The following is a 241,146-nucleotide window of genomic DNA, read 5'->3' on the forward strand; positions in this document are numbered from 1 at the left end:
CCCATTCCTTCTTTCTCCCCATTTGCTCTTTCAACACTTCCACAAGTTATTTTCAGATCTTAGCAAATGTTGGAGTCTACCATGAAACAAAGGATGGCTTTTGTGGGAATTGTAACATAAAAGGGATTGTACTTGGAGTCAAGAGATATTGGATTTTGATTCCTACCATAGACACTTATTGACCATATGGATCATGAGAAAAGAGACAGCATTTATTAAGCTCCTACTGTTTGCCAGGCACTGTACTATGTGCTTGTCAAATATTATCTTATTTGATCCTCACCACAACTCTATTTAATTCTATAATTATATACATTTTACTGTGGGGAGAACTGAGACAGTTAGAAATAAAGTGATTTGAACAATCAGTAAGTGACTGAGGCCAGATTTAAATTCAGGATGTTCTGATTCCAAGTCAAGCACTCTATCAAGTGTACTACCCAGCTGCCATGACCACTTACCCTTTCTGATCTTCAATTTCCTCATCTGTAAAATGACCATAATTGTAATCTCACTTCACAAGTATCTGCAAAGGTAAATTTAATAATGTACGCAAAATACTTCATAAATTTATAACCCTATTTGCACTAAATAAATGTCAACTAATAACATCATAATTTTTCCACTTGTATAATTCACACATATTTGGGTCCAGGTCATGGAGGTTTTTTTTCCAAATTTGTAATCTGTCCAGTAAATCAACTGTCTTGACTTCCTGAACTCACTCCATTCAAATGGGACTTCTAAGATCAACAAAGCTTAGTTTTCCCTACACTAATAGATGAAGGAAGCAAAGTTGATTCCTCTGATTTTTTTCAAGACTCATCTCAAACCCCATATTCTGAAGAAAAATTTTCCTGCTCCCCCTGCCATTAGTTCTTTTCCCTCTGAGACTGACTTCCATCTACTTTGTATATATTTTATACTTACATAAATTCCTTGAAAGCAATATAGGAATTTACATGTTGTTTTTCTCATCAGAATGTGAGCTTCCTGAGAGTCAGGATGCCTTTCTTTGTACCCCCAGGATTTGAGGCAATTCCTGGCCCATGGTACAGCATTGAATCAATGTTGCCTTGACATTCATCAAAACAACAACACATTTAATTGATACTGAAACAAGTAGTAAAATAACAAGGGAAGGAGGAGAAAGGAAGGGGAAAGAGGAAAGGGAAAAGGAGGGGAAAGAGGAAAGGAAAAAGGAGGGGAAAGAGGAAAGGGAAAGAAGACAAGGGTAAGGAGAAAGAGGGAAGGGAAGGAAAAGGAAGGAAAGGGAAGAGAAGAGAAAGGAAGAAAAAGAAAGGGAATGGAAGGGGAAAGAGGGAAGGGAAGGGAAGAGAAAGAAACCCACAAATTTATATATGTGTGTATACACACATACACACACATGCACATATTTATTTACAAATACAATATTCTTGAATTACTAAAATGCCTTCCCTTCCTTCCTCACCTCTGAATATTCACACTACAGAAGCAGAGAAGTTTATGCCATAATTCAAATAGTCTTGCCAATAGAGAGTCAAGAAGTCCCTGCTATCCATCAGTAGCTACTCTCTTGTTCTAAGTCTCCAAGCTTTACTCAGGTCTGATGGTCCAAGGCTTTGCTCATCCAGGCTGCTCTCATCTCAGCAGTCTTTTCCCTCATGATCGACGGTCTCATTCCTCATCACCAGCCATACGTTTTTCTATCATGCTATATTACCTTGCACTAAAGTGCCCAAATTCATGGGAATACAAGTCCTGGGATCTTCCCTAGGGAATGTTCCCATTCTGTATCTATGAATGCTGAGAAATAGCATTTTCCTATCTTCAAACATGTGTTACGCCCTCCTTTATTATTACAATTTTTATTTATATCATTCTAATTATTGTTATCATCACTTGAGACTAATCTCCATAGGTTTAACTAGAGATCCACAAACTTTTTAAGGAAAAAGAAAGTTGTTGCAAAAGAATTAGCAATTAAAACCCTCCAAGGCTTTGTATTTTCTTTGTTTTTCCTAGAAAGTAAAATCTTCACTCCACAAGTATTTATTTGTTGTGCATCTACTATATGCAAGGCAATGTGCTGTGTGATTTCTAAGATATAAACAAGAAAAAGACAAAGTCCCTTTCATTAAGCAGCTCCCAGCCCAGCAGGGGAGATAAGGCTTGCCCACAAACAATTCCAATAAAAGGCATGATGCTAAAGTTAGATAAGCAAGGTACAGAATCTTAGGGAAGTTCAGAAAGGCAGAAGCTAAGAGACACTATTGACAGCCTGTCTGTTAGAGATCTAATTTGGTCATGACTGAACTAGTGAATACTTTGTTGTGCCCCAGCTGCTTAGTGGAGTGCCTATGGTGACAGGCATTCAGGGGAAAGGTCTCAGCATGGGGGTACTCAAGGAGTGTGACCAGACTAAAGAAACAGCTTTCTCTATGGCAGGACTAGATATTTGTTCATTTCAACTGATCTTGTTCCTGGAGGTAAACCTGATTGATGGACCTCAGGTGTAGTAAGGAAATTAAGAACTAGAAGAGAACAAAGAAAGAAAAAAGGAAAGGGAAAAAATTTATACTTAATAATAGTCAATTGAATCTTCATCCAAGATCAGAAGATAAGCAGAGATATTTTGACTTCTCCTTCCTAGTGACAGCAATGTGAATTGATAGAAATTAGAGTGTTGGAGGGACAGGAGATCGAGGACCAAAAGTTTGAGAGGAGGATGAGTGCCGATAGTGTTAGGAATAAAACAGGAGAATATAAGCGGGATATCTCTTTGGTGTCTTTGCCATCCCTCACAATTCCTTCAGAGATATTTCTCGAGTCATTGTGGCCTTGTGGTGCTTGAGTTCATGAAAAATGTAGACCCCTGATCAGGTATCCAAATGGTTCACTAGGAAAGGTAACTTTTAAAAATTTAATAGCTTTCAACATTCATTCTTGAAAAAAAAAATCATTCTTGTGTTTCAAATTTTTCTGCCTCCCTTCTCCCCTTCCCTTGGACAGCAATTAAGCCATTATAGATTAAATATGTGCAATTCTTCTAAACATATTTCCATAGTTATCATGCTGCATAAGAAAAATCAAATCAAAAGAGAAAAAAGTGAGAAAGAAAAAACAAGCAAGCAAACAACAACAAAAAAAGTGAAAATACTATAACATACACTTTCAATAGCTTTTATGTGCAGATTTGTATGAATTGATTTGGTCAAGTAGGTGGATAGTGGATAGAGCACTAGGCTTAGAATCTAGAATACTCAACTCCATGATCCTCTCATCTCAATTGAAGATCCACGATCATCTCAAATCCAAACTCAGAAACATACTAGCTACATAATGCTATACAAGTTACTTAGAGCTCAGTTTGCCTGAGTTTCCTCATCTATAAAATAAGCTGGAGAAGGAAATGGCAAATTACTCCAGTATCTTTGCCAAAAAAAAATCCCAACTCCAAATGGGGTCACTAAGAGTCAGACAACTGAACGAATGAATAGATTATTAGACTTAAATCTTAAGAATTATTTATTAAACTTAAAATTAAAACTTAAAATTATGCAAAGAAGTTATTTAGTAGATTGCTATGTTTACTTTTGAGGGTTGTTATTTGTTTTTAATTTTCAAAAATCCTATGTGGTGAGTAGCATCCTGTCTTTAAGAGACAAGTGTTTATGGAGGACTATCTGGGATGCAATTTGCCACAATTTATTGCCAATGTCTAAAAGATCCCAGGGTCTATGAGAATAGTCGTGCTGAAGAATTTGAAGGATAATTTTGGTAGAAAACTAGTATCCCTAGAAAATCACAGCTCTGATACCTGGGGCTTCTTTAGGGAAGTGGCTTTGAATAGGGTAATATATTTCTGTCTCCTCAACCTGGAACTTCCTTTAGAATCCCTGAGGCTTTTTCACCTAGAACATTCCTCTATCCTATTTTGTACCCTTTACCGATTGATGAGTTTCTTCCATAATCTCCATTTTAAGAAAGGGACTTAAAGCAGCCATCCCTCATCTCTATCTGGGCTCTGATTCTGATTTTCCAAACTTTACTACCCCAGTAGCAAAGTCTGCATGGGGACCCCTTCTCTCCCTCCAGCCCCCTTTATGGATTATTTTTTCCCATTAGAAATAAGCTTCTTGAAGACAGGAAAGTATCCTTTTCTGTCTTAGTTGTATCCTCACTATGAAAGACGGCCATCAGGCACGTAGTAAACTCTTAATAAACAAGTTTGTTGACTTGACATACAGATTTTCCCCTTCGGTAGTAACAGAAACAAAGTTTACATCCTTCATCAGTCCCCTTAGGTCTCCTATACATATTACACAAGCTTAGGGGAAGGCTCAATGGGAAGATCTTACAGCTGGTGCATAACGAAGGAAGCATTGCAGCAGCTGGGGACTGATGAAAATGCCAGAGGTATTTTTTAGCTGGGTTGTTTGGTCAAATGCTAAGAAGACAACTGCATAGAGGAAAATACATTTAGCACTTCGTGGCAGATGGTGCTGGCCCAGCAACAGAAGCCCCCTAAAAAATAGCGAGCTCTGAGGTTGCCAGCTGTTTTAGGTTGATTAATTTATGCATTCCTTAAGTCAAACCAGAAAATAAAGTGATTGTCCTAGAAGGAAAATGAATCATTCAGAGGTTTTAAGAATTCTGAGTGATCTCTTCTTCTCAGTGTTGCTATATACCCCCAGCCAAAAGAATCCAACCCAGCAGACATTAAGTGCCTACTATGTGCAGCACAGGATGCAGAACATTGAGAATTCAAAGACAAGATGACAAGGTCCTTCCCTCATTCCTGCCATCACCAGTGAAGTGGTACAGTGGATTGAGTGCTGGAACTAGAAAGAAGAATACCTGAGTCCTATCTTGCCTCAGATAGTTATTAGTTGTGTTACCTCTTGGTTAAGTCATTCAATTTTTGCCTCAGTTTCTCCATTTTTAAAATGAGTATAATAATAGCCCGTACATTGCAGGGTTATCGTGAAGATCACATGAAATAGTAATAACAATAATCACTAACATTTTATAGCACCTACTATGTATCAGGCACTGTGCTAAGTGCTTTTCATGTGTTATTTCATTTAGCATATTTAGCACCTTTTGAACTTTAAAGCACTTTATAAATGCTGGTGACAATTATTATTAACTAAAAATGGGAAACTGAATTTAGCTGATGCTATCCAAGAAGGCAGCTCTTGGTTGACATCAGCTTTCAATCATTATTCCCTTCCCCAGGAGCTGTCCAGGTCATATATAGGCTCTAGTACAAAAGGATCAACACAGCGTATTTCCTCTCCCAGAATGTAATTACTCACTTCCTAAAATATGGGAACTCACTTTGTTTTGAAAGTTGTTTTGTTGTTGTTGTTGTTTAATTATTGTTTTTTGTTTTTGCCACCATGAATAAATTGTTATTAAGATGGGACCTTTCTTCCTATAATTGATCTTCAGGTGGGATAGTTAGATAGGGAGTGAACATATTAGTTAGTGTCTTTTCTGGGATGATTCCACAGTGATTAATTAATAGCTCCATCAGCAGTGTATTATTATGTATGTATTATCTGCTATTGTTGGCTATTTCTATCTTTTTCTCATCTTTGCCAAATTAATTGAGGTAAAATCTCAGAGTTCTGTAAATTTGCATTTCTCTTATTGGTGACTTGGAGCATTCTTTCATATAATTGATGATAAATCTTACAACTCTTTCTTTGAAAACTTCCATATCTTTTGACCACTGTTCTCTTGGCTTATGTATTTCTATTAATTGCTTCAATCTTAGATATTAGATTTTTGTCAGATATATTTGATAGAAAGATTATTTTCCTCTAATCTATCTTTTATCTCTCCAATTTGATTCATGGAAAACTTTCCAGTTTTATATAATTGAAATGGTTGATTTTATCTTTCATGATCAACTATAGCTTCTATTTGCTTAATAATTCTCCATCTAGCCAAAAGTACCCCCTTCAATTTTCTTCTATTTTCATGACCTTTTTATATTAAAGCAAGTCATTCATTAGACCTTATTTTGATATATAGTGTAAGATGCAGATTTAAACCTATTTTCTGCCAAATTGCCTTCCATTTTATGCATTATCATTTTACAAAGAACTCCATACTCTAGACTGAATATAATTGGACTTTTCTTTGATCATTCCAAAAGAAATTCACTTGTTTATTATAATGGCCATTAACTATTATTGGGCTGGCAGAGCACCAAAATTTGGTTCACAGAGACTTCTCTTTAACAATATTCTTGATAAAACACTGCATTGGTCCAACTATAGACTCAAGTTTTCATCCAAATTTTGTATGAAATTTTGTATGATTTGTATGAAATTTGACTGCAGCCTATATATATATATGTATATATATATAAACTGTACTCCTAGGAAGAGAATGACAGTGAAAGCAATGAAGACAAAGAGAATAATGAAGACTACAATGAATAGAAGAAATGTAGCAAAGTGTAATGGTACAAGCCCTTCATTAGAAATCAAAGTACTTAATACATGGATAAGTTATTTAATTCTTTGAGACTTCATTTACTCATCTGTAAAATAACTCAAAACATCTGATATTATAACCAAAACATTTATTTGTATTGAAAAAGTGCAAAAGAAAGCTTTCATAGTTAATATATTTTCTTTTTATGATAAATGTGCACAATTAGTGACACTTGCATATATGAGTAATTCTAAGTATAGTCCCTTGTTTTCTGCCCCTTCTCATCCCAGCCTCCTCTCTCCATATTCTTATTCTATGATCATTCTATTTCTTTCAGGCCTCTTTTGTTTCTCCATTTCTACTGGCTCTTTATCTGCCTATAAATATATAGTCTCTCCGATCTTTAAAAAGCCTCCATTTCACATTCAGCTACTATCCCACTTCTTTCCTCTATTTTATGGCCAAATTTCTTGAAAAAGTTTTCTATCCTCAAAGTCCCTACTTTCTACCACCCCTGCACAAAAACTAAATTGGAATGAAAACAGTCCAGAAGCCATTTAGTCCAATCCATACCAGACTAAGAAGCCTTTCTACAATATCCCCCCAAAGTGATCATTCAGCCTCTGCTAGAAGTTTTTCAAGTAGAAGATACTCACTACTACTCAACAACCCATTCTCCTTTTGGATGGCATAGCATCCTGCCTTCAGTATACCTACTTGTTCATTCTGAGGCTCTGGGCAAATTATTTAACATCTCAGTGTCCTGAAGCAATTCTCTAAGCCTGTAAATTGGAAACCAGTCTACATTGGTAAGAGGATTTTTTTTTTCACCAGGAGTTCCCTAAAGCAATGAAATTACAGGCATAAACTGAAAAATAATTGTTGGTTTGTTTTTTTTCTGATATCAAGCCAAAATCTGCTTCCCTTCATCTTCTACCCATTTCTCCTAGTTCTGTTCTCAGAAGCCAAGCAGAACAACTAATCCTCTATCACATGATACCCTTTTTAAATACTTCATACAGCTGTCACATCTCCACAGAATTTTCTTTTCTCTGAATTAAACATCTCCACTTCCTTCCAGGACCCTCTGTGGTATCATACTGATTATTCTTATCTGCATGACCTCCAACTTATCTAGGGACTTCTTCTCAGAAAAAAAAAAAAAAAGATGTTTTAAAACACATAAAATAAAATATATAAAATTGCAAAAGAAAACAAAAAGTTAGTGAGACTAAAGATATAATTTTTGCTTCACTTTTTTTATGAATTTTAGTAGCTTCTTGATTTGTCTTTCATAATCTGTCTTGATAAGACCATTAAAATATAGACATCATTGCAAAAAGAATGTTTGAATGGAGCCTTTTTTCAATGAAATCTATCCATAGATATCATCCCTTCCTTTGGACTCCAAGTTAAAATCACTGTTCATGTATGCCCATTCTTAAGTATGATTGATGTAGACTAAAGACAGGTTTGATGGGAGCTTGAGGTGTTAAGGAATTGGTAGACAGGGGTGATCAGAGAGGGCAGGAGCTGGAGTAAAAAAGATAGTTGAGACAGGCATTAAAGATATTGGGGAAGAGGGAGGGTGATCTGGAGGCTCATAATTGATAGTAACAAGTCTGTTAGCAGAATGAGGAAAACTTTTCTATCATTCAACAATCTTCTGCCCTGAATTCTACTCTTCCTTTTTTGTCCATGTTTTTTCACTTTCCTCACCCCTCAATGCTGTACACTTCTCTTAGTGTATACTAAGTTAGTTTACTAACATAGACCCAGAATTATATACCCATCCCTCTTCCCAGTGCTCATACTACGATCTCACACACTGCCTTAAATTGTATAGTTGATTGTATAGCAATGGGAATGAGCTGCTAAGGGATACTGTGGGATCTCTTTCCCTGGTGATCTACAAAGTTAAGAGACATCTAACTGAATGTGTGAGTTTAAATTGAGCCTTGCTTTGAGGCAGGAGAAGAGACTTAACAAATTCTATAGGTCCTAAACACTCCAGGGATTCTATTACGTCCTCCTCATCGTCATCAACACTGGATCCATCCTTGAACTATTTCTAATTGATGCAAATTCATTCTTCTAGCAAAACTTTTGAGAGATCAGCTCACCTTGGTGCTTCAGTGAGACTTTACTCTAGCTGAGGGATTTTTTTTTATTAAAACTGTTTATTTTCAAAACATATGCATATTTTTGTTTTTCTTCCCACATTATTTTTACCTTCTTTCTAAATCTTATTTTTCTTGTGTAGCGACATAACTATATAAATATGTATACATATATTATATTTAACATATACTTTAACATATTTAACATGTATAGGACTACCTGCCATCTAGGGGAGGGGGAGGAGGGAAGGAGGGGAAAAGTTGGAACAGAAGTTTTTGCAAGGATCAATGTTGAAAAATTACCCATGCATATGTTTTGTCAGTAAAAAGCTATAATAAAAAAATAAAATTTCTAAATGAAAAAAAAATGCATAAAAAATTTTCAGCATTCACCCTTGCAAAAACTTTTATTCTGATTTTTTCTCTCCCTTCCCCTCCCCTCCTTCCCTAAATGGCAAGCAATCCAATATATGTTAAACATGTGCAATTTTTCTATACATATTTCCATAATCATCATGCTGCACAAGAAAAATCATAATATAAGGAAAAAATGAGAAAGAAAGCAACAAAAAAAATGAAAATACTATGTTGTGATCCACACTCAGCTCTCACCGTCTTCTCTCTGGGTGTAGATGGCTCTCTTCAGCACTGAACAATTGGAATTGGTTTGAATCATCTCATTTTTGAAGAGAGACACATCCATCAGAATTGATCATATAATCTTGTTGTTGCCGTATATAATGATCTCCTGATTCTATCATGTCACTTGGCATCAGTTCATGTAAGTCTTTCCAGGCCTCTCTGAAATAATTTCATAGAGATCATTTGTTGATCATTTCTTATAGAACAATAATATTCTATAACTTTCATATACCATAATTTATTCAGCCATTCCCCAACTAATGGGCATGCACTCAGTTTCCAGTTCCTTGCCACTACAAAAAGAGCCGCCACAAACATTTTTGCACCTATGGGTCCTTTTCCCTCTTTTATGATCTTTTTGGGATACAGGCCCAGTAGAGACACTGATGGATCAAAAGATAAGCACAGTTTGATAGCCCTTTGGACATAATTCCAAATTACTCTCCAGACTGGTTGAAGGAGTTCACAACTCCACCAACAAAGTATTAATGTCTCAGTTTTTCCACATCCTCTGCAACATTCATCATTATCTTTTCCTTCATTTTAGCCAATCTGAGAGACATGTAGTGGTATGTCTAGCTGACGAATTCTTTACTTTTTTTGGTGCTATAAACCCATTTGGCAGCAATCTGGTGAAGCTTGTGAACTGTTTCTCAGAATAATGTTCTTAAATGCATAAAATAAAATACAGGGGATTACAAAGGAAATCAAGTAAACTGAAAAAAGCTATTCAAATATTTTAAAAAGTAAACAAGTTCACAGACTCCAAATTAAAGACTTTATGGACTTGATGGGCAGCTAGGTGACACAATGGATTGAGTGCCAAGATGTTAAATCAAGAAGCCTCAAATTCCTGAATTCTAATCTGGCCTCAAAGACATAATTGCTGTATGGCCTTAAGCAAAATCAGAGGTTCTGGAAAAGTGGAAGCAAACATTTCTTCTATTAAACCCTAATCCATTTCCTACTGTTCACCAACAGAGATACCATTTTCTGTTCTTGTGTCCCAATGCTTTAATGATGAACATAATTAAAGCATGCTAAAATAATGAAAAAGAAGGAAAGTTAGATCAAAAGAGTCTCATCAACTTGAAACCTGAAAGAGAATGGACTTCTCCCTTAATGAGAATGTTTCCTAATGATTTGCATAACAGATGAAGTGCAGTCACCAGTTCCATTCTCTGTATCATGAGCAATTAGGACTAGTCACTTCTTGGTTCATGTCAGTTTCTCTGCTCATAGATAAAAGTGGGACGAGATTCATTATTTTGCTCTTCACAAACATAGTAAGAAAAAAACTATCTGCTGACATGTCATTTGATCATTTATCCATTTTTATTCATAGAACAAATATTTATTAAGAATTCTTCAAGGCCCTTTTCTCCTTACAATTAGGGAACAAAAACAGCCAAAGGATGGGGCAGCTCAAGCTAGATGCCTCACAAGGTGAGGTGAGATTTGTTAAAACAATGAATCAAGTTTAAAGATCATCAATGGATGGGAATCCATCCTCCTCCCCCCATTTTAAAGATGAGAAAACTGAGGCTCAGAGAAAATAAACTTGACTGAGATCACATCACCAAGACAATGTCACTGTTGGGATATGGACTTGAGTCTTCTGGCTCAACTCCAACTTTCTTTCTCCATACCATTCCCCAAGTTGATCCTGAGCTTCTTAGAACTAAAGAATATTTTTCATTTTTCCCTGGAGACTCCAGCACCTAGAGCATCAAAGAATGTGTGCTTGTTAGACTGGTCTGGAAGAAGTAGGAGTTTGCCAGATGTAGAATGGTTATATGGCACCACTGAACTGGAGCTCCCATCTTTAGTAGTCCCATGATGGGAGAACTGAGCTTGCTTTCTCAAGCACAAGAGACATTTGGGCTTCCATCTAGGTATCTAAATACTTGCTCATTGGATCTCCAGAGGTCTCACTAACCTCCCACTAAGCACTACTTCCACTTTCTCTCCCTACATTGTTTGGAAATGATGACTTCTTAGAAGACTTGATGAAAAGAGCATTGTAGCTAGAGTTTGAGGGTCCAGTTTAAATTCAGCCTCTTCTTGGTCCTCTAAGGTCCTTTGGGTCTCAATTTCTTTGCTGTAAAATGAAAGGATCAGAGTTTGATGATGTTTTTCCCCTCTAGATCTATGATTATATGATTCCTTGGATTCTATAATAATAAAAAAATGAGGGGATCAGATCTAATGTGTTTTCCTCCTCTAGATCTATATCATATGATTCTTTAGATTATATAATAAAAACAATAAGCAATAGCTAGCATTTATATAAGGTAGTTAGATGGTACAATGGATAGAGATTTGGGTCTAAAGTCAGGAAGATTTCAGTTCAAAACCAGATTCAGACACTTATTAACTGCATGATCTGGACAAATCACTTAATCCTATTTGCCTCAATTTCCTCATCTGTAAAATGAGCTGGAGAAGGAAATGGTAAATCATTCCAGTATCTTTGCCAAGAAAATGCCAAATGGGGTCACAAATGACTGAACAACAATAAAAATAACATTTACAGAGCACTTATTTTGCGCTAGACACTGTGCTAAGCTCTTTACAATTGTTCTTATTTGATTGAACAATAATCCTGTTTTTAAAATTGGGAGCTCCAAATTTTCCCCTTCCTTCTCATCCTCACACCCATTGAGAATGGCTATGTGAAAAAATAAATAAAAATAAAAAACAAAAAAAAATTTTAAAAGAGAATGTCCATGTGAAGTTGTGCAAAAAATAGAAAAATTGTACTTTTTTTTTTTAAAGCAAGTAGTATGAAACAGAGATTCATAGTTTTGTATGCTATCATGTTTTCAGTTATGTGAAAATTTTCTTTTTGGGATGTTTAATTTCAGAATTTAAAAAATGAAATTAAATTAAAAACAAAAAGAGATCTGGTGTTGGCTGAAGCCTCTGGTCAGGGAACTGGTAACAAGAAAATTGGCAACTGGGTGCTTAGAAGTTACAGAGGGCTGAAGTATTGTTGATTTTTGTTGTTTGTGTGACTGTTTGTCTTTTGGGAACTGGGTCTCTCTATCTCCCCTGGGTTGGAAGAATGGTGGCCGTTCACCACTCCTGATTCCAATACTGATCACAGGAGCTACAAACTTCTCTGCTTTCCTACTTTCCTTTTCAGGTAATCTATTATTAGCCCTCCTCTCTCCAGAACCCACCACATTGGTGCTGGAGTTAGTGTGGACACCTTTCACCTTACTGTAGCTCAAGAGAGAAGACTTCAAGCATTCAGTATCATTAGCCTTACCCTCTCAGTGGCAAGGCTCAGAGAAATATTCCACTGCTCCCACTAGTGTTGCTTTTCTCCCATGGTTCTATGAATGCAGGAAAAGTGGATAGCCCTGAACCCATGGCAGTCAATTCAGAGTCTGTGATCCAGTCCCTGGGCACCCACTAAGTAAGAAGAAAAGCATGGTTGTAATAAGACTGGGGAGAAAAGATTCAGTCTCCATTAGGCTCAAGTCCTTTTCCAACTGAAGGTTCAAGCTTATACATTGTGCTCTCCAAATCCTGGGTCTGGATGCTGCTGGCACTTTTTCTTCTGATGCAGTCTCATCACGTAGACTTTTAGTTTCTGATTCTGCACCATTCTTTATCCACATATCAATGTCGCATGTAATATTGTATATCTAAGTTATCTCTGTGTCTTATCCCCTGTTTATTTTCTAGACCAGGATCAAAATGAGCAGTGAGGGTGCATTTCATCAACATCACCTTTCCAGATAAAATGACGATCTTACATTTCATGAGTCTCATTTTTTCTTTGATTTCCTGTATGACTTAGTGGAGGATAGTGAGAGTCTCTGAGGTACACAGATGGTGTTGGGGCTGTCTTCCCGTGCTTGGGCACATTTGGCTCTAGGGGGTCTGGCAGGATGTGAACCCCTTAGATGAATAGCTGGCTGCCCCTTCTATGAACCCCCCTGGGTATTGTGAAAGTTCTTCTTTGACCCTCTTCCCTCTTCTTCAATTATAACATCCCATGAATTATAAAATCCTATAAATTCTACATATATTCCATCTCTTGCATCAACCCCTCCTCTCTAGTCCCGTTTTCTCTCTGCCAGCATTATAATCAAGCATATTATTAATACCCACTTGGGGAGTCCTCAGGGCACAATGGAAAGGGCATTAGCATAGAGATACCTGGATACAAATTATGGCTTTGCCATAGACTATCTATGTGACTTTAGGAAAAACCATTTAAATTCCTGGACTTCAATTTCCTTAACTTCCTCATCTGTAAAATGAAGGGATTGGACTAGCTGGCCTTTAGGCTTCCTGGCTCTAAATCTACAATCCTATCACCTTACAGGAACCTTCTAGGAGATCTTGCCTCAGTTGTTACCATCTTTTATCCATTTTTCATATCAATGCTAGAATTAATTAACTTATTAAGTTACTGAACCTACTTAGAAAATTGTACTTCTTTACAATCCTATAAAAAAATAGAATATTATGACTTCCATTTTTTAGACAAAGAAATTGAGACTCTGGAAATTGAAAAGGCTGGTGGGAAATAGCTAATGAATATCAGAGCCAAGATTTGAATCCAGGTCTCTCCTAGCTATAAATCTAGTTGTCGTGTAAACATGTCTTGCTGCCAAATTATCAGATCTATGTGCTACTTCAAGAGGTGATGAACTAGACTTGGAGGTTTCCAGACAAAAGTTAATGAACTGTCTGGTATGTCATAGAGGGAATGCTTTTTGGGGTATGAATTGGACTACTTGGTCACTGTGATTCTGAGAATCACATATGAGATTGATCACTGAAAGTCTCCTATTAGCAATAGCTCATAGGGACAAGAAGTATCACAATGTGCTACTAGCCAAGATATAGAGTTTGGGAAGCCCCAAATAAATAGGAATCTCAAAGCAGATTTGGAGATACAAGTACTTTTACAAGATGGACCACAATCCAGAGTCCTCCTGCTCAATTTCAGTAAGGTCCCTTTCTTCTTCAATAATCCTGACCAAAAAAAATTTTAAATTTAAAAAAATTTGAAAATTAAAAAAAAAAAAACCAATCCTGACATACTTACAGCTCAGTAGTCAGCTGGCTCCATGAAGTCCCACAGTCTGTGTAAAGACCAGGAGGGGAGCCACAACACAACCCCCTCTGAAGCTTTTAAGCTTTTAAACTCTGAAACATGGGGCAGAGGTTTATATGTCTCCAGCCAATCCTTGATATTTCTGTCAAGGCCATGATTAACATCCAATTATATCATTGGAAAGGGCCAGCTTAAGGTAAGTAAATGGAGAGTCTGTGACCCGCTAGCCTTGTGACATCACCACCTTTTGTCTTCAGAGGGGTATTTTTTGTGATTTACACATTACCCAGAGGCCTCTGACTTCTGGGAATGATCAGTCTGGTGTGAGATGCAGTGTTGTACAGAGGGAAGAAAAAGTATTGAGTTCTCCCACTTTCAAGCTTGACTCTGTTACTTACTATTACTTCTTTGAGTCTCTGTTTTCCCATATGGAAAATGAGAGATTTGGATAACTTGGAAAGATATTTCCAGGTCTGAATCAATAAATTTATGATGTAAAAACAAATGAAAATTTCCAACATTCATGTTTGAAGCCTTCAATATTAAACTGAAGTCCCCTCAAATTTTGATTTCTCATTGCTTCAATCTCTTTAACTCTCCTGATTTGTGACAAATCATTTTACTTCTCTGGGCCTCAGTTTCTTCATCTGAAAAATGAAAAAGTTGAACTAGATTATCTCTAAATTGATGATTTTATTCCACAAACAAATAATGACTTCAAACATAACTTTAAGTAATTCCTTACGTATGTTTCTCTTTAGAGATTAGGTCTAATTCAGTCACCCAGAATTCAATCCCGGTCTGACTACATTTCTAGCTGCCTTGTACTGAGAGGAGCCAAGTTTAGAACCTCCAAGTACTCAAAACCTACTCAGCATCCCAAGTCCTTGAAGGATAAGGTCTCCAGTGATTCTTTCCCCTATCCAATGATTGGTTAATCACCACCACTGCTCCATTTCCCCTGGTACTCATAATCATGACCTACTGAGTTGAAAACCTATAATCACCATTTGGTCCACCCTCAAATTCTTAGCCACCCCAAGTCTGGCCATCTCTCATTTTATCATTGTGACATCTGGACCCCTCATCTTAAAAAAAAATTAATCATTCTCTTTTTTCTCTATTGATTGAATCTTTCCCCACCCCCTCAATAGCATTTTATTTTTCCAGATATATGTAAAGACAAATTTCAACATTCATTTTTGTAAAACTTTTGTAAAACATTCTAATTTTTTTTCTCTCTCTCCCTTACTGCCCTCTCCCCAAGGCAGCAAGTAATTTGATATAGATTAAATATGTGCAATTTTAAAACATATTTTCATATTAATCATGTTGCACAAGAAAAATCAGACCAAAAAAAGAAAACAAGAAAGAAAAAACAAACAGAGAAACAAAGAAAAAGGGTGAAAATGTCATGCTTTGATCCAGTTTCAATCATTCTGCAAACTCTTCTCCTTTGAAGTTCATTCCAACAATATGACTCTGTATAGATTCTTGTTGCTGTAACATAGGGCACTAATGTAACATATAGATATAGATGTACACACACATGACATCTCAAATGTTGTATAATTAATACAAACACACAACACATATGCATATATGATTATGTATAGTTAAATAAGACATACATTGTATATATATAAATTATGTTATATACATGTTATGTCCTTATATATTATGTGTATATTGCATACATATTTAAATTATATGTTTAGGTATGCTAAACATATGTCTATGTTTATATGTGTGTGTGCATATATATATATATATATATATATGTTTCTATATGCATGTGGATAGATAGATTTTTTTTTTTTTTGGCTGTTTTAGTTCATTTGTCCTCTGAGTTTCTGTTCATCTTTCTTTTCCTATGTATGTTTTTCCCCTAGTGGTTTCTCACTAATACTACATTTCACTATCTCCCTCGTGTAATTTTTAAAGTTTGTGTTTATTTCTTTTTATTTGTCTCTGTGCTTGGGTATTTCTGCTTCAGTGTGTCTCTTTCCTTCCCTATGCATCTTTTCTTTCTCTGGGCTTGTTTTTATCTCTCTGTGCAAATCTGATACAAAGTGTCTCTTTTTCCCTGCTTCTATTTCTCCATGTGGATGTTTTCCTCTCTGCTACTCTTTCTGTATACATCACTTTCTCAGCATGTCTCACTTTCTCCACAAGTCTCTCTCCCTTTGTGTCTCCCCTTATGTTTATTCTGTCTCTCTGTGTATTTCTCTTCTGTCTGCATGTACTTCTCTCTCTCTCTTTCTCTCTCTTTGTCTCCCTCTCTGTCTCTCTCTTTCTCTCTCTCTCTTCTCCTGTGTTTGTGTCTTTCTCTATCCCTGGCTTCCTGAAGCTCCCTTCCATGAGTTTGATGTCTCTTTCCCTGTGTTTCTGACTGTTTCCCCCAGTTTCTACATCTTCCTCTTCTCCATGCATCTCTCTCTTTTTTCATATCTGTTTTCTTCTCTGCCTCTCTCTGTAATATTGTGTTTCCCTCTGTTGGCATCCCCCTCTCTTTATTTATGTGCTATGAGCCTCTCTCCTCCTGTGCTTTATGGATATCTCTGCTGTGTCTCTCTCCCAGTGGGCATCTCTCCCTGAATAGGACTCCCTCTTGCCTCTATGTTTTTGTTCATGGATGTCTGTCTGTCTATCTGTCTCTCCTCTCCTCTCTGTCTCTTCCTCCCTCCTTCCCTCTCTCCCTTTCCCTCTCCTTCTTCTTTTCCTTCTTCTTCTTCCTCTCCCTCTTCCTCTTCTTCTCCTTTTCCCTCTCCCTTTCCCTATCTCTCTCCCTCTCCCTCCTTCCCGGCTCTTTCCCCCTTTCTCCTCCCCTCCCTCTCTCCCTCCTTCCCTTCCTGTCTGTTTCTCACTCTGTCCCCTGCATGTCTGTCTCTCCCCGGTGCCTCTGCCCTTCCTTTTCTCTGTGTGTCTCTCTTCTTGGGCTTCCTCCCCTATCCATCTTTATCTCCTTCTCTCTGCATGTCGGCTCCTCCTTTTGCACTTAGGTTTCCCTTTGTGCACTTGTGTGCATCTTTCCTCATACAATTGTTTCTCTCTCTCTCCCTGTGTCTCTTTTCCCCTGACTTTCTCACTGTATTTATGTGTGCCTCCCTGTCTCCCTCTCTAATACATTGTATATCTCTCCCTAGCTGCATTTCCTTTTCTCCTTATATTTTATGGGTCTCACTATGCAGCTTTCTCCTTCCCTCCCTCCCTCTCCATGGCTGTCTTCTTCTCTCTTTTTATTCACCTTTCCCACTGTAATCATGAGGGTCTCCTTCCCTGAATTTGAGGTCTTTCTCCCTATATTTCTATGTGTCCAAAACTGTTTTTCTCTCTCCCAAACTGCAGCTCCCCCTCTCCCTGTTTTATGGATCTCTCACTTCCTGTATGTCTCCCTCATTCCAGTTTATCTTCTTTTATGTTAAGCTCTCTCCTTGGGTTTGTAAGTGATTCCTGACCTCTCTCTATGTATGTCTCTCTCCTAGTGTGTATGTCTCCCTTTCCCTATATATCTTTCAGTCTCTCCCTGCATTGGTCCTTTCTCTCTGTCTCTCTCCCAGTGTCTCTCTTTTTCTTGTTTATATCTCCCTCCCTCAAAAAGTAAACTTTCATCTTGATATGTTCAGCATCAAGCACAGTACCTTGCACATAGAGATTAATGAAGGCTTTTTGATGGATGAATCCCTCTCTGTGTTTATCCAGCTTTCTTTACTTATGTTTGCTTGTATCTTCTTATTCCAAGTATGTTTATCTTCCTCTCTCTCAATGTTTCTCCCTCTCTCTTTATGTTTCTCTTCCTATATTTGTATATCTCTTCTCCCTATTTTTTGTCTGTCTCCCATTTTTTCTCTTCTCCAACTCATTGCTCTTATTTCTCTCTCCCCCTGGATTTGTGTGTATCTCTTCTTCTTGTGTCTATCCCCCATTTTCTCCCCTCTCCAATCCATTGTCCTTATGTCTGTCTCTCCTATATTTGTGTATTTCTTCTCCCTGAGTCTGCCTCCCATTTTCTACCCCTTCAATCCATTGCCCTTATGTCGTTTTCTTCCTGTATTTGTGTGCATCTCTTCTACCTGTGTCTGGTTCCCATTTTCTCCCCCTTCAATTCATTGCCCTTATGTCCTTCTCTTCCTGTATTTGCATGTATCTCTTCTTCTTGTATTTGTCCCTTATTTTTTCCCTTCTCCAATCCATTGCCCTTTTGTCTCTCTCCCTATATTTGTGCATCTCTTCTCCCTGTGTCTGTCCCCCATTTTCTCCCCGCTCCAATTCATTGCCCTTTTGTCTTCCTCCCTATATTTGTGTATCTCTTCTCCCTGCCTGTCCCTTGTTTTCTCTCCTCTCCAATCTATTGCCCTTATGTCCCTCATCCCTATATTTGTGCATCTCTTCTCCCTGTGTCTGTCCCCCATTTTCTCCCCTCTCCAATCCATTGCCATTTTATTTTTCTCCCTATATTTGTGTATCTCTTCTCCCTGTGTCTCCCTTATTTTCTCCCCTCTCTAATCATTGCCCTTATGTCTGTCTGTCTGTCTGTCTGTCTGTCTCTCTCTCTCTCTCTCTCTCTCTATATATATATATATATATATATATATGTGTGTGTGTGTGTGTGTGTGTGTGTGTGTGTGTATCTCTTCTCCCTGTGTCTGTCCATTATTTTCTCCCCTATCCAATTCATTGCCCTTATGTCTCTCTCCCTAGATTTCTGTATCTCTCCTCCCTGTGTTTGTTTCCTATTTTCTTCCCTCTTCAATCATTACCCTTATGTCTCTCTCCCTGTATTTGTGCATCTCTTCTCCCTGTGTCTGTGTTTCATTTTCTTCTCCTTCAATGCAATGTCCTTAAATTTCTCTTTCTCTGGATTTGTGTGTATCTCTTCTTTCTGTATCTCCCATTTTCTTCCCTCTCTAATCATTGCCCTTATGTCTCTCTCTCCCTATATTTGTGTATCTCTTCTTCCTGTGTCTGTCTCCTATTTTTTCCCTTCTTCAATCCATTGCCCTTATGTCTTTCTCTCCCTGGATTTGTGTGTATCTCTTCTCCCTTTGTCTGTTTTTCCCCCTCTCTAATCCTTTCCTCACAAAACTGCCAAATTGATATTTCTAAATCACAGAGCTAATCATGTCATTTCTCTGCCCAAACTTTGTTCCCCATCGCCTTAAGGATAAAGTACACCCTCTTCCCATCCAGCATTTAAAGCCCTTCACAATCAGGCTCCTACTTATCTCTCTAGACTAATTTCCTTCATGTCCACCACTCTCCAGCCAAACTGTCTGACTTTCTGTTCCCCTTTCAAGACATTCCATCTTACCCTTGCATACCCTTACTCCCTCCCTCCCAGACTGCTCTTCCTCGACACTTCTGCCTCTTGGAACTCTTAGCTCAAATGCCACTTTCCTTCCAGAAGTCTTTCCTTGTGCCCCCATTATTAATGCCTTCCCAATCACTCTGTAATTTTGTTGTATCTATCTTTTATTTATCTATTTTCAAACTCGACAAATACCCCTAAGAAAATGGAAGCTCCTTGAGCTCATTATAAATGCTTGTAGATTTACTGATCACTTGTTTGAGAGCAGGGTCAGTTTCCTTTGAGTCCCCCAGTGCCTAGCACAGTGCCTGGCACTGAGAAGGGACCGGATAAATGTTTTCTGATTGATCAACTCCTTGACTGAGTCAAGAGATCTGGATTCTGATGGGACACTGACTTGTTATTTGACCTTGGATGAATCATTTAAACTCCCTGTGTACCTTTGCTCATCAATAAAATGTGGGGGTTGAGTTAGTTGGTCCCTAAGGTCCCTTCCAGGTGAAATATTCCTTGGTTCTATGGATTTTATGATTCAGTACCACGTCCCTTTGCGGTCGCGTCTGCTTGGGGCTGCCATAGAAGATTTTTGGAGCACTATCACCCCCTAGTGCACAGATCACAGAGGATTAGCAGTTTCCTGCACAAACCCTGGGAAAAAGGAGAATTCAGACTGCCAGCTCTCAAAGGTGGCCAGATTTCCTTTCTGCCTGAGAATGGCAAACAGGACAACTGGACTTTTATTACAGATAGCATCCTTGGCTTCCCGGTTGGACAAATGGCCAGGGCAAGGGGTTTCAAAGCAGGATTCCCAATGTCAGGGGACATGGCCCAAAAGTGAAATCTGAAGTGGGTTTATTTGGGTTACTTCCCTGGTGCTAATCACCATCCATGCTACTTCTTCATGCTCTCAGCTGCTCCCCGGGTAAGACTCATCAAGCATGCATGCTATATTTCCAACCCAGGCCATTACTTAGGTGCTAGATACCCCCTCATTAATTCCAGAGCAGAGAGAAGATTTCCACAACCCAAAGCCTTTACTCCCCCAGGTCCCCAGCACCCAAAGCAACAACAATCCGAAATGGGTAAGATTCCCCTCGATTTTTCCCTATTGCCCAACTTCTTCATCTAATTCTCCTTCTAAATTAGAAACACTTCTCTCCTGCCTGTTCCCCAAGATTGGCAGCCTCTGACTCATCTTTGACTCACTGTTTTGCATTTCATTTCATCTATCCAGCCACTTGTCAAACCTTGCTTCTGCTCCCTGAAGGCTAACCCTTCTAGATGGCTCCCAGTCTCTGGGAGAATGAAGTTGTTTATGGGGTCCTAAGAGAGCCCTACTGCTTTATCCTAAACTATCTAACAAATGAAGATCCAGATGGCAGCTAACCACATACCTAGATTCAGCATGCCATCTGACAAAGTCTCTTGTGCCATCCTTGTGAGCAAGATTACAGCTATCTAAGCTGGTTAGTAGTCCTGATCAGAAAATTCCAAAATGGTTTTATGATAGGACATAAAGCATACTGGAGAGGGGAAGTTAAGTCAGCCTAGACTAGAGAAAAGATCACTCTTTACTAGAGTGGTGCAGCTATCTCCTTTTTGCTTTATAACAATTTTATTGATGATAAAGATGGCAGCTTGGAATATTTAACTGGTCTCTGTATGATTGAAAGGCATAGGAAACACTCTGGACTATAGAACTGGAATCTAAAAAGGAAGGAAAGAGGGCACCTAAGTTGTATAATGGATAGAGCACCAGCCCTAAAGTCAGGAGGACCTGAGTTCAAATCTGGTCTCAGAAACTTAACATGTCCTAGCTGTGTGACCCTGGGCAAGTCATTTAACCTCAGGGAAAAAAGAAAAAAAAGGAAGGAAAGAAATAAGCATTTATTAAATATTTACTATATACTATACTTGGTTATCTCAATGGATCCCTGCAACAACCTTGGAAAGTAATATTACAATTCTTATTTTACAGAGGAGGAAACTGAGGCAAACAAAAATTAAGTGCCTTTTTCAGGGTCACACAACTAGTAAGTGAGACTAAATTTGAAGTTTAGTTTTCCTGGCTCTGGGCCCAGCTCTCTATCTAGTGGGCCAAGTAGCAGCCTCTAGACACTTAAAAAGACCTTGGCAGTTGAAAAGAATGAACTCAATTGAAGATAAAATTAAAAAGGGACAAATGTAAAATATTGCCTTTGGGCTCAAGAATATAGCTGTACAAATAACAAATCCATCAATAAACATTTATTAAGCACCTGCTATGTGCTAAGCACTGGGGATACAGGTAGAACAACATAAAGCTTGACAACATTTCATGTGAAAAGGATTGGGGAATTTCTGTGACTGTAAACTTAATATGAGAAATATGCTGAAGGGATTGTCCTTGGAGCCAGAAAAACTTAGGTTCAAATTCTTCTTCTATCATAAACTGATGACTGAGTGACTCTAGGTCAATCATTAATATATCAGTAGCCCCTCAAGGCATGTCTCTAAGATGACCTTATCTCCACTAATAGAGAATGTTTCCTCCTTATACCAGTGAAGTCCTGAGTCCAGAAAGCTCTGTTTGAGTCAAGGATTGAATGCTGAAGCCAACAGAGCTAATCCTATCACAGGCTGCATTGAGTCAAAGAATTCAAAACAAATGTCTGTGCTGTCCCTTATCTGCAATCATGTGCTTTTTCTTTTTTTTTTCACTAAGGCAATTGGGGTTAAGTGACTTAGCCAGGTCACACAGAGATCAGATTGGAACTCAGGTCCTCCTGACCTCAGGGTTGGTGCTCTATCCACTGCATCACCTAGCTGCCCCTGCCTTATGCTTTAAAAAAAGGGAAATGGATAAATCAGAGGGTAACCAGGACAATCAAAGGGTTATGAAAGATATCGCCAAAGTATCACTTGAGATGAACTACAGATGTCTAACCTGAAGAGAGAACCAAGGTTAGATATGTTTTAATTGTCTATGTCATGAGTCTGAAGGACCATCACATGGAAAATGTCTTAGTCTTTGTCTCTTTGGCTTTAGAGGGCAGAACCAAAAATTGGGGGGAGGCTACAGAGATGCAAATTTAAGCTTAATGTCAGAAAAAAATCCCAATAATTGAAATTATCAGTAAGGAAAATGGGAAGTTTGGAGAAGTGATGAGTTCCCTATCAACCTTCCAAGAGTGGCAAAATGGTATAGAAGTTATGGGATGGACCAGGTGAGAGGTTCTTAACCTGAAATGGTCTGTGGATAGATGTCAGGATATCTATGGATTCACATCGATAGATACATATACACATATAGACAGACATGCATGATACATACTTACAGATCATTACATGTATGTATATTAATATGTATGCACATCCATACATACTTGCATATATCTATATACAATTAGATGATACAATATATATAAAACATTGGATCTGGAATCAGAAAGAATCAGAAAGATGAGTTCAAATATGACTTTGGACACTTACTAGCTGTGAAACTCTGCTTACCCTCCATTTGTCTATTTCTTCATCTGTAAAATGGGAATCACAATAGCACCTTCTTCCCAGGGATGTTGTGAGGATCAAATGACACAAGTGAAAAACACTTAGTGAAGTGTCTGGCAGACAGTAGGTGCTATGTAAATGTTAGCTATTATTATTACATGCATATAGATACAAATACATACAAAATATATATTTCAGCATGGTTCTTTCTTTCTGAATTTTATTTTATTTATGTAATAATATCATTGTGGGAAGACATCCATGAACTACCAAAAGGGTCCAGGATACAAAGATGTTGAAAAATCTTGGACCGGATGAATTCTCAGGTCTCTTCGAATTCTAAATCTGTGATTCTGTAATGAGTGTGGAGAAAGTGGCAAATTTTGTGCAAATGCTCCTTGGCTCATCCACAAAGTTTCCCATGGCCTCCTTTCCTGCTCCCTCTTCCTAATCTAGAGAGAACAAATGCCAATCCTTTGTCTGTGTCCAGTTCTGGCCGGTTGAAGCCTTTTCCAAAAGTTCCATCTGGTCCCTAAGTCCCTATGTGTGAGACAAGGAGCAGGTGGAGATCCAGGGCTCAGAGCCGGTTGGGTGGCTTTCCTTGGGGATCAGAAAGGGAGGGGTGTGTTTGCAGAATGAAAAAGCTTTGACTCTTCATTCAATCATGGGATGTTCAGGAGGTTGTTGCTTGTTTAAGTTCTGCATGAGGTGACATGGACTCATTAATTTTCTACATGAACAGAAATGCCGCAGAAGCCATTAATTAAATTGCTCATGCTTTAAATAGTTATTTCAGGTTTTGTTTTGTTTTGCTTGGCTTTGTTTTGTTTGTCCAATCAGCCGAAGAGCAGCACCTCATTTTTGATGTCATTCTGGATCTGATAGTCATAAAGCACAGGTCTGAACAAGTTACCCCCTTGCTTAGGAAGCTTCAGTGGCTCCCCATTGCCAGTAGGATAAAATAAAAACTTTTTTTTTTCTGGCATCGAAATTCTTCTACAATCTGAATTTAGCTCCTATTTCTAGACTAATAGCACATTACTCTTCTTCCTTCCCCTACATTCAAATCAAACTGCACTACTTGCCATTCTTTATATTCAACATACTATCTCCTACCTCCATGCATTGTTCTGATTGTCCCGGTGCCTGGAATGCTCTCACTCTTACCTCGATATTCTGGAATCCTGAGCTTCTATCAAAGCTCATCTCATGGGCAATCCCAATTATTATGTCCTCATCCCACCACCCCTTGTTCATAAATTGCCTTGTATCCCTTTTGTGTTTATTTTTGTCATTTGACCCCAAGGAGAATGTAAACTTCCTTGGCAAAGACGGTTTGCCATTTCCTTCTCCAACTTGTTTTACAGATAAAATAACTGAGGCAGATTTAAGTGATTTGGCCAGGATCACATAGTTAAGAAATGTCTTGAGACCATATTTAACTTCACATCTTGCTGACTTTGGACTTATACTCTATCCATTGCACCTCCTCACTGCCAAACATTAGACCAGATTTCCTCTCCATGATCTAACAATATTACCAAGTCATGGGGTTTAAATTTGAATCAACATGACCATAAGACATTAACGAATTCAGTTTCTGGTCACAGTATATTTGTAAAACAGAATATACACCATTGTTAACCACTTTCTTTTTGACAGTTCTACAAAACAAAAGTCCTGAGAGAGTTCAGCTAAATTGAATCATATTATTCAGAGACAGCATAGTGGAATGAAAAGTGTACTGAAAATATGAATAGCAGATAGAACCCGAGACTGAATTCACTTCTTAATACCGGTGTGACTTGGGGCAAGGTAGTTAACATCTCTGCTAACAGCTGTTTCTCATCTGTAAGAACTTCATGCATTTACTCTTTGTTTAATCCAACTGGTTTATCAGCTGGCCATTCCATGATATTCTTTTACTTCTGCACAGGTATTCTCTAGTTTCAGGAATAGAATATGTCCTCACCTCCACCTCTTAGAATCTATAGACATTTCACTAGAAACACAACTCAAGTGTTACCTCCTAAATGCTTCTCTTGATTCCATCCAAGTTGTTAAGGTTCTCTCCCTCTTGAAACTATATTTATATTACTTGTATTCCTCTTGAATTTATCTGTGTATAGAAGATTATAGATTTAGAGTTGAAAGGTTAGAGTTAGTTGAATTCAACCCCTTCATTTAATAAAGAAACTGAGGCACAAAACTGAGTCTCATAGCTGTCAGTGTCAGATGGAGGATTTGAACTCAGGCCTTCCAGACTCTAAGCCCAGCATTCTGTCAAATGCACTATTATATTTCTTTAGGAGAAAAATGTAAATTTCTTGAGAGACAAGATTTTCACTCCAGTCTTTATACCTCAAGTACCCAGCACAGTGTGCTCTGGATAAATGTTTGTCAGATTGAGTGGGGATGTCCTCATGAGCAAGGCAATATGGCATGGTTTATAGAATGCTGGACCTAGAACCAAGAAATCCCCAGGTTTGAATTCAGTCTCCGACACTAATTTGGCTGTGTGACTTGTCAAGTCACTTAAATTCTCATCTGCTAACTGATAGGATGAATCTAGATCATTTTTGAGGTTCCTTCCAGCTCCGAATTTATGATATCCTATTAAAGTACTTTCTCTCACTGGCCAGTCCCAAAGAGAAATTTCTCTAAGGTAATTTTCTCAGTCGGCCACAGGATTGGCCCAGGGTGTGCTCCAGGATCTAGGGATGCTGAGCTCTTGATGGCTTTGCACCAATGTTGGGAATGATAGGGAAGTCTGAACAATGGTGGCTCCCAGTCTTTTAAAAGGCAAACGAAGTCCTTGCCAAGAAGCACCCTGAGGTGGACTTAGTGTACTGTGAAAGAATATTGTGTGTTCTTTTCCCTATCAGAAATAGTCAGACTGGCTAGCCTCCCTGACTGGACATGTTGAGTGCTTTTGCATTCTCACTGTTCACCTGTGAGCTCTTCTCACCCACACAACTTGTCTTGTTTTTATTTTCTCCCAGAAAAGCATTAACCTTTTTCATCCCCCTATCTTTTTGTCTGTCACTGGGAGACAACAGCCCTGACTCTCATGGAGTGTGGTCCATTGTAGCCCCATGAAAGAAGGAGGCACCTGACACAGATGGCAGACTCAAGCCCAGGACTTTCCCTGATCCTCTTTCAACTGTATTTTTTAATTTCCATTTTATTTTTGTGCTGAAAGACAGCACAGTGACTCTATGGCCCCTTCTGCTCATCCAAAGCCTGCATGTCGCCTTTTATGAGGAGTGAAAATAAATGAATGCTTGCTAAGCTTCAGATACAGGAGGGCAGTTGACAAGCTGCTAGAGAGCTAAATTCCTATAGCCCTTTTTTGCCATAAATATTTTGTGTCTGAAGAAGAATGGTTTCATTTTGCCCTTGAGTTCTGATCTGTAAAGGAGGTGACTGCCTCAGAAAGTGACAGGTTATGGTTCACAAGAGATCTTCAAGTAGAGGCTGGGTGATCATGGTTGAAGTCCCTTCAAGACTCAACTCAAAGCCTACCTCCTGAGCTGGTCTATTTGAGTTTCCCCAGCAGCTAATGCCTTCCCTTTCCAAATAGTCTCCATTTACTTTATTTGTGTCTTATATATTTGTTGTTCAATTCTTCCATTTTTTATTATTGCTTTTTAATTTTCAAAAGATACATATGGATAATTTTTCAACATTGACCCTTGCAAAACCTTGTGTTCTAATTTCTCTCCTTTCCCCCTATCCTCTCTCCTAGGTAACAAGTAATCCATTATATGTTAAACATGGTAAAAATATATGTTAAATCCAATATATGCATACATATTTATACAATTATCTTGCTGTACAAGAAAAATCAAATCAAAAAGGAAAAAAATGAGAAATAAAATAAAATGCAAGCAAACAACAACAAAAAGGTGAAAATGTTATGTTATAATCCACATTCAGTTTTCACAGTACTCTCTCTGGGTATAGATGGCTCTCTTTATCACAAGACCATTGGAACTAGTCTTTCATTCATTCTTGACTCTTATTGATCCTATTTGGAATTTTCTTAGCAATGCTGGGGTGGTTTGCCATTTCCTTTTCCAGATCATTTAACAGATAAGGAAACTGAGGCAAATAAGGGTAATTAACTTGCCCAGAGTCACATAGCTAGTAAGTGTCTGAGACCATATTTGAACTCATGAAGATGAATCATTCTGACTCCAGGTCCAGCACTTTATCTATTGTACTACCTTGTTGTTTATGTTTCCCCCTGGGAGCAAAGAGTGGTTTTTTTGGTCTTTCTTTGTATTTTTAGTACTTAGCATCGTGCCTAGCATACTTAACTGATATGCTTAATGTCTGACAGAATGACTAGTCACATAATCCTATAAATAAGAGTTAGACCAAACAGTCACTCATCCTTTTCAGTTCTAAAAATTGGTAATTTAATAGAAACACCCCCTCAAAACAAGAAAATCCCAGGACATCTTATTTCTTTTTTTAAATTTGTTTTAGTTTATCATATTTTTCAATTAAGAATTAATTTAAATTAATCCATTCTTCCAACTATTGAATAAATTTTAAAAAACAACATTCACCTCCCCCAAGCAGAGCCCTCAATACATAACTGAAACTGCATCATCTGGTGAAATAATTTCCCACCTTGCCATATCCAGGATATCTTATTTCACTAAAATTTCTTTTCCCCCTCCTATCCACCCATCCCTGGAACTAGAGTCTTTCCAAGTTTAGAAAGAGCCAAACCAAAGACTTTAAAAGCATTTGAAAAAGGAATTTGGCTTTCTTATTCCTTTTGGAAAAGCTGTCTCCTTTGTAGAGTAGACCCATGTTCTTTTCCCCCAACCTTCTGTCATTCAGCCAATAAACATTTAGTGTCTATTAGTTCATCATCAACCATTCTCATTTCCATCTTTCCAATGTCTCCTCTAACCTGTAGGGATGGTCTCACTTTAGCCAAAGAGAATTTGCAAGGTTCTCAGTCATCTCCTTTGTCCTTAATCAAACCTGGCAAATAAATACCCTTGATCCATCCATATTCTCTTTGATTAATTCACCCATCTGCCATAAGGAGTGCAGTTTAAAAAAAAAAAAACACAAGAAACCCTAAAATTGTTACTCACATCTGTGAATCAGAAAGTAGAGGCAAAAAATCATTTGCCTTTTTCCTATGGGTCAGTTCCCTTCTTGGATGTCCTACCGAAGACATTTCTCAAACAAAGAAGGAACCAAGTAGACAAGAGTCAGTAAGATGTTTGCAATGTTTGTTTCTACTCCATGGTTACAAGGGAGGTTTCGTGAGCTGTATAAGGTTCTGGGCTTGAGTAGCCCTAATTCATTGTTTATAACCAACTCAGTAGGTAACTGTAGTCAACTGGGGATTCTGCCTGGGAGGCTTCCAGGCGTTGAACTTGATGCAGAGGAAAAGGAACCTTTTTATTTGGCTAAAAGGAATTCTCCCAGTCTACTTTCAACCCAAAAGGCATTTATTCAATACCAACTATACACAGTCATTATCTTTTATATTTGGGATATAGATATGAAAGTGAAATAGAGCCAGTCCTAAAGGAAGCTACATTCTATTGATGTCTATGTGTGTATGTACATATATATATGTGTGTTTATATGTATGTAGAGGAAATGTAACAGGTAAACAAAAATATTTGATCAATTGAGTAAAGAAAAAATAATGAGAGTCAAGGGGGAAAAGTTTCTCCTTTGAGAAACTTTTGAAAACCATTTTCACTGAACTAGGATAGCTTGCATTGTATTTCATTACTTTTTTTATTAAAGCTTTTTATTTTCAAAACATATGCATGAATAATTTTTCATCTCTGACCCTTGCAAAAGCTTGTGTTTCAAATTTTCCCCTTCTTCCTCCCATCCCCTTCTCTAGATGGCAGGTAACCCAATATATTGTTAAGCATGTTAAAATAAATCCAATATATGTTGTATTTTCATTACATATATTCTAGGAAATGTAAGTTATTATCGGTGGTGGTGGTAATAGTAGTTATCATAACAATGTTTATTGTTAATAGTCCACAAGACATCTAGAATGGTCCCAAAGAACAAGATAATAAATTTTGCCATTCTAGACACTGAGTAGAGCATCCATTAGGTGCTAAAGGTCTCAGAAAAGGATTACTCGGGGATGTAAATAAGTTGAAATACGTTTTGATAAATCAGGGAAGGGAGCTTCTAATTCTCACTGGTTTTATTCCATAAAAGACATGGCCTGAAGTGTGGGGAAGTGAAAATTCACTCCACATCCTCAAGGGGGAGCGGCAGAGCCTTGAAGAAGGGCGATCCCTAATAAGGAAATTGTGGGATATCTTAAATCACTCTTCTCTCTGACTAGACTTTCTCTTTGCCTGACATAAGTCCCTCTAAAGTGTATCCAGCTGGAAGGAATGGGTAATGCTCACCAGAAGTCTTCTAGCCAAAAGAATCGGTCAGACATGGGGTCAGAAAGGGGGTTCTTGCTTAGGTGAAATGTAGACTCGATGGCCAATAAAGTTTCTATTCACTCTCAAATTCTGTGGTTCTCTTTGCTAAACTATAAAATATTGACCATTCTAAAAAGATTGACCATTAAAAAAGACAATACAATCTCTAAAATATAGAATATGGATAAAATATTTATAAAATAAAAGAAAATTCCATAGAATAGGAGAAATATGTATATATATACACACACACACACACACACACACACACACACACACACACACATATATATATACAGAGAGAGATAGAGAAAGAGAGAGAGAATATAGAATATAAAATCCATGATGATTTTTATAATAAATCAAAGTCAGTTTGGAGTCCATCCCCTGATGTTTTCAACATGGGAATTTTGAATGAGTCATAGACATCAACTTCTTCCCTCCAACTTTGCTAGTCATTTCCAATTTGAAAACTGAACAGGCGCCTACATCACTGTCACCTACTTAGTGGCCAACAAAAGGGAAAGAATGACTAGTGGGATAAAATCTTTAGATAATCCATATAAGGAAGGATTGAAGGAACAAGTGATGTTTTTCCTAGAGATGAGAAAACATGATATGACATGGTACGATATGATATGATATAATGTGATGGTTTATAGTGTTGATGTGATATATGATATGATGGTTTAATGATTAATATGATATAATACTTATTTTCTGTTACTTGAAGAGCAGTAAAATAGAAAGAGATTTGTCTTTTTCAGCTCAGAGAGCAGAACTAGTGGTGATGGGTAGACATTTTCCAAGAGGTACATTTCGGCTTAATGTCAGGACAAACATCCTAATAATTTGATCCATCCAAGAGTTGTCTCAAGAAGTTGTGAGTTCTCAGTCCTAGATCTCCAAGAAAAGGATGGATGACCATTTGTAAAGCATATCATAGAGGAATCTTGCCCAGATATGGGTTGACCTAGACAGTCCCTAAGGTCTCTGTGAGACGTAAATTCTATAAGGGCTCAAAGGCTCACTCCTGTATTCTCCTTTATTTGATTCCCCAATACCTATCATTGTGCCTGACTCATAGTAAACTTACAAATGTTTATCTGTTGATTGATTTTTCTCTCTAAGATCTTAAGTGAGCTACTTCCTCATTCTTACCTCAGTTTCCTCATATATAAAAGAGAATTAGACTAAAAAATTTCTAGGTTCTTTTCCAGCTTTTGCATGCTGACTCTATAATTCTATGACTTATCTCCTTTTTTTCTGTCCTGTCACAGAACAGAAAAAATTGTACCTCTTGAGCCAGTTAGGATCTTTTTTTTCATGAATTCTAGGGCCAAAAGCTGGTAAGAGAGAAGATAACTTATGGTATACAAATAGCAAACAATTTTCTAGGCTGCAAGTCAGAACCAAGCCTTTCACCTGACTGTAGCTAAGAGCTTATCACCTGTTCCTGGTACCCTCTGAGTTCCTCCTCCAGGCTCCCAAGACTTCATGGGGGAGGGGGGACACTTTTACCAGAATCTAGTCCCTCAAAGCTCCACTTGGAATCTCTGCAATTGTGCAATCCACTTCCACCTCCATTCTACTAAAGTGTAATGGACCACCTCTGGAATAGCGTCAGGAGACTTTCCCGTGCTTGTTAGAGATCATGGAAGGGACCTTGGAATACCACAGCGACCTATTGCCTTTCTGCCTCCAAGCCCTGCGCTTTTTTTGTAGAAAGGATCATAGTGATTCAGATTGGATTTGAGAGCTTGTAAAGTCACCTCCCACTCTGAGATTCTGAGATTCTGAGATTTTCATGGAACCTTGATATACTGAATGTAGTGGAGTAGATGCAGAATCTAGATCAGGAGAGACCTCAGTTTAAATTCCATTTCTGATACTTAGCCATGGGTAAGCCATTTAAGCTCCTGGAACCTTATCCCTTTTGTAAAACAGAGAGTATAAAACCTTACAATATTATGGTGATTCTCCATTTCATCTATTAAATAGGAATTGGACTATGTGATTTCTTGTGTTCCAACTCCAAAAGAAAAACTGAAAAAAAAAAAGCATTTATTAAAAGCTTATGATGTGCAAGGTATTATCAGCAATACTGGAGATGCAAAGTCAAAAACAAAATAGTCCCTGCCTATAATATCATCATCATTATTATTATCATCATTATCACCATCATCATCATTCTTTCTATTATTTCTATGGTGTTTGAAGGCTTGAATCACCTCATTTGATTCTCATAACAATCCTCTAAGACATCATAGATGAGGAAACTGAGGCTGCCCAGGCTCACATAGCTATCTGAAATAGGATTCAAACTCAGGTATTCCTAACTCCTAATTCTACTTCCTTTCTGTACATCCTGTTGATCATTCTCAATCAACCAAGGAACACCTTCTCTATATACAGAATCCTAAAACCTAGGCTCTGCCTGTACCTGCATGGAGTATATCTTTAGCACCTCTAATTTCTTAATTTATAAGTGAATCAATGAAAAAATATTAAATATTTATTAATATTAATATTAATACATATGTGATAGATGTACAAATGTAAAAGTAGAGCACTTTCTACTTTCAAGCATCTTACATTCCTTGCTTTTTTTCTCAATAGTATTTTATTTTTCCAGATACATGTAAATGTAATTTTCAACATATATTTTTGTAAAACTTTGTGTTCCAAATTTCTCTCTCTCCTTCCTTTCCCTCCCTCCTCCCCAAGATAGTGAGCAATCTGATATAGGCTACATTCGTGTAATCTTTTTAAACGTTTTTCCATATTTGCCATGTTGTGCAAGAAAAGCAGAACAAAAGGGAGAAAATCATAAGAAAGAAAAAACAAGCAAGCAAACAAAAAAGAAGTTAAAAATGCTTTGATCCACATTCAATCTCCATAGTTCTCTCTCTGTATGTAGATAGAATTTTCCATTCAAATCTATTGGAATTGTGTTGAATCACACTGCATTGCTGGGAAGATCCAAGTCCATTAGAGTTGATCATCACATAATCTTACCATCATTGTGTTCAATGTTTTGGTTCTGCACACATCACTCAGCATCAGTTCATGTAAGTCTTCCCAGGCTTTTCTGAAATCAGGCTGCTCATCATTTCTTAAAAAACAATAATGTACCATTACTTTCATCTACCATAACTTATTGAGCCATTCTCCAACTGATGAATACTCAATTTCCAGTTTCTTGCCACTACAAAAAGGGTTGCTAGAAACATTTTTGCACATGTGGGCCCTTTTCCCTCTTTTATGATCCTTTTTGGGATACAGACCCAGGAGAGACACTGCTGGATCAAAGGGTATATACAGTATTTTGACCCTTTGAGCATAGTTCCAAATAAGCAGCTTTTATTCTAAGAGAAGGAGACCACACATATATGAAGGTGGTGGCTAGGCAAGAGTGCTCAGAAAAGTCACAAAACTCTGATAGTGCTGAATCAATGCTCTTTTGATCCTAAATGAGATAAAATATGTACAACATTTCATAAGCCTTAAAGGACTATATGAAATGTCAGCTATCATTATAAATGGATGGTTACAATTTTGTTTTAGAGTTTAAAACTCCCCATGCAAAAAAAAAAAAAAAGTTATTTGGCAGATTGTCAGATTTGTTTACATGCCACAATTTTACCCAAGTAACAAATGTGGGCTTTAGTCCTATGCAGTTGATAAATACATGCTTCAGTTTTCAAGGAGAAATCTGTGACTGTGAGATTTATCAGGCTGTAGTTGATCAGGATGAGTGCTTTCCAGTGTCTCTGATATCCAGAGGTTGACACTGACTAGTTCTGCTGGAAAATGAGGGGGCCAGTCTTTGTGACCATGTGGCTGCTGAAGCTGAACACGGACTCCTGCTTAAGTCAGATTATCAGTTTCCAGAGATTTTGGCCTTCTAAGCAGCCATGCCCTTAGGAAAAGACCAATAACCTCAGTGGAAAGGTTCCAGCAGGCTGGGCCTTCGGGCATTCATCTGACAATAGGGGCTTGCCAGCCACCTTTGCCAGCATACGGACAAGTGCTTCCATCCATGACCCCAGATAGGTGAGATGTGTCCCTGGCAGGGAATACACACAGAGGGACACATTTTGGCTTCGGTTAACAGGGGAGATGGAGCAATGGGGCACAGAGTGCCGACAGGGGAGGAACAGACCATGGGACCTCAGGATGATTGTTACCATGGCAGCTTGCTGGGAGGGAGAATTGCTCAGCTGGCTCTCGCTGTGAATGACATCGTCCTTCATTTGGGGATGGAAAGATAGCAGCCAATTTAGATGGGCCATGGCAGGTGGGTGATCACTGTTACGTGCTTCAGAATCACTACATCTAAGAGGTAGATGGGACCCCAGAGAACCTCTAGCCCACTCTGTAGCAGAGAAAAACAAATCACCTCTATAACATACCTGACAGGTGATCATTGGGGAAGGGATTTGCCCAAGATCACAAAGCAGAAGTGGCAGAAGCCAGGATGACTCTAAATCCTGCCCTCTATCCACTGAACCTCCTTGCCTACCAACAATTAATAATTCTAACCTTCGTTTAAAGACCTCCAGTGAGGGGCTGGCAGGGGGGTTGCCCCTTGCAGTATGGCATAGCTCTAAATGTCAGAAAGATCTTCATTCCATTAAGGCTGTCTTTTTCTTTGTGATTTCTGTCCATTGCTCCAGATTCTAGTCCCACCCTGAAATTGCTATTGATTGCACCCCACTATCTCCAGTCTGAGCACTGCAGGGACTCAATGAACATTTCTGGAATTGAATTTGGTGAATTGCTGAAGGAATAAAAACTCTATAAGAACAAATGTTGTTTCATTCTTTGCACTCTGTTCATTGGGTCCAACAGATCAATAGAGCAATCCAACCAACAGATGGGTCCAACAGGTCCAGAGTCTCTGGCCAGGTAGGGCTCAAAACTCAGAGCACACACCAATGCAGCTCACAGAACTGTTACAACAGCTGATATATTGTTATTATGGTGGTGGTGACTGTAATTATTATTCTTGTTATTGTTACCCTTTTTTTTTTTTTCCTTTGAAGAGAGGGTTGTATCTGTTTAAGAAATAGCTCAGCCAGAGAGATATAAGGCACTCCCAAGAACTAAAAGATAATGTGAGGGAATATAGAAAGAGTCAGCTTTGGGGTCCAGAAGAACTGGGTTCAGGTTCCATCTCTAATACATACTGATGGTGAAACCATGGACAAGTTAATCAATCAAACCAACCCAATCAACCAACAACCATTAACAGTCACCTACTATGGCTAGGTACTCTACTAGGAGCTGATGATTTCAAGATAAAAATTTAAGAGTAGTTGCTCTCTCAAGGAGTTTAAATTTTATCAGAGGAAACAATATGTATGTAAATATATCTATATGTAAATACATATATAAAATATATATGTGTATGTCTGTTTATACATACACACACATATATATGTATGTTGGTTTATATATTTAAATATACACCCCAAAATAAATTCAAAGTAATTAAGAGAAATCAGGAAAAGCTTCATATGGAACAGAGACCTTGAGCTGAGTCTCAGGAGAAATATTTGGCCCTTTCCTGTCTACAAGAGAGGCATTATCCACAGTGCTAGTGAGCTCTCATTCTTGGTCAGCTTTTGTAGACTGAAGATCTTCAGTCAAATTTCCCATCTTCCTGGTCACAATCACATCACAAAACTGTGTGCTGTGCTCCACCAAATACATCCTCCTCTCTATCTGTTCAGGGCTGTGATTTCTATCTCTCCAGAGATTACTTCGCAGCCAACACCTGATAGATACACCAGTGGCCTCAGGAACAATGGCTGATGCACAAAGATTACCCACCATGGAGATAAAAATGTCTGTGTGAATTCTAAACAAGGAAATGGCTTCCTCACCAGATGCTGCTCCTTTGCCTTTTTTTCCTTGCGTGATTTCTGTTCTCTCTCCAGCTTCACAGAGCCCAGGTGTCTAGTTATAATATTGAAAAGGACTTACCAGGTGTAAACATTTGGAGAAACCAGGGGCTCTTCAGAGCAGTAATGAAACAAATCACCAGTGGAAGGCCCTGTGATTCTTGAATGGGCAGCTTTAATTGCTATGAGTCCAATTCCCTACCTCTCAGGATTTAATGGGGCGTGTGAAATTCAAAAGCCTGGGGAATCAGTGCCAGGTTATCTATTTGGACATGGTGGGTGGGTTAGAAGATCTCTCAAATCCTAGGAATTTAGAATTGGAAGGAGCCTCATCAAACCTGGACCTGAAAAAAGAGTCTTCTCTACAAAATCACAAAATCACAAATAAATAGCCATTTCAGCCTTTGCTTGAAAATCTCCACTGAGTCCAAATCCTTCCCTCCCTAAGCAGGCCATTCTCCTCGCAGCTAAGCTATCATTGTTAGCAAGTTTGCTCTCATGCCAAATTGAACTTTGACTCTGTATAAATATTTCTCACTACTCCTGGTACTGTCCTATAGGGCCAAATACATCTTACCCTTCCTCAATGTGACAATTCTGCATTTATGTGAAGATGATTATCAGCTAGGTGGTACCGTGGATAAAGTACCAGGTCTAGAGTTAGGAAAATCTGAGTTCAAATTTGACCTTAAGACACTACTGGCTATGTGATCCAGGGCAAGTCAGTTACCTATTTACCTCAGTTTTTCATGTAAGCTGGAGAAGGAAATGGCAAACCACTATAACATCCTTGTTAAGAAAACTCTAAAAGAGGTCATAGTCAAACACAACAGAAAATTGCTAAACAGCAATAAAATGGTCATTCCACCCTTCTAATCAGCTCTCCCCCAGATTAAAGTTCCTAAATCTTCCAGTTGTCTTGATACTGTAATCCCTTCTACTTGGAAAGGCTGAAGTGGGTAGATAATGAGTTCCTGAGTTCTGAGCTGGAGGGTTAATATCATTGGTTGTCTTTTTGATGAGGTAATTTGGGTTAAGTGACTTGCCTAAGGTCACACAGCTAGGAAGTGTTAAGTATCTGAGAACAGATTTGAACTCAGGTCCTCTTGACTACAGGGCTGGTGCTCTAGCCACTGCACTACCTAGCTATTCCTCTCCACTAATTTTGGCACAAATATGGTGAGCCCCAGGAGTTGGGGGAGGGGGGACATTAGACTGCTTAAAAAAGAGAAAACTAACCCAACTCCATAGGAATCTATCAATGGAGTTGGGTTGATGAATGGCCATTACGTATCCAGCCTAGACAAATTCAGGAGACCTAATCTCTTCCAAAACAATAACAACAGCTATAAACCAACAGACCCCCCCCACCAGTTATTTTAATTAATCCTCTTGGCATGAACTCTAGACCCTTCACCATCCTAGTAAACTACCTCCTAGAGTTTCCAGATAAACTACAACCCCTGGCATTGAACCCAATCTTCCCTATCCAGAGTCAGGGATGGGAGTATCCCATCCTTATTCCTAGAAGTTATGCCTCTCAATTCAGCCTATGCTCACTTTAGCTTGTCTTTCATATTACATATTATTATCCACAATAAATACATCCATAATATATAGCTGACTTCATATTGAGCTTGCGGTCACCTAAGATCCTCAGCTTTTTACCAGAAACTTCAATCTGGATATATCTAGCAAGGTACCTGGCACATAATAAGTACTTAATAAATGATTGACTTAAAAGCTAAGGTTTTTGCATTAAGGTTTTTATGATACCCATCAATATTAATGCCCCCCTCTCCACCAAATCACCTCACATTAATTTTACATATATATATTTACATGTGTTCATTGTCTCTTCTGATAAAATATCATCTCCCTGAAGGTAGGTATTATTTCATTTTTGCCTTTGCTTTCTCAGTGCCAGCACAGTGCCTGACACATGTTAATAATGTAATAAATACATTTTGATTGATTATGACTGGACACAATGCCTCCATGTAGGAAAAAATTCCTAAAATTTGAGCTAACCCAAAGTAGAATGAAAATGTTGTGTTCTCCTCCCTTCAGGACAGGGACCAGCAGAGGTTGAGAGAGCATTCATCAGAAATGGTTTAAAGGTAAATTTTTATTTCTTGTTTAAGTCAGACTGAAAAATGGTCTCTAAAGTTGTTCTCCAACTCAGAGATTCTGTGTGAATCAGGAAAGGAAGAGACAAGACTTTGCATGAGAGCTGGGGTGGGGGAAGACACAACAAGAAAGGGGCTGACTTCTGGTTAGAAGCTTCGGTGGGTATCTCTGAAGATGAAAAGGAAAGGGAATATTGCCCAGATTTTGGCCACCTTCTGCTTTTCTCATTTCCAGTATTAGAGGGCAGGAGGGGCAAGGAGGCACCCAGCCATGCTGCATTGCAGGTAATCAATTTCCCAAGAACTGCAATAATTAGGAGATGTATTCATAAGCTTGAGCTTCCTTTTTCATTTGAAAGGATGAATAGTAAGTACCAGAGCCCTAAAAAGATTGAAAAATATAAAGGCTCCCAGAGAAAAATGAGAAGACTCTAAATAATATTAATAAATAAACACAGATAAAAACAAAAAACCTTCAAAAAACCCTTTAGGAGGTTTCTTTAATCACATGAAAGAGTGACTATCTCAAGCAGCTACAGTTTCAAAACATTATCATCTGAACATGGATTTTGTGATTCCCTTGTATAATATATATAATATTGTATAATATATAATATAATAATAATAACACCCGCCATGTTGTTATGGTTCTACCTTGGCAAGCCCCAGCATCCTAAGACTGGAACTGGGAGTTTTAAAGGGCCATGCAGGAAAAATCAATAACTAGGGAGAAAAAGTGAAAATCCTGTTCAGTTTCTGCCTGTCCAAGGTCATTTATTTTCCTCCAAGACAGTGAGGTCATGGCCATTGGAGTGAGGGACTGTTCTGAGTCCCTTCAACTGAGAAATGGAGACTTTCTTCCTTCTTTACTATGGCCAACCAGTGACAAGAACAACTGGCAGAAATGCATCCTGGCTTTTCCCACCCTGTAAAATGATGTCTCAAAGGCAACCTCTTTCTCAAACTGACCAATTCTTTCCCTATCATTACTGTCAAATACTAACAGAGTAAATGGCTTTTTCAGTTGGACACAAGGGATTGTCTAACATCATCATTATTATTATAATATTCCACACATGGTCAGTCAGGCCACATTACCTCAAATTGGGATTGTAACCCAACTCACTATAATAATAATAATAGCTAGTATTTAAATAGCATACCTAAGAGATAGGTACTATGATTATCCTCACTTTACAGACACGGAAACTGAGGCAAACAGAACTTGAGCGATTCACTCATAGCAGGTTGAGAGCCTGAGGCTGTTATTTTAACTCAGATCTTCCTGCTTCCAGAACAGCCATTACTATTCACCATACCACCCACTAGGGAAAGAAGGCAGACTATAGGAAAACCTACAGGAGTGAGAGTCAGGTAACAATAATGATGACAATTATTATTATTATTATTAGATAAAGTGTCTCTTCTAGACAAATTGCTCATATGAGATCCCAGGTTCTACTCCTCTAAGTAGGCTAACTGAAGAATATTGGGGCTCATATACCTGAAAATTACTGCCTCTTTATAACCAAATACTTTTAGAGTATCTCTGGTCCTTATATTAGTGCAACTTAACTGTGAATTCAACTTTCTAGGATTATTGAACTCTGGAATAGCTGGATGAATAGCCCTGCTACTGGTTATGATGCCCACTCCTCCTTCCCCACCTTTACCAAGCAGTTGAGTGGTTTCTTGTCAGATGCTCTACTCTTCCTTAACTGATGACTCTTCTGCTCAGTGCAGACAGACTCAGCTTTTTAAAGGCCAGCAGTAGCATAGCCAATCAATACAGAAGAGCTTGGAATGACAAGCTGCTAGTGTCTTTACAATTAGATAACATATTAATACGGAATTATTTCTTTTATCTGTCATTTGCTTTCTGTGATTATATTAATTGTATTTGGCTCAGGGGAAGGAACATGGGAATGATGAACTGATCCGAGAAAAATAATCACACATACTCTCTCTCTCTCTCTTTACACACACACACACACACACACACACACACACACGCACACACATGTACACACACACATATTTTAAATGAATAAAAAGTTTTTTCAATATTGAAAATGGCATAGACAACTGAAAGAATCCAAATAGGCTTCCTAGAAGAGACAACATTTGACTGAGCCTTGAAGGGAGTTAGGAGTTTGTAGTGATGAAGGTGTGATGAAGAATATTTCATTCCTCTCCACAAGGCATTCCAAGTATTGGGAAGAAGCAAGAGATAGAATATCAGGTAAAGGGAATAGTAACTGTACTTCTGGGTCATGTAAGCAAGAAAATTGAAAACTAGATATTTTCTCCACTCTCTATGACCTCTTAAATCTCTCCAAAACATAAATTGTTCACCAAAGATAAACCAAATTTGGTTTCTTCCATGGTCTAGTCTAGATCATCTATGATTCAAAAGAAGGCATTCCCACCCCCTACAAAATCCAGGAATTGACCCCGAGCTCATTCAAACCTACTTCCCAACTTCCCAGGCAGCAGAAGTCACACTAGCTGACTCAAGAACACAATATGAGTTTATCAAAATCGGACACCATCTTTCCCCCTTCTCCTCTCTTTCTTAGTGTCATGGAGATCAAGGCTCCAGTCTGGGGAAGTTTGTCAATTATCTTGATCACAGTCATTTAGGAATAAAAACTTATTGGGAATTGAAATGCCTGTGCCAGGGAAAGCTGGCTCTGAATTGCAGGTGTCTAGCCAGAGAACGAAAGAACAGAAGAAATAAATAATACAGAGTACGTGTGTGTGTGTGTGTGTGTGTGTGTGTGTGTGTGTGTTGGGGGGGGGGAGAGTTCTGCAGTGTAAATGCTCATGCTGAATTTTTTTTCTTTTGAGCTGGCTCTGGCACAGCCCTAGCAAGGCAATTTCATTTTTAGTTTTCCCCATTACTATACAGAGAGCATAATAGAGAACCAGTCTTGGAGTCAGGAAGATTAAATTTGAGTCCAGCATCCAACTGGAGCTAGTTATGACCTCCACAAAAGTCAGTTGAGGTGGAAACCTAGCCTGGTGACCAATGAATTGACCAATGTGGGAGGAACCTGAGATGCTTTGAGATCAAAACCTCAAGCAAATCACAGTCAGAAGGGAGAGAGTCAGGAAGTGAGTGATAATGATAAGAAAAATAGGTGGGGGGAAGGAGGGAGTGGGAGGGGAGAAAATTCAGAAAATATCAAAGATTTTAGAAGAAAGAAATCTCAAAGATATTTAACATAAAAATTGAACATCAACAGTAAAGAGAGAGAGAGAGAGAGAGAGAGAGAGAGAGAGAGAGAGAGAGAGAGAGAGAGAGAGAGAGAGAGCGAATGAGAGAGAAAGAGACAAGGAAATATGGTTTTAAATCTAATAAATGAACTTAGGCAGCTATGACTAAATACTGAGAAATAAAGGAAAATGATCCAACACTTGTGAGATAAAGGATCCTGTGAAATCTGAAGAGAACATGGAACCACAGCACGTCATTCCTGAGTGGTTTAAAAGAGAAATAAGAACTATGAGAGCTGAATTTATGTCTTTCACATCAAAAATAATGAGGAGAATAAGAACCATTTAAATCTGCAATGGCAAAGATACAAAAGACAGAATAATAGATCAAGAGTACAAATGTCCAGAAGTAAAAGGATCTAGAAAAAAAAGCAAAAAACAAAAATATTAAAAGAAAATATACTCACTGTGCAAGTAAAACATATGGATCTCAAAGACAGAATGCATGGAAACAATCTAAGGATCACAGATCTATAAAAACTACTGAGAAAACTGGAAAGTAGTCTGTCAGAAAATAGATACCTTAGCTAATATTTCACAGTACATTCTGAATGGATGTATGGCTCTAATATTAAAAATCATACTATTTTAAAAAATAGAAGAGAAATAATACATATATCTCTTGCAGTTACATAGGTAAGAGATGTATTCTTAATGAAACAAGAGATGAGGCAATTATAAAAGATAATGTAGATAACTTTGTTTATTTGGAACTGAAAAACTTCTGTACCGCTATTAATGAATCTAGAATTTTAAAAAGTGCTTGAAAGGGGAAAAATCTTTGCATTAAATTTCTCTGATAAGGGTTTGGTATCCAAGATATAAGTATTAATAAATATACACAAGACTAATAGCTATTCCCAAGATAAATGGTCAAAGGATATGAACAAACTGTCCTCAAAAGACATGCAGAGTATATACAACCACATGAAAAAAAAATGCTCCAAATCAATAATAAAAAATGTAAATCAAAATAACCCTGAGCTTTCATTTCACATGATGCAAACTGGCCAAAAATGACAATCAGTTTTGGATGAGTTGTGGGAAGATAGGCACACTAATTTATTGTTGGTGGAGCTGTGAAATGATACAGCCATTTTGGAAAGAAATTTGGAATTATGCAAATAAATGTCCATACTCTTTGAACCAGAGATTCTATTACTAAGCTTATATTCCAAGAAAATCATTAATAAGAGTAAAGTTTCTATATATTCCAAAATATTTGTAGCTTTTTTTTTGTGATAGCTAAGATCTACAAAGCTGATGCCCAGAAATTGGGAAATGGTTAAACAAACTGTGATATATGAATATAATGGAACACTACTGGCATATAAGAAATAATGTGTGACACGTACAGAGAAGCATCAAAAGATCTATATAAACTGATGCAGAGTGAAGCAAGCAGAGTCCAGAAAATAATATACACAATATTGTAGATATAAAAAACAACCATACATCAGGAGGTATAAAGTCAGGAGATGTTATACATTGCACATATTTTTGTTATGTTACTTTTTTCTTTCCTTAAAAATACCATTTATCATATGGAATGACTCAGGGTCAAGAAGAGACACATAAAATATAATGTTGATATAAAAAGCAGAAAATATCCATAAAAACTTATTTAAAAAAGAGAAAAACAACCAGGCAAATTTTGCTGGAAGGGGAAGTAAATAAGGGATAAGGCAAAATAATCTGGAAAAATAAACTAGAGCTAATCTTTCCCATTGCTTTTACTTCTAGACATTGCCAATGCTTTAGTCAGTGACACCTAGTGATACCAATATTATTTTCCCAAATGTCTATGAGAGGAGTAAACTTCACAACTGCTATAGTTTTCCATAGCTCTGGAAAATAATCATAATCATTGCTCCATCAAATTCTGAATGTCTTCCATCTCATGAGGAGATGAGCAAAGACCAATCAGAGAAAGACTAATCAGGGTAGTATAGTGGGAACTTTAAATCCTGAAACTTTTATAGTGGCAGTGAAAGCCTGGCAAGAACCCTAAAATAGGGGCCAGTGGAGAACACTCAAGTTATTGTGAGGAAAGTACTTCTCTGATGAGATGGCATAAGGTTGAAAATTGTCCTTACCCAAAACTTGTGTGATCAACTTGGAGAACAACAAAGTAGCTAGTGCTCCTTGGTGTTCCAATTCTACAAGTATATTATTCTACACTGGAACACATTAAAAATACCAGAGTTCCACCTATTGGAAATGGTTTAATTCAGATGTTACTAACTACTAAAGTGGACAAACCAGAAATATATGTGAAATGGACTGAAGATATCAATAATTACACTAAATACCAGAAAGGTATCATTACAAAATCGGAAACAGATCCTATTAGTTATAGGCAAAGGCTTTATGTCATTAGCTAATGGCATCCTCCAGGTGTAGTCATACAACAATACATTGCGCATCTGTGAAATCAATTGCTTCAATGACTCTTTCTCTCTCTGTCTCTCTCTCCCTCCCTGCCCCCTCTCCATTTCCCTCTCTCTCTCCTTTTCTTCTCTCTCTCTCTCTCTCTCTCTCTCTCTCTCTCTCTCTCTCTCTCTCTCTCTCTCTCCTTTTCTGCTATCTGTCTCTCTCTGTCTCTGTCTCTGTCTCTCTCTGTGTGTGTATGTGTGTGTGTGTGTGTGTGTGTGCCTTTCTCTTCCCCTCTGTCTCTCTTTCTCTCTGTCAATCTGTCCCTGTCTTTGTTTGTCTGTCTCTGCCATTAACACCATTGGGCTCTCTTCTCTTCTCCCCTTTTTTTTACACTATTTTACTAGGTGATCTCATCAGCTCACATGGATTCAATTATCATCTCTACATCAAAGATTCTCAGATCGCCTTATCTATTTATAAGTACTGAGGATCTGTTATTTCCCTGCTGCCTATTTGACATCTCACACAGGTTGTCCCATAAATAACTTAAACCCAACATGTCCAAAACTTAACTCATCATCTTTTATCCAAACCCTCCCCTCTTCTAAACTTTTCTGTTACCACTTAGGGTACCACCATCCTCCTAGTTATCCAGGCTTACATCCTAAGTATCATCCTTAACTCCTCACCACTAAGTGGCTCTGTGGATAGACCCCTGGACTTGGAATCAGAAAGACCTGAGTTCCAATGCAACCTCATGTTACCTACATAACTCTAGAAAGTCACAATAATATTGACCCCCTAGATTTTTGTAAGGATCAAATGTCATCATATTTATAATGTATTTAGTACTGTGTTGAGCACATAAATATTTTTTCCTCTTTCCCACAATTTCTTTTCACATCTCATATCCAATCTGTTGCCAAATTCTGTCAAATTTAATTCACAATTTTTTAATATATATGTTCTCTTATCTCCTCCAACACTGCCCACACCCTGGTTCAGTCCATCTTCTTCTTATGTCAGGACTATTGCCATATAGATCTCAAGTCTCTGCCCACTCCAGATCATCCTCCATTCCACTATCAAGGCAATCTTCCTATGTTCCCACCAAGTCATTCCCCCATTCTGTAAACTCTTATGATTCTCCATCCCCTCTAAAATCAGATATAAAGCAGTGTGTTAACTCTTCAAAGACTTTCACAAACTGGCCTCTTCCTTTCTTTCTAGTCTTTTTACATCTTAAGTCCTCCAGGAGCCAGTGACCCTTATTTTTGTTTCTCCTGCCCCCTATATCAGTCACCACTCCATAAAGCCTCCTGGGATTGCATTCTACTCCTCACTCCCAGGAAACAATGAAGGCCTGACCTTTATTATTCCAAATCTGCATTCTAGTCAGTAGGAAAAACAAGATATATGAGGTGGATAATTATCATACAAATTGAAAGATGAAATGGCCAGAGATGTAAAGAAAGGTGTTATTAGAGATTTGAAGGGAGATATTTCCCAGGAAAGGCTTTAAAGTAGGGTGATACCTGAGTTGAACTTTGACAGAAGAGAAGGCTTGATGTCTAATGGTGGCCACTTCAAAGAGGGGAGAGATGGGAGAAGAAAAAAATTTCCTGATAACTTCATTTTATATTTAAAAGGAATAGTAAATTATACATAGTCGATTTGTGATTTTATGTGCAATCATCTTTTTTTTTAATTAGACAATTATGGAAATGCTTGTTTATTCCATGAATTAGAAATTAAATAAATGAATGAATGAATAGATAAATAAACAAATAACAAGACAGCTAGTGAGGATTGGCAGAAAGGGAGTAGGGAGGGCATTTCATAGGGCCAGTGAAAAAGCAAACTGTGGGCAACTAGGTGGCACAGTGGATAGAACACTGATCCTAGAGTCAGGAGGATCTGAGTTCATATCCAGTTTCAGACACTTGACATTTTATTAGCTATGTGACCCTGGGCAAGTCATTTAACCTGGATTGCCCTGCCAAAACAAAAAAAAAGGAGAAGAAAAGAAAATAAAGTGAAATGAAAAAAACAAAATGACTGGAAGAGACAAGAGGAGATTGTAGCTAAAAATTATTAAATTCAGTTTTCCTCAGAGTATGTTGCCTTGTGACATCCAAAGTATTTAAGGGGAATACATTTCAATACCCATTCCTGAAAGAGTGTCACATCTTCCCTTTGCTGATAAAATGAGATATCTGTAAAGTGTTTAACATAGGGAGAATTTAAGGGGAAGAACAACTTTATAATTGTTCATCCAGCTGATAGATGCTAGAATGAGCTTAATGTATCATGGAAGACATTGTATTTGCAAATAGAACACTTGGATTTGAGTCTCTGCTCTCTTCCTTGCTAACCAGAGCATCTTCCTCACCTGTCAAACAAAGGTGTTGAGCTGGCTGGTTTCTTTAATCCTATTAGAACCTGTTTTCACTCATCTGACTATTCATATGTACAAAAGATTCAGTGATGGGGTCCTGATGATGATCAGTTATAATCCTATTATCCAGCACAAATCCCTTCCCCACCTTAAAATGTATCCTATGGCCCACTCAGTTCTGGATTCATACAAATTAAAGTTCAATGTAATGGAAGTAGACATGATTATATTAACTAATCTGGATCAAGCCTCCATTCAGTTTTCAGAGAGCTTCCAAAAGTAATCAAAAATTCAGTCTGTTTCTTAGTAATATACTGAGCAGAAAACATAGGTTGAAATAATAAAATATTTAATCATTATAGAAATGTAAAGTAAAGCAACAGAAACACATTTCAATACCCATTCCTGAAAGAGTATCACATCTTCCCTTTGATGATAAAATGAAATATTAGTAAAGTGTTTAACATAGTCCCTGAAAAAAAAAAAAAAACATAGTCCCTGGCACATAGTAGGAATTTTAACATGCTTGTTCCTTCCCTCTTCCTTATATCCACCAGATTTTCCTAGGAATTCTCCAAGATTCCTGAATTAAGGAAGGAAGGCATAACACTGATTTGGGATAATCCAACCCACACAGTGTCTATATTGTCACTCAGATCATCAGCCAGTCTCCTAAACTCCACCAAAGTTTGCCTGGCTGCTCAAATTACACTTTGAGATCTCTAAAACATTTAAACTTCCTGGGTTTTTTGAACACTATCATTTCCTATAAGTCCTTCTCCCATCATCTTCCAATGATCAAATTATCCTTTACCACAGTTGCATGATTTCATGGGGAATGGAGTCTTTGGATTGCTGTTTAGAGCCAGGAATTCTGGAGAAAATAATCCAGTACCAAAAGATATGACTACCTTATCCTGTGAATCATGTCCAATTTTTAATTAGAGCTGAATGGTTATCTTTTCATTATTATAACAATATCATTATAATAATGAATTATTGTCTTGAATTAATAATCTTTTTATTATTTTGTTAACACAGACCCTTTTGTTACACATGCATATGAACTTGTCTAATGCATGTACAACATAATATTGAAAAACTTTAATATACTCTTCATAGAGTCTACTTAAATATACCCAGTCCTCCATGACTCTACAATCTGATGAGTCACTTTAGTGTATCTGGCTGTAAATAAGCCTGTTTAGTGTATTTATAACATAATATTGAGAAACTTTAACGTACTGTCCTAGTCTAGCTTAAATATCCAGTCCTCCATGACTCTACAATCTGATGAGTCACTTTAGCATATCTGGGTGTATATGAACCTGTCTAGTGCCTTTAATGTAATATTGAGAAACTTTAACATACTGTCTAGTACGTCTAACTTCATCTTAGTCCTTCATGACTACAATCTGATGAGTCACTTTAGCATATCTGGGTGGGACAACTGTATAGGAACCGAAGAGCACAGATTTAGAGCTATAAGGGAACATAAAAGACAGCTTCAACTCTCCCATTTTAGAGATGACTTAGGGGGGATCTTGTTATTAAAATATAGATAATTGTAAACTGAGCTAAAATCTGCATTGATCAAGAAGTTTTTCACAGCCATGACTCTCCTCCAAGATTATCTGCTAAAGTCCCATTCAAGCAGGTCCTTTATCTTCTCTAAATGTGGGAGCTCTGCTAGCACTTGGAACAGTGCTTTATTCACAGGAGGGGTTTAATAAATGTAGGTTGAATTGAATTTCATAAGTTTTCTATCTTATCTCTTCAACCAGACTGTGAGCTTGAAGGCAGAGGTCATCTATTATTCCCCCATCTCATGCCTTGCACGTAAGAAATGTTCAATACATGTTTTGTTTTTCATTGAAGGCACCACAGGTGTTTGACCAACATATTAATAGCTATTATACCAGTGATCAGAATCATCTTCCCCCTTGGAGTGGTGGCCCTGTCAGCTGAAGGGAGGAAAATTCAAGGACAACCCCCAATTCTTTGGCATTTTTCTCTCTCACTTTTAGTATAGGAAGGGGTGTCACATGAAATAACCCCTGTAAAGAGCCAGGCACTTCAAAGGGCAAGGGACCCTATATTGAATGCCCCTCACCCTCATAAGATGAGCTTTCTCATTATTTTCCTTTCTTTTTCTCCCTTTCTACACCCAATCTCCAAATCTGTTTCAAATCTCCACATACTAAGTCCTAGAACTAGATGCAACATGGTTTGCCTTGAGCTGTTTATTGATAGCAAAACCCAAAGTTCAGGTAAAGAACTTCTGTAGTATCCATCCCTATCATCTCCCAACATGTCAGTACAGCAATGGGCTGGCTCTGGTCTACCTTTCAAATAATAGCCTATTCAGACTGAGGAAAGGAATGAATCAGGGCTCCTTCAGGGCAATTTCAGAGCCCAGCACATCTGCCAGCTGGGCAGCCCATTTCAAACAACCAATTAGTGTGAGCCTCACAAAAATGATCTGAGCCAGTCTCAGCACCTGCCCCCACAGGAGCCAGAGAGGTAAACTAGTCTACATGGCAAGTGGGGCTGTTTTCCTGCGGCAGCTTTGTTCTACTTGAAGAAATGCACTTTTGTTTCTTCCCTCCCAAAACTTGGCTTCGCTTGACTTGCCAGATGAAAATGATTTGGAATTATAGAAAGCAACTGCAGAGGGGCGAATGAATCCACTTTAATGCCTGTGAGGGAATGGGATGGTGGTGGGAGACAGAGAGAGGGGTGTTTGGTGGATGGGGTTTTGTCACCTTTTTTGAAGCAGATCACTCAGCTTACTTGACATGCAAAATAGACTCTTGTTCTGGGATAAGTCATCATTTCCCAGGAGCACCGGTATTAGGTGTAGAAAAGAGCAATACTGAAGGCTGCTCTATGATTCACTGCCCCTTACTAAGTCTCTCTTTCTTGTCCTAGCTAAGATAGAGAAATCTGAGAATGAGACACAGCACAGCTCCTGGGACAGCTCCATTGTCTGAGGTGCGGTATAATTTTTTTTAAGTGTAGTTGAGTGATTGTGGGTGAGTTACTGAATCATCATGAATCACTCAGTCCCTGAAAGAGAAGCAATTTGACCCCAGGAGACAAGAAAGGCCTAGAATTTATTATTCTGATTCTGCCTCTGAGCAATACTATGGACCCATAACATAGGCCATACACAGTTCTCCCTGTGCCATCTTGAAATATGGGGAGACTGCATTGCTTTCTGAGGTGTACTGGGAATTTGTAAGAAAACATATTAGAAGATTTTATTCATTTTCTTTTCTTAAAAATAACTCTGAGGAATATTTTTTTTCCTACCCATCATCATGTATAGAGGGCTGGCCGTAGATTGAGAAAAATCTGAATTTAAGTCTATCTCTGGTATATTCTATATGTAACCATGAACAAATTACTCAATGGCTCAGTGATCTAGGGAACTCTCAGAGACTTTAATTCACAATGGAGCTGCCAGTCTGTATCTACCTCCTTTCAAGGTTCAATAGAAGTGCTGTTTTCTTCAAGAGGAGATTCCTATTCTCCATTATTAGTGCATCCTTCCTCCCAAAACACTCAAAAAAAAAAAATCACTGTGTATTAAAAAAAAAAAAATCCTACTTTTATTTATCTGTTACTTCCCTTATAAAATGTAAATTCACTGAGGACAAGGACTGTCACGTTTTTGTATTTGCATGATATCTAGCACAGTGCCAGGAACATAGCAGGCATTTACCTGTTGATTTAATAAATATCTGTTGACTGATCCACAATGGGAGTTTCTATACTAGAGTTTCTTTATACTAAAGAAATCATAGATTTAGACAAAATTTTCAAATTTTTCATGCAGGTATTTTCTTCACATTTTGTTTATGTTTATATTTCATCTACACCTTTATTTCAGCTCTTTAAAGACTTATGCTTTCATCAGTATGGGGATTCCATATATATATATATATATATGAAGAAGAGACTGGAGTCAAAAAATTCATATGACCAACCTAGTGAAGAGTCTGCAGCACAGTCCAGTGGAAGGAGTGATTTGTGTTCAAATCTTGGCTTTGCTATTAAATTACTGTGAGATTTTAGAATAATCACTAGACTCCTCTGGCCCTCTGTTTCTTCATCTATAAAATAAGGGACAAGCTGGCCTTTAAGCTCCCTTCCAACTTTAAGTGACCCTATGATTATCAAACTTAGCTAGACTTGTCCCCAGATGCCAGACATACAGCCCATCTCTGGGTCCAAAATGGAAACCTTTATAGTGGTTTTAGTGGGTTCCTATTGACTTTGTCTAAAGTAAAATAAAAACCATGCAGCCCCATATTTAAGGCTTTCCACAATTTGGGTCCAACCTACATTTTTATCCTTATTTTATTTTATTTCTCTTAAAGAATTCTGCATTTCAGCCAAACCAGACTACTAATTACTACCCAAATATGTCCATCTAATTTCTACCTTTATGCATGGCAACAATCTGTTTCTATGCAAGAAGCATATTCTGTTCTGATCTCTACATCTCAGGGCATCTAGGTGGCACAGTGGATAGAGCACCAGTCCTGAAATCAGGAGAACCTGAGTTCAAATCTGATCTCAGATACTTAATACTTCCTAGCTGTGAGACTCTGGGCAAGTCACTTAACCCCATTTGTCTCAGCCAAAAAAAATCTCTATGGCTCAGAATCCTTATCTTATTTCAAGGTAGAGACAGTGGTAAAAGTGAACAGAGAGTAGATCTTAAAAATAGGAAAATCTGGCTTCAAGTAACCATTTCTGAAAGTTGGTAGCTCTGTGATCTTAGACAAGTAGATGGTGCAACAGTACACAGAAGACTACTTGGAGTCAATAAACCAGAGTTCAAATTTGATCTCGAAAACTATTTGTGTGACTTTGACCAAGCTACATAATCTGTTTGTCTCAGTTTGCTCAATTGTAAAATAGGGATAATAATAGACCTATCTCTCAGGGGTGTCACAAGATTTAAATAAGATATTTATAAAGTACTTAGCCTAATACCTGGAAAATAGTAGGTGCTATATAAAAACTAAATAATATTTTATTTGACTTCTAGACAACTCTCCATGACTGTAATTTATAAAGAAAATGCTGATCTAAAGCAGTAGAGGGAGTTTCCTCATTTACAAGCCTTTTTTAAAATAATAAATCACAAGAACAGGTCTGATCCTACTTCCACACATGCTATATTCCACCAGGAGAGCGTAAACTCCTTAAGGGAAGGGTCTCTTTTGTGTTTGTTCAATAATTTCAGTCATATCTGACTCTTCATGAACCTATTTGGGATTTTCTTGGCAAAGATTTTGGAGCTGTTTTCCATTTCCTCCTCCAATTCATTTTACAAATGAAGAAATTAAGGTAAATGTGATGTGCTCAAGGTCACACGGTGTCTGAAGCCAGATTTGAACTCAGGAAGATGAGGGTTCCTGGCCCCAGGCCCGGCACTTGTAAGCACTTAATAAATGTATGTTGATTTTGTCACGCAATTAGGAGGCAGACCAGTCTGTCAGCTGCCAGATGTTCCTCAGTCAGTCATGGTTAGTTCTAATTGTTTGAAAATGTGCTTTCTTCTTAAAGCTTTCACCAGTCCTCTGTTAGTAATTAGCTCATGTTTACTTATTTTATGGGAGCTGTTTGAGCATTCTGCAGTGGTCCATTCTATATCCAGCCAGATAATCTTGCTTTGCTTCAGTTGTGATACTCCTGCTTTGCACCAAGATCTTGTGATTGTGAATCACTTTTTGTGATACACAGGGGTACAAGAGGCTGCCAAAAAGTTAGCTGGAAAATAGTGCTAAAGATCATAAAGTCCTAGGCGAAGGGCTAAAAAAATCTAGAGGTTCAAAGGACATCAGAGTGATCAATCAAAGGTCAGGGGTTCTGAATTAGAAGGGCAGATTTGGAAAATGATCAGCTGGTTAAGATAATGTAGAATTGAGTTTGGGTTTCTAGACTATGACTTAAATTATAAGAATAATAGGGTCCTGAGGCGAAGTTGAATGCTCCCAATGAGATTGATTACAATATATCTACAGTGTAAAATTCATTCAAAAGGAAAGAGAAGTCCTTAGGACTGACATCCTTAAAACACAGAAAGGAACAGTTTCAGTGAGGAAGAAAAGAGGCACATGGACAAAGAGATAGATGTGGATGCACAGGGAGTTCATGGACTGCCTTAGATTTTTAAAAACACATGTACAGAAGACAAAACAAAAAGCAAGGAATAAACACAAAAGTATGGTACAATCTGGTTGGACACTATATCCAACTCTGGAAATCTTCCAGTGTTGATTCCCTTTATCTTACTATAGACTGTATATAAATCACTCTCCAGACTTCTCCCAAGAATTCTCTTCTTTTTGTGTTGACTTCAATTATTAGAAAGTAAGCTCCTTGAGGGCAGAACTGTCATGTTTGCTTGTATTTCTATTTCCAGTGCCTCACATAAATCCAGGCATATGATAAAAGATTTAAGAAGTGTTCTATGTATCTCTTTATACATTGATCAATCACTCTGGAAGCTTATGTTGCCCTGCATCAATTCATTTAAATTTTCTCAACTTTCTCTGAATTCTTTCTATTTGTCATTTTCTTATGGATATTCTACTATAATGGAATTCATATCCACTACAAATTTGTTCAGTCATTCTTTGAATATATGGGCATTTCTTTTCCTTGCAGTTCTTTTGCTGCTACCAAAAAAATGCTGCTATGAATATTTTTATATAAATGGGATCTGGCCTGGAATTTGATGCCTTATTGGTATGATTTGTCATTCTTTTCAAGAATTCTTTATGGCTTCTATTTTTTGTTAATTAGACAACAGGATGCCAAAGAAAAGCAGAATTTTATCACCGTTTCCAGTTCTTCTGATAAAAATGACAAACTATTATGCTACTGATTCATATCTAATATACTTCAAGGAGATAGCAAACAGCAGGATGTAACTCTCAATAAAATAATTTTGAATGTACGCAGCATCCCACCTCCCAAATAAACTTACGTAAGATTGTGATAATAACCAGAAAATATGCATTGCCAAGTAATTGCTAAAGACATAGATGTTTTAACCTGAAACAAAACTAATATCTAATATAGGTGACCAATATTTTTGAGTACCTTAAATAATCTGACTGAAGTGCTAGATTTCTCTGATATGTTTAAATTATTGAACACCTCACACACACACATAAAGAGCTTTGATTTATGTGGATTATATCCACTCATATTTTCTATGTAGAAATTAAAATAACAACAATATTATGAAAAGTTTTGACTTCATGGAGTCTTGGGAAATACTCTATGGGAAATAATTGGGAAATACTCAGGAAAGAATACTCAGGAATTATCGGACTACACTGAGAACTACTGAATTAGAGAATGCTTAGGGAGAGTGGGGGAAAGAAAAAGAGGTTGTGAGCTTTGGGTAATCTGGGTATATGTTGACCAGTGATGCCTGAGAGATGGAATTTAAGTACTGAAGAATTAGGAAAAATCCCTGAGGTTATCTAAGTCCCATGTTAACTATGAAACTCTACAAAATCTATAAAAATGGTCATCCAATCTCTTGAATCACTATCCAGTGATAGTGAGCTCATTACCTAACCAATTCATGCATCCCATTTTTGGATACTTCTAACCATTCTAAGGCCAAGAACATCACACATCCCTAGTCTTTTACATGACAGTTCTTCTTCTTTTTTTTATTATAGCTTTTTATTTACAAGATATATGCATGAGTAATTTTTCAGCATTGATAATCACAAAACCTTTTGTTCCAGTTTTTCCCCCCACTTCCCTCCACCCCCTCTCCCAGATGGCAGATTGACCAATACATGTTAAATATGTTAAAGTATTTGTTAAATACAATATATGTATACATGTCCATACAGTTATTTTGCTGTACAAAAAGAATCAGACTTTGAAATAGTGTACAATTAACCTGTGAAGGAAATCAAAAAAGCAGGTGGACAAAAATAGAAAGATTGGGAATTCTATGTAGTGGTTCATAGCCATCTCTCAGAGTTATTTTGCTGGGTGTAGCTGGTTCAGTTCATTACTGATTTGGTTCATCTCATTGCTGAAGATGGCCAGGTCCATCAGAATTGATCATCATATAGTATTGTTGTTGAAGTATATAACGATCTCCTGGCCCTGCTCATTTCACTCAGCATCAATTCGTGTAAGTCTCTCCAGGCCTTTCTGAAATCATCCTGTTGGTCATTTCTTACCAAACAATCATATTCCATAACATTCATATACCACAATTTATTCAGCCATTCTCCAATTGATGGACATCTACTCAGTTTTCAGTTTCTGGCCACTACAAAGAGGGCTGCCACAAACATTCGTGCCCATGTAGATCCCTTTCCCTTCTTTATGATCTCTTTGGGATATAAGCCCAGTAGGAACACTGCTGGATCAAAGGGTATATACAGTTTGATAACTTTTTGAGCATAGTTTCAAATTGCTCTCCAGAATGATTGGATGTATTCACAATTCCACCAACAATATATTAATATCCCTGTTTTCCCACATCCCCTCCAACATTCCGTATTATCTTTCCCTGTCATTCTAGCCAATCTGACAGGTGTGTAGTGATATCTCAGAGATGTCTTAATTTGCATTTCTTTGATTAATAATGACTTGGAGCACCTTTTCATATGGCTAGAAATAGTTTCAATTTCTTTAAGAATTGTCTGTTCACATCCTTTGACCATTTATCAATTGAAGAATGGCTTGATTTCTTATAAATTAAAGTCAATTCTTTCTATATTTTGGAAATGAGGCCTTTATCAGAACCTTTGACTGTAAAAATGTTTTCCCAGTTTATTGTTTCCCTTCTAGTCTTGTCTGAATTAGTTTTGTTTGTATAAAAACTTTTCAATTGGATATAATCAAAATTTTCTATTTTGTGATCAATAATGATCTCTAGTTCTTCTTTGGTCATAAATTCCTTCCTCTTCCATAGGTCTGAGAGGTAAACTATCTTATGTTCTTCTAATTTATTTATAATCTCATTCCTTATGCCTAGGTCATGAACCCATTTTGACTTTATCTTGGTGTATAGTGTTAAGCATGGATCGATGCCTAGTTTCTACCAAACTAACTTCCAATTTTCCCAGCAGTTTTTGTCAAACAGTGAGTTCTTTTCCCAAAAGCTGGGATCTTTGGGTTTGTCAAACACTAGATTATTAAAGTTATTGACTGTTTTGTCCTTTGAACCTAACTCATTCCACTGATCAACTAGTCTATTTCTTAGCAAATACCAAATGGTTTTGGTATCCACTGCTTTATACTATAATATTAGATCTGGTACAGCTAGGCCACCTTCATTTGAATTTTTTTTCATTAATTCCCTTGAAATTCTTGACCTTTTGTTTTTCCATATGAACTTTGTTATTATTTGTTCTAGGTCATTAAAATAGTTTTTTGGGAGTCTAATTGGTATAGCATTAAATAAATAGATTAGTTTGGGTAGTATTATCATCTTTAATATATTTGCTTGCCCTATCCAAGAGCATTTAATATTTTTCCAATTGGTTAGATCTGACTTTATTTGTATGGAAAGAGTTTTGTAGTTTTGCTCATATAGTTCCTGATTTTCCCTTGGCAGATAGATTCCTAAATATTTTATATAATCAATAGTTACTTTAAGTGGAATTTCTCTTTGCAACTCTACCTGTTGGATTTTGTTAGTGATACATAAGAATGCCTATGACTTATGTGGGTTTATTTTGTATCCCGCAATTTTGCTAAAGGTGTGGATTATTTCTAATAGCTTTTTAGTAGAATCTCTGGGGTTCTCTACGTATATCATCATATCATCAGCAAAAAGTGATAATTTGGTTTCCTCATTACCTACTCTAATTCCTTTAATCTCTTTCTTGACTCTTATTGCCAAAGCTAGCATTTCTAATACAATATTGAATAGTAACGGTGATAGTGGGCAACCTTGTTTCACTCCTGATCTTATTGGGACTGGTTCCAGTTTATCCCCATTACATATAATGCTTACTGATGGTTTTAAATAGATACTACTGATTATTTTAAGGAAAAGTTCATTTATTCCTATAGTCTCAAGTGTTTTTAATTAGGAATGGATGTTGGATTTTATCAAACACTTTTTCTGCATCTATTGAGATGATCATATGATTTTTGTTAATTTAGTTATTAATATGGTCAATTTTTACTAATAGTTTTCCTAATATTGAACTAGCCCTGCATTCCTGATATAAATCCTACTTGATCATGGTGAATTATCCTGGGGATGATTTTCTATAGTCTTTTTGCTAATATCTTATTTAAGATTTTAGCATCAATATTCATTGGGGAGATTGGTCTGTAATTTTTTTTTTCTGTTTTCAACCTACCTGGTTTAGGTATCAGTACCATGTCTGTGTCATAAAAGGAATTGGGTAGGACTCCTTTATTCCCTATTTTTTCAAATAGTTCATATAGCATTGGGGCTAATTGTTCTTTAAATGTTTGGTAGAATTCACATGTAAATCCATTTGATCCTGGGGATTTTTTTCTTAGGGAGTTGATTAATAGCTTGTTCTATTTCTTTTTCTGAAATGGGACTATTTAAGCAACTTACTTCCTCCTCTGTTAATCTGGAAAGCCTATATTTTTGGAGGTAGTCATCCATTTCGCGTAGGTTATCAAATTTATTGGCATAAAGTTGGGCAAAGTAACTCCTTATTATTCCTCTAATTTCCTCTTCATTGGTGGAAAGTTCTGCTTTTTCATTTTTAAGACTAACAATTTGATTTTCCTCTTTCCTTTTTCTAATCAGATTTACCAAAGGTTTATCTATTTTATTGGTTTTTCCATAAAATCAACTCTTAGTTTTATTTATTAATTCAATAGTTTTTTTTTTTACTTTCAATATTATTAATTTCTCCTTTTAATTTTAGAATGTCAAGTTTAGTATTTAATTTGGTTTTTTTCCTAGCTTTTTAAATTACAAGCCCAATTCACTGATTTTCTCTTTCTCTATTCTATTCAAGCAAGCTACTAAAGATATAAAATTTCCCCTTATTACCGCTTTGGCTGCATCCCACAGATTTTGGTATGATGTCTCATCATTGTCATTCTCTTGAGTGAAATTATTAATTGTGTCTATAATTTGCTATTTCACCCAATCATTCTTTAAGATGAGATTATTTAATTTCCAATTACTTTTTGGTCTATTTACCCCTAACTTTTTGTTGAATGTCGTTTTTATTACATCATGGTCTGAAAAGAAAGCATTTACTATTTCTGCCTTCCTGCATTTAATTTTGAGGTCTTATGTCCTAATATATGGTCAATTTTTTAATAGGTTTCATGAACTGCTGAGAAGAAAGTATACTTCTTTCTGCCACCATTCAGTTTTCTCCAAAGATCTATCATACCTAATTTTTCTAATATTCTATTTACCTGTTTAATTTCTTTCTTATTTGTTTTGTGGTTTGACTTATTTAATTCTAAGAGTGCAAGGTTGAGATATCCCAGTATTATAGTTTTCCTGTCTATTTCTTCTTGTAACTCTCTTAACTTCTCCTTTACGAAGTTAGATGCTATACCACTTGGTGCATATATGTTTAGTATTGATATTGCTTCATTGTCTATGCTACCCTTTAGCAAGATATAGTTTCCTTCCTTATCTCTTTTAATTAGACCAATTTTTGCTTTTGATTGATCTGAGATAAGGATGTCTACCCCTACTTTTTTGACTTCACCTGAAGCATAATAGATTCTGCTCCAACCTTTTACTTTTACTCTGTATGTATCTCTCTGCTTTAAATGTGTTTCCTGTAAACAACATATTGTAGGGCTCTGATTTTTGACCCAGTCTGCTATCCACCTCCACTTTACAGGAGAGTTCGTCCCATTCACATTTGCGGTTAAATCACTAATTCTGTATTTCCTGCCATCTTATTATCCCCAGATTATGCTTTTCTTTTTCTTGCCCACCCTTATCCCCTTCCCCAGTATAAACTTATGGGCACCACTTGCTTCACACAGCTCTCCCTCTTTAGGATCCTTCCCACCCTCTTTGAATCCCTTCCCCATTCTTGTACCCTTCCCTTATTACTCTTTACCTTTTCCCTTTTCCTCTCCCACTTTTTAATGAGGTGAGAAAAGTTTTTCTGTAAACCAACTAGGTCAATTATTTTCTCTTTGAGCCAACTCTGACAACAGTAAGATTCACACAAAGTTCCTCCCCATCTCTAAATTCCCTCAGATATGATAGGTTTCCTTTGCCTCTTCATGGGATGTAGTTTCCCTCTTTTTATCTCCCCTTTTCCCTTTTTTCTGACATTGTTCCCTTTCCATTTCTACTTTCCTTTTTTATGTTATATCAGTAAAATCAAATTATACATGTACTCTTTATGTATATCCACAACAGAAATACAGTTCTCAAGGGTTCTTTTTATCTTTTTCTGCTTGTCTTGAGTCCTATGGTTACAGATTAAATTTTTGTTTAATTCTGGTTTTTTCCATAGAAACAAATGGAATTCATCTGTTTCATTAAATGTCCATCTTCTTCCATGGAAGAAAATGCTCAGCTTAGTTTATTCTTGGCTGCATTCCAAGTTCTTTTGCCTTTTGAAATATTAGTTTCCAGGCCCTTCGATCTTTTAATATGGAAGCAGCTAGATCTTGAGTGATCCTTATTGTGGCACCTTGGTATTTGAATTTTTTTTTTCTGGCTGCTTGTAATATGTCTTCATTAGTCTGATAATTCTGAAATTTAGACACAATATTCCTTGGAGTTTTTATTTTAGGGTCTTTTTCAGAAGGTGTTCAATGAATTCTTTCGATGCCTGTTTTATCTTCTGATTCTATTACATCTGGGGCAGGTCTCTTTGATGATTTCCTGTAAAATAGTATCTAGGCTCTTTTTTTCATCATAATTTTCTGGAAATCCAATAATCCTCAAATTATCTTTCCTAGATCTGTTTTCCAGGTCTGCTGTTTTTCCAAGTAGATATTTAACATTTTTTCCTAATTTTTCTTTTTCTTTTTTTCTTTTTTCTTTTTTTTTTTTTTTTTTTGGTTTTGCTTGACTGATTCTTGATGTCTCAATGAATCATTCATTTCTTTTTGTTCAGTTCTGATTTTTAATGAGATATTTTCTTCATTAGCTTTTTTTACTTCTTTTTGTATATGTCAAATTGAGTTTTTAAATGAGTTGTTTTGCTCTATGGAATTTTTTTCCATTTCATTATTATTTTTTTTTACTGAGTTATTTTCTTTTTCCAATTCACAAATACTACTTTCTTGGGAGTCTTTATCTTTTCCAATTCACAAATCCTACTTTCTTGGGAGTTCTTTATCATTTCCAATTCACATTTAGAAAGTTATTACTCTCTTGCATAGCTTCTCTTTCCTTTCCCCATTTTCTTCTAGATCTCTTTTAAGATTTTTTATGGTTTCTTCTAGGAGAACCTTGTGTGATAGGGACCAGGTTACATTCCCCTTTGGGGTATTGTCTGGAGACTGTCTGCTATTAGTTTCCTCGGGGTTGAAAACTTGCTCTCTTTCTATATAGAAGTTATCGATTGTCCTTTTGATTTTTTTACTCATTTTTTTCAAAGCCTGTAGGGTCTGCCTTCAGGGCAAGGAGGTTACCAGCTTCCTCTGCAGAGCAGCGATAGGTATATGGACAGTAGCTAACCTGCCCATGGACTGCAAAGAGCGGCAGAGCTGTGGGGGGTGCTCTGGGAAAAGCTCCACACTGGAAGTGACTCAGGCCTGGGTCCCACCAGCCAAGCTGCGGAAGTGCCCCATGAGGAGCCCCACTATGGGGATTAGCGACTGCCTTGGGGGTAGAGGCTGAGCAGTGAAAATGTCACTGCTACCCCCTCCACCCCCCCAAAACCCACTTTGGGTATTAGCAGTTGCCCTAGCCCTCACGGCACTGGAAGTGTCTCTTCCTGGAGAGCACAGTTGCTGTGGAAGTTCCCTTGCAGCTGAGCCCCCCATTGTGCAGATTAGAGGCTGCCCCGGGCTGTGTCTCCCCTGCCAGATTTGTGATTGCCTCACGAAAGCCCCTGTTATAGAATGCCACTGCACAGCTGTGTTATGGCCTGTGCTAGTTCATTCACTTCCGGTTTTGGGTAGGTATAGCCAGATCCTGTTAGGTTCTGGTGTTTTTTAGAGTACCCTCTACCTTTGGCTTTAATTTCTCTGCTGATCTATTGTTTTGCAACCAAAGCAGAATAGTCCAATCTATGGTAGAGTCCTCTCTGTAAATTTTCCAACCATGGAGATCACCCCTAACTCCAGTCCACTCCAGACACTAGCCTCTGGTTCTATCCCAGCTTGCACTGGTCTACTCCCACCCTCTCAGGACAAACCCTTTCTGGTGATCTTCCAGATTATCTTTGGCTGGTAAGTTGTTGTACTTCCAATCTTCATGAATTTTACCAGTCAAGCGCTATTTTTGAAGCTGATTTTAATAATTAGCAATGAGGGCATGAGAGAAGTTCAGAAAATCGCATGTGCCTTTTCCACCATCTTGCCCATGACAGTTCTTCAAATATATATCCTTGTTTCTCCTAATTTATTCCATATCTATGATCCTAGGCACCTAACTTTCAAGTTCTTCATGTCTTCTCCAGGCTAGATCAGCATTCCAAATTACTGCAATCAACAGCTTTGAGCTTTCTTTTCCTATCTTGATCATTATATCTAGCATGTCAATGCCCTTTCTAATATGGGATAGCCAGAAACGAACATAATAGCTCCAATGTAATATGCACAGAGTTGAAGACAAAACTGCTTTTGATCAATAAGACAGTGTTTTCCTGCTGCAGCATTAGCTTGTGTCAGGGGACAGACTAAAAACAGGGGTAATCTGTGGTGGGTGCTAAGGGTCTACAGCTGGGAGCAGAAGTAACTAAAAAGGGAAATCCAACCTAATTCAGACAAACTGAACTCCTAGTTATTCCCTGAAGTCATCATTCCAATAGTGCCTTCAAATAGGTCTTCCCCCATTGCCTATACAATACAGTCCATCCTCACCTCCATATATTTACCTCTTAAATTCCATGACTTTCTACAGGTTCAGCTCAGGAGTCATGCACTCTGAGAAGCCTTCTTTAATTATCTCCTCCCACCTAATTGTTCTGTCTCTCTAATAATACTACAGTGAATAGCTCTGAATGTGTAGCACTTGTGCCCTTGTCTTATACATGAGGTTTTTTAAATACTGTTCTGAGTTTGAGACACATTCTGGGTGTGGCAACATCCACTCAAAGCCATGAATCACAAACCCTAATTGATGTCTTTTTTAGCAATCAACCAGAAGTCATGTAAGTTCAAAACAAAAAACTTATAGTAAGAAAATGGACATATACCCAGGGCCCCAGTTCTCCAGTGATGAACATACTCTTAGTGGAAAAAGTCCAAATGTGATGAGGAAAAAGTATTGTTCCTTTCATTATTTCTTCTTCATTCTTGATGAGAACCAAGACACCAGGGAGATGGTATCACAAATTGCAACTGAATTGGATTTAAGTGAGGAAAGGCTGTGAAAAGTCACTAGTCTCACTCTCTCCTCTGAAGCTATTTGGGTCCAATGGCAAGTTATAGATCAGGATGACTGGAGATAGCTGCTCTTCCCCCTCCCCATACCCCCACCATGGAAGACCACACATATAAGGAAAATGTACAACTAGGGCAACTCAACCCATATGTGGTTAGGTCAAGCCATATCATTGACACTTCAGAGCTGATATCATTAGATAAGCTGCTTTCTTCACTGATCTGGGGGGTTGTACTATTGATTTCTCCATTGAGCATCTCCCTTGGGTATGCTGCTACCGTCCTCCACCACTTGCTAGTTTGGGGTTACTATTCATCCTCCTCCTTAGAGGAAGTACATTGTCAACTTTTGTTTGATATTTTCAGGGTCTATCTTTAGCTCTTCTATGATGAAAACCCCAGCCAGATGCACCTAGCTAGCTGCTTAGCTAGGGAAACACTTCAGAATTTTTATATATCTTTTGAACTGATTTGACTCCTGCTCATTTGGAATTCCTGATCCCAGCCTCCTATGTGATTTGGGGTTAGAAAATTCCTTTGAAATCCAATCATAACCCTGGTTGTTTATTCTGTGTCACTTTAAAATAGTCCAAAGTCTCCATTTAAGAAACATATAATGGAACATGTGAAGCTGGGATGATAAGGTTCTTTTAACTCCCACAATGCCTATCTTTACCATATAAACAAATGAAGAATGACCAAAAATAATCAGAAGCAACCAGCAGCGCTGTCAATTTCAACCTTATTTACCTTGTCCTACATTTCTGCTTTCTTTTGCATTCTTGCTGCGAATAAGATGGCTGGAATCCCTCCATACAAATGAGGTTTTTCTTGCTATCAAGAACCTTATTAGAGTACAGTTCCGATAACTAGGCTGTAGGTCTGATAATGGTATCTGAGTCAAAGTGCGTGAACAATTTAGGGATATAAATATCATCCTCCTTATTCCTGCCCTGTCCCTCATTTCTATTTTCTTTCCCTGTTGAATCTTATAAATTCCTGTATCAGACTGTTTGTGTATGCATCTCTTTACTTGTGTTCATTTCTCTTTTGCCCCATTCAAATAAGTGTGAGGTTCATCTAATATGTACTCCCCTCACTGCTTCCTTGATGTTTGTACACTCTTATTCTCAGTTATGGGAACAGCAAGGTGGCACAGTGGATAGAGCACAGAACCTGGAGTCAAAAGACTCATCTTCCTGAATTCAAATCTGATCTCAAATGCTTACTAGCTGTGTGAAAGTGGGCAACTCACTTCCTGCTGTTGCCTCAGTTTCCTCATCTGTAAAATGAATCAAAGAAGAAAATGGCAAACCACTCCTTTATCTTTGCCAGGGAAACCCCAAATGTGGTCATGAAGATTTGGACATGACTGAAAAATAACTGAACAGCAACAATTCTTAGATATGAGAAATAACAAGTTCCAGTTCTCTTCCCCTCTTTTCTTCATTAATGTATTCCTTCTATTTTCCATTCTTAAACCTCTCAGAATAGCTGCAATCTACCCCAGGTGCTATTTTTTCCCTCAGCACTTAGTACAGTACCTAACACATAACAGATGCTTAATAAATAATTTTTACTTTACCTGATTTCTTATTTAACTCCATCAATATTCTTTAATGACATTAAAGTTTTAAAGAGACTTCCCTATTAGAATATTAGAGACAGCCAGATGGCACAATGGATAGATCACACACCAACCCGTGGAGTTAGGAGAACCTGAATTCAAATTTGGCCTCTGACATTTCCTAGCTGTATGACTCTGGACAAGAGATTTAACCTCCTCTTGCCTCCCAAACCCCCCCCCCCCAAACAAAAAACATTAGTACTTGCTCAATTACATTTATTTTTTAAAGTGTTTTTAAAATTATTCTCACATTTTTAATTTAAAGTTCCTATTCTGTTCCAATCTTTTCCTCCAAAATATTAGAAATCTTCTCTTCCACTAAGTATATTTTTACTCTTATAAGGTTAGAATCAGATTTGCAGAGTAAATTATTATTAAACATGTCTTTTGCCTCTTAGAATATTGAATTTCAGGATACCCTTTTATTTATTGTAGAAGCTAGCAGGTTTTCTTAATCCTATATGTGTTATTTTAGTACTTGAGCTCCTTTCTAGATGTTTGCAGTAAATTTTTTCTTTGATATGGAAATTCTAAATCTTGCCTAGGACTTTCCTGGGACTTTTGCTTTGTAATTTCTTTTGGGAAGTTATCAGTGGAAGATAATGCTGATATCTTTTTTTTCCTCCTGGTTCTAATTAATCTGGACAGTTTTCACTGATGATTTCTTGAAATATAATAAATATCCAGACTTTTTATAGATTAAGATTTTCTGGCAGTCCAAGAGCTCTAAAATTATCTCTCTTTTATTTGTCTTCTTATTCAATTGTTTCTATGTATAATATCTTATATTTTATTCTCTAAAAAAAATTCTTTTGATGTTGTTCTAAAATTTCTTACTATCTCATAGTTTCTATGGTATATTCTAATTTTAAAGTCCCATTATTTGGATATGGTTTGCCATTTTATCTTTTAAACTATTTATTCTCCTAATTTTTTCTTTCAGATATTTTATTTCATTTTTTAAACACTTGCCTCATTTCTTCTGGATATTCATGTATTCCTTGTGGAAAATCTATTTTTTCTTTGTTACTACTTGAATTTGCTATGGGATTACTTATTCCTTCTTTTTGAAGCTCTACAGACCTACTATATATGTGTGTGTGTGTGTGTGTATATAAAACTGATTGGTGTTTTCTTTACTTTATTCCTGATTTCAGCTTTAGGAACTGAATTGGGGCATCATGCCAAGGCCAAGCTCTATCGTTGCTGTGCTCCTAATTATATAGATCCATGCCATTTCCTTGTGAATTCAGGAAATCAGAGTTTTATCTTTTTTGTATTTTTATACAAATATTATTTTCCCTATTTGCTTCCTTTTCTTCTGATGACAGCTGCATTGATGTTATTTGTAAAATATCTTTCAAACTTTATATTTTAATTTCTTCTATCCTATATTTGATTATGAATTTTCACCATTTCCATAGGTGTGAAACATAAAACCTTACTTTTGCTTCTACTTTTTCATAGCATGACATTATATTTGGATAGTTCATGGACTCATGGGATGATCTATCTAGAACTAAAGAAGGCTATCTCATCCAATTTTATAGATTTCCATTTTATAGATGAGAAATTTAGGATCTAGAAAGATTAAATGTCTTGTTCAAGACAACCACACAGAAAATAAGTATAACAGGTGGATTTGAACTCAGGCTTTCTGATTTCAGAGCTGGTAAATGATCTTTCACATTGCTTCCCATTTAGCAAGTTTTGTTTCCTTTAGAGTGCTTTCTAGTTTTATCAGTGATTCTTGCAAAGTAAAGCATTCATTCTCAGTAGTTTGTGTTCTGAGTTCATCAGACACTAGACTACTTTGTGTGTTTGTTTCTAGTTCTTACTTACATAATCTATTCCACTAATCTGCTTTTCTACTTTCCAATAAGTTTCAGATCTGCTATATTAGTTTGAGATGTGGTCATACCAGGCTCTTCTCCCTTCATATTTCCTCCCTCCCCCCTCCATTATGAGCATGATATTCTTGACCTATTATTCCTTTGACTCTGCCAATTTTGTTATTCCTTTGTCTAATTTCATTAATATTATTAATAATTTGATCAGCATACATGGAATATCTAGAAGGAAAATGGATAGTATTGTCATTTTTACAATATCAGAATGATCAATCTTTTCTTTAAAAAAAAAATCTTCACTTGATCCTGCCATCCCCTCAAGTTATTATTCTTTATCTTTCTTACTTTCAAACATTGTTAAACTATTAGAATTACATTCCACAATGGTCTCTGTTTCATCATTCCCCGCTAATTTCTCTTAGTCCCTTGTCATCTGGCTTATGATCCCATTGATACACTAAAACTCCCCTTTCTCAGTTAACTAATCATTTTTTTGTCTTCATTTTTAAAAATTTTTCTGTGGTTTCTACACTGATGAGCATCTACCTTCCAAAGTCTCTCCCTTGCCTTAGTAAAAAAAAAAAAAAAAAATTCTTCTGGATCTCTTCCTAGCTGTGTAATCAGTATTCCTAGATCCATTTCCTATGTCAAAGCTCAGTCCTTAACCCTCTTTTCTCTTTACACTTCTTCAGTGAATGCATCTGATTCCAAGGGTTAAATTATATCTATTTCCAGAGAACTCAAAAATCTACATATGTTCCCCAATCCTTCCCCTATGATTTGTTTCTCTAGACACACATCACAGACTTCCTACTGGAATTTTCCACCTGAGTCTAGTTGACTTCCCAGTCAATTAATCTCTTTTCCCAGTCAATTAATCTCTTAATCCATACTCACTTTTTTCAAATTTTTCTATTTCTCATAGTCTTAGTAACCCAAGTTTATAGCTTCAAAGTAAACGTTGATTTTTCTCTGTCGCTGGCCACCCTCATGTCCAATCAGGTTCTCTAGATTCTACCACCATATTTGTCTCCTTCCCACTCACAGTGTCATAATCATCCTAGTTCGTGACCTCTCATCTTGACTCCCATAATTGGCTCCTAACTCTAATTTCTCCTTTATCTAATCCATCTTCCATAACAAAAATGATTCTGCTAAGATAGAAGTTGGACATATCAGTCCACCCTGTTTAAAAACCATTTAGTGGATCGCTCCTGCCTTGGTGATAAAATACAAACTCCCTGTTAAGGCCTGGCCTTCATGATCTGTCTCCAGATCTTTCCTAATTTATTGCCTATCACTCTCCTTTTCAACTTCTCAGTTTCAGCAAAACTGATTTAGTAGCTTTTCCCCAGATTCAAAATTTTATTTCCTAACACTAGATTTTACCTCATCCCACTCCCCAGTCTATGCCAGGAATGTATTTATTTTTCACCTATGTCTTTCAAAATATTTATCTCTCTTAAAAGCTAAATGTGGGTACCACTTCTGTCATAAATTCTTTCCTCATCTCCTTTCCCCAGTTGTCTTATACATTTTTCTTTTGGTCATTTACAGTGATGTTTGAGACCCTGTTTGCGGTTTTCTTGGCAAGATACTAGAATGGTTTGCTACTTCCTTCTGCAACTCATTTTTACAGATGATAAAATGGAAGCAAAAAGGTTAAATGACTTGCCATGGATCACATGTCTGAAGTCTCATTTGAATATTGATCTTCCTGATTCTAGACCTGGAACTCTATCCACTGAGCCACTTAGCTGCCCCTGAAGCTGTGTATCTGTGCATTAAATCTGTACATTGTAGTAATCAATATTTGCTGAATGTATGCCTTAACTTTTCCTTGTTTTTTCTTTCATATAGTTTTTTTAAATTTATTAAAGCTTTTTATTTACAAAACACATGCATGAGCAATTTTTCAACATTGACCTTTGCAAAGCCTTCTGTTCCAAATTATTCTCTCCTTTCCCCCACCCCCTCCCCTAGATGACAGGTAGTCCAATACATGTTAAATTTCATATAGTTTAGAAGTGGAAATGTTCATGCCTCATATCTGTTTCCACTCTCCTAAATGGGCTTTCTCCCTTGGACCAGGTCAACCTGCCAAACTGGAACAAATAGATATTATATGACTAATAGCATTACATTAATTTTAAAGTAGCCACATAAAAGAAAATCCATTGGCATACCAATAACAAAACACCTTGGCCATCAGTTGTAAATTACCAAAATTAAATTACTCTCCACCACCCCCACATCTCAGGGGGAAGTAATCACTACCTGCTCTGGACTTACAATGCTTGTACCTTTCTCCTTTACATTCTGCCCTGTCTTAGTCAACAAATTTAACATTTACAATGTGCAAAACACTGTGCTAAATGCAAGGGGAGGTCTGAATAAATAAGACATGTTCCTGCCTTCCAGGCACTTACAAAGGCCATTTACGTCTTACCAGACAATAATAATAATTGACATTTATATTGAGCTTTAAAATTCCCAAACTACTTTGCATACATTATCTCATTTGAACGTCATAACAACCTGGTGAGATAGGTAATGTAGCTATTACTACATGGCACTTTGCTGCCTGGCACAGTGGATAGAGATTTCAATTTGAAGTCAGACTTCTAATCAGAACTAAGGCAAGTGCCTTAAAAAGCTTCAGGATGAATCTTTGTGAGCCTCAGTTTCCTCATCTGTAAACTAAAACACCAACTTCAAAAGGTTGTGGTGAGGATCAAATGGCATGCTATACATAAAAAAGCATATACACGTGAGCTGGGTTTGCTCCCATTTTACAGATGAGGAAACAGGGTCAGAGAGACAAAATGGTAACAGCTACTAAGTGTTGGAGGCAGAATATGAATATAGGGCTTGCTTGAGTACAGATGTAGCACTCTAGCCATTAACATCATGCTCAGGAAGGGCGATATGATCTCTTAAGTTGCATGATTGTAGGGACTATATCTTAGCTCTTTACATTCCACACACACATAAGCACAAACATAATTATAGTAGGAGGACATTCTGTAAATATTTATAGAAGGAAAGGGAAAAGGGAGAAAAGAAGGAGGAAATAAAGGGAGGGAGGGAAGAAAGAAAGGAGGGAAAAAGAAGGAAGAAAGGGAGAATGGAAGGAAGGAAAGAAGGATGAAAAGAAGGAAAGAGGGAGGGATGGGGAGAGGAAGGATGGAGGGAGGGAAGGAAGAAATAAGGAAGGAAGAAAAGGAAGAATAAAGCAAGAAAGAAAAGAAGGAAGAAAGGAAAGAGGGAAGGAAAGAGGGAAGCAAGGAGGGAGGAAGGAAGGAAGGAGGGAGAGAGTGAAAAAGGAAGGAGGGAGGGAGAAAGGAAGGAAGGAAAAGAATTCAACTATAAATTGTTGCCCCTAAAAGTTTGAGAATTTTTGTACAATTGGAAAGAGACCTAGATTTGAAATGAGATAGACTTAGGTTTCAGTCCCAGACTACTTAGCCTCTTTGAGCTTCAATTTCCTCATTTGAAAAATGAGGAAATGCTTATAGTTGCTATCTCACAGGATTATTGCAAGAAAAACCACTTGGTAATTTCTAAAGCAACATGTAAATGTGAACTGTTATGTTTGCTTTCTTATTTTTGTTAAGGTGAGGGGGGATTTTATTTTCATTTCCCCTTTAAAAGCTTATTTTGGGCTTGTTTATTTAAAATTGTGAATTAAAGTTCTTATCTAAATGCTACATGAGGCAGCTTATCTTTTGGGACTGTGGGCAGAGGCAATGACCAGCACCAAGTTGTCACTGTGTGTGATCCTGTTGTCTCTTTGTCATCATCGGTTCTGTGGATCTCATGGACCTGCCTGTCACAAGAAGCTAATTTTGAGTCATGAGCCCTCACTTGCTGTCCCAACATAATGGAGAGAAGGAATTCTCTCAGGTTTTAAGAATAGTTTCCGAAAAAGCCAGGAGTGTGGTAGCTAAGAATTCTCTAAGTCTGTATGTGTGTGTATCTAGTCATAATATAGAACCAGTGGTGCCTTTGTGAATGGTTTATACTTTGTCAAGACATCTTTTTAGTATGCTCACCATTCCCTTAAAGAGAAAAGCTTTTTCTTTTACTTTTTAAAAGTTACAGGAATAACTAAAAATTGTATTATGTTAGTGTAATGGAATATTACTGTGACTTAAGAAATAATGAATATAAAAGAGTTCAAAAAAGCCTCAGAAGATTAATCTGAACAGATACAGGACTAAATACGGAAAATGATTTAAAAAAAAACAACACTATGTACAGCTGAAGAAATATAAATGAAAGAAAAAACATGAAACAAAGGTGTGAAATTTTATTGGCTTTAGGAAAGTGCTGAGAAAATGCACACTTCTCCTTTTTTTGAAGAAATGAGAGACCTTAAGTGTGGGATGCTGCTTTTACTGTCAAACATGGTTGATGTGTTGGTTTTGCCAAACTGCTTATTTTCTCATTTTTCTCTTTCTTTTCTACTCTTTTTGATGAGAGATAATTTATTAGGCAAGGAAGGTAGATTAAGATATATTCAGAAATTTTTAAAAATGGGTGTTAAAACAAGATGTAAAATAATATTTAAAAAAAATTTCCACAATCTGCTTTCTATTCTAGATGTGTGTTCTCCAAAATGTGGTTCATAGACCATTAGTGGTCCAGAAAATACCTGGTGTGACTCATCCCATTACCACTGAAATTTCTTCAGTTATATGATTCTTGTCTTTCTGGTATATCTCTAGACGATTTAACAAATGTTTGGGTGGATTTTAAAGCAAAAAGAACAGAATCATAGAGTTGGAAAAGATCTTAGAGATCTTATAATCAATCCCTACTTATCATAATATTCTATTTAATTAAATTGGAAAAAGTATCCATTTTAATTAAATATTTTATTTTTTTCAATTATATGTAAAACTTTGCATATCTTTTGAACTTTGAATTCCAAGTTCTCTTTTTCCCTCCTTCCTCTGCCCCTTCCCTGAGATGATAAGCACTTTTGTACTTTTACATATACATAGTCATGCAAAGTATATTTCCATATTAGTCATGCTGTTAAAGAAAACATAGACAAAAAAAAAATAAGAAAAGTTTAAAAAGAATATGTTTTGATCTGCATTCAGACTCCATCAGCTCTTTCTCTGGAAGTAGATAGCATTATTTATTGTAAGTCATTCAGAATTGTCTTGGATTGTATTGCTGAGAGTAGTGAAGTCAATCACAGTTTGTACAATATTGTTATCAGTATGTATACTGTTCTGGTTCTGCTCACTTCACCTTGCATCAGTTCCTGTAAGTTTTCTAGGTTTTTCTGAAAGCATCTTGCTTACCATTTTTTATAGTACAATAAAACTATTGTGATGTGGAAAACTCCATCACAATAAAATATTATAACTTGTCCAGTCATTCCTCAATTTATGGACATCCCATCAATTTCCAATTCTTTGCTACTACAAAATAGCTGCTATAAATATTTTTGTGCAAAAAGATTCTTTTCCCTTTTATGTCATGGACTCTTTCATCAGTCTGATTAAACCTATGAACCCTTTCTCAGAATGTTGTTGTTGTTTTTTTTAATGAATGAAATAAATAAACAGGATTACAAAGAAAATGATGAAATCAGGATTTCACTTTTTTCCCCCACGCCTGTTCAAGTATATACATTAAATCTATTCAAGGATCTCAGGTTAAGAAGCTCTGTTCTACATCTCTGATCCTTGTTCTACCCTCTCATTTTTCAGATAAGCAAACTGAGTTCTAAAGAATTGACTTCTCTGAGATCACCCAGGTCATGTGGCAGAGTCTGAATTTGAATTCAAATCCTCCTACTCCACATCCAGCCTTCTCCATTGTGCTGCAGAATTTTGTGGGCACCTCCACAACATCCCATAGTTAACTAACTGTTCTCTAACCTTTACTTGCCCAGTCTCTTAAGATATTGTTGTTAAGCCTGTCTATGGGCTCTCTTCTCTCACTATCTCCAGTTTTCTTGCATTTATTTACCCCAGAGAGAGTCATGAGTAATTAACATTCATCTTCTAATTACTCATCACAAACATTCCACACAATTAGCAAACAGCCACTAACATTTTTGAAAATCATAAATAGTATCCTGCCTCTTCTCCCATTGTCACCCCCTCATCCCTGGCTCTTAGACCACAAAAGAAATAGTAAAAATTAAAGGGGGGAAAAACCAGGAATAGCAAAGCTCATAGGTAGTAACATAAATAAATAAATCTTAAAATAAAAATTATTAAATATAAAATAAATTACAAAAATATGTAATATCATAATGTAATAAAAAGAAATCTTTTCTAAAAACCAGAGAAATAACTTGTGAATAGCATGTACAATTCGTGGGAAAAGATGGCAATCTCCTGTGAACACTTGCAGCTCACCTAACTGTCATCTCTGGGAAAATGTTAATAAACAATCCCTACTTTGCTGTTTCAACGTCTATTTTGTCCAAAGCAGTACAGCTCATTCACTCATTCATTTAGCATTTATTAGCACTCCTTTTTTAAAGCCTCATTACAGTCAATAGTCAAGAAATATTTATTAAGGGGCCCTTTGTTCTAGGCACTGCACATAAAGTCTCTTTGTGACTCCATTTGTTTTGTTTTGTTTTTTGGCAAATTTTCTGGAGTAGTTTATCATTTCCTTTTCTGGCTCATTTTACAAATGAGGAAACTGAGGCAAATGGGGTGAAGTAACTAGGCCAGCATCACACAACTAGTAAATGTCTGATTTAAACCTATATTTTCCCAATTCCAAGCTTGGCGTTCTATGCTATATGGTACCACCTAGCAACCCTTAAAGACCCCCTGTCTATTATATCTTTTTAAATACATGAATTACAATGAAGTATATGGGTTGTCTATTTCTTATTCCTTAATCTCGCTACATTTCTAATTAAAGAAGAGTTTTCTTGTTCATAAAGCAGAGTAAAATTATGCTTGATAGTTATTTAGAGTAATTATTTTGTTGTTAAAAATTAATATCTTCTGTTTTTAGATCACTTTCATTTATTAATATCTACCTTTATCCTTTCATAGAGTCACCCTTTATTTACAAAAAAAGGCTAAACAGGAGATGAGATAATGAAAATTATATAAATATCTGACATTGTAAGGAGTGTTCCCATACCTTGAGCCCTCATCTCTACAAAGAAATAGAGGATGGACCATTATGTATTTCTTCTTTGGGATCAATCTTGGTTAATACAATTTCACAGTATTTAGTTTTGATCATTTTGTTGGTGTTTTCCATTTACATAATTAAAATCATCGTTTATATTATTTTCCTAGTTCTTACTTCATTGTGTCATTTCAGATAAGTCTTCCATCATTCATCATATTCATTTTTGTCTTTTCATTGTTAGTTAATTTTTAAGTCTTGTCTTGTTCTTCATGATTTTTGGGATTTCTTGACAAAAATACTGAAGTTGTTTGTCATTTCTTTTTCTGGCCCATTTTACAGATAAGGAAACTGAGGCAAACAGAATTGAGTCACTTGGCCAGAGTCACACAGCTAATAAATGTCTGAGGACAGATTTGAACTCAGAAGATGAATCTTCCTGACTCCAGTCCCAACACTCCATCCACTGTGCCATCTAATTTTTCTTACAGAACAATATTCCATTATATTCATGTACCACAGCTTGTTTAGCCATTTCTCAACTGATGAGCATCCACTTTGTCTTCAGTTCTTTGCTCCTACACAACATACTAATACGTCTTCATGAAGATGGTACTTTTATTCCTATCTTTAGCCTCCTTGAGGTATATGTAGTGAGATCTCTGGGTCAGAGAGTATAGTTATTTTGAGCACTTTCTTGGTATGATTCCAAATTGCCATGGTTGGCTTGTATCTTGAAGAAACAACTTTATTTTTGATTGATTGAGAACTTTTCATTTTTAAAAGGAAAACAAAGTTGAATGTAAGTGCACAGGACTTACAAGTAAGAAACAATCAATAGGAGTTTATGAGAGCATTAAGATGGTACCAAAGGAAAGGTATATTATCAGTCCTAACTAAATAAACATTAAAAGGAATAGCTATGGGGAAGAGGGGAGCGAAGAAGAAGAAAGTTTTCCAATCAGCAATAGTGGTCCAGACAGATGGTACTTATTTGTCCTTTATCATCCATTATTTCTTTCCCTGCTGTTGCCATGGCTACAGAAATTAACATTTTCTCTACTGGAAGAGAAAAATAAACCCACTAAGCATGGAAGTGAAGCAAATCTCATGATAGAGCACGCTATACAGGTACATAGGTAGGAAAAGACGTATCCCATTGGCTAAGGAGGTGTAAAACAGAGCTGTCACTGAGTGTGCAAATCAAAAGGCCTATTTCCAATAGAGACCAACTTATGAGGTGCGAACCATCAACATTCGAGTCTCTTTCTGAGAAAAGAGCAAAGAGGACACAAATTAATTCTGTTGGAGTGTTCCATTTTTCCACATGTATCTTAACTATCTGCAGTAATTTTTCAATGCTCAAATAGACAGCTGTAAAATCGATTGGGTTGGAAGCCAAATAAAATAAAATATAGCAGCACACTTCATCACTTAATACTGACTATTTATTTCCAGGCAGCCCGGTGTTGGGATATCGACCTTGAGATTAATGCCAGAGAAATATATATTCTGAGCTACTATAGACACATAAACACCACTAGCCATGGTGACAGATGATAATGAGCTTGCATTCAGAGGCCATCTTTTATCTCAATGGATCCCAACAGTGATCATTTTTTAAAAAAAGAAATAATGAATTGTACAAACATTGCACAGATCATTTTGCCTAGCATTTCTCAGCACAGTATCATAGCCTTAGCAAGGAGTATAAACAGCCTCTAAACCAGAGTTATTATTTATTTCTTTTTTTAATAATCAGTTCATACGTTAGGCAGGAATGGGCTGCTGCATATTACTGATGACAGTCTGTGCATTGGGAGTGGGGTGAAAGAAAAGGAAATGTATGATCAGAAAGGGAAGTGAGAAAGACATGTAACAAGAGCAAGGAATAACGGATGGGCATCTTGAGTATTGCCTGGGTACCCATAAAATGTTAAGACCTAGAAGAAAATTTCCATCTTGGTGGTTAGATCTTCCAGGAAGAAATCAGTGGAAGTATATGGGATAAGAATCACATAGTTTAAGAAGATCTGGATGGGTTGAAACCTGCATCAGTGAAAGGAAAGCTTATATTAATGAATTTTTGGGTTCATTCAAGTATTGCCTATAAAAGAAAGTTTCTCTCTCTCTGTCTCTCTTTCTATCTCTCTCTCGCCCCCCTTGTTTATTCAGTTATTTTTTCAGTCATGTCTGACTTTTCCTGACTTCGTTTGAGATTTTCTCTGCAAAGATACAGGACTGGTTTACCATTTCCTTTTCCAGCACATTTTATAGGTAGGAAAAGTGAGATAAACAGGATTAAGTAACATTTTAAGCTAATGAATATCTAAGGCTCGATTTGAACTCATAAGAATTAATCTTCCTGAGTCTAGACCAGGCACTTTATCCATTAAATTGCCCCATTGCTCTGCATTCTACAAAATGCTCACCTTCTTCTCTATCATAGTGTTCCGTAAATGTTTGTGGAATTGAACTGAATTCCTTCAATGTCCAGTTCAGTCATGCTTTTCCAGAAAACTGCTAGGAACTACTTGTACTCATAAGGAAAATCCATACTCTATAAAAAGTTGTGTTTTGGGAGTTCTAAGTCCCTTTGGCAGTCTAGTGAAATCTGTGGACCCTTTTTCAGAATCATGAGATGTTTATTTTTTTTAATGTACAAAATAAAATCCTAGAAATACAAAGGAAAGAAGTTATACTTAGTTATCAAAATGTTTTTTAAAATTCATTAACATCAGGTTAAGAACCCTTGTTTCTGTTAATATACTACATTATGCTATTCTGTACTAATTCAAACTATTGTATTATAATTCCTTTGCAAGAGACTATATCTTTTTCTTCTGTAAATCTCCACTGAGATTACTTAACAAACACTTGTTATAAATGTAAATTCCAAATGGATACTTTCCTAGATATGAAAGATCACATCATAAACAAATTGGAGAAATATGGGAGGGATTACTCATTAGACACATGGATGGGAGGGAAGGGGAAAAACATTTATTAAGCAGTTACTTTATGCTAAACAGTGTGCTAAGCCTTTTTCATACACTATCTTATGTGATTCTCACAACAATTCTGGGGATAAGTGCCATTATTTTTTTATATTAACTGTTTTATACTTATTTCTTTAAATGAGTTTTTTTTTTTTTAACTGTGAGAGAAGAAAAAAACCAATAGAAAAAAGAAGTGAACATAATGGGTGTTGATTTACATTCAATCTTCATAGGTCTTTTTCTGGATGCAGATGGTGTTTTCTCTCCAAAGTTTATTGGGATTGCCTTGGATCACTGAATCACTGAGAACTACCAAGCCTTTCATAGTTGATCATCACATAATATTCCTTTTACCATGTACAATGTATTACTAGTTCTGTTTGTTCAGCATCAATTCATGTAAATCTCTCCAGGCCTTTCTAAAATCAGCTTATTCATCGTTTTTTATAGAACAATAATATTCCATTACCTTCATATACCACAGCTTTTTCAACCATTCCCCAATTGATGGACAGCTACTTATTTCCAGGTCTTTGTTGTTGGTGCTATTATAATCCTCAATTTATAACTGAGGAAACTTGAGTCAAATATATTTGATGACTTGCCTAATATTAAGCGTCTGAGGCCAAATTTAAATTCAGATCTTCCTAACTTCAGGTCCAGAGTTCTATCAACTGTACCATCTATTTAAAGAAAAATTGATGTCTAAACAAGAAATAGAGTTAGCTAATAATAGTAATAGCTGCCATTTATATAGAACCTACTATGTTCCAGGTACCGTGCTTAGCCCTTTTCTATAAATTGTCTCACAACAACCCTGGGAGGGATGTTATTATTATCATTTTCATTTTATAGTAGAGGAAACTAAGCAAGAAAGAGAATAATTGATTTGCCTCAAGGTCTCATAGTTAGTGAGTATTTGAGGCTGAATTTGCATGCAGGTTTTTCTTACTCCACACTTAATATTCTATCCATTGTGCCTCCTAGATGTAGAACATATAAAATAAAATGGATAATTTTGATTACATAAAATTTAAAAAAGTTTTGCAAAAACAAATATAATAAAGCTAAAATTAAAAGGGAAACAACCAACTGGAGAAAAGTGAATATTAAAAAGAATCCAAATCATTACTAACTTGATAAATATAAATTAAAGCACTTCTGAGATTCTACTTCAATCACTCAGAGTAGCAAAGATGACAAAAACTTGGCAAGGCTGATAGAAAATAGGCATACTGCTATATTGTTGGTGAACTTGTAAATGAATAAATCTTTTGGAAAGCAATTTGAAATCATCCAAAATACTTAGTTACTAAATACTGTATATACCCTTCCACCCAGCTAGGTCTATCTATACCCAAAAGAAATCAAAGAAAGAAAAAAGTAATATGTGTAAATATTTATGCCTATATATATATATATGTGTGTGTGTGTGTGTGTGTGTGTGTGTGTGTGTGTATTTATATTTATATTTATAACAGCTCTTTTTTATAGTGACAAAAAAACTGGAAACGAATGGGAAATCCATCAACTGAATAATGGCTAGATGAGTTGGAGTTATGGGAATATAATGGAGTACTACCATGTTTTAAGAAATAGCTTCAAAAAAGACATAGAAAGACTTATATAAACTGATACAGAATGAAGTGAGCAGAAACAGAACAATTTGTACTACAATATCAATGCTATAAAAATAAACAACTTTGAGGACTTTTATAAACTGATGAAGAATGAGACCAGGAGAAAAAATTTTAATGGCAACAACAATGTAAAAACAAAATACTTTGAAAGCTTTAAAAATGATCAATACAATGACCATTCATGATTCCAGAGAACAGATGTTGAAATATGCCCTCCTCCATTACAGAGATGATGGATTCAGGGGCAGGATGAGACCTAGCTATTTTTGTATATAACCATTGCGGGGTGGGCAGGAGTTGCTTGATCAGGGATATTTATTATTATTATTTTTTGTATGTGTGATTTAAATGGAGGAAAGTAGATTTCTGTTCATTTTTCTTTAACTAAGAGGGTACAATAGATGTGGAAATGTTGAATGAATGAACTTTCAAATGAAGTCATTGTATTATTAGTTTACTTAATTGTCTTCGCTATAAAAGGTTACTTATGAAGTGGGAGTGATCTGTAAATAATTGTAATAGAAAAACAAAACACATTAATGAAACTATATGTATAAAAGTGAAAAATTAAATGCTTTGTACACCTTAAAAATAAAATAAATGAATGAATTTTAAAAAGAAAAGTGACTGAAATCTATATTTTTCTCCAAGTTAATTGGATTCAGGAAAGGCAGCATTGCATAATGTATAGAAAACTAGGCTCTGAGCCAGAAAAATGGGTTTAGGTCTTGCCTCTGGCATACACTGGCTATATGACCTTGGATTTAACCTTAACTATTCAATGTCTCAAGCTATGACTCAAAATGGCAGAGTAGGTACCAATATGTTTTGAGAGTGAAAGAACCTTCCTTGGAAATTTCCTTTATGAATAACATCACAAGGCAATTCCTCTCTTCTCTCTCATCCCTCAAAATTGGACATATGTTTACTTACTTTAAACAAATGGAAAAGTGGCTTCTCCATAACAATTTAATGAGATGAAAGGAATATCATTTTCGGAGTTAATTCCAGGGAGAGGATGTAACAATAACATTCAATGCCCCCTGTGTTATTCTAACACTGGGCTAGGATTTTTGCCAACAGGCAGAAAAAAGACCACATACATGTTAAACAGGTTCAGTCTTGGTTTTTTTTTCCCCTTATTATGGCCAAGATATCAGCTGCTGCCCTCCCATCTCAAGTGACCTGGAAATACTTAATTCTACAATGACCCTCTTTTGACTTATAGAAAGAACCTCATTTTGAGACCAAGGAAAGTACTTTTCACTACTTCCAAATGTACATCCTTGGCTAGGGAGCTTTGACAAGGGCATGGCCTGAGGACATTTTTAATCTTTAAGAAAGCTCACTTCTGGTGAATACTAATGGGTATTTCCCAGTCTGAAGTGACTTGCAATAATTAATTAAGAAGCTGACACAGCTACCTTTCTGTTATTCTCTTTCTATGGCATAAACTATATTGGAATAAACATAGGCTGTCTTCCTATACTGACATTTCTTTGAAAGGAAAACAAAATGCATAAGCATACACTGAAAAATAATTGCATAGAATTGCTGCATAGCTAAACACTGATTTATTTGGGAGAACCATATTTTTTAATAAAATTAAAAGAGAGATATTAATAACAGCTCATATTACAGAGTGCTTTACATGTATTATCTCATATTATCTCATCCTTACAACAACCTAGTGAGAGGAGTACTGTTATTATCTCATTTTAAATATAAGGAAACTGAATTTGAGAGAGATTAAATGATATGTGCATGTTTACACGGCTATTAAAGTGTCTGAAGCAGGCTTTGAATTCATGTCTTGCATCTTGCTGACCCAAAGTCTTCTTGACATTAAATTGTCTTTCACCCAAAGTGGAATATTCTTTCCACAGAGACACCAAGCTACCTCAAGGATGTTTAACAAGTCATCAAGCATTTATTAAGCATTTATTAGTACTTAGCATTGTACTAAGCTCTGGTAATAAAAAGCACAAAGTCCCTACCCTTAAAGAAGTTATATTCTAATGGGGGAAAATGAAATATAAAAGAGAGTTGAAAGGAGTGGTGATCAGGGATGATAAAAGTATCCAATTTGTGGAAGGCAAAGAAAAAGTCTAGGAATATAATCTAGAGTCATAAAAACAGGACTGGCCTAAATCTTCAGATGGAAGCTCTAGAGAAATCCCAATGGCAGAAAGTAATTTCAAAGTGTGAAGTCCAGGAATAGAGTCCAGAAATGGATCCAGATTGGACCAATGTTTTCAAGATTAGCTCTATAACTTACTATATGAAGTCAACAAGCATATATTAAACACTGTGCTGAGCATTGTGCTATTCTAAAGATGCAAATACAAGCAAAAAAGAAAGACATTGCTTTCCCTCAAGGAGCTTACATTCTAATAGGAGAAAACAATATGCACTAAGAAGGAGATGGGGCAGGGGAATAAGGGACCCAGATAAAGGTATGATGGAGAAAGTCCGGAGTCTGCAGCAGAGTTTGGAGAGGAATGCATTGAGAAGTTATTACAAAATCATTTCCCTTGTCCATTCCTGGACCTTCCCTGTCCACAAATTCATTAGTTTATAGAATTTCTAACTTGGAAGGGTCCTTGGAGTTAATTTATTACAATCCATGTCTAAACAAGGATTCCCCTCCCTATATCTTTAACAAGGGATCATCTCCTGGCACAGCACATACAGAACTCTGAGAGTGCCAATTCATCCATTCACAGAATCCCAGCAAATAAGGAACATCAAAAGACATTTCCAAGGCACACCTGAGCAAGATCCTCTTGTCCAGTGCTCATACAATATTTGCTTCAGTATTTGCAATGATAGGAAATGGGTTGCCTCATTTTTTGAACAGTTCTGTTAGGAAGTTTGTCTGTACCATAATTTCTATGAGACCAAATCCCTCTTCCATTTTAAAGTCTTTCAAGTATTTGAAGGCAGCTATCCAGCTCTTTCTTCCTTACTTCCAGTCTTCTCTTGTTCAAATAATTGATTCCCATATTTCACTGTTTCCATGTTATGTGGCTCCCCAAACTGAAGATAATATACTTCATGTAGTATGTAAGCAGGGCAAGAATCACCAGAGTAACATCTCCTTTCCACTTCCTGGATTCTCTATTTAAATACAGACTAAAATGGTGGAAACTTCTTGGGTGGAAATCACGTTACTTAGAAAATCACAAGTCCTAGAGGTATTGAAGCATATTACAGTCTTGATTCATTGGGTTTAAAGTCTATTAAAATTACTAGTCCACTTTCAAACAATCATCAATTATCTAGATAGACTAGATGATGCGAACCAAATATGAATTTCTACATGTATCCCTATTAAAACTTATTGTATTACGATGATCAATTCTGACGGATGTGGTTCTTTTCAACAATGAGATGATTCAGGCCAGTTCCAATGATTTTGTGATGAAGAGAGCTATCAACACCCAGAGAGAAGACTGTGGGGACTGAGGTAATTGGATAAATATGCATACATATATTGGATTTAACATATATTTTTAACATGTTTAACATATATTGGATTACTTTCCATCTAGGAGAGGGCATAGGGGTAAGGAAGTTATAAATTGATATTATGGAAGCAAGAGTTTTCATTCTCACATAGGAATCTAATCTGCCTATTTTAAAAAAATGAAACTACCAAAATTTGGAACACAAGATTTTGTCAGGGTCAATGTTGAAAAATTATCCATGTATATGTTTTGAAAATAAAAAAGTTTTAATAAAAAATATTGTATTAGATTTGGCCCATTTTTTCTACTTTCTCTTAATCTGTTCTGTCTTCCCACAACTCCCATAAACATCACAATTGGGACAATTTATCAAAAAAAAAAAAATAGAATCCCCATCCCAGATGTTAGAAGATTACCCAGCATTATTCTTTCCATTTCTGAGACTAGAAAATGAAAAGGGAGTCAAGGGAGAAGGCCAAGTATCCAAGAAGTTCTCATCCCATTCCCTCCCCTTCCTTTTGTGATCCTTCTTTCATATATTTGCAATTGTTTGTTCCTTCCCTAGAAGAAATGAAATGCTAAAGTGATACGACCAGAACACTGCCTCTGTCCTGTAAGTCATAAATTGATACCATGGAAGCAAGAGTTTTCTTTCTCATATAGGACATCTAATCTGCCTTATTATTTTTTTAATGAAACTACCAGCTACTAGATTTCAATCTGCAGTCTTCTCTTAGCCAACCTTCTGAAGTTAGTTATCTTCTTAATGTTTAATGATCTAAATAGATAAAAAGTTCTCAGCATTCTTGAAATTTTCTTTTGCCTGTATTACTGATAAAAAATATTCTTCTAGTTTCATAACACATATCTGTCTAACACGTATAGGCAGGGACAGAATCTAAAAAGAAACCTTAAATGAATTTAACAAGTCATAATCCATTTATACCTTTCTTCTCAACTGGTAATCTATATAGGGTGATACTGAAATTGAAGACAAAGATATCTTAGACATTATATGGGTTCTGGTTATAATTAATTGTTTTTGAATAAGATAACATAGAGGAAGAGTGAGGATTTTTACTGGCCAAAATACTCCCCTGAAGCCAAGTTACTTTATGGTTCCGGCTAACACACACACACACACACACACACGTATGTATATATACATATATATGCATTATATTACACTATTATGTTTATATTTCTGTGTATATATTTATTTATTTATTCACACACACATGCACAAACAATAAAAACAGATTCTGGTCTTGGTAAATTTAAAAAAAAAAAACCTGTTTTGTAGACTTCACTTTTGTGAGGGCTTTCACTAATTTGCATGTCAAGTTAGAGAGGATCTTGGAAGTCAAACAGGCACTGGTTTCCACACAACTCTTGAGAGGTATCTTTCATAGACACTCCCAAAAAAATCATTCGGGAGTTAAACAGAGGAATTTCTAATCCTAAGTCATTTAACTGACACAAACTGACAAAAGAACAAACTTAATCATAGCCTGAGAGAACATTCTATCTTAATTTTGTTTAACTCCCTCCTTACCTGGATGTGGTTAAATCACAGCTAAGGTTTAGGACCAAAGCTGTCAATCTGCTCTTATCTCTTCACTGTAATAGATTGGGGAGGTGACCCTAAAGAGACAAAACTAAAACTTCGTACCACATAGGGATCATGAAAGCGATAAGGGAACATCAAAGGGAGAGGATAGCCAACATATTGTATTTTATGTATAAGGTATTCTCTAGCCTCCATCTCCCCGATACAGTTACTGTCTTAACAGAAGGATTCTAATCTCTCTTAGAAACTTTAATGCTATTAGTTTGAATCCCTTTAGGGTTAGGATGTTGGCCAACACAGGAGTGAAAAACTGCATTATGGTCCAACCAGAAGCAGCCCTGAAATACCAAAGGTAAGAGCTGTCCTGACCATGCTCACAAGTGCCCCATGCTTGTACCTCTTTGCAAGTGTTACCTGGACAAGTACTCCGTTCATTATGTATGTTCTCTATTCATGTATTCTTATATGGTGGTAAAATGATGATTATGGGAGAACATGCCTTATGGGTACAGTTATCAATAAATATTAAGAATCTACAATGTACCAGCCATAGTCCTAAGAAAAATACTCCCTGAAGTTTACAATCCAAAAGGGAAAACAATATACAAAAGAAAACTAGAAAGCTTCCTAATAGGAATCTATTTTGTTTGTTTATGCAAATACAAGGATTTTCTCTCTCTTTTTTTCTTTTCTTTTTCTTAATATATATTTTTTTTATTTTATAATAACTTTATATTGACAGAATCCATGCCAGGGTAATTTTTTTGCTCTCTCTTTTTTTTTTTCAAGTGAGGGAAGAGGATATGCTCTTAATTGAAAAAAAATTATTAAATTAAGGGAATTTAGTACAGAAAAAAAGATATTATTTTTGACTTCATGAGCTTATAGTCTACTAGTGAGATAAGCATACAAACATAACTAAATATAGTAAAGATGGGTAAAACCATTTCTGTGTGAAGTCTGGAAGGAGAAGGTGACTCAGAGGGTTTAAAATAGGGCTTCTTAAACTTTTCCCACTTGCAATGCCTTTTCACCCAAGAAATTTTTATGCAACCCCAAGGATATCAGCATATAAAATAGCTATACAAATCAAACATTTACTGATAATAAAATCATAATTTCACATCTTCCCACATTTAGTTACTAGATCCCATATGGAGTTATGACCCATGTTTTAAGACGCTTTAATTTAAAGGATGGGTAGAAATTCAAGAGCAACCAGGTGGAGCAGAACACAGAATACAGGGCTTAGAGTTAGGAAGAATCATTTTCCTAAATTCAAATCTGGTCTCAAATACTCACTAGTTGTGTGATCCTGGACAAGCCACTTAACTCTGTTTGCCTCAGTTTCCTCATCTGTAAAATGGGCTGGAGAAAGAAATGGCAAACCACTCCATTATCTTTGCCAAGAAAACCCCAAATAGGGTTGTGAAGAGATTGCTTACCTGACTGAACAATTACAAAATATTTTATCTCCTTTAAATAAAAATGCTCTGTGAATAATCCCTGCCCCCCTCCCCCCCCCGCCCCGCCACACACACACACCCTACAAACAACTTAATTGCTATCTAGATTGATAAATTCTTGGCTTTACCCAGAATTTCAACAAGCTCCCAATAACCAATTGTTTTAAAGTCTTTATTTTCAATTAGCCAATCTATACTATGCCCCAAATCTTTCTTATCATAAGATATTTATTTATAGGAATTCTTCTATACAGTTTTTGAAATTCTAAACAGAAGAGAACCAATCTCAGACTTGGATGAGATATAATACATCTTTTGGATTATGAACCATTTTGGAGGAGCCAATATTTTTTACCAGAATTTGAATAATATTATAATCTTGAAAGCTTCAAGGTCAGTTAAGAATCCTGAGAGCTGAAAGGAACAAACCTTTCTTTGTTTTTGTACCTAAACATGGAGAAATATTTATTTGGTTGATTTTTTGAATGTAGTTCATGTTCAAATAGAAGGAATGTTGGATGGATTTGGAATCAGGGCTTGGATTCAAATCCTGTCTCTCTTATTACCTGTAGGCAAGTCATCTGTGTTCCATGAATGTCAGATTTGGGTTTTTTTTTTTTTTTTTATCTGTAAAATGGGGATGAGAGAAGGTGAGATTAGACTAATCAGTCTTTGAGCTCCCTCCCAGTCCTCAGTCTAGGGACCTGTGATCCTAATATTTATTGTTGCTCAAACTTGAGTGATACAAGTTCAGAGAGAGTTAGATTTAGGGATGAGAAGAATTTTGGAGATTATCTAATCCTTCCCTTTTATTTTATAGATAAAAAAAAAAAATAGAGACCCAAGGATATCGTGACTTGCCCAAGATCACACAGGTATTGTATCAGATTTAGGACTCTATGAACTTCAGAGTTAATCATCTGTCCCTGCTGAAACACAGGCACAGGGGCACATGTATGTGTCCCCCACACATACTCAGAAACACAAACAAGATCATTCCAGTTCAAGCCACCACGTTTTGAATCGTCTCCAGACACTAACCTAAATATGACATGGCTGCTGCTGGAGGGGGGAAAAATGGTTGTTTCCTTGAAATAAAACATTTAAAGATCCCTTAGTGGCTATTCAGGGACTGGAATTCAATTTCCATTCTCCACCCTCTGGCCAGCTGCAGCTCTGAAATGCCAACATAAAACATCCCGAGATTGCACTTTGTGGTAAGGTTGGATTTTTCTTATGCAATAGAAACGTGCTGTCATTAACTCTGATACATTTTCATTTCAAAAACAGGGAGAAAAAACAACAATGACCATTAACAAAAGAGAATGGAACCTGGCTTTGAAGAAGTCATATTTTATTGGGGGGGTTGGGAAAGGGAAGAAGGAAGGGTAGATTTGTAAATGATTTCACAAACTCCCTGTATCTGGTTTTTTTGGGGGAAGGGGCAGGCTAGGTAGTGGTCTACACCTTGGGATCAGAACATTCTCTCTTTATTAGATCATCTAAGAAAATCACTTTAAAATCTTCTCCTTCCTGGAAGTTTTTGCTCATCCATGCCCCCAAAATGTAAACTTCTTATGCAAACCACATGAATACTATGACAGCTAACTTAACATTATACTTTTAAAAAATCAGAATGCTTTTATATCTATAAAAATTGTGCCTATGGCCTACTCTGCTTTAAATGCTCCAGACTTTGTAACAAACTGACTTGGTACAAGGCATACTGGGCTCATCGAAGAAGAAAAAACTCAGAATCTATCCCTGATCGGAATTCAGTCCACAGGTAAAGCAACCACTTGAAGCTTGTCTGCAGTCTACTGCAAAATGGGAGGGGTAAAGGAGTATCCTGAGAGACTCAGGAAAGATGGTGATTTCAAAATTGCCATCTGGAAAGAGGGCCTTCGGTTGGGGGAATAAGTGAGACTCCCAAGACCTTGAATCAGAGGGGACCCTGAAAGAAATGGATCCATCTTGATGTCCAGCATCATTTTCATTCTCCTTCACTGAAGGCACATTGCTGGGGAGTCTGCTGGTTACAACCCTTGTTTCTTAGACTACTGAGGGTGAATCATGCTGCAGAATGTATAAGGTCCCCTAAGCTGGGTGGCCTGGTATTTAGATTAAAAAATCTAAATACATACATATATATATATGTGTGTGTGTGTGTGTGTGTGTGTGTGTGTGTATAGATACACATATATACACATGTGCAAACACACATGCATGCTAACTAAAAGTAATTTCTATTTTAAAAGATTTACAATTTCAGTTAAGCAATCCATTAGAACCCAAAACTTAATGTTTAAGTTTTAATTAAAGCAAAGAATAGAAGCTTCTACTTGGGGTCTATACTGATTCTCACTGTAGGTAGGGTTCCTATTAAAAGTTCAGCTGCTGGTACAGTTTCATTTGTAGAATTATGTTCAAGCACTGAAATATATATATATTTATATATGTTATATGTATTTACATGGGTTTGGCAAGCAGATAGAGAAAATGGGTCGATGGCTTGAAGAAGGCATTCTTGTATGTGTATATGTGTGTGATGAACCTGTTGGCAGTCTGCTAAGACTTATGGACCCCTTTTTAGAATCCTGTTTTTTAACACATAAAATAAAATACATAGAATTACAAAGGAAATGAGTTACATGGAGCTTAAAAAAACATAATTATTTGCCATTCTTGCCCCATACCCCCTTGAAAAATCTAAGGATCATAGACTAGATGAAGTATTCCCAGCCTAAAGTCTCTTGCCTCCATCCTTAGAAAATATAAAGAAACTAGTTAAAAAGCACAACTTCCCAGGACACAAAAATGCACTGGAGGGGTAGAAAATGTAACAATAAACATGATTCCACTCTATCATTTACTCCTCTCAGGGCATTTTCTAAATGGCTTGTGTCCTCTTTTTATAGCATACTTTGTATGCCTTTAAAACTACACTGATTTATTAAGACTTCAAATGATATGGTACTTGATGTCTATTAAAGACAAATAACCATTCTTAAATCTATTTTTCTAAGGGATTTCCTCTGTGTGGTGAGTATCATTCAGACGTTAGAAAGAATGAAAGGGGGGGGAAATCTCAGGAGCTGGGGGCCAAGGGTTTCCCCATTCAGGGTAGATACAAGGTGAGTCCCAAGCTCAGGCGTGCCCTTTATTACATATGGTGCCCTGATTAATACTGTCTTCTATACATTGGCTAGAGGTGTCATTGCTCCTGCTCAAGACCGTGGATGGGATTCTGGAAGACCTCCTCTCTGGACTTTCCCCCTGAGAACAACAGCAGATCATCCGCCTCATGGTGCTGTACATTTCTTCATCTTTGTAGGAATAAATGATCGGATTCATGACGGAGTTCAGCAGGGCCAGCAGCAGGAACCACCTTTTGACGTGCTGTACACCACAACCAGTACAATTCAGGCCATCGAGGAGCAGGACGACTAACCCAGGGGTCCAGCACACAACAAAAGCTCCTGAAGGAAGAGAAGAAATGGTGAGATTTGAAAACCTGCCTCTTCCTGGTTCTCAAGTAATTTTATAAACTTTTCTATAGAGGAACACTTCAAATAATCAGAGCAGATTCTCCAGGTGCAAAAAAAATCTGAATTTTGGGTTGAATCTAATAAAGAAAGAAATGTCGGAATAAATATCATTCTTTTGCTTTATTCCAAAAGTTGACTTCACAAATGAACACAGTGTTAAGTGCACGGTCAACCAGTAGTTTTTTCTGAAAAAAATCCAGAAGTATGGAAAGAGAAGAGAAATAAAATAAAGGGGAAGGTTATGGAATTTTATCTTATGATAAAATTAAAATAATTTTATAAAATAAATAAAACTAAAAGTACATTAGTAATTATCTATCTATACAAACAAGTAAGACGTAGGGGTGGGGGAAGCTGACACCTGGATCTCACCTGAAATAGTCAAAGGAAAGATGAATACACAAAGATATATAGATAGACATATATATACACAATTGGATATAGAAATACATTTTATGCCAACAGAGTCATATCAGAGAAAGGAGAGAAAGAGGAAGAAAGGATTAAATGGAGAGAATTAAGGGAGGGATTAGCCCTAAATAAAATAAAGTCTTGTGTAGCAAGTAGCACAGCAGAGAAAGCTCTGGGCTTGGAAACAGGAAGACTCATCTTTCTGAGTTCAAATCTGATCTGAGGGACATATTAGCTGTGTAACCCTGGGCAAATCACTTAACTCTGTTTGCCTTGGTTGCCTGTAAAATGAACTAGAGAAGAAACTGATTTACCCTCTCCAGGGTCTTTGCTTTTAGTGTCTTGACACTCCCAAATGGAAACAAGAAAAGTAGGACACTGCTGAAAAAAATTTAAAAAATAAAAATAAAAATACAAACAAAATAAAACAATAAGAAAACAAAAAATATATATATTTATAAGCACCTCTTTTTGAGGGAGCAAAGAAAGAGGTATCGATCAATGGTGGGCTATCTGAACAAGTTATGTTCATGTAAATGTGATGAAACACAATAGTGCTATAAGAAATGATGAAGAGGATGATTTCAGAAAAACCTGGAAAGACTTACAAACTGATACAAATAGAAATGAGCAGAATCAGGAGAACAATTTATACAAGAATAATATGGTAAAGACAAACAACTCTGAATGAATTGGGAACTCTGATCAGTTAGTTTAATGACCAACCACAACTCCAGAAGACTCATAATGAAACATGCTATCTAACTCCTAATAGAAGAAGTAGGGATTCAGAATACTGGATGAGACATATTGTTTTCAACATGGTCAATGCAGAAATGTATTTTCTTGATTATAGATATTTGTGACAGGAGTTTTATTTTTCTTTTGTTCTCAATTAGGGGAAAGAGGGTTGAAATGAAGGGAGAAAGAAGACAGAATTTTGTTGATTTAAAAATGATATAGTTTTTTTTTTAAAGAATAATGTAGGGTTTTACATACAAAGATAAAATGAAAGTTTTCTTTTGACAAGTTCTACTTTGAAAGTTCCTAGTTAAGGATAACAACATGGACATGGCGAAGTCAATATAAAATATATAAATATAAAAATATATAAAAAGATATTTGGGTGGAAGAAGCAGCTAATAACAACACAAATGTACATAATTGATTAAAATATAAATTAGAAAGTGATCAGAACATAAGTGAAATTTTTAAAAATTGACATGAGGAAAAAGGTTTAAATCAGGAAAAGCATCATGGAAAAGGTAGCACCAGAACTGGAAAGGATTTTAACAAGCAGAAATGGGGAAGGGAAGAGCAATATTTCCAAGTCATAAGATATGATGTGGGCAAATTCAGAGGATGAAATTCAGAAAGAGTTTCAAGTCAAATAAATAAGCATTTATGAAGTATTTTCCTATGTGCCAAGCACTATGAAAAAGAAAGAAAAAAAGGAACTTCCATATGAGATCCAAAAGAAAGCTGAAAGGGGAGGAGGGGCAATTGATAAAGTCAGATGGTGGCAAAGATTGGGAGATAAACAATAGTAGAGCTGGACTCTTCCTCAAAATGGAGGTTCTGAGAACTCACTAATGAGAAAAGGGGCTGCAGGGACCAAGGGCAAATGCTTTTCTGATTTAGAAACCTCCAAAGAGGAATACCATAAAACAGAAGTAAGAAGATGTGCTGGATTTATATTAGGATAGTCATTGAAAGTCATGTCAAAGAGTTCATTTTGGGGGTACAGTAAGAACAGTAAGAACTCACATTTACAGAGCACTTCAAGGTTACAGATCTTTTTTTAGTAGAAAATTGGGAGCTATGGAAGGTTTCTGAGCAGAGAAGTGACACAATCATACCTGTGCAACAGGAAAATCATACCTGGCAATGGTGTGATGGACAACTTTGAGTCCACATTAAGGCAGAGAGACCAGTTAAACAGGTTAATTAACTGGGAAAAAAAAAAGCTCTCATATGCCAACTGAGTGAACCACTACTTGACTCACACAGTCCCCTTGCTCAAGGTAACACAACTAGTTTAGGGGAAGGGCTGAGATGTCTTCCTAAAGCCAAGTCTAAATACATTTTCTGCTCTGCAACACTGATTCCCCTCCACAAGGCAAAATTATTGTCACACTTTTCTGCATCACTTATTTAACTTTCTGATTAATATTGAAACAGAAAATTGAACTAATCAGAACACCGACTTCTCAAATATTTTGCTTTACTGAAGTTTTACTTTAGGTCTATTACAGCACACAAACAAACAAACAAACAAACAAACCCAAAGCATGTTTCATTTACAAATTTAAGTAGAGCCTACTGTTGGAGAGAAATGGGTAAGGTTTGAATTTGTTTTGTTTTGTTTTTTAACTGGATGACATCCAGGGAAAGGGGTATTATTTATGTTGTTGGGAGATTAGGAGAACTAAATGAGTCAGACTTTAAAAGCTGTGCTTACCGAAGATGATGCTAAAGGTCTTTCACCCTCACTATCCCCTTAGAAATTAAATAATTTCTCAAAATCCCTGTGGGAAAAAAAAGAGTACATTCCCTGTTCACACAGTTACTTTCTAAATGTCAAAATGTCTGGAGACAATGTTTTTGCTAAAATTATAAAACTTGGAAAAGTTAAAATGTTACATAAGGACATACAATTCTGAATTGCTTAGTAATAACTGGTACCACTTTTGAGTTACCCAAGAGCTCCTACTTCTGCTTCCTACTTTCAACCAATCAATCTATCAATACACATTGAGTGTCCCCTAACTGTATTAAAAATGGTCACAGTTGCTTCTTCATTTGTAATAGCAGCAACAACAACAACAACAACTGGAAATAACCCATATGTCCAACAATTGGAGAACAGATGAAAAGGTGAATGATATACTGATGCAGTGAAATTTTATGGTGTTGTAAATATACATACAGAAAATATATAAGGAAATATGGAACAACTCCCCTGAAGTGATGAAAACTGAGAACAGAAGAAGATAAAGAGAATAATTAATTGAGCATTATTATATGTATAAATACATATACACATATATACACATGCACAGATACACATATGTATATACTAGAATAAAGTTAGAAGAGATAAGAATTAAAGAAAGACTTAGAAAAAGAAAATAAAAATAATTTTATTTGCTAATTTGTTTAATTTTGCTTTTTTCAAAACATTTAGTAAAATTCTGTCATTTTTTCCCCTTTTTCTCTAATCAGGATACAATTGGGGGGGGGGGGGGGGGGAGGGTTGTTGAACATTTAGGATGTAAGCTTCTTGAAGGAAAGATCTTTATTTTTGTCTTTGTAACCTCAGCATCCTACCATAGCTCCTTACACATGATAGGTGTTTAATAGGTGTTTGTTAATAAGAAAATTAATTTTTGTGTATCCCAAGATTTACCCCATGTTATATTTGCTTACTGATTTATTGGTGTTGCAAACTGATTTCACAGTACTGCTATGTTTTTTTAAATCTTTTTATCCAGTCCCACTGATAAGTCTAACCCTGTCCACTTTTAACCATTTTAAATGTAGTTTAATACTTAGACCAAGAGATGGTAAGTATAAGAAGATATCAAAGTTGAGTTTATTTTATTTTCAGTATTTATTCTCAAGATTTCCATTAATCTCACTATCACATTGAACTATGAATGCACATTCTGGGACTCAGAGATGCAACAAAATGAAGTCCTTCTATCTATCAATGCTATATCTATCGGAAATACAAATTTCTATTTTATAATAACTACTGTAAAACCCAGTTTTCTGCAATAGTATTTTATGGGAAGTGATTACAAATTGAAAATAACAATGGAAATAGTGAATCCTGGTCTTCTTTGACATTTTCAAATTGAGTTGTTGTATATCTAATTTGTAAATATGAGTCTGCCTAAATGAATATGATTTCTCCTGAATTTGGACTTATTCCCTCCAACATGCAGATCTCAACCCTTTTTATACCTGCTCATCTTAAGAATTCTTGTCTGTTTCTTTGCATCCACTTGTCACAGAGGATCCACCCAGAGTGCTCAGTGCCTTCATTGCTTCTCTTAATATAGCAAAGATACAAATAGTTCTGTCCCCTTGTTATTGTCTCATCCTCTCCACAGAGTTGCAGTGGATAGAGTTCAAATCCAGCTTCAGACCCTTCCTAGCTAGGCAACTCTGGCCAAGTCACTTAACTCTGTTTGCCTCAGTTTCCTTAACTGGAAATGGGACTAATAATAGGACCTATTTTGCAAAGATGTTTTAAGAACTAAATGAAATAAGATTTGTAAAGTGCTAAGCACAATGCCTGGCACATATAAGTTACTTTTAAATGTTTGTTCTCTTCCATATGACCTGTCCATCTTTTTTTATTATAGATTTTTCTAATGACATCATTTCCCCCAATTCTTCAAAGTTTCTCATTTATTGTATGTTACAGCCAGCAGCGCATCCATTATGAGCCTCTCCGTGTGATACCCATTTTCAGTTCATTTTAGATGCCATAATAATTTATATAGAAAGGTTTGTTCTCATCAAAATCCATTTCCAGGAAAAAGCAATTTTCAGAAGCAGTGTGGATAATAGTCAGGAATACCTGAGTTCACATCCTGCTTCAGACACTTATTAGCTATGTGATCCTGGGAAAGTCACTAACTCTGCTTGCCTCATCCGTCACATGGAGTTGGTTGGCCTTTGTAGTCCATTTCCGTTCTAATCTATTACCCTATGAGATATGTAAAATAAATCAACAAAACACTTAATGCCCTTGGAATGACCTGACTCATTCTCAAAATAACATTTTATGGCAAAAATCAGTTTTAATGGCTAGAGCCCTTTTGAAAATAATTTACACAAATGATAACTTTTTCCTTTGCTAACTTTATAGAGTCTATTAATTTCAGCAGGGATCCTAATAAGTGCTAAATGGTGAAGCCTAAATTTAGCATAATCTCACAATTCTCGGTTTAGAGAAATCCATAGTAAGTCTTTTTTTTTTTTTTTTCCTTTTCCTCTTTACCCTGAAAAAACAAAGAGTTGACTAGAGAGCTTTGGTGATCAATAAAAGTTCTTGTTAATGAAGCTTTTCATGGTTTGTTCTTCCAGAGGATATCAATCAATACTATTTGAACAAAAAACTGGATCCTAGCCAGTTCATTCCCCGTGTGATATCTGTGTATTCCCAGCTCTTGACAAACAAATTCTTCAGTCAGGCTCAGGGAATAGTTCATCCAACCTGAAAAGGAAGAAGAAGTTTTTTCCTACCCAACTTTCTGATCTATATTGTACCTGAGTCAAAGGTGGACTTTAAGGTGAGACCAGATTGACAAAGTGTTGACTTTTTAACTTCAAATATAGCTTCTTAGGATTGTGAACTGGAAGGTTCCTAAGATAACATCAAGCCCTTCTTCCACTGAGAAACAAAAGACCATATTGACTGGGTGCAACCAACTGCCATGTTAAACTAATTAGCAGAACTCTTTGGAAATATTGACTTTGGATAATGCTTACAACTTCACAACAGAGATAGTGTGTGTTCCTTTACTACATTGTCACTGATATATATTTCAAAATGGATGGCGCTATTTATCTAATAACTGTGAGACAGTTTTGAGCCCCCTGGCCTTCTACACAGAAGAGAAAAGGGGAGGAAGGGAGGAAGAAAGGGAGGGAAGGAGGAAGGAAGAGAGAGGGGAAGGAAGGAAGAAAGGGAGGGAGGGAGGGAGAGAAGAAAACTCTTTGTTTAGAGTCAGTTCATCCTTCCTTAGAGGTTGCTCTACCTTCTAGCTCTGCAATCATAGGAATAGAAGCAACTGAAGGTACTGAGGCACTGTCAGTACAAATGTGATGATCTCTTGGTAATGAGTTTGTCTCATGGTGAAATGGAAAAGGGATGTTAAAATCTCAACCAAGCTGAGTAGCTGGTGGCAAATGAAGAAATAGCCAGGATTTTGTACCCTCTATGAAAAGAGATTATGGGAGAATTTTTTTTTTGCTTTACCCTCTAGCCCTCTAACAAGAAGGAATAAGCTAGCATTTTTATAGCACTTCAAAGTATCCAAAACATTGAATAGATGTTATCTCATTTAGTCTTTACAACAAAACTTCATGGCACTATTGTTATCTTCATTTTACAGATAAGGAAACTGTGGCTAAGAGGTTAAATGACTTATCCAGAATCACATACTTCATAAGCATTTGAAATGAGTTTTGAACTGAGATATTCCTGACTATAAATTCAGTGCTCTTACCCACCGTACCACCTAGCTATTTACCAACATAACCTTAGAAAGAATAGATGCTATCATTAAAAGTATTATTAACCTACCCCAAATGCCTAGAACAACAGGCACCGTTGGTTGGCTTAAGAAATATTAGTAAAAATAAATGACAGGGTCAAATGTTAAGCTAAATCCAAAATTGTGAAATTTAACAAGGATAAATCTAAAGTCTAGTGCTTGTGGTTCAAAATATCAGTTACACAATAGAAGAGACCTTTACATCCAAAATGTAATTTGATCCTCACAACTATCCTGTCATATTAGCATTACAATAATCCCTGTTTTACATTTGGGGAAACTGAGGCATGGAGAATTAAGGGACTTGCCCATGGTCACATAGCTAGTAGGTTTTTGATAAGGAATTGAGCCCAGGGTACAGATTGCTTTCTCATGTCAATAAGGAAGTCCCTTTTCACCTCCACTCTTGGAATCTATAGCTCCCTTCAAAACACCCGCTCAGGTATTTTCTCCTAAAGAATGCCTTTCCTGATCATTATCACTACTATCACCCCATCTATTAATGAAACCATTTTATTATTTGTATGTATTTAATATTTGCTTACTTGTGTGTATGTAAGATTACAAGATCACAGAAGCAGGATTGCAGAACTCATTAAAAAATAAAAGAACTTTATTTGGCAGATAAGGAAACCTGAGGTTAATTGACTTGCCAGGCTCACATAACTGGTCAGCATAAGAGGAGTTCAAGTGAACCCAGGTTTTCCTGACCTCAGATCCAGAACGCCATCTACTATATCCCTCTGCACTTAATCTCTTTCAGTCCTAATTTCTTTAACTATAAAATAAGAGAGTTGAATTAGATCAAAGGTTATTATCCTTTTTTAGTGTAATAGACCCTAACCCTTTGGGTGCTAGACCCCTTTTCAGAATAATGTTTTTAAATGCATAAAATAAAATATATAATATTTCAAGAAAATAAAAAATGTTGAAATACAGCTATTTATACTTATATTTTAAGTTCATGGACCCCTGAAATTGCTCCATAATTAGGGTTCATGGACCACAAGTGAACTCTAAGGTACCTGCTAGAGTCAGTATCTCTGAATGCTCAAATAATTTATCATTGAGGAAAAGGGAAAAATATTCTCAGGACAAAGGAGTATAAGTTACTAAAGGCAAAGGAAAGAGAAATCATTTCTATTGAGATGAGCTGTCCAAAGGTGCCCTGGTATAGAGTTCTCTCCCATTGACTGGAAGAATTTAGGTAGGAGGTAGATGGCTATCTGTCATGGACAAGGTAGACGTGCTTCCTTCTCAGGTGGGATGTGGGATTAGATGACTTTTAACAAGTTTTCCAAGTGCAAAATTGGACAATTCTATTAATCTATGAATTTCAACCCCCACACACAGCTCAGATCCTTTTGAGTTATTCCTCTCCCAGTCACAGGGTATATTTGGAGGAAGATTTATAAGGTGCTAAAAAGCCAGAATTGATTAGAACAAAATCTCTACATCCATCCAAAACTGCCTAATGCAGCTGGCCCTGATTACTGATACCCTGGAGTCCTTACTGAACAGACTGAAGAGCTTCTGGTTATTTCTGTGAACTCGAGAAAAGAGAACTTAGGTGCTGGGAGACTTTTAAAAAGATAAAATAAGCAATCCTAGAAATTACAGGCAGTGTTGGAACAAATTATCCCAATCAATGTAATGGATACCAAGAGCCTAACTTGACTGTTCACTGTTCCTGAAACAGGCTGTAACTACTTTTGCCTCTCTTTCTTTGCTCAGACCTTGAATGCCCTTCACTCTCATCTCCATTCACCTCCTTTTTTCTGGAACCAGACCAAGTGCCATGTCCTCTATGAGGCTCTTCCTTATTGCCCTAACATCCTGTAGATACTCTAAAATATGAACTTCAGGAGCAGCTAGGTGGCACAGTGGATAGAGCACCAGCCCTGAAGTCAGGAAGACCCGAGTTCAAATCTGACCTTAGACACTTAACACTTCCTAGCTATGTGACCTAGGCAAGTCATTTAATCCCAATTGCCTTAGCCAAAAAATAAAAATAAATAGAAATAGAAATAGAAATATGAACTTCGATAGAACTGATGAGGTAGGTCACTGTAATCAGCCAGCAAAATGGTAATAAGTACCCACAAGGGAATTCAACCATCCCATCAGGGATGGACAAATGTAGTTGCAGAGAGGGAAGCCTTAGATCTTGATAACAAATTCATATGAAAGATGAGTGAGAAAAAAGAGTTTAAAAATGACTAATACTCAGGTTACAGACATTGGAAACTAGGTGAATAGTGGCGCCATGACAGGAACAATAGGTGAAAAGAATTGAGTGTAGGAGAAGATAGGTATATATTAAGTTTAAGATTTGCTTAGTGGGGAAATATAGGAGGTAATTAAGAGATACAGGCCTGAAATTCAGAAGCAGAGATTGGTTCTGCAGATATGTAATTAGTGGTTGAATTGGTGGGGATCAAAAACTGACAAGGGAGTGCAAATAAAGGAGAAAAGAAGTACAAAGACAGATATTTGGGTAATACCGATATGAAGGAGTTAGAAAAAAGATGAAAAACCATCAAAGAAGATAGAAAAGTAGTCGCTGGAAAACTAATAAAAAGTCAGTGGAGTATGTTAAGAGAGGAGAGAATATTCTATGAAAACTCCATCAAAAATCCTCAAGGAGGAATAAAAAATAATAAAGGACATTGGCAGTCTTTGAGAAAATATTTTCAATAGAGTGGTGTTTGCAAATTATCTCTCTACTGAGAAGATTGGAGAAGAAAGACTATGGAAGAAGAAGAAGCTTGCTGTAGACAATCTTTCATAAAAGTTTAGTTGCTAAGAACAGGAGAGATATAAAATGGTAACTACAAGGGATAGAAGGGTCAAGAGAAGGTTTAGGAAAAGTCAACATACATAATACATAATGAATATAACAACCATACTTAGCCAAGTTATCTAGGTTTCCAAGTGAAAGTGGTATTATTACTAGCAATCATGAGAATTAAATAGCTTCCATTTAAACAGTACTTGATAGAAACAAAAGCACTTTCAGATTCATTCCTATTTGACATATTCATGATATTAGTCAATCATCAAGCCTTGATTGATAGTATAATAATGGTGAAAACAGAACCTGCTGATTAAATTGCTCAAAACTAACAATCTGGAGAAGTATTTGAAATTCTAATAGCTAACATTTAAATATCACTTACTAAGGGCTAGATACTGAGTTAAGCACTTGACAATTATTTTCTTTTTTGGTTCTCACCAGAGTCCTGAGTGGTAGGGGCTATTATTATCCCTACTTTACAGATGAGGAAACTGAGGCAATTTGTTAAATGACTTTCCAAAGGTCACACATTTGAACTTAGGTCTTGACTTGAGGACCAGCACTTTATTGACTGAGTTCTTTCTTATGCTTTTGCTAGACTATAAACCTTATGAGGACAGGGGATGGGTCCTACCTAAACTTTGTATCTCCCTCAGTGCCTCCTAGAGTCTTTTGTACACAATAAGGACTTAAGAAATGCCAACTGAATTGAAGCTGTTGAATATTATTAAAAATCAAAACAATGTTGAAAAGAGAATAAAGAAGGGACTTCATATCATGAGTTCCAGATGTGTAGTTAGAGAGTCTGGATTTGAATCCTATGTCTTCCTCACTTACTCATCCATCTGAGGAAAATCTAAGGAAAACATTTTGTGGTAAAGTAGAAAGAATACCATGTTTGGAATGAAAATACTTAGATTCAACGCGCATGATCATGGGCAAGGTCCTTAACATCTTAATATAGGGATTGGACCACAGAACCTCAAGATTTTTTCTAGCTCTAATCTATGATTCTATTAAGGCAGGAAAAAACCCAACTCACTAGCTTGTAGGAAGATGAACAAATCCTTTACCTTCTCTGAACCTCAGTTTCCACATCTATAAAATGGGAATGATAAGATCTGGATATTTTCTTCATACAGTTGCTAGAAGGTTCAAATAACAATAGGTATAAAAACAACAGCATATGTCAACAAATATTATTTTCCACATGGTCCTATTATTAGATGATCAGTAAGTACTTGCTGGAAGTTATCACCACATTTCATTGAATGCCCCTGTATCATGAAAACTATGAAAACTCTCTTCAAGATGAGTTCCCTGAATATGCTCAAATTTCATATTCCTGGGGACATAGTGATAATGAAGGCTTTAAATCCTACAATTGGACCTTATACCTTTCAATTTCACTTAACAAGTTTCGAAACAATATTCTCCTTCTATAGTATTCCTTATACATTTTAGTGCATATAATTTTTTTTTCTTTTTTTCTTTCTTTCTTTCTTTCTTTTTTTTTTTTTTTTTTTGGTGAGGCAGTTGGGATTAAGTGACTTGCATAGATCATACAGATAGGAAGTCTTAGGTGTCTGAGGCTGGATTTGAACTCAGGTCCTCTTGACTTCAGGGCCACTGCTCTATCCACTGAGACATCTAGCCATCCCTCGTGCATATAAATAAAAAAACAATCTCTGACCAATACAATGACCAAGCAGAATTCCAGAAGACTAATGATGAAAAATCTTCTTCTTATTCATCACCTGCCAGAGAGAGATGATAGTTGGGGAGGGGAGAGAATTATATACATACACACATGTATAAATATCTACATGTATATTTATATAATATGTATGTGTATATATATATGCATACATGAAAATTGTGCATATTTGTCTGTTTTTTACATTGTCAATGAGGGAACATGTTTTACTATGTATATTTATTATAAAATATTTGTTTTTCTCTTCTTATTTCAAAGGAATAAGGGACTGGGCTAGGAAGGAGAGAACATAAATTTTTGTTATTTTTTTAAAATCTAGTTGTCTGACATGTAAGATATTTTAAAACAAGTTTTTGTTAAAGATTTCGTGTGTAATGTAAACCTTGCATCAGACTGAATCTGACCAAAGCACTAATTTCATCAAAGAGGATACCCTTTAAATAAAGTCAGTCTGGTTTCCTTTGTTTCTTAACCCAAGGAAAAGCAAAGGGACCCCAGTGATAATGCCAATTTCCCAAGCCACAAGGGCTGTCTGATGCCCTAAAATAGAAAATTATAACTCTCCATAAAAATCCAGTTGTGGACACCATCTCAAGAAGCTTTCTCCTTATTTGAAAAGGAATTTATCCATGATTATTTTTAAAATCCTGCCTAAGTACTGCCACCCAGTAATGTAGAATAAATCATCCACTAACTGTGAGGATATTCATGTTAAAGTACTCACCCATTGCTCAGGAACTCATGTACAGCTAAAAAGCTTTTCAAAGTGGTTTGTTTAAAAAATGTTGTGTAAGCTCAATACTTCTGTAAGTGGGTGTCTTGATATTTATGCAGAAAGTAATTAAAGGATGTAACTGAATGAACACAATTGTTATTTACAAGCATACTCAGTAAGACAAAAAGCAAGCTGAGATTCTATTAGAAGAGGAATGATTGGGAGATGAAAGATTTCATAAATGATGCATTTGCCATTACTTAACTCGCCTGTTGTACAGTCAGATCCTTCAACGCTAACTGCTAGTTTCACGCACTTGTTTTGAATTTGTGGTTAGCGCTTGGAAAATTGAAAATCTCTGTACCAAGGGCTTATGGGTGAAGATTTAAAGCAGAGGTGTACAGTGCAGCCAAGCCCTAATTCTAGTCATTTAACTTGGGCCAGAGTTGGAAATCATAAACTGTGTAAATAGTCAAACACGGGGATCTATCTCCTCCACCTCTCTCTTTAAGAATCACTCATAAGGAAATACTGCAAGCTTGGAATCGAATTTTAACTGCTTGACTAAAGGCTTTAGCAGCCAGAGCAAAAGAACAGGGCATTCCATTGCAGAAAAGTAAGGTTGTCAACATGGAAGGAATTGGGGTTGGAGGTTGTTCCACTGCCAGGACCCTATAAGAATACAGATAAAAAAAGTACAAGAGTACAGAAATTAGACATATTCACTAGGGTGGCAATCCAAGATGATCCTAGCAGTGTATGCTGGGGAGAGGCAATTGTTAGAGATCCATGCAGTTGAATTGTTGACAGGAAAGGGAAATCCAACACATGAATAGTTTCCCTAGTAATCAAGTAATCACTAGGCATTTATTAAGCACCGACTACATACTGGGTGCTATTCTGCTGCTGGTGATATGAAAATTAAAAATGGGCTAGTGATCTGCTCTCAAAGAGCTTATATTCCATGAGATGAAATATACAAAAATAGTGATTGATAAGGACTGGACCCATAATCTCATTAACTTAGGGGGCTTCTGTCAATGCTGAACAGCATCTTCACTGCAAGATATTTAAAGCTGCAAACAGCACAGAGAGTTAAATGACATGCTCAAGGTCACAAATCTAGTATGTGTCAAAAGCAAGACTTGAACTCAGGTCTTCCTGATTTTGAAGAAGACAAAGAATTCTAAAAGGTAGACTTCAGGTAGGAGTTCAGAGCAAGCATGGGCTGTCCCCCATGGGGAAAAGCCAAGGAAAGGGCTTTTAAAAAACCAAAGAGAGGGGCAGCTAAGTGGCACAGTGGATAGAGCACCAGCTCTGAAGTCAGGAGGACCCGAGTTCAAATCCAGCCTCAGACACTAATACTTCTTTGGGCAAGTCACTTAACCCAAATTGCCTCAGCAAAAATAAATAAATAAAGAGGGCTTATATTTTGTCCTAAATGCAATAGGGAGCCATGGGAAAGTAACATGATCTAAACTGATCTTTAAAAAAATCATTTTGAGAATTTGTGGAGAAAGAATTGGGAAGAAGAGGAACTTGAGATAGGAAGAGCAAATAGGAGACTATTTAAATAGTCTATGTTAGAGGTTCAATTAGGCCCATCAAGCAGAAGGTTAGGATTGTCTGGGTTATGGTAGTAAGGGACATTTGAGGTAAACAGAGTCAGGGAAGCCTAAGACAAAAGCAGAAAGGGTATAGTTCAGGGGTTAGGATTTCTATCTCTAGTAATGCTTGTCAAACCATGGTAAGCTCCCAGTATTGGAGTGTAGATAGAGACATCAAGATGCTGATTTGAGAATAGGGATACAAAATTGGGAGCCAATTATTAGACTGACATAAATCATGAGAAACTTGGTTAAAATGAATAATGGAAGAATTCAGTTCTTCATTAGAAGTGAGATGAAAAAGAGATCAACAGAAAGATCAGAAATGATGCTGAATCTGTAGAGTATAAAGATATGAGTCCTTATATCTGTATCCCTCAGATCTAGAATCTGGGAGAGATTAATCGAACAGGTAGGGGTTAAAAAGTATAATGAGGCATACAATTATTATAGGCTATTTACACAGTTTATGATTTCCAAATCAGGCTCAAATTAAGTGACTAGAATTAAGGCTTGGCTGCACTGTAGACTTCTGCTTTAACTCTTCAGTCATAAGCCCTTGGTACAGAGATTTTCAATTTTCCAAGTGCTAACCAAAAATTCAATTCCCTATCTTTGAGGTTTTTGTTTTTATAGACCTGCAATTTCACTTTGTAGGGAACTTTCAGTGGGGGAAATTCCTTTCCCAATGCAGATCTGCTGGTCTGTGAATTATAGTCATAAAGAATAGCCAGAGACACTGAAAGGTTAAGTGATTTGTCCAAAATCACTCAAGCAATGAGTGTGTAAGACTGGAACACAGGTTTTCTTGACTGCAAGTGTAGCTATCCATTTCCATTGTCTTGCAATAGTAAATAAAACTGCTATCTTTAACATCAGTCCTCTGGCTTAAAGTTTTGTCTCCAAAAGGTCTTTGTTGCATCTTACCCAGGAGGGATGATACATGGAAGGTCAGATCCTATACAGAACATGACATTATCACTTAAGACCATGCAGGGACTGACCACAGACCACAGACATGGTTTAGGAACTCCTCATGGATGGCTAACAGTGTCTGGAGCACAGGTTTTGAAGTCAGGGAAAATCTGGGGTTATATAAGGACAAAAAAGAGTTCTTATACTACTGCTCTTCCAATCTCACATCCAGTGCTAACATTCATTTCATAAAACATGACAGACAATGAATTATGAAGGAGAAGCAGTGTAGAGTTCTTTGTCCTCAAAGAAATATATGATCAAAAAAAAAAAAAAAAAAAGGAAGATGGAGTGGATGCAGAGAGAGAAGCAAGGAATAACAATCAGACAGCTTGTATGCTCAATTAGCATCCTCAGGATGCCAAGAAAAAAGCAAGGAAGGCCTCCCAACTAAAAGGCAAACTCCTCTGAGAGATATGAGAACATGGACAAAAGTTTCAAGGTATGGATCAGTCTCGATGGGTTGTACTTTGTATAACCGGAGGAAATGCCCATAAGGATGGCAGCTAGATGGCTCAGTGGATGGGGTGCTGGAGTCAGGTAGATCCAAATTCAAATTCAGCCTCAGACACTTATTAGCTGGGCAAGTCTCTTAACCTCAGCCTGTTTCAGTCTGCTCAACTATAAAATGGGGATAATAATAGCACTTACTTTCCAGGATTGTTGTAAAGACAGAGCCTAGAACTGTATATAGTATATACAGTATATAATAAATGCTTATTTATTTCCTTTCTTGATGAAGATACAGGGACCAGAAATCAACAATACTAGATTTCCTTCTAGTTTTTGCCACTGTTTGATGGTTGTCCAGTCATTTACCCTCTCTATACCTTAGTTTTCTTACCTATGGAGATTGAGCCACTGTGGATAAGAAAGAAGTTTTTCTTTCTAGCTCCAAAACTGAACAATTCTAAGCTTCCCAATAGTTCTATATAGAGAGATTTTAAATCTATTATATTATGACGGTTACCATGATCACAGTCAACAGAAGAAGCCAGTTTTCAAAAATGAAAGGAAAATATCGACTCCAATTTAGTTTTGCAGACAATTACTAAGTGCAAGTAACTCAGGAGAAAGGCAAACAAGATTGTTTCACCTTGTACCAAGAAAAGATCTGGTTTAATAGAATTTAAAACCCTTGTTCCATTTCACATAGTCCAGTAAGGACCAGAGGTTAGATGAGGTCCTCCGAAGTTTCCAACAATCTTCATCCTCAACAGTCTACAATGGCCCAAAAAAGAAAAATACACTAAATGATGTCAAGAAGCTGATTCAATCCAATGATCATCTTGATTATAGAATATTCTTTGAGTCTGATGGGATTTCAGAGGTCATCTGCTTGAACCTCTCTCAACATAGAGATGAGAACACTCCAGGCAAAATAGGTGGGCTTGTTTAAGGTCACATAGGCAGACGCAGGATTTTAAACTTTGGTCCTCAGAACTACTGCTCCTCCTTGTTACACCAAACTACCTTTGATGATGAAGCAAACCTTGTTCCTCCTAATAGAGAGGCAGTAGACTATAGATGCAGGATATTGCATATTCTCAGATATGGTTTTGGATTGGTTAATTTGCTATATTGGTATATAAGGCAGGATTCTAGGGAATAGAATATTTACTGGGAAGTGACTATGATCTAAAAACTAAAACAAAAATTATAAAGAACTAATATAACTTTTTTAAAAATCCTGTCACTATACATTTCTAAATACCTGCTTATAGATAGAGACTAAAGAGATTCAGCCAATCTTTTTTGCCCAGCAATTAAGAGTCATAAAAGAAATCCTGCTTTTAAATGGAAATGGAAATGTTTTAAATGAAAATTCTAACAATATACATCATGGGTAAAGAGGATGGAAAAGAAAATAGGTCATGTTTTCCCCTTTTTTCAAAGGTCCTCAATTCTGACTCCCTACTGCACAGTCATACCTCTTTAGAAGACTGGAGCTGGAAGTATACGCTGATGTAACCTGTGCTATTCATGATGAAGAATAAAGTCTCTTCTATTTAAAAGTAGCACATTAAACAAAGTATCCTGTTTCCAAGTAGGTCCTCTCTCTGGATACTTAAATCTACAAACCCGAAGGGATGTTCTAGAATTAGTATTCAACAGCTGTGTAGGAGCCAGATTAGAACATGGCGAGAAGAAATGAGAAAGCCCATAAAAACCCGACACACCACTTGGAAGGCACGGAGGCAATTTATCAGTATAATAGGGCTGCATTTCCCAAACGGTGACCTGCAGACCCCTGCCATTCTGTACACTGTGAAGAGGGCTCAGGGAGGAAATTGTGGTGCTAGCAATATTCAATGTGTACCTCAAAAAATATTAAGTGTGGCAATTTTTCAGTATGAAAATAGGCTTAATTTCCTCTCTTTGGCCCTGAAATGTTCCTGACCTCCCTTTATCCATACCATCAGATCTATTTCCACCTCCAGTACCAATGATTATGGGGTCTATCAACATATCTCAAGCCCCCAGAGAGTTTTGTGGCCAAATTCATTTGGAAAATTCTGCAATATAGTCTAGTTCATTGCAACTTCGCCAAGTAGAGCTCAGTCGACAGTGTTTCAAAATGACCCTTAAGCCCGACTGTTTTTGTCAAAAGTAAAGTCCAAGCAATCTGCACGAAGACATATTTATCAGGTTAGCATTTTTCCATTTAGATTAAAATCCAGGGCAAAAATATTCCAGAGATCTGTGGCTCTTCCTTATTTATTTTCTGTCCTTAATTTCTTTTCATTGGTTTTTCCCTCAAAGCTTTGCTCATGCTATTGCCTAGGTTTCAAATGCCTCCCCTTAATAAAGTTCAATTCATTCTTCTAGACAAAGCTAAAATACCATTTTCTCTAATGAAGGAGCCTTGATCACTAACTTCCTCTCACCCAATAGATCTTTCTTACTACAGATCTTGCATAGTACCATGGCCATTCAACTGGATCTAGCATATTGGGTATTTTGTCTATGGCAAACTTATGGAAGCTCCTGTACAAGAATCACACAGGATGAGAGAAAACATGGCCTAGCTGTGATTACACAGGTTAGGATGCAAAAGGGAGGACCCATGCTGATGCGATCACAGACCCATCAAAGGATGAAAGGATCCTTTGTTTAGCAAAGCAGGGATATTAGAGAAAGATTTCAGTAAAATAAATGGTATATCATTTTTTAAATTAAACATCAAAGGGAAGTATGAGGAAAAAAATAATGAAGGAAGATTTGCATGGCTAGACCTTCAAGCACTACAGAGCAGTAATTATCAACACTATCTGTACTGAGTAAAAAAAAAAAAATTAGATAAATAGAATAGAAAATTCTAAATTTTAGCATGTAATAGATTAGTGTTTGATAAGTCTCAAATAATCAAACTGTTAGAATTATAAGTCAAATAAAGTCAATAGAGCTCTAAGTAAAGACTTCAAGAGTAAACTATAAAGGTTTTTTAAAATTCAATATTATTTTGTTTTCAGCTCCACATTCTATTTCTCCCATTTCTAACACTCAGCCCTCTTTCTCCTCCCTACCTTGCAGTGTTGCCAGTTGAGAAAGCAAGAAAAATAAAACCCCTGTTACAAAATACATATAGCAAAGCAAAATAAATTCATGCATTTGCTATGTTCAAAGAGATAGACATCAAGTTTCATCATAGTCCTCTGGAATTGTGTGTTTTTTAATCAATATTCCTAGGTCTCTCAAAATTGTTTGTCTCTACCAAGTTATGACTACTATATAAATTATTCTCTTGGTTCTAGTCACATCAATTTGCATCACTTCCTACAAATCTTCCAGGTTTCTTCAAAAACATTCTATTATGGGTATTTTGTGATAACTGCTTTTATTCAGGGAATCCTTCTGGTTTAGGATTAACATTGAAGTTGCTTTGGAAAAAAATGACCCTTTTCAATAACTACCATCAAGGACATGTACATTAAATAAATTTAAGGGAGTTATAAAAGATTATCTACATGAGTTAATACGAATGTGCTTTCACTTCATGATATGCAATATGATATGATAGCAATATTTATTTAAGACTATTATTATGAGGGAGGCAGGAAGAACAGAAAATAGAGAGTCTATGATGTCCTAAATTTCACAGTAATTTCCAAGATTGAATAGCTAGAACTAAAAAGAAAGACCAAGATCATCTCTTTATTTTTTATCTAGTCCCAGAATGAATAAAAGCATGGACAGACACTGAATTAAGAAGGAAACCATTAGGAAAAACCCCTGCAAATAAGCTTTGATGACATTTTAACAACACTACCCTGTAGGAAAATTCATCTTAATATTTTAGAGATCCTGTAGCCAAAAAGGAAAAAAAAAAGATTCCAAATTAGAGAAACATATACAGTTGTAACGTGGAGGTGAGTATGAATCAGAGTACCCAGTAATTCTAATGAAATACTTCCCCCTCCTTACTTTTGATCATATCTTATTTCTCCCCGGAGCAAGCCAGTGAACACTGACATTTGCCACAATTTGCTGGAAAGGCATGAACATGACACATCTCATTGGTAGCCAAGGATTTCTTGAGTATGTGTACAGTAAGCAAAACAGGGATAGCACCTATTGTCTGATCATATCATAAGAACTGGACCAAAACATAAAATGTGTTGGTGATATCTGAGTCAAGGGTCAGGCTGTCATTATTTCCTGAATTGCTGTGATATCCTTCTATTGATATTCTTTGTGTGATCTTTCCTCATTCTTATCTGTCCTACAAGATGCCAAATAGACCTTTATGCACAACTTCAACAATATCATCTGTAGGCTCCAAAATCATGAATAGTTCCCCACTGTCTTCTAAATCACTCCTTAGTGCTATTTGAGGCCATCTAAAATAAGGTTCCAAACTTGATTTTTCATGTCATAGTCTATACCAAAAGTATCAAACACAGAGCCCTCCAGCTAGACTGGGCCAGTTCAAACCAAGTTCAATGCAATTGGAAAATATTTAACAAAATAAATAAAAATACAAAGAAATATTGCCAAGATTCAATTTTAAAATTAAAGCAACATGTGGCTTGTGAGTATTCTTAGGTATGGATTGGTGGCCTCCATTTTTATCTGAGTTGGACTCAACTTGTCTTCCCCAGAAGTGTTAAATTCACTGGCCACCTTAAGATCTACAAAACTCCCAAATGTCTAACACACAACCGGGAATTTTCTTTCTCAATAATGTTATTTTTCTAATTACATGTAAAAATAGTTTTCAACATTCATTTTTGTAAGATTTTTGAATTCTAAACTTTTTTCTCCTATCTCTTACCTCCCCTTTCCCCAAGACAGCAAGCAATCTGTTATATTATACATGTACAATTATTTAAACATATTTCTATGTTATCATGTTCTGAAAGAAAAATCAGAAAAGGAAAAACCACAAGAAAACTACCTTCTCCCCCCCCCCCAAAAAAAAGGTGAAAATGGTATACTTCAATCTACATTCAGTCTCCCCAGTTCTCTCTCTGGATGAGGATGGCATTTTTCATCCCAAGTCTATTGGAATTGTCTTGGATCATTGTATTGCTGAGAAGAGATGAGCCTATCACAGAGGATCATCACCTAATCTTGCTGTTACTGTGAACAATGTTCTCCTGATTCTGTTCATTTCACTCACCATCAGTTCATATAAGTCTTTCTTAGGAACAATAATATTCCATTACATACATATTCCATAACTTATTTAGCCATTCCCCAATTGATGAATAGCCATCCACTGAGTTTCCAGTTCCTTGCCACCAGAAAAAGAGCTGACGCAAACATTTCTGCACATGTGGATCCTTTTCCCTTTTTAATGATCTCTTTGGGATACAGACCCAGTAGAAATACTGCTGGATCAAAGAATATGCACAGTTTGATAGCCCTTTGAGCATAGTTCCAAATTGCTCTACAGAATGGTTAGATCAATTCACAACTCCACTAACAATGTATTAGTATCCAATTGGGAAATGCTTAACTAAATAGAATTCAATATCACATAGATAATGTTAAGTTGTAATTTTCTAAGTCAATATGCAGAGTTCAGGAATGGTTTCTATTTATTTATACTACAGCCAATCAGACCTATTTGTTTTTCTCTAAACAGACCCAATCTTTCTCAACTTCCGCACTTTGCTCATGTTCTTCCTCACTTCTAGATCTATCTCCCTTCTCCCATTTCCCTGGTAGAAATTCCACCCATTCCTCAAATGATGTCTCTCTTTTAAGTTCTTCCCAAGCTCAAAGTATCTTCTCCTGGCTTTGTATTTTTGCAATAGCTCTAAACTTTTACAACATACTTATTCTAATTCTATATTGGATTATAGTTCATTGTGAATGTTCTTCTCTCCCACCCCACATCTCTGCCACATTGCTGTATACTTTATGTATCTTGCTATCAACATAGTATTTGGGGAAGACATATACTGAGCCCATGATTAATACCTAAATTAAGTTAATGGCAAATCCCTAGCTTCAATGAAGCTCAACTCAAACACCACTTCTTACATGGGCTTTTTCTGATCCTCACTCTTTCTCACTGAAACTACTAATGCCTCCCTACATTGTATTTCTATTATATTATGTCATACCATATCATATTACATATGTTATAATATTTCCTATTTATATATCATATTTTCTTAAGTTTTATCTGTGTAATTACTTATATGTGTACAAGTTATTTGCCCAATAAAACAGAATCTCATGAAGGCACTAAATAAATGTATGTCTTTGTATCTACCTAGCACAGCACTTGGCATGTAATAGGTGCTCAATAGATAGATAGCTGTTGATTGATGGCTCTTGCTGTCAAATAATTTCAGTGGGGTTTAACTTCTAGTGATCCCATTTGGAATTTTCTTGGCAGAGATACTCTGAATGGTTTGCCATTTCCTTCTCCAATTCATTTTACAGATGAGGAAACTAAGGCAAACAGGGTTAAATGTCTTACCCAGGGTCACACAGCTAGTAGATATTTGAGGGCAGATTCGAACTCAGAAAAATGAGTCTTGTTAACTGCAAACCCAGCACTCTATGCACTCTGATATCACTTAATTGTCTTGTTGATTGATTGCTGGTGGTTATTTATTAACTTTTAAAATGAGTTGGCTTCCCCCAAAAAACCCTTCTCGTTTCTAACCTAAGTTTGGAAACCTCACTGAATCCCCATGACATGTAATCACCCTAACTTAAAGTCTTAACCTCTCATCAGAAACACTTCTATTCATTACCTCTATTCTAGGTTATACATAGTAAATAGGCAAGGTGGGGGCATCCTCAGCCCTCAGACTGGTAGGATAGTCTTGTTTTATTTTTGCTGAAAAGGGGAAGTTGTTGCATTGTTACCTGCTTTGGGAGCATCTCTACAGAGTTTTAGAGACAGGGAAAATGGGAAAGAGAGAAGAAGGGAAAGAGGGAAGGAAAGAAGAAAACAAGGATGAAAGGAGGAGGGAGGAAGAAAGGGAAGAAGGGAAGACAGAAGACGGGGAGAGAGAGGAGGGGGGAGAGATAAAGGAAGTAAGGGATTAAATGATGAAAAAGTAACTTTTCTCTCTGCTGGGTCTTCCCAGTGGCTTATTTCCAAGGTCCAATTTCCAAGCTGAGTGCTTTTGAAGCAATCAGTCGTCATTATCCTTCTGTAGCATTGGGTTATGTTTATGACCACATTACCAGAAGCAGTCTTTAATTTACAAACTTATTCAAAAACAGGCATAGTTCCAAAAAGTGCTTTTGTTAGTTGATTGTTTAGCACTCAGATCTCATTTCCCATTAGAAGCAACATTATAAGTAGTTCCCAAGCCAACACAGAAAAGCTTATTAAACTGATATATAGCTGAATTTTGTCTTTGAGAATGATATCTGCAATCAGTGCAGAGGCTAAGAAAAATCAGACTGGGGACTGGACTATGAATCCAGAGACCCAAGTTATATTCCCTGTATGACCTTCAGTAACTCTTTTAACTTTTCTTGCCCCCAGCACCTTCATTTGTAAAATAAGGGGGGTTGGAAATTTGGTGTGTTGTGATGTGATCTAAGAAATGGCAGATATAGAGGGAGACAATGTGAGTTCCAAAAGCAACTCTGTCCCTTATTAATGTGTTTGAGTCTGGGCAAGTGGAATGGCCTTTTATGGCCCTTAGGGTGGTATGGGTGGTATGTTTTTATCTAGATTGGATGATCTTTAAGGGATCTTCTGGTTATAAATTTTTATGGTTAAAAGATTTCTAGATTACCTTAGAGCAGTGGAACATGGGAAGACTCAACCTTCTTGAGTTCAAATCGTACTTAGACACTAGCTGACTAAACCTTCGGCAAGTCACTTAACCCTGTCTGCCTCAGTTTCCCTGTCTGCTAAACAAGCAGAAGAAGGAATGGCAAGCCACTTCAGTATCTCTGCCAAGAAAAATCCAAATGTGGTAACAAGGATTTGGACAAGATTGAAAAATGCCTGAATAATAACAACGAATGCTCTCTCCCATTAGAATGTAAGCCCCTTAAGAACAAGGACTGTCTTTGCTTTTGTATTTTGTATCCTCAGGGCAATATTTATTTCATGAAACCATTTAACAGGTCATTTTTTCATTATTCATCTGTAAGGATCAAAAACTAAGTAGAACCTCATTTACAGATAAGGCTCAGGACTGGATGAAAGAAATAGTGTCAGAGAGAAGATTGACTTACTCAACTTTTATTTTTCATGTTTTGTTTAATACCATAGAAATGTAGATCTGAAAGAAGAAAGCAAACAAAAAATGACTAAGAGGGAAAGGAAACCTTAAGGAAGTAAGAAGATGCTAGGCAAACACCAGACAGTGTCTAATGCCTCCAGACAAACTACATTTCAGAGTCCAGAAAGAATTGGCAAATATCATTGCTAAACCACTACAGACCACAGAGAGGAGACGAGAAAATAGTGGGGGTTTTTTGGTTGTTGTTGTTGTTTGTTTGTTTTAAGTAAGCAGAATATCCAAAGCAATTCCAATATATTTTGGACAGAAAAAGCCATCTGCAACCAGAAAAAGAACTAAGGAGACTGAATGTAAATCAACACATGATATGTTCACTTCTTTTTTCTGTTTGTTTGTTTTTTGTCTCTCCCATGGTTTTTCCCTTTTGCTCTGATTTTTTTCTTCCAACATAATTCATAAAACAAAGTGTATTTAAAAATGAATAAAGGAATCAGAATAAAACCTACTAAATCATTACAACTACTAAATACTAGAACACATGGCTAAAGGCAGTGTGGAGATGCTGCCTTTAAGTCAGCATGTTCTTAGTTCAAGTCTCATATTTGACCCAAGTTGCCTAAATGATTTCAAAAGTCACTTAGCCAGGCAGTGAGTGTTCAGGGCAACTCTCCCCTACCTTTTATACATTACAGAACAATTGTTGATCTGTAATGGAAGAAGGAAGGAGATTCCCTTATTAAGAAGTTTCAAACAGAGATGAAATAAGAGATCCAGACCAGAAACTTAGCTTAGTGCTTGGCTATAATAGGGTCTTAATAAATGCTAAACTGAGTGACTGGCTGAGATACAGTTGGCCAAACATAAAAGTCTTTAATGCCATTTTTATGGAAAAGAAGACACATCCCAAGAGGCTGGGGTTCTGGCTCAGACCTAAAAAGCAATCATTAATGATGGTTCAATATCAACCTGCAAAAAAACGTCTCTAGGAAACAGCCCCAGGGATTTGACCTTGGCCTTTAACTGCTGAACACTTTCCCCAATGACTGGGAGACTTTCGGAGACTTCATACTCATCCAATCTGTAAGTAACACAAAATGAGTATCCAAAAGGCTCTAATGGCCTAGAGCATTGGACTAAATCTAATAAAAAGAAACTAATAGAGGCAAGTGTAATGTCCTTACACATAAGTTCAAAGAATCATTTTCCCAAGTACAAGATGAAAGAGGAAGAATGAGAAGATAAGGAGTTTTGAAAATGTTCTGGTAATGATAAAGTGAGAAAAGCTTAGAAATCAAGAAGGAGGATATAGAATGAGAATATGGCTTTAATAGAAGACAGGGGGACAAAAGGCATTTCATGCAGGGGCATCTTGATGGCTACCCCCGTCCTTACCACATGCAGATTTCCAAAACTTTTTTTGAATACTGTATTATATTTGACTATCATTATGCAGACAGGTCAGAACAACTCACTATTTGTATTTCACCCAAAGGGATTATAGATCGAGTCCTAACTTGTACATCTAGGGCCTGTTTTTCTTACCTTGATATTTGCATGTTTGATTTTAAACAGAGCCCCCAAACAAAGAAGCTTATGCTCCCTTTTCAATCTCCCCCCTTTTTTTTTCTCTCTTGTGGAAAAATAAGACTCATTAAAAACACAGATGATCACCGTTTAGAATTATTTTCTCCTGAAAAGTTCCTTTTGTCGTGTCAGCGCTCAAATGAGATGAAGAAATCAACATGTACGAAGCATGACCGGATAGTCTGTAAACTTACAGTCAGTGAGCCAAACACGCTGAGCCACGGGAAACAGAAATTATATAAATATTGATGCTAACATTAGCTCTTTCCAAACTTGACAGAAAGAGACAGAGATCCCCTGGCATTAGAGACCATATTACTTACCTACCTACCCCTGCTAAAGCTACAAGGCAAACTATAGACTACACAACCAGAAAGGCACTTTGGGAGGAAAAGTCTAAATAAAGAGACTTCCAAGTCAGAGGATTGTTGAATTTAGAGTAGGAAGGGAGCCTCTGAGACTATCTAATCCAAGCCCTTCATTTGTGAGATGAGGCCCATAGTGGGGAAATGATTTGCCCCAAGTAACACAGGTAGCTGGGTAGCTGAGCTGGGATTTCAACTCCAGCTGTCTAATCAGAAAATCAGTTTTTTTTTTTTCCTCCCTTCCACAATGCTTCAAGCATAAACACAAACAACCAAAAGACCATCCTCTTTTGGCTCAAGGGTTTTTTTTTCCCCTTCCTGTAATGGAAACATTAAAAACTTCTTCCCTCAAAGAGAGATGGATGAGGGAATTGGAATAAGTGCCCAATACTCTCTCACCTCCCGGGCTTCTAGTTACAAATGCAATTTGAACTGGCAGAGTTAAGCTGAGTTTATACTTGGCAAACCAGGCAGGTGTTATTGGTAAATAGAAAGGAAGGAGAGGAAACATCCTTGTTGTCTAGTCCCTTGACTTACGATGCCTTTGCACCTATTTTTATTTTTTTAAGGCACTGCGGCAACCTTGAAATGAATGATCTTATTGGCACTGCACTTCAAATGAAGAGAGCTGGGGCAAATGAATTTTGTAGCTACTCTGACAAGATTGTTTTGCTTTAAGGAGATACTGCATATGTCCTAACACTGCAATGCTTCTTCACCCAAAGAGCAAACACTGGCTTAATTTATTCCCCTGGACCCCAAACTCATACCTGTAACTCTATATCAGGCAGGGGCATCTTGATGATTACCCCCATGCTTACCACATGCAGATTTCCAAAACTTTTCTTGAATACTGTGATGAATGACATGCAAAGACTATCCTGGAAAATGTCAGAAAAATGAGCATATTTTAGATTTAAGAAAGGAAACTAGGACATCTCATCCAACTTCCTACCTAGGGCAAAAATCCTCCTCTGAAACTTCCGGAAAGATTGGTCACCACCTCTACTAATGGGGAACTCATCACCTAATCTCAACAGTTAGCATGTCTTTCTTGGACAGCTCCAGTATTGAAGTTCAAAATTAATTTTCCTATAGCTTCTGCTTTTTGTTCTAAAAGCTCTGTCCAGAGAACACAGTTCTGCAGGAATTTGAAGATCTTTCATAAGACCCTAAGTTATTTGCTTGTGAATACAGGAAGAAGCAGGGATTTCTTCAGCATGGAAACTCCCTTCACCAACACAAGTACCATCTTGTCTGTGACTTTGGTGAATAAGTCCCAGGGAAGTTATCTGAGGTAGAAAGAACTAAAACAATTTACCAGGGAGGGACCTAGGCAGTAAGAGTTAGAGGTAGGGGTGTGAACTCAATCTTTTCCACTCCAAATCCAACACTCTACATTCATTGTACTGGAAAGTTTCATTCATTCATTCATGTCATAAGATGTCACTGCAGCCTAAAGTCAAGTTTGGCTTAAAAAAAAATCAATATAGCATCCTCTTATCTGATTATCATACTGTCTACTAGGACTGAGACAGGCTGGGTTCTGTGTCAACTAAAGTCAAAACCCATGAAGCACTGATGCATATTATACCACTTATGTATCAGGCACTGTCAGGTGCTGGCATGATCTGTTCTCAAGAAACTTATTTTCTATTGGGAGAGTTAACATATTTACCCAAAAGTGCATGACGAATGTCTAGCAAATAAAGACAAAAGAGTTCATGGAAGAAAGGTTTGATGTGGTAGTACTTAAGTCGAATCTTGATGGAAGGAAGGATTCTAGAGGGCATGTGAACAATTTCTTAGGTGAATATCCATCCTAAAATGTGCCCAGAGTTAAATTTGATACTCACAGTGGTCTTTTTTCACAAAGTCTTATTATTCACATGAACTATTATCCAGCCAGGTCTCCCCCATCCTGTACTTTTACAAGTGATTATTTGAACTTAAAATATAGGATGTATTTGTGATATATTCCTTCTCACCTTCACCCTGTCTTTTCTAAGACCACTGTCCTACTTCTATTAATCTTTTTGAATTCTGATTCTGTCTTCTACCATCTTCCCTACTCCTCCCAGAGTGGTGTCAATTGCAAATTGATAAGCCTGCCTTCTCTATTTTCATTCAAGTCATTTTTATCAATGACAAAAATGTTGAACAGAACAGGGCAGAACTCCATGGAATGTCACAAGAGGAAGTCCTCCATCTTGACATCAATCCAAAAAATGACCAATTTTTTTGTTCAACTCAGCTAATGAAACAACCCACCACCCATTTTCCCATCAAAATTCCTTGTTGAAATTCAAAAATAAGGCTTTGACAGAAGTGGCAAACCCAGCACCCAGTATCTGGCATACAGTGGGCACTTAATGGATACTTGTTGAATCAATAAATGAATTTTCCTAACCTAAAGAAAGGTAATAAATTGGTTTTCCATGGCTCATCCCTAGAGAAATTGTACTGCAGTTAAAGGATCATTCTTCCCTTTTCTAAATTCTCATAAACCATGTTTAATAGGCCGAGGTAGAATTTTGCCAAGAATCCAAGTCAATTCTCTTCATCATAGCCTCAACAGAGAAATACTTTACAGCTTAAATTCAGGACTTTCTTTACTGATTTACTTCTAAATTTCCAATCAATTTTATGTTTGTTAAACATACAAAATCCTCTAAGGTAGATATAAACAATTAGATGGAATATCACTCTGTTTTAAATACAAGAGCATTACACTGTTTTCATCTTAAATATACTGCATCCTAGAGGCCTTTGGTAGGGAAAGAAGATAGAAATGGAGATGAGGGAGGGAGGAAAGATTTCTACCTAGGTTTTTATTTTCAGGTAGTGACAATGAATTAAGTGGAATTACTTTAGAATGAATTCCTAACACTATTTGTCTCAATCTTTAATTCACTTGAATTCTACAAACATTCATCAAGCTCCTGCTATGTTCCAGGCTCTGGGAATATACAGGTAAAAATTAAACATTCTCTGCATGCACTCGAGAAGTTTACATTTAGATCAATTCTGATGGACGTGGCTCTTTTCAACATCGAGATGATTCAGGCCAGTTCTAATAGTCTTGTGATGGAGAGAGCCATCTGCACCCAGACAGAGGTCTATAAGGACTGTGTGGATCACAACACAGTATTTTCACTTTTGTTGCTGTTTGATTGCGTTTTGTTTTCTTTCTCATTTTTTTCCTTTTAGATCTGATTTTTCTTGTGCTGCATGATAATTGTGGAAATATGAATAGAATAATTGCACATATTTAACATAATTGAATTACTTGCTGTCCAGGGGAGTGGGAGGGAAATGAAGGAGAAAAAAATTTGGAACACAAAGTTTTACAAGAGTGAATGTTGAAAACTATCTATGAGTATGTTTTGAAAATAAAAAGCTTTAAAAAATAAAAAATTTAAAAAGTTTACATTTGGGGGACATGAAGGGAGAGAGAACCACATGTACAAAAGTAAATAAATAGAAAATGTGTGCAAAGTAATAGATCATAATTTCAATAGAGAATCAGCCAGTAAGCATTCGTTAGATGCCTATGCTAAAAACTAGGAATACAAAAAGAAGAAAAGGACATCCCTGCCTTCAAGAAGCTTACTACCTAATGGAGGAGACAAGTAAATATGTACAGGTACACAGACCACTAACAAATGAGATGTGAAGGGGGTAGGGGACAGGATGAGAAAAGATATAGAAACTGTACTCTATAGGAAGGTAGAGAGAGATTCTAAGTTTCAGGTGAAGAAGGAGCGCATTCCTAGCAGGGGACACTGTACATACAAAGGCAAAGAGGCTGGAGACATTGTCATCGAAGTAGGGAAAGTTTGATTACAATTCCAGATCAGACTGTGGAGGGCTTTGAAGGTCAAGGAATTCGTATTTTTGAATCTGCCAGTTCTGTTTGTTTGACAAACAAAAAACTTTTAGTTTTAAAATTATGTAACAACAACAACAACAATAATAATAATAACAAGAATTTGTATAGTGTTCTAAATTTGCAAAGCACTTTCAGAGTTGTCTCATTTGATCCTTACAACATGTCTGTGCTGTTATTACCTCCATTTTAACAATGAAGACTTTGTAGCAGTCAGAAGTTAAATCATTTGCCCAAGGTTGCATAGCTAATAAGTATCCAAAGCGGAATTTGAACTCAGACTTTCCCCAACCCAATTGCAATATTTTATCCACTGTATCATCTAACTACTTTTACATCTCATAGCAGTTCTTAAACTTTTTGGTCTTCCAATCCCTTTACATTCTTAAAAAGTTTTGAGGACCATAAAGAGTTTCAGTTCATTTTGGTTATATCTGTTTACCATATTGGAAAGTAAAATGCTTTAATATTATTCTAAAAATAAATTTTAACTTATGCATCCCCTGAAAAGGTATCCAGGATTCTCAAGTTCTCAAATTACACAGAGAACTGCAAGTGGGTGTGTGTGGATAGAGACAGAAATAGAGACGTATAGATATAAAGATATAATAGCCTCTACTTCCCAGGGTTGATGTGAGGATAAAATGAGATCATATTTGTAAAGTGCCTAGCACAAAGATGGCGCTAGATAAATGTTTGTGATGATGATGTGAAATGACAACAATCACGATAGATGATAAGACAATGGTAATGATGATGATGATGATGATGTCAAAGATGTTGTTTGGGAAGATGGAGAACTGCTGCTATCTCTTCTACAGGAATGGCGTCACCAAAAGAACTTCAGAAGAGGGGAAAGAACAGTAGCTTCAAACCTCAAGACCTGGATTAAAGACTTGCATCTTCCAGTTATTACCACAATGCCTGCAGCATTTTATTCAGTCACTCTGAACCTCAGCATCCTTATCTAAGAAATGAAGATGATAATAATACTTGAACTGCCTCCCTTAAAGGGCTGTTCTAAGAATTAAATGAGGTAATGTATATAAAATACCATATAAAGGGAAGCTATTATCCTCAAAGTCAGTGCGGCTTGACCTCAACTAAACAACTTGTGCAAGCCAAAGAACTCTAAGCACAGCTTAGTCAGTCCTAACTACTGTAAGTTGGTCCCACCCTATTTAATGGTTTTTTTTTTTTTTCCTGTTGCTATGTCTCTGTTGGCAAAGTCTGTTGGTCCTGCCCTGTCCAGACTCAGTGCCTTCCTCCATGCATCAACATGTCATCATTTCTCTCTTCTCATTCACCTTATCAACCCTGCTCCCTCTTCTGCTAAGATCCAGTCAAAAGCCAAAATTTTCCAAATTGTATCCAGACCGTAAAATTTAGAGAAACAGCATAGGACAGTGGGAAAAGTATTTCCTTGAGGGTCAAGGGAACTGGGTTTAAATTCTCACTCTATCACATACTCGCTATGTAAACTTGGGCAAATCATTTCATATCGCTAAGCCTCAATTCCTTTTTTTGAGTTCATTTCCTTTTTTTGTTGTTTTTGTTTGTTTGTTGTTGTTATTATTTTTTTTTTTACAGAATTCCTAATCTAATAGATAAGGGAACTATAGAAAAAATAATTTACCTAGATTTTAGCAAAGCTTTCAATAGGATATCCCATGCTCTTCTTTTGGAGAAGATGGAGAAATATGGCTGAGATCAAAATAAAATTAGTTTTTCATCTGTAAAAACAAGAGGGTTGAAGTAGATGGTCTCTATGGTCCCATTTCTAAGTTTATGAATCTGTTTCTTACTCCACTCATCTGATTCTCTAGACTTTTCAACTCCTGCCCCCAGAGCCTTATAAGCCTCTCCTTCTCTTTGATTTTTCAGCTTCCCCAAATTTAAATTTATGCGGGCAGGAACCACCTTTCCTTTTGCTTTTATTTATATTTCCAGTGCTTAGCATGGACCCTGGACAGTCACCCATCTTTATCTACCCATCCATCTGTTTCTATCTACCTGTTTTTCTATTTCAATCCATCTATCCCATCCATTTATCAATCTCTCTATTTCTGTATACCTGCCTATCTATCTCTATCTACCTATCCATGTCTATCCATCCATCTACCTATTTTTGTATTTCTATCCACCTATTCATCTCTCTACTATTTATCAATCTATTTCTACCATCTATCCATCTAGTTTTCTATTTCTGTTTACCTATTTATCCATTTATCAATTTAATTCTATCTATCCATTTGTCTATTTCTAGCTGTCCAGCATGCCATACGACTTCCTCTGATTCTTTAACGATAATAACAGCAGCAACAGATAGGATAGCTTACATTTACACAGCACTTTAACATCTCCAAATTCTTGACATCTATTATCTGGTTTGAACCTTACAATAACACTTGTTTTACTTCTGCTTTCTCTTCCAAGGAGAATGACCTTTGCACTAAAGATGACAGAATAAAATGACTAATAGAGAGTTGAAAGTAAGAAGATAGTAAGAGAGTACTTAGCCAACCATGATAAATTAATGTCACCTGACCTAAATAAAGTCTATCCTCTATCCCTGAAAGAACTGACAGCTGTGATTATTCAGCTACTTTCTATGATATCTGAAAGATCATGGAGAGTAAAAAGGGTACCACAAGACTAAAAAAGGGCAAATATCCCAGTTTTCAAAAAAAGTGAGAAAACACAGTTGGGAAACGCTATGGGCCAGTGAATTTGACTTCAATTCTAGGAAAATTCTAGAATAAATCAGTAAAGAGATGATTGATGAACTCCAAAGAAAAAGGTAGCAGTGACTGCCAAGAATCAGCCAGCATGATTCCATCCAGAACAGGTTATGCCAGACTAACTCCATTTCCTTTTTTGGCAGTATTGTTAATCTAGCAGATGAGGAAAATGCAGTGGATATGATTTCCCTAGATTTTAGCAAACCTTTTGGTCAAATATTCCATACTGTTCTTGAAGGAGAAGATGGAGAAATGTGGAATAAATCAGATTACAATTTAATGGGTTCAATCAATCAATAAATCAATATTTTAAAGTGCCTACTATGTGCCAGGCACTGTGCTGAGGTTCGGGGATATGAAAAGAGGCAAAAGATAAGTCTGGTAAAGGAGTTTATGACCTAACGGGAAAAACAATATACAAATTTTTGGATTCAGTAAAATGTTTCCATTTCCAGCTTATTTACTAAAGCTTCAGTGTCAACATAGGAGAACTCTAGTAGAAAACTGCAAGGATCACTGCTTGTCTTGATCTTTTAAACATTTTTTTTGGTCAACAACTTAAATCAAAGCACAGAGGGGATGATCACTAAAATACCTAATGACAGAGTGAGAAACCTGTGGTGAAATCTAGTGAGATGAAATGTCATTTTACATTTGGTCACAAAACATTACCCTTCACAAAAACCTTTCTTCTTTTACCATAAGTATAAAATAAGGAGACTCCTGACTAGAGAGTAACTGTTCTGACAAAGATCTGGGATGTTTTAGTGAACTGAAAGTTCCTTGTGAGTCAGCAGTGGGACATGGCAGCCAAAATGTGATCTTGGATTGTAATAAGAATGGCACAACTTCTAGGAATAGAGAAATAAACTGAGCTCTGCCTTCATCTGGAGTCTTGTGCTTGGTTCTGGACACCAAGATTCAAGGAAGACATTGCTAAGTTAGAGTGTTCAGAGGATGGAACTCAGGTTGGTGATAGAGATTGATGATCATGATACGTGAAGATCAACTGAAGATTACTGAGAAAATTTAGGTGGGATAAGAAAAGATTCAAAAGACAACTGATAGCTGCTTTCAATTAATTATAGGGCTGCTCTGTTTAGCCCCAGAGGCACAACCATGAGCAATGGGGGAGATGTTGTGAAGAGGAGAATTTAGGCTTGTCAATGGGGGAAAATCCCTAACAATTAGAACTGTGCCAAAGTGGGAACTTCTTAGGGAGTAGTGGATATCTCTTTCTTCCTTACAGATCTTCAAACAGAAAATGGAAGACCATTTGGTGGGTATGTCACAATGAGGATTCCTTTTGTGTGTGAATTGGACCAGATGGTCATAAAGAAGAAGTCAAATGCTATGATTCCATGAATAACTCCTTGAGGAAAGTGTTATTATCATCCCCATTTTACAGACTAGAAAGTTGAGTTTCAGAATGGTTTGGGGATCATAAAATCATAGAATTAGAGCTGGAAGATACCCAAAGGCCATTTGGTCCAAGTTTCTCATTTAACAGATGGAACCTGGTTAAGTGATTTGCCCAGTGTCATGCAACTAATAAAAATCAAAGGTAGGACTCAATTCAAAGTTAACCTAATTCAAAATCTAGCGCTCCATGATATAAATATAAATATACACACATATATAAATGTTATAACATATAAAACTGTAATATAATTTAGTGTAATATATAATGAGAAGATATGATTATGTATATATGATATAATGCAATCTGATATGATATGTTACAATATATTAGTATATCTTAAGCATTCTAGTATACCACACTTGGGATATCCCCCTGTTTGTTTGTTTGTTTTTTTATTTTCAGTACATGACTGTCATCTTTTTTTCTGGTTATACCTGTATTTGATAATGTCTTTTATATAACTCATAGGTCATCACATCACACATTTAGACCAGAAAGGCACTTTAGAAGCAACTCAGTCCAAATCACCGATGCTCCTTTTACAAATGAAGAAATTGAATCTTTAAAAGGCTATATGAGAAGTAGCACTAATATTTTAATCCAGAACTCCAGATTGAAAATTTAGCATATAGCATGCCATGATCACTTGGCTCATGAGACATTTCTCTGGTTTGTTTGTAATTTTGATCCTTCCAAGATGATGGTATTCAAAGGACTAATGACCATTAACATATATGCATTTGTGCCTATCTATATATTACTACTGACCCTAAGGAGATAAGAAGGGACGAAAGTAATGTTTTCCTAGGCAGTGAAGCATCTTTTATTCATGGATATACATGCATATATGTGTGTGTACATATATACATATGTGTGCATATATACATATGTATATGTACACACATATATATTACTGAGAATGATAGACAATAAATAGATATCTCAAATGACACATTGGGAAAGTTATATTAATATAGCAAAATTTATGTTATATTCATATTATTTTATCACATCCACATCATCTGAAATATATATATATATAATATATATATATATATATATACACATACACACACACACATTAATTATGTTATTTTCTCATATATCATATCTTATATTGTGTTATGTACTTCAGGCACATAGGTAGTACAGTGGATAGAGTGCCAGACCTAATGTCAGAAGACCCAAATTCAAAACCAGCATATGTTCTATTAAATAGAATAAAATATAACACAATATAAGATATGATACATATATATGAAGGCCCAGTAAATACAGCACTGTGTCTGAAGCCAGGAAGATTCATCTTCATGAATTCAAATTCAGCCTGAGACACTAGCTTAACCCTGTGTGCCTCAGTTCCTCATCTTTAAAATGAACTGGAGAAGGAAATGGCAACGCTCCAGGATTTTGGCAAGAAAACCCCAAATAGGGCCACAAAGTCAGACATAACTGAAAATGACTGAATATATATAAACGGATGTATATGTGAATATTTGAGAGGAGACAGAGAAAGATGAAAAGAGATAGAGAGAAACAAAATTACACTTAAGTAATAGTGCAAAGAACCTTGGCTATTATTCTCAGCAAGGAAGAGCAATGAACAAATTAAGACAGACAGCTATATAGGGTAGCTACAATTGGCACAATTGTCCATAATCTTTAATTATTCTCCAGACTATTTAAAAATATTAATTTGTTCTTTTGTTGATGGTGATCTTTGTTTCTAATATATTTATGTACATATTTTGTAGTCTACTCAGGACATATATTTTGTCTTTTCCAATAGACTGGAAGTTCGTCCCGCTCAAAAACATACTCTAATTACATTCATCCATCTACATGGCATCTAAAGAAGGGCTATCCACACAGTGAACGCTCATGAATATTTGTTGAGTGCGATGATGAATACAAACCATTCATAAATTATTTGCAAAAGAATGATTTTTTCCTTTTCTCACCACCATATTAGTCAGGCTTTTCCTATTATTTGCTCTGAGATGATGAGGATAACATGATAATAAATAATGATCATACTTCGAGTCACTAAACACTTTTTCAACACAATTTCAACTCAATGCATTGAAAATCTTCTATGGCTACAAAAACAAAGTCTCTGGTCTTGAGAAATTGTGCTCTACAGGACACCCCATGAACACAGAAATGTAGCACAGAACAAGAAATGGAGGGGCAAGAAAAGAGACCAAATTGCCTTAGAATTAGTTGAGAGAAGAGGAAATCATTGAGATTTCATGAATTGTTCAGGAAAGCAGTAGCACTTAAGTCTTAAAAGAAGATAAAGATTCTGAAAAGCACAGGTTTAGTAAGAATAAATTCCACAAGAATGAAAATGCATCGAACCCAAAGATGCATTACCAGGTTCGGGGTTCATCCTGTTTGGATGGAACACTGGGGAGCAATGTGACAAAAAGCAAGAAGTAGACTAGTGTCAGACTATGAAGAGTCCCACAAAAGCATGTACTTGAAGGGCAGCTAGATGACACAGTGGATAGAGTACTGGACATGAAGTCAGAAGACCCAAGTTCAAATCCAGTCTCTGGCTAGCTGTGGCTCTCTGGTCAAGTCACTAAACCTGTCTGCCACATTTCTTCATGTTAAATGGGAATAATAATAGCAGCCACCTCCCAGCCTTGTTGTAAAGATCACATAAGGTAATAATTGTAAACACTAAGCACAGAGCCTTGCACAAATAAATGTTAATGATTATTATTATTATTTAATTAAAAAGAGAGCTACTAAAAGTTTGGGGGAAGAGAAGTGAATATATTATAGAACTGCGACTCAGGAAAATTATTTTGTCAGCTGTGTGTAGGAGAGTTAAAGGGAAGAAGCTGGTGGTAAGGATACCAAATAGAATGTTCAGCATAATAGTTCAGGCAAGAGGTAAGGGCTTGGAAGAAGGTGATGGCATCTGGGGGAGGGGGTGGAAGGAGAGAGGGGAAAAATCAGAACAGAAGTGAATGCAAGGGATAATGCTGTAAAAAATTACCCTGGCATGGGTTCTGTCAATAAAAAGTTATTAAAAAAATAAAGATGATGATGAAGATAAAAAAAAAAAAGGTGATGGCAGTTAAAGTGGATTGTGGTAAAATCAACTTAATATGGCCACTGATTATCCATGTGTATTGAAGGAAAATCAAGAGTCAGAGATGATTCTAATATTAAGAATCTAAATGACCAAGAGGATGATAATTTAATCTAAGGAAAGAGAAAAAGTGAAGGAAGAGCTAGTTGACAGGAGAATCTTGGAATATGTTAATTTAGTTTGAAACACATTGAATTTGGGATGAAGACAGAAATCCAAGAAAAAATGTCTGGTAAGTCTTAAGAAATGAAGGACTGTATCTCAAGGAAGAGATTATGGCTGGAAATATCTATATAAAGATAATAATGCAAGCCAAAAATGAAACATTCAAAGCCATTTTAACCCAAAGATACCAAGATGTAGCAGAGCTTGGTCTCAGAGTCAAGATAAAAGTCATTAACTTCTCTAAGCCCCAAGTACTTTTCTAAATCAATGGATTGCAAAGCAGCTACTGATCTATATTGGTAAAAGGAGTTTCTTCAGTGGGAGTTTCTTATGCAAAAAATCACAGGCTCTGTCCAATTTCAAACCAGAAATTCTAATCACTTATAAAACCAAATGATGATTATTAAGCTCATTTTAATAGGCAAAGAAAGCTGATACCAAGAAAGAAAATGAAAAAAAAATAACTGATTTTTTTTTTTTAATGAAGAAAATTGACTATACTCAGTATGTTTATATTGGAGCCAAAATTAACGTAAACTATCCCAAAACTATCTCAATAAGTATTCACTGAATTAATCCAATTCAAGGGCCTCAAAACACATACATCCCCATACATGTATTTATAATATTGATGAATTTCTCTCAAAGAAAAGCAGTAGAAAAATACTTAGTTTCCTGCCTTGTCCCCTAAGGAGAAAATTATTAAGAAGCATCCTTCTGAGCATACTAGTTTTCCTATATAAAGATGGAGTTCTAATATATGAGTATGTGAGGTCCCAAATAAAATTACCCATTTTACAAACACATTGTTGTTGTTCAATCATTCAGTCATATCCTATTTTTTGTGATCCCATTTGGAGTATTTTAGACAAAGATACTGGAGTGGTTTGCCATTTTCTTCTCCAGTTCATTTTACAGATGAGGAAACTGAGGCAAACAAGGTTAAGTGACTAGTCCAGAGTCACACAGTTAGTAGTGGCCAGATTTGAACTCTGGAAGATGAGGATTCTGATTCCAGGCCCAGCATTCTATCTACTTCATCTCCTAGCTGCCCTACAAATCATATACATAACTCCTAATACATAAACATTCTAACACCATCCGAAAAACCAAAAAGTTTACATTTGACATGAAAATTCCCCAAGCTCAACTTGCCTCATTAGCCATGGAAGAATTCCACTGTCATGACTACAGGCTAGTGGCTTTCATTGGGCCTTCTCCAAAGCAAAGCAGATGTTGCTAAAACAAGAATTTTGTTTGGGAACAGATGTAACCCAACAATTCCACACGGAGTCAAGAGTTTGCGGTGTAGAAACAGCATGGCTTGCCAAAGCCCTGGGCTCCTGCTCTAAGACTTCTTGGAGTAGTAGCTTTGTTTGCTGAAAACAGTAGTAGCTAATTCTTCCCCAGGGAGTCAGAGAAATAGTGCTAAGTCTGATCCAGTTCCTGCATTAAATAATCCAAAGATGACCCAAAAGAAGACTTTGAATATTCTTATTGAAACTTCCAAGGGAGGGATCTCACCCTGAATTGTTATTCCAATTCATTTCAAACATTTATTAAGCATTTACTGGGTGCAAGACACTGTGCATCATTTTAAAGACATGACAAAATGAAAAACAATCCCTGCTTAACATAGAATCGTGGAGATGTAACAGGGAAACGAGCATATATAATTTTAAGTTGCAAAATTGTGTTTAATTAGGTATTTTCCAGAGATGTAAAAATACTTCTCTCTATCCATTTAAGATAACAAGTATCAAAAGTGATTTTGTGTGATAATAGGTATATAATAGCTGGTTTATTAAGGCAGGTTGGGTCATGGTAGACGGAGTGCCAAGAGCCTAGTTAAAAAATGGCCTCAGACACTTACTAGTTATGTGTCTCTGGGCAAATCACTTAACTCTGTCTGCCTCAGTTTCCTCATATGCAAAACAGCTAGAGAAGGAACTGGCAAGCCATCTATGCCCCCTTCTCTCCTTGGCTGCCCTGATGCAGCTATCACCTCATGCTTGGACTATTATAATAATCTCCTGGTGGGTTTGTCTTTTCCCACTCCAACCTATCCTCCATTGAGCTGCCAAAGTGATTTTCCTAAAGCATAGTTTGACTCTATCACTCCCCTACTTGTTAAAATGGGCAGCTAGTTGGTGCCATATTGCTTAGAATATTGAAGTTGGGAAGAATCATTTTCCTGAATTCAAATCTGGGCAAATCAATTTTCTCATCTATAAAATAAGCAGGAAAAGGAAATAGTAAACCATTACAGTAGCTTTGCCAAGAAAACCCCAAGTGGGGCTACAGAGTTGAACACGACTGAACAGCATCACTCATTAACCTCAAGTGGCTCCCTATTACCTCCGTGATCCAATACAAAATGCTCTGTTTGGCTTTCACAGACCTCCTCACCTGCCTCCTACCTTTCCAATCCTCTCACCACTTCCTCCCCAAAATATCCTCTTTGACCCAATGTCATTAGCCTCTTGGCCATTCTATAAACAAAATTCCGTCTCCCTATTCTAGACATTTTCTCTGGCTGTCCCTCATACTTAAAATGTCCTTCCTCTTCAATTCTACCTACAGACTTTCCTGGCTTTTTTAAAGTCCCAACTAAAATCTTTTACTAGAAGTCTTTTCCTAATTCTAGTGCCTTTCCTCTGGGTCTCTCACATATAACAGCTGGGTAACCATCAGCAGATCATTTAATCTCTCATTGATACATACACAGGAGACATTTATCCTGTATATAACTTGCTTTGTATATATTTATTTGCATATTGTCTCTCTAATTCAATTGTAAGCTCCTTGAGGGCAGACACTCCAAGTGGTTTCTCCGTTTAATGATATCTAAATTTTTATATTGTTATATGGCATACAAAGTAAATGTCATGATTAATATATTTTACACGACTTCATATGTATAATCAATTTCCAATTGCTTGCCTTCTCAAAAGAGGAAGAGAGAGAGTATTTAGAACTGCAATTTTTTTTTAAATGTTAAAATATGGAGAGGGGATAAAATATTCTATTTTTAAAAGCAACAATGAAAACAAAACAAATATTTTTAAAATTTCCTACATATAATTGAGAAAAATAACATTTAGAAGGAAAAGAAAAGAAAGAGAAAAAAACTATTAAAATGAATCAACACATTTTTTTTAAAAGTCAATGTCAGTTATTATTACTACTGATAAAAAGCTGAAGTGAAGTAAAATTTTGAGTTGACTCATCTGATTATAGTTATTCTGATACAGGTTTATTCAATTTTAAAAATCTGTTTTCTATGCCAAGTACTATTCCAGGGTCTGGGAATACAAAGACAGCAGAACAAAAGCCCTGCCTTCAAGGAGCTTCTGAGAGAAAATCAAATACTCAAATAGATCTTATTATGAAGAAAAGAGTTATGATAAAAATCTCTTCCAGTTTCTTTTCTCTTTTTTTTTTGTTGTTCAATATCTATGATTTCATCAGTGAGGGGAACTCTATTCACTGATGCATATCAGCAACTCATCTGTAACATATAATCAGCTGCCTGGGGCGCTGAGATATTAAATGATCTGCTGATGGTTACACAGCTGTTATGTGTCAGAGACCCAGATTTTCATGATTCCAAGATCAACCCCCTAGTCATAATGCCAGGTTACCTCTCAGTACTATAGATATGAAATATAAATAATAAAATTTCATATATATGAAACACACAAGACTTGCAAGCCTCAGGCAGTGAATGACCCACTTATTCCAAGCAACACTTGAGATAACCATTTCTGATGAAGGAATTTGGACATTCCCTTAGAGTTCACTGTAATGACACTTTGCTGATACATGTATGACCTGTGATTCCATCAGCTTGCAAAACTCTCTGTATGGAATCTCCTTCCACCCGTATAGATTCAGACTTCCCAGGCATCTCAACTCTGCCTTGGGCCTCCTTTCCTTCCCTCTCTTGGTTACCTCATCAATGTAACATTATCTCTATGAAGATGACTCACAGGTTCAGATAGCCAGCCCCTTAATCACTAACACATTTTGAACCAGATGTCCCATAGAAATCTCAAGCATGTCCAAAACTGAACACATTATCTTTTCTCTGAAACCTAGCCCTAATCAGAACTCCATTTTTGTGAAAAGCGTCATCATTCTTCCAGTTCCCCAGGTTCATAAGTTCAATATTATTCTTGATTCCTCATTATCCCTCATCCTACACATCCAATTAGTTGCCAAATCTTCCTATTTTTTATCTCCAACATCTGTCATATCCTACCCTTTCTCTCTAGTCACATTGCCACCACCTTAGTTTGAGATTTAGGCACCTCTCACTTGGATTTTTGTAATATTCTCTCAATTGGGTTCCCCACTCCAATTCATTCTTCCCACAGGTACCAAAGGGATTTCTTTAAGTGTAGATATGATCCCATCACTTTCCTAATCAATAAACTCCACTAGTTGCTTATAGCCACTAAGTAGAGTAAAATAGAAATACCCACTGTTTGGCACAGAAAGTCCTTCACAATCTGACCCTAACTAACCAGTCTAGCCTCATTTTACATTAACCTGTACTTTCTACTGAATTTTAAGACCAAACTGATCTTATCTCTGTTCCTCCAATATGGCACTCCATCTCCCAATGGTCATTCCCTCATTCCTGGAATGCACTCCCTCCTTATCTCAGTTTTACAGTATTAATTATTTACTAAGACTGGAGCCATCTTCAGACATCCTATCTATATCTTGTCACTGAACTAAGATGACTCTGAAGAAGAGAGTGAGACTGGTGACTTTGCACAGCCCTCCCTCACTTACATCCAATTCACTTACAAGTCATCATGATATCACCTTCCTGATGTCATGGTCCTTTTTGAGAACTAAAGGTAAACAATGATCTATGAGTGGTCATAGCTGCCCCACTGGGAACCCCACTGGCCAATTCTAGTTGAGCAACACAACTCCGTCTTTCCTTCTTTCTTTTCCTTTCTTCCTTTCCTTTCTTCCTTCCCTTCTTTTCTTCCTTTCTTTTTTTCTTTTCTTCCTTCCCTTCCTTTTTTTCTCCCTTCTTTTCCTTTCCTCCCTCCCTTCTTCCCTTCCTCCTTCTTTCCCTCCCTTCATTTCTTCCTTTCTTCCTGCCTCCTCTCCCTCTGTCCACACAAGTATCATACCCTTACTTGATAGTGTTCTGTCCAAAGAATACAAATTTTGATCATTGAAATCTCATGTATTGGGATTTATGGGCTAGATTTTTTTCTTAAGGACCATATGTTAAACTTAAATCACTCTAACTCTCATTGATTGGCCAACAATAAATCCCAGCCAAAGCCTTACTTGCTCATTTTGGGGGCCCAGATGGCTCAGAGTGAATGTAAATAGGAAATGTTTCTGTTTTGGCCAGAAATCCTGAGGGTCTTCCTGTCCCATATTGATTTATTTTTATTTTTTTTACTAGGTAGAAGAGGCCATTCTTTGCCTCCTTTCTTACCTAGTCTTAACCACCGAATGGGTGTTGCCTCTATCAAACTGATACCTTAACTTAAAAAGGCCAAGGTCTCCACTGCATCCAGGGCATCTCCAGTCCTCCTGATCTCTGTCTTGCCATCAGTCCCAGATAGGTCTGGAGGAGAAAGTGTAGAGCCCCCCTTACTTAAATCCAATTCACTTGCAAGTAATGGCATCACTTCCCTGATGTCATGCCCCTCTTCCAGAATGCAGGACAAACAACAACAATCTACTAAGATTAACTCTCAGTTGTTGAGACCTTCCCTAACTACCTTACATTTATTTTGTATTCATTCAGCATATACTTAAATGGACACTTGTTGCTGTTCTTATTAGAACATAAGCTCCTTGAGGGAAGAAATAATATTGCTTTTTGTCTTTACATCACTAACAATTAGTGTGGTGCTTGGAACCTGATAAGCCCCTGATAAATGCTTGTTGATTGAATAGCCTGAGGTATGAGGAAGAAAATAAGCATTTTTAAAGCACTTAATTTATGCTGAACTCTTTAGAAATATTTATTTTATTTTATTTTTTATTTTAATCTTCATAGAACCACTATGAAGGTAGCTACTCTTATTATTCCTGTTTTACACTTGAAAAATTGAGACAGAGGTTAAATGATTCAAGATCATAATGTTTGAGGCTAGATTTGTATTCAGGACTTGATGTAGCTAAGTGGGTAAAGTACTGGGCCTAGAGTTAGTTAGGAAGACTCACCTTCTGAGTTCAAATATGACCCCACTTACTAGCTGTGTGGCCCCAGGCAAATCACTTAACCCTATTTAGGGTTAATTTCCCAATTTCTTCATGAAGAAGAAAATGGCAAACCATTTCAACATCTTTTCCAAGAAAATCCCAAAATGGAGTCACAAAGAGTTTGAAATAACTTATAAACAATAGCAATCCCCAAAACTGAAAACAAAATGCAAGTCACTGATCAAAGAACTTCCATTTCCTAACAGTTTTGGTCAATTCATTAATATAAATCCATTGCCTTTTATGTGCTAGGGAAATAGCCAAATCAATTAATAAATCAATAAGCATTAATTAAGTACTCACCAACTGTCAAACACTGTGCTAAGAGCTGGGGCTACAAGAAGAGGTGAAAGAAAATCCCTACACACAAAAAGCTTACAAAATACCATGTACAAATATGAGTAAATAGAATATGTGAGTGGTGGGAGAGGAGGGGACCACAGCAGTAACAAGTAGAAGGTGCTTGGACTGAGCTTTGGGGGAGACTGGAGATTCTAAAAGGCAGAGGGCAAGAGGTAGTCTATTCCAGGCACGGGGGACAGCCTAGAAAATGGCATCAAAGCGGAAGATGGAATGCTATATATGAGGAATGTCAAGCATGTCAAACCCAGAGAAATGGGAGCTCTCTCCAATTCTCTGAATCGAAGAATGTGATTTAATTATTATGCAAACCATAAAAATGGGCTGAATCACATTTGGGAAATTGCCTGGTATTTTCAGTGATATCCAGCTGCCAACATTAACATTCTCCTAGTAAGGTGAATCTCTGAACAAAACCCTCAGATTCGAAGGTACCCAATGGGCAATAGAAATGTGTACAGAGTCCATGAGAAGGCAATGTTATCAACGCTGACTGATGTGCAAGATATGGTGTTGAAGACATTGTGGCAACTCTGAACTTAGGATCTCATATCTAGAATTGAAAAGAATCTTCTTACAATCTTAGGATCATCAATGTAGACCAAGATGAGATCTCAAAGACCATCCAATCCAAAGAAACTGAGATCTCAGAGGTCAAAGGACTTTTTTAGCATCACCTAGGAATCACCTATCAGATCTGGGATCTGAACCCAGATCCTTGGAGAACAGAGTCTCTTTTTGTTATTGAACATATTTTTTCTAATTTCCCCCATATGTAGGAATAAAAATTTATAGTCATTTCATGGTACAGTAGAAAGGACAGGACTAGCTTCTTGTGACCTGTGAGACCAATTCATTCTCGGAGTCTTAGCATCCTTATCTATAAGATGAGTGGATTAAGACTCAATGACCTATAACACCCCTTACAACTTTATAGCTATGACTCAATGACTTTTTGTACATGTTGAGTCATTTCAGCCATTTAGGGTTCTCTTGAGAGATAGGGGAATAGTTTGCCATTTCTTTCTCCAGATCATTTTACAGACAACAAGGCTAAGTGACTTATCCGGGGTCACTAACAGCTAATAAGTGTCTTAGGCTGGATTTGAACTCTGGTTCTGGTTTCTGGTTTCAAACCCAGTGTTTTATCCATCTTAATAAAGAATAGAGATCTTTGAGAACATGGACTATTTTTCTTCTTCAAATTTGTAGCATCAGAACTAGTACAATGTTTGGCACATATTAGGTGATTAATAAATGTTTATAAATTGACTGATAGATGGAGTAGTAGACTTGTAATCAAGAAGAGCTGGCTTTAAGACCTTACTTATTATTTCTATGGCCATGGGCAAGTCACTTAATATCTCAGACAATTCTCTAAGATCGAGTTGACCCTATGCATGTACATTAAGAAGAGTACACTTAAGTTGATCAATTTGTATTCTGTTAAAAGTGAAGAGCAATGAAAGACTTGCATTGGCAAAGGGATTTCCTCACCTAGAAGTTACTTATGCCAGTGAAATAAGAGCAGCCCTTATCCCCTTTCTTGATATGATTGTTGATTCATATAAGATGGATGAGTAAGGGATTTGTTTCCAGGTGGGTGTGAAGAAGCTCCTTCTAAAAATTAATATCAATTATAACCAATCCTGCCAATTAAAATCGGCATCATACTCGAAACAAATTTCAAAGTCCGACAATGGGAGTCATTTTGTTCTCAAGGAGGTTTTTCTTGTTTGGACCTTATTGCATAAGAAACTTGGAGGAAAGTGAAGGGAAAAAAATGAAGATTCCAATCAGCTCTCAAAACATGTTAAAACACAAAGAGTCTGGTGCGCTAGAGGGAAAAAAAAAAGCAATCACCAAAGAATCAGTCACCTTTCCTTAAAAAAGGGAAAGGAGTCAACAAAAGAGTCAACAAAAGAAATATTATTTTTTCAAGACAAAGCATTTGATTTGGATATGTGTTTGGTTTTGGTTTGTGCCTGAGGAAATAAATCCCCACAATACACAAAAGGGAAGAAGAGACCAGTTAGATCACCATCATCATAAGATCTTCCATTTGATGGATATATTCAATTTGGAGTTGCACTACTTGATCCTGACATCCCATCCAGCTTGGGATTCCTGTGCTTCTAAGCCCAGTCCTCCAGCAGTTCCACTTCATTCACCCTTTCCACCATTATTACTTGTCCATGACTGCCATTGTCTCAATTCTCCATCATCATACCTATTGCCAAATCCTCCCTTCCCCTCTTCCACAGACCCTAAGACCTGCCAGGCAGATATTGTTTTGTTTGTTTTTGTGTCCCCAGTTACTAGGACATGTTGTTTGGACCCCATTTGAGATTTTACTAGCAAAGATACTGGTGTAGTTTTTTTACTTTTTTCTCCAGCTCATTTTACTGATGAAAAAACTGAAGAAACACAGTTAAGTAACTTGCTTAGGGTCATTCAGCCAGTAATTTCGGGATTTAATTTTGGGAAGATGAGTTCTCCTGACTACTTGCCCAGTGCTTTATCATTTAATACCTATTAATTGATCGGTTGATTACCACCATCTTAGTCTCAGTCCCTAATAGATACTTAACCCCTACCTGTCACTGGTACAAGCAGACAGGCAATATGTATTCATTAAGTGCCTACTATATTCTTGGTATTAAATCTATTTTGTAAACAACAACCCATTTTGTCCTCATAACAACCCTGACAAATATATCTTATTATTACTCCCATTTTACAGCTGAAAAGGCTGAGGTAAGCAGAGGTTAAATGAAGTCTCCCAAGGTTTAAGACAGGATCCGAACTCAGAGTCTTTCTAAAATATAAGGCCAGTTTCATAGTCATATGAGTTCCATAGAATCACTGCATGTAGGACCCAAATGGAGGTTTCTGCTTTTGCCAAAAGGAAAAAAAAAAAAAAAAAAGTTGTTTTTTGAATAATGATTTCTCTCTCAAGGAAGCATCACAGCACATTTGGGGACAAGCGTAGGTGCAATCCTACAGGAAATGGCACCCACCCAGTCTTAGAAGCCTTATTAGTCTTACCCCCTGTGTCCTAATTTATAATACATTTTACACGCTCCATGAAACTAATTTTGATTCAAGATTGGTCATACTCCCAGGGATAGAGGTTCTGCAAAAACAGGATCTGTCTGGACATCTGAAGAGCTTCATTGATTGATTTTGATCACTGATAATCCCTTTTGACTTTTAACAGAGTCCTTCTGAAAAGATCAAAGCCTTTTATAAAGTCATTCATCCAAACTGAGAGCAAGCCAGTGAGGGAGACAGAGGAGTTAAGTGTCCTGCCCAACAACCTCTAATAAGTCAGATGCAAAACTTCAGGCAGAAAAAAATACATATCATTAAGCTCAACTTCTAAGCAGGAATGCCATCGTGGCTAGAGAGAGCTGGTTTTAAAGACAGGAAGAGCTGTATTCAAATCTTGCCATAGACCAATAGCAGTGGTGTGATTCTGAGCCATTCATTTTTCCTCCTAAACTCTAAGACATGAGGGAATTACTGATCTGGAAGACAGAAGGAAAGCTTCACACCAGGAGTTCCCCAACAAAGAAAACTCCTCCCAGTATAACAATCCATTTAGCCTCCCTGCCTTGTGTTCAAACTATTATTCCCAAGCAGATATTCGGATATTATACTAAAATAAAAAAAAAAAAATCAATGTCCCAATTCATTTTATTTAATGTTGTTTACATTTCAAGACACAAATTGTTCATATAGAAAAAGGCTTAGGTACACTATCCCCTTTGCTGGAATGCCTTTCTTTTTAACCTCACCTCCAAAGCATAATTCTTAGTATTTCAAAACTCAGTTCAAATGCTAATCATCACCCCAATTCACTCCAACCTCAGAGCGTTCCATTACCTTGTATTTATTGTGTATATATCTTGAGTCGACGTATATACAGATACATGTATATGTATATGAATGTACATGTACACACTCCCATATCCTTTAATGCCATTTTTTCAGTATATAGGAAAAAGTTTTTTAATGTCCTTAAAAAATATCATAAGTATGATTTGATTATAATCAAATTATATGATTTTATAAATTGATCCCAGCAAGAATAAAGAATACTAGGGAAGGGAAAAAACATTTAGATTCTGAGGGAAAGAGAAAGAAGGACTAGTTTGCCTTTGCCCAGTCCTGCCCCTCTGAAATCCATTTCACATGCAAATCAAAACATCCTGCTTGTGATGTGACTGTTCCTCTTAGAGCAGGGCTTCTTAAACTTTTTTTCACTCATGATCCCTTTTGGTTCAAGAAATTTTTATACTACTCTGTATATATAAGTTTATAAAACAGGTACACAAATTAAACATTTACTGATAAAAAAAATATAATTTCATGACCCCCTACATTTAATTACAAACCTCTATATGGGATCTCTATCCACATTTTAAGAAAACTGGGTCTAACAACAACAACTACTATATGCCAGGTACTATATTAATCACTTTTTACCAATATTATCTCACCACAATGAGGAAAGTGGTATTATTATCCCCATTTTACAGATGAAAACTGAGGTAAACAGAGATGAAGTGATCTGTTCAAAATCACCATAGATAGTATATGTCTAAGGCTGAATTTGAACTCAGGCCCAGAGCTTTATCCATTGCATTACGAGCTGCCCCACTGCCCCACCAGCTACCAAGAGACCAGATAACCTGGATGTTACAATGGTTTCAGCGAAATATTAAGGAACATTGGATAGTTCCCTTAGGGGTGACTATCATAAAATCACACACAATTTGAGATTTGCAAGAGACCTCAGAGTTCCATGAATATTCAAAAGCTACCCCCAGTATCCTTAAGGAATTGATTGATGAGAATTGGCCAGAAGAAGGCATAGATAGGCTGTGGATTCTCATTGATGGAGGGAGCTCTCCCTCTCCACCTTTCATTCCAAGAAAATCATACAGATCCAGCAATGTAGCCAAAAATTATATTCTTTTATCATGAATAAAGACCAGAAACTGGAAGAAACTAAGGAAATCCTTCAAAATAAACATAATGAAAGCCATATGATTTCATCAGTGTGAGAACTTCAATACTAGAAATCACTGATTGCAATCTATTACTAACTTAGAGTCTTAGAAGTCTTTGCTTCAGATTCAAACTTGTTCTGTACATCTATTAAAAGTCCTTCATAAGACCTGAATCCAAGGTTCCTAAAAGTTAAATCTGTCCTCTCTGGTTCCCAATAGAAAAGACCTCAGAAAGAAGAAAAGAAGGCAAACATGTTTGCTTTTTGGAGGGATGGCAGGGGAATGAGCCCTTCCTAAAACTATAAACAGAAGATCTATCAAATCATGGAAAGTAAAACTTTTACCCACTAAGAAGTTATCTCTCACAATTATTTGTGATAGTTGTTTTACAAAGATACACAAAACAAGCAGCTGTTTGCCCTGGATAATATAGTACGAACGGTAAGAGTTCATTTCCAACAGAGTCATTCAGCCGTGATCTCAAAAGCAATTTTGAGTTAATATCATCTCTGTCAGAGCTTCAAACAAGAGAGCTCGTTAGTATACAGGTGGGTGGGCTCCAATTCCTTCAGACAAAAACTATGTGTGTTACTATGAGCTAGACAAAAAAATTCTATAAATTTCTAAAAGCCACATATGTAGGCAATAAAATAATTAAAATCATTTATATGATGGTAGGTGGATAACAGATCATAAAGATCCATTTGAAATATTTCTTTGAATAATTTTCTCAAGTACCAACAGATGCTCTTAAATTGAAAAAGAAAAAAAAAATAAACCCTTTCCAGATCAACAAGGAGATGGTGGAACCCCATCAACCACAATCATCTTGGGAATTATTTTAAAATACTAATTATGTTCCCCCATTATCAACTGTCTCCATTGAGAGCTGAGGAGTTATTATAAAGTACATATTAGCTCTGGAGCCAAGAGACCCAGGTTCCTACATAGCACACCCAGTCCACGCTCTTTGTATGCTTAAAAAAGGACTTATTGAAGTTCTATAGTCTAACCCCCTTGGGCTAAGTGATTTGCCAAGGTCATTCACATTGTAAACACTGAAGGAGCATTTGAACCATGGTATTTTGACTCAAAAAACAGGGTACTTTCCAATAATTTCATAACCTCTGGGAATACCAACTCTTTGGTTTCAATCCAATACAGGATTAAGTTGATTCTCTTTTAAATTCTAATTCCAGGAAGAACACAGACTCATCTCCATCCTGTTGAAAAGAAAGATATAGCTATATAGGCTTTTTATTTTCAATGTGATAGATCCTCCACTCAAGCCCTTCTCTCACATGTCATTGTGCCATGAAGATAATCCAACTTTCCAAAGATTGGAAGGTAGGATACAAGCCAACGAAAACTGGAGGAGTGTTGAACATACCATCCAAAGTCCACCCTATTACAAGCAGGGAGAAAGGGGAAGAAGCTTCAGACTATAACAAATACTAAATTAGAAAAAGACCATCTATTAGATTAGCAGAGTGTTCACAATCAACTCCAAGGAGAAGTGAAGGGAGTGATCCATACCAAGAAATTCGGGCTTCTGGAAGTATTCAAGTGAAAGGATGGGATCATGTTGCAATTTCGAAACACTGGTATTGAAGGCAAGAGGCCTCATGACTCAAATTAATTTTTTTTTTAATCTCCATCTAATTAATTTGAGGAATCACTATTTTCCACTTAAATATCTCTACTTAAATTTCCTTGCTTATCTTTATGAATTCTTCACAAGTCTCTTAAACCCTTCCAACGAGGGTTTTTTTTCTTCCTGGCCTTCTCAAGAGTACAATAATATGGGAAGTGTGTAGCTTATGGGGTCACCAGGAGGGTTTTGTAAGTTGCTCCCCTGTGTTAATAGTCTCAAGTAATAAATATCGTTTTCTCTTCCAGCCCACAACATTAAATTGTTTTGCATAGCCCACATAGGGTTTGTTTGTGCCTGAGTAAATGAGACTTGATACAAATTTAGGCTAATTTCATGCTACAGAAGTAGTCTTAACCAAAAATAGAACTATGTGATAAAAATATTTAAGGTGAAAAAATGCTGAGAGACAGACAGATATAGAGACAGAGAGAGAAAAAGAGGGAGGGAGAAAGGGGAGAGAGAGGAAGGAAGAGAGGGAAGAGGAAAAGAGAGAGACAGAGACAGAGAGAATGAATGAGAATATTTGATTAAGGTAGTGAAGAGAATATTGAATATGGCTGTGGAAGAAAAATCCATTCTTTCAAATTCTATTTCTCCTACTAATTAACTTATGTGACTCTGAGTGATTTAACTTTTTTGAAATGGTTTCCCTCAACTATAAAATGAGGGGATTTAGATTGAGTTGTCTCTAAAAACCTCTATCTAAAGTACAAGTCTGAACATGTTACCACCCTGCTCAACAAGGTTCAATGGTTCCTTATTGCCCTAAAGATAAACAGCAACTCTTCTGCTTAACATTTAAAGTCCTTTCAAGATGTAGCTCCAACCTATATTTCTAGATTCATTTCTTGTAGCCAATCCTCACACACTCTACATTTCTACTAAATTAGCCCTTCCTGTTTCTCTCAATTATAAACACTACTCCCCTCCTCCCTTATTCTGTGTGCACTTTGTACATATTTTCATTTTTTAAAATCTGTGTACACTACTGCAACATATCTAACATATATAGGACTCCTTGCCATCTAGGGGAGGGGGTGAAGAGAGGGAGGGGAAAAATCGGAACAGAAGCGAGTGCAAGGGATAATGTTGTAAAAAATTACCCTGGCATGGGTTCTATCAATATAAAGTTATTATAAAATAAAATAAAATATAAATATAAATAAATAAAAAATAAAAAAGAATAAAATCTGTGTACACAATAAAAAGTAAGCTCCTTGAGGCTGACAATTTTCATTTTTTGTCTTTCTGCCCTCAGCACAGTGCCTAGCACATAGCAGGTGCCTAGTCAAACCACAAGCATCTATTAAGAAAAACTTTGTGAACTGAATAAATCTAATATCCTCAATATTTATCAAACATAAGTGTCTTTATCTCAAACAAACCAAAGAAAATCATCCATCTAGAAAACATTTGAAATTGATTTTGCGCCCACCTACTGTGTTTTTTCCTGATGTAAACAAGACATGTTAAAAGCTTCTGAAGGTTTTAAATGGATTTTTCTTTTCCCTAATTATATTTTAACATATTCCCATTCTGAGCTTCCTTAATCCTAGAAATTATTCTCACAACCCCAGGGCTTAAAAATTGGGAAATTATCCTTAATCTTTTGTCTTTCTTTCTTCTCAATTCATAGTACAGATATGTTCATTTGTAGCATCTTTTCCATTCCCCCAGTTGAGGTCCATGTTAATTCATGCCTATAATGCTATAGGACTCCATGATTTTTCTATTTGCCCTACATGATTTGCCATCCAAAGCACCCTTATCAGTGATTGCTGAGCATAGACTCAAGCATTATCAATAGTCAATAAATATTTATTAAATATTGACTATGTGCAAGTCCTGTGCTAGGTTGGAAGAACTTCAGAAGTCGTTTAGTCCAACTCCTTTTTACAGATGAGGAATTTGAGAGCTTCAGCAGTTGTGACTTTCTCAAAATTATAAAGGTGGTGGCAAAATGGAACCCATTATGGAGACTATAGTAGCATGGCTAGCTAGAACTTCAGAGGCCTTCTGGTACAACCAACTGGTTCATTTTGCTTATGAGAAAACTGAGTCTTACAGAGGAGACAGAGACAGTATTTGAACCTATGTCCATTAACTCTAAATCCAAGACTCATTCTATTACATCTCCACCTCTGTCTTCAGTTCTTCCCCACCATTGCCTATGGTTTAATGTCTAAAGTCTTTAGCTTAACAGTCAAAACACAATCTGATTCCTACTTACTGCTAAGCAGTGAGATAATATCATAGATTGAGTTCTAGAGTCAAAAGAACCGAGCTCAAATCCAACTATAAATCAGTTTCCTCAAATGCAAAATGAGAATTTTATATCAATAATATCCACTTCCCAGGGTTGTTCTAAGGATCTAATGAGATAATATTCACAAAAAGCTCTTAACACACAGTGCTTGGAACATAGAGAGTACTATATAAATGCTTATCCCCTCCTTCCTTCTTATCCAATCTTTTTTCTCACTGCAAATAGATCCAGATTAGTGTGAACAATGAATAAAGTGGTTTCATTATTTGAATCTGCATAGCATGTTTCCATTGAGTTGGAACCAATTACCATATTTTACATAATTATAACTTCATATACTAAGAATCCTAATGCTGTGACCCCTTCAAGAGTTGTTGTTGTTTTTTAATGTTATTTGCACTAATATACCCTGGCTGTGTTAGTATCCAATTTGCTTATCTAGTTTATACCCCTCTTCTAAGTCTCTGCTAAAATTCCACTTTCTCTATAAAGAAGTGGCAAGGAAAATGTCTTCCCTCCCTCCAATCCTATGAATGAAATAAAAACTTGGAAGGCTGGTGCCCTACCTTTCCTAATTCTTTTCCAGGCTCTCCAGAATAAACTGACAGACATAAAAACAAGAGACTCACCTTTGTACTGAGCTCTCTTTTCCCAAAGAGATAAATAAGGTGCCTCCAAACTCATCTCTGGGAAGTCATAAGAAGTCAGAAGCTAATCTAGGTAAAATTTTGAGGTGGTTTTGGTTGGATGTGGGGGCCATGCTATGCATAGAGTATATAAGAAATAGTCCCTTGAAACTTATACTCTAATTGGGAAGATCAAGCAACTCATGAAACCCAACTTATTAAGTACTTACTCTGGGAATTGCAACTGAAGAAAGGAAAAATAAGTTGCAAGGTAGTCAATAAATACCTATTAAGTGCTTCTATATCCAAGTACTAGACTCAGCATTGGATGCAAAGAAAGGGGGAAAAAAAACAATCCCTGCCCGTAGGGAGCTTACAGTCAACAGGAGAGACCAATATTAGAGTAAACTACAGGACAGAATAAATAGGAGATGATGAACGGAGGGAAGGAACCAGAACTAAGAAGGATTGTAAAAGGCTTCCAGTAGAAGGCAGGGATTCAGCTGCAACTGGAAGCAGTTAGAGAGGAGGGAGAAGCTAGAAGTTAGAGGCATTCAAGATATGGGAGACAGCCAGGGAATCACTTAAAGTGAGAAGATGGAGTGGGGGTGGGAGGGGAACAGCAAGGGGGCCAGTATCATTAGACCAAAAGGGAGGTAAGAAGGGTAAAAAGATTTAAGAAGACTGGAAAGGTGGGGCAGAGAGAGAGGGTTAGTTTATAAATGATTTTAAAACAGCAACTCAATAATAATTAATACTTCCTATCTGTGTGACTCTGGGCAAGTCACTTAACCCCGACTGCCTCAGCAAAAAACAAAAACAAAAACAAAACAAACAAAAAAACAACCCAGCAAATAAGATTTTATACTTGATCTTGGAAGTGATAGGGAGTCACTGGAATTCATCGAGTAGGGAGCCCAGAAGGACAGACTGAAATGTTAAGACAGACCAGAGTGAGAACAGACTTCAGGCTGGCAGACCCACCAGCAGGACATTGTAATAGTCCAATAAAGTGACGACAGCCTGCACCAACATGGCAGCAGTATCAGGGGAAAGAAGGGAGAAAGCTGTTACAATTGACAATAAATTAAATATGGGGGTGAGAATGAAAAGTCAAGGAAGACACCAAGGTTGCAAATCTGAGTCCTCAACAGTCATAGGGAATTTTGGAAGTAAGGCATCTTCTGGCAGAAAGATAATGAATTCACTTTTGGATATGTTGAGCTTAAGATGTCTACTTAACATCTAGTTCAAGATATCTAAAAAAGGCAAGACTAGAGGTCAGCAGAAAGGGTAGGAGGGTTGGAACTGGATGATTTGAAAATCAGCTGCATAGGAATAATTGAAATCCTAACAGCTAGTGAGATCATCAAATGGAATATTATAGAGGGAGAATAAGAGCCCAGAACAGAAGATCATGGGACACATACAGTTAGTGGGTTTGACCCAGATATGTCATTCAGTCGTGTCTAACACTTTATGACCCCATTTAAGATTTTGTTAGCAAAGTTACTGAAATGGTTTCCCATGTCCTTCTCCAGCTTACTTTGCAAGTGTGGAAATTGAGGCAAACAGTATTAAGAGACTTGCTCAAGATCACTTAGAACATTTGAGATCACATTTGAACTCAAGAAAATGAGTCTTCTTGACTCCCAGGGCAACATTCTATCTACTGTACTATCTAGTCAGGGAGGCAAAGAATATACACTCATAATTTCATTACTATGTAACAGAGATGATGTTTTCAATTTTCACTTTTCAGAAGAACCTAATGGACCCCAAAAGCAGAAAGTGAGAATGCAAGACTACCATTTTAATCTCTGGCAATATACTTACTAAAAATAGTAGGTGTTAGCTCTGCTCAGTGATATGTGATCCAAGACAACTCCAATAGACTTATGAGGGAAAATGCCATCCACATCCAGAAAAAGAATTATGGAGATTGAATACAAATCAAAACATACTATTTTCACTTTTTTGTTTTTCTTTTCTCATAGTTTTTCTCCTTTGTTCTGATTTTTCTTTTATAACATGACTACCATGTTTAAAATGACTGTACATGTATAATTTATATCAGGTTGCTTGCTATCTTGGGCAGGGGGGGAGTTAGAGAGGAAGGGAGAAAAAATTTGAAACTCAAAAATCATACAAAATCTTACAAATATTAAAAATTATCTTTATATGTAATTGGAAAAAATAAAATACTATTAAGTGGGAAAAATTAGTAGTTCTTACAATTTGAAATGCTAGCAATAAATGATCTTTGGGAAAACTCAGATTTTGCATGGTATACCATGGAACTATAGAATGATTGAGTTTATCCCAAAGAAAATTGTAATGTTGACTTAAGTGAAATGTGTTTTTTCCTATTATGAAAATTTTAATATTTGACCCTTTTTAAACAAATGAGACTTCATTGAAAAATACACTTAACATCTGGCATTAAGGAGCTATGTTTAGAAACAGTAAAAGTTAGAATTCTAAGCATAATTGAATCAAAATCAATCTATTTTTGTCTGAATGCAGCCAGTATAGAAAGCCAAAATTGATAGGTGTTTGAAATGATTAAAATATTTTTTAATGTATTCAACTGAACTGATGTTATTAACTGACCAATAAGTTTTATCTAATCTTTTAAATCTATAATATAGTTTATGTTATTATTGCTTCTAATTTTTTCTTGAAAGGTTAACTTTGGGACACCATAACATAAGAAATGCATTTAATAGGATGATACAACAATATTATTAGAAAATTAACTTCTCTTTTGATCTGAATGTTAGGAAATTACAGATTTGGACTATCATTTTTTGGAGACTAGTCATTATGGTTTAAAAAATCATCTTAAGTATTTGCTGTAATATATTTTAACTTAAAATAATAATGATGATAATTAATATTTGAAGGGGAAAGCACAAAAAAGACCTTATAAGTTTTCATCTAAAGTTTGGGGGGGACTTTCCAGGTCCATTCCTAGCAAGATCATAAATCTTTATCAGTTCTATGTAAGCAATGTGGAAATAAGGATTTTTACAAAATCAACTCTGAGATTAGAAGGAATTTGAATCATTATCTTACAAAATCTTATAGAGATAGTTAAGTTCTTTCCTCACAAATACGCAAAGCCTAAAGTAGGAAATAACTTGTCTTCCATTTAGATGATAAATTATCTAAACATTAATTCTGAGAATTATGTAATTGCATTTGGAATAATATGTAATAGTTACATCTTTGATCCAACATACCTTAATATATCCAACCAACAGTGACTAGTAGTTGGATTGTTGTTGTTTTTTGGGGGAAGAGAAGAAACAGAGGTGTATTCACCCCACGTCTAAAACTCCAGAATGTAGATATTTTCTTAATTTCTTCTTAATTGATTTTACATCAGGATGTGCTTAAACTAGGAAAGTAAAAGGATAACTGAATGTGATTGACTTTCAAATGTTTCATTCAACTCTCAGATAATTCACAAGTAGTTTAATTTGATACTCTTCCTATAGCTCTGGTGTTTGACTTTTATCAGATGAACTAATTATTGAAAGGCCAATGTGATTAGGTTTCGAAGGCTCTACAAAATTATACTAAGTCTTAATACTAGCAGATTTAAATAATGATTAACTGGGAAGCTTCCACAAGTGTGACCTGGAAAGCTGATCTGCTGGAAGGAACCCCTCTATAAATGTGCCCTAGAAACAAGGCCCATTTAAGGTACTATAAGCATCGAGTACCCCAGTTAAAGACACTGATATGCTCCTTCAAGGATACTTGTCTGAATCTGAGTGAACCAAAATGGAAAATTTATGTATAGTGATCAAGAAGAGGTACCTTTGACATAGAATTTCCAAGGAAAAATGTTTCCCAGAAGCAGATGACTTCATAACAGAGATGTCTAAACCCAAGACCACAAAATAAGAAATCTGCTGTTTAAATGGGCATTAACCAAATGTTGCACACATGTGTTTGACCAAACTCTTCATTTTTGTAAGTACCTAAATTGTGTTGGGGAATTAGGGAAACAGCTGGAGATATTAAGCACATCATATATACACATACGTCATATAACACAAATGTGCAAAAAAGACTGGGACATTTGGTGTTGGCTAAGGAAGTTCTGAAGAATCTTGCATCTTATGATGCAAAAATTGTTACTGTATTAATTTTATTTTATCGTATTAGCAAATGCTCCCCAAAAGTTGCATCAGCCTGTGGAAATGCCTACCAAAAATTTTATATAAAGGTATTCTGAGAAGAAAACAAAACGATATCCAAGAATGTGTTTGGAGATAGACATATGTGATCTTTGACCAGCTAGGGAAACCACGCATAGCCAGAGAATTTCTGGCTCAGGATTCTTATTGCCACTGAGATAAAGAGGAAAGATGTGATAGGAAAAAATCTCAGGCTCAGTCTCCTTTGATAAGAAGACACTGCCCCAATCTCTATTTTGAGCTTCCAGACATTGTTCCTGGAAGCTTGAAGGTCACAACTCAGGCAGAATCAAGGCTGAGAAAGAAATCATAGCTCCCGTTTTGAAAAGCTGGCAGGTATCTTTATCCTGACTTCTGTTACTTGTTTCCAGACATGTCTTTTCTTATCTTCCTTTCCTGCTTTCTGGAAAATTCCATCTTTCTATTCTGCTTATTGATTCACATTTTATATAAGGTTCCCTGTTGCCTATAAACATGTCTATGTCTCCTTCATCTTGAAAAAAACCCTCTCTTGATCCTTTTATCTGCTCTCATCAGCCTATATCTCTTCTGCTCTTTGTGATCAAACTCCTCAAAAAGAATATTGACAAGGGGTGCCTCCACTTTCTCTCCTCCCCCTCTATTCTGAACCCCTTACAATCTGGTCTCTGATCTTATCATCCCACCAAAACTGTTCTCTCCAAAGTTACCAATGATCTCCTAGTTGCCAAATCCAATGTCTTTTTCTCAATTCTTGTTCTCCTTGACTTTTCTCCAGCCTTTGATACTATTCATCAGGGGCAGCCAGGTGATGCAGTGGATAGAGCACCAGCCCTGAAATCAGAGAATGTGAATTCAAATCTGGCTTCAGGGCAAGTCACTTGACCCCAATTGCCTCAGAAAAAAAAAAAAAAAAGACACTATTTATCATCTTCTCCTCCCTGACCCTTTTTTCTTTTTAGGTTTTTGTTCTCATTCTATCTATCTACCACTCCTTCTTAGTCTCCTTTTCTGGATCCTCATGCATATCACTAGAGGTATCCTTCAGGGTTCTATCCTGGATCTTTGTCTCTTCTCCCCGGTACTATGTCATTTGGTGATTCCCTTAACTAGTATAGATTAATTACCTTCTCTGTATTGATGATTTTCAAGTCTATTTATTCTGCTCCAATCTCTCTGCTGACTTCCAAGTCTAGCATCTCCAAATGTCTTTTGGACATCTCAAACTAGATATCTAATAAACATCTTTAACTAAACACATCCAAAAGAGAACCCATCTTTCCTCCCAAATCCTATCCCACTCCCACCTTCCCTATTACTGTCTCTCCAGTCTCTCAGCCTCAAAACCTACAAGTCATCCTGGACTCCTCATTCTCTCTCACCCTATATATCCAATCTGTTGCCAAAGCCAGTTCATTCCACCATTGCAACTTCTCTCAAATAATACCTCATTCTCTCTTCTGGAACTATTATACCTATGAATTACAGGCTCTCCTCACCTCAGACCTAGACTACTACAATACCCTGCTGGTGGAGCTGCCTGCCTAAAATCTTTCCCCATTCCAAGCCATCCTCCATACATACAGTTATCAAAGAGATTTTCCTAAAGTAAGTCTGATCAGGTCACCCTATCCCATCCTATCCCCATTCAATAAACTCCAATGGTCTAGTATTACCCCCAAGATCTAATACAACGTCCTGTTTGGCATTCAAAGACCTTCCTAACCCTGTTAGGGTTATCTTTCTTTCTCATCTTCTTAAACCTTATTCCCTACCATATACTCTTCAATCCAATAGCACGGGCCTCCTGCTATTTCACAAATACGATACTGCATATCTCATCTCCAGGCATTTTCTTTGATTTTACCCCATGTTTAGAACATTCTCCCTCCTCAATTCCATCTACCACCTTCCCTGGCTTCCTTTAAGTCTCAACTAACATCTCATAGGAAGCATTTCCTAAAACCCTTTTTAATTCTAATGCATTCCTTCTATAATTATTTTCTATTTATTCCATATATAGTTTGTTCATATATATTTGTTTGCATGCTATTTTCCTCTATTATGTTTTAAGATTCTTGAAAGTAAGACTTTTGCCCTTTTTTTTAATCCCCAGATTGTACTTAGCACAGTGTCTGGCTCATAGTAGGTATTTAATAAATATCAATTGATTGATTGGTTGACTGATTAAAGTTGATGTTCTTGGCTCTGACTTTTTTCTCCCCAATACAGAGGGGTCTGTGTTCCCAATACAGAGGTGTCTGTATTTTGAGAAAAAAAAATAAACTCAGCAAATAACTATCTCTGAGTCATTGATTCAGTGATTGATTAGCAATATCTAATCAGTTGGGCCCTCAAATAATTTTTATCTCAAATGGTATAGAAGGGAAGAAGCCTAAATGAGAATGGGGGTTAGGAGAAACAGGAGAATAGAAATCATAAATAGTTCTAAAATGGCCTGGCCTCCTGTGATCAGATATTTAATTCTTATCAATAGTGGTACCTTCCCCCCCTCCTCAAACTCCCTCCTTCTCAGTTCTCCCTCAGCAAGTGAAAGAGAACGCCTGTGTAAACAGTGTCCTTGGGGGGCAGCAAAAGAGAGATAATTATACTTTTTGCACTTAGTCATAAACATCTTGTCCTGGAGAGAAATGCCTCCTTCCCCCAGAAAGCAGCTATCTCAGGAATTAAAACAGACAGAGTGTCTCAAACAAAAGACCTCCTTTTTCTATGAGCTGCTTCAAGACAAATGGACTCAACGCTATTGTACTAAATGTACTGAATCTCCTGGCTTGGACAGATTGGCGAGGAGAGAGAGAGGAATCAGGCATTCTTTGTCTGATAAGGCTATCAGTACTAGCAGCCATGAGAGCTTGCCTGCTTGCTCTCAAGTCTTTCGGATGGCTGAGCTCACAGCCCACACTCCCCGCTTTTAAACATCTTAAGTGCTGTTTGATTATTAAGGACTCTACAGAAGCAAGCACAGTTTGTACCAAGCCCAAGAAAGCCTGATCCTTAAGAGTTCCAGGGTCTTGGACTGGTTTCCATAGCACCCAGTAGCCAAGCTCAAACATTTTCTGAGTTTTCTTTTCTGAAGGGCACGTCAGGGCAAATATGGTACAGTAGACAAAGGGTTGGATTTCGAGTCCAGGGCCTAAGGTTCAAATCCTGACCGATTCTGCTCATCCATGTAACCTTGGGCAAGACAAAGGGTAGACCATTTCCTCTTTCTAGCTTTGAGCTATAAAAACAAAGGGATGAACTTCTGGTAGGACTGTGAATCAGTCCAGTCATTATAGAAAACAATTTGGAACTATTCCCAAAAGCACTTAACTCTCCATACTATTTGACCCATGATAACACTACAAGCCCATACTCCAAATAGATCTAAGAAAGAAAGAACCCATATGTACAAAAGTATTGAGAGCACACCTCTGAGTGATGTCAAAAATTAGAAATTAAGGAGGCACCTATCAACTGAAGAAATAGATTAATGAATGGTGGCACATAAGTCTAATGGAAGAAGACCATATGAACTAGGAAAAAATTGTTTAATAACAACACTGTAAAGACAACTCCCAAAGATTAGAGCTCTCTCATCAGTGCAATGGACGATAACTACAGAGAACAATACAGAGCAAGCTGTCCATCTCCTAACAGCAAGGTAAAAGAAACAAGATGCAAAATGGAATGAATTTTTTGGATATGGCCAATGCAAGATTTTGCTTTGCTTGTCTATGTTTATTTAATACAAAGATTTTGTTTTTCTTTTTTTCCCCATGGAGACAGAGGTGGGAGGAAGAGAAAATAAATACCTATTCATTCAAAAAAAATTAAATTGGAATATAGTGACCTCTTAATTGCCAAATCAAATGGTCTTTTCTCAATCCTCGTTTCTTTTTTTACTTCTCTACAGGCATTGGCATTAAAACTCTATTTTCTTTGATATGCTCTTTTCTCTACATTTAATACTCTTTCTTGGTTTTCCTCCTACCTATGAGAGTGCTCCTTCTCAATCTATTTTGTTGGATTTTCTAACTGAAGATGTCCTCTAGGGTGTTATTCTTGGTCTTCTCTTCTTCCTCAAACTACTTAGTGACCTCTTCAACTCCTAAGGATTTAATTATCATCTCGCTGATGATGAAACCTTAATCTCTCTGCTGGACTCTAGTTTCACAATGGCCTTCCAGACTCCTCAAACTAGAGATCCAGTAGACACCTTAAACTTAACATATCCAAAAGGGAATCTTTCTCCCAAACTCTCCCTCTTTCCCTATTATTGCCATAGACACCACTATCTGCCCAGACTCCTAGGCTTATGTGTTAGATGTCATCCTGAATCTCTCATTATTTCTCACTTCTATATCTAAGGCTTATTGATTTCACCTTTATAACATTTCAAGAATATACCTTCTCTCCTAATATGGTAGTATTGTGATGTAGACCCTCATCTCCTCACACTTGGATTGCTGTTGCAACAGTCTGCTGGTGGAGCTACCTATTTCAAATCTGTCCCTATTCCAATCCATCCTCCAGCCACCAAAATGACTTTCTTGTAGCATGGTGTCACTTCACTATTCACCAGACTCCAGTGGCTCACTATCACCTCCACAATCAAACAAAAAAATCTCTTTCACAGCAAAGCTCTTCATAACCTATCCAATTTCCTTGTTTCCAGTTTTCTTATATCCACTCCCTTTCACATATTCCTTGATCCAATGATATTGGTCTCTTTGCTGTTTCACAACCAAGACACTGCATCTCTCAGCTTCAGGCATTTTCTCTGTCCATCCTCTACCTGGAAAACTCTACTTCCTTATCCTTGTCTACTGATCCCCTTGGCTTCCCTAAGTCTCAACTAAAATCCCATCATCTACAGGAAATCTTTTCTAATTCTAGTGCCTTAAATATTTCCTATTTATCTTGTATATAGATTACATATATATATATATATATATATAGAGAGAGAGAGAGAGAGAGAGAGATTATATAATTTATATGTTTCTCTATTAATTTCTATTTTTAAATTAATTTCAATATTTTAAAATATTTCTATAGTCCTCTGTTAAATATTTCCTATTTATCTTGTATGCAAGATAAATAGGAAATATTTAAATAGAGGAAAGGCACTAGAATTAGGAAAGATTTCCATATATATACATTTATCTTTTCCCCTAATTTCCATTTATATATTGCTGTTTGATGTTTTTTCCCATTAGACTGACTCTCATTTAGGGCAAGAAATGTCTTCTCTTTTTAATATCCTCAGAACTTCTTTAATGGAGTATCAGACATATTCTAGGCACTTTTAAATGTTTGTTGACTAAATATTCTCTGGAGTCTCTTCCAAATCTAAAACCAATGATTCTATGATCTTACTATCTGGACTGGGCACTTGCTATCCACATGCATTTGAGAGGCAAAAAGGAAATAGGCTCCAATTCTGCTTCTCCTACACACCTCCTGAGTAACTCAGAACATGTCAAAACCTTTCAGTGCCCCTAAGGCAACTTTAGTTAACTGTAATCTAATCTCAGATCCAGGTACCCTATTTAGCCCCACTCTTATCCCTCTGCTTCTTCTCCACCATACAAATCATACCTGAAGGAAGTATCTTTATTCAGAAAATCAACAAACACTTATTAAGCACTTAATATGTGCCAGGCATTGATCAATTGATTTCACTGGGGAGGACCATCTCCAGTCGTCTTGATCTATATCTTGTCACTGGACCCAGATGGCTCTGGAGGGAAAAAGGGAGCAGCAGGTAACCTTGTACAGCTTTCCCTCCCTTAAATCCAATTCACTTGCTTCTCATGGCATCGCCTCCCTGATGTCATGGCCCTCTTCAAGAACGAAGGACAAACAACAATCATTGGTAGAGTCCTTCGCATAGTCAATGGACTTGATTTCAACACAGGATAAATCACTTAACTCTACACACACACACACACACACACACACACACACACTTTTCCCTTTCCTGAAACTATCACAATAATCACAGAATCACAAAATATCATGGTTGGAAAGGAGTTTAGAATCTATGCACTCCAATTTGGACCCTGAACAAGAACTTCATCTGGCCCATCAGATATCTTGCCTACCTCTCCAACCCCCAGAGAAGTGTGCAGAATTAAAGCTGCTGTGGGCTCTTTGTTGCTGCTGACTGAATAGTTCTTTATAGAAGCCTATGGGTAATTCAGCATTATAGCTCTTTTCCTTGGTAGACACTGAGCCAGATAAAGAGATGCCACATGCATCTATCCACCCTAAAACTGTCATTTCTGTCATAACAGATGCTATTTTTCACAGTGGAACTTATTCATGCCAGGACTCCTCTGAGTCCCAATGTCCCCAATCAGACACCCAGGGGCCAGACCCAGGGAAAAGTGATAGAAGATTTTCCTTCTTGAATCAGCTCTGTAAGGCTATTAAATAGGACTGGTTCCCCCCAGTGTGGAATGTATTTGGAGGGCAGGAACACTCATTCTTCATCTCTGTAGTCCAAACACTGAGCATACATAGTGCTTTAAGTTTGACAACTATGAGCACTACACCATGCTGGCTCTTTCCACATCAAATTTTTGCCAGTGATTAAGGTAGTACACTAAAGAGCCAATCACATGGAATGTTTCCCTTCCAGATCTCCACAGTAATGTTGCCCCAGGGAAAAGGAAAATAGTCATAGACTCATAGTTTGACAGCTGGAAGGAACGTTCAAATACCCTTAAGTCCAACTTTCTCTTTGTACAGAAGAAGAAAATGAAGAGGTGAGGTGACCCAAGGTCAGATGGATAGAGGCAGAATTTGAATCCTTGACTTTTATAACCCAAATTCAATATCTTTCCTCTTGTACCCCTGGTCTATGGTCATTGTTGCCCAGTGATCATCAAAGGAAAGGAGATCCTACCTTCAGAGGAGTCACTAAAGCCACCATAGGCCAGTTACCCAAGGACCTGACTAGTTATGTTCTAAAAAGTTCATCACCACAGAGCTCTTTCTCCTTTCCTTTGTCCCAACTATAGCAACTGTCTACCAAGTCAGAGAGAAACTGATCTGTGTTGATGGAGGAAGTACCCTCAGCAGGGCAGATGAAACTGAGGCTCTTTCAAATACTGAAGTATAATTTCTTATAAGGAAAGTGCTACTGATATGTTTGTATATTTTTATGGCCCCATTATTCTATGCTAATGCTACTGCATAAGCGGCCAGTGTCTTTACTTGTGATGTTTTATTCCTAAGTGCTCCAAGAGTGAATTGAATTATTAATGCAGAGACTATCTATCACTAAGAGGATTCATTAAAAGGATTTCAGGGGAAATGGGGTAATTTATTGGACTGGCAATGAAATGCAGAGTCTTTCTCCCTAGATTAGATCATTGATGCCGGTCTGGCTCGAGTCCTCGGTATTTAAGACTTGACAGCTTTGTTGGATGGCCTGCGCAAAGGAAGTTTGGTCAGCTTCTTTGGGGCCAGGTATCCACTCCACAATTTGGCACCAACTTTCCTATTCAGCCTTATGTCATAGCACTCCCCTTCATGGCCTCTACGTGCCTGTCAAATGAAATTGCTAGCTATCCTCTGAACTCAAATTTCCCACTCCCATCTCCATGCCTTCACTCAGGTTTAGAATCTTCTTCAATCCTCAGTTCAGATATACCCTGTTCAGTGGAGTCACCTTTAAGCCCTCTCACTCTCTGGTACCATATTTATCTCTGTGCATTAGAGAAACTGATGAAGTACATCAAGTCTGTTGGATGTGGAAGTGAAGATGTCTCAAATTCAAGATCCTCTTCAGATGTTTATTATCTACGTGAAACCAAGCAAGCCAATTATTCGCTATCTGCCTCAGTTGCCTTATCTGTAAAATGACAATAATACCAATATCTACTTTACCATTGTAAGGATCTTAATTAGATAATCTAAATGTACATGGTTGACCATAAAAGCACTATGCATATATGGACAGATAGATAAATAAATATAGAGATAGCCACGATAGAGAAAATGACATAGATATAAATTAATAGATAAATATAATTAGACATATACACAGATATAGTCAGATACAAAGATAAATTTAGATAGAACTAGATGACAGAGCTAGAGACTGGCAGATTGATAGACAGATGAGCTATGTTGTATTGTATCTCCCTACTATCCACTGAATATAGACTCTTAGAAGACAGTTCCTATTTTTGTTTTAACTTCCCCATTCCCAGTATCTGGTGCATAGGGAGAGATGTAAGAAGGGAACCTAGGATTTCAAGAGAATTTCTGAAATTGAAATTTCCTCTACCAATGCAGAGCAAGCACCTTCACTGCAATTCATTGCCTTTCCTTGTGCCCAGAGAAATTAAGTTACTTGCCTAGGATTGCATAGCTCAGATCTATCAAGGACAGAATCTGAACTCAGATTCACCTAGAAGCAAGTTTTCTATATACTACACTAGGGGTGCCTCTTACTAGGGCTCATGATAGGTATTCTGTTGAACTGAAATTAATTAAATTAAAAAGAAATGAACTGAATTGTCCATACTGACCTTGACCCTAATTCCTCAGCATTGCTTATGGTTCTATCTGTGTATTCCATGACCTAATTGGTATGAACTGGAGTGGGGCAAAGGAAGCAAGAGAAGGAAGTTTCATTTATATTCACTGTGCTGAAAGCATTTGTTTTTCTGCTTTGGGTCTCTTCTTAAGAAGTCAAGCAAACCATGTCCTTGCAGAGAGGAAAGGGCTTCTAAGGATAACTCCTTAGTCCCAGAACAGGTGGAACAGACAGCTGGGTTGGTGGATCGATCAATCTATTAATCAATAAAGCATTTATTAAGCACCACAGTGCCAAATGCTCATTGGCCCCAGAGAGTGTAGTTACATTAGCTCTTGCATCGGTGCCAATGAGCCAGTAGCCAGGAGAAGTCCACAGAGGGCGATAAGTTTCAAAGAGGAGGAAACAAGTTTTCTTGAGTAATTGGAGGGTTTAGAGCAGAGAAGAAACCTACATTAGCCATTTTTACATAGTGCAAAGAGCACTCATTCTGGAACCAGAAGACCTGGATTCAAATCCTGCCTCTAACCCTTAGTATGCTCATTTAACCTTCCTGGTAACAGGAGGAAGGGAGTGAGATTAGGTGGTCTCCATAATCTCTTACAACTTTAGATCTAGTTTCCCATAAGAACGGCCACTTAAAGTTCGGGAAATGGGACCTAGTCCAAATCTTCAGTCCATATAGTCTCCAGGGAATATGGAGCAGAGCTGCAAATCAACAGCTTCTTTCAATACTTTCTCAAACCATTGCTTCAGTTTCAGCTCCACTTTCCTCCCTTTCCCACTGTGAATCAACAGTTAACCTGTTCAGCTCCACACTGGGTTCTTGAAGCTCTCATCCTAGCACTGCCCATGTCCTGCCAAATCCTAACTCTAGATGCTTCCCATAAATGCGTCCCTCCTCATTCCCATGCTTCATTGTTCTTGTATAACAGGTCCAGAAGAAGTCACACAAATCAACTAAGTCCACCATAAAATTATGTTATCTCATTTCAATTAGGCTCTCATGTAACAAAGCAATCCTTTTATTCCTCCCTAATCAATTTCCTAACTCACAGAGGCTGCTCCAAACCTTGCCTTCTCCCCAAATTTCCCAATCTCTTTCTCCTTCCAGCTTCTCAGCTGTTGATCCTACTTTAGTGAGAAAAACAGAAGTCATTCAACATGAGTTCCCTCTTCTTTTTTCTTCATCTCAAAAAGTGAAGGATGTGATCCTCCACTCTTTTCTTCTCTACTCCTCTTTCTGATAATGAAATGCTCTTTTTCTTTGCCAAGGCTATTCCCTCTACAAACGTCCTTGATCCCATCCCTTATCTTCTCCAATAGATTACCTCCTCCATCTCTTTCTGTCTCTCTCTCTGTCTCTCTCTCTTTCTCTCTCTCTCTCTCTCTCTGACACACACACACACACACACACACACACACACACACACACACACACACACACACCCCAAGTCTCTGTCTGTCTCTCTCTTTTGTCTCTTTGTCTCTCTTTGTCTCTCTCTCTCTCTGTCTCTCTGTTTCTGTCTCTATCTCTCTCTCAACATTTCTTTGTTTCTTAACTGACCTCCTTGTTTCCACAGTAGTAAAATTCTTTTAAAAATAAACAAATAAATTAAAGAAGGAATGGGAACTGCTTTTAGGGAATAGAGGAAAGGAAAAAGCCTGTACCTATCAGACAGTTGAATCCAATTGAATTCGATTCAACCACCATTTATTGGGGAGCTATCATGAACAGCTACAGTGCCAGACCTAGGGTCAGGAAGACTCATCCTGCATTCAAATCTGGCCTCAGGCACTTACTAGCTGAATGACCCTGGGCACCTATTTGCATCAGTATCTTATCTGTAAAATGATCTGGAGAAGAAAATGACAAATCCCTCCAGTCTTTTTGCTAAGTAAACCCCAATACACTTTGGATTATATAATATACCTTGAAGGCAAGGACTTTTATTCTTTCTTTTTGTATCTTGTTTGTTATATAGATATTTGTATATAGTTTCTCAAAACCTAAGACTGTCTTATCTTTTTCTGTATCCCCAGCACTTAGCATGGTGCCTGGCACATAGTAGGTGCTTAACAAATGCTGAATGACTTTGCACAGTGCCCGGCACACTGCAGTGGTGAACCAAATCCTGCATTTCTCAGTGGAAAAACAATGGGTCTCTCAGGGATTTTTGTCTTTAGCCCCCAAGTGACTAATAACATTCCCAGGGATCAACTAAGGCTAAAAGAGGTATTTTCTTGAATACAGAGTGGAGTCCTTCTGATCCAAAGGAAAAAGGGCAGCATGATGCAGTTATGCAGAGAATATTCATGCAGGGAACAGAAGCCATCTGAGCCTAATACTTAAAAAACACTCAACAGCTCTGAGAATATATCAGAGTTGCTGCAAGCAAGAAAGGAGGCTCTACAGCCTCAAAGAAACAAGCATCCCTATCTCAGATTGAAGTTAAAATGTTTGCTCTGTTACTGAATAGTCCAAGATCACACATCTGTTTAGTTTCTCTGAGTCTCCATCTCCTCATTTGTAAAATCATAAAATAAGTGATGATGAATCTATCTCACAAAACTACTAAGAGGATCAAATGTGATCATAAATGTTGATATGCTTTTAAAAATCACCAATTTCAGGGGACCCTTATAATTAATAAGAGGTACAGAGTTGGCTGAAGGGCCAGTAAAATCTCTGACATATATTGGCTATGTCACCCTGGACAAGTCACCTTTCCCTGAGTTCCCCTGAAGACTTTAAAGTGCAAAACAGTAAAAAATTTGTATTTATTAGAAATTCTTCACTGGAGTTTTCCTATATTAATAAAACCAAAAGTCAAAAAAATTTAATAAAAATATTGTGAATACCTTAACAAGGCTTTTGGGTAAGGAAAAGCAGGAATGATTAGCTTTCTTCTCATTTCTTCTAACATTTAAACTTTATACATAGAATCTTTTATCCCTATCCCTCACAAGAAGGTACCTCAAATGCCATCTGATCCAATCTCTTGATTTTATATTTAAGGAAACAAAGGCCAAGGGAGTATCAGCAATGTAGGCAATATTATAAAAGTAACAGTGTCAAAAGATAAATTTGAACTTGAGGCTTCTGACTCCAGGAGAAAGAAGAGATTCCAATTTCTTTATTTTTTTAAAATCACATTATGTAAGTTTCTCATTTTAAAATATTTCACTTTTAAGATAAGAATCCTTTATTCTAAAAAGGGGAAAATAGAAAGGGCATATGAAGTTTACTTTGCCCCTCAAATTTTTTTTTTGGGGGGGTAATTTTTAAATTTTATACTTAAATACAAAATGAGAAATGAAAAATAAACACTGCCATGTATGCAGGGGACCATAACAGGATTCAATATAAAACAATAAATTTCCATTTCAAGAAAACCTATATAATAAATAGTACATGTTGTTTTCAAAGCTGCTGTAATCTTTCCAAAGCACCCCACAAAGATAAGGAATCAAGATTAAGCCGGGTGAAGAGACAAGAGAAAAAAGAAATTCTGACTTCTTTATTTTTTTAACTCACTTTAAGTCCTGAATATTTTTAAAGTTTCTCATTTTAAATACATTTTACTTTTAAGATAATAATCCCTTACTCTAAAAAGGGGGAGATAAAAAGGGCACATGAAGTTTACTTTTTTGTTTTTTAACCCACATACGATAAATCTTTTCAACCTTTTTTTTCTTTAACATTTCAAAATAGAAACATGTCCCACCCATTTCAAGTAGGGAAAACAAGAAAACTTCCCGGTGAACACTGTTCTGGGTTGTTTTACAATAAGGCGTTTCCACTTTGGTCAAGTTGTGTATTTTGTGACTTAGATTTATTTAACTAAAGGATATTACAGCACAAGCCTTTTCATCATGAGTAAAGTGCCCTTTGGAAAGCAAGATCAGGTGTTTAGTCTTGACATTCAAACAAGGATATTCCCAGCATCATGTGATATCCAAAAGGGAAGAAATCTCAGAGGCTATCTAGTCCAAACTGTCCTTTGATAGCAATTCTGTCCATGAGAGAATTGGAGAATTTCAGAGTTGGAAAGGACTTTGGAAGCCTACTTTATCGCCAAAAAGAATTTCCATTAAGACATACCAAAAAGTGGTCATATTGCCTTAGTCTGAGGACTTCTAGTAAGAAGAAACCTACTTCCTCTTATGGCAATCCACTTCTTTTGGGGATAGTCAAGGGGCAGCCTTGCAAAGTGGATAAGAGTGGCCAGCCGTGACAACAAACACCTATAATCTCTGCAACTGGGAAAGGCTAAAGCTGGTGGATTATTTGAATTCAGGAGTTCTGAGCTGCAGTGAGGTAAACCAATTGGTACCACAGTGAAGAAAGTAGGAGAACCAGAATTAAGAAAACCTGAATTCAAATAAATCTTAAGACATACTACCTGAGCAAATTGGTTAACCTTTTTCTGCCTCAGTTTTGCTCTGAGGACAGATTTGAAGTCAGGTATTCTTGACTCTAGGTCCAGAGCTCTATGCACTATGCCACATAGGTGCTTGTTACATAGGAAGACTGTAGATAATCAGTGTAGAGATAAGATTTGGGCCCTAGGAGAGACCCTCTCAACGTCAAGGTCTGAGGAAACCCATAAGTGAAAGACTCTGAACACATTATATTATAGGTTCAGACTATGGGAAAAAAATAAGAAACAGAAACCATATACATGAATAATCCTCCAATGGCATGTATATCCCTTTAGAGAAGTAGTTTCAGTGCTTAGTTCATAATAAAATTTATTGGACCATTGCCTCGGGACACTCAAAAGCCATCTAGTCCAACTTCATCATTTAACTGATGAAGAAACTGAGACTGGGGAAGTTAAATGATTTCAAAAGGTGGTTCTTGAACCCTGGTCCTTTGATACCAGGGTTCTTTCCACTTTTTCTTGTGAAAAGGCATGAAAAAGAAGTTTGGTTTTTGTCAAGAAGGGTCTAGCCAAATCACAGAGGCTAAAATGTGGTCTGTCCTTATCTCTTAGGGTAAGAAGATAACAAAGGAAGAAGTCCAGGTACTGGAGACAGAAAGGGAAAACAAATGGTTTGTTCAGATGGTGACAGATGCTTCAGAATAGGATCCCCCTTTTCAACATGAAACCTTGCATCTTTCTGTGTGAAAACCAGCCTCTTGCCCCAGCTGCAACCAAATATTGAGGGACCAATGTTCTTGATCACCCTTCCCCAACTTGTGAATTATTCACCAATGAATTGTAAAGCCCCTAAGGATAAGACTAAATAGACTTTTGTATTTTTGCCCCCCAGTCATCAGCATGGACCCAGGAAAGTGGCAGGCCTTTAAAAGTGTGTTTTCATTCACTCATTTATTCATATCATTCCACAATCACCATCCTCCTCATTTTCCTCATGCTTGCTTGGAACTTTAGATTGCATCCCCGACAAGTGAGCCTTCAGTATTATCCTAGTCTGAAAGAGGCCTCCAAATCACTTCACAAGCCCCCACCCTTACATTACAGGTCTCTTTAATATGTTTTCTTCCCTCATTAAAATGTAAGCTAGGACTCGGGGACTGTTTTGCTTGCTCATCTTTGCAATCCCTGGTACTTGCTTAGCACAGCGCCTAGAACATTATAAGTGCTTAATAAATGTTCTATCTGCCTATGTATCTCGGAATATTGGCTCGCAACTCTCACAAAGAGAGAGCTGTGTCAGCTATTTAGTCTGAAAAGATAATAAGGGCTGTACATTTGCATAATATGTGTTCAACACTATCACACTTGAACTTCAAAACTCCACCCAGTGAGGTAAGTACTATTATTATTTCCATTTTGCATATAGGGAAACTAAAAACTAAAGAATGGTTTGTGTTTCTAGAAAACATAGAGGTGGGATTTAACAACAGGCCTTTCATGAGTGTATCCATGCCTAGTGTTTCTGCCCACCCATTTATCCCTTTGGAATCTCTCTTGGTGATCTCATCTGCTACCACAGATTCAATTATTATCTCTATGCAGACTTTATTATCCTATATGTGTCTAGCTATATCTGCATATATATACATACATATACATATATGTGTGTTGACATTATATATACATATATATGTATATAACTATCTATCTCTATATCTATCTTTATCTCTCTATATATACATACATAATACATCTATATCCAGCCCTGACCTTGGCCCTAAACTCTAGTCTCATATAACCAACTTCCCTTTAGGAAATCCTGAATAGCATCTCAAACTCAACATGTCCAAAACAGAACTTAAGGTGAAAATCTTTAAAATTTTCAGATGTACAATCTGGCTATAGAATCTTCTACCACAGCAATTTGGGACCCCTCCCCCCGTGCCCCCCCACCTCCAAAAAGACTTTTAAAGGATCCATCAGGTCAAATAATAACAATAAATATATATGATACTATATATAAAATGTAATTCTGTTCACTCAGTTGTATCTGATTCGTTGTGCTCCCATTTGGTGTTTTCTTGACAAAGATATTGGAGTGCTTTGTTATATCCTTCTGAAGCTTCTTCTACAAATGAGGAAACTGAAGCAAATAGGGTAAATGACTTGCCCAAGGTCACACAGCTGGTAAGTATCTGAAGCCAGATTTGAACCAGGAAGACCAGTCTTCAAGCTTTTCAGGGCCACCAAACTGCCCCATATATAAAATGCTATATATATTTTTCATATTAAAAATCATAATATGAATATATTTTAATATCTAATATGGCAAATCTCAAATCAATGTAATCCACATAAACAAAAGCTCTGTGGGGTCTTCAATAATTTTTAAAAGGATAAAGGGTTAATGAGACCAAAAAGTTTGAGAACACCTATACTAGAGTAGAGGTATCAGACACAGTGGGCGAAACAGATTAAAATGTAAATGGAAAAAAACTTAATAAGTGAAGCAAATAGGACCTAAATAACATTACATTTTAAAACTCAAAGTTTGAGTTTTAATAAGCAGTCTGCAGGAATCCTTGTGGATATGTTGGCCCCATTTATTGTGTTTCATATTATTGGTTTAAAGCACAAGAATCTAGGTGTATTTTCTAAGCCTTCATGAGCAGGGTAATTATAGAAAGGGCAGTTAGAGGATCTGGATTCAAGTCCCACTATGCTACTTACTACTCAAGGAGTATAGTGATAGAGTACCAGTCCGCATTCAGAAATGACCCAAGTTCAAATTCCACATCAGACATTTGCTAGTTGTGTAAACCTGGACTTTGTCACTTAACCCTTTTTGCCTCAGTTGTCTCATCAATAAAATGAGCTGAAGAAGAAAATGACAAACCTCTTTAGTCTGTTTGCCAAAGAAAACCTCAAATAGGATCATGAAGAGTCGGACATGATCAAAACAATTCAACAATACCATAACTACCTATGTAACTATGTAAAAGTCAGCTTTTAGATCTAGCCATCCTGTGATCTTAATGTAAGAAATGGATATCATGAAACTGCCTACCTTACAAAGTTGTTGTAAGGAGGAAATAATACAATGTATGTATGGAGGTTTGCAAATCTTAACACCATGTAAATGTTAGTCATTACTAATACATTAATATTATTAATACATTAGTAATATTACATATTACTATTATTACCCAGTCTTGGAGTATCTGTTTAGATACTCTAAACATATCTAATATATCTAAACAGATACATCTGTAATCAGGAGTATCATTGCTCTGCTTTCTAGATGTAATTCATATCTTCTTTCCTTCTAAGGTTACCTTGTATCTTCTCAATACATATTCTGTGCAAAACTATGTATATATACATTTTATACATACATAGTATATATATACTGTCTCTCCCCCATTAGGTGGTAAATACCTAGAGAGTAGGGAATTTTTTTTTCTGTATCCCCAGTGCTTAGACATGTACCTGACTCACAACGTGATAATGCTCATTGACTCGTTCTCTTACATTATTTTCTAAGATTTCAAGCTGTCCTTTCAGTCAAAGTGTGATCTCTTTAAACATCAGAGACCAAAGAATCCTCAAACCTTAAAGTTGCAAAAGACCTATTAGATCTGATTTATTCCATCCTTCAGATGGTTTACACTGTTTTTAATGCACCAAATATCTACCACATTACTGAACTCATGTTCACACTCAATAACCACCCATTGTTGATTGATTATCTCATTCCTAATGAAGTTGTGCCCCACAGGTCATGAAGGGCATCCATTACACATTTGTTAAGAGGTAGATCGATACAAAGGCTATGCAAAACTTTCATTTGGATACTGAAGTCACATGAGGAAAAAAAAGTTTAAAAACAAAAAAAAATTTCAAGTTTAAAACAAAATCAGTTCCCCCTCATATATCAACTTAGAACTCTCTGAGACCTAATCATTCAACTGAAATAGCCTTCTCGTAGGTTATCAAGATAATAATTACCTAATCATCAAATTGAATGGTCTTTTCTCAAATTTCATCCTTCCTGAACTCTATGAACACTAAGAGACACAATGAAAAAAGGTTATTTACCTCCAGAGAGAGAACTGATGAACTCCGACTATAAATTGAAGCATAATTGTCTTACTTTTTCTTGCTTTTTAAAAAATGTGGATCATACAGAAATATGTTTTGCATGACTTCACAATATAATTTGCATCATATTGCTTGCTTTCTTGGTGAATGGGGGAGAAATGAGGAGGAAGAGAATTTGGAACTCAAAATTTTTAAATGAAAAGAATATTTTCAATAAATAAGTGACAAATTTAAAAAGTAAACGCCTGGCATAAAAAGCCCTTACAAGGTAGTTTCTCCAACCTTTCTAGTCTTTTCCTATCTTCCTCCCTTCCACAAAGTCCATGATCCCACTTTGTTGGCATCCATGCATGCCATACCACATTTCATCTTCCGAGTCTATGCCTTTTTGTCATTCGATTCTTGGTCTCTCCTTGGTTCTTCTTGAGAATCAAGTCAACTGCCGCCTTTTACAGGAGAGCTTTTTTGGGTCTATTTCCTCCCTTTCCCCAACCTCCATTGCTAGTGCTTTCCCTCTAACCTTATCCTTTAGCTATATCTTAGCTATCCTGGGTGTATTACTTACTAACAGAATTAATCTACTAATCCATAAGCATTTATTATGTGTTGATTTTGTGGCATTGTGCTAAATATATAAAAAAGAAAAAACAGGCCTTGTCTTCAAGGAGATTACAATCGAATTTATAAGACAACATATATTAGTCAGAATATATAAAATAAATACAGAATAGAGTGTGAGCTTCTTGAGGGCAGGAGCTCATTTGTCCTCCTTTATATCCAAAGTGCTCAGCATGGGGAAGATGCTCTCATACTTTTTCAGTCACCAATAAAGTGAAGCAAAACTGCCTGCTCCCATGTTCTTTTTATCATGATGTTTCTAGCAATGTTGTCAAACAACAAAGATGAAAACTGCCACCAAGGTCAGCTACCAAACTGACAATAAATAATTTAGCTTGAAAAAAGCTATAAGCCAAATGCTTAGCAATGGATGTGGTACATTTCAGGGATTTGTTGACTGACAACTGACTGACAGGAAACCGAAAATATTTCCTTCCTAACATGGTAGCGAAAAACTAGAAGAGACCCCATACTTGGATGGCCTACTTGTGTTGGAAGAAAGACAAAAGTTGCACAAGATGGATGGATTAAATCTGTATGGTTAAAGAGAATACTCCTATTAATCACAGTGCCACTAGAATACTAGAACATTATGTGAGGTATGTTGTTCTTAGTCAATTTAAACATATTTTATTCAGTCAATCAAGGCGTGGCTTTCCACTCCTATCTACCATCAGCTGGAAACTATAGGTCTGGAATATTTTGACAATCCCGGGCATTTTGTGTTGGCGGCTTCCCCAGTTACACATCATGCAGAGACATATTTTCCTTCCCACCCACTCTCTTTAATTGAGTTTAGCAGCTGAAAAGGATAGAAGAAATCGTCTTGTTCAGCCCCCTCATTTTACAGATGAAGAAACTGAGCCTTAAGGTCACAGCTAATTAGTAAGAGCACTGGGAATAGAAAGCAGGTCTAATTTCTAGTAATATAAGTTTGATCTTACAACACAGAGGGAAATATTAAGACAGGAACTAGCTGATTTGATGAGTTCAAATTAACAAGCCCAAACAAACTGTATCCCAAGGCAGATATGATGCCGAGTCACTGTCTGTGATCTCTGAAAGGTCATAGAGAATGGGAAAGGTACCAAGGGGCTAGAGAAGGGCAAAAAAACAAAACAAAACATACAGTGTCACAATTTAGAATTGGAAGGGACATTAGAGATTCCCTGGTCTAATCTTTTCATCTTAAAGTTGAGGAAACTGAGGCCCAAGGAAATTATGTGACTTGCCCAAAATCACACAGATAAACAATAGGAATAAGATTTGAAGTCTTAGATTCAATCAATCTAGAGCCAGTGTTTGGTCTACTATGTCAAGCAATAAAATCTAAAAGTGATAAAACCATCCAACTAAATTTGCTGCTTGGGAAAATTCTCCAGTCTATTATTTAAATGACTGTAAGTATCTCAAAAAGGCAGAAATGATCAAAAGACCAACATGGCCTTCTCAAGAACAGTTCATATAGATTCCAATTGACTGGTGATGAAAAGTGCTATGTGCATCTGGAGAGAGAACTATGGAGACTGAATGTGGATCAAAGCATAGGATTTTTCACTTTTTTTGTTGTTTGCTTGTTTTTTTTTTTTTTTTCATTTTGCTCTAATTTTTCTTGCATAATATGACAAATATGGAAATATGTTTAAAACAATTACACATGTTTAACCTATATTGGATTACTTGCTGTATTGAGGAGGGAAGAGAAGGGAAAAGAGAGAGAAAAATTTGGAACACAAGGTTTTGCAAAGGTGAATGTTGAAAACTATCTTTGCATGTATTTGGAAAAAATAAAATAGTATTACATATAAAATAAAATAAAATACACACACACCAAAAAACAAATGAATAAACAAACAAACAAGCAAAAAAGCTAGCTCATGGCAGAGCATCTAGGAGGCAGAGTGGATAGAGACTGACCTTGAAGTCAATTGGATTTGAGTTCAAATTCAGATATACTCTTACTAGCTATGTGACTCTGGACAAATCACTTCACCTGATGGTCTCCCCCAAAAAGAAGGCTATCTTAAGAAGTGATCACTTCTGCCCCAATCCAACCATAACTAGTACCATATTGAGTTAGGGGTACTACATTTTAAGAAAAGCATCAATAAGTTGGGGGACATTCAAAGAGGAGTAAACAGAATGATGAAGCTCATAGTATATGAGATTTCACTAAAGGATCTGAAAGATGGTTGCTTTGAAAAGGAAAAGAGTAGAATATAGTAGCTACTTTGAAATATTTAAAAGGATATCATGGAAAAATAGGATTAGACCTTTTTTAAGCTTAGTCCAAGAGAGTAAAAGCAAGAACCAAATGTAACCTGAAAGCATGGACTTTCTCAGAAAGTGGGGTGGGGTGCCCCTTATAATCAAGCAAAGCCTTGTGATCCATCATTCATTGTATAACAAGTTTGAGAAGCCTGGTATGGTAGACATCAGGCTGGATTTGAAAAACTGACGTTTGATTCTCTCTCCAAAATGTGCCAACTCATAAAAAATAGACAAGTTACTAAATGTCCCTAAAATTCAGTTTCTTCATATACAAAATGGCAATTGATACCAGTAAAGTTTCCCTTATTGAGAGGCTCAACTAAGATGATACTTATGAGAACTTTATAAACTGCAAATGCTACATAAACATCAGCAAATAACAGTTTTGGAGAGAATATCCTTGTTCATTCAAAGTTTAGATTAGGACCCTGACAATATCTGTCATTATCCTGTGGGGCTGGAAGCGAAGAGAAAAATCTGAATGAGTCACATTACCTGGCTCCTTAATTTCATTTCCTCCACTTTTTGGTGACTCATCCTTTGTTAGATCCTCTGTTCAACCACTAGAAACTTCCTCTGTTCCTCCAAAAACCAGACTTCTCCCATGAGCAACCAGTTTTCCCAACTTCTTCTATTTTCATCCCACAACTTCTCAGCTTATTCACCAACTTATTTGTTTATTCTGATCAGTCTCTTCCCTAATAAAATACACATCAAAAATTAAAATATTGTTTTCTTGTTTTCCCAAGTTCATTAAATGAGAAATTGAGGATAAAGATGAGTTTTTCCACATTGAGGAACTTTGGAAAGTTTTAATAAGTCTTTTAATTTCCTTATGAAAATGAATTGCCTCACTGCCAATACTCACTTATTCACGGAGCTGTAACAAGAATGGGGTGATCAGGACTTTGTCTGAAGACTCCAAAATTCAGAGAATGCTGATATGTTTTCACACCTTCAGTGAAGTTCCAAGCTGTATTCTATTCCAAAACCTAGCAATATTGAAAATGTCTATCTTTTCCTACAAAGGATCCTCAGGTACTGGGTTTTCCTTTGAGGCATCTCTTACTTCTAGCTTATGGAACATTTTATGGTGCTTGTCTTAGGTTCCAGAACTGATTATGCTAGTTAGTGTCTAAAACCCACCAACACCCCCAATCTCATTTTTTAAACAAAAACTTCAACTTTCCCTATAAATAAATATTTTCTAAAAATCACAAAAAAAAATTATTTTAATCTTTTCTTTTTTTCTTGTTTCTATCCATGTTCTGGTGAAGTTTCTAATGGATAATGAGAATCTCCAATGAAAAAATAGCAACTGAGAGCTTCCATATCCAATTCTTTTATTTTACAGATGAGGAAATTGGCAATACTCCTGTGTTGAAGGGCTAGTTAATGACAGAGTTGGGACAACAGCCCAGGAATCTTAGTTCATGCAAGGGAAAGAATAAAAGCCTAAATAAATCACCAAGAGTATCAGCATCTCCCAAATGTGCAGTGTTTTTACAATAATTACAGTCTCTGATTCCAAAATGATGCCATCTGGATACCAAAGAAAACATAAATAATACTAACAAACATAATAGTAGAAAACAGATAATAATACTAACAAACATTTACACAGTGCATAAGGTTTGCAAAGTGCTTTAAAATATTATCTCACTTTTAATTTCATATAACAACCCTAAGAGGCAGGTGCTATCATTATCCCCATTAAAAAAAAAAAAAACACAAGGCAGAGTGACTTGCCCATGGTCACACAGCTAGTAAATATCTGGAGCTAGATTTGACTTGTGGACTAGACTCCAGGTCTAGTACTCTATCTACTGCATTATCCAGCTGCCTTTTAACATTCTTTTTGTGGCCTATACACCACTCCATACAATCCATGGTTTTCTCTAGAGAGCATTTCTCAAGCTAAAATACAAGGTGGTGGACAAAGTCAAGGTCTTGGGGGTGAGAAAAACCTGGGTTGAAACATACTTCAGCCATTTATACCCCTTTTACAGAGAAGGAAACTGAGGTTCAGAAAGCTTAAGTTTCCTTGTCTGTAAAAAGGGTATAAAACTATTCAAGATATTTACTTCACAAGAGTTTTTGTAAGGAACAAGAGAGAAAATGTATATAAAATGCTTTGATAACTTTATAGTGCAACTTAAATATCAAGTTATTATTAATGTCATTGCTAAAACTCCTTGGCCATTCTTGGAATCTGTCAGCATGACCATGTTGAGAAATGATCTATGCATTGTGGAATTAAGGCCCTGAGAAGCAACAGGTGCTTCTAGACACATCAAACAACCACACATCCATTTCTGTTACTTGTGGGCAGAAAGTTCTTCAATTGAGAAAGAAGCATTTTATCACAGGACTCCTATCCCAGTAAGTTAGTCATGGCTGACTTGCCATTGGTCTGTTCTCTTACCTAAGACAGTCATAACTGTCTTCATGAGCTTCATTGGGGTCCTCCGGCGGCTGATGGACCCACTCGTGTGCGGAGACAAGACATTGGTTTTCCTCTTCACATACATGTAGATACGCAGGTACACCACCACCATGATAAGGAAGGCCACCAGGTTGGATACTGTCCAGAAAATGAGATAACTCCTGCTATAAATGGGAGCCAAGGAAGAGCAAGTAGAGATGTCACACAGGCAGTTCCAGCCAAGCGTGGGAACTGCCCCCATGAATATTGCGATAGCCCAGATAATCAGGATCAGCAGGGTCACCCTTTTCTTGGTCAGATTGCTATGGACTCTCATTCTCATGATGGACATGTGCCTCTCCACTGCAATGACCAGCAGATTTGTTAGAGAGGCCGTCAAGCTGGTGTCCAGGAGCCCCTGGCGCAGAAACCAACGGTTGACGGTCAATGTTTTGGAAACGGGTCCAGTGTTGAACATGAGGAACACATAGGCAATGCCGGCAAAAAAGTCTGCGGCAGCGAGGTTGGCCAGCAGGTAGTAAAAGGGGAAGTGAAACTTTCTGTTCTTTACCACAGCAGCGATGACCAGAGAATTGGAAATGAAGATAAATAGACAGAAGAAAGTTCCAAAGCAGAGAACAATCATGAGCTTGGTCCCTGTCCATTCATCGGCAGTATCAGTGTTGCTCATGTTATAGAAAAAGTCCATGCGTTTATCATAGTGGCACTCGTTCATTATGGAAGAGGGCGGGATAGCCTAGGAAGGAAGCAGCAAAAAAAAAAAAAAAAAAACAATATATCAGTATGGAGGAATGATTAAACTAATAAATCAAAAACTATTTATAAAACACCAGGTGCAAAGAAAGGAGGATACAAATTGAAAAGCAAGATTAGATTGTAAACTCCTTAAAGACAGGTACTGTCTTTTGCCTCTTTTTATATCCTCAGAATTTAGCACATTGCCTGTCACACATGGTATTTAATAAATTTTTATTTATTTAATATTTGATGCATTTAATGTTGATTGAGATAAATCCTGCTCTCAAAGAGCTCCTATTCTAATAGGGAGAGAAAACACATACATTTTAGCTTGTGTCAGGTGGAAAAACCTAAATAAATATTTATGAAATGCCCACTTTGCACCAAGTATTGTGCTAAAAGTTGAATCTTCAAGATACACAAAGCAAGATGGAAATGTGTCTCCTTGAGTAACATTAGATAATAATTTTAAATAAGTGAAATACTTTTATGGAAGTGGTATAAGGGAGGGAGCTACAGATCAAGATTCCTGAACCCTGAAAACAACCACTATTCTCCAGAAAAACAATGCTAATCCAGTCCAATCATAAGAATTTAAGTGCCTCCTATGTACAAGGCACTGTGCTAGCTGGTGCCCATCAGTATACCATCTTGCTTTGTGTACTCATTTTTCACCATAACCGTCCTAACCAGAGGACAGTCAGTGACAAGTATGATCTTACCTGGTCAAAAGTAGAGGAATCTATCAAAATAGATACTTTATTAAATATTTATTATATGCCAGGTCCTGTGCTAAGCACTGGGGATTAAAAAAAAAAACAGGCAAAAAAACCAATTCCTATCCCTGAGAAGCACCCAATATGATGGGGGATATGACATGCAAACAACTGTGTCTTAGCTGATCAAATGACATTTCTTCAATAAGTCTTAAGGAACCTCAGTCTGCCAGTAAAAACCTCCCTCTCCTTTCCTACATTGGTTCTTTGTTTTAAAATTGTATTGATAACATCCATATTTTCCCCAGACTCAGAGAACATTTATTGAGCTTTAATTGAGCAAAGAATTGGACACAGCCATATAAAGACATTTTCATAGGATCATCGACCTATACCTGACTCAAAGGCCATGGAGTTCAATCCTTTCACTTTATAGATTAGGAAAGTGAATCCAAAGACAGTTAAGAGTCAATTTCCTAATCTATAAAGAGAAGAACTTGTCGGAGTCAAGATTCAAACTCAGGTCCACTAATTATAAATATAACATCTCTTTCTCTTCAGTACAGTGTCTCTGAAGCTAAGAATCCTTTCTACAATATCCTTGAGAAGTGGCCATCCGGCTTTACTTTAAAGACCTCCAAGTAGAGGTATGCTCACTCCCATGGCAGACAATTCACTTTCAGGATATCTCTTGATTGTTATGAACCAATCTTCTATTTCTATTTTCTTCTTCTATTCTTCTATTGAACCAAAATGTGACTCTAGAACTTCCTATTGTATTCCTCCTACTTCTGAACTCCAAGACAATACAGAATATAACAGCCTTTTAAATATTAAAAAAAAAAAAATTATCAAATTCTCCCATAAATTCCCACAACCCCAGGTTCAAAATTTTCAGTTTTTTAAACTGATCCTCATGAGGTATGGTTTTTGGTCCCTTCACCGTGCTAATCATTTTTCTCTTGATAAGCTCAAACTTGTTAATGTGGCATTCCAGACTTTGAGGACCATTTTGGAGAGAGTTCTAGGCTTGTTAATAGATAGAGTTTCTTCCAACTCAATCTACAATGATATCAAATAAGTACCACTCCTATCAAACCAAGCTGCTTCTAGTGTTAGAAAGGTTTTCCTTGATTTACAAAGTAAACTGAGCAGAACCAGGAGAGGAATGTATACAGTAACAGCAATACTATATGATGATCAGATGTGGATTGATTTAAGATATTCTCAGTAATGCAATGATCCAAGGCAATTCCTAAGGATTTAGGATGAAAATTGCTACCCATGTGCAGATAAGGAATGTAAGGAGTCTGAATGCAGATTGAGATTTTTTTTGTCTTTATTTTTCTTGGGGTTTTTTTTTTTTCCACAATATAATTAACATGGAAATGTGTTTTACATGACTGCACATGAACAACCTATGTTAAATTGCTTTTCTTCTCAACAAGTGAGGGAGGAAGGAAAGGAGGGAGAAAACTGAAACTCAAAGATTTAAGAAACAAGTGTTTAAAATCGATTACCTTCCCAAGGAAGGGAGAGGGAAGAAGGGAGGGTTAGAATTTGATACTCAGAATTCTTAAAAAAAAAAAAAAAAAAACAACAACATATGTTAAAAATTGTCTTAATTGCAATTGGGGGAGGGGATATTTTTTAAAAAATAAAACCATTCTGGAGGGTAGAAAATGTTTTTACATAAATTGGAGGAATAAAAAAATATTAAAAAGAGAAAGATTTTCCTGACCAGCCTAAATATGTCTCTTCACAACTTCCATCTGTTCATCAAATATGATAATATTTATAAAGCATAGTTTCTGGCACAAAATAGATACTATATAAATGTTTATTCTCTTCCTCTTCCCTTCATGGCTCTCTCCTTTGGAGCTAAGAAGAAATTAAATCCCTCTTCTAAATGACAACCCATCAAATCCAAGATTTTAGGTAGCTTGATGCTTTGCTGTGTTTTCAAGGCTAAAAGTCCCCAGTCCCTTGAACCAATTTTCAGTTGACATGGACTTAAGGCACTAGGACTTCCCAATTACCATCCTCTGGATGCTCTTCAATTACCAATGATCTTACCAAAAGTGATACTCAGAATGGAACCCAAACTCTAAATGTAAAATGATAAGGTAAAGTTACAGACCATTACTTTCTAATTCAGAGAAGTTCACCACTTTTCATACCATTCAAGGTCACATGATCTAAACCCACCAGACCTTTTTCATAAAAAATATATTATTTTTCAGGCAAAGGTTACGTTGGCAATTTATGTGTCTTTGGATACAGGGAGAGACACTAATCTTTTGTGATTCTACTAAAAAAGTAGAATGAATAAACTTAGATGATGACTTCAAGCAAGAATCAGAGAGAGCTAAAGATTGTTACAGATATCCACTGGAGTCAAATTTAAAGACACATGTTCCTTGGAAGAAAAGCTAAGGCAAATCTGGACGGCATACTAAAAAACAGAGATATCACCTTGCCAACAAAACTCTGCATGGTCAAAACAACCATTTTTCTAATAGTAACATATGGCTGTAAGAACTGTGCTATAAGAAAGGCTGAATGCCACAGAATAAACGCTTTCAAACTGTGGTACTGAAGAAGACTTTAATAAGAGTTTCCTGGACAGGAAGGAGATCAGATCAGTTAATACTTAAAGAAATTAATTCAGACTATTCACCAGAAGGTCAAATACTGAAACTTAAATAACTTTGGCCACATAATGAGAAGACAGTATTCACTGGAAAAAACCTTGATGTTGTAAAAGATTGAAAGCAAAAAGAAAAAAGAATGGCAGAGGATGAAATGGATAGATAGTGTCACGAACAGGAGCTTGCATAGCCTTCAGGAGATAGTGGAGGAGAGAAGGGCCTAGTGTGCTATAGCCCATTAGCTCAGAGAGACTTGGATACATCTGAATAACAACCTCCCAGAGTTAATGAGCTCATGTAAATAAATTATTTTAACTTATATAAATGTCAACTATTAGTAATCTTACATACTCCAATTAGTAATACTTACATAATCCAACATAGAAGAAACATATTTCTAAAATTTACTTTTAAACTCAGATGTGTTTTTTAGAATTTAAAATATGGCAAGGCTTCATGTTGACAAGCTTTAACAAAATCTACCCCAGAAACTGGGATCAAAGAAGCTTGTTTTTAATGTGTATCTTAGCATTTAAGCTATCGTCCAGAAAATTTGCAATTACATAATACAATAAAACTTCAATGCTTTTCACTTCATTAATGTATCAAACTTAACTATTCCCATAAGAAATAAAAACTCAACACCTTTAAAAGCACGTTTCAATAAAAATGATCAGCAAGTTTTGCAGATTATAATAATAATAATGTTAATAACATGTTTAATGGCATGTCCCAAAAGTCTTAGGGCAGTTTTAAACTCTTAAAGCTTAAAGCCTTTGAGACACTCTATTATGTATTCATGTAGATATAATATGCATATATATCTATAAACACTCCAAGACTTTGGGGACACTATGTTTTTGTAAGCATATGTGTATAAAAACCGATTTGCAAAATACTTTATATATATTAGCTCATTTAAGCATTAACAGGTGTATATGGGGAGGAAGAGGAGGGAATTTTATTTTTCAGGTTAACATTTATCAACTATTTGTCAATATATATTCATCAAACTAAAACAACTAAATTTAATAATTTAATTAAAAACTAAACTTTTCATCAAAAATGCAAGGGATTTACAAAAAAACTATTATTTTGAGACATTTAAGTGCATCTAGGAACACCCAGAACATCCAATACAAATGCCCCTGTTTCCACCTCTTTCCTCCATTTTGTGAGGTATTACTGGTCTTCCCCCATTCTCCTTTAAAGTGTCTTGCAAGAGATTACACACCCTAAAAAATGTTGATCTTGGCTTTGATATCCCTCTGTTAAGGCAAGGTCAAACATTTGCTGACTGTAGTTAACTTCTGAACTCCCCATGGCAATTGTTTTATGGTGACTATATTTTTCAAAGAGATGACAACAGTGAAAAGTCTGTATTTTTGCTCTTAATCATTTGCCATTTGTCACAGCCCACAGATTATTTAAACAGGTCAGGTTGGAGCTATTGAAAGTGCAGACTGTATCTTATCATCATTATACTTTCTTCTAATATGATGCTAATTTTGACCTTTGCTCTAACCAGCCACAGATCCGGCTTGCACACAGACAGACGTTCTGACATAACTCCCACATGAATAATTAGTTATTTCCGGTCTATTGAGACAGAGACAGAGCACACAGTGGAAATAAAGACAGAGATGAAGAAAGTTGGTACTAAAAGGCATCATTATAAAGAAACTAAAATATAAAGAAAATTCCTATGACTTGGTCTTCCACATTTTTCCTTTGTATTCTATTCTGCCGGATATGCCAAAGATGTTTATTAGAACACTTAATAAACATTAAGAAGCAATAATGATTGTTCATCCCAAAATTTTTAAGATAGAGAGTTTTCATCAAGTCATCTATTTGTGACAAATAAATGACTTCTTGCTGTACATAAAATGCTACAACTCCATTATGTTGAAAGCATATTTTAAGGGCTTTTTTTTTTTTTTTGGTGACTTAAAAGTTAATTAAATATCTCCAATAAATAAACATTGAAAGTGAAGTTTGTTGAGTTCTTTCCAAGGTAAGCATAGATCCAAAACTTAGAACATGCCTCCAGGAGAGAAAATGTAAATGATCATAATGACAACAGAAAGATGAAAACAGAATGATCTGATAATTATATTATCTACTAAAACTACTCATCTGCTACATAATTCTCATTAAAGTTAGCATTTATATAAAAATACAATGTATTTTTAAATAAGGTTACATAAAATTATATACTTATAAATATGTAATATAATTGTTTTATATAATTTAAGTTTATATAAATGTTTATTTGAACATATAATTTTATCATACCTAGCATTTAATATTTCTATGAGATTATATATTAATTTTAAATATACAAGTTTATATATAATTATATATTTATAAGCATATACTTTTTTAAAATAAAATTTTATAAGCTATTATATAGCATTAATAGAGATATGAAAACTCATATGTAGCACTAAGCACATATAATTATCAGCTTTTTAAATACAAACTTAACATGATATGTAACATAAATATTTTGTTTATATGATTCAAATGTATATGATCAGTTAAATAAATATAAAGAGCTCTCATATTTAGCATTTATATAACTATATAAATTTAAATATACAAGGTATATATTATTATATATTCATAAGTATATGTTATGTAAATTTATATTTTATTGATATAATTTAAATTTATGTAAACATTTCTATACAGAGCAACTAAATAGTGCAGTAGACAGTTCTGGACACAAAATGAAAAGTGTGATTTCTAGCTTTAGACACTGGCTGTGTTACCCTGGGCAATCACTTTACCCTGTTTGTCTCAGTTTTCTCATCTGCAAAAATGAAGTAGAAAATGAAACAGCAAATCATTCTAGTATCATTGCCATGAAAACCCCAAATGAGGTCATTAATGAAGTTGGACATGACTGAACAAGAATAAAAAACAAACAAAAACCTTTTTAAAACATTTCTATAAATATATAACTTATAGCAAGTATTTAGCATTGTTATTCTAAATGTTGTCCATAATTATATATTCATAAATACATAAAAATAAAGATAATTTTATATAATTTAAATTTATATTTCTATAATATACAAATAATTCTCATTATGGCTAACATATAGGACCTACCCCACAGAGTTTTTTTGAAAATTAGGATTGTAAAACAATTGGTCAATCACAAAGCACTGTATAAATGCCAGTTATTATTATCATTAAACTGTGGATCTTTGAGGATTAACTTCTTTTTAGAAACTTAATTCTATTTAATTTCTTAATATTTTGCCTGTCTCTATAATACAAATCACAAAAAACACATCTTTACTAAAATACACTTTTTAAAAATTCCTTTTTTATTATAAACTAGATACACAATGTTCAGATTTAGGGACTGGTTAGAGTCAGTAAAAGTTGGCAAACTTGAATCCTGCCAATTGCTCGATTTTTTTTTTTAAGATCCTAAAAGAATCGGAAGGCTTGACCAGACTGATCCAGTGCCGCCTAAAGCTGCTAAAGATGCAGGCTGTTACCATAATGTCAGAGTTGGGCAATTAAAGACTTCATAAAATAATGCTTTAGAAAGTCTATATATGGCGCCCGAATGAAAGCTGCATGAGTAAAGCCTTCATTTAGACTCTCCCAGAACATGGTTCTCCAAGAAAACACCAGGCTAGCCTGTAATGTGGAAACAATTATGAAAATGAAGCCCTTTGCAAACCACTTGAGTGACTTTTATTTCCAGCTGTATCCTGCAAGAAAACATGCCCTCCTGCTCTTAGCTGGCTTATGAGCACCCTGTTCTTTTCCTCCTAACAGAAATTTGGTGTATCTTTACAAGAAAATTTCTATTTAATTCACCATTCATTGTTTCAAGTGTCAAGTCTGAGCAGGACCATGACTCCCCTGAAGATTATAAAGTGACTGGCTAGAGAGAAGAGATCAAAAATACAGACAGCAATATTTTGGGCACAAGTTGAATGAAAAGTAAAATGACAGAAGACAACCTCAGTATTCATTTCCCAAACCAATTGATCTCATTTCCCTTCTCCCCAAACATATTTGTTTGGTAACCTAGATCTCCAGCAGGAAAGGCAAGAGACAAAACTTCTCTCTACTACTGGTTTGAGAGGCTTGAAGTTTTCATAGCCTGTTAAACATGATGGCCAACTGAGCCCTCAGACCAGTGTTAACTTTGTAAATGTGTACATTTTCCATCAGGGTGGTAAAACAGCCAGGTTATTTAGCATTATAATCCCCCACAAATTAAGTCTAAATCTGATAAAGACCAGAATTGTTTGAACCATAGGTTACTTGGATTACAAACTAGACTGGGTTAAATACATAGGAGAAATCTGATAAAGTCCAGAATTGTTTGGACCACAGGTTACACAGAATACAAGCTAGACTGCGTTAAATTCACTGGAGAAGTCAATTAACCAACAAGTATTTATTAAGGGACTACTAGGTACCCAGCATTGTTTTAAGGGCTGAAGATGCAAAGACAAAAGGAAATCAGCCTCTCACATCTCTGCTTTGGGAGAAATGATTATTAATAATCAATGATTTGGGGAGACTGTCACCTTTTTCTAAAGTCCTGATTTTAAAAGTTCAGTCTTACTGATAATGAGATTGGACAAACTTTCTTATTCAGACCTCACCCAGGTAGAGAAGCCATTGTGCTCCACTCAGGTTTGGGTGGGGATACATTCTTTGAATAGAATGCCCAAGACTATAGGTAATTTAGAATTATATGAGATAATCAAAATTCATTTGAATAGGACAGTCCCTCATTGTAATATTCATTCTCTCATTAATTGCTAACCATCCTGAGTTGATTGCCACCCACATTCCCTCTTCCAGTGGAAATATAAGCTATGAGCCTGCCACCATGATTGTTTTGGGCTTATGAGAGGAAGGGTCAAATGATCATTCTTTTATTAATAAAAATGTTAGCATTATTAATAAGCCTCTTGAGTCTTTTTGAAAACCACAGCTTCTGACTTTCTGAACTTTGCTCTCCTTCCTTGGCTACTGTTACCCTAGTATTTTCCTGGCCCTGATTCATCTAGACTTCTCACTCTTGAAAATCCCTCTGCCCTGCTGGCCCTCTTTTCTCCCAGGCCAGCTGCTCTACCTAGGGTCTCTATCTGGGGGATAGGATCTGTCCAGCCAACCTCCACTCCTTTCCTCTCTCTGCTTTTAATTTTCAAGATTTTCACAGGATCATGTTCCAGCAAGAATCTTTTCCTTCCACTCTTCAGCTCCTTTCTGTGTATTATCTTCCACTATTAGAATGTAAGCTTGGCATAGTGCTTGGCACTTAGTAAACTCTTAAATTGCTGTAAATCCCTTGTCCTGCCCTCAAGGAAACACTGGGAAGAAAGATTCAAGAAGCTTGGGATCCAGAAGAGATCACACTCCAAAGATACCTTCTTGGATCCCTTTACTCTGTGCTAAGCGCTATGCTAAGCACTGGGGATGCAAACCAAAACAAAAAGAAATATAAAAGCTCTGCCCTCAAAGAGCTTACATTCCAAAAAAGGAAGATAATACACAAAAAGGAGCTGAAAAGAGAGAGAAGAAAGAAGCCAAGAAAAAAAAAAGAAAAAGAAGGAAGAGAGAAAAGGAGAACAAGAAGGAGGAAAGAAGATCAGAGGAGGGATGGAGAAAAAAGGTTGGAGGGAAGGGGAAAGGAAGAAAAAGAAAACAAGAAAGAGAAAGGGAGAATAGGAGGATAGGAAGGGAATCAAAGAAGGAATGAAGAGGCATGAAAGAAAGGGAAGAAGAGTAGAAAGGGAAACAAGGAGAAGAGATGGAGAGGATGAGGGTGAGGAAGGAAGGAGGAAAAGGGAAAGAAAAGAAAAGGAGGAAGGAAAGGAAAGGAGAGCAAGGGAGAGAAGGGGAAAATGTAGGAAAGGAGAAAGAAAAGGAATAAGCTAAAGAGAACAGGAACAAATAATTTACATCACTATTTTTCTTTCCATAGATCGGGAGTCAGCAAGACTTTGCTCTCCACTAGATTGAAAAAAACTTTGTTTAAAGCATAAATGGGATTTCCCTTTTCATCCAGGAATCTAAATTTCCTGGGATGTTGAATCAGCTGGTTGCACAATGAATAGAACACTGCTCCTCAGATGGGATTTCCCTTTTCATCCAGGGAATCTAAACTTCCTGTAATATTGAATCAGCTGGTCATCAGTTGGTCATACAATGGATAGAGCACTGCCCCTTGGATCAGGAAGATCTGAGTACAAATTAAACACTGACTAGTTGTTTGACCTTGAGCACATCAGTTAATTTCTATGCCTCAGTTTCCTAAACTATAAAATGATAATAATAATAGGATCTCCTTCCCAGGATTATTGTAGAATCAAATGAGATCACATTTGTAAATCTCTAGGTACGGTGCCTGGCACATAGTAGGCTAGCCATTATTATTATTATTGATATTAAAACATTTTAACAATTGTACTAAAAAGGGTAGATTGCCTTTTGTCTTTTTCTGTCTTTCCCTGATTTCTCTTCCCCACTCCCACCCTCCCTGACACCAAACAAAATGGCAGATTGTCATGGAGACAAAGGAAGGGAAGCCTTTGCCAGACTAAGCTAATGAACAAAAGAAGGAAGGGAAAAACAAAATCCATACTTATATTAGAGCTAGAAGGGGGAGTTCAAATCTTTGAGTTCAATCTCTTCTTCAGGGGGATCAAGGGAACAAGCAGAAAGAAAACAGAATGCATGGGAGAATCCAAAGCAAAGAAAGTTAAGAAGAAGAGGAAGAAGCAAAAGCAAAGTAGAAGATCAATAGGAGGGAAAAAAGGATAAATTTAGCTCTGCAAATAAACATGGTGTCCTAGAAGTCTTAATACAAGTGAAGTTTTAAATTTGTAAGAACATAAAAACCGCCTTGAATTTATAGTGGGAACTCCCCAAGGGGAAAAAACTATTTCCACCAAACGCAGAAGGATAGCCTGTTTTGCCAGGCAACCCAAATTCACTTGGAAATGTTTCGCAAAATAAACAAACATACAATAAAACACAAATAATGCTAATGTGTGGTTTTCTAAGTTAACATGGATTAGCAGAATAATAATATAGATAAGCATGGATAATTAACATGATCCTTTTCTTTTTGAGTTTGACATCCCTTCTCTAGAGCGATGAGATGATAAGTGACAGGCTGGGGTCATGTAACCAGTTTGTAAGAAAGACCGGTCCTAGACCAGGTCTTCTGAACTCTGAGGTCAACTTTTTAGCCACTACTCCAGGCTGACTTTCATACATGTAGCAAAGAACCACAACAGCAGATTTCTGGGGATAAGGATGTGATCTGTAGCAAGGTTCTCAACACGAGCAATAACCTTCAAGATTTACAATCTTGAAGAATTTTTTTCTTTTATATGGCCCAACCATGGTAGATAAAAGATTACCTTTAGAGGACCACTCTTAACATTCGCTTCCCCAGAGAACCAGTTACCATGAGCTGCCTCTATTAATAATAATAGAAAAAAGATTTAGGTATGTGGTGGTAAAAAGGGATTATTGACCATAAGTATTAAGCATTTTAAAATCTAAGATCAACTAACTAATCACACACATTTCAAAAAGGATTCTAAATTTTAACCTTTGCTAGTAGCAAAACAAAGAAAAATAAGATGTAATTTAATTGAAATGGATATTATAACATTAAAATGCTAAATAAATTCTCTTATCATAAGTAAATGGGATGATAGGACATTTGATGTAAAGTTGAAAAGGACTTTAAGTACAATCTTCCCATACAGATGAGAAAACAGAGGCACAGAAAAGTAAATTACCAAAGATCATCCAGGTGGCAAATGATGAGAATAGAAGGGGTACCCAGATTCTTTGATTGTCTATAACCAGAGCTCTTTCAATATTTCAATATTCTGTCAATTCAAAATTGCTATTGACTTTGTAGAAAGCTAACATTTACTGGGAAGTAGGGGAGACAGGAATATTATTTATTACTCCAGTATAGTAAGAAGCAAGTTAACTTTTTATTCCTAAGAAATTAGACTCTCCCTTAAGAAGTTAGATTCCTTAATTTAGAGCAGCCTAGTTTTCCAAACAGTTGAAGGTCAATTTTAAATGTACCTTATGATGGGTATATTTAGAATCCTAAATGAATTTTATAATCCTGTATCTCTAACCCTAAATTGCTCTTCTGTTCATTGTAGGCTAAAAAGACTCTCCTGAAAGACCAATAGATTTTGGTCCCATGAGTAGAAGATGTAGACCTGCTAATGAGAGACAGCAGAATAATGTGATGTTGAATTCAAAAGGAAGAAGGAAGAAAACCTATCAGAATCTAAAAGACTTGTGGAATCTAAAAATTGGATTCCAGCTTGTATTTCTCAGCAGACCTTTGATCTCATTTGTGCCCTCTAACCAGGACAGAAGGCAACTTCACACTCTCTCATCCTGAATGATTCTTACTCAGGTTTTTCCATAAATACTCCAAAGATGATCCACCCAATACATGGGGGCCTTATGGATGGCAGTGCAGGCTGGCCATCTGTGATTGTCCCTCTCCTTTGCTATATAACCAACTTATCTCCTTTTTTACTCCTCCGTATTCCCTTTGATGTCTCATATACCATTTTTGACGCACATAATGTTGATACACAACTTACACCCACTCATGCTCTTTGAATCACCCTCGATCAGCAATCCAAATTTGGCTGAACTCTGTTAAAAAAGATCTCATGAAGAGTCTTAAAATAAAGTGTAAATATTTCTTTCACTAATAGAACAGAAACTTTTGCTGATAGAAACATGTCTATTAAAGAGAGCCAGATGTGAATTTTTGCAGCTGTCATTCTCTCTTTCCTGAGGATTTAATAGCTGATAAGTTCTTCAGCCATATTTAACAAAAATCTTACCATGGACATGGGATATCCATGTAAAATGTCTTTTTCCATAAAGACTGGGAAGATGTGCAGAAAGTAACAGTATGCATCCTACTGCTTAACTCCCAGGAAATGTTTAATAAACAATTATAAGCAAATGCATTGTCTCCTAGATGTTACTAAATTTACTAAAGAATAACTTTAGCCATGATATTTTTTTTTTTTTTGGTCCCAAAATGTACTTTCTTCCATAATGCTCCTCCTTCTCATCAATGTAGAAAATCCTACCCCTGATGAAGACCAGAAAATCCATAACTTAGAATCTTAAGACCTGTTCAGAGCATTGAAGAGTCAAATAATTAGTCTATGATCACATAGTCAATATTATGTTTCGGAGGGAAGAACTGAACCCAATTCTTGCTGCTGCTAAGACCAGGTCTCTATCCATTGTCCTACACTGCCTCTTTCTAACCACGCTATGAAACTAGAAAACACATAGAAACCAGGTGATAAAAGGGTATTAGACCGTCTGCCAATTTTCTGGTTAATTTTGCCCAGATGTAGCAAGGGTGCCTTTTACACACACGCACCCTCCCTTGCCTCCAATAAAAAGGAGAAATAAGCATATAAATCCTGTTTCCTTTATTGCTTATGAGACTACAGTATCCCCTATTTCCTTGGTGGTGAATGAATGGTACTCTTCATTCATCCCATCACAGGAAAGACGCACCAACATGTTTAAAATTGGTTTCCACTTCTACATAATGTAGGCAGATTGTGGGTCGTATTTCTGCAGTACTGTCTACCAAGTAACCTTTAGACATCTGTACAACTGTACCTCTGGGGTTTATTGAGCTCTGAAAAAGTCTTTCCATTGAATTCCAAGGAATGACTAACTTAGTAGCATGTGAGCTCAGAGAGAAAAGACCTATTTCTCTACTTGACCAGGGAAACTTGATCTATCTAAAATAACTTTTTGTCTGAACTAAATATTACCATTTTCCTTCATTACCAAAGCTCTCTATTCCCTTCTCTTCAAAAAAAAAAATCAGATTTAATTTCCATAAAAGATTCATAACCAGCAAAAGGTGTTTGGTTTGTTTGGGGTTTTTTTTTTTTTTAATTCATTCAGTTTTTCTTAATACTTATGTACTTTCATAATGCTTTAAGGTTTAAAATATACTTTTTCTTAATACTTATGTACTTACATAATGCTTTAAGATTTAAAAAATACTACATTATCTAATATATATTCACAACAACTCTGTGAGACAGGTAAAGGCATTCTTATCCCCCTTTTACAAATGAGGGAACTGAAATGTGTCAAAATTCAATGACTTGCTTATGATCACACAGGAAAGAAGTTGAGATGTGGAATGTGAAACTGTAACTTCCTAATTCAAGATCTAGAATGTCATAACCAAACCTTTAAGAAACCTTCCTTTGTCATGGAAGTGACCATGGGTTCTTGAAAGGTATAGAGAAGAAACAAGTTCCATGAGACTTAACAAGTTCTAAGAGTCATGAGACTCTCCGTTGGCTAAAGAATCACTCCATAGGTTAATAAGAAAAATAGCACACATTTCTCTGATGCTTTACATGTATTATTTCATTTAACTCTCACAAAAACTGAGGCTGGTATTACTAATTAGCCCAATTCTACCCATAAGGAAAATGAGGCTCAGAAGTTAAGTAAGTTCTTCAACAGTGATGTGACACTCCAGGAGAAAGATTTAAACTTACAACTTTCCAACTTTCAGCCCAATAACTATCTACTACAGCAAGATACTTCTCATAAAAAAAAAAAAAAAAAAACTTATGTATGGATTAATTCAAATTTTACAAAGTTTTTCATATGTAAGTCAGTGGTCAGTGAACTTTCTATGTGCTAAGTACTGTGGATATGAAGAAATGCAAAAGACATCTCACTCTTCACTGCTTATAGTCTCATGAGGAAGACAACATACCAATAACCATGTACAGATGAGATAAATGGGGGTAGTCTGAAAGAGGAGGCACCAAGATTAAGGGGGAAAGACTTCATGTAGAAGGTGGGACTTGAAAAAAGCCAGGAATGAGAGATGAGGAGAGGGAATAGGCACAGGAGCAAATGGAGAAAGCTTTCAGATCTGAACTCAGAGACCATCTAGACCAGGGGTCCTCAAACTATGGCCGGTGGGCCAGATGCAGCAGCTGAGGACGTTTATCACCCCTCACCCAGGGCTATGAAGTTTCTTTATTTAAAGCCCCACAAAACAAAGTTTTTGTTTTTACTATAGTCCGACCCTCCAACAGTCTGAGGGACAGTGAACTGGCCCCCTATTTTAAAAGTTTGAGGACCCCTGATCTAGGCTGACACCCTCATTTCAAGGATGAAAAAATTGAGCCCCCCAAAACTGAATTGAGTAACTTGTTTTTAGTCCCAGAGGTAGAATATATGAAGACTATGACTCCCACATCATTCCTCTTTCTACTGAACTATACCACTTCCATTGGATCCTCATTGGATCCTCAAGTGAGATAGTCATGGCAACTTGGGGAGATCATCAACCAAGTCATGAAGAAGGTCATAATTTGAGCATATGGAGAGAAGGAACCTGTGGTGATAAAACCAAGGACTGCTGAAGTATTCTGTTCCTTCACCTCCAGAAATTCAAACTAATTCAATAAGTGCTCATTACTTCACATCTACTATACTACTGTGGAAGGTTGAGAATTGTTGGGATTGGACCTGCAGAAATCACATCCCAGGTCCTGGGAGAATTATTTCACTCAGTTTCAAAGTTGTTTCAAAACTGTGAGTGTATGATGTCTTGATTGAGAAATAAATATAAACTCTCCTAGCTCACCACATCTAACCACTCCTATACCAGACTCGACACCTAGTACAATGCCTGAAATAAAGTAAGGGCTTAACACATATTTATGAACTGACTGTCCATGCTTTGCGTCTCATCCAGTCATCTCCCAGGCCATTTCACCATCTGCCCAGCTGTTGCATAACATGACCCATCATCACCACACTAACAACTAACACCCTAAGGTCCGCAAAGCATTTTACAAATATTAACTCAATATTATTCCTTTTACAAATATTAACTCAGTATTATTCCTTTCCATCTCTTACTCTGGGCCCACAAACAAAACAATTCACTTCTCTATGGATCAACCATCTCTTGAGAAAGAAGTTCTTAACCTAGAGTCCACAAATTTTTTTAAAAACATATATTTGGTAAGTATTTCTCAGTGTAACTTTTTCCTTTATGGTGCTATGAATTTTATTTTATGCATCCTTTTTTTCCTTTATTTTTTTTTTTAAAGACTAGTCTATCTCATCCAGTGCTCACTGGCAGGGGGATTCTACTACTGAATTGCACAAAATACTTGACCTACCCTGTGTCTGATCTGGGCAGAATTGCCCCTTCTTACAGAGCTATTGGCCCTCTCTATCTCAGAAGTTCACCATATTGATGGCCAGACAATGCAGATACCCAATCATCTTTAGCCCTACTAAAGCACAGAACTCCCAAACTCAAGCAATTTATCAGCCTCAGCCTCTCCAAATTGTAGGTTTACACCATCACATCCAACTTTATCAATCACATGTTATTCTGAGAAAGAGTCCACTGCACTGATAAAGGGATCCAGGATATAAAAAAGGCAAAGAACGACTGCTCTGGAGCAAAAATCTCTCCCTGGATTTGATGATCTTCCTCAAAACAATGGAAGCTCCCTTAAGGAGCTTAAGGAAGGCAGGGAATGTCTTCCACTTATATTTGTATCTCGAGTCCTTAGCACATTGCCTGGGACATGGTAAATACTAAAAGTTTTAGCATTCATTCATTCACACAGGACGGTACCTTACTCAGGTTGGTACTGATTCTGGCAGAAGGGATAGGTTTATCAGTACATTCTATTCTATATATCCTCCCTCTCCCAATTTAAGGAAGTGAAATTTCTTTTCCCTCTCCACATAATTTCTCTGAAAATAATTTTCCCCATGGCAAGCTGCCATTATTAATAGCCGCAGGTAAATAGTGATTGGAAGTGACTCCTTTGTGGTTTGCTGTTTTAAAAAAATTTAAAAAAACCCAACCCCAGACCATACCACAGTTGTATTTAGTGTTCCTGTGGGTTTGAGTCAATATTGAAAATAATGGTTCTGTTTTCTGGAGAGGAAAATTGTTCTCAAAAATGCCCCACCTGTGGTGGGAAGCAACTCTGATCGACCCTTGAGGCTGAGAAGGGCACAGCTCATGGCTCCTTCTGAGACAAAGCCTTCAGAAGGAAGCAGTGGGTTATGGTAGAAAGAAGACTGACCTGGGAACCAAGAAATCAGAATTACAGTCTCAGGAAGTCTCTTCACTTTCCTATGCCTCAGTTTCCCCATCTGCAAAATAAGAGGATTGAACTAAATAACTTCTAAGGTCCCTTCCAGCTCAATCTCAATAACTTTATTATTGGTCCCCACTTATAAAAAGGACTCCAAGAGGCAAGTGACAAGGATTAGTGGGGAGACTGCTGGACTTGGAATTTGGAAGACTAATTGATTCATTACATTAGGTGAAGAACCACAAGTGAGTCACTTAGCCATAGAAGGTAATTTACATTTGGGCTGTTGACAATAGTAAGGGAATTCCCTAATTTGATGAACTCACAGGTCTGAATCATTCCCTACTTCCCTTGGTTATTAGGAAACCCCAAAAGATTAGCACATGTTGTAAAATAGAACATACTTTGAAAGATATATATATATATATGCCATTTATTATTAAAGCAACAGTGAGAGACATTTCTCAAGACAGGAAGAAAGGTAATCAATTACAAGGTGACGTGATAAGGTTAGTATCCCAGGAACACTGAATGTAGACTGAAGTCAATAAAATATTCTAATGTGAAAAAAAATCTCATTCTGTGTGCTTCCAGGGAGAACTAAGCCCAAAGGGTGGAAGTTACAGGAAGGTAGATTTCACTGGGGAAACAGAAATGAATTTCTGAACATTTATTGGTATACAAAGTACAGAGAGTTGCTTTGATCATTAGTAAGCTACCTATCCCTATAAGTGGTCAAGCGGAGGCTAGAAGTTGTTCAAGGGATCCATGAAGTGAACATGAGTTTGAATTAGAGGCTATTAAAATTCATTCCAACCCTCAATATTCTACACGGGGCTTCAGATTTCCAGAATGGGCTACAGCCTAGGAAATATGGTTCCATCAAGAAAAGAAGTCATGATTAAAATTAGACATTTGCACAAAGATAAGCTAGCAGCATTGTGACCTTATGTTCTGGATTTTCTAGGTGGGGAAAGGGAAAAGGAAGGAGGGTCAGGGGCAGAGGAAAGGAAGAAAAGAAGAAAAAGAAGAAGGATAATTTTTTTTTTTTACAAAATTTTGTGAGACTACACACCTGTCAGATTGGCTAAGATGACAGGAAAAAATAATGATGAATGTTGGAGGAGATGTGGGAAAACTGGGACACTGATGCATTGTTGGTGGAGTTGTGAACGAATCCAACCATTCTGGAGAGCAATCTGGAATTATGCCCCAAAAGTTATCAAACTGTGCATACCCTTTGATCCAGCAGTGCTACTACTGGGCTTATATCCCAAAGAAATACTAAAGAAGAGAAAAGGACCTGTATGTGCCAAAATGTTTGGGGCAGCCCTGTTTGTAGTGGCTAGAAACTGGAAATTGAATGGGTGCCCATCAATTGGAGAATGGCTGGGTAAATTATAGTATATGAATGTTATGGAATATTATTGTTCTGTAAGAAATGACCAGCAGGATGAATACAGAGAGGCTTGGAGAGATTTACATGAACTGATGCTAAGTGAAATGAGCAGAACCAGGAGATCATTATACACTTCGACAACGATATTGTATAAGGATGTATTCTGATGGAAGTGGATTTCTTTGACAAAGAGACCTAACTGAGTTTCAGTTGATAAATGATGGACGGAAGCAGCTACACCCAAGGAAAGAACACTGGGAAACGAATGTGAACTATTTGCATTTTTGTTTTTCTTCCCTGGTTATTTTTACCTTCTGAATCCAATTCTCCCTGTGCAACAAGAGAACTGCTCAGTTCTGCAAACATATATTGTATCTAGGATATACTGCAACATATCTAACATATATAGGACTGCTTGCCATCTAGGGGAGGGGGTGGAGGGAGGGAGGGGAAAAATCAGAACAGAAGGGAGTGGAAGGGATAATGTTGTAAAAAATTACCCTGGCATGGATTCTGTCAATATAAAGTTATTATAAAATAAAATATTAAAATAAAAAAAAATTTGTGAGAGTAATAACTTTTGTTATACTGTTTGTCCAAGCTAGGGGTCAAAAAATATGTTCACTATTCCTATCAGGTATATTTTCCCCCTGAGTCTCATCCAAGTGGGTTGTCCAGTCAAGAATCTTAAGCTCAGCCCTGGGAGACAAAACTGAATAAATATATGTAAGTCTTCAAAACTACAATAAGTCTATTTAACAAAATTACAGAGTCTAAAGGGAAAAATAAAGGACATGCCCAAATCACTATGATAATAACTGGACAAAAGGAAAAGCTAAATAAGTTGCAGGAGAGAGAATTCATATCCAGGTGCAAAGAAAGAGGAAAGTTTTAGGAAGAAGAGCTTCATCGGAGTAAGACTTTAAAGAAATATTCTTTGTTATAAGTGATGAATTTCTGCAAACAGAGAAGGGAGGATGACATAGGAGTAGGCAATATAAAAGAAAACCAAATTCACATTTTTAAAAAGAAATTTCCCTAAGCAGCTATGGGAAGGAAGTCCATCCTAAGCCTGAAAATTCATTGCATCACATATTTAGGGGTGGAAAGGATCTTTGTCATCCTCCAGTCAAGGGAATATAAGCAAATACACAGAAGTAAAAGAAACTGACAAGATTAGAAAATGCTGATTAAGTCCAGTTTGGATAGTACAATGAATAGATGAAGGGGAATTGTATGAGATGAGAGAGAGGTAAGATTGTGGAAAGGCCAGATGGTAGAAGGCCTCGAGTGTCAGGTAAAAGAACTCATTCTTTATTCAGCAGGCACTAGGGAGTCACTGAAGGTTTCTGAGTGGGGGAGTAAGATAATCAGAGTGGTATATTAGGAAAACTTAAGGCACAACTGTGTAGTAATAAGACAGACTCAATCATCAGTGTGAAGAATGGGTTGGAGTGGGAAGACACAGTAAACATGTCAATCAGTTAGAAGGCTATTAAAATGAATCCTGAATTTAGATATCTTCATAGTCGGAAGGGATCTTAGAGACTAGCAAAACAATCCAACCTGCTCGTTCTGCAATTTAAAAAAACTAAGGTTCAGGGAGGGTAAATTATTGTTTTAGAACACACACACACACACACACACACACACACACACACACACACACACAGGTCTTGGTGCCACAGTGTAAGAACAGTGATAAGCTATAGAGTGTTCAGAGGAAGCAACCAGGATGATGAATTGGAGGAAATGGGGATGGTTAGTCTGAAGAATAGAAGATTCACTTTTCTTTAAATATCTGGAGCACTGTCATGTGAAAGAAAGATGAAATATGTTCTCTTTTGTGCAGTGGAGAAAGACAGCAGTGATGGGGGGAAGTTTCAAAAGGATGAGTTTAGACTATGGGATGAGCTGCTTTCAGTAGTACTGAGTTCCCCTTCCTGTGAGGTCTTCAAGCAGAGACCAGACAACCACTGGCTGGGTTTGACAGGGAACTTCATGTATCAGTTGTACTAGCGGCCACTTAGGTTCTTTCCAGTTCTCCCATTCTGAACCTGTGATCCTGTCAATTGAATTAGTCTAGGTCAGAGAAGGTGGAAATATTGGAGGTCAAAGAGTATGATGTGAGAAAGAGAAAAAGGCTAAAGATAGATAAAGGAGATGAGAGCGTGAGAGGGAGGAGAACATAGACAGGAACTGGCAACTTACTAGACATGGGAAGTATAAAAGAGAAGCATCAGACGCCTGAATGACATGATTGGTGAACTGATCGATCAATAAGCATCTAATTTGTGCTATATCTATACTGTGCTGAGTATTGGAGATACAAAACTTTTAAAATGACTCAATCTTTACTTGCTCTCAAGGTATCTGTATGATATGTGGAAGTGAGGAGTGTTAAACCAAAGCTGGAGCCTGGAGTCTAATACCATTGAAAAAAAACAAAAAGTCAGAAGTAAGAGGGAAATACGTCCTTATTCATGTGTGTCAGTTTGTGTTTGGTCTCCTCATGTCCATGTAACACCAGGAACATGAAGACTAGAAGTTTGTCAGTGTCTCTGTCTGTCCCTTTTGTCTCTCTGTCTCTGTCTGTCTGTCTCTCTGTGTCTGCCTCTGGCTCTGATTCTCTGTCTATCTTTCTGTGTCCCCATGTGTATGTGTGTGTGTGTCTGTCTGTTTGTCTCTTTCTCCTCTAGATGAAATCAGTGATCTGAAGCAACATGACAGAGTGGAAAAGGAATAAAAAGGCTTTCAGACTCTCAACTCAGTATTCACTCCATTACATCAAATTGCTATACCTGTGTGTGTCTGTGAGTGTGGGTGTGTAAATTCAAGGTCCACAAACTGCTTCCTATGCAAGTCAATGATCAGTGAACCTGCAATGTGCCAAGCATTGGGTATACACAGAAAAACAAGAGGTAGATCTTGTTCTTCACTGCTTAGAATGGGAGAATACGAAGACAGATCTCCCCTCCTCTGATACTATTACCTGTCATGACCTTGAGTACTCTCTGTAGCTGCCTCCATTTCCTCCACTGTAAACCAAGATGTTTGCAGTAAATGACCTCTGAGGTCCCCTTCAGCTTTCTATGATCCTCTGATTACAAAAATGGTGGCCCGTGGCCCCCTCATCACAATCAGAGAATTTAGAAGCAGAGGGAGCTGATGAGGACCTTCTTTTTTTTTTTTTTTTTTATAAATGTTGAGTTTTAAATGCCAGTGGGACATCCAGGTGGAGATTGCTTAGGAAACACTGACCAAATATAATTAGAACAGAAAAGGTCTCACCAGTACATGCAACAACAAAATAAACACCCTCTGGTGTTTAAAGTTAAAATTATAGTCCACCACGATTATATCTTCTCCAGACCACTTTTTTTTTCTATAGCTTAAAACAATCGTGTCTTGTAGTGTATAGAATCACAGAATTTCAGAGGTAAAAGGGTCATCCAGACCAACCTATGCCCAAATCATGACGCTTGTTCACAACGCATTCATTCAACAGTCATCCCACCTCCACTAAACACATCCAGCGACAGGAAACTCATTTCCCCTTGAAGCGACCCATTCCATTTTTGGAGAACTTGAAATGTTTTCCTTATGCTGAGCCTAGATCTGCCTTGCTGCAACTTCTAAAAAAAGGAATCAAGCTTCTGCCTTTTGGAGTCAAACGGACAACTCTTGGAGATGACTAGCCCAGTATAGGGAGGGAATTGCTGAATATAGTGTCCTTAGATCTGTATTTGAATCCCAGGTCTGACACGTGCTACCTCTGTGACACTAAGCAAGTCACTTAATCTCTCAGTGCCTCAGTTTCCTCATTTGTAAAACTTTGAGGTGGGACTAGCTGACTTCTAAAGTCCCTTTCAGGACTAATTCTGTGACCCTGCAAATACTGAAGATTACTAGTGATCCCACCCCACTGTCAGGTCTTCTCTTCTACAGCTAAGAACAGACCCAATTCCTTCACTTAATGATCCTTATAGAACAGTCTTAAATGCGCCGACCTGGCTAGTTATTTTCCTCAGAACAGGTCATTTTGCAAAAGGCTTGATCTTTCACAAGGGACATGAATATAAAATTGTAGGGTCATGGATTCTAAACTGGAAGAAACCTGAAAAGCTTCGAGTCCAACTCCCTAAAATTACAGATGAGGAAACCAAGCCCCCAAAAGTTTAAGCGACTTAGAAGCACAGCCAGGATTTGCATCTGGCTCTTAATTCAGGCTTCTTTCCACCATACCACACATTATTTCATTTGCTCCCCACAGTTAGCTTCTGAAGAAGGAAGGGCAGGCAGCATAATGCTTATTTCTCAAAAGAAAAGTTAAAATGGGAGAAATGGGGCTGAGTTAGAGTCATATGATAGCTGGAGAGCAGAAAGAAATTTAGGGCTGATATATTCTAATCCCCCCAGATAGCTAAGGAATCTCAGTTTTAGGGGAGTTCATTGAGATTGGAAACTGTTTAAAAGCAGGGATTCTGTTTGTTTTGGTTTGGGGGATTTGGGGAAGGGGGTTTGCCTTGTTTTATTCTCCAGCTTTTAGGATAGCTCCTGATACACAGGAGGCACTTAACAAATGCTAATCAATTAGCTCCTAAAATACCAAAGCTACTTTCTCTGGAACCAACCTTGGAGGAAAAAATAACATAGGCATCTCAAATTATAATTCAGAGATTAAGGGAAGTGCTACCCAGGATAGCAATGATTATGTCTAAACCAGGACTATCTTTAGGAAAAAAAATTCAGTTCACATTCTATTAAGTTGCAGCTAAAAGTGGACAAATAAAACTCTACCCAACCATAAATTAATAATTGGTCAAATGGAATATGGCTTCCCAAAAGTTTACGTATCTGGAAAGAACAAATTCAGATTTTTAAAAAGCCAACTTGTGCCTTATTCCTTATCAAGTTGAACCAAAGAAGACTCTAAAACACATTTCTCCCAGACAGCCAAACTGAATTGCTCTGGGGTTTCAATTCCAAATGATCTGAGAGAAAATGAGACTGGTTTAGTGGAGACCTGGGATTCTCAGAGCTAATTTGATTGGTTTAGATATTCATAGAATTTATGTCGGAATACAAATGACTAATTTCCTGTGTGCTGAGTTATCAGTAGGGACATAAAGTGGCAAGTTTTCACATTGTACTGCAAAGACTGGGAGTGGAGACCACACAATTGTTTAGAATTAGGTTTACACAATAGATAGAATTTGGCTGTTCTAGTCTTCTTAAATTCAGATGAAATTCACAGGCTCTCAAGGTAGCAATTGAGAAATCATCTGATCCAGGCTTCTTAACATTTTTTGGATCATGGCAGACTGATAAAGTGTATACTCCTCAGAATCAAGTTTTTAAATGCATAAAATACAATACATAGGGTTAGAAAAGAAATCAAAGTAAAAATGTTTAAATATATATATGTATTTTCTTTTTTTCTTTTTTTTTTTAACCAATATTAGTATATTCAAAGACCCGATGAAAGATAACAGACAAAGTTGAGGTCTGACTGAGTAGAAGACTGAAAGACAGTCCACTGTTGAAGGGCAACAAGCACAGCTGTATGGACCCAACACTTCTAGGGCTCTTTCACTAGGGAAAAGGAGCTAGCTCATAACTGGTAAGTCCAGCAGCAGAGGGGCAGGGTCCTTGGGGCTGTGGGTACTTGCAAGAGAGCGGAGTCCCTGTTTCAGTTCTAGGGAAAACAGGACAACTGCAGCTTGCAGTATCTGAAGGATCAGAGGGAGTAAAAGCATATATGGATTAGCTTGGGCCTAAATCATAGCTTAGAAGTGGAAAGGAAAACCCCTAAACAGGCCTCAGAAAATAACAGTAAGAAAGACCTGAGCCTTAGTGCATTACCCGCCTTTACCTTGGGGAATAAAACTTGATCACACCAATATAATGCTAAAATAAAATAAAACAAAAATAAAAATGAACAAGCAAAGGAGAAAGAACCCAAACACAGATAACTACTATGGGGATAGAAAAAATCTGGGTTTATATTCAGAGGAAGATAATGGAGTTAAAAAAGTTACTCCTTATTTTTTTTCTTATCTTTCTTTTCTTTTTTTTTTTTTTATCTGAGGCAAATGAGATTAAGTGACTTGCCCAGGGTCACACATTTAGGAAGTATGGTGTATGAGACCAAATTCAAGCTCAGGTCCTCCTGACTTCAGGACTGGTGCTCTATCCAGTGTACCACCTAGCTGCCTCAGTTACTCCCTTTTTAATGAGAAATGTCAAATGGTACCAAGCACAAAAGTATTTCTTGGAAGAACTTAAAAAGGACTTTAAAAATCAAATATTGATCAAGGAAAATTTAGGAAAAAAATAAGAACAATCCAAGGAAATCCAGACAATTATGCAAAGAAAGTCAACTAACTTGAAATAGAACATCATTAGCTTTCCTTTGTCCAATTCTAGTTTTTGAGGAATTATTTCTTAAGTTTTTAGTAAAGCTAATGATATTCTAAGACATAAAGAAATAATAAAATCAAAAGAATGAAAAATAGAAGACAATGTGAAACATCAGAAAAACAATTGATCTGGAGAATAACAGATCAAAGAGAAATAATATAAAAATAGTCGAACCACTTGAAAAATGATTTAAAAAAAAGAATCTTGATACAATATTATAATAAATTATCCAGGGAAATCACCCTGAAATTCTAGAATAAGATAAAACAGAAAAACAAAAATCCACCAATCATCACCTGAAAGAGATCCCAGAAGAAAAATTACAGAAATATGATACTCGGGTTTTAAAGTTCACAAGTTAAGGAGAAAACACTGGAAGGAACAAGAAAAAAATTAATATCATGAAGCTACAACAAAATAAGACCTAACAGTTATTATGTTGAAGAATCATAGATCTTGGAATACTATAATCTGTAAAGCAAAAGAACAGAGGTTACAACCAAGTGTAACTTATGAAGCAACATTAAGTATAATCCTGAATGGGAAAAAAAAAAGATATTTAACTGAAAGACTTTGATGTATTTGTAACAAAAAAAAAGCAGAAGTTAAAGAAAAATTCAACATATTACACTCAGAAGAAATATAAACATTAAGAACCAATTATAAGGGATTCAATAAGGTAAATTTGTTTACTTTTTACTTATACTAATAGTATTAGTTTTTCTATGACACATTTTTATAGGAGTAGTTTGAAAGAAAAGCTTGGGTTGAGCTGAATATGATGGGATGATTCAATAAAACTGTGTAGGTTGGAATAAAAAGGAAAACTTGATAGAGAAGTTAGTGGTGGGAAGAAACCTTACTGTCATTGAGAATGGTTAAAGTGGGATGGCTATAAAAGTCTTCTAAATTCAGAAAGAAATAAATGCAAGGAAGTAGGGTGGGGAGGGAGAGGATAAGAGAGAGATTCTTGGAGGAATGGATAAAGGAATAGGAGGTCAAGAAAGCAGATAGAAGTAAAGGATAGGAGTGAGGAGAGATAAGAATAAAATGAGGATAGTGAGGGAAAATGGGAAGAAAAAAATATACAACAATTATATCTTAGAATGTGAATGGGATGAATTTACTCATAAAATCAAAACTAATAGCAGATTAAAAGTCTGAATTCTACATTGTTACTCGAGAAATGCCATAAAAATAAGAAATATACACAAACATAAAATAAAGATCAGGAGTAGAATTTATTACATAAAAAAAGGCAGAGGTAGCAATCATGATTTCAGGCAAAGTTAAAGCTAAAATAAATTTAATTTAAAAAAAGAGTAAATAGGGAAACTACATTATAAGTCAGTCATATTACTATTGTTTTAGATACTCAAAACGGCTAGACAGCATAAGATTGGAATGGTGCTGTAGCATAAGAAATGATGAGTTGATGGATTTAGAAAAATATGGAAAGATTTAGACTTATGAAGGATATTATCCAACTTCAGAGAAACAGAGGTCAAACAAGCATAGATTATATGAATGTCTATGAGTATATATGTTTCTCATGCTGCACAAAAAAATTCATATCAGAAAGAGGAAAAATAAGAAAAAAAAGCATAATTTTTAATTTCTTTCTAAGTTCTTAAAAATATCATGGCAGCACAAATAGAAGAAACCTTTGAATCCATCTAGTGCAAATCCCTTATTTGACAGATGAGGACACTAAAGCCCAGAAAAATATAATAACTTGCCCAAGTTCACACAGGAATAAATTGGAAGAGTTAGGATTTGAACCCTGAGCTCCAAATCTGCCATTCTTTCCACTGAATACCATTTCACATATCATGTACTAGAAGGAACACCAGATTTGAAATTAACAGATTTTATTCAAGAACCAAGATAATGCCATTTGACTTTTGGAAAGTCAACTTCTTTTAGCTTCAGTTTTTATATATGTCAAATACACCTATTAATATTTGCCAACTCACTAAGTTGTTGCAAGTACCAAATGCAATAATTTTTTTTAAAGGAAAGTGCACTATAATGTTGGCTCATTTTATAGATGATGAAACTGAGGACAAAGTCTGCTAATAAGCTAATGAGTGTCTTGAGGTCACATTTAAAGTCAGAAAGATCTTGCGCAAGTCACTTAACTCTATTTGCCTCAGTTTCATCATCTTTAAAGAGAGCTGGAGAAGGAAATGGCAAATACCTCCCATATCTTTGCTAAGAAAATCTCAAACAGAATCACAAAGAATTGGCCATGACTAAAATGTCTGAACAAGAAACAGTGAGACAACGGGTCCACCACAAAAATCCGCATCAAGGAATAGCGCTCTTTCTACCAGTGATCCATTCCCATCATCAAACTTATAAATTGGACTCTCCTTTCTCCTTCCTCCAAGGCCCAATATTTCCCAAAAAATTCATTTTAGTCTTTTTCCTTCTCAAATAAGATTTTAAACTCAATTGGACTGGGAATTATGCTTTTGTAATAAGCTGAACAGTGCTAGGCATATAGCATTCAATAAATATTTGTTGGTGATAGAATAAAATAATACAAATGTCTCATGGGGTTCATTATAGTAGGATGTTTGTTTTTTTAAAAAATTCCATTACACCAAAGCAATTTGGAAGTTATGAAAAAATCTTATAAAGGGATTTTTTACCAATATTCTCTTAGCTTGTCACAGGGAATGATTTTAAAATGGGACTGGCTAATAGAAGAAAGAGCCCATTATTAAATATGAGAAGGCCACATTTTTCAGGTTGACTACAATTCCAATAGATCGAACGATCTTATAAAACAATTATAATTTTAAGGCCATGAATTGGAGAACTTCATAAAAAAGACCAAAGTTGACTAACCAGACAAAAGTTCAGCAAAGAACCCACAATCTCCCTCTGTCTTTCCCTCTTGAAGTTGCTTAATGAAAGAATACTGGATTTTCGGTTTCTAGAAATTCAAATTCCTATTCTGGAACTTACTGGTTAGGTTAGGTTACCTGAGACAAATTATTTCCTCTCTCTGACCCACATATTTTTTTCAGCTCCAAAATAAAGAATTTAACACATATTAAAAATATGCACCAAGTAACTTTAACCGTCAAGGCAAGTAAAAAGTTTAGATAAGATGCCCTTCCGGGTCCTCGTGTAGCTCCCTGTGGTAGGGGGAAAGAGACAAATACAATTACCCAAATATAGTTAGTTAAATTATAAGATAAGTGAATGAGAAAGGTGCAGATGTGGGATCCTGTGCAGTTATAAGGAAAAGGTCATTATCAAGAGGAGAAAAATGGCGGGAATCAGGAAAAACTTTATGTGCAAGTGTCTTTTTGGCTAACTTTTAAACAATGAGTAGAATTCGGAAGACAAAGAGGAGGAAAGAGGACATTTCAAGTACCCGCATGTCCTGGAAATGGAGTACTGCAGGTCAGCTTGTTTTGAGTACATAGAGAACAGAACCGTGAATCAAGTCAAATTGGTTGTTCAATCGTTTTCTAGTTATATCTGATTCTTTTTAACCTCAGCGGGAGTTTGACATTTTCTTCTCCAGCTCATTTTACAGATGAGGAAACTGAGGCAAAGCGGGTGAAGTGACTTGTTCAAGGTCACACAGCTAGTAAGTATCTGAGGCCAAATTTGAACTCTTCCTGAATCCAAACTTGATGCTTTATCAATTATGCCAATTGGTGACCTCAAGACGAATTAACAAGTGTGTATAAAGTGTCACTATGGGCCAGGCAACAAGATCGGTTCCGAGGGGATACAAAAGGGCAAAAAAAAAATGATCCCCTGCCCTCAGGAATCTTACAGTCTAAGGAGAGAGACAAACATGCAGATAAGTGTCCAAAACAAGGCATACAGAGGATAAATTGGAAATAACCAGCACTAGCACTGAGGAGGACAGGGAGAGGCTTCTTACAGACTTCTGGCTTGAGATGTTAGATGGGAGCTGAAGGAAGCCAAGGAAAGCAAGAGATGGAAATGAGGGAGCAGAGAATCCCAGGCATGGGACACAACCGGGCAAATGCCTGGGGGTGGAAGATAGAGAATCTGTCGTAGGAGAAGCCTAGAGAAGCCAAAATGAAGAATATACTAACATAAATGAAAGGAGGTTAAATAACATTCAGATCTCTCTCCCTCCTCCTTCTCCCCTCTCCTCTCCCTTCTCCCTCCCCCCTCCCCCCCACCCCCATCTTTCTTCTCTCTCTCCTGTCTTTCTTCTCTTTCTCTCTCCTCTCTCACTCTCCTCTCTTTCTTCTCTGTCTCTCTCTTGTATCTGTCTCTCTTTCTTCTCTCTCCTCTCTTTCTTCTTTCTCTCTCCTGTTTTTCTTCTCTCTCCTCTGTCTTTCTTCTTTCTCTCTCCTCTTCCACTCTCCTCTCTATCTTTCTTCTCTCTCTCTCATCTCTATCTCTTTCCTCTCTTTCTTCTTCTCTCTCCTGTCTTTCTTCTCTCTCTTTCTCTCTCCTCTCTTTCTTCTTTCTCTCTCCTTTCTCTCTCTTCTCTTTCTCTCTCCTCTCTCACTCTCCTCTCTTTCTTCTCTCTCTCTCTCTCTCTCATCTCCTCTCTGTCTTTCTTCTTCTCTCTCCTCTTTCTTCTCTTTCTCCCTTCTCTCCTCCTTTCTTCTTTCTCGCTTCTCTCCTCCTATCTTTCTTCTTTCTCCTCTCTCTCTCCCCTCTGCCTTTCTTCTCTTTCTCTCTCCTGTCTTTCTTCTCTTTCTCTCTCCTGTCTTTCTTCTCTTTCTCTCTCCTATCTTTCTTCTCTCTCTGTCTTTCTTTTCTCTCCTTTCTTCTCTTTCTCTTTCTCTCTCTCCTCTGTCTTTCTTCTCTCTCCATCTTTCTTCTCTCTCTTCTCTCTCTCCCCTCTCTGTCTGTCTTCTTTTTTTCTTTTCTCTCTCTCTCCTCTCTTTCTTCTCTTTCTCTCTTCTCTCCCTCTTTCCCTCTCCCCCCTCTCCCTCCTTCCCTCTGTCTTTTTTTTCTCTCTCTCCTCTCTCTCCTTTCCCCCCCTCTCTCCCCTTTCTCTCCTCCCTCTTTTCTCTCTCTCCCCCCCTCCCCACCTCTGTGTTTGTGTGTGTGTGTGTGTGTGTGTGTGTGTGTGTGTCTCTTTCTTTTTTTTTTTTCTGTCTCTCATATTGAGGAAAGCCTCACATGTCAGGTAAACACATCTCACCTTTATAGAGTAAGCTATTAGAGAGTCACTGAGGATTTCTTAGTAACAAGTTACATGAACATTTATTTAGATAATGATCTTAGAAAACTATTAAAATTATAAGGCCATGAATTGGAGAACTTTGTAAAACAAATCAAAGTTGGCCAATCAGACAAAAAAAAAAAAAAAACACCACAGTTTCATGTAGGGAAAAATCAGTGAATGGATTATACCACGGAGAGAACCCATGAGATGTGAGATCAGGAAGATCAAATTTAAAGGGAAAGATAAGCTCAATTTTGGAAATGCTGAGCTTGAGGTTATGGATGAAGTTTAGGGGGCCATCACCGATCATCCTGACTTATGTCTTGCCATTGGACTCTGATAACTCTGGGGATAGAGTAGAACTGATGACTTGGGACAGTTCTGCCTTACATCCGATTCATGCCCAAGTCAAGTCATCACCCTCCTATATCATCGGTCTTCTTTGAGAAAGAAGGATGAGGGGTCAGCTAAGTGGTGCTGTAGATAAAGCACCAGCCCTAAAGTCAGGAGGACCTGAGTTCAAATTTGATCTCAGACACTTAATCCGTACTAGCTGTGTGACCCTGGACAAGTCACTTAACCCCAATTGTGGAAGGAAGGAAGGAAGGAAGGAAGGAAGGAAGGAAGGAAGGAAGGAAGGAAGGAAGGAAGGAAGGAAAGAAGGAAAGAAGGAAGGAAAGAAAAAAGGAAGGAAAAATGAAGGACAAACAATGATTCAAATTTAAAGGACAAGAAACTTTCTCCATTTGAGAAATGATCCAAGGATATATAAATGGGCAGTTTCCTAATGAAGAAATCTAAGCATGAAAAAAAAGTTCCAAAATCTTAATGATTAAATCAATTCTGAAAAAACACCATCACACTGGCAAAGTTAAAAAGAAAGGGATGGAGGAAGAAAAAAATTTGAAGTGGCCATAGAATATCCAGGGGGAGATGCCCAGAAGGCAGGTGCAGGGACAAGTCTGAAAGTGATGAGAAATGAGGAAAGGACCCAGATGTAGAAGTCTTGTACATTCAAGTAGTACTTAGGTGTGAGAGTGGATGAGAGTGCCAAGGGAAAGACCCAAGGCCAACATCTTGAAAAATCTCCAAGCCTAGAAAGAAAGCCTAGGGGAAAGGATAAGAAAAACACATACAGACACACATAATCAGAAAAACTCAAGAGAAAAAAAAAAACAGAGAGATGCACATACATAGCCAGAGAGGGACAGAGAGAAAGAGACAGACAGACACACACACACACACACACAAAAAGAGAGAGAAGAGACTCAGAAATAGAAAAAGAGAAACAGAAACACACATATACACAGAAAAACAAAGACAGACACACAGACTCAGAGAGAAAAAAACAGACACACAGAAAAACAATACACATACACAGACACAGAGACACAAACACACACACTCAGAGAAAGAGAAAAACAGACACATGTATACACATATACACATAGAGACACAGAGAGAGACTCAGAGGAAAAAACACAGAGAGAGAAAAAGCCAGAGACAGAGAAAGACACACACATATACAGAGACAGACAGAGACAGAGACAGAGAACAAACAATAGGAAGAGAACCAATCAAGTAAGCTTGGTAAATCTGAAGCCAAAGTACACAGTAAGAGAAAACAGTCATCAGTGTCAAATATAGCAGAAAAACCATCGAGGAGAAAGATTTAAGAAAGTGCCTTTGAACTCACCAGCTAAAAGATCATTGGTTACCTTCCAAAGAGGTTTCAATAAAGTGGTAAAGGCATGGGGATCCAGGGAAGAGTGTAGTAGTAGGAATCACAGGAAGCAGAAAAAAAAAAAAAAACCCTTAAAGGTCAAATCAAGGCAACAAATATATCCCTAGAGTCAGGAATATTTTTTTCAAGGCAAAAAATAGTCCCTTCTCTTAAGGAACTCATAGTCTAGTCAAGAAGACAACATCTAAGCAACTACATATAAACAAGATGTACACAGAAATATAAGACAAATTGGAGATCATCTCAAAGGAAAGGCACTAAAATAAAGGAGGACTGGGAATGGCTTCTTGCAAAAGGTGAGACTTTTAATTGCATCGTAATGTAAACCAGAGGTAGAGATGAAAGAGGTCTAGACATAGGGAGATAGGCAGTGAAAATACAGAAAGTAGGAGAATGTATTATTGTGTTGGAGAATAAGAAGGCCAGTAACACAGAAATTTGCCAATGTTTACAGGGGTAATATCAGCACTCAGACTCAGGTCCGGTCTTTCTGTCTCCAACATCAGCTTTCTTATGAGGTACCCTGTGAACTCTTCCCCAATATCCACTTGTCTAGAGCTAAAAATTATCTTTGGAGCTAATTTTATTCAATTCCTTCATTTTACAAATGAAGAAACAGCTCTAAATCATATGACTTAAAATTACAGATAGGAAATGAATACATAGATGGATAGACAGAAAGAATGATAGACAAATGATAAATAGATGGGATAATTAAGTAGATAGAATGATTGATAGATGGGATAACAGATAAATAGATGGAATAATAGATGGAATGATCAACAGATAGATGGGATAGATAAATAGATAAGATGGATAGATGAAATGATAGAATCACAGATAGATGGAATGATAAATGATAGATGATAGATAAATAAAATAGATGGTAGATAAGTGGGATGGTAGATGATAGGTAGCTAGGATGATGGAATGATAGATGACAGATAATTTAAATGCTTACTATGTGCTAGGCCTTGTATTAAGACTAAATACAAGCAAGCAAGAGACTCCCTACCCTCATACTACTATGGAATCAGGGTTGTCTAGTACACCAGTTGAGAAGGAAGAGAATTCTGGAGATAAATCTATCTATCTAAAATGGTGTCTCCAAAGCCATCTACGAAGAGGGAAGATTAGAAGAGCCTTTGAAAGCCATCTGGCCATCAGACCATAGATTCAGACCTAGAAGAAACTCCAGGGGTTATCAAAATCAACCAAAGAGCCTAAGATTGTTGTTGCTGTTTAGTTGTTTCTTCTTGGTCCTTGAAGATGATCATGACCTCGGGGAGTTGATGCTGTGACCTGCAAGTGAGTTGGATTTGAGAGATAGTGGACTGTACAAAACCACATGTCTCATTTTCTCCTGTGGAACGACTTGGGTTCAATGGCCAGAAATACATCAGGATGACTGGAGATGCCCTCTAGATTACACAGATAGTTAAAGGGCTGGAGTAGTATTCAAACCCAGGACTTCCTGCCTCAATTTAGGGTATCCCTATTCCACGCTATCTTTTATTGATAAGTAAACAAAGGTCCACAGGGATTATAACTTGCCAAGGATCACACAAGCAGTGACAAAAGCAGTATACCCTAGTATATTAACATCAAAATGAGTTCTTTTAATAGCTAGGGCATATAATAACAGTCACCATTTATATATTGTTTTAAGGTTTGAAAACATGTGTGTATATGTATACATACATACATAAACATACATATACATATACATATATATATATATATCTCATTTATCTCATTTGAGCAACACAATAATCCCTGATGGTAAGTGCTATTAACAACCCATTTTATAGATGAGAAAACTGAGGCAGTGATTAAGTGACTTGCTTGTAAGTCTCTGAGGAACAATTCAAACTAAGATTTTCTTGACTCCAGGTCAAATACCCCATCTACTACTCCACCTAGCAACCTTCGGCCTCTTCCTCCTTTCTGTCCTGGACTCCTGGGCTAAGGTGGAGAGAAATTACTAGATAGAGAACACGATAAATGTCCAGCTTTAGAGCTTTATGTCTGTGTTCTCAAACACAAGCACATAAATACTTGTACAGTCTGGTCAGCAAGAAGTGAGTGACACATTAGAGATATGAATCCAGCTCCCCTATCTCCCAATCTACTGAACTCTTTCTGCTGCACAAAGAGAGAAAGCTGTACTTAACCAGCTGGAAGCCTGAGACATATGGTGAAGAAGAAGGGACAAAGAACAAGAGGGAATATGTATGATTAGGGATTTTTCAGGAAAAAAGAAAATACTCATCATACAGCCTTGTGGGGAATGAGTTAGAAAGTGAATAAAAGCAAAGTTGATAAGTTTTCCATCAGCATCCAGGGAATTTGTGGCCACTGAGACTATACTGTAGCGCCTGCCATCCATCCCACGGCACTGAAAAGGATCAAATGCGATAATGGCTATACTTTAATGCATTGGGTGAATATTAGCCATTATAATTATGACCCCATGCAAGAAAGCTTTCTTTCCATGTTCATTCTCTGGGAGGAATCTCATTCATCATCAGTCATTCCTCCCAGGGAACATATAGGAGAGTGTTTTTGTTCCTTCACCCAGTGAGGACTAAACTGACCAGGCGGTACAGGTATTTATGATCTGTGCTTGAGAGCACAGGCATAAAGCAATCTCAGCTGGCCATTTATCACCTCTCATGTTCTCCCAGTAGTAACTTCTCTCCGCCTTGGTGACAAGTCCTGTACAAAAAGGGAGGCGCCCAGGAAGCCTGCGGCGTCACTTCCAACAATGAGCCTCCAGCCAGATCTACCCTGTATGTATCTTGTACCGGCACTGTTATCTGCATGTTACTGATCCCCTTAAAATGTCAACTCCTTAAGGGTAGAAATTGTGTTTTTACCCATTTTCTATATCCCCAGAGTTAAGCATAATGTGCAGGACATGGTAAAGCACTCAACAAATGCTTGCCGAGCTAATCTATTTCTCCTATATTATTGCTGGTAACAAGTGAGTATGTGTGTGTATGTGATGGTGGGGGGAACATCACATACAGAGAAAAAAGCCCAATGTTGTAGAAAAAGAGCAGCACGTTTAAATGAAAAGAATTTTTAAAAAGGAACTTCATAGCCAAACTTCTGGGAAAACATTGTCTAGAGCTGGTGACAGCACTTCCTCGTCAGCCATCTCTCCTGGACCCTTTCCCGCCAGCTATTGGCCTAATATCTGCTAACCTCATCTCAAATGTTTTATCTACTTAGTTCCCAGAGCAACACCCATTCCTAAATGTAAAGAAAGCAGAAAAGCAGAAAAGTAAAAGAGTAAAATAGACACACTTGAGGCCGGAGGGATGAGCAAATAAATAGTAAACAAAGCAATACCAAGAAAGGGGTGACTAGCAAGAAAAACAACTAATCCCACCAAGATTCTGCATGCTTGGGGATTTTTGAAAAGATGACAATTCTTATTAACTTTAGGTTCTTAACATGTAAATATGGTTTTGCATTCTCTCAAATGAGAGAATATTTGTAAAGGGTTTAACACAGTGCCTTGCACACAGCAGGTATGTAAAAAAAAAAAAAAATGCTTGCTTCCTCCCGGTCCCTTTCTTTGTAATCATAAATAATTTAATCACTTTTATCCATTAAAAAAAAATTCTAACTTTTTTGTATGTTCTGGTACCTTTGCAGTCTGGTAACACTCATGCATTCTGAATAATGGTTTGAAATGCATAAAACATATGAGACTACAAAGGGAATTAAATAAAACAATAGGAGAGGCAGAGGGAGTTAGGGGAGAGAGACAGAGAGAGAAGGAGAGGGGAAGGAAGGAAGGAAGGAAGGAAGGAAGGAAGGAAGGAAGGAAGGAAGGAAGGAAGGAAGGAAGGAAGGAAGGAAGGAAGGAAGGAAGGAAGGAAAGAAGGAAGGAAAAAAAGAAGAAAAGAAAAAAGGGAGGGAGGGAGGGAAGGAGGAAAAAGAGGAAGGGAGGGAGGAAGAAAGGAAAAAGGAAGGAAGGAAGGAAGAAAGGAGAGGAGGGAAGGAGGGAGGGAGGAAAGAGAGGAGGGAAGGAAAAGAGGAAGGAAGGAAGGAAGGAAGGAGAGAAGGAAGAAAGGAAGGAAGGAGAGAAGGAGGAAAGAGAGGAGGGAAGAAAAAAGGAAGGAGAGAAAGGAAGGAGAGAAGGAGAGGAGGAAAGAGAGGAGGGAAGGAAAAAAGGAAGGAAGGAAGGAGAGAAGGAAGAAAGGAAGGAAGGAGAGAAGGAAGGAAGGAAGGAAGGAAGGAAGGAAGGAAGGAAGGAAGGAAGGAAGGAAGGAAGGAAGGAAGGAAGGAAGGAAGGAAAGAAGGAAGGAAGGAAGGAAGGAAAGAAGGAAGGAAGGAAGGAAGGAAAGAAGGAAGGAAGAAAGGAGAGAAGGAAGAAGGAGAGAGGGAAGGAAGGAGGGAAGGAGGGAAGGAGGGAAGGAAAAAAGGAAAGAAGGAAAGAAGGAAAGAAGGAAGGAGGGAAGGAGGAATGGAAGAAGGAAGTGTTCTCCTGTTTTCCTTGGGTTAAGAGCTCATATGTTAAATATCTGTGCAGTTTGCTTTTTTGGTAAGTTTGTTTACATCAATGAGATACTTTATAGGATGGAAATCAAAAATACCTATTTCAAAGCTTGCTTGACTATTTATTATCCTTGGAACTATGGGCAAGTTCCTTGTAACTTATCAGAACATTATTCTCATCTGCAAAATGGGGGAAGTGACTTCTATCCTAAAAAATTATCAAGGGGAAAGTATTTTTTACATCTTTAGGATAGGAATATACCATCACCTTGACCACTAGATTGTAGTACTCATTTAAAAAAGAAATTTATCATCTATTATGTCTCCACTTTCTTTCCCAATTCCCTCAATCTTCCCCCTCAAAAAAATTACATTGTATTATTTTATATATTAAGATACTTACACATGTACATGTTGTCTTGCCCAATAAAATATAAAACCTTTAAGAGCTGCTATTGTTTCTTTCACCTCTGTGTTCCCAGTAGCTGACATATAGTGGAGCTTGACAAATGCTTTTTAATTGATAGCTCCAAAATTAGGACAAAAATACCATCGACCACACAGGGTTGGTCCAAATAAGATAAAATATGGAAAGTTCTTTGAAAACTCCTAAATTGATATATAGGTGTCAGCTATTGTGTTTTAATTATGATTGCTGTTATTTTCTTGTCACTATCTTGACATCACTGAATGGTGACTTGGTACAGAGACCAAAAAAAAAAAAAAAAAAAAAGGTTTATTTCCTTGAAACAACTGAATCTACGATCAACAACATTTGCTAATCACTTATAGTGCCAAGCAAATTCTGAAACACAACCATAAGGCAGATGATTTCATGAAGGGCATATACTAAAGTCTGATTTCCTTAAAATCTAAATCTTTAAAGAAGCTTGAGGAAAACATGTTTTTTGTAATTTACTTTTTACAATTTATTTTTTGTGATTTAAAATCACAAAAGAATCACAGGACACAATTTTTCTTTGAACTACATAAAACAGGACAAAAAAAAGTCAAAAAAGTCCCCATTTTTGTGCCAGCACATGAAATCTGCAGATGGTACAAATATATTTAAACCTAATCACCATATTATACATAAGCTACAACAGCTAATTCATCCTAGCCCAGAACTCATTTCAAACCAATACCCCAACAGCAACAGAATGGCTAATGGACAATTACACTAGCCCCCTACACTTCCAGTAGTCCACTCTCAAGACAAATGCTAAAGAACCAAGAGAGAGAAAAAACAGCATGTTGTCCTCCTCAATGCATTCTATGGAACACACACAAAGCATAATCACACCTGTTTTGTTCAATCTTTATTCTGTGTTCATAGAAAATGTATGCAAATTGGTCCTAGCAACTATCTGCTGGGACAGCTAGCCACCTAAAATAGGCAAGACTCATTCAAAAGAAAACAGTCTTTGTACTTGGCTTTATTTAATTTGTCTGATTTGGAACAGATGATTAGTCCATTGTGATTAGCTTGAGGTTCATAAAGTTAGAAATGCAAAAGATATGACAGGAGGAAAGACAAAATAGTCTATATTTCCAGTGACACATTAGGTGACAATATAAATACTATCTTTACAGCTGGATAATTCTCTGTAATAGCATGTCTTCATAAAACAGATGTAAGGTACAACAAACTCTTGTCAACTTAGCTTTTGCACACAGCCATTACCAGTAAGCTCTGATTGCTGATCTTTCAAGTCTGGCCCAGTTAAGCAGTGGGCTAATGAAGGCAAGATTCTTCCTTGTATCTCTGGGGACCAGTGATTTTCATACTAGGAAACAACCTGGCGAAAAACCCCATAAATATTCCTCCTATCAAGATAACATTTTCAGTCCCACAGATTTGGATCCTTTATCAGCCCATCTGTCCCACAGACTTGCACCCTTGATCCCCAGTGGCATCTTCCAGTGGAAGAATCTAGGTGGGCCTTAGCAAAAATAACTATGCATCCCCCATAGTAGGACTTTTTGTGAGGGTGAAATCTACTTATAAGCTATGTTTGGGACTGATGTAAATTTTTCTTTTTCTTAATAAAAATGATTGTCATTCTGCTCTTTGCCAGTAAACATTACTGGATTAAGATGGATTCTTATTCTAGAGTGTGTGTATACACACACACATATACACATATATATTTGCCAACAAAAGAAATATCAAAACAGCAGCAAATTATGAGGGGGATGTTTTGTGGAAGCTGGTTAAAAAGTTACTAACAAATCACTATGTATTTGGTTTTTAATGATTGCCTCTACATAACTAAATCATTTCCGATGTTTACAATCACTTCTCAAATTACATGCTAGAAGAGATTCTAACTTCGTGCATTTCTACTTGCCCTGGATGTGGGACAGCCATAAAATATTATTATGACTAGATTGAAAAGCGTTTTCTGATATTTCCAAAGGCAATGTATGAAAGCATATTTCACTGAGAAATTGGCAGTGAATCTAAGGTGGAGTGGGAAAGCTCTGAGTTCAGGTCCAGCTACTGAAAGATGAACTGGACAAGTGTTTTAATCTTTTAATATCCTCGAACATTGGCCAAGAGTAACAGCCATCCTCTAACCACCATAATAGCGTCCAGATCCTAACGGCTGAGTATAGAATGGTACCACAAGACATCTGATCTTTTGAGATGAATTGAAGTAGAGACGAATCTTAAACTCTTTCCCCATAATTTCTCCCTGGGGCATTGAGTGGTGCAGTAGGTAGAGCTTGGAGTATTCAGAGCTGGGCTCAAGGCCGCCTGGGACGGATACATTCTAGCCCTGCCAGCATAGCCAAGTCCTTAACCTCTCCGTGCCCCCCGCAACTATGAGACGTAGTTAGACAGTAGCCAAGTTCTGCAAGAGAAGGGAGTTTCCATAATCTCAATCTCCCCCACGCTGATGAAATCACAGGTCCGGATAAAAAGAATAAGGGTGAAGACATTAACTTGGGGGAAGAGTTGCTGGAGAAAAAGTAGCCCCGGTATGGGAGAAAAAAAAAAAAAAACACAACAAACTCTTAAAGTCCCAATTGCTTTTTGCTCCTGGAAGCGTGAGTCAGAGGACAAGGTACACAATCCACTTACCCACCCTTTTTCTTTTGCTTTACTCCCTCTCTTTTCTGGGTTCCTGAAAATCGTGCAGTCTAGAACCAATTCTGCCAGAATTACCCCCAGACTCAGAGAGGAGGCCAGGCTTCCGAAGGAGGGTCACAGGGTTGCGGGATCTACAGATCTCACCACCAGGCGGACGGATTGACAGGGTGGCAAGCGCCCTGGACACTCTGGATCTCAGTTTCCTTCTCAGGAAAATCGGGAGATTGGACTGGACGCCCTCTAAGAATTGTTCCAGCTCTAAAACCTAGCATTACATAGATATGTCTTCCCCACTCGTGGGTTAGGGCAGCTTCGTTGCCTTTGGCCACCAAGCAGGAGTTCTCCCAAGAGGGAGAGCCCGGGTTGGGGAGTGGGAGCCCCTGGGGCTGCCAAGGTTGACCAGGCGTCGCGCCACGCCACGGGACCTCTGCGCCCTAGCAGTTTCCCAACTTCTCAGCCGGGGACGCGGGGTTTCCTTCGCAATCCCAGCCCTTCCCGGGCGGGCACTTGCCAGTGCGTCGAGACCGCACAAGTCCACCTCATCCACAGGCTGCCTGCCCTCCTGGACCCGGCACCCCACTCACCGCTCACGCTCGCCCCCGCCCGTCTTGGGGCGCTCCGCTCCCTGTCCCGGACCCCGGGAACCGGGTGCCCGCAGCCTGGCCCGAGGACTGATGCATGCCCGTGTGTGAGTGAGTGTGAGTGTGTGAGTCTGTGAGTGTGCTCTTACCCCCCGCCCTCCCTCCGGGTGGAGGAAAGAAGAGGACGGGGACAGTACGAGAAGTAGGAGTAAGTCTACTGCGGAGGAGAGTGGGACCGGAGAAAAAGTTTGGCCCAGCCGAGGGCGGGAGCTGCCGGAGTAGAAGGGGCCGGGCCGGCTCCCTGCCCCTCCCCGGCCCGCCCCGCCCCGGCTCCTATCCTGGCCTGGAGCCCGGACGCTTCTAGGCGGTTCCCACGGGATAGAAAGAACTCCCTTTCTCCCTCACCTCCAAGGAGGAGGCTGGGCAGCGCGAGCGGGCAGCGCGGGGGCAAGCAGCCGGGTGTTCCAGCTGCTGCGGCCGCTGCTTTCCCCTCCACCTCCCCGAGGGCAGACTGGCACATTTCGCTTCTTATCACTCTACCCAAGGCCTCTGGCACTGTAACTGCCCCCGTCACACCCTTCGGTACCAGGCACACCATTCTGTGCCTAAAGGAAAGAGGCCAGGACTAGGCTCGGAGGAAACAGCAGCCCCGACCTACAGTCACACAAGGGAGGACGGTGGTTAGATAGCCCTAACAAACTCTAACTCGTGCCCGAAACTTCAGTGGCTCCGTGTTCAGCTGGCAACTCATCTGTGCTTTTTACTTCTTTCTTCCTTCAGTTTGCCTTAAAACATCTACCCAGGCCCTGGAGGTCTGGTTTTATATTTTCAGACATTGTCTTCCCTCAGTCCCAACCGAGATCGACTTTAAACCCGAGGACTTAACAAAAGCAGCGGGATGATCTAAACTGGAAAATGGGATGGGATGGGAGAGGCAAAGGGGTGTGGAATTAGCGTTGAGTAGATTCATTTAAAAGTTCATCATAGTATACCATCCTGCTTGCATCCTAATCCCCTGCTTCCTCTGCTGTCCGGGAAGCCATTTAAGTTGAACAAAAAATAGTTTCGAGGCTTTTTTCCCTAACTAGCCAGAAAGCCTTCAGTGACTTGCCATCCAGGCAAAAGAATAACTAAAGAAAATGATTGCAAGGCAGGCTATGTCGTTCTCTCTGAGCTCTGCAAATCAAAAAAAGAGTGACAAAGATTCAAGAGGGAAAGAAAAAGAAATTCCCCTCAGTAGCTCAAGGGTACATTATATCAGAAGAGAGGGCAAGATAATTCTGAAGATGTGCTGCATGAGAAAGGTCACCTATGAATTGAATAATCTAAATTAGATCTTCTTAGTAACCTTTAGAGGATTAAAGAATATGCAATTTATGGTCCCTTTCATTTATTTTGAAAACAAAACAAATGGAAAGCTTAAGTCTAAGGCGAATTAACATCATCCTGACCTGCCTAAAACACCTTGGGAATCAAAAAAATTCAATTCTTCAAAAATTCATCAAGAATGGGGAGGGTCTTTATCTGGCATTCATTGATAAAGCTCTCCTGCCTTATCTCATATTATTCTTCTTACATTCTACACTCAAGCCAAATTGCATCACACTTTTCCCCAACACAACCTTTCAGTAAGCTGATGCTGCTGTCTCTGTTTTCTTGATCTGCAATGTCTCCCACTCCCATCTTCACATTCATATCTTCACATAATGAATTACTCTTCATCCTTCAAAGTCCAACTCCAATGCCATCTTCAAAAAGCCTTCTCTAATTCCTCCCCATCATCAGCTCCTGTCTTCTCTCCTTAGAAAGACAATAATAATGGATATGTAGCTTTTTTTACCTGGCACTTCATTTTACAATTTTCTAATGCAATTGGGACACTGTGTGCTATACAGTAGTTGTCCATGTTTCTATCTTTTGCCTCTATTTCACAAAGGCAGAGAATGTATCTAATGTACATTTGTTTGTCCCTTCACCCCACCCCTCAGGATCTAGCAAAGAATTCTGTGTACTAGTGGTACTTAATAAGTATCCCTTGAATCGATGAACTTTTCTGCCTAGAAAAATGTATTTGATACAAGTCAAACTTGTATATATGTATATAAAAGAACAGAGAAGTCTACATATATCAAATGTATGTGTATAAAACAACAAAGAATGTGTTATGCCAGATCCAAAGAAGCCAAACATGAAAAAATGATTGGATGAATTCCTAGTACTGTAAAACACATAGGAGATCTAATATGGAAGGAGTCAAGAAATGAGATGACACATCAATAATTAGGCCCTAAAATAGGTGACAGGCAGTTCACCTAAAGGGTAACAATTCAAAGTAATTATCAAACAGAAATTCTGTGTTGATCATTGATCATTGAATCACAGGATGGAATACTTGAATAGAATTTACAGTTTCATCAAACTGAATCTCCTCATTTTGCAGATGAAAAAACTGAGGGCCAAAAAGGTTAAATGTTGTTTACAAGGTGATGGAATGGGGCAATACAGAAGTATAGAATGTGCTCTTTGTACCAAAGGAGGTTAGATCATAAAGAGACTAACACATATGAAATAATTAGCAAATATAAAACAGTATATAACAAAAATGGTAAAGCTATGGTACTGTGACAGAAAGACTTCTTCCTGTTATCCAAAGAATGTGAATCAAATTGGGGTCCCAAACAATTTATATAAGTAAGGTTCAATTGCATACTCTGCCTTCCCTCACTCATCCCAAAACTAATGTATGTAAAGCTATTTATATAAACAAAGTGTCTATCTAAGTTGTTATTATAACAATGCTCTCTGTAGTTCTTCCCCTTCTCCCCAATACACACACTTCAGAAAGTAACTAAACTGACTGTCCTTCCCTACCACTTCCTCTCTTCTCTCAAAAAGATATTTAACTGGCAAGGGTAGAATGTTTTAAAGTTTGCAGACTTTAGCACTTAAAAACATTGTTCATTTGACCCTTCCAATAACTATTTATGCTATAAATATTATCCCCATTTTACAGCCGAATAAAATGGCTTAGAGAGGTTGAGTGACTTGGTCACGGTTACATAACCAGTAAGTGCTGTTGAATCCTTTCAGTTGTGTCCAATTCTCCATTTAAGGTTTTCTTGACAAAGCTACTCCAATGAGTTGCCTTTTCTTTCTCCAGCTCATTTTACAAGTGAGGAAATTGAGACAGACTGGGTTAAGCTATTTGTGTTACCGAGCTAATGTGTCTGAAGCTACATTTGAACTCATGAATATGAGTCTTCCTGATCCTAAGCCCAGTGCTTTATCCATGCAGTTAGAGTGAGTACTTCGTAAGTGCCATTTGATTAATTGATTGATTGTTAGAGGGAGGATACAGACCTAGTTCTCCCTGACTCCCTAGTCTAGCACTCTCTAGTTCTGTGAGAATTCTACCATTTTTATTCTGCCTTTCGCAACTCAAATTTCAATGAATTCTATCTTAGAATGTATCTTACTTTCATGTACCTCTTTCTTAAGTCTTTCCCCCTTCTTTTCCAGATCTTGCTTAATTACTTTTTAGGGAAAAAATAAAATATTTTCTTTCCCTCCTTCATATTTATGAACTCCAAAGAAGTTATTGCAATCATGACCGGTAAGAATAATATATCTATGAAGGAAAAGAAAATGAGATGAAACTGACATAATAAGGATTGCTGCCCTCAAACCTCTAAAACCCGTAAAATTGTCCAGGAGTTTCCTTAAGATTTGCCTAAAGTCTTTGTCCTTCTCCAAATAAATCTGTTTCTCATCAAGTAACAACATTCTGGATGCAAAAAGAAAAAAAAAAGATATGTCTTATTTTCCTGTTCTTTAGTCACTTTAGTCACCCTGCACCTAATGTTCTAGTTTGATGTCTCATCCAGGCCATATTCACAAAGGACAGTATTGTCAGAGAACAAGTGATAGGATACAAAAAGACCAGAACTGTTTGGCCTTCCGAGGGGCTACTGGAGTTTTGACCTTCCCAGAATAACTCTCCCAGGTCTCACGAGTTTGGACAAGCAGGTAGGCAGGGCAGGAACACTCTCTGTCCTTCAAGCTACATCCTGGTCCCCAAGATCACCACCTCCTCTGCTCCAGTGCTGGGGAAAATATAAGCAACTTAGAATGGCAAATGCTGAAGATTTTTTTTAAAAAGTTCCAAGAATGGGGGAGGACACAGACAAATTATCCTCTAGCAAGGAATCAGATGTCAGTCATCCCTGCCTATTCCCTAATACACTTTATAGTAATGGGGAAAACCATGCTAAGCATTGATGGAGACCATATAAGCCTATATAAGCATTCTCCCTCAGGAATTCTTTTAGTTTTGTTTTGTTTTGTTTTTGCTTTGTGATCAATTTTTCAAATTTTTTTTTAAATTTTAAAAATTAAAAAAAATTTATTTTTCTTCAATTATTTATAAAAGCAAGTTTTAACATTTGTTGGGTTGTTGTTTTTTTAAGTTTTGAGTTACAAATTCTATTTCTCCCCCCCCCCCCACCTCACCAAGGGAAAGGAAGGAAGGAAGGAAGAGAGAGAAAAAAAGAGAGAAACAAAGAAGAAACAAAGAAAGAGGGAAAGAAAAAAAAACAAAGAACAAATAGATTCTTTTTTCTTTTTCAAAAATCTCTTTGGGATACAGACCTACTGGTGTTACTGGATCAAGATACAGTTTTCTAGCCACCAGGTATTCTTTTAAGTGAAGACTCTACACATACCAATTCAATACCCCACCCTCCCCAACATCTCCCCAAAATAGAATAACCTACGATAATTCCAATAAGGTTCTACCTTAACCTCACTTTAGAGGAATCGATATTTAGAGGTAAAGAAAGGGCCCCTAGCAACAGAGGATTAGCCTTCCAAAGGTACTTGTCTCCCTTACCACAAGGTCTCCCTTAATGCAAACTAATTCCTGGAAGGGATTAGAGAGGCCTTTTCCTGCCAACACTAATTCCTGACCTGACCCTTGCCCATCATTAAGCAGCTCCAGTACCACTGAAGGGCCTATAGCAAGAAGGCCTGCTTACTTTCTTGGGGATCTTATCCTACTTCTCTCTGCTCAAGAACTTACCCAGAAATCTAAGAAATATATCCTTTTGTGCATCCTTAGATTCCCCACTTATAAGGAGACCCAAATTAAAACACTAAAGAACTCAGTGACCCAAAATTAATTCTGGTTTTGTCCCCTTTCAGAGGGTTCCCCAAGATCACTCCCAACGCGGACTAGATTCTCTTGCCTTCAGTGCCCATTCTCATTTAAGATTAGCTCTAAGCAGGGCTCCCAGTCTCTTAATTAACCATTAAGTGGCTTGATGGAGACTACTCATCTCTTGTAGCTCCTAACTCCTCAAGCTTTCTGGAGCTCTCTTCATACTAGTTAAGAATTTAAAAGAAATAAGTCTGAGAATCCCTCCTGATCCAATCAATGATGATGATTGTTTGTTTGTTTGTTTGTTTGTTTGTTTTCCTTGCAATCAGTGGTCATACTTTGTATTTAAGTGCTGTACAGGTTGTTATTTATTAAGGTGGTCCCTTTAGGCCAATCATCTAGTGAGCTCTGTGAGAAAAAAGACTGGTTTCTTTTTTTGTTGTTGTTGTGGTTGTTGTTTGCCTTTTTTTTTTTTTAAATTTCTAGTCCTTTGCATAGAATCTTGGACATAATAGATGCTTGTTGGCTTAATTTAATACTTGTCCATCTTCTGATTCATATCTTACTCTAATTAGTCTAATATATCCTTCCCCTCACCTCTTTGTCTGCCAGATGCTCCCTTCCTTAGTTTCCAACCTATGTTGAATCAATGGAACATATTATATAAATTAAGTACTCTCATACACACACACACACACACACACACACAAAACAGAAATAGCAATAGACATTACAGTACGTATTTGTATTTTCCTAGCATTTTTTCCTCCTCTGTTCATTCAAAATTTTCCTTTAACATTTATACCGAGTAATTCTATATATCTCTAAAGCAGGGAATACTATGTTCTCCAAAGAATCAAAATTGGAGGTAATTCAAAAGTCAATAGTGGGTTTCAATGAACTGCAGAAAAAGATTTGGGATGATTCACACAGAAGTAGCCTTAAAAGGTATCAACAAAGAAATATCTGCTTTGAAGAGGTGGGTTAAGTGTGTAAAGAGAGCAGTATCAAATGGATGGCCTAAGTGAGGTATTAGATAAATAAAATGGGAAAAGAACAAAAAGGCCTCCAGCTCATGGGGTAGAACTTATATGGAAGATGTCTGGCAGACAGGATAACAATTAAACTGGACAGTGAGATATTGATGGATGTTATCTGCCCTGGAAGATAATGGCCAAGTTGATAAAGGAACAAGCAGGGGTCATTCTGAAAGAAGTGTGGTACAGGGAGACCTTCTATCCATACTTTTATATATGTAAGATGTGTGTTGTCTAAGTATGAAGTTCACATAGAAACCTAAACACAAAAACAGTCAACTCAAGGTAAGAGATGGATGGACATCTTTGTCATCTCCCTCCAAGGAAGACTGATTCCTACCTTTAGGAGGAGGTACCTTAAGTCTGATTGCTTTGTTCTCCTTCAAGAGAAGACAACATAAATTTGAATTATATCTCTATGACCCCCTAATATTTCTTTTTTTTTAATTTTTATTTAATAATTACTTTATATTGACACTCATTTCTGTTCCGATTTTTTTTTCCCTCCCTCCCTCCACCCCCTCCCCTAGATGGCAAGCAGTCCTTTATATGTTGGATATGTTGCAGTATATCCTAGATATAATATATGTTTGCAGAACCGAACAGTTCTCTTGTTGCATAGGGAGAATTGGATTCAGAAGGTATAAATAACCCGGGAAGAAAAACAAAAATGCAGATAGTTCACATTTGTTTCCCAGTGTTCTTTCTTTGGGTGTAGCTGCTTTTGTCCGTCATTTATCAATTGAAACTCAGGTCTCTTTGTCAAAGAAATCCACTTCCATCAAAATATGTCCTCACACAATATCGTTGTTGAAGTGTATAATGATCTCCTGGTTCTGCTCATTTCACTTAGCATCAGTTCATGTAAATCTCGCCAGTCCTCTCTGTATTCACCCTGCTGGTCATTTCTTATAGAACAATAATATTCCATAACATTCATATACCACAATTTACCCAGCCATTCTCCAATTGATGGGCATCCATTCATTTTCCAGTTTCTAGCCACTACAAACAGGGCTGCTACAAACATTTTGGCACATACAGGTCCCTTTCTCTTCTTTAGTATTTCTTTGGGATATAAGCCCAATACAAACACTGCTGGATCAAAGGGTATGCACAACTTGATAATTTTTTGGGCATAATTCCAGATTGCTCTCCAGAATGGTTGGATTCGTTCACAACTCCACCAACAATGCATTAGTGTCCCAGTTTTCCCGCATCCCCTCCAACATTCATCATTATTTTTTCCTGTCATCTTAGCCAATCTGACAGGTGTGTAGTGGTATCTCAGAGTTGTCTTAATTTGCATTTCTCTGATCAATAATGATTTGGAACACTCTTTCATATGAGTGGTAATAGTTTCAATTTCATCCTCTGAAAATTGTCTGTTCATATCCTTTGACCATTTATCAATTGGAGAATGGCTTGATTTCTTATAAATTTGAGTCATTTCTCTATATATTTTGGAAATGAGGCCTTTATCAGAACCTTTAACTGTGAAAATGTTTTCCCAGTTTGTTGCTTCCCTTCTAATCTTGTTTGCATTAGTTTTATTTGTACAAAGGCTTTTTAATTTGATGTAATCAAAATTTTCTATTTTGTGATCAGTAATGGTCTCTAGTTCGTCTTTGGTCAGACCCCCTAATATTTCACAATTGAAAAGAAGAGATGCAAGAGCTTGGAGTGAGAAGGTTAGAACTGTTCTTTTCTGTTACATTGGACCACATCTGGAAGAGTAAATTCTACATCAGGCACTACAATTGTAAGAAAGTTGTTGACAATCTGAAGAAAGGTCACAAGGATAAGGAAGAAGGCTGGAAACTCTGTCATATTGGAACAAGTGAAAATAAAAACAAGCCAAAGCTATTTAGTCTGGAAAAGAAGATTGGGGGAAGATTGAGGGACTAAGTTAAGGGCCATTTTATAGAAGAGGAATTAGATTAGGTCTGCTTAGTCAATGAGCATTTCTTAAGAACCTAGTCTTAAAGGAAGGATTAGGAGTGATGGATGAAAATTGCAAAGACAAATTAACGTAAGGAAAAAGTTTGACTTAAAAAAAAATAACCTAACATTTAGAGCTAAAGAAAAATGAAATGGGTTGCTTTGGAAAATAAAGGTTCTATCTCCCAGTCTGGTCTCCAATCAGATTGGATGAGGGTGGTGGCTGAGGATGCTGTAGAGAAATTTGTGGGGCAGTCCACAAGTACTAAATGAGCACTTCCTATAGTTCAGGCACAGATATTAAACAAGGAGGATACAAAAAAAGAGGAGATTTCCTAAGTAGAAATTGGGTGAGATGGTATTTGAGGCTCCATCCAATTTTAGTGACATTAAAAAGACAGGGTGGGACCTGGATTCTAAAGTCTGCAAGGACTTTCTTCAATGAGGTTTCTATAATGAAATAGTATAGTGGGTATGAGTCAGGATTAATCTAAGACCTTTTCTAGCTATGTGGTTCTAGATAGTCACACCAGTTTCCCCAGCAATACAAGGAAGACAGTAACAACATCTACCTTATAGAGTTGTCAAGATGACAACCCAAGATGACAAATACATAGTTTACAAGTCTTAAAGTCCTGTGTAAATGCTAAATATTATTGTTGTTGTTATTATTGTTATTTACTCTATTAGGAAAAGAAACATAACTCTAATAGATTATATTATTGAAAGTAATCATATCTTTTCTTAATGTTGATTTTACTAATTTCTTAAAATCTATTCCAAATCCAGATTCCTTCTTTTTTCTTACAAAATCTTTCTATTCAGTTGCTTTTTTTTTCTCCCTGGATTTACTTCCAAGTACCACCACACAGCTGACCCCTGACAGGAGCTAATCAGCAGCTAAGAGTGTTCTAGTAATGAAAATGAAACAGAATTAGAAACTTCTTCCTCCGAGGGCTATTTTCCAAGACTGATATTCTTGTTTACAAATCAACTGTTGTATTAGGTTTATAAACCCACCTGCAAAATTAATAGATTCAGCGATTATAGCTGGCTTCAGCTCTAGGATGATAAGATCTCTGATTTGAATAAGAGAATGCTAATTTCCTGTTGTTCTTTTCCAAAATGAAGAGCAAACTGTCACCTTCTGAGCTTTTGCTTTTTCTTCTAAATGAACCAATTGAATTGGATTGAACCAATCATCTCTTGATGGACTGAAGGTTAACAGCACTGGTTGTTTTTTCCATGCATTAGCATTCTACAATGTTATGCTATGCCTTGGATTGTACAAACATTAAATATTAATAGGGTAGGAACACATCAAATCCAAGAGGGAAAAATCAATAACAAGAATGAAAGGTTTTGCTTCAGAGTATAATTTTTTAATTGCAGAACAGCAGCAACTGACATTTATGGAGTATTTTACATCCCTTATCTGATCGAAACCTCATGACAGCCCTGGTAGGTGGTACTGCAAAGGATGAGGAAACTGAGGCTCCCAGAGGTTAAATGGCTTGCCTGAGATTAGACAGCTAACTTGTGACTGAGAAAGGATTTGAACCCAGCTCTGCATCTATAATCCAATGACTAACAGAACCAAAAATTAGATAAAATATGGAGTCAGAGGTTAGAGGTCTAACTTCGGAGGTAAGAAACCCCGAGTTCCGGTCCTGTCTCTGACACATGAGAGCTGTGTTGTCACAGTTAGTTTAATACCTTACCTGATAGCTAGTTGCTTTCTTTAATCTTGTAGTGTCCCAGATAACTCTCCAAGGAGTTACAGAGAACTACAGAGAAGCTGCCTGTCAGTGGGAAAAGTCTCCATTCCGGAATTCCCATTGAAAAACAGAGACAGAAAAAGGGAAAGGGTAGGAGGGGAAGAGACAGAGACAGAGGGAGAGGGAGAAGGGGGTGAGGAGGGTTAGAGGGGAGGAGAGAGGGGGGAAAGAGAAAGAGAAGGAAGAAGAAAGCAAGGGATAGGGGAAGAGAGAAGGGAAGGGAAAAGAGGATCAGGAGAGAAGAGAGAGAGGGAGAGGGAGAGGGAGAAAAAGAAAAAGGGAGAGAGGGAGAAGGAAGGAAAGGGAAAAGAGGGAGGGGAAAAGAGAGAGGGGAAAAGAGGGTGGGGAAAAGAGGGAAGGGAAAAGAGGGAGAGGGAAAGAGGGAAGGGAAAAAGAGGGAGGGAGAAAAGAGGTAAGGGGAAAAGAGGGAGAAAAAAAAGAGGGAGGGAGAAAAGAGGGAGGAAAAAGGAGGAAGGGGGAGGTATAAATACAGATGCTGATATAGACAAAGATACAGACATATTTACAGGTATAGATATAGATATATAAAGTAAGATCATTAAAAGCATAACTGAAAAGAACTCTGTCAACTCCCAGACTAAATTATGCCCAACTTTCTAAATTACTTTGAAATTCTCCTTCCCACATCTAGAATTCTGTGGCTTACCTTTACTATTATTCCCTATTTTGGGGGATACTTAGTCTGATTAATGAATTTCAGATACTACCATCATTACCATCACCACCATCATCACTATGTGATGTCACAGAATGCAAAAGGAAGATGTCCAAGGTAAGAAAATTAATGAAGTATTAAATTAACTGTAAAGATAATTGTGAAAACATTTCTCTAATTGAATTGGAAGAGAAGCCTGGGATCTTCAAACTGAAAATTGGACATTATCTCTGGGAGTCTTTAAAGAACTCAGCCAGCGTGCTCTTGTTTGTTGAGGTTCAAGATTGAAAGAGTCCCAGTCCAGGAAGAATTATATAGAGGAGATTCCATATACTTTTATCAGAGGGCAATATGAGAAGGAGAGGATTTTCAATTTTCCTTCCTCAATGGCCTTAGCATGTAACAACAAAGCTACTTATCCAGAGGGAGACAACCCACCCAGAAGTTTGAGTTGGTCATTTCTAGTGAGTTCAAGGCATATTTGAGGGATTAGAGTCAGACGCTCTCTAGTCAGATATAGATATGGAGGGACAGTGGCTTGAGAGAAAGCATCTTCAAGGAAACATGAATTCAAGGGAGAATCAGTCCAGGAAATCAAGAATTTGGCTATAAAGATTAGTAGACCCTGGAAGCCCAGATGAGCAACCTTCACAGCAGAGACACTGTGCTTAGGAGGAAATTGCAAGAAGAATCTTTACCATGACATAGGTTACTGGGAACCAACAAAAAAAGTTCTAAGTTAATTTGATCATATATTTTGCCTATATTTGTTCTTCCCTACCATTGTACTCTTAAGATCGTGCCCATTCTTCCCATGGATGTGTTTGTAGGAAAATGAATCCTCAGGTTTATTGGGGAAATGCTTTACAAGAACAATAGTCTTATTATTCCAGCTTAGTAAATGGCTTTGATTTTAGCTAATTGTGCTCATTGGCTCAATACTGGGCACTCAGGAGGTATGTTTCAAGTGGTTCAGATCCATAGTATGCATTTGGAGTCTGAGAACTTCAGTTGTCCTCTGGGAATTTAACCTCAAAATCTAAGTGTAAATGGAGCTAATAGCCTAGAGATGGGGAACAAGAGGGGGCAGGGAAGGACTACATCTTCCAGATTCAAAAGCTGACTTCTAAGAAGCCTCTAAGAATTGACCCTTCACTTCCAGAACTGCCCCCATACTCCTTTGCTGATTTGCCCAGTTTACCCTTATTTGTCGACTATTGCTAGGTTTAATTATTTTTATGCAGATGATTCTGCACTGACATCTCCAGTCATCTAATGAACATTTCCACCTGAATGTCAAGTTGGCACCTCAAATTGGGCATGTTCTAAACTGAATTTATAATTTTCCCCTGTGATCCTGCCCCTCCTCCAAACTTCCCAGTTTTTGTTTTTGTTTTCACCTAATGATAAGGGTAGGAGGCAGGGAAAAAAGTTAAAAGTTTCCATTTCATTGATAGACAAAACATAGGATTCTTACATGACATATCTTTCTAGATCTCACATACTTGACATCCATTCTGGATTGGTCCAGAGTATATAAGTCGTAACGATGATGAAAAAGACAACATTTCAAAAAGATAATATTGGAAAGAGTTTTTTTTCCTCTTCAGAGTAATAACAGTTGACATTACATAGCACTTTAAAATGTGCAAAGTGCACAAATATCATTATCACCAGTTTATTGGAACTGAACCAACAGAGACAGATAGGTTAAGTAACCTGCCGACGGTCATACAAGTAATAAGTGTCAGTCTTTATTATTCTTAAAAGCCTTCTATCCTCTATGAAAAATTTTTTAAAAGAACATAAGAAAACCAGTCAGATTAGTGGGGTATATAAAGCAGATTGAAGATTAATTCAATCATCCATTACTAAATATTTATTCCAGTGCCCAGTGGCACTAGAGGCTAGTAATACAAAGACAAAATTGAAAAATTCCCTACTTTCAAGGATCTTATGTTCCTTTTGCAGGGACATGTAAATTTATGAGCATATAAAAAACCACATAAGATTAAATACAAAGTGATGGTAGGAAATGGAGGTCACAATAACTGGAGAAAGTGTGTCATGTAGAAAATGGTACTTGAGTTAACAACCTTCTCCACAGACTACCAAAAGCGGACAGTGCAGCACAGTAGAAAGAACCCTAGGTTTAAATCAGAGAAACCAAGGCCAAGACTTGACCTACCAATGTGATCTTGGGGAAAATTGCTTAAATTTTCTGAGTCTCAATTTTTTCAGCTATATAAAAAGGTTTTTTGATTGGATAATACATAAGGTGTCTTCAACCTTTAAACCCATGAACAAACAAGTAGTTGAATATAAATCTTTTAGCTAATAAAGCAAAGGAAAATGTTCCATTTGGACAGGAAGTAGAGTCTATGGTTTTAATTCCCCAATGCAAAGTTACTTCAGATAAATGACAAGTAGAACAGTTATCTGTGTGTTAGGCAAGTGCTGAATAGACTAAGGAGAGAGGAGCTAAGCAGAGCCCGGCACAATGCCAGAGGGGCTAGGAGATAGAAGGACAGTGTCTGGAATATTTTAGTTCATTTTAATAGGCTACCTTGGCATATTTTCTAGATATTTGGCAAATTCTGGGAGAAAGTATGGTAACTCAAAATTAAAGTCTCCCTTCAGACTAGCTACCTTCAGTTTCCTCATCTTCAAAATGGTCATAATAATACCTCTAAAGTATTATTACAAAGTAGGCAGCGAGGTGGTCCAGTGGATAGAGTGCCAGGTCTGAAGTCAAGAAGACTCCTCTTCCTGAGTTCAAATCTGGCTTCAGAAACTTACTAGTTGAGTGATCCCAGGCAAATTACTTCACCCTGTCTGCCTTAGTTTCCTAATCTATAAAAGAACTTCAGAAGGAAATGGCAAACTACTCCAGTATCTCTGTCAATAAAATCCCAAATGGAGTCACAAAGAGTTGGATGGGATTGAACAACAAATGATTACAGTCACAGATTTTTTGTGATGACCAAATATCATAGAATATATAAATTATCTGCCAAATCATAAAACATTATATAAATGTCAGCTCTTATGATTTAAAAATTCTAAGAGAAAACTTCTGTGGAAATGGTCAAGAGAGAAATTATTTCTGATAATCCCTATTCCTTCAGTCTCCAGATATTCAAACTCCAGAAAGAAAAAGAAAACAAGCCAGAAAAAAAAATATTGAACCAACAAGAGGGAAATCAACTACCATTTAAATGACTCTTCCTGGTATAGCAATGATCCTGCTTTCTAGAAGTATATGATAGTGGACTATAAACTTTCCCTTAGAATTGTCTTGCCCCATTAGAATGCAAGTTTCTTGAGGCAGGAACTGTCTTGTTCCTGCTTATATTTGCTCTCCTAGCATTTGGCACAGTGCCTGGCACATAGAAAATCCTTAATAAATGCTTGACCTCTTGACACAAGCTCCTATTAACTTAAAAACGTTTCAAAACATCACATTGGCTATGGACTGTTTCCTCGACCTCTCTGTATCTTCAACCTTATTCTCTTTCAGGATACTTTCTCCTTTATGGGGTTTCATGACATTGCTCTCTATTGATTTTCCATCCAGTATTCTAAGTCTATTTTGTTAAATTATCATCTGTATCATGCCTCCTAACTAGAGAGGTACCTTCAGGGCTCTGCCCTGGGAGCTCTTCCTCTCTATACTCTTACCCAAGTAAGCTTCCTTGGGATTAATTATGTATTTGAATACAAAAGACTCCCAGATCTCTATATCAAGTCCTAATTTCTCTTCAAAACTCCCATCCCACCTCACCAACTGCCTGGAGGCCATTTCTTATTAGATATCTTATAAATATCTCAACTAGATTCATTATTCATTCTCTCAAAACATATCCCTCTTCCAAATTTGCCTATTTCTTCTGAAAGCATTCCCATCTTCCTTCTTCTCTTCCACCTCCCTAGTCACCCACGACGGCAATCTTTAAGTCATCCTCAACTCCTTACTCTCACTTGCCCCACAAATGCAAGTAGTTGCCCAATCCTGTTGTTTCTCCTTCTTGTGCATCTCTCCCATTCTACCTTTTTTTCTTCCCACTCCAAAGCTAGTTCGGGCCATCATAACATCTCACTCGGACAAAACATCTTACTTGGACAATAACAAGAGTCTCCGGATCTGTAACTTTGCCTTACTTCTCTCTCAGTTCCACTCTTTAAAATTCAGTTGATTTCTCTAAAGCTCACATCTGATCATGTCCACACACACACACACACACACACACACACACGGCAAGGAGGCAGAGAGAGGGGCAGGGAAGCAGGGAGAGAAGCAGGAAGAGAAGCAAGCAGAGAGAGAGAGGCAGAGGCAGGGAGAGAAAGAGGCAGAGGCAGGGACGGGAGGAGAGGGCAGAGAGACAGAAGCATTACCTCTGCAATAAATTATAAAATCATCTAATTAACATTTAAAACTCTTCACAACATGGTCCCATTCTCCATTTCCAGCCTTATTGCACATTACTCTCCCCCACACACCCTATGGCCCAGCCAAACCCTCCTTTGGTCATTTCTCACATACAAAACTATATCAACAATCTCTCTGTGCCTTTATCCTTCTGGAATCATCTACCAGAGCATCATATTCCAAGCTCTCTGATCCCTTGATGTAGAAGCTCCTAAATCCTGTAATCCTCTTCATCTCTTCCTCTTGGAGCCTCTGGTTCTCTTCTAAACAGCTCAGCAATCAACTTTGAAAGTCTTGGGAACTTTGATCTGCACAGTGACCAAACACAATTTGACTGAGTAAAAGAAATAATAGACTCACAGTGCAAATTGAAACTTTGGGGATCATAGAGGAGAAAGGGGAATCATCAATGCAAGAATTTTTGGATCTAAATATACATGTTTGGCGCAGGAAATGTTGTTTTTCTTACTTTTTAAAAATGAGATGAGAGGGAGAAAGACAGAGAAGGCAGATCCTCATTGAAAAAAAAAGGATAAAAAGACTCAGTTCACATTCTTCCCACCTCCCAGCTGTTAATGCTTTCTTTTCTATGATTACTATCTTTTTGTTCATAAGCACTGTCTATAACTTGTATGTAAAAATTATCACTCTATTAGAATATAAGTTTCTTGAGGACAAGGATTCTTTCTCTTTCTTTCTTTCTTTCTTTTTTGTATTCTCAAGTATCTAGACCAGTACCCAGCACATTAGGTATCAGTAAGATATTTAATCAGTAGTTGCTGGATTGATTTTATTTATTTTTTTTTTGAGGACCAATTTAGTGCAAATTGGCTACAGCGATATATCTCCTCACAATAACAGCTCTTGAAGACTGTCTTCCAAGGGATTCAGTCTGTATCTGCAGAGGGAGTACGCTTGTCCAAAAGGATGTTGACAAATCTGAGTCCTTGAAGTTGTGGGGAAAAAAAGAAAACTAAAGGTAGAGAGTAGGAAAGAAGTGTATGTTGACTCAAGATTAGAGATGACTTGGAAAATGCTGAGGGACAAATTATAATAGATACTAGATATCCTGAAATAAATGAGGAGAGACATGAACTCCTCTAAAAATACACAAGAGGAGATAAAAGAACTTACAAGTCCAGCAAATAACATAGAATAATTACAAACACCATTAGGGGTAGTGCAAAGTCGAACAAAAGAAGAAGAGACAGTGGAAACAAATTGGGAAGACTATCAATCATACAATTTAATGGGACTAACTGACAAATGATTGTGGAGCAAGAGAAAAAGCAATTGACTGAAAATAAATCCGCAAGATCAAAGCTCAAAATAATAGAGATCTCAGTTGAGACAGAGAAGAAAATAAATAAATGAATAAAATCCAGATGTAAAACTTAAAGAAATAATTGGGAACAACCCTGGGGAGTTATGAAGTATAAACAATAGTCAGAAAAATGCTGGCTCTCCAGTCACTTTAAGGAAAAATTAAGGTTATAAACCCCAAAGATACACATCAGAGGAGCTTGGCTTAGTGGATAGTGTTAAATTTACTTATAATGTGGAGATCTCTGATTACCAGCTGGGACACCTAAAACATCTCAGAGCCTCAGTTTCCCACATCCAAAAATAATTGCATTATCTTCTATCTAGGGTTGTTGTGAAGAAAGTGTTTGAAAAGTTTTAGGGTACCATACAAATATGATTTATTATGATCATGGTTAAACTCCAACCACTTACTTACAATATGATCCTTCAAATACTGAAAAAAGCAAAAGCCATATCAAATGAATCAGATTAGATTTGTCATATTAATGTACCCTAGAGAAACAATAAAGTAATTCCAATAATAAAGTTAGAAAGTAACAAAGTAATAATAATAGTACAAAACATAAAAGGCTAAATAGATATAGGAGTATGGATTTTAAAGCTGGGAAAAAAACCTTAGAGATCATTTAATTCAACCCCTTCATTTTACAGATAAGGAAAATGAGGCAAGAGACATTAAATTGCTTGCTAAAAATCATATAAATATAAATAATCAACAGTTAGGATTTGCATTCAGTTCTTCTGACTTCAAAGGCAATGGTCTTTCCACTGCACTGCATTTCCTTTCATGGCATTAAATACAAGAATCAGCTTTCCAGACAATCTTTTGGAGGATGGAAGAAAACATTTATTCAACAATCAATAGGCTTTCAAACAATTAACCAAAGCAAACACCTAAAAAAAAAAAAATCCTTACTGTTAGAATTTGAGTACCACCTCATCATTTAGCTGTCTAGATCTTAAGATATTCACTGTGGACAAAAGATTTCCACAGTTCATTTAATCAGCAAACAACTTTCAAAAAAAAATTACTCAAATAAGGAAACCAGATCTACTGTGGAGTGGCAAGGCAATTGTCCCAAGGAATGTATCAGCCCTCTATTCCCTGGGGAGACTCATAAGATCAAAAGTTGGAAAGGACCTTAAGACCAGCAAATCCAAGCACCCCTTATTTAAAAGATTGGGGAAACTGTGTCACAGGGTTTAAACAAGTTGTCACAGATCAGACAGATAGTAAGCACAGAGGAAGGCTTTGAAATCAGGATTTCTAATTCCAGAGTCAATTTTTCTTTCCACTGTCTCACACTGCCTATCTACTAGTGTTTGATACTTCTATCCCATTCTATTGAGATTGTAGCACTAGCTGTCTTTGAAGGGGAGACAGAGTAACAGAGTTAGAGACACACACACAGAGAACAAAGACTTTTTTTTTGTTGCAGTGCAATACAGCTTTCTTATATTGTGTATCTCTCTCTCTCTCTGTATATCTATATGTATATGTATATGTATGTATGTATATATATCCACTTGTGTATTTATGTATATATTTGTATGCCCTTGTTTCATATATGTCTCTTGGGAAATCCTTTGTTCTTGAGATATACTAGGAGCTGCCTAGTTCTTAAGGCAAAGAAACGTCTCAGATTTGGATAGTAATGACTCTATGCCATAAGGTCAGCACGTTTTAGCTTCAAGGATGACATCTCAGCCATTTACTGTTCTCTTGGGAATGACTCTATCAAGAGACCCTGGCAATCAATATCTCCTATTTTTTTGCTTTTACTCTGTCTTGTATGGCTGGCATTCACTCCCACTTTATTTCTACCACTTAAACCACTTAAAATTCTTGATTTCTTCAAATGTCCATTTCAGCACCCCCTTCCACAAGAAGCCTTTTCTGTTGCATCCTAATATTTCCCCAACATTTGTATTTAGTTTGTATATATTCTCCTCTTATTATCACAAGAGTAATATGTTATAGTACATATTATCTCTTCTGATGAAATGTAAGTTTCTTTAGGATAGAGGTCATTTCATTTTTGAAAATCTCCAGTCACCTCTGTCAAGAGACCCTGACAATCACTTAGCAATCACAAACAAATATGAAAAAAGTATATACAAAAGAAAGAAACCTGAAATGACACTATTTATGGATGACAAGTTAGTATCCTGAGAAAATACAATGGGGTAAATCAAAATAAAAAAAATCCAAAGGACTAAATAAAAAATCAATAAATGATTCAGCAAAAGAATAGTATTCTGATTTGTACCCACAAAAATCACTTGAATAGTCATATACTAGTAAACACCAAACAGAATGAATGAAAAAGAGAAATCCCATTTACAATAACAACAATCAGAAATGCCAAAGTACATAGAAGATCTTTATGAAGAGAAACCCAGGTTCAGAACTTCAGTTTCAGAACTCATCTTCAATGCTTTCATCTCCCTCAATCTTCATAGCATTTTGCAGATTTTGTCCATTCTATTTCTACAGTATTTATATAGGGGAAAGGACACAAGCTCAGGAGACAGAGACCTGTGTTCAAATCTCAGAATCTGAATATCTTTGGGTGAGTCACAAACTCTCTGGATCTCAGATTTCTCATCTGTAAAATGTGGGGGATGGACTAAATTCTGAGATCCCTTATAGTTCTAGAACTAGTGGATGGAGTATAGATCTGGATTCTGAGTTCAAATGTTGCTTAAGACACCTACTAGCTGTATCACTTAACACTTTTTGTCTCAGTTCTTGATTTGTAAAATGGAGAATATAATAGCACCTATGTATACAGATATAGCTGGGTGATTTAGTGGATGGAATATTGGGACTGGAATCAAGAAGACCTGAGTTTGACTTCAGGATTTAACTTCCATTTGCCTCACTTTTCTCATCTGTAAAATGGGGATTACAATAGCACTTACTTTCCAGGGTTATTGTGAGGACCAAAGGAGATAATAATTGTAAAGCAACTAGCATAATACTTGGTCCATAGTAAGAATTATATAAATAATCTTAGCTCTTACTCTTGCAATCAAGTACCTATTCTCCTCTCACAACTTTTACCATCATTCAGGCTCATAATCCTAGAACTATAAGGCATCTTTGAGATCATCTAGGTCCCTCATTACCTGAACTGAAGAAATGGGTTTCCTAAGTAGTCTTCCCACTCTCAACCTCTTCTCTTTCCAGAATATCTTTCACACAGCTACCAAATTGATATTCCTAGAACAGATCTGCCTCCTGTCCTAAATAAGGATCTTCTTGGTCTTCCCATTGATACTAGGATAAATTACCTTAAGAGTGATGGAATCCAACCTATCTATTTTACAAATAAGAGAGCCGAGTCCCCTAAAAGTAACTTGCCTTGTTCAAGGCACTCCAGTAGTAAGGATTTTGATCTTAATAAGTGCTATTGACTGACTCATTTATTGACACTCATTGCAGAGACAGCTCCCTTAATCTGTTTAATCAAATGCCAATTAACTCACAAGGATATGAGAAATGGATCACTAAGCCAATGTAGGAAGTGAAAGCAGGCAAAAATACCAATAGATAAGGAAAAGGTGGATTGAAAAAGCAGTCTTGTTCCATTGGCCAATACATTTATTTTCACCAAAGTCCATCATAAATATCAGTCTTCTACTGTACTTATAATGTTCCAATGTTTGATCTGCTAAGAGACAGACTCACCTCCAGGTGATTGCCAGATTTGGTGATTTTTTTCGTCAGCCCTCATCATGGTGCCCTTTGGACACAAGAGGAGACTACCTTTTACTAGCTGCTCCCTCATCACCAAGGATCCTTTTGGTTTTTCTATTTGTCTGACATCTCAATAGCCTTTGCTGGATTATTATTTAAATCATTCTATTGAGCTGCAGTTATACCTTAAGATCATTTCAAATCCCTTTCTCTTTTCATGCTCTCACTTGGTGACCTCATTAGCTCCCATGAGTTTTATTATCATTACCCAGCTTCACAGAGTTAGAAGGATCTGAGCTCAGATTCAACCTCAGATACTTACTAGTTATATAACCCTGGGCAAATCATTTAATCAGGTTCACCTTAATTTCCTTAGCTGTTAAAATGAGCTGAATGGAAATGGAAATGGCAAACTACTTCAGTACTTTTTCAAGAAAACCACAAAAATAGTCATGAGGAGTCAGATATGACTGAAAGTGACCCAGCGATAACAAAATGCTTATTATTCTATTTATCTGGCTCTATATTCTTCTCTTGCCTCCAGTCCCATATTGCCTTTCAATCATTTCAAACTAGTTGTCTCATCAACTTCTCTAATTCAACGTGTCCCAAACTGAACTTCTCATTTTTTCTTCCAAGCCCTCATCTTCTAAATTTCTCATTTTGATACAGCATCATCATTCTTCCAATTTCTCAAGTTTGTCTCCTTATTGTTATTTTAACCCCTCTATATCTCTCATCCAATTAGTTGTCAATTTTTTTTTCATTTTTAACTCCATAATGTCTTTTGCATCAATCCACTTACTTTACTCACATGGCCATTATTTTGGTTCATTAATGACTAATGAACTAGTTTGCTCCCAACTTTATTTCTCCCCTTCAAACTATACTCTAGACAGCTGCCATAGTGATTTTTCCAAAAGTATAGGTCTGATTTTGCCATTCCTTTAATCACAAAACTGCAGTGGCTCCTATTGCCTTTGGGGGAAAATGTAAACTCTTATTTGGCTTTTAATGTCCAATCTATCTTTATATTCTTATTATTCTTTACCTCCCCTTCTCATATTTATGATCCAATAAAACTGGCTTTCTCACCATTTCCCACATATAACACACATCTCCCATCTTTTTGCTTTTGTTCTCTCCCCATATACTCAACATTCATTTTCACCTTACTTCCACCTCTTAAAATCCTTTCTTTCTTCAAATTTTAGTTTCAGCACCACTTTCTACATGAAGCCTTTCCTGATAATTTCTAATACTCTCCCCAACATTATTTTGCATTTAGTTTGTCTATTCTGTATAGACTTATTATCACATGGAGTAATACATTATAGTATATATATCCCTTTTGGTGGAATGTAAGCTCCTTTATGGCAGAGATCATTTCATTTTTGTCAGTATCTCCAATGCCTAGCACAGAGTCTGGCATATGGGAAGTGCTTAATAAAAGCTTATTAATTGATAAATTGTTCAGGTCTCGAGTGATTGTCAGGGGTATCTTAATAAGGATCTTCCATAGGAGTGATAACTATGTCCACAAATGGATAAATTGCAATGCTGCAAAGGGTCAGCCAGGTGTTACTACTGGCCAGAAAGATGATAACTTGATGATATTTGGGGAAAATCACTCAAACAGAGGTCTTGATACATACAATTCTGGATCTGACAATCTGACCAATTCAAAGTTGATTATATCTCCAGAGACATCATTTGAAATCCAGAGTACCCACAAAGAAATTCTGACTAAGAACCACTGGATAGACTGATTTTCTTGAAATCAAAAGGGGACCCACCTTATACCTAAGTAATCAGCTGAATCTTGCACTGGTGGAGCTTTTAGTTGATAGAAGTGAGATATAGAGGAGGAGAGGGGGAGGACAGGAGACAGTACAGTATAAGGGGCAGAGCAGGGGACAGACAGGGAGACAGAGACAGAAAGATGGAGAGAGAGACAAACACAGAGACAGAAGGGACTTTTCAAAGTCATGAGAGGTCAACTGCATTTCAATGTGATGTGAGCACTATTTTTTTGAGCTTGTAATAAATGATTTGGGGATTTGAAGCTCAGACAGTTCATTGCTTCCAATATCAGAATCTAAATAAGATTTAATGAACCAAGACTTGCCCTACTAGATTCAAAAACATATAAAATGACAGCCATCACACTATCTGACATTTGGCAGGAGAGTAAAAGAAAGACAGACAGAGTGACATGCAGAAAGAGACAGACACTGAGAGACAAATTCAGAAGCAGAGACACACAGAAAAATCAACAGTTCCGATAGCCCAAAAATACAATCAAATGTCCAAAATATGATCTTTCAAAAAAAATTTTGATTCTAAACACGAGAAAGGAATTTTTTTCTGAGAGAAGTCTATTTTTCCATGACTATAGAGAAGATACCCCACACAAACAATGCTTCTTCCAGAAAAGGAAAAATTAAAAATGTTAGCAAGACTTGGAATTTGGGGATGATACACGGAGACCACCTCCCAGGGAGCTCTTTGTAGCTATTGTTTTTCAAGGTGTTGACTAGACACTAATTGCTGATTTGTTGCCAAAGCAGATAAAGAAAAACATCCTATAAAAGTGGTTGTTCAGTATTAACAAATCCAGTGAACAAGTATGGCAATTTGACATGACTGGGAAGAGTTGGGGAAAGCAACAAAGAACCCAAGAATTTTATTCTCAGTAAATGTGTATTAGAGGAGAAATCCCAGTAGCTTTCAGGAATTGTTCTAATGTTTGTATTTCTTCTAAGGGTAACCATCAACTTTTTGTATTTTAGTGGCCTCTGAATAGAGTGCTGGACTTGCTGTCAAAAAGACCCAAGTTCAAATTTCTAAATAAATTCTAAACAAAACACTCAATCTGTGTTTGCTTCAGTTTCTTTATCTGTAAAAATGGGGATAAGAGTACCTACATCACAGGGATATTGTGAGGAATAAAATGAAATAATATATGCAAAATACTTGTAAACCAAAAAATACTGTATTGATGCAAGCTATTCAGCATTAATAATCCAAGACAACATTGAGGACTTATGATAAAAAGTACTATCCATAACCAGAGAAAGAACTGATGATAATGGAATACAGATTGAAAGGTATTTTTAAAAAATTTTTTTTATTTTCTTGAGAGCTTTTTTGGGGAAAAGGGAGGGGGTCTGTTTTCTTTCACAACATAATTATTATGGAAATGTTTTGCATGACTACACATGTATAATCCATATCAAATTGCTTGCATTCTCAGTGGAGATGGGGTAGCGAGGGAAGAGAGGAGAAAATTTAAAAACAAATGTTAAAAACTTTTTTTACATATAACTGGGGAAGGGGATAAAATACTAAAATAAACAGTAGCTAGTTAGAGGTGAATTGAACTCCATGTCAGAGGAGATAACCTGGAGGAATAATGCTCTACTTTCTTGCTTATCCTGGAGGATAAGATGTTCCTAAAAAGAATGTTCCAACAAGAAAGGGAAAAAAGACTTTTGAAATGGAGGGGGTACCAGCCAATAACAAGAGTTTGGGAGAATGTGACACAGAATTTGAGAGGGAGAGGAGGAGAAAAAGGAGAGAGGAAAAACACTGAATCACTAGAGCTTTTTATTAACCACTAGATAGAACTTTATGAGACTATTTGACGCAAATCTCTCAATTCAAAAATGAGTATGTTGAATTGTCTTGTTGAAGTTAATACAAATAATATATGGAAGAGCGAAGATTCAAATCTAGATCTTTGTACTCCAAATGGAGAATTATGACATACATGTGCTAAAATTCCTTTACTACCTTTTACCCTGCTAGCTATAGGCCATCTCAACCATAGTCCTCCCAGACAAAGAGGGCCAGTTTGACCAAAACTGTACAATAGACTGTATATAGTCATAGGCATGAATAAGACATGTGCCAGGTGAACTGGTGAAGCACTGACCCTTACCCAGATAAGGACAAAACGCAGGACAGAACCCCTCGAGTCTTGTCAGATAAGATAACCAATGTTCACTTTTTATGATGATGTGAGAATAAATACTACTGCTCAAAGAAACTTCTAGGGAACCAATGATAATGCATACTACTTATCTCTTGACAGAGAGATAATGGGCTCAAGATGCAAAATAAGGGTTTTATTTCAGATACAGACAATGTGGAAATTTTGTTTTGCTTAACTATGTGTGTGTTACAAAGGTTATTTTTTATTCTTATTGGTGGGAATGGAGTGCTGTAGAAAGGGAGGCAGGAGGAAAAAAAGATAATCTAATGATAGAGGTTTCCAAAAAGAGAAAAAGAAACAAAATGAAAATAAAGGAGAGAATCACTAAAGCATTTTTTAATAACGTAAAAGATCACAGAAGACCAGAAGGAATCACAGACAACCAGGAAAGCTTTGAAAGTTATATATTGAACTTATTATATATTAAAAAAGAAAATAATATAACAAGGATTCAGAATTTCCTATTCAATACTCTTTTTCACATATACATACATACATATGTGTATATGCTCATTTTATTTGTTGTTTATTAAGTTCAGAAAAAAATAAAGCAAAACTTCTAAGCATTAAATCCAGAGCAGGACACCAAGGGCCTTGAAGCCACAGATGGTATTTTCATTACTACTAATGACTGAAGGTCATACATATTTTAAAAGAAAAAAGAGGTGATGAGATATGAACAGCTGGCTAAAAAATGGTTTTGGGAAATGAAATTTGGCTTTCTGGACCATTCTAATTAAGATACAGGAATTATGGGTTTGGACCAGGGACTCAGTGCATGTAATGGGAGCTAACAAGAATGGATTTGTCTGAAGACTCACTGGTTTTAACCAACAGACTTTTTAAAAAAGAAATTCAGGAGGGGAATGGAAAGGGAGGAGAACTTTACACAAACACCAAGCCAAACCAGACATTCATGAGATGATAGCCCTGCCTTCTAGACTCCTTTGAAGGAGTTCTCTGGATGGCTTCCTGCTGGCTCCAGTAGCAATCCTCTTGAAGAAAGATGTCCAAGTAGCTGGAGTAAGGAGTATAGGATGCCTGAGTAGCCCTAAGACTTGATGGTGTATGAGGAATACTGAATAATATTATAGAGCAAAGTTATACATACATACATACATATATATATAACAAAATGCTAATACATATACACACATATATACATATATTAGCATTTTAAAATAAGGATTTGCAAGAAGAGTAAACATTCTTACTGAATTCACTAGTGACCTTTTTATTCTTTGTACAGACACTCTTTTAAGTCTCTCTGCCATTCCTTTGACCAGGTTAGACTCCATTCAACAAACATTTATTAAGCACTTAGCATGTTCAAGGCATTGTACTAAGCACCCCGCACCCAATTAATAAAAAGAAAGACAATTTATGTCTTCATTACAATCTAATGGGGAAAGGCAACATACAAAAGATGGTAGGAAATGAAATGAGGGAGACCAGACAGTACCTGGCTTGAGGACCTATTATTCCATGAAGTTGAAATCAAGCAGAGCAGCAGACACAGAGTGGAAGTGAGTCCAAAAATTCGGTTTCTTCACTCTATAAAGAAAGACATTGGGAGGAGTTTGGTGCTCCACCCTTTAGCCTTGGAATTAGAGAGTAGAAGAGGCTGAGGGAGGTGGTTTCAATCAAAATTTGAATTAGTTAGCACAAAATGATAAAATTAGAAGTGATGAGTTTAACCTGGGAGGGGCATCTTCTTTCTTGGACTTGAAACCAGGAAAGGCAGCAGATGCAGAATGGAGTTCTTGGAATTGTCTCTTTCCTCACTACACTTGTTAAAATCCCTAGTTCCTCTTTAAAATTTTGTTTAGGCTTCACATTCCACATGAGACCTTTCTTGTTCTCCTCCCCACCACCAAGTTCTAATGCTTTCTCTTTTGAAAGTCACCTTGTATTTTACACACACACCTACACACACACACACACACACACACACTTTGTGCTGTAAAGGAACTCACTGTTCAAGGCAGGGGAGATGAGAAAACCTGCAAATAGCTATGTACAAACAATATATTGTGGCTAATCTCAGAGGGAAAACACAAAATTAAAGAAGACTGGGAAAGACTTCTTATAGAAGGTGGACTTTAGCTAAGCATTGAAGGAAGCCAAGAGGCAGAGGTGAGGAGGGAGAGAATTGAAGGCATGGGGGACAACTAGAGTTGGGAGAAAAAGGGAAGGGAATAAACATTTATATCGTTCCTATGTGCTAAATGGTTTTTAGTTTTTAATATCATTTCATTTGATCCTTATAGCAACCCAAAAAGTAGATGCTATTATTATCTCCATTTTACAGTTGAGGAAACTGAGGCACAAACAGATTAAATGACTTGTCCAGGGTCACATAATTAGTGAGAAGAGGTCCCAGGGCAGAGCCCATGGGAAGTGCCCAGGCATGACCTGGATGAAGATCTAACAAAGAAATCTTACAATGAGTGGTCCAAAAGATAGGGGGATTACACGGAGAGAAGACAGTGTCAAGAAAGAATGATCTGAAGACTAACAAAGACTACAGAGAGATCCAGGAGAATGTGGAGGGAGAAAAGGCCAGGCGATCTGGCAATGAACAGACTTCTGGTAACTTTGGGGAGAGCAGTTTCAGGAAGCCATTTTTCAGAGAGTACAAGGAGAGTTAAGGAATGAAGAAATGAAAAGATGGAATATAAAAGCTAGGTTGTTACTCATGGAGCATGAATTCTAGAGAACATAGTAGAAGGATAGGTAGTTTTAGTGTGAGATTCTGGTGGAAATGGGTTGATGAGAATAAGGAAGTGGTCAGTTGCAGTATGGGGCTAAGAAAAGGATCTGAACAATGTTAGGGGATCAATATCACTGGCATGTGGAGGGATTTATGAGATGGGAGTATATTAATCACTGTCCATAGTAGTTCAAGTTGAAGATGGAGTTAGCAAAATGGACAGCTATATATAACTGGGAAGAGATGGGAGTAAAGGACTGCACTAATCTGGAGTTATGGGACTGGGTAGAGTGCCAATTGAAATTGAGACTCAAAAAGAATTGAGGAAGATGCACCCTTGCTGATAAGGTTGAATTTAATGAGGATAAAGGCAAAGTATTTTACTTGGATTGAAAAACACCAACTACATATACAGATTGAAGAAGATGTATATAGAATTCATGTCAAAAATACCTGGGATTTTGGTGGATTACCTGTACAAATCAAAGGTAACTGAGCTAAGGGAATCTTGTTCCTGCATTAACAGAAGTAGAGTTAAAAAAAAAAAAAAACACCACCATACTCTGCCCTGCTCAAATAATACCTGATGGGTTTAATATTAAGTTTTGAGGAGTCATATTTGGGGAAAGACATCGACAATCTGGAGCCCAATGAGGAAGATGGCCAGAATGGAGGCAGACTAGTACAAGGGAAAGAAGACCTTGATTCAAATCCTCATTCTGATGGCTTCTTGATGGCTGCATATTCTTAAACTTCTGAAATTCTCAGTTTCTTTATCCACAAGATGAGGGGATTGAATTAGATGCTTTTAAAGATTCCTTCAACCTCTAGATCAATGATCTTATCTTGAATTTAATTGGGTAGAGAGCAATGGATAGTGCAGGACCTGGAATTAAGAGACTTTGGATTCAAATATAACTTCAGATACTTTACAAACTTTGTGACTTTTGGGAGTCACTTAAGCCCCTGTGTATCTCAATTTCCTCAATTGTAAAATAAGAATAAAAATAGCACCTGCTTCCCAGCATTGTTATAAGGATCAAATGAAATATTGGTAAAATGCTTGGCATACTATCTGACATATAGTAGGTACTATGAGATGCTAGCTGTTGGTAGTTCTTACTATGACCATGTTTTATGAGGATCTGTTGAAGGATCTTGGACTGTTTAACCTGGAGAAAGAGAAGAATCTATTACTATCAAACCTCAGTGTAAAAATGGTAATATTAATAGCACCTAGTTCAGGATTGTTGTGAGGGAAAATAAAATAATATTTGTAAAATACTCAGTCCAGTGCCTGGTACGTAGTAAGCACTTTATAATATTATTGTATTATTATTATTATTTTCTACCAATGGTTCCAGATGAATAAGGCAACAGAACTTGTATTAAGCCTGTCACTATTTGATGAGTCTGAGCCTGACCATGCTGACTGATACATTAGCCATATTATCTCTTACTCTAAATAATCAGCAAAAAGATCATTTTCAGCTTGCCACTGAAAATGCAGTGTCAGAATATACCACATCCCCAAAGCTGGGGAAGGGCACCTAAGGAAGTCCTACAGAAACCCTAGGGGAAAGTGCTGACCACAGTTAGAGGAAGTCTTGCCATGGGAGGAAGTTTTGCTTTAAGCAAATCCACAAAAAGATAACTAAAAAAAAGAAGTCTTCGTGGCCACTAGTCTGAGGCAGGGACAGAAAGGAGAGCAGCCAGAACCTGTGACATTGTTTTCTGTTTTTGGTTCCAGGGAAGCCCACATCCTGGGAGACGATACCTTCATCAGTGTCCACATCAGTTGGCCTCGAACTTCTATCCGAAAACCCTCTTTGGACCTCCTAGAATCCTTAACTTCCTAATTATTAGCATCTTTCCCATCCTAGATGTATTTAATATACTAAGAGTGTAAGGCCCATTTAAGTGATTGCAATCTAATCTGAAGATGGATTGTAATCTCCTTGAGGGCAGAGGCAATTTTTTTGTTCTATTTGAATTCTTTTTGAATTTTGAATTATTTTAAGAAGATTCTGAAGATCACTTAGCAGAATAAGACACCAGATAAAAGGTCCTTTCCAGAACTAAATTGCCAAGCATTCAAATTCTGCTGCAGAGAGCACAGTTTCATTGGGCTGGCCACATTGTCCGAAGGATAAATTTATGCTTGCCAAAAAGACTATTTTATGGAGAACTCATACAAGCCAAGCACTCACATAGTGGTTAAGAAAAGCAATACAAGGACATTCTCAAGGTCTCTCTTAAGAACATCTAAATTGATTTTATGACGGGACCCTTTGATATAGGACTGTCCAGCATCATCAGAGAAGGTGCTGTGCTCTATGAGCAAAGCAGAATTGAATTAGTCCAAAGAAACGCCAGATGTGCAAAGTTAGAGAAGCACTCCAAATGTTCAGAGGGACTATTTGTATCCAAACATTCGTAGAGCATTTGTAGCTCCTGTAGGTCTGATCAGTCACAGTCGGATACACTGTAACTTTAACGTAGTGATGTTGTTTTGGTCCTTTTTGAGAACAAAGGACAACAACCATCCAACCTTCCCTAATTCTTAGCAAAGTTCTAGTTCCAACTGGGTACTTAATAAATGTGGATTGACTGATTGATGAAAATAAAAACTCTTTTGTTATTCTGTCATTTCAGTACTCTTTGGCTCTCTTTGACCCCATTTGGGGTTTTCTTGCTAAAGACACTGAAGTGGTTCGTCATTTCCTTCTCCAACTCATTTTTATAGGTAAGAAAACTTGGGCAAGGAGTGTTAAATGTCTTGCCCACCCCGCTTGTAAGTGTTTGAGGTCCAATTTGAACTCAGGATGATGAATATTCTTGACCTTGGACCTGGTGCTCTATGCACTATGGCTCCACCTAGCTGCCTCTCTCACTCATTCCATCATCTTAAAAAGATAAGAGATAATGATTTCCCTAGTTTTAGTGACAAGAAGTAAGCAACAGGATTCAGTGGAAAGAGCTTGGGATGTAGATTCTGGGATTTCACCACTAGCTTTACCTTTTTATTACCCACGTGATCTAAGAAAAGCTATTTCCCTTCTCTGCTCCTCAATTTCCTCATTTATATCACTATTTCACTATCACTGAAGTTCTTGGACTACATCAGAGCTTAAACTTTTTCCAATCTCAACCCCTCTTCAGTCAAGAAATGTTTACATGACCCTAAGTACATGGGTATACAAATCAAACATTTACTCATAACAAATCATAATTTCACAACTCTCACATTCAGTTATGAGAGACCCCTTATGGGCTTGCAAACCATAGTTTAAAAAGGGAAAGGGGTTAGAGTTTTCTAGCTCTCACTCTATTTGGGAGCAATCCACACAATCTAAAAACAACCGTTACTGGACAACATTGCTGTTGGGTAGTTTGGAAATCACTTAAGGCAGGGATTCTTAATTTAAATGTCTCTGGTCAGATTTCAAATAGTCTGAGAACTTAGATGGGAAAAAAAATAAAATTACACCTTTAATTACACTGATTTTTGGTTTCCTTTGCAAAATGTATTTGAAAACATGATTCTGGAGAGTATGTACTCTTTACCAGATAGCCAAAGGAGTCTATGATATCAATTCCCCCCAAAAGAGTTAAGAACTCCTAATCTAAAGAAACTGAATTTCAGAAAGACTTGCCTAGAATTATATGACTAGTAACAGTGACAGAACCAAACAACCTCTAATACAAGTCCAGGTATCTCTCCAAATCACCAGTCTTTCTTATAATAATTCACATAACTTATTTATCAGTATTTGATGTCATAACCTATTTTTCTCAGAATAAGTTGAATGCAGACACGTATTCCTGGATGTCCTGAGATGAAACTGTGAAATAAACAAAGTTTGGAGCCCACCAGCCTGCCATTTCCATATCCTTTTTCCTCCAAAGAAGTGCACTCCACCCCCATACCTCATATCCCATAACTTGATACCTTTGGGCTAAGTATCTTTCCCTTAACAAAAACTTATTCCGGAAAAAAGATCTGACAAATACCTTTCTACTGAGGCATAAATAACTGATTAGGCTTAATGAGTTGTCTCTGCTAGATAACATATCATAACACACCTGGGCAAGATTTTTCAGGTCAAGGGATGAATTTTCATTTATGAAAAATTTTAAATAAGCCAGCTAATACTTGGGAATATATTTTTTAGGTCAAGTAAACATTCTTGAACCATTAAAATCATGCTGCATAGATAGCAAGGCAGTCTTGATATGCTATTTTTATTGTGATTATTAACATTATTATTGGTAATTATTAGTATTATTATTGGTGTTGTTGTTGTTATTCTTTTCTTCTTGTTAGATGGAGTTGAGCCCTGAAACAAGCTGCAATCCTGCTATTATTATTCTTCACTAAAGAGCTAGATGATTCAGTGGATAGAGCACTAACTATTCCTATTCCTCCATGATTTTGATTTATTCTATTGTCTCCATATTTTGAAAGTTTTCCAATCCAAATATCTTAATGCAATAATGTCAAATATATAGTCTCACTCTTTTGAATGCACCAGAACCAGATATAAATAAGAAATATTTAACAAAATAAATAAAAATGTAATGGAACATAAATAATGTTAACATGTGGTTTTCTAAGTCAATATATGGTCTGCAGGGATCCTTATGTATGATTTAGCAGTCCTCATTCTATGTGAGTCCAAAACCACTGGTTTAGAGCTCAGAAACATTTGATATGATAGCATCTATTAAAATACAATTTTTGGAAAGTGTAAGGATCAATGTACTTGTTCATTGTTTAGTCCTTTCAGTTATGTCCCTATTCAGATTTTTCTTGAAAAAAGATTCTATAGTAGTTTGCCATATCCTTCTCCAATTCATTTTATAGATAAGTAAACTGAGGTAAATTGAGTTAAATGACTTGTCCAGGCTTACACAACTAGCAAATGTCTGAGGACATATTTGAACTCAGGAAGATGAGTCTTCCTGACTTTAGGCTAAGAGCTCTAATCACTTAGCTGCTCATCCATGTTCTCTCTGGCAATTATGGATAAAAGTTTTGTCTTTGATATTCTAGTTCTAGTTCTAGTACAATTGATTAGTTGTAGTCTCTGTAGTATGGAGTTTTGTTCTTTATCAATACATGAAAGATAGTGGGCTTCTAATGTATGACTCTAGTCTCCAAGTTACATCTTTGGAGGTTTTCAGAAACACTTGGATTATTCAGACTTTTAGTAATATGTTTCAGTGACATATGGCTTCTATGTTTTGTTTTGTTTTTTACATAAACTGCATTGATCACTAAATTCAGGCTCTATGAGGATGAGCCTTTTATAATTTTCTGCATCAATAGAATGGTGCCAAACTGCCAGAAACCCTTCCATTTCCATAAACAAATAACAGTCATTTGTCAGATGTTTTTTTGTGAAATACTGTGACCTGAATTAATTCAGATGCTACTCATAGAGGGTGTATTTTTATTTTTTGAACTTTATTTTTAATACAAATTGCTTTATGAATCATGTTGGTAGAAAAAAATCAGAACAAAAGAGAAAAATCGCAAGAGAAAAAAACAAAAAAAGAAGTGAACATAGCATGTGCTAATTGACATTCAGTCTCCTCAGTTCTTTTTCTGGATGCAGATGACATTTTCTGTCCAAAGTCTATTGGGATTGCTTTGGATCACTGAACCACCAGCAAGAACCAAGCCTTTCATGGTTGATCATCGCAAATTCTTGTGGTTATAGTGTACAATGTATTCCTGGTTCTGCTTGTTTCACTTAGTATCAGTTCATGTAAATATCTCCAGGCCTTTCTAAAATCAGCTTGTTCATCATTTTTTTGTAGAACGATAATATTCCATTACCTTCATGTACCATAAGTTGGTCAGCCATTCCTCAATTGATGGACATGTACTCTTTTTCCAATTCTTTGCTACCGCAAAAAGAATTGCTACAAATATTAGTAATTATTGTTGTTGTTGTTATGATTCTTCTTGTTATTATTGCTATTATTATTCTTCACTGGGAAGCTAGATGGTTCAGTGGATAGAGCACTCCAGGTCCTACCTCCAGATCCAGTAATGGCACTGTTGGGTCAAAGGATATACATACTTTTATAGCCCTTTGGACATAGTTCTAAATTGCACTCTAGAATAGTTGGATCATTTCATAACTCCACCAACAATGCATTAGTGTCCCATTTTCCCCACATCACCTCCAACATTTATAATTATCTTTTCCTGTCATCTTGACCAATCTGAGAGGTATGAAGTGATACCTTAGAGTTGATTTAATTTGCATTTCTCTAATCAATAGTGATTTGGAGCGTTTTTTTTATATGACTATAGATGATCAATTATCAACTGAGGAATGACTTGTATTTTTATAAATTTGACACAGTTCAACCAGCTGTAAAGATTTTTTCCCTGCTTTGCACTTCCCTTTTAATCTTGTTTTTGTTGGTTTTGTTTGTGAAAATCTTTTTAATTTAATGCAATCAAATTTGTCCATTTTGCTTTTTATGATGTTCTCTAGCATCATAAATTTGGTCATAAATTTTTTCATGGAGGGGTGTTTCAATTCCATTTTAAAATCTTAGTCATTTCATTGGCTACTTCTAGAGGTTATTGCTGATGCTGATACTTCAGAAGCTACTGTTGTTAAATTAAGGTAACTGTCATAGAATAAACGGGGCAGCTAAACGGCACCTATCTAGGTAAATAGAATGCTGGGCTTGGTGTCGGGAAGAATTATCTTCCTAATTTCAGATCTGACATCAGACACTTAAGTAGCTGTGTGTCCCTAGACAAGTCACTTCACTTTACTCCAATTGCCTCAGTTTCTCATATGTAAAAATGACCTGGAAAAGGAAATGGCAAATCCCTTCAGTATCTTCGCCAAGAAAATCCCAAATGGGGTCACAAAAAAGGGCATAATTAAAAAAAGACTGAACAACAAAGATCATATTGAAAAATATAGAGCAAACCTGGAAAATCTGACTTTTTCTAAAAGATTTCATACTCCACTTCTGCAAACACATCCTTTTTGAAAGATTGTTGATGTCATTTGGAGAATAGAATCTTCCCAGGCTATTCTCTGTCAATTGTCTATATTGGGGATTGAGAGCCAGTCCCAAGTACTTGAGTCCACTTCCCATTATTTATAGTAGGCTTCTCAACCCTCTCCCTGGTCATCATTACTTTTACTGCTATCACCCAGCTAAATTTGATGGCATCTTCTTTCTTCACAACCCACTTTCCCTCTCAAGAGGGTGAATGCTTCCAGAGCCCCTTCTCTTCTTTGGATCACTATCTGTCACAGTGGATATAATACTGATCCTGGCGTCAGGAATTCCTGAATTCAAATCCAGTTTTAGATACTTACTAGCCATGTGATCCTTAATATCAGTTTGTCTCAATTTCCTCATCTATAATATCATGATGTCACTTACCTCCCTGGGTTGGCAGGGAGATCTTTACTTTGTAAAGAGTGTCTGGAACATAGTAAGTGCTTAAAAATGCATGTTCCCTCCCTCCTCTTTCCTTCTCCTATCTTTGTTGTCTGTATTAATAAGGACACCAATTAACTAATTGTATTTAAACTTTATTCTCTACTATTATCCAGTATAGAGTCAGAGAATCAAGAGTTGACCTTGTAATAAGAAAATCTATGGTCTTTTAAGTGATAGGAACACATTTTAATGTTAGCTATCCCTCAGTACTTTTAATGGATCAAGGCATATATTTTAATAATAGATCTCCACAATGTCCTACTCCAAATGCCTCATTATCTGATGGAATAAACCTTAAATTCTCTCTCTTTTTTTTTTTTGAAAGAGTAATAATCAACATTTATTAAGCACTTATTCTGTTTGAGGTCTAGTAACAGGTTATTTAATGAATGAGTTTTTTTTTTTAACTTTTTATTGACAGAACCCATGCCAGGGTAATTTTTTACAGCATTATCCCTTGCACTCATTTCTGTTCCGATTTTTCCCCTCCCTCCCTCTACCCCACCCCCCAGATGGCAAACAGTCCTTTATATGTTAAATAGGTTACAGTATATCCTAGATACAATATATGTGTGCAGAACCGAACAGTTCTCTTGTTGCATAGGGAGAATTGGATTCAGAAGGTATAAATAACCGGGGAAGAAAAACAAAAATGCAAGCAGTTTATATTCATTTCCCAGTGTTCTTTCTTTGGGTGTAGCTGCTTCTGTCCATCCTTGATCAATTGAAACTGAATTAGCTCTCTTTATCAAAGACATCCACTTCCATCTGAATACATCCTCATACAATATCGTTGTCGAAGTGTATAATGATCTCCTGGTTCTGCTCATTTCACTTAGCATCAGTTCATGTAAGTCTCGCTAAGCCTCTCTGTATTCATCCTGCTGGTCATTTCTTATAGAACAATAATATTCCATAACATTCATATACCACAATTTACTCAACCATTCTCCAGTTGATGGGCATCCTTTCATTTTCCAGCTTCTAGACACTACAAACAAAACC

The 241,146-nt window shown here is 36.9% G+C and overlaps 1 protein-coding gene and 1 long non-coding RNA gene across 3 annotated transcripts; both read right to left on the reverse strand.

The window, feature by feature from the left end:
- Positions 1-461: 461 nt before the first annotated feature.
- LOC127563032 (uncharacterized) lies at positions 462-28,298 on the reverse strand. 2 transcript variants are annotated; one of them, XR_007953869.1, is made up of 4 exons: positions 28,195-28,298; positions 25,101-25,193; positions 9,168-9,356; positions 462-526 (listed from the first exon to the last, which is right to left on the reverse strand). It is a non-coding gene; the product is annotated as an uncharacterized LOC127563032 (long non-coding RNA). The 2 variants fall into 2 exon arrangements; XR_007953868.1 differs by lacking the exons at positions 462-526; positions 9,168-9,356 and adding an exon at positions 10,526-11,298.
- Positions 28,299-84,241: 55,943 nt separating this feature from the next.
- LPAR3 (lysophosphatidic acid receptor 3) lies at positions 84,242-206,191 on the reverse strand. The gene is made up of 3 exons (XM_051999209.1): positions 205,899-206,191; positions 165,636-166,392; positions 84,242-86,383 (listed from the first exon to the last, which is right to left on the reverse strand). Exons 2-3 carry the CDS (start codon positions 166,369-166,371, stop codon positions 86,052-86,054), a joined length of 1,068 nt encoding a protein of 355 aa, XP_051855169.1. The 5' UTR covers positions 166,372-166,392; positions 205,899-206,191; the 3' UTR covers positions 84,242-86,051.
- Positions 206,192-241,146: the final 34,955 nt, after the last annotated feature.

The sequence above is a fragment of the Antechinus flavipes genome, chromosome 4, assembly GCF_016432865.1.
Source record: "Antechinus flavipes isolate AdamAnt ecotype Samford, QLD, Australia chromosome 4, AdamAnt_v2, whole genome shotgun sequence".
NCBI classification, from domain to species: domain Eukaryota; kingdom Metazoa; phylum Chordata; class Mammalia; order Dasyuromorphia; family Dasyuridae; genus Antechinus; species Antechinus flavipes.

Bases quoted from the DNA above. Each gene is read 5' to 3' on its own strand.
- LPAR3 (XM_051999209.1), bottom strand. From the start codon at position 166,371: ATGAACGAGTGCCACTATGATAAACGCATGGACTTTTTCTATAACATG. The intron at 86,384-165,635 runs GTAAGAGAACAG...CTCTTCCTTCAG, and splicing joins GACAGTTATGACTGTCTTAG to GAGCTTTTGTTGTGTGCTGG.